Genomic DNA, 269113 nt, shown 5'->3' on the forward strand with positions numbered 1-269113 from the left:
GTTATTTAGGATGGGGCTTAATCCCAGATTACCTGTAAACTTTTCCTCTCTCAACATCCATCTTCATTTCTTTGCCCACACAGCACTTAAGTCCCTCCTGCCTACCATGATCTCTAAGATAACCAATTCCCAGCCTCGTCAGATGGGTCCCTTAGAAACCCTTCATCCTCCCAAAACGGCTTTGCCAGCTCCCCCTTGCTATCTCCTGCGCAGATGCACAACAGCAAAGCTGTTCTTCCTGTACAGTGCTAGCCATATTGTTCGCTTCGAACATTCATCCGTTCGGGAAGGCAATCCTACACAGGCTTCACATTCAGGTGCCTCGTGTCTCTTTTCCTTGTATATTTTTAGGAAACCTGACTTCTGGTACAACTGACCTATTTCTCAGCTGTCTTTGGATTGCATCAGGGATGCACTCTAGCCAAGTCCAAAAGGAGAAGATAAATTTCACTTGGAGACAGGTGAGAACTATCTGCACCACATGTAGTACACATGTTAATATGCATTATGTATGGCTATGTTATATATATTATGCACAGCTAACATCTTCCACTTCCCTCTCTTTAATAATGAAAATGTCTCTAACAGTTCTACCCTACTCTCCTTACACCTCCTCCGCTCTTATATTTGATAGCATCTGGAATATGCAAAGTCAGCCTTTTTTTCTCCCTGGCTGGGGGATGCAGCGGTGAGCTCAATGCCTGGTATGTTTTTGATGTCCTCCCTTCTAACCCTCCCCAGCTGCAACCAAGCCAGTGAGGGAGGGAAATCCTCACAGTCAAACCCAGAAAGCAAGTAATGAAAACAAATAAGGTTGCTAAGGAACTGTAAAGATAAACTCAAACCCACAAAATCCAGGAAATAAAAAAGAACTTCACATGATTTTTGCAAACACACACCACTCATTGCTCTCAGTGCTCAGTCTGCCACATTATACTAGTGCAGCGCTAAGGCTGTGATTATACGTACCCAGGATTGATTCCCAAAAATGTGGAATCCCAAGAACCTAGCACATCACGCCGCTCAACAATAGCTACCTCTCTTCCTACTTTTAATTACACCACATGTAAGAATAGCCAAGTAAACTTATAGTGCAGGTAGACTGTAAACCATCTGTAGATCACCAGTTATCTATAATGACAGTAGTCTCATTAACAGTAGCAATGAAGATGCCAGCAGCACAGCTGAGCAACATCAGCATACGAACCGAGGGTCCACAGAAGGCACAAATCGGACCCTCCCTGGTTTTGCCACCCTGGTGGCCAGACTCAAGACAGCACGGGCTTGACTGCCGATTTGCAATTCCACCTCCGTTTCACCGCACAGGTACAGCCTCGGGATCCACCCTTTGCCCCCAGGGATTCTCTTGAAGCCAAATTTATTGCTATGCCCAACCCGTAAATAAAGCTATCATCTCCAGTGCGTTGGGAGGTAAGAAGATAAAAGCCAGAGGAAAGGGGTGAACACACCAGCTACGCCTTGCCCGGGACAGGTAGAGCCTGGGGCCATGTTTACATTTTCAGAGCCTGGTGAACTCTGGAAGCAAGGGGCAATTGAGGCAAGGCAAGGCAAGCCCCTTTCATCAGCTGCCCTTTGAGCACCGCATGTTCTGTTCCCCACGCACACAGCTACAGGGCAGCACCTGACAAATTTCCTCACACTTTAAAAGACTCTGGGAAATAAGAACATGCCACTGGAAGGGTTATATTTAGCCCTCCTACCTCCGTTTGCCTTGAGTTAAAATCAGATACTGAGAACGCAGCGATTTTCTACCATGCAGAGATGCAGTTGTACAAGCTGGACCTCTGAAATCACATTAGCCACCAGCCTTGTGGCTTAATCATTGCTTCACAGCAAGGTTGAAACTTCACTGAAAGAAATGAGGTGAACTCAGCTGCTGACTTGGCTCCATCCTATCTCGTCATACAGAGATCACAGTGGTTCATTTCTGCCATGAAAAACAAGAGAGCATTTCCACTTCCCACTCAAGAATTTGCACCAAAATGGCACCGCTTTGAGTAGTATAAAGTCTTCATTAGAAATGGAGCAAACTTTAATCCTTGCTAACAACATAACTTGAAAGTGATCGGTATGAAATAGCAGAGCCTAAATATCCTTACACCATACCCAGGGGAATTTCTCCGCACCTTATGTATCTGATGCATTTTGTCCAGCACGTGGCTGTATTTCACCAGTACAAAACCCAAGAAGAAAAGGGTGTTTACACCCACAGCCACAGGGTGGGACATCAGGCCCTTCAGGTTCCACCTTTAGTCAGCAGAGACAAAAGACCCTGCAAAGGGTGAATAAATGCACCTGGGCTCTCCCCACCACCGATTTCCTGTGCCTCTCCGGGGGCTGCGTGGCAGTAACCACCGCAACTGTCCGGAGGTGCAGCAGCCCCCACCTGGCCGAGCTGCCCCTTCAGACAAGGAGCAAACCAGCAGCAGCGTGAAACACAACCTGTGCCAGGGTGCCACAGCTTATATCCGAGGGCTACCGCTCAGGAACTGGCTCACTTTTTACATTAAGAGGTGACAGGATGTTAGGTGATCTACCTTACTGCTACAAAATTCAGGTTTTAAACACCAAATTAAGCACCAAAGTTAGGTTCCAAATTAGGAAAATATGACTTAGTTGTTTACGACTATGGGCGTGCTGCCTTTTACAAACGTAAAAGGCAGCACATCCATTAGTACAATTCTTCTACAGCTATTGCCAAACACAGCTTTTAGTCAAAAGCGTAGTGGTTTGTACTTCAGAAAGGTATGGTGGGAAATACAAATCTGAAGTAGCTTATGGAATTATCAATTTCTCAAATACACAGTTATAGACCGGAGAAAAGGATTTAAGAGAGCGCCATGCAATTTATTTTGTGTAATGAAACAAACAAAAAAAAATTTACGTAATCTATTGAAGATAAATGTTTGTACCCTCAAAAAGATCTCAAACTTTTAAAGCCCTTTCTTCATCACACTACGAGTTTTATCAAACCAGCACAGCAAGCACATCATGTGTGGCATTCACACAGCCACAGTTACAGATCAGCTCTCGCACGAGGAGAGCAAAGCTGCCCAACAGCTTCCATCCAGGATGCAGAAGACAAGTGAAAATAACAAACCACTTATTTCTGATGTGACACTTCAGCCGATTACACTGAGAACATTAACACGAAAAGATGAAGAATTAAAGACATAACTAGAATGAGCAGCCTCAGAAAGCGTGGACACTTTTATCATAATTTTATCATAATTGTGCTAAAGGGCAGAGTAATAGCTTCCAAAGAGACTAGCAGAAGAAAAAAAGCAAGGTCCTTCAATATGTTCCATTAAGCTCTTAAACTCTCATCCCTTTACCCAGGTCTTTCACCGATTCTCCACTAACTCAGAAGCACAAACTTAGGAGGAAAGCGGGGTAAGAAGAAAAGGCTTGTACTTTTTGTGGTTGCCTCACATACTTCCATTCTAGGCACAAATCAAGCATCAAAGATCGAAATTCAAACTGTAATGGTTCCATTTATGCCTAAAGCAAACATCAGGTACTTTGCTGCCATGGTGATGAACAGTAAAAACACCTTAATCACTCCCGATTCGGCAAGTGTAAGGTAGCAATAGTTAAAAACATAGTCTGGTATCAGACACGTACTGTGAGTTCACACTTCAGAAAATGGTTTATAGTTTATTGAGTATTGCAGTTGTGCAAAACACGAAATACAGAAACAACAAGTGAACAAAGCAGTTGTGTATACTACACATATACACCACCCTGGTCCTGCACAGAATTTATGAGATGAGTTGATTGATTGAGGGTTCCAAACAGAACAGCCATAAAACTGCTCGGGAAACCTGCCTGACTAGTGTATGTTTGCTAACACCGAGAGAATAAATACTCAGCTTCAGAAAACTAAGCAAGTTATATCACATTTTTTATTTTAAATAACCAAGTTCCATGCTAAAGCTCGATACCCCCATGTTCCCTTTAAAATGACAAACCATTAAAAAGATTTTTTTATAAAACTAATTTGAAGGTACAAATAGTTTTCCAAGCTGTTCCAGACCATCAAGCTGATTTTGACTTTTTGGGACTAACCCCACCATCTTCAGCTGACTTCTCTGCTGGCCTCTTTTTTAACCCTTTCATTTTCCGCGTCTGCAGTTTACCAAGATCTTGCTTCTGCATGTGGATTCGACCGTAAGTTGTACCAAACACATCATGGGAGATATTCTTTTTCTTCTTCGGCTGTAAGGGAAGAACAACATTAGTATTTCTGAGCAGAGAGTGCCAGGAGCCCTGGTGAGAATCAAGTGCCTAAAAGCAAGGCCGCTTGAATCGTTTCCAGCTTGGAGATTAAGAATTATTCTGTATGTTCTATACACTTCCAGAGGAGAGTCTGTGGGCCAGCTATCACCACAAAAGTGCTGTGGCCCCAGGAATCTCAGCTGGCCTATATAAAAGTAAGCTTTGGTCAAATACATAATAATTACTCCAGCTTTTGCTCTTCTTCACAGACGGATCTGGAAGTAACGTACTTTCCAAGGGACGTACCTTGAGGGCTTTTGGTTGTTTTAAAGACAGCTTATAAAGGTCATCTGAAGCTAAATGTGTCCTCCTCATAACCAGATCTAATGAAGGTCCCATCTCTTCCAGTTCAATTCTTGGTATTTTACAGCCAGATTTCTTTAGAAGCACCCTAGGAGGGAAAAACAACCAAAATCAACATCATCCTCTGTGATAAAGATTTACCTGTCTTCAGTCAGGCAGGTTCAATCCTATAGTTCGGAAGACTATTAAAAACAATGGCTACTGCTAACTCCATTATTGAGAAAAATGTCTGTTAACATATTATAAATTGTTATTGAATCTGCCCCATCACAATTTGAACACACCCAAAATATAACCTGGTTAATGTAACTTTTTTTTTTTTTTTTGTAATGAGACCAGTATTCGTAGAATCATAGAATGCATTGGGTTGGAAGGGACCTCTAAAGGCCATCTAGTCCGACCCCCCTACAATAAGCAGGGACATCTCTAACGAGGTCAGGTTGCTCAGAGCCCATCAAGCCTGACCTTGAATGTCTCCAGGGATGGGGCTTCCACTACCTCTGGGCAACCTGTTCCAGTGATCCACCTCCCTCATAATAAAGAACTTTTTCCTAATGTCCAACCTAAATCTACCCTTTTCTAGCTTAAAACCATTACCCCTTGTCCAATCACCACAAACCCTTGTGAACAGTTCTTCCCCTGCCTTCCTACAGGCCCCCTTCAGGTGTCGGAAGGCCGCTATAAGGTCTCTCCGGAGCCTTCTCTTCTCCAGGCTGAACAACACCAACTCTCTCAGCCTGTCCTCATAGGAGAGGTGCTCCAGCCCTCTGATCATTTTCATGGCCCTCCTCTAGACACGCTCCAGCAGGTCCATGTCCTTCACATGCTGGGGGCTCCAGAGCTGGACGCGGCACTCCAGGCGAGGTCTCACCAGGGCAGAGTAGAGGGGTAGAATCACCTCCCTCCACCTGCTGGCCACACTCCTTTTGATGCAGCCCAGGATGCGATTGGCCTTCTGGGCTGAAATTGCACACTGGTGGCTCATGTCCAGCTTCTCATCCACCACTACCCCCAAGTCTTTTTCCACAAGGCTGCTCTCTAGCATGTCTTCTCCCAGCCTGCATTGATACTGGCAGTTGCCCCAGACCAGGTGCAGGACCCTGCACTTGGCCTTGCTGAACCTCATGAGGTTCGCCTGAGCCCACCTCTCCAGCCTGTCCAGGTCCCTCTGGATGGCATCTCATCCCTCTGACATATCCACTGCACCACCCAGCTTGGTGTCATCAGCAAACTTGCTGAGGGTGCACTCAATGCCACTGTCAATATCGTTAATGAAGATAATTAAACACCACTGGTTCCAGTACAGACCCCTGAGCGACACCACTTGTCACCGTTTTCCATCTGGACATCGAGCCATTGACCACTACTGTCTGGATGTGACCATCCAGCCAATTCCCTATCCACCGAACAGTCCACCCATCGAACCCGTATCTCTCCAGCTGAGAGAGAAGGATGTTGTGGGGGACCGTATCAAAGGCCTTGCAGAAGCCCAGATAGATGACATCCGTAGCTCTTCCCTTGTCCACGGATGCAGTCACTCCATTGTAGAAAGCCACTAGGCTGGTCAGGCAGGACTTGCCCCTAGCAAAGCCGGGCTGACTGTTTTGACAAATTAGCAGTATGACTGTTAAAACGCAGTCCCAGGACCCCACAAGCCATATCGCTCCTCAAATTCATAATAGTGCCCTGGGTATTAATAGACATGAAAAATACTTACTATCGTTTACAGCAAAATAAACGGAGCCCTAACTGAGAAATTTTTTTGTTCGTTTTGAAGACTGAGACTGATAAAAGTGATTTTGTTTTAAGAAAAATCAAAATCTCATCATGGGACACAAGCTATGAATGAATGCTCACAGCCTGCTAAGGCAAGGCCATGAACTGTGAGGGTGAACACCAACGCAGCACAAAAGACTGCCCTGTCCTGCCCTTGTGTGTCACTGGCTGCAGCCTACTGCCTGCCGTTCTCTGACACACACCCGAGTGAGGAGAGTCCCTGAGAACAGGCTAAGCCTATGAAGGCTCAAGCAGTGCTCTGACTTCACCAGGTTAATTCACACCACCGCGCTAATCCAGCCACGTGAAGGAGCAATCCTCCTCGCTAGAACAGGGAGCTCAACAAGGAAGGAAGCAGCACGTTTAGGGCTTAAGTGTTTTCTTTCTGCTGCACAAGTTACTCTGCGTTACGCTCGAACACCTCTACGCACTCCACGTTTTAAATGCACCAAACTATTGCTTAAACCAGTTTGATTACACAACTACAGGCTAAATTTGGGGAAAAGCTGACAAGTGTCCCAAAAAGCAAACAAATAGATAAAACACACACTCACTTATAGCTTCGCATGTAGATTTTCCCCTCTACAGCTGTGAAATGCAAAACGTACTCTAATCCAGCCAGACGAATACTGGGCACATTAGGACCTCTGAAGAAATCTGAAAGAATATTTAAACAGAATAAACACCAGGTTTCTTGGCTGAAAATCAAACCCATATCTGACTGTAACAAATCGGTTTATTTCATAATGGACCCACATCACATCCCTGCCATTGACTCCTTGCTTATACAGGCATTTTTATTGCGTCTAACTAAGCATGGCTATACACGGGATGGCTCTAGAAGAGCCAAATCTGTACATTTAATGGGATTCTCACGAAATAGCCTCTACGTAAAACCGCAGCCCTGCCAAAACATGGGAGGAAACTTAACACTGCACATGTTAGCTCCTTCACTGTGAAACCAAACGTGTGTAGAAATCCTGACAGGAACACAGTGACTTTCCAGAGATAATCTGGTAGCAATATCCAGGCTATCTAAAAATAACTGCATGGAGAAGAGCAACTACACTTTCAGAGCAGTAATGTAGCTTTATTAAGCTAATTGGGATAACTGCATTGTCAATTCTTCTAAATACTCAGCTCTAAAGTCAGAAAAATGAAATGTATCTTATTTTGCATTTAGGACAGTTCACACTCAGCTAAACATAGATCAATACAGAGAAGCCATTAGTTCAGGTATCTGTTTAAAGACATCATTCAAAAAACTGATACTTAAGATTCTTAATCAGAGCCAGATTTGGAAGAGCACAAAGAAGGACCAAAACCAGTACAAAAGAGACTGAAACTGGATCTTGTCTCCTCTTACCTACATTTTCTCTCTCTGACTTCTGGAAAAAGTTTAGATACATCATTTCTTTCATAGCTCCCCCACAAAACACACTTCTTCAGGTAAAGCCATACTCATCATTACAATTAACATTTTCTCTATTTAATAAGCAACACATATCTATAAAAATAAGACACTTGAAACACTTGCTTAGTTTGCAGAGGGAACACTGAAATACAGGTTAAATACAAAATGAGCCGTCTCTAGCGAGGTTCTTTTATCAGGCTATGAAAAAAACACTGTGCAAGCACAGAGCTTGCAACAAGCACCGCAATCTGTCCAACACATGCAGAGGGTGGAGAAAGAATGTGACCTTGACTGAGGGAACAAGGTGTGCTAATGCACATGACAGGGCAACGCTGAACCATAGGAGAACTGCTAACAGGCGCAAAACACATCAGTCTTTTCCGTTCTGTCCCATTTTCAGATCCCTCAGCTGGTTGCCTTTTCCTCCATCACCTTTTTCAAGGGTATCAGCACTGGAGTGACATCCAAAACAAAGTCTTGCTGGCAGACACCAGCTGGAGTATAGCCGGGAAATTTCCTTAGTCAATTACATACTCTCTCTCCTCCTCTTGTGGGCTGAGCTTGCAGTTAGAGGAAAAGTTGCAAATAAAATATTTTGTTTGTTTCTGGCATACATTTTCCCTTCAACTGGTTCTCTGTGGGTACACGAGCTTTACATTTGCAGTGGTTTTATTGGCATCTCTCTTTCGTATTTTCCTGTGGCATCATACATCCTTTTACCCACAGGATGAGCTCTTCCAACAAATGCAGGTGGTCAGGAATCTCTGTTTCCTGGCAATGCTGAACAGCCGCAGAAACCTTACACCTCAGCATACCCAGAGAGCTGAAGTTTTTTTTAATGTACCCTTAATCTACAACTCTTGCTTTGGTTGGAATAGAGACTTGCTTTCTACTTTCTTTCCATTCCTAGTTCTTTTCCCCCATCGTCCTCAACATGTTTCCAGAACTTCTGATTCATTTTTTCCTGCAGAGAGCTTCACTGGGTCTTTCCATGTCCAGATTAAATTCCTAAATTATTTTGGAACATGAATCTATACACTTCTTTCTGTATCAATTTGTATCCACAAGCTGGTAACACTGTAACCCACACAGGTTATCATTAGCAGAGTTCAAGCTCTAGCCCAGACATTTCCCAGCCATCCCCTTTCTTGGCCAGAAGGAACCCACAAGTCTTCAGAGACACTCAAAAAAGTCTATGAGGGAGGCTGTATGAAGAAGAAGCTGACGGTCAGACTAAAATGGTAGAGGTGTCCTGGAAACCAACATTTTGGAAAGTGTATAAGCAAGACTCGGAGTGCCTAACTGTTTTTAGGAAGAAATAGGATGTGCAGTAACAGAACTAGCAAGTAGGCAGTGTTGTAAGAGATGAAACAGTTTATAAATACAAGCATAAAAAGTTATTAGAATTTCATGAGCTGCATTCCAAGGACTTACATCGTAAATGAATTCCTACACTAACACATCAGTAGTCTGGGATGTCTTTGTCTTCCATATCTCCAAAGAAAAATGCAGTTGCCATTTATTTCTCCTAAATAACTTCTTCCACTTCACAGTTTAAGCAGACTATAGGGTTTGGTCACCATCAAGACAATAATTCGCTCTTGCCTTTAATTTTACAAAGAAACTGCTGTCAGCTGATATTCCAAACACACATAAACCCTTTTGACACCACAAAAGCCAATGAAAGCTTGTTTTTTTACCAGCATCACTGGCATCGCATTGCTCTGGCAAGAAGCAGCTGTTAGCTACCTAGTAGTCCCTCTGGGATCCCAACAATACTGCCACAGTAACAAAACATTTGCCGCTGTTGCTATAAAGACATTTTTCTGTCTGTCTTAGCAATAGAGTAGCAGCTTAAAAGCACTATCTTCATCAGGAACAGAAAGAATCAGGTCTTCCCTACCAGTTAAGGGCAGTTTTGAAGCAGATCACGTTATTACCCAAACGATATTAATTGGTTAGTGACACCTTCAAGCCTTTGCATTCCTTAACCTTTTCCTTTGTCTATTGTTTTGAATCTAGGTATTTCGTAGAAGTCAGCAGAACATTAAGACCGGGGGGGACTTGGAGTACATTCAAGAATAAAGATTGGGTGCCAGTTTGAGTATATTTGACTGCAGAGTCATTAAAGGCAAATGACTAAAAAAGAAAGGAGAAAAGGCAGATGAACATCGAAAGAAATAGGACAGGAAAGACGAGTTAGTTATTTGGCAACAATCTAACGATGCCCGTCTGCCATTTACGGTGTCGAGCTGTTTGATCGCGGGGTGCATGAGCACATCTGGATGCCAATCACCAACACTGTGCAGACGCCTGAACAAGAAAATAATGCACCTGCTTCCTTTAGAGCGACACAAACGTGCAGTACTAAAACTCACTTATCTTCAGATTCAACATTCACCCACCTTCAAAGGTTTCTAAGCACAGTTACTAGCCTTTCATCAGTCCCCAAGAACCAGTCAGCTGTACTGAGAGGATGCAAATTTTCTACTCTCCTGCTTCTTTTTCAGTTTAATTCCAGATGAAATACCTTGCTTTAAGGAATTAGAATAGTAACAGGGGGAGGAAAAAACACCTCATTTTTAAGGTCGGTTTCTAGAGAGCAATCATTAATCTGCTTGCTCAGGAAAAAACAGCCCAATCAATATTTATCTTATGTGAAAGGGAGATCTTGCAAAGCTATAAAATTACGAACTGGTACAACCCAAGAATGGAACTGAAAGAACAAGACTGTTCTTACTAGGCCAGTTTCAGTATTTTAGCAGAGCTTAGGGAAAAAAAATAATAAAAAGAGTAATCACCTTTAGAAAGATGCATTTTTTTAAGTGTCAAGAGATGCAATACCATATGACTTCTACACCCCAAAAAGCCACCCTAAGAAAAGTATAATCATTTTCTGTAGATCCCCAGAAAAAAAAACACAATGTGTTTTATCTTCCGGAGCCTCCAAACTTGAGAGAGTTAAAAAACTTTATGCCAGTTTGTCTACTAAGCTCCAAGCCTGCCTTAAAGTTAAGACACGGCTAATATCTACAACTGATTTTTACTGCACGTGTTCTTCCCAAGCGTTCTAGTCAAGGGCACTTTTGTTAGAATTGGTCACATTTCCAACAGAAAATGCTTTCGTTACAAAAACACAAGCTCATTTATACTGATTTGACCTTTTTGTAAGCAAAACTATCCCACTTCCTGAACCTCATCCACTGATTTCAAACAAGATACTTCAAAAATATTATTTCAGAGCACTGGAACAGGCTGCCCAGAGACATTGTGGAGTCTCCTTCTCTGGAGACATTCAAAACCCGCCTGGACGCGTTCCTGTGTGATCTGTTCTAGGTGGTCCTGCTCTGGCAGGGGGGTTGGACTAGGTGATCTTTCGAGGTCCCTTCCAACCCCTAACATTCTGTGATCGTGTGAAATATATTATTTAGTTAGAAATGTGACGATCCAGTACAATTACAAGGTAGAGTCTTTATGAAAAATGCCAGAATTTTCCCACAAATTCACGAATTTTAGTGAACACAAAGTTCCAACTTCAGAGTCTCTTAGGCCAGGCATTTCACCCCCTCTAACAGTCATGATGATTAGTTCACTTTAATTTCACGTGACATGGAACTTGCAAGTGACTGTTCTTGTTTTCTTTCTGTGCTGAACATAAGCAAACATTTATTGACAAACCAGCATTTCCCAACAGATCACATTACTACAGATTCATGCAATCCTACTGCTCAAAAAAATAAAAATACTGACCAATAAGAAGGCTCTTCAGTCTTCTGTATTCTTCATTTACATCAAACATGTCACCAGCAAATATCAACATCGGTTTTGTTCCCTCAGGACATTTACTGTTCTGCAGAATAAGAATTTTAAAACAGAACAAAAATTCAGACTGTGGGAGGGAACATAATATGGACTGAACAGGTGGTTGGCCATTCAACGCTGAATGAAAAATTGTCATCAATAGGGACAGAACAGACACATTTTTCATTGAACAACACTGTATGTGTATGGAAGGCCTTTGTTTTTAAAAGAGTGAATTGCATTATTCTTTGTGCTGGATTAAAGAAAAAAAAAAAGAGCGATTCTTTACTATAAAACGTATGAGATAACACCTTCTGGTGAAAATGAGTGAATTTGACTGCGACTACTAACAAGAAAAATAAATTAGAGGTAAACAAGTTTATTGCACTTCTGACCCTGGGGAATACATGAAAAAGGCTAAGAAGAATAGTTTAATTTTAATTCTGGCCTAGAATTTTAATTCTGGCTAACAAATACATTTACTTAACTGTAACTTCCCTGCTATAAACAGCGTTATGAAGACACACACCACAATCTGACTTTAAGGGGAAGATTCACCTTTATAAACCATAATTTCTTCACTATCCCTCTAGACTGTCCTGCCAATTTATACGCTGTGATGAGAATAAGGACTTATTTTTGCAGTGGAAGGAGTGCTTGACACAGAAGTACACACATATGAAGTATGTTTTAGACCTGCCAAAATGACCCTAACACAGCCATAAAAGGTGAATTTTCTCTGGGTTCAAATAATCAAGGTGCTGACTCCCTGCCTAAATGAAGTATAGTTCCCTGAAAACTGGCACTTACGTGCTACTGAAAGCTAAAGAAAGTTTCAGAATCATCTCAGTCACCAGATTGACCCTCCTTGACTCTAACTGGAGAAGAGGGATTTCAGTTTTCAAAACCTACGCCAGTTTATATAGGAACCCACCATGAGCGGAACCTGACTAAGGAATTTTGTAAATGTAATACATCAATTAAAAAGGAAAACATTAGGAATAAGCCAAGTGTAAAAAAAGAATTTGCAAAGAAAGTTGCAAGCTTGCTCAAAACAACCAAAACAAAAAGCGGAGCATAAAATAACATTCTGGGGTACACAAATACCCTCATATACTACATGAAACGCTTTTTTAATCAATCCTTGTCCTTACTTCAAAGCACAGAAAAAGCCAATGCACCAAAAAAATCCACCAGTAGATGTCACTGAAATACTGAATTAGTGATTCCTCACCTTGACATCTTTCAGGGATACAAACTTCTCAACGCCTAGCTCAATCATGTCTAGGACGTGATAGTCAAACATGCGACCTGTGAAAGTAAAAAGAGAAAATCCAGCTATTTAAATATTCATTGAAAACTAGACCTTTCATCCAAATACAACCCCAAGTGAGCCATATTACCTATTATCAGGTTGTTAGGTCGCTTCTTGTTGTGAGAGCCAAACAGAAACAAAGAACAATCTGATTTCTTTGAAAAAAATTCCTACAATTGAGGAGAAGAACAAGACTCATGAGTTCTGGTTCGTAGCATTTAAAATGTTGGTGAAGGTACAGAACACAAACACCTGAGTTTAGGAGCTGCTTAATGAGAAGAGCAACTGCACTTACCAGAAGAGTTTTGAGCATGTCCAGGTCCACATAAGCGAAAGCTCACAGCTGGGTTCGAGGTTCAAATAACAATACATTTCTTTTTTCATTTCCCATTGCCATAGTAGCGATCAAACCAGGCAACTTTTTTCTTGCCATTTTATCTGTAACGCCCTTTTTCATCATTCCTCGTTATCTGTTTTTACATAAGATACCTCCAACCACTTCTCCTTGCCTGAACAGTAAGTATTTGCAAGTTGGCTGCAGCTCTAGTGCCTCATTTTAGTTACCCAGCTAAGCTTTATGCAGCGTATGAGCTTTGCCTAACAGCTTCTGAACCACCAGTTAACTCCCTCAACAGCAAGCCCAGGAACATCTGCAAACATCCGATGCTCTCACACTCGGGCACAAGAGTCCTACTGCAGAGCAACTTCACGTCAATTTATTATTTAAGACTAAGATGCTACTTAAAACCAAGCCAGTGGTGACTAACGTAGAGAAGGATCTTTTCTCCAGGCGCAGTAGGTAGAGACTCTGTTACGGCATTTTGCCCAGCGCCAACACAACAGCCGTTCTTTCTGAGGATGCCCAACTCCAAAGCCTTTCTACGCACTGCTGCTTCCCAAGGCAGCCCCTCATCCCGCACATCAATCACCGTCCCTAGATGTACATGCACGCTATTCTTTCAGTACTTCCCAGAAGTACCAGAGATTCTACACCTGCTCTTAGCAGTTGAGAAGCAGAAAAAGCCACTACACCTCCTCCCACCCCTGCAACAGCAGCAGCTCCGAGAGGACACTGCAGCTCTGCCCCTCTGGGAGGTCAGGAGAGACACCCCAGGAGCAATCCCAGGCTGGATTAACCGCACGTACAAATCACACAGCTCGGCACTGAGCTCTGCCACCAGGTCCCTGAAAAATACTGACTGGAGACAGATCAAGAACAGAACCATCCCCCTGAAACACTTGCTTATGCACAGCTCTGTGAACTGTGTGTTGATACATGTAATTCTCTAATAGCTGTATGGTATTTTATTAAAAAGATGCAACAAACTCAAATGCCTCAAACGTGTCCTGCATACACTGCAAAATCACACACATTGCAAAACTGCCCTTCTAAAATGTGTAACCAAGTTTAAAAAAACCCCAAAACTTAGATCTGACTTTCCACAGCTTTCTAGGCTCTGATTATTTGTTGACACTGTTCTCAATGACCCAACCCCATTGTTTTGAGGTTACAAGAATTAAAGTTCCCTGAAGGATCCTCTTTTAAAGTATCAGAATGATTTTAGCTGCCGTGTTTTCCCAGAAATTATCAGAAGTTTAAAGCAGTGGTCATCTGATGATTAGCTAATTCCTATATGACTGTGAGACCAAGTCATCCAGCCTTGGGATTGTAAGAGGTTTAGTCTCAGCAAACAATGTCACAAATCTTTCCTGGCTGCCTACAGTAATTTCTCCATTCCACTCGCGATATTTTAGTGGTGGCTGTGTTACTGTGCTTCATGCCAAGAACAGCAGCACATACTACAACACCTCAGCATCAGTATTGATGCAGATTAACTAACTTTCAGTTACTGGTGTATCTAAGTGTCAGTGTATCTATGCTGCAACCACAATCAGGTTTTTTGTTCCTAACATGTCAAAGAGTGCCTTAATGGTCCAACACACCTTCAGCAGCTCCTCTAGCACTCACTATTGGCTGCCTTCACTTCTTGAAAAAGGATCCTTAATGATCTTTAAGGTTCCTTAGCTATCTCCCCTCTCCTCTCTAAATAATAAATTTAGAGATAATTCCTTAGATATGTTCCCCTTTTTTTTTTTTCCATAATCCCTTTCAGACAAGAAACTGCATTCGTGCCCAGTGTGTATATATATTTTTTTTAATTTGCACACAGATTTCCTTAGCACAATACCCCCAAATTCCCAGCTTCAGTGTCCATTTTCAGTGAGTTACTCCAACAACTGCCGCACGCATTGTAAAGCTGACCCTTATTTCCCTACGTGAGTCTGCAGTGGTGCAGAGCAAACCTTACCGAATCATGATGGGAACCAAACAACTCATTTTGGGATAATTCAGTTTCGTCTTTATTGTAAAACCGCAGCTGAACATCACCATCTCCTTTCTCTCATTTTGTTGAAGGAAATACATGTACTGCTTTTATGACAGATATATTTCATCAGTTCAAGTAATGCTTCGATTGAAGTGCAAATGTGTGAGATACAATCTTAGGACCAGCCCCTTTTTTTTTTGCCTTGCGGCTCATAAATTAACTTGACCTTAAAGCACTGAATTAACACCAAATCCAGATAGGGGCACAGCACCAAATGTATTTCCAAACACACCCCTCCTTCCAGAATCCCCTCCAAGCCTCTGAAAAGCCGCTTCTGCAACCTCTTTGCAGGCCAAATCTAACAGAAATGGCTCATTTTTCTGACAGTTCTTGAATGAATGGTGGAACAGAACTCTCAGCAGCCACCTCACGCCTGCACAGCTGACGCACACAGCTGCACATGATACTCTGCGGGGCTCCTCTTCCTCTACTCAAACAGGAGGAAGCCACAGAAAGCTATGGCCCCTCCATTTAACCATTTTAACCTATGAAGTCCCCAAAGTGAAAACAGTTGTTCACAAGCTATGTCACTTTAGAGGACTGACTTTTAGAAAACCAAAACAAAACCCTTTATTCTTCCTTTCATCTCAAGCACTGTTACTTACAAGAGCGTTACCGACTCCTACATCTGCCTGTCAGTTTACAGAAACACGCATTTACGGTAAAGACAAAGTCCTCACAATATGACGATTCTGTCTTGCAGCCAGAGGAAACACAGGCCTGCTGACGCCACAAATCCAGACACAGCCCTACCTTCGACTCATCTGAACTCCCTATAACCTTTGTTTCTCATCTAGTTCCTCATGGAGTAATAGCAAATTATTCTCCAATCAAGTTCTTCATGATTTTAAGGCTGTAAAATGAGAAGAAGTGGTTTATACTCACCAACGATGTTTGATCCTCAAAAGGTCTAGTAATATTTTTCCTGAGGAAAAAAAATCAGGGGGGGAGTTTAAAGAAAAAACAACCTCAACAGGCCCAGACATGCACTTCTAATTAGTTCTGATAACATTAAAATTCTGCATTCCTCTGGAAACTCCAGCAGCAGAGTTTCAGTTTTAGTTCACACCATAAGCCATATTAATACTGCCAGGAGTGCCTTAGTGCCGTCGCTGCCAGTTCAAGTACTTTCCTCCGTGTTTCCCACCTCCTGGGGCCTGAATTCCAGACCACCACCAGGGACACTTCATAAACAACTGCCTTTGCTTGTTCTTCCAACGTGAAATTTAGCTATTAATGTCTCTGCACTACATGAATCCAGATCCTGGGTTCCCATTTTGAGCAAGACACGTCCATCATCACAATCTCTAACTCCAACTTATAAGAATTTGGGTACAAGAACTCCAGCCTACCCAAGTGACACAGAACCTCGCTGGCTGTTTGCAGAGATCAGAGAAGCCAGCTGTTCAAGCTTCCCGAATCCTGCTCCGTAACACTTGGCACAGAACTGAGCCCAGCACCAACGCTGATCACACGTAGCTCGTTTCCAGTCTACTGAAATTTATCACGAATCGCAGTCACTTTCTGCAACCCCTTCCGCTGTTCAGGCCCTGACGCCAGCCAGCACCTCTATTCATGCTTTGAAATTACCAAAAGCGGACTTGTCAGAAGACTCAAAGCAAGACCACTTACTTTTTGTACAGTACAGCAAAAGGCTTCTTCACAGCATACTGCAAAAGACAAAGTTAAATCCATGTTATCTCTTCCACAGGCAAGGGCACAGCACTGCTTTTTCTAAAACCCGACACCTTACACGATCACATCAAATGCAGTAACTGTTTGTGCAAATCACTCTAACAGAAGGCACCTCAAAAGGCCTGTGCTACTAACACAGGTAGTAATCTTGATTCCCAATTCAGGGAACCAACCCTTCAGGTTGATAGTAATCTTGATTCCCAATTAATTGCAGAAGGATTTATTTCTAGAAACTAAGGAACAGCTGAAATCGAAGCCATGTAGTGGAATCTCTCTGCTTCCAGAGGCATGAGGAAAAACAGGGAGCGAACAACCACCTGATTATCATCGGCATAAGATGGCAAGAAAACGACAAAGCAAGGAGAGAAAAGGCTGTAGGAACAGCTACAACGTGTCAGGTACGGAGTCAGGAGGCAGGATTGGCACCTTTAAGTTTTAGGAGAAGCTGAAAGCTCCAGATCAATAGACACAAGCAGTTTACAGGAGTGTGGGATATGACTTCAGCTGAGTGATCCAGTCCCAATTCTGTACCTAATGCTCTTGTTTTCAAACAGACTTGCAACACCTCACCTTATATACTGGACAATTGTGGAAAAAAATAATAACAAAGAGTATAAGGTCAAAACTTCTGGCAAAGAAGAAAAATAATCTCCATGAGTGGTAAGTAATGACAGTTTTGGTGTACTGGTCGGTCTGAGATTTGGGGAATAGGGAAGAGTATGAAAATACTGATCTTCCAGAAGAGAATATGCAAATTGTTAAGAAAAAGAAGATAATCTTGCTATGGCACACAAAAAAATATCAATTTTTGCACACTCCGTCAAACAACTTACAATGTCTTTAAGCACTTCAGTCACTGTTAAGTTTGCATTTCCTCCTTTTATGAGCATAGCATTTTTTGTATTTTCTTTAAGTTTGGGTTCTCTCTTCTCCAGAAATCTTTTTGCTCTCTTAGTTTTAGGCTTTCTGTAACAATAAATTAACAGTTAAAAACTTAGTATTAGTAACAACACCCGACACCGCAGAAAACAGTAAAACAAAACAAGAATAGGAACAAGCCGTGTTCAGGAAACTTGTTTCAGTGACTGAAACTAACCACAACCTGCAGAATTACAATTAATGCTAAAAAGTCCAGTCTCAGATGAAAGTATTTTACCATCACTCCTCTCCCTCTCCATCGCCCCAAGCTAGCAAAGCTGATTCTACACTCTCGGGCTTTTCAGTTTCTGCTAATTTAGAGCTTAAGCTATACTGGGATTCCCACGGACTGCTGACAGTCTGAAAGCTTCCCCTCACACCAGCTCCCTCCTCAAGTCAAGAGACTCGCGTATGAGAAAAAAAAACCAAAGTTACTTAGGTGACATCCACCAGCCTCAGCAGGGGCACAGAGCTTGGATAAACGAGTAACTACGTGGCTTGAGAACTACGTTTCTCCACTAGGCGAATGTAAAGCTTTTACTATCTCCTCCGTGAAGCATTATATTTATTTTCGTTTAAAACCCAACCAGACAACCCCTCCACACACAGCTATTTCCAACTGTAGATGAAGATAGTTCTTTCCAGTGCCCAGAAATCCATAAATCCCGACACCAGCCGGACATCACGTTTCCTTTAAGTCACCACCTGACCGCGGGCTGCCTCGCCACCCACACCAAGCTCGTTTTCCCTAGGCCTTTTCTCTCCCCCGGCCTCCCCCCTCGCCGAGCCCGGGGAAACCGCGTAGGCACATCCCGCCCGGTACCGGCCCCCCTCGGAGCCCTCACAGGCCGGGAGGGGACGGCTGGACACCCCCCCACCCCCCCCCCCCCTACTCACACCACCCGGTCGAGCGGATCCATAGCTGCCGAGGCGCCGTCAAGCGAGATTATCCGACACGTCACATCCGTCGCGGGAAGGCGGGAGCCAGAAAGCGCTCGGGTTGGGGCACTGAGCATGCGCGGCTCGCACGTCTCTGGCGCCGGAAAGCGTTCTTGCCGCTCGGGGGCGCGCCGAAGGGCGCGCCCCCGAGCGGCAAGAACGCTTTCCGGCGCCAGAGTCGCACCTGAAGCGTTTGAGTCAGAAGGGAAGCACGTGTACAGCTAAAGGGGGCCATTTTAAGCCCCGTTTCCCCCCCCAATTTACTTATTTGGAAAGACCGATGCAACTATTATGCCTTCGTACGTAATAGAAACCCAAAGATTTATTTCTGCCTAAAATCCCCCATGCGGTAGCATCGCTTTTCAACCAGCATCTCCTCCTAATCTAAAAGGCTGTTGGTTATTTCAGAGCCTGCAGGCCTTCAGTCAGAGTTGTTGGAATTTGTCCCGATTGTTACATTCTCTCCTTGAGTTTGTGTTTGATTGTAACTTGAAAACTGAAGGAGCAAGAAAGCCAAAATGCCCAGGAAAAAGAAAGGCGTAAACCTGCTTGAGCGGGTCCAAGGGAGGCCACAAAGATGACCAGGGGGCTGAAGCACCTTCCCTGTGAGGACAGACTGAGCGAATTGGGGTTGTTCAGCCTGGAGAAGACTCGGGAGACATTTACAGCGGCCTTCCAGTATTAAAGGAGGCCTGCAGGGGAGGTGTGAGGGACTCTTGATCAGGGAGTGTGGTGATAGGATGAGGGGTAACGGTTTCCAACTGAAAGAGGGGAGATTCAGATCAGATATAAGGAAGAAATTCTTCGCTGTGAGGGCGGTGAGGCACTGGCACAGGTTGCCCAGAGAAGCCGTGGCTGCCCCCTCCCTGGCAGTGTTCAAGGTCAGGCTGGATTTGGCTTGGAGCATCCTGGTCTGGTGGAAGGTGTCCCTGCCCATGGCAGGGGCGTTGGACTAGATGATCTTTGAAGTCACTTCCAACCCAAACCATTCTGTGATTCTATGATTCTATGATTTTTTTGGGGGGCGAAATCAGGAAAGCTGAAGAATTTGCTATCAGCAGTGGTGGACTCACAGCACCTGCTCTCTGGGAGGAAAGGCGGAAAAGATGGATAAAGAGTGAGTATGACTGCAAAACGTTAAGGCTAATAACAGGAACAAAAGTTTAAGCATTATAAATAACATTTAAAATCTAAAAACCATTATTGTGAAGGTACTCATAGTTTATGATATACACAAAATGTTAGAAGAAAATAATACGATTCCCAGATAAACTAGAACAAAGAAACAGCTTCAGTACACTACTGAAAGGAAAGGCCAAAAAAGGTCAGAAACCGATTCTGCTAGAATACTCCTTGCACATAACAAAAACAATTTACACGTACAGAGCCACAGATTTAGCAGTTGGCTAACAAAACAGAAGAGAGAGTTGCTACGTCCACACACTGACAGAGAATAAACTCTGGGCAGCACCTCTCAGTTCCCAGAGGCAGGGGCTGCAACAGCGAGCCCCTTCTTCCCGCAGCACACCCTGTCTCTCCAGCAGCAGGTTTGGCTGTCGGCAAGTGCAGTCTGGCACGGCAGATGCCCCCCACTGCAGACAACACTGTACGTCATACCAGTTCATAACATTCCCAGGACTGTTATAATTATCCTCTGTAGCTCAGCACCAAACAAACCAAGTTCAAACAATGCTTTTAAACCTCCAGGACTGCAGTTAAATCCAGGGTGTCCCTGAAACCTGAAGCCCCACACAGGCTGTAGGGGTATGGAATGTGTTCCCTCTTCTTCCTCCCCTTCCCCCATGATTCAAGTTGCTTCTACAGAGAAAAACGGAATAGTGGGATGGATGGTTTGAAACTGTTGCACTGTTTCGATGACTTACCTTTACTGATCCTGTGCTGTGAACAATGCTGGGGGTGAACTTCTCCTCTGATCATTGCTAATTAAAGTATTACATAATTATGCTGGAATTAATTAGGTGTTCCCACTCTCACAGCATTGTTGCAGTTAAACCATTTTCCTCCTGACCTTTCTTCCTTCCTACCTTTCTCTGCCTCCTTCAAAAGAGTTCAACTTTTATATGAAGTACTATGTGGCAGTATTAATGATGTAGCGGGACACAGTATCCACCCATAGACTAGCTGGGGGCCACAATATGGTCACATGGATCAGTTTGGGAACCATGGGTACAGGATCTTAGGCATAAAAACCCTCAGAAAAATGCCAGAGGAGAAGATCAGAGCCAAGAAGTTACGGGGGTGGCAGTGGGGAGATAGTTCCTTTTGTATAACACACATTCTATTATATAGCAAATGGGGGAAGGAAGAGTGACAGATGCCTCACTAAGACCTAGATTTCAGCTGCTGACTAGTCCACAGGGGGTTTCAAGACTTGACTGGACAAAGCCCTGAGTAACTTGGCCCGAATTCAGCGTTGACCCTATTTTAAGCAGGAAGGTGGATGAGAGACCTCCTGAAGTCCCTTCCCACATGAAGGATTTCTACGATCTGTTAAGGGGACAAAGGACATTAGAGAAAATCCAAACTAAGCAATTCGATGAGTAACCAAAGAAGTAATAAAAGCCATGCTTACTTGAACTTTTCTTTCAGTAACTGCAGTACAAGAGCAGCCACAGTATGCGGCTGAATAAGACACACAAGGTGAAGCTATACTTGAAAAATTCAGGACTCTATTTTAAACAATGCTTTTTTTTTTTTTCCTTTTTACAAAATGTTCCAGACTGTACAGTACATAATTTTTACAAAGTAGGGGTTTTTTAATTATGTAACCATTTCTTCTTCTTCAATTTTGAGGTAGAGATACACACATTTCCAATTGGCATTTTTAAAAAACACTTAAGCCCTCCCCACTGTAATCCAAACATAACAGCAATGCACAAGAACACAGTGTCCATTTCTCCACTATTAATTGCTCAGATAAACTGGAAATCATGTCACGGCCTGTAAAGTTGCCATTTAAATGTTGGCCCGTTAACTCCATGAAGAAATCCTGAAAGATCAGAGCTGGTATCATGGAGGGGCATCCTCTAAGGCAACGCTTCCAGAAGGAGAATCCTCTGCCCCTGAAGCAGGGCTGTCAGGCAGAGGAAGAGAGGCATCTATTTCCAAGCTGTGCTGCTTCTCCAGATCACAATTCACGTCAGAATTTCCTCCGCCACTCACCTCTCCCTCTGACTCTTCAGTCAATTTGTCTTGGGCCTGGGCCGATTCCTCAGAATCTTCTTTTTCACGCAAAAAGCTGCAAATCATGTTAGGCCTGCTGTAGGAAAAATCTCTGTCCTTGATCTGTAACCACTCCACTCCACCTGATGCAAAGAAGGAAAACTGATATTAGTGACAAAAGGAGTTAACAGCAGTTTTTTCTTAGTTTAAGTTCACTGTTATTAAGGCTGAGCCTGACCAACATTTAAGTAAAAGAATCACTGAGGATAAAGATGTCTTTCAAGAATTTGGACCCACACTAATTTTTGTGGCGAGTCTCACCATGGGGCTTATTCATTTTCCTTGAAAAATAAGGCTATGAATAAGAGAAAGGCATTTGATAAAGAAAGGCCAGCTTAAAAGGAAGAGAAGCTTAACTGCTGACAAATGGACAACAACATGCATAGGCTAAACCAACTGATCCAAGACACATAGCTGCGGGTTTTTATGCAGATGCTGGAGGCATTGTGTATGGTTCATTGATGTCACCAGCTCGGTCACTAAAGAGCAGTCACAAGGGAGACAAAATTATTAGCAAAGTTACAACAAGCAGGAACGTCAAGATACAAAACTATGCTATGTCCACGTCACGAGCACTGTGTCCTGCTCAACCCATACTAGAAAAGAGAAACAAGAACTGGTGAGAGTAAAGTTAGCTCAACATGGAAAGAGACTTAAAAACCCCAATCACCCACAAGAAAAAAAAAAAAGGCAACAAAAAAAGACAGAGTCTAGAAGTCTGCTTGGAGGACACAGCTCAGATGGGGCAGATGGTCACGAGGCTGTACTGGGAAAACAACTAGGGATTGACAGATCTCCCAGTTACGATAACAAAACAAATAACTCATGCTCATTGGAAGCACCAGATCATACAGTTGTAACAACCACAAAAGCCAACAAACAATCGAGAAATCCCACTGTAAAGTTGTACTTTTTCCATACAACAGAAATGTGATTTGAAAACTAACTGCCATAAAAAGCGGTAGAAGTCAAAATTATAGACAGGTTCAAAAAGCAAGTGAAGATGACAGAGCCTTTGGGGACTAAAGACACAGCAGTCCAGATGAAAACTCTTGTCAGGATATTCATGAACTGCTGAGCACTGGCAGGATAGCCCAAAGAAAGGATTACACATGTACGTGGGATCACTCATGTAGAGGTCCCCTTCCTCCTAGTTTCCACATACCAGCTCACTACTGTCCATAGTGAGAAATACAGCACAGGACTAAAACACCTTTGGTCTGATCCAGTATGGCAGGTTCTGTTGCGTTTAGGTGTCAGACACCACCCTTAGACTCTTAAAATAACTTAAATGCAATCCAAAATACTGAGAAAATATTTTACAAACGCAATAAAGATAATAAAATGTTTGTTCACCTACATCTCAGAACATCTGACAATATGATAGGGAATGACATCAGAGACAGTTTAAGAACTCGTGTCATCTCCTGAACATGAAGCTCTTACAACCCACATGGAAGAGACTTCAAGGAGAACCGGGATTCCCCTCCCACTTGGATTTTTAGGCAGTAAGTGTTGCCAGTTCACCAGGTGGTGTAGTTACTTCCTACGCACAACATCAAACTTCTGTCAGGGTACAGAAACAAGGTGGTTTTCAGCAGGTATCGTCACTATTGCTCCTCCAGCACAAAACAGGCTTTTGTACGAAGCAACATGTTCTCTAGTCTATCGTACTTGAAAAATAACGGTTTCTGTTTAGTATCACCTACTTAATTATTCGGAGAGAAAAAATGGTACATAGTGTTGATAAGAATTCTGATGTTTGGCTAGATTCCAGATGACATTTCACATTACACCTCCTGTGACCAATGTCCAGCTGACTGCGCACATTTAATGTAAAATGGCTACATTTACATGTAATTAAAACATGAAGCAGTAACACTGACTCAAATGAAAAAAAGCAACAGGATACTGCTAATGAATACACTATATATATAGCAGGATACTCAATATCTGACTATATAAAAGCACTGACTTCCGTAAGACAAACCACCGCTGAAATAAAGCGAACACGTGAGCACTGAGTTCTGCCTACAGAATGAAAATCCGTATGAATGGTCTGCTAGGCGTGTCTTTGCAAATGAGTTAAACTCATTCACAGTTAACTGTAAATTTAGTAAGAACAATTCAGATGTAGTACACACAACATGGAGCTTCTTACTAAGGATATTATAGATTTTCAACAATTACATAGACTCGAAAAGTCATTAGAAAAATTGACAGAAGTAAAATAAGATAATTAAGAACCACTGAACAGCACCTCTGATTTCAGAACTAGTGCCAAAACTTTGAGGTGACAGAAAATCACCAGTTTGCCCTACTCTTACACTCTCCTGCAGGACTCTCCTACTAGCTACTTCTGGAGGCAGCACTGGTCAGAAGGAATCTCTCTCTCTTTTCTGTGTTCTGTTTTGTATTTTTGTGCACAGAAGGAAGTTCCTCTAACTTCCTGCACGCTTTTGACTCAAACACTGAACCAAGGCTGACACTCCTAAGTAAAATCCATCCATGTTCCTATGCACAACAGCAGAGGCACTAACCAACATTCTCTTCTCCTTCCTTCTTTTCTGTCAGAAGCGTCCGTGTCATGTTCAACTTCTTCATTGTGTGGCACTTGTATTTCAGCTGCACTTTTTGGTTGCCTTCTGCATCTACTATGAAGAGAGGAGAAAAAAACAATACCCTAAACCAAATCATTATAGTGAATTCCACCATCAGCTGAAACAAGAGAAATATTTTTAACCTCCCAGGCTACCACCGCAAACAGGACATCAAATCCCAGCAATTACCGTGCTCTGTGTTTTCTTCAAAAACCACACAGGTTCCCAAAGTATCTATGGAAAACAAAGAGAGAAAGTCTTAGAGACTAATGTATATCAGCTGTAGACACTGCATGCACTGGCACTGCTCCGGGAACGGTCCGACTTCCAGCCCCTGGCAAAGGCCCTGCCTTGGTAACCACACTGCCTCCTCGGGAACAGACAGGAGCATCGTGGTCACTGATAGTCACTACGAGGGAAGGTTCCAGATCATTTTCTTCCAGACCAGTGTTGTCACCGTAAGGCAAACGGGAGAACTACAGGCTGCACCACGTGTCAGTCCTGCTTATATAGGAGACAACAAGCACTTACTTTTAGGCATTTTATGTCCCACATTCTTCCCTGCAGAAATACCAGCTGGTGCACCCCGGCGCCAGCTTGCAGGCATACCTTCCAGTAAGGGACATGGATGCATGGCTAATTCAGCAGCCAACGCAGACCGGTGCTGTTCTATACCGTGTTACACAAACATCACCCACAACTTCAGCACCCCACAGGACCACCTTCTCCATTCGCAGTGCAATTAACTGACGTTAAGGAAGTTCTTTGTGTCACATGAAAAAGGAGAGTTTGTATCCATGCCATTGTTCCTACCTTCGTATTCTCCTGCAAATACATATCTGTCCACTTGTAAAATGGGCCTCTCTGTCTCTATTCCCTACAAAAAGAGGGACAAAATTGCACAGATGTCAGGTCTCTCTTAACCCAGTCAAATTTCTTGCTGTAAGACCAGAGAAGACAGATACAGCACAATCCAGATTACATCAATTCCTTGAAAAAATAGTTAAGAAAAAAAATATAAGATAATAACAGTAAAATAAGTATTCCTTAACATAGTAAATGTGAAATAAAAAAGTTCCTTTTAATACTAGAGATAAGGAACGGATTCCGGACTGTAAAGTTTTCTCAAACTGCCACCTTCATATGAAGAAAAGCACATCTTTAAAACAGGATTTATGGAAGTGGATAAGAGAGTTCTGCAAAGGATATGATTTTACAGCAGCTAGCAGACTCCTGAAAGAATGGCAAGACACACAATTAAATTAATATTTATTAGTTTTCAAAAAAAGTTAATAAAAGTACTTTTAGCCATTACAATTGACCCTGAGGTCTTTGCAACGCTAAACATGGGGTGCGGGGGGAGGAGGAGTTTCCTTTCTGTTTTTGTAGGAGGCCTAGTTAAGTAGCAATAACAAGTGTAACAAAGGGTTTAGCCAATCTAACTGTGGAATCAGTGTACTGTTAAAAAAAAATAAAATGTAATGACAATTTTTCAGTCTATCATCAGACATGTTACTTTAAGTACACTAAATACAAAGAATACACTAGATAATACAGTTCTAGTAATCACAACAAAACCAACAATGCTGAAGTGGTATAGAAAATGCTCTAGTGTGTTAAAAAAGGATGAAAGAAATTTAGAAAACTGCAGCCAGTGGTCTATTTAGGTTACAGTAAATAAATTTAAAGCGCTGTTATTTCCTCTAGGAAATTAATTTAACCTCTGCATTAAATTAACAAATAAAAATATACACATTTGCACGAGAAAAAAGATGTTATTTTCTAACCTCCAATCCATACAAGTTCTATAATGTGGAATAACTTTTAAAAGTCTTTGCAAAACACACACGGTGAAGAATTCCAGCAAAAAGCATTATACCAGCACCAGAAGTGCAACTGCAGGGTCACAGAAGCTTCTGCGATTACCGTGTGTGCACATTGTGAAGGGACTTGAAATTGTTGTTATTTAATTTTAATTTTTTAAACAAGGAGTGGGAGAGTAAGGCAGCAGTTCTATCAGCTCATTCCCTTCCTCTACAGCAGAGCTTTTCCAAATACGCAGACCAAAGTCCTGTTATTCTTAATGTAAGATATACCTATAAACTGCATTTTGGTAAAAATTAATGTCAGAGCAGAATACACTAATGAATGGAAAACGTCTTTTAATAGTACATCATGAACATCAACGTCATTCAGGACGTGAAGATAAGCACATGCTAAAAGATTTGAAGATGTGGCACCATGTGGCAAATAGCGTAAAATACAGAGTATCACACAGGTTAAAAAGAATTTGTGCAATTTTCCTCTCGTACTTCTAAAAAACCCAAAAAAAACAGAAGTATCTAAGGTCAGCAAGATTTAAGCTCTGGGATTCTCTCTGTTTCATAAGCTGAGAACATCAATAGCACTAAGCTAACATGTAGAACTATTTTCGGTTGTTTTCTTACTACAGGAAATTAATAAAAAAAAAAAAGCACAGCAGTACTAGGCAACAACATTAAGGTTTTCAATATTCAAAACTATTTCTTCGGCTGATTTGTGTTCCCTTTCGGACTGTGCAAAAACAGAGACCATCTTCCGGTTATGTGACCAGCATCACAGAAAACTTGCTAAACAGAATAACACAAAGCAGAATCTTTTATTGTAACACAAAGCAGAATCTTATTGGAGTTTTAACAACGGCTGTCCGTTAAGAAAAATCTCAAGGAATGCCTGCTCTGGGGAGTGAGGGCCAGTAAGTCTGGATACAAGTAGGATACTGTATAGATACTTAAAAGTCTTTCTAGTAACATTATGAGAGAATCTCAAAGCACAAAATTTAAAAGAATCCCTACTGAAGAATATGTAGCCATTCAGCCACCAGTAGTGAATCATCTGTGTGACACATTTTCAGATCCAGGAAGCAAATCTGCTTATAAGAGCATATCCATCCAGTGATGGATGATTTACAAATTTTGACTGGATTCCTACATTTTAGATTTTCAGAATTGACTTTACCACCTCACATACATACTGATCAGTGGCACACTCAGATGTTCTATTCCATCTTTTCAGACTATACTAAAGGTCTGATTTCAGAAAGTATTTGCAAATCAATAGTACTTGTACTATCTATACAGTTTTCATAGTCCAATGTAGGTTTCGAAGGGCAAATAAAATTTGTCCCATACAGAGAAAGTGATTAAATAACTCAAAAAGAAAAGGACAGGTAAGCCAGATTCTTACAATAACCTCACAGTGAAGAAAACAACATCCAAAACTGTTTACCAAATGCTCAATATGCAGTTATCCTTTACGTTTACAACACCTGAGCTTGCCAGACAGTATCTGCAAAAAAACCCACTGTAAATACAGTGCAATTCAGAAAGATTTTGGCTTTACCTGTGAGCCATATTCAAGCTATTTGAAGAAGCGTGCTTAACAATATTTTTGTTTGAAGGTGTAAAATACATCATTTAAAAAAGATCAACTTGGAGCTTGAAACCAGAGGGGATAATGGTCCTAGCTTATAAAAAACTCTGAAAATAACTCCTTATATTTACATAATACTATATTCAAAGACCATATGTCGTCTCTGAAATAAAGAGAGCCCACAACATGCAGCCAAATACAGCTGAGACAGTTCACATAATTCTCTATCAAAGACTTGATCTAAATGTTACTGATGTCAAGGAATTCAGAAACAGCCTCAGTCCCTTGTTCACATGTGTACTGACTTACCCCTTTCCTATTGTGCTGTAATCACTCACCAAAATCTTGCATTTGTTTTCACATTTTTCTAAGAAGTCTGAATCAATAATTCCTGATAGTTCCACCATGACCAGCTGCTCCTACAACATAAGTTTATAATGTACATCTGTAATTGATATATCTGAATTCAGGGGAAAGAAAAAGCCCCCCCCCCCCAACAAACAACCCAACCCAAAAAGAACAGCATACAAAGACCCAGACCTTCAGAATAAACAGACCCTAAATCTGATTTATTCTGCATTTTGTCCAGAGAAAATGGCAGGCGGACATTACAATACCCCGGGAAACGCAGTGACCCACTACTCCATCAGACACCTGTTTCACACCTGAATTTCCTGGCCTCCTCTTCCTAGCTAGGAAGGGAGCTCTTTTTTCACTCTTGAAAAATGAGGATCGATGTGGATAAATGGTTTATGAATCATAACAATACGACCAGTTACATACTGCAAAGTACATTTTTCCAAAGCTTTAGTACCTACCTAAATAAGACACCATAGTGAGAGGATAAGTTAAGCAACGTGTTGCTTGAAATGGTTACTTTTAGATCTTTATAACATACTGCTTTGAAATAAACTGTTTGCAATTCCTTACAATTTTGTGTGAGGAAAATGTAAAAACAAAACAAAAAAAATAGCCACCTTGAAAAATGTCTTTTCAAGGAAGAGTTTTCAAGAATCACCATCTATTAAGCATATATGAATTATATAATAATAGAAGAGTAATAGTTTGTATTTTCAGATGTTATGGAGGTAGGAAGCAACTGAAACTGGAAGATTGCTTTCTGACAATGCTGTTTCCCAGAAAACCTGAAGTAGAACAGCCAAAATGATACAGCTTTCAGGATGCATTTGCAGTTCAGAAAGCCAGTCTCATCCTGGGCTGCATCAAAAGAAGCATGGCCAGCAGGTCGAGGGAAGGGATTCTCCCCCTCTACTCTGCTCTGGTGAAACCCCACCTGGAGTGCTGTGTCCAGCTCTGGGGGCCCTAACAAAAGAAAGATGTGGACTTGCTCCAGTGGGTCCAGAAGAGGGTCACAAAGATGATCGGGAAGCTGGAGCACCTCCCCTATGAGGACAGGCTGAGAGAGTTGGGGTTGTTCAGCCTGGAAAATAAAAGTCTCCGGGGAGACCTTACTGTGGCCTTCCAGTGCTTAAAGGGGGCCTAGAGGAAAGGTGGGGAGGGACTCTTGATCAGGGAGTGTGGCGATAGGATGAGGGGTAACGGTTTCAAACTGAAAGAGGGGAGATTTAGATTAGAAATAAGGAAGAAATTCTTCACTGTGAGGGTGGTGAGACACTGGCACAGGTTGCCCAGAGAAGCCGTGGCTGCCCCCTCCCTGGCAGTGTTCCAGGCCAGGTTGGATGGGGCTCGGAGCAACCTGAACCTGGTCTGGTGGAAGGTGTCCCTGCCCAGGGCAGGGGGGTTGGAACTAGGTGATCGTTAAGGTCCCTTCCGACCCAAACCATTCTGTGATTCTATGACACGACCACAACGGAGGACAGAGAAGCCCGACAGGCCCAGGGTAACGTGCTCACTCTGTGCCCGATCCCGCCGCCAGCCCGGGGCAGCCATAGCAGCGCCCCCGGGCCCGGCTCTCCTCACGCATCCGGCGTGTCCCACCGGCCCTCCGCCAAGCGGCGCCACGACGCCGGACCGCGAGCACCGGCTCCCGGGGGTCGGGGGAGGCCTTGCAGAGATACAGTGAGCGGAGAAAGGCCACACCATACCCCTTTTCCCCTTCACTGAAGGCCCGGAGCAGCTGCTCGGCCCTGTCAGCCCGCAGCAAGGCGGGCGCACGGCCCTCCGGTGCCACCCGGCAGGCCGCCTGCTCCGGCCCGCTCAGCGCCGGCGAGGGGAGAGGGGGCCGGGCCGGGCCCGCAGGCAGGACACGCCCCGAGGGGGGCCGGGCCGCGTCCCTTCTTCGAGCACTGCTGCAAGGAAGGCGAGCGCCCGGGGAGCGCGTCCCGATGCCGCCATCCACCAACCTCCACCTCGTCCTCTTCTGCTTCGTCTTTCCTCTCGCCCTCCTCCATGATCCCTGCCGCCGCCATGTCGCCAGTGAACGCCTCGCTCGCCTCAGCGCGCACCACGTGGACCCGGCGCCGCCATCTTAGAGGGCGACCGCCCCGCGTACCCGCCCGCGCCGCTCCGCCCGCCCCCCCCCCGCTTCCTTGTGGAAACGGCGCCAATGGCAGCGGCGGCCCCACCCCCCCTCCTCCGCCAGCCTCCCCCAGCAGGAGGCGGGAGTGAGGCGCGCGCCTCAGCGACGGTTAAGCGGTCCCCGAGCGGGGGCAGTGTGGCGGCGCGGGGGGCCCTGGGGAAGAAGGTGGAGCTCAGCCGGGGAGGAGCCGCAGGCCGGAGCCGGTAAGGCGGGGGTTAGCGGGAGCGGGGGGAGGGACAGGGAAAGGAGGAATGGCAGGCCGCGGGGAGGAGGGCTCCCCGGGGAGGGGGCGGGCCGCCAGGAAGCGGGGTCAGCTCTGCTCCGAACGGGCTCCGCGTCGCTCCCCGCCCGGCCGTGGCGAGCCGTGCCGTCACCCGCTGTCGTTCTGCCTGCCGGCGCCGCGTCGCCCTGACCCGAGCTTTGCGCCAGCCGTGAGGTTTTCCCCAGACCCAGCACTTCGCCAGAGCGGAGGCACACCCCGTTGCTCGGCCCTCGTTTACCAGGTCGAACAAGGCACATCGTCCCCGCTAGGCAGAGCCACGGTTCCCCTCGTCATCCTGGTAGCCCGTCTCGGCACCTCTGCCACTCGTCTCCCTTCTGGTGTGCTAGCCTTACGGGCACCACTGCCGATCCAGTCTTGCCAGGCCCTTCTTCGGTGGAAGACGGGGAAATGTTGTGCCTTGCGCATCGTTAAGTTGTATTTGCTGTTTCCATGTCCTTTGCCTGATGCTTTCTGGTTATCTTGAGGCGAGATACACACTCCTGTCTGATTCGAGTCCACTCCTGTCTGATTTCCGTCTGACAAGGATTTCTGAGACAACGTGTTGATTTATTTCTTTGTAAGTGCAGGACGTTGCACTCCATAATCCTCAGTCTTGTACAGTTTTTTGTAATGTGATTCTCCCTCGTGTTCCTTCTGTATGCTGTGTTTCTGATTTCGTACCAAAGGTGTCTTCCAACTCATTGTGTCTTAAAATGTTAAATAAAAACTGATGCCAAGGGAGTTCACTGTAGATTTTCTTCCAGCCTCTACTTAACCTCCATAAGATAAACAAATGTCAGCGTAGCACCACATCAAGTGTTTAACAGTGTCCAGATACGTGTGATCTAATGTGTTTCTCCTTTTCCTAGAAAAATATGTGATCTTAAACATACCAAGTGAGTTCAGCAGGATTTTTCTTTGGGAAGCCAGCATTAGGCTTCACCTCATTTTCTGTTAAGCTTCGTGTTTTTAATTATTCTTTTCTTAGAGCTTGTTTTAGAATATTGCATACTGCTGTGGTGAGAACAGCCTATACATTTGGATTAGTTCTAAATACGGAAAGAGATGCTGGGGCATGTTATCTTTTTGTCAGGCAAATTGCAAAGGCTTGAATTTTGACTGCAGAGGATAATAGCTGTGGAACAGATGTTTGGTATATTACAAGTGTTAATTATCAGATATTTTAAAATAATAGTTTGTATCATTTGCTTAGGGTGGGCTGCTGTATTTAAGGGTTTTAGAAAATAACAAAAATAAGGTTATGAGTGTCTGATTTTATGTTCTGCCACTAGAAGGAGATAGATAAATTCTGCTTAGAGAGCTTACTCAGCATTTCTGATAGAGGTTTTCAATGAGCTTCTAACTTTTAAAGCTCTATGTAAATGTTGGTAACTTTAGCTAGTTGATCTTATGCTGTATAATATGAGTACATATGTCGTAAACCTAGTCTTTTAATAGTTGTTAACTACTGGTTTCTATTTATTAAATCGCTGTATTTGGCAATTACATTTTTGCACCAGGTCTTCCTGTCTTTAGATAAAATTTTTGTTGTTTTAAAAACATTCTGCCTGCATAAAACCGAATAAACTTCCTATTCTGAATATATATCTAAAAATTGTCAGAACTGACAGTGCTTCTGTAACGTTACATTAATACCATTGTTCTCTTTTTATAGGTGGGAGGAGGTTAAGTGACTTAGCTAAAACTACAAAAAGCCCTTACAAGAGGATGAATGTGTGCCAGATCAGCCTGTGTAAATCATAGACTGGCATGAATGGCCGAGGAAGGAGCCAGTACATTTGTTTGCTTTTGTACAAGCCTAAGGGTCATGTAGTATCTGGGGTCATCTCAGTCTCCTAGCTATCATGAGTCAGGGTGTGCAGTAGGGTGATGGGAAATTTTTGGTGCATTAATGCCAAATGTATTTCAAGAGAGACATACCTCATTGTCAGGCTAAACTTGCCATGGGCATGAGTGGTTTGCCTCAGTCTTTCATATCCTGGCCAGAGTATTTCAACAACTTCTCTCTGAGGCTCTCCTCAGAGCCTGCCAGGGAGGTTGAACTGCTTGATGACATAAATATGGAAATACAAGTTTTGAGGATCCAGGGTTTCAGTTTCTGAGGCCTCAGCTAACAATCCTGTCAGTGCTTGAACAGATTTATGTGTGCACGCTGCCAGAGGCAAGTACCTAGGTGGCACTTAGGTCAGTTTGAGTCAGTGACAACCAAATGGTAAACTTAAAATAAATGATCATGTTTGAGATCTACATATGTAGTATGTATGATCTTCATTCACTACTGTCAGTAGGTTGACTTGCAGTTTAAGCATGTTAATGCATATTTTGTTTTGGGCCCTGTAGTTTGCGAATTTTAGTTGTAGAAGTTCATAGATTAGAGACTTGGACTATATTTTAGCAAATAAACATTACTGCAGTTAAGGTACATTACAGGAAATCAGAGAAAGTTCACCAAAACACATAATGAATAAATTCTGGCTTTCTACTTTGTCTCATTTTTCTGTTTTGTTTTGATTTTTATCTTCATGCTTGGAATTCCTTCTCAATCCTTTTGCAGAAGGCAATTGCCCTTTCTCCGTTCCCTCCTGAACACTTACTTTCTTTGTGACGACCTGACACTAGTCTGTCTAACTAAAAGGTTAAATGTTTGGTAAAAACACAGAGTGAGATAGAGTCTTTGTTTAAGTTCTTGAGTTTTGTCTGTCTGTTTAGACTGTGAGTGCCTCTGGTTGAAAACCTTTTGTATTATGTAGCGAAAAAAACACATTTATTATTTAAAAAATAGTAGATCATATGTGTGCATGTATACACACACGTGTTGTAGTATCTAGGCTTATTGTAAATTGGAAGTGTAACTAAAATTGATGATGTGACAAAAGGCGATTGCCTGTGAATACCAGAAGAGACTCCTCAGTAAAATGTTACCGTGTAAAATGGCTAAATGTAATAATACAATGTTGTAAGTTGCAGAGAGGTGCAGAAGAAGGCTTGTAAGAGACTAGTGTGTATTTCTGGCTCTAGCCAGGGTTACAAAAGGTGAATCAGCCCCAGGACAAAGGTAATTTGCTGATAATATTACAGAGGATGATTTCCATTTCCCTGCAGCTACATTGCTGAGCCTCTTCAGTTAGGAATTTGCAAGCCAAACCAGCTCATAATATAAATAAATATTTTAGAAAAACAAAACCCTGCTAGATTCCTTTGCATCTGTGCCTTTGTCTTTTCAAAAAGCTCAAAGATTATGTAAGGAAATCCTAGCAACACTGTTAGACAAAGCACAGTCAAGTGAAGAGTGGGGTAAAGTAGGGGGTGCTTTATTTCCACAGTGTTTATTCTGTTTACTGTCTAGTCTAAGACTATGGAGTAAGAGGAGGGAGGGAAGGAAGAAGTTGAGTGGGGGAGGCCTTTCTATTCCACCAGTTCTTGACCTAGCTGGTCTCCTGTTGCTTGGAATGAGCATAGTAAGAGGAGGGAGAAGAGGGGCTGGGAGGGAGACTCGGGCCCAGATGATCCTACAGTAGTTTGCTGGGCTTCTGCTTTACTTTTAGCAGCTGGAATCAGATGCCAGCATAGTAGGAGATTAAAGGGGTTAGATGCTCAGGAGTCTGGAGGCTTCATGCCAGTCTAGGTGTCATAGAGCCAGTTGTTATAGAAGGCTGTTAGTCTGCCCAGGTGCTTGTTACCTGGCTTCTGTGTCCCCAGTCTCTTCCATTTCATTTCTACAGACACTCAGAGCGAGATCTGTCATGATAGGAGCAGGGGAAGTTGAGAAGCAGCATGTGAGGGCATCCTACCACCTGTTGTATCTCAGCTGTGAAAGGGGAATTGAGCTGGGAAGGGCTGGACAATCGGAGGTAAAGAAGAGGCAGGCAAGGGTGGCTCCTTCTTACTGAGAACCCTCTTATGCCTGCTTTACATGTGCATGCAGTGCAAACAGCACCACTTTGGCTATTCCCCCAGAGCGTGCTGTCTTGTACGGGAGAAGAAGCACGGGAGAGTGTTCTTTCAAGACCATCTAAGGAACCTGAAGGTGCATAAGTCCATTGGAGCTGATAAGATGCATCCACAGATCCTGGGGGAACTGGTGGATGAAGTTGCTAAGCCACTAGCCATCATATTTGAGAAGTTGTGGCAGTCCGGTGAAATTCCTGCTGACTGGAAAAGGGGAAACATCACCCTCATTTTTAAAAGGCAAAAAAAGGAAGACCGAGAGAACTACAGGCCAGTCAGTCTCACCTCTATGCCTGGCAAACTCATGGAGCAGATCCTCCTGGAAACCGTGCTAGGACACACAGAAAATAAGGAGGTGATTGATGACAGCCAACTCTGCTTCACTAAGGGCAAATCGTGCCTGACACATTTGGTGGCCTTCCGTGATGGGGTTACAGCATTGGTAGATAAGGGAAGAGCAACTGACATCATCTACCTGGACTTGTGCAAAGCATTCAACACCATCCTGCACAACATCCTTGTCTCTAAATTAGAGAGACACAGGTTTGATGGATGGACCACTGAGTGGATAAGGAATTGGCTGGATGATTGCACTCAAAGAGTCACAGTCAATGGCTCAATGTCTGAGTGGAAATCAGTAACAAGTGGCGTTCCGCAGGGGTTGTACTGGGACTAGTGCTGTTTAACATCTTTGTTGGTGACACAGACAGTGGGACTGAGTGCACCCTCAGCAAGTTTGCCAATGACCCCAAGCTGTGTGGTGCAGTCAACACACTTGAGAGAAGGGATGTCATCCAGAGGGACCTTGACAGGCTGGAGAAGTGAGCCTGTGCAAACCTCACGAGGTTCAACAAGGCCAAGTGTAGTGTCCTTCACAGGGGCCGAGACAATCCCAAGCACAAATACAAGCTGGGCGATGAGTAGATCAAGAGCAGCCTTGTGGAGAAGGACTTGGGAGTGTTGATGGATGAAAAACTGAATATGAGCCAACAGTGTGCTCTCGCAGCCCAGAAAGCCAGTCGCATCCTGGGCTGCATCAAGAGAAGTGTGGCCAGCAGGCTGAGGGAGGTGATTCTCCCCCTCTACTCCGCTCTGGTGAGACCCCACCTGCAGTGCTGCATCCAGCTCTGGGGCCCCCGACATAAGAAAGATGTGGACCTGTTGGAGCATGTCCAGAGGAGGGTCACAAAGATGATCAGCGGGCTGGAGCACCCCCCCTGTGAGGACAGGCTGAGACAGTTGGGGTTGTTCAGCCAGGGGAAGAGAAGGCTCCAGGGAGACCTCACAGCAGCCTTCCAGTGCTTAAAGGGGGCCTGCAGGAAAGGTGGGGAGGGACTCTTGATCAGGGAGGGTAGTGTTAGGATGAGGGGTAACGGTTTCAAAGCGAAAGAGGGGAGATATAGATTAGATATAAGGAAGAAATTCTTTACAGTGAGGGTGGTGAGACACTGGCACAGGTTGCCCAGAGAAGCTGTGGCTGCCCCCTCTCTGGGAGTGTTCCAGGCCAGGTTGGATGGGGTTTGGAGCAACCTGGTCTAGTGGAAGGTGTCCCTGCCCATGACAGAGGGGATGGAAAGGGATGGTCTTTGAGGTCCCTTCCAACCCAAAACATTCTATGATCCTTCTCACCTGCTTCCTGGGCTGAGGTAGCAGATGAGAGGAGTTTCAAGCAGGAGAAACTTAGGAGAAATTGTTTTACTATTCTTTTTTAAAAATAACTGAGAAACCATGCATATCTTAGCCTCCCAAGTTCTGCTTCTGGACAGGTATTATTAACTTGTTCCCTTTGTAGCCCCTTAAAAACTATTTTGAAGATCCATGCTGTTCAGCAGCTGAGATAGTGGATTTCATGGAGCTGTTCTTTGTCTTACTGGACTAGGTGGCTTTGAGCTAAAGTTGCCGTGCTTAAAATTGGAAAGGGTCCTCTTCTGGGCCCAGCTGTTTCAGCTGAAAATGGTGTCTCTGGCTTTTGCCACTGCTGGACAACAGGAAGATATCACTCCTAATCTAGTAATTTGTCTTAAACCACACATTTAAGTTTTTTCAGTCAAGTAATAGCCTATGAGATTACAGAACAGTTGAGGTTGGGAGTGACCTCTGGAGGTCATCTTGTTCAACCCTCCTGCTCAAGCAGCACCACCTACAGATGGTTGTCCAAGACCATGACCAAATGGCTTTTGAATATCTCCAAGGATGGAGACTACACAAAATCTCTGGGCAACCTATGCCAGTGCTTGGTCACCCTCACAGTGAAAAAATGTTTCCTGATGTTCAGAGGGAACCTCCTGTACTTCACTTTGTACCCATTCCTCTGATCCTGTCACTGAGCACCACTGAGAAAAGCCCAGCTCTGTCCTCTTTGCACCCTCCCTTCAGGTATTTATATACATTGATAAGATCCCTCTTGAGCCTTCTGTTCTCTAGGCTGAACAGTCCCAGCTCTCAACCTTTCCTTATATGTCAGATGCATATATCCAGTCCCTTAGTCATCTTCATGGCCCTTTGCTACTCTTTCCATCATGTCCATATCTCTGTTGTACTGGGCAGCTCAGAACCGGACTCAGCACTCCAAGTGTTGCCTCACCAGTGCTGAGTAGAGGGAAGAGATCATGTCCTTTGACCTGCTGGCAACAATCCTCCAAATGCAGCCCAGACTACCAGTAGCCCTCTTTGCTGTGAGGGCTAATTGCTGGCTCATTGTCAGTTTGCTGTCCACCAGGACCCCAGGGTCCTTTTCTGCAAAGCTGCTTTCCAGTTGGGCAGCCCCCTTCATATATTCATGCCTGGGGTTATTCAACCCCAGGTGCAGAACTTTGCACTTCCTCTTGTTGAGCTGTATGAGATTCCTGTCAGGCCATTTCTCCAGCCTGTCTAGATCCCTCTGGATGACCCTCTAGCACATCAGCCGCTCCTCCCAGTTTTGTGTTATCAGTGAACTTGCTGAGGGCACAGTCTGCCCCATCATCCAGATCATTAATGAGGATGTTAAACAGGATTGGACCCAGTATTGACCCCTGGGATACACCTCTAGTTACTGGGCTCCAACTAGACTTTGTGCCACTGATCACCATGCTCTGGGTCCAGTCATTCAGCCAGATTTCAATCCACCGTGCTGTCTGCTCATCCAGCCCATACTTCAACAGCTTGTCCAAAGTCTTACTTAAGTCATGGTAGACAATATCCACTGCTCTCCAAGTTCGTCATTTCATTGTAGAAGGTTACTAGGTTGGTCAAGCATGACTTACCCTTGGTGAAGCTATGCTGACTACTCCTGATGACTTTCTTGTCCTTCCTGTGCCTGGTTTCCAGGATTAGCTGCTCCAGTACCTTCCCAGGGACTGAGGTAAGGCTGACCAGCTTGTAGTTTCCTGGGTCCTCTTTCGTGCCCTTTTTGAAGATGGGAGTGGCATTTGCTTTCCTCCAATCTTCAGACATTTCTCTCAATAACCGATGGATCAAAGATTACCAAAGAGTGGCCTCGCAATGGCATCGGGCAGCTCCCCCAGTAGTCATCCATCAGGGCGCATGGACTTAGGTATGTCCGGTTTGCTTAAGTATTCCCTGACCTGATCCTCTTCCACCAAAGGTACATCTTCCTTGCTCCAGACTTTCCTCCTGGTCTCTGGGGCCTGGGATTCCTGAAGGCCAGTCTTGCTAACAAAGACTGAGGCAAGAAGGCACTAAGCACCTCAGCCTTTTCCATGTTCTGTGTTACCAGCACCACTGCCCCATTCAGCAGTGGGCTCAGATTTTCCCTAGCCTTTCTTTTGTCACTTACGTACTTACAGAAGCACTTCTTGTTGTCTCTGACATCCATCACCAGCCTCAGTTCCAGCTGGGCTTTGGCTTTCCTGACCTCATCCCTGCATGCTCCGACAGTGTCTCTGTATTCCTTGCAGGTTACCTGTCGTTGATTCCACCTTCTCTGTGCTTCCTTTTTGTGTTTGAGTTTGGCTAGGAGCTCCTCGTTCATCCATACAGGCCTCCTGACATTTTTGCCTGACTCTCTACACTTTGGGATGGACAGGTCTTGAGCTTGGAGGAGGTGATCCTTGACTATTAACCAGGTTTCCTGGGCCGCCTCATTCCTCCAGGGCCTTAACCCGTGGGACTCCACCAAGAGTCCCTGAAGAGGCTTATTTTTTCTTCTTGTCTTTTGCTCAGGGGAGAAGAGCTTAGGTGTCAAAAGTAACAAACACTGCCTCTTGTACACAGTAGGCTCACAGCTTCAACTCCTCCTTCCTTCCAGTGGGGAGTTGTCTCCTGCTGCTATCATGTCCTGGAGCTTATAAGGGGAAGAGCAGTGGGAACATCCTGAGGGAACTTGGTGCTGTATTCACATGTAGGAGAAATGCATCTTAGTCTCTGTGAGTGATGGGGCAGAAGGAGAGTGGTGTGGCAGAGTTGAGAACCGCTGCAGTGTCCTGCATGGAGTCCTAAAACTGGGATCCCTCCCAGTGAAACTCGACAGATGACAATCTTCTGAAGCAGGTGGTAACAAGTAGGGAGTAAATTATGTTACTTGTTATCCAGCTGGATCAGAAGGGGAAGTCTATCTATAGAACTGACTTGCTAATTGGTGAAATGTTAATGTTTGGAATCTTGTACATGACCTCAGATTATCTAACATCAGTTATTTGAGATACCGAGATGTGAATTCCTGCTCCTCCTGAGCTAAAAGCAGTTGAATGCCTTTGACTTAAAAGGTCATTGGGAATACTCATTATTTTTCAGGGCCAAACTCTTATTTAATCTCAGCTGGCCTGTCTGTATTTGTTTAAAATATGTTTAAAACAAACTGATATAAAAGGCACTTGGATTTTTTTTTTTTTTTTGCATACAATTATGTAAAAGCAGAAGGTTATTTCTGTTTCATATTTATTTACTGATTTTGATCAATGCTCCCAGGGCTTACTTTTTATTAATGTGAAATATTTTTATTGAATTGTTTTTTGTTTTCCTTCTACATGAACACCACTTTGCTTGTTAGTGAAGTGCTGTTAAAAGTGGTTTTTTACACACCTCAAGAGCTGCTGAAGTGGTTTGCCGTGCAGGAAATAAAAAATACTTATTAGTCAGTTTGCATCAGAAACATCAGAGTCTTAATTCAGTGGGCTTTTATTGAGGTGTAACTTTGCAGCAATTTGGAATTCCTGGTAGTCTGGTGCTTTTGTAGGTATGCCTGCTGACCTACAGAAAGCGTTTCTCACCCAGTATAAAAAGCAAGAATCATATTGCTGAAGCCTGAGGGTAAATGCTATAAATTTGTTTTTCATACTGTGGTATTACCACAAGGTGTTAGAATGTTGCTTTTTTGATGTTAGTTCATACTATGTGGCTGAAATCATAAATGCGTTCTGTGTCTTCAAAGAACGGAACAGAGATGACAAAAGTGAGGTAGGAAATAGTGAAGAGCATTTGAGCAAGTAAGTCCAGTTGTACAACCAACAGAAGGATGCACTGACCCAGTTATCTGTGTGTGCATCCCTGTAAGTACTAAAAATCTGTTGCTCCATGAACACCAAAACCCCCAAATCCAGAATAGGAGAATAAGAGTAGCTAGTTTAAGTTGGGATAAAATGTGCACGTTAGATATTTGAGGGAAGGAGGATAAACACTGTAACACCAGGTATAAATTTTGTAAGGAAGGTGAAAACAGCCTTTTGCACTGCTAAAGGATGTTGAGTCAAATCAGAGTTTAAATGTATCTTTTAAAACAATTAATATACAACTTACATTAATTCTAAATAGGAAATGCATCTTGTTAGGACTGTAGTATCTAGATGGTGGTAATCACTTCCTGATAAGGAAAATCAGACACTGTAAAAGCATAAAACGAAGAAGAAAAGATTGTCTAAGTACTCTTGAGTGTTCTAGGTAAATGCCATATTGATTGGAGTAAAGAGACTAAAATTCTTGGTGACATAGATTTTAGATTTCTTGGAGTGACTAGTGAAGGAACCTACAGGATAGAAACTAACTCCGGACTTGATTCTTGATCGCCATTGTGCATGATCCGCTTCAAACTGTTTTTATGGAAGACCCATTCTGACATTGTGATCTTAGCGTACTTGCAGTTGGTGCTCTTGCACCAAAGTAAAGTTCTGTTTGCGTTACAAAGTGCTGTTGACTGTGGCTCTTAAAAGAAACTAAGTTGCCAAGGAACAAGTTGTTGTTCTTGTGGACTCGTTAATGGTTAGAAGGTGGGAAACAAAGGGTAGGAGAAAATGGTCTGTTTCCAAAATGGAGGGAGATCATTAGTGGATTTCCATAGGAATTTGCAGTGTTAAACATATTCCTAAATTATTTGTTTAAAAAAAAATAAAAATAAAAGTGGTGGAAGTGAGGTACTGAACTTGATTGATAATACTGGGTTGTAGAAATGAAAGCCTGCTGTGAAGATTAGCACATGAATGATTGGATGGTAGTGGCAGGTGAATTGCAACCATTCTCTGGCTAAGGAACCCCTGAGCCAGATGTTGCTGAAGACTGAGGAGATTTACAAGGTGAAATACCTTTGCATGCTAGTCCTGCCTGTTCTTCAGCTCTTTTCCAGGGATTCGCTATGGGCTGATTTAGGCGACAAGGGTACTGGCTAGGTGAATCTTTGATCTAGCTCAGTGTGTGGCTGGTTTAGGCTCTTAAATTTGATTCAGAATGACAAACCAAACACGTAGTGAACCTGTTAGATTCCTTTCCAAAGTTTGTAAAGGCAAAAATTTACATGAACCTAATGGGAGACTGGACAAGTACTTGAAGGAGGGTTCCACTGGGGATAACAAAATGGGCAAAACATATCAAGCTGAGGACATCAACTGAGCTGACAACAGCTGGGAATACACCGTGTATACTTGTGTTCTTCACTAGGTGGCCACTGCTGTGGACAGCATACTAAGCTAGCTAGACCTGAATAATGAAGCCTTGTACGAACCCTAAATTCTTTTCAGTATCTTCATTTTTAATTCCAGCTATTCAACTCAACTGCCTCTTGTACAGAAGCAGAGGAATGTAACACAGTAGATAAATCACAGATGACAGAGCAAGAGGTAGAAATCCCTGTGAAGATCCCATCCTCAGTTAACATACCATGACATTTGTTATGCTTACAGTTACTGCTTTTACTCATGAAGGCATCAGTACCTGGAAAAGGCTGTTATTGAGCTCTTTAGGAATTCTTTGTAGGAAGACTGTGAAAAGTACTGTTGTGAATGACTTTTAAGCCTTTAAACCTATTGGAAAACTAATTTTGAGGAGTTGTGTTGGCTTGGTCTGGTGCAAAGCTAGTGCACTGTCCCACTGACAGCATGTCTTGCCTCTGTTTTCAAGAGGAATGGAGAGTAATGAATGGGGAAGAAGGACTTGAATCTGTAGCAAAGCACACGTAATTTCCACTGCTTGAGGAATACTGAACAGAGATGCCAAGCAAAAATCAGAAAGAAGGAAATTGTCGTGATTGACCACACTCTTCCAGTAGTTCTTACCTTCCTGATTCGCCTCATTGTTTGATAGATAACGCGTTTGGAGAGCAAGGCAACCAATGCAACATGATAATCTTTCTCGTGACGGTTGGATCTTTTTAAATGTTTTACATGTATTGCTGTTTTAAGAGGAGAGTAATGCTTTAGATGCAACAAAGGAAATGATGTCGTCACAAATATTAGATGGCAATGCAGAAGGATTCTATAGAGTAGCAATTTCCTGCTACAGGACAAGATGTAAATTTTTGTATGTATTTTCAATAATAGCAAAAAAAAACCCCAACATAAAGCAAGTTACTGGATCTATTCAGGTTTTCTTAAATAGACATGCTTAGGTGCCACACTGACACAAGCTCACACTACCATATCCTTAAGATTTTGTTGCTTCATTTCCAATGTGGTTTGTATTACATAATTAAAGGGCAATTATTTGGCAAACCAATTCTTAAAAATAGCTTTTGTTACAGCACACAATGCCTAGGGTCATTTGAGTGTATATCTACATGGATGGGTGCGGACAGTGACACGTTCACTCTGCCTGTGCCCTGAACCGGCCAGCTGGGAGCCAGCTCCAGTGTAGCAGCTGTGGAGCTGTGATTCATGTGTTGCTGAACCTGAGGTAACAAGGAGGCAGGATATGTTGGGTTCAGAACTCTGCTAATGTGGCCACATGATTTCTGGAAAGAAGCTGGTCTTATGTCCAGCTGGCTCAACATGTGAATAGAAAAAAGACATGACTGTGTCTATTTGTAAGCCAGTCAGAAATGCAGGTGAGAAGACAAAGTTTGAGAGAATTTCTTTATATTTCTATAGCTGCAGTCAATGAGATTTTTGCCTTTATTAAAAAAAAAAAGTCAATGCTGACAATTGCCTCATTTGGTTTACAGTAAGCTCATGATATTTTCAGTATTTAGGAATGTACACTTCTGAATTCTAAACTCTACCAGAGAAGAGTGTTTTTTTTAAAAAATAATTTGATAACATCCCCCCCCCCCCAAAAAAAAGGCACAGATGAACAATCTTTTTAAAAACCAAAGATTTATTAGCCTTGAAGACCTTACCATCCTTTATTATTTACATTTGCAGGGAAGCATAGCTGTTTTTTCCTAGCAAGCAATTGAGAGAGGGAGATACAATTGTCAGCTCAGATCCCAAATTGGACCTAGGCAGCTCTGGAGGGAGTTATTAGCTGTCTGAAAATGCCTTGGTGGTACTTACTGCGGATTCGATTTTTTTTTTTTTTTTTTTTTTTTTTTTTTCCCTGTAGAGATCTGCTCTGAGGAGAGAAGAATTTAGACTTTCTCTTGTGGATTCCTGACTGGCGGATAGACTTGAGCCACTCTATACAAGTCTATAATGAAAATGGAGAATATTGAATTCTGTTGGCCTTGGCCTTTTTAGCTCTTTTTATTTGCTCTCTCGGAGATTCTGAAGGCACGTTGTTTACACTCAGGATTATCTTTTACAAATGGCAGCAACACACGTATATTATACCTTCTACACATAATTAAGAGTTTCTTTTCCTATTTCTGTTCTTACAGGCATGCATTGTATTTGTACTAGGTCCCCAGTGGGTGAGCTTTTAATACCTTCTTTTGTTATTAAATTCATAACTTTTTATTGCAGTTTGTGCATTCTGAGTAGTTTATACTTAATAAGATGCTATTCACTGAATGGTGACTGGTGCTAAAGTACATTCATCTGAATGTGTGTTATATGAGTTTTAAAAATAAGATTGCTATTAAGTACAGCTTTATCTGCCAGGGCCTTCACACTGTCACTGAGTAACAGAATTACAGGAGATGAGAGAAGATGCCTGTAAGTTTATGCTGTCATATCTGTATTTTGATCTGATATTATTGCTTTATCCTCCTTAACGAATTGAACATGACATTCCAAATGTCACACCTGAACATCTTTATTATCTGTCATAGGCTCAGGATTCCTCTGCAAAAAAGTAAGAGATTTCCATTTTAACAAATAGAAGTTTATGTTGGCATTTAGATACATATGTTCTTAGGAAGAAAACCACCAGGTACCAATTTTAAGATACCAAAATACTTCATTTTTGAAGAGGACAGTTTTTAAAAAGATATTATGGTAAAAGCCCAGGTGTCTTTAAGTAGTAGTTATATAATATAGTACACTTCCACTGTGCATGAAAGCATGCCCAGTCACTTGGAAGCAGAAAAGTTTTTCCCTTTGCAGAAGCTACAGAGTAGCACCTTAGACTTGCCCTCCCTTATATCCAGTGTGTTAAAAACATCATGATGTGTAACTGGCACCATCTCAGTTTCTTTAAGCTCGTTCAGCCATCACTGTTCTGGAAACCAGAAAAGGCAAGGCAAAGCATTACAAGCATTACAAATACCCTTCTGTCATCTTCATTTTGGAAGCAATCCAGATGGAAAGATTCTGCTGATACCAGTCCAACTTTGGACTGGTCTGGGCAAGAGATTGTGTGCTTGGCAAGAGCTAGCAGGTCTGGCATTGCTAGCAAGAACAGTGGTCACTGCCAACATCCCTTTTACTGCAGCTTCTCTAATCAGCTCAGAATTAGCAGGCAACAGTCCTGAATTTGTGACTAGAGACAACAAATAATTTTCTCTTTTGCTGCCTTCTGTGCTTTTTCAATCAGTTCTTCCTCCCACATTAGCAGATACACACAGTGACCAGCAGCAAATGATTCATTTAGTTGGCTTTGCTGCTTCTCTGGAATTCCCCAACTGCATCCTTTTTTCAGGAAGTGTTCTCAAGAATTTTAGAAACTATAAAACTGATCCTAGTACAGCACTGAAACAAGAGATACTATAATGAGTATTTTCACTGCTGGACACAGCAAAAAAAATCAGAAAAGATTCAACCTCTACATCTTCAGGCTGGTGGCTTTAATAAATGTCGTTTTGGTTGCTCAGAAGAGGGTGAGTAGTTCAGATCTCCTGACCTCATTTAAGATATATATATTTATTCTTTTGTAGCCTTAAGATTGTCTTATCAAAAGAATCCTCATTTTATTGGGGACTCAGGGTAGTTACTAATGAAGGATCACTTCATTCAGCCTCTGCATGTTCCCACCTTTTCTAACATTCTAGTTGCCACTGGTGCTTCTGTCAAGTGAAGTAGAATATCCTTATTTCCATACTGTATAACTGGTTTACCATATTGTGAAAAGACTAAGGACTTCCATTGCTGCAGGCAGTCCTGCTGACCCACTAGGAGTCCAAGTTTCAAGGGGAAGACCTGTAGGTCACGTCTTATTCCCATTTAGTCCTTAAAGAGTTTAAACAGACAGTTGCCTGACTTCCTGGGTGGTTTCAGATGAAGTCAGATTTAATTGTATTCCAGGATGCTTATCAGTACAGTAAAATCCTGCATGTCTTTTTTGGATTGTGTGGCAACTTGTACTTACGCTTTGTGCTGTGTTGTTCCTTGGGAGCTTGGCTGCATTCAGTGTGTTCTTTAAGGGGGAGACACATGTGGTATTTGTATTCTCATCAGCAAACAAGCAACCGTTCCTCGGATTCCCATAGGGTCCCTGTGGTGGTGGAAGGAGTGATGCAGCATCTGCAAAAAGGCCTAACTTAAAATCTTCCCATTCCATCCTAGAATGCATAAAAATATATCTTTCTGCAGAAGCATAGGGGTCCATTAAGAAATTGTACAGGACATATGGTTCCTGGAATAACAGAAGCTTCACATTGCGCTGTCTCAGAGCTCAGGCTCTATTGCTAGAGAGCGATTTGGTTAGATGTGCAGGTAGAATGATCAAAATAATTTAAAGTGCCTTCAGAGTCTTCAATAATCTTGAAAATTAAGGATTCCAAATAAAACCCCAAAACTTGAGGACCTGTGGTGTTCTAGAATTGTTTGTTTATAGTTTGCATATTTATATATAAATGTATACAGGTGTATATTTATTTTGTATCTAAAATATGTATTACATGTAGAAGGCAGATATTGTTTTAATTTCTTGAGTCACCATCACATAAACTGAAAAAATGGAATATTTTGAGAGTTTTAGTATGAACTGACTGTCTGTTTCTGTAACCTTTTTTTTTTTTACTTTTCCCCAAATCTTTTGAATTCCCCAGGGATTTGTATACAATACTGCAAAAAACAGTGTACAGAGTCCTGCTTCTCTGAACACAGAAGGAATCAAGTGGAGATGTACCTTGCTCAGAGCTTCCACTCTTTTTCAATTAGCACTCAACCTGATAGTTTTATCAATATGCTTTTAAGAGTCATATTCTTAGCCCTTCTGACTGTGACTGGCTCGCTGTTCCTTCTGCGTATAGTCCTGTGTTAGTTCTTCTCCCTAACAAACACACACACACACACACACACATATAAATACACCCGGAATCATACCAAGCAGTGCTCTCCACTTACTCCCTTCTGATTTCTGAACAGATTCATATATGTGTTTACTTTAGACAATGACATACTTTGAGAACTCTTGACCTGGATGAGCAGTGGTTGTAATTATACATAGGTTTCAACAAATTCTAACCAAATGTATAATAACATGCTTTGCTTAAAAATAGTAGTCACGTGTTTCTCTAGCATATAAAGAACTATATTTGTGTTATACAAGATTACGTGCTCTCCTGCCTTTGCTTGATGAGATGTATAAGATGAGGAAACAAAGGTAATCCGTAGGTCAGCTTTTACACTAAAATCCTATAGTGAAACTATTACCGTAAGAAACTGAGAAGTGGCTCAATGAGATGGCAGTTGTCCAAATGTAGTAAGAATGACTAGGATTACAGTTCTTTAGAAAGGAGTTAGGACAGTTTTATGAAAGCTGGTTTAAACATGTGATTTCTATATGTCCCCATAGTATTTTCTTTATGAAAAATAAAAATAGATAGCTTTTTTCCAGTAGTTGATTCATTTCTTTTACCTACTGCTTGACATAGTAACATGAGGAGCTGAAGAGAAAATCACTGGTTTGTAACTTCTTGTCTGCTGAGCCCTTCTGGGTGGTCTGCATAGTTTAAATGTTTCAGGAATGAAGTATTTAAGCGATTGCAATGTTGAGAGCAGGTAATCAGAAAACATATCTTCCTGTTCTGTAGCAGCACACAAATCGCAGTCTAATCAAATGAACATAAAGTGATCATACTCCTGATGATAGTGCCTTGCAGGATGTTGTAGCAGTACTGGGAACACCTTAATAACGGAATAAAACCACATTCTTCCTTCTCTTCTCAGATAATGCAGCAGCACTATCCTTGCTTTAGAAGGGCATCCTGAAACAAACACAGGAGAGACACACCTTTCACGAGGAGCAGGCGGTGAGTTCGGAGGGGGTTACCAATAGGGCAGAGCCCTCCAGGGCTCAGGCCCCTGGTCATGCCCAGGGCTTGGCTGGGATAGGGTTGGTTTTCACAAGAAGCTGAGAGGGGACACAGCAGGACAGCTGACCCAAACTAGGCAAGGAGATATTCGATACCATATGACATCATGCCCAGTATATAAACTGGGGCGGGGTGGGGAGGCAGGATAGCAGCTCGGGAAGGGGTGGGCATTGGGTGCTGTGTGCATCACTGTCTTCATGTGTCCTTTTATTTCTTCTCCCCTTGTGTCATCCTATTAAACTGTCCTTCTCAACCCACAAGTTTTTACCTTTTTCTTCCGATTCTCTCCCGATCCCCCAGTGGTGCAGGGGGAGCAAGCCTGTGGCCACACGGTACTTTGTTGCCAGCTGGGCCTGTACCACGACAGGTTAGTTTTACATTAAACCGCCACAGGTTTGTTTTAAGTTTCATCCTAAAGCAGTGTGGAAAATGTATGTCACTGCTGTCTAGGCTGTCAGGGATTCTGGCTGCAAGATACCAGAGCAGCTAAGAAGGAATCCTGCAGTTAAGGGTGGTCTAGTTTTATCTAGCTTTTTATAGCCTGGATTCTACCTTTGTAGTTGGAAATCTCACCTTGTATTTGGCTAAACATTTTCTAACCCTTAAGATCATGTGCTGTTAAAGATGAGCCTCGTGAAGCTGACAGATACACAGTAAGTTTCTCTTTGAAAGCAACAAGTTCAAGTTTAGGGCCTGGAGATGGCTGTAAAGCTACAGCGGCTGGTGTGTTGATGGAGCTGTCAGACGGTGTGTTCGGAAGAATAACCTCTGGCAGGCACAGAGGCCAGTGCCTCTTCTAGAAGAAGGCAGATGACAAAAAGGCACCATATTGCTCTAAGTTTATGAGCAAGAAAAATGGATTTGGAACATTTTGTCTTGCTCCGTTACATCTGTGTAATGCCTGTCCACGGTACGACTGCACACAGAAAACTGCGGTTACAAAGCAGCAATCTTACAAGGACCCATTTGCACAATAATTTCCTTGTAATTGTGAAATAAGGACACAATCACATTATAACCAAATACAAAAAATGTTCTCAGAAAGACAAGATACAATACGCAATTGCATAACAGCTATGCAGTCTGCGTAGCTGTAACTTAGTTGTGGTGGTGGCTCAAGAGTTGGGAGTTGGACTTGATGATCCTTATGGGTCCCTTCCAACTTGAGATATTCTATTCCATGATTCAGTAGATATTTAAGTAGCCAAATAGATTTAACAGTAACGCTATCAGTTTATTCACTCTCAAAGTCAAAAAGCTATGTTTATTTTTAGGGAAGTTTGTTTTAAAGTCCCCTTGCATTTCTGAATTAGAGTTGCTACAGATCATCTTACCACAAAACGCACCATCACTTTTGACCCCAATAAGATATTTGAACGATGTTCTTGAGTGCTGTAGCACCGAGTTACAATTCCATTATGGAACATGCTCCCATGTAAGTCATTCCCTTGAGTTCCCTAGGACTGAATTTACAAGAGTAAATATTCGTTACAGTTCACGGCGCAGTGCCCCATCCCTTCCACTTTAATCAGTAGCAGTATAAGCCATGAGTTAAATGAGTACATGATTTCATAGAGAGTACTCTGAGCTACTTAATACTCTGAAATTCCACTGTTTAAAAAGGTTTTACAAAATATGCGTTTATGTTTTTTCAGTTTTAATATTCAGGAGCATGTTTGTTTAAAAGAGAGAACAGAGTTTGGCTTCATGAAGCTTACACACAGGTGTCCGCAAGTTCTGATCACGGAATAAACTAACACTTAATTCCCTATTACAAAAGTGGTTTGGAAGGAGTAAGTTTCACATTGTATTCTGCCTCCACATACTTGTTCCCAGAGGTTAGGAAACTGAACAGCAAATTGACAGCAGCAGTATTTTCCTAATGTTTGGATACTTTTTCTACAGAGTTTGTGGAATTTTAATTTATTTCCGAGCCTGCTGTGTCTTGTTTTTAGAAGCAGGCATACCAGCAGCTCGGGTGAGTTGCAGCTTTTAACTGGAAATGTCTATTTACAACGAATACTGTAAACTGGATCACTGAGATCAAGTCCTGTATCCATAGCAAAAGGTTTACTTTGGGGCCAACCATTTAAGAAGCTACATACAGGACGCAGATGCTTTTGTAACTCACCTTCAAGATTAGACCCATTTTTGGCCAGTGAGGCCTTCAAAAGAAAGTCCAGCACTGTAGAGCTCATCTTGAACAGCCTGTTCAATAAGCTTTTGCTCCTGCTCAAATGGATGCAGAAACAGAAAATCAGAAAGCAGAGATACATGCGTATGTCTCTGGGTGCATCAGAGTAATCTTCCCACTACCCTAGTAAAAAGATTGATAACTAGCCCATACTGTGCTTATGAGCTTACAGTAACTGATGTGCCAGCAACTACATATTTATACAAAATATATTTAACAGGTAATACTTGAGTCCATTACATTGCATGTGACAGTCCATCGAGCAAAATGGGTAGTGCAGGCGTATTTTGAAAATCAGACATGTCTAATTTAGGCTTTCTAAGGTCAAATACTTTGTGTACCATGAATGATTTGTTTTGTTTTCAAGTGTTGCTAAAGAAATGAAAAATTAAACATCCTTGCAAGTCGGCCACTATTAGGTTGCATATTGCAGATAATCTGATAGTTGTACCTGGACTCCTGGTTATTGCAGTTAGATTAAGTTTCTGCAGCTCTTCAGGAGCAAGCAAAATACAATTCAGTGGCTAGCAGGGAAGGAAGAGAGGAAGAAAAAGTTACACTTTGTGTACCTTGGGCTGCATTTAAGACTGTAGAAGCGTGTGAGTTGCCAAAGGAACAGGTATCAGTCAAAGAACATGTTGCTCCCTGCTTAGCAGGTCACTAAGGATCCAGTTTGACTTCTCTCAGGGCTAACTGGATTTTTTTCTGGGTTTGCACTGAGCACCAGAAACCTTGCACTGCACACTCAACTCATTCCAGACCTAAAAAGCAGTAGTTCCAGTGCATGTCTCCAGATGGGCAGATGCCCCAGCGTATTTTGAAATATTAGTATTTTAAGACAAATTTAGAGCAGTGGATTGAGAGGATAGATATATCTAGAAAGGGGTATGTTGGAAAAAGAACAGGAATGCTATAGATTACATAATTTAAAATTAGGGATTAGGTAAAATGTGGACATTAGGAACTACAAAATAGCAAAAATGTGGTTTCATGTTCTGGCTAATTCAGGAATCAAAAATGCTGATATTCTACTATTCATGTGTCTGAATTTGCCTTAAATGTGACTTTACGTATTGTATTTGTATACATATCTTTAACAGCAGTTGCCAAAGGCAGAACCAAGCATGTTGGACAATGTAAAATTTGTATCAAGATATGGCTCTCAGGCAGCTGCAGAAGCAAAACCCCCTAGTGCCTGCTTCATTTATATTTTTTTTAGTTACATATAACAGCAGCTCTGATATTCTAAGTAGTGTATAGTAAGAAATAGAAAATTGAACAGTTAACTTGAAGCCTGGCTAAACCTCATTTCCAGCAGTGCTTCCTTGTGGGCATGAAGTATACTAACAGCAAATATTATAAGCTATTTTTACCCTAATCCAACATCTCCCAAACAGCAGAGGCCTGCCTGAACAGTAAGCAATATGCAGAATCCCCCATGGACTACACCACTAGTAATGCCACAGTACGAAATGAAGCAGAATGAAAAAGTGCACATGTAACTTGAAGTTACAACATGTAATTGAAAGTCAAATAGAACACATTGTCAGGAAACGCCCATCTTGGCAGCTTTCTAACAACAGCATTCTCTTCCAAGTGCTTGGCTGTATGTAGGTACACCCACAGGGTGGCTGTGCAAGCATTTGGAGTACTTTTTACTTGAGTGTATTTAAGAACATGCAGGTGATTCTCTGCATTCCTTCACCTGTGAATCCTGTTTGCTTAGCTCTGTATAGCTGAGTCAGAGCAGTTCCTGAGTTGTTCATTAACTTTTCTACTTAATTGTATTTATTTGGGTTGCAAGGGAGCTCAACAGGCCATGTTGTAGGCTTTGGCCACAGGCTCTGCTTTAACACTTCAGCAGGCTTTAGATCATACCTAACATGTTTGGAAGCAATTTTTTCCACCCCTACCATAGTTTTGGCTGTAGAGCTTGGGAGAACTCCACACTTCTAGAGCACATCCTCAGCACTGTTTCCAAGCCTTGTACCTTTAGGTGTTGGTGGCATTGCTTTTAGGACCATCGCTAGGGAAACTGAGTTTATACCACCCCAGTTGGGAAGCTTCAATATTTCTCTGCCAACATGTACTCTAGCACCATCAAAGCAGCAGCCAGACTGACAGCCAGGGCCTGCTCCTAGAGCCATCTTGCTCTCAGATCAGAGTACCAGAGCAGATTCATGTCTTGGGCATCAACATATCACAGTGGAGGCCCAGGACCAAAACCCAGTGGCTTTTATTGCCCATTCAAATGGCTTGGTGCCAGCAGCTCTGTTTCCACTCTGTTGAAATTATATTGGGGTGCTCACACAGACCTGCCTTGCCCTCTTGCCTGGACCAGTCATGCTCTCTGCAGTCCACCCATCCTCCTCCATCCCCACAGAGTCAAAGATGAGACCCTCCAGCTTTGCGACAACCAGTACTATCTTCGTTCCTCAAACTTTCAATTGCTCCTATTAGCTCACTTTTTCTTGGGACACTATGACCCCAGCACTCATCCTCCAGACTAACCTCACATGCAGAAAGTCCCCAAGAAACAGAGGGAAGGACAGGCTACCAAGGGGAAATAGAAAGCAGTTCCTAGGCACAGAGAGATAAAACTAAAATAGCTAAGTTCACTTTTAAAACTGAATCAAGCGGGTAACCTAGCACCAGAAAAAAACCCAGATACACCCAGTGCCTTCTGAACCTCAGTCTTCACTCAGTCTCCTTTGAAACCACACAGGTCTTTACTCCTATGAACAAAGACTGTGGAATGAGATGTGCTCCCTGTACTACAAGTGGCATCAAGTTAAGAGATAAAGCTGGACCTCACAAACCCACAAGACTAGATGGGATTCATCTGATGGTAGGAGATCTAGAGGAAGCCCTTCCTACCCCTTTACAACTGTCATTCCATTGATTTATTCACAGAGACTAAGTGGACACGTGGACTTGCAGCCACTTTCATTTCCTCAATTGGTTTATGAGAAATACAAACATCCAACAGCTGATGACTACAACAAGCTTTGCATTTGTGTTGCTATAATTGACAAAATTTATGTAGGTACCATATTCTCATGTCAGTTACCAGCACCATTTAAGAGAAAGGCTAGTGTAAAGAGCTGTTAATTGAAGAACAGTCCTGAGATGAAAAATGTGAAGATGAAAAGTAATCTTACAGGAAACCTGCAAACATCAAATTGAGTTAAAATAGAAAAATGTTAAGATAAATCTTCAGTTTTGTGGAAGTCATTCTACAAAACAGTTCTTCAGAGGTAGGTTACTGCTAGCTTGTCACAGGTGAGACCACTAGACACAATCTCTTGGTGCTGTAAGCTAGAATTTCTTCTTTTCATGGAAGACCGAGTTGGGCCTGAAATAACTAGGCAAAGTTACTATTTAACATCCAAAGCACAATTAGAGAAGTCTAGCATCACAGACTATGTTCTGGGTGACTTAATGAAACCTGTATTCAGACACGAACAATTTAAAGGTATGAGGCCTTCAACACTAACACAAGTTTTCCTCCCTTGGGCAACTTGGGGGATATCAGCATTGTTAAGAGCCTTGCAGGTTAAATTGCAGTTGCTAACCCTGTAGGACTGCTCACATGGAACTGAGGAAGTTTCACTTATGTTGGTTGCCTGTGCTTAGCACTGACATTCCTAGCCACTAGTTTCCAGGCTAGTTAACTACCCAGATTAGGTACATGCCTACTTTATCCTAAAGAGAAAAATTTCACCCTGAACTCTCAAAGTCAGTCTAAGCTTAAGTACCATAAATGTATGCCAGAGTTTGTTACTTAAGACCAGCAGAAGCAGGAGTTGTCTTAATTCAGAGGTATAATTTAAATACTTAATGCTGAAGAAAAAATACAGGTTAGATTATGACAGCAAATATCAAGTTTTTGTATGTTCATTTCAACATTTTTACCCTGAAGAACAGCCTAACATTTTCATTTGGCTTCCTCTGACACGCTGTCTCATTTTAAATTACCAATGTGTTAGGAGTTGAGATACATCCCCTACAAGGGAAAGCAAATTCAAAGTAATTGTGGACAATAAACACAAATCTATTTCAGAATTAAACCCCTTGGTATCAAAAAGCATGAAGAGTATGAAGGGTAGAATTGCTGGATCATCACTACCAACAATTTAAGCGAACTTTTATTGAAGCAGTAAGTTGTGGTACAGATATTTTAAAATGATCAAAGTCTAACACCACAGAAATTATAAACACCATACTCCCCCCATCCTGATCACCCTAGATAGTTCAAGAATCCATTCAACAGCTTTCATTTTTATAGCTGAGGATTATGCTTCTATTTGTAGAATGTGTATTTCAGTATTACTTGAAAAGGGAACTTCAGTCTACTTAAAGGACCTCAAGCCAACCAATGTCAGGTCAGTTGGGACAATATTTAAGAACAAAAAAAATCAAAATATTGGTCCTCAATTTTAACATCAAAAAGCATTAGTGCCATTTACAGCATGTAATTGGTAACAGCAACAATATGCTTAAAATAAAAAACCCCAAAATGTTCCAACCACTTGATTTCTAACCAAGCAGACTTTAGTTTAGAAGCACTGAAAAAGTGCTTCATTTATAAATACGGAAGGAACAAAAAACCATTGCATCAAACCAGAGAGAATCAAAACATTGCAAGGACAAGGGGAAAAAATAATATCAATTTTGTAGTTAACATGCTGGTCTCACAGCTGTTAAAATCCCAGTATTTGCAAACACAGCTGAATGTGCCAGCTCTTTAAAGCCTGCATTTTAGTCAATACCCATTAAAGTGACTTTGAATTACACACTTATTCATGCTCTATGAATAGCATTCCACTTCACTTCTGTCCAGGTGTCCCAGACAGTTCTTGTTCTATGCCTTCACTTAATGCCCTCAAGTCACAGTAAGAGGAACCACCTTAGTAATTAGGAGGAAAAAACAGATGAAGTCACAACACTCAAATACAACAGAAGTCACATGCACAACAATGTCACAGGACTGTCACAAGATAGAGGCATTAGCTTTGCTTGGAACAACAAAATGAAGAGACACTGGACCAGCTGAGAAGCACTCTTTACAGTTAGAAGTGGCAGGCCACAGGTTTAACTGAATAACCCAAACCAATCAACACTGGCAAATTCCACTCCTCCACTAGCTCTACCTGCCAGTGCTCAAGAGCACCAGCTTCTTAGTCTGACCTAACTGGTGATTAGGAAAGAAAACATCTGGTGCCAATACAGACTTGTACTTTGCAAAGCTGTCACACAACTATGCCGAAGCACACACATCCTGACTCAGCTCTTCTTCCCCTATCAAATCTTGGACCTTCTTCAAATTCTGCCATCGTGCAGCAGTGTGACAGCTTGGGGATGTGGACAGATAAATGAGCATTAAGGTAAGATGAAATTTAACCTGTGTTTATACCAATGCCCAAGTTTCTAAAGGTGAAAGACCAATGCAATAGCCCAGGGCTACAGTATAGCTGAGCAAATTCCTATAAGCTTTATTAGAGCATGAAAAGTCAGTCTGATTTAAAAATAAATCAACCACCACCTGTAGTAGCAAAACAATTTGTAACTGTTTTAAGAACTTTCTCCAAACATGAAAGTGTTAATTAGGAATCAGTTTCATTAGAAATCATAAAAGTTTGTCAAAAATTGGTTTAGACTGAAACCACAACATAGATGAAGAAAAGTGTGACAATTTAACAGAGAACTGTCCCCAGCGGGTAGGTCGAGGCTAAAGTCTAATGAGGACGAAAGCCTTGTCTGTGGGGAATTTTTGGTGATACCTGGAGAAAAACTATACTGTGTGTAATTCTACCTGAATCATTTTTACAAGTGTTGTAAAGTTCCATACAGTAAGATTTTTCTACATGCACTTCAATTTCACAGCAAGAGTGGCATAGAGTACCTAAACACAGAAGAGAGCATTCATGCAAGATATCTAACTCCTTGATATAATAATGCATACAATTCAAAATGGTTATACTATGATTACACCTAGGGCTTTCCACAACTACAAGGTGGTGGGAGTGGAAAGCATGGCCCCCTGAATCATTAACTAGAAAGCAACCACCACCTTCTATATGGGATTTCTTTTTGCGCTTTTTCTTCATTCTTAATCAACTGTGCTGTTGCTGGCGATTTTTTGTAAAACTGGTAAAAACAAAATTATAATCACTGAATTGGGCAATCTGGTGATCAAGACGTTTAAACCCTTCAATCTTCTGGGCAGAAGAAAACACTGTACGACATTTAGAGCTCTGGAAAACAAGAAAGTAAAAGTTACTTTAAACTTAGCATTTAGGGATGGATTAGCACAATAAAAATATGTGTGGTTCTTCTGATACTGTTACCAACATACCAACCAATGCTTCAAACCTGTGCCTGACAGTGCTGTAGCAAGTTTCAATCCCAAGCAACAATTCTGCTCCCTATTATGATATTGCTTTCCCATGAACCATTATGGGGGACAGAACCGTTCCCCTGTGAGGACAGGCTGAGAGAGTTGGGGTTGTTCAGCCTGGAGAAGAGAAGGCTCCAGGGAAACCTTATAGCAGCCGTCCAGTGCTTAAAGGGGGCCTGCAGGAAAGGTGGGGATGACTATCAGCAAGCGCGGTGATAGGACAAGGGTTAATGGCTTTAAACTGAAAGAGAGGAGATTTAGATTAGGTATTAGGAAGAAATTCTTTACTGTGAGGGTGGTGAGGCACTGGCACAGGTTGCCCAGAGAAGCTGTGGCTGCCCCCTACCTGGCAGTGTTCAAGGCCAGGTTGGATGGGGCTTAGAGCAACCTGGTCTGGTGGGAGGTGTCCCTGCCCATGGCGGAGGGGTTGGAAATAGATGATCTTTAAGGTCCCTTCCAACCCGAACTATTCTGCAATTAGCTGGCAGCATCACCATTAACAGCAACACTTCTACAACTGACAGCTGCAGCCAAATCCAGAAAAGCACCAAAGCAAGAAATCGTGCCTATATAGAGCTGCAAAGCAAGTCATTAGAATACTGAGATTGGGCTGCTCTATCTTAGTATTTCCTAAGTCTTCTGGGGATCAGATTTAGTACATGCCAAAGCAATACTGAAGAGTACTTTTACTTTCCAAAGAAACTACCATCCAAATACAGAAGGAAACTGGAAACTAACACTCCAGTAAAAAAAAAATCTCTAGCACTGCTTGCTTTGTGTTTATATGCATTTCAGGAGCTGACAAGCTAATGCAAGAAAACTCACCTGATTAACAAAGAGGGTTGTCACAAATTTTCCTGGCTTGAAAACCTCTACAACTTTTCTAATCAGGTCATCATAAGAGGTCTGACTTATGTTTGTTTCAAAACTAACGTAAGAAAACTCTGGTTCTGGAGTGATGTGAATAGTCCAGTAAGTTCCCTGAAAAAAATTAATGTATTATTACCGCCAAATAATTACTGCTTATTTTCACATCAGTTATTAATAAGCGTAAAACTTACATCCGATTTCATCCCATTCATTGAATACCCACAAGGATTGAACATTGTAGCATCAATAACAGAACCTGGTATCAGGTCACGAATTCCACTCATCTGAAATAGAAGTTAAAATTGCCCAACTCAGTTAATCATGCATCCTTACGCTTGTTTAGATTTAACTCAAAGGCAGAATGAACACCAGTTTAGGGGACAGGACACCAGAATTCTCCCAGTAACAAGCCAGTTTGATTTGTACCACTGTAGATGAACTTGCTTTGCATCCTGTCACTTACCAAGTGAGTGACTGAGCACCAAGTTCCATGCAAGTTATCAGACACATTGCCTCTTACAGAACCAAGCTGCATACCTCCAAGACAAGAGAACAGCTTGGAATTCTAAGACAATTGCTTCTGCAACTAAAACAGAAAATGGAGCTCCTGTTCAACCAGTATCCACAAAGTGATGGCTGTTTACATTTACTCCAGAGTGAGAATATCAGTCTTTATACTCTAGAATGAAGTGCGATCCCAAGCACTTTGATTTCCCACACAACACTTGAGCTACAGTTAAATCTCAACAGCAAATACAGTACAATAATCAAAGCCTAAGACAGAAAACCAGATGAAGTCAGTGTCAGAGAAACTTGTTCATGTCACAGGACTTTTCCATTTGGAAAAATGAAAAAGGAGGCAAATCCATCAAGTTATGCTTAGACCTTAAACCTGCCCCCCGCCCCCAACTATCCAAATGGCTCCATGATTTAACCTTAATTTTGATACCTAGACTCCCTTGGCATTCATTATCTTTAGTCTAACTCCTACTCCTCGTGATCTCCATCCTTCTGTGGAAGTTACTCAATTGTGGTTTTACTCCTATTCCTCCATTTTCCAGAGGATAAGCTTCCAATCACCCAAAGCAAATTGCAAATTGCTCCTTTCAATACATTAAAGTAGGGGCACTGAAAATGTGAAGTTATATTCTACAGTTAAATCCATTTTACCCCCAAAACATCCACCTGACATCTTCTATGAGATCTTTCCTACCACAAAATAAACCTTGTATTACATGGGAAGTGAAGCATTTTGTTGCCCCACTTCCACCATTCCCCAAAATGCTTAGTTTTCAAGCAAACTTACACGAGTGACATCATTTGCAGTAACACCATCTTTCATGTAGAACTGGTCCATAACTACTGGGTCAAGCTCACTCATCAGAATTTCCAGTGTCTGATCAGGCTGATTGGATATCCGACTCTCTGGGAAATCCAGGGTGTACAGGTACCTAAATACAAATCACATATGTAATAAGTGTTAGCAGCACCGAGTTAAGTTCTACTGTAAGCCCCAAAGATTTCAAAGTCTTCCCATACATACCAGCAATCAGAATTCATACGCCCCATGCAATAAGCTGCTCCATCTAGACAAAACAAAAAGTTTCCAGTTAACGTACCACCGCTGGTCCTTCATGTACAAGATCAGCTTCATTTTGTATTTAAAGATAGCAGAAGTCTTTCACAGAACACTACGGCTCACCGATACCATCAGCATCTGTATCAAATAACCAGGCATTCAACTTCAGGAATGCAAAGCAAATGATCAGAGAAACCGGCTCCCTCAGAAGGTGGAAGGTTCAGAGCCTACTAGCAGGAAATTCAGATTACAGCTTTAGCTATGCTATGCACAGACAGAAACCCTAGTACTCTTAGCATCTATTCAATGAATTTATGAGCAGCATTTATTTTCAAATAACTCAGGTAAGTATTATAGCTTCCCTGTTCCTTCAAAAAGCTTTTCTGCTCATGGTTAAAATTCAAGGTTATTCTTGTAGGTTTTAGATTTTATGAAATGTTTAAATTCAATCTTAGAAAAGTCACTGCACTAACGAAAAGCTTATGTTTTTCTTCAGCATATTACCTTAAATTAGTTTCCTACCTTTTTAATGGGACTTTTAGGGTTAGTGAAAGCTAGATTCTGCAGACTGTCTACACTCCATTTGAAAGTCTGAAGATGACCTCAGCTAAGGTGCCAAGTGTCAAGCTTAATACGATTTAAATTTTGATCTCGGCAAGTTCGCATCAGAAATTCAGAAAGTACTTACAGCTTTTGATTTTTATGCAGCTGAAGCTTGTGCGGGCTGCACAACTGCAAGGACTGCTGAATGAATGGTCTGGCAGCATATACATACTGTACCACTTGTCCCTTCTCACTTCACATCAACACATCACACAGGCTGCACAACTTTGCTGAAGTTTCATGAACTTACTTGGGAAAATTTCGTTAAGAAACTCTACTTCTTCCTGGAAATTCCTATGTGGGTACTCCTGGTGGGAAGGCTTCATGAAATTCTTACGTGAATAAAAGAAGCTCTGAAAAAATAAAGGCGCATCTTAGATATTGAATATATTCATCCACCTTGAATCTAAAAATCTAGAAAAATGGAAGCATTTATTAGAAGCTTTACCAGGACCTTTTTCATTGTCAAAACACTGCTACCTGTATTTCCAAGGCATATGGTTATTCCTAGCTTAATTTGTAAGCTACAGGAGACAACTGAGTTCCAAATTTGTTTCCCACAAGAAAACACCAGCAACTTCAGCACCACCAACAAAAGCACAGAATCCTTTCACCCTAAAGTAACCTTAACTGAGCACACTACCATCCATAACATAGCATTCTTTAAGAGGCAAACAGAGGGCTAAATCCTAAAGAGCAGACAGTCTTATATAACAATCTTCCCATTATGGGAAGCACACATATAGGGCAAAGGAAGTTTCAGAGTATTTAATAAAATCAGTGAATTTGAAATATTAGTAAAAAGCTTTTTGTACATTCTATGGAAGATGCAGCATTTTTGGCACCTTACCTGAATTGAGTCGAACCCACTGTACTCCCTAGCAAGCTCCAACAGGGGAACCAGTGCTTGCAGTAAGAGGGTGGTACCACACGTCTTCAAAATGAAACGTCTCTTGGAGACAAACATGCTACTCTCACTGTAAAAAAAGATGTGTTAAAAAATGTATTAAGTGCTCTATATAAAACAAGCCAGGAAAGAATAGTTAGATCTTGGTTCATATCCCAACCAAATGCACTACTGTAAGTGAACATTCAGCATATGGTACATAAACATGCTTGGGAAATGGATCAAACCAATGGATTTCAGCTAACATTTGAGAGCTGTTATGATTTCCCAAAACAAATACCTGCTGCAAGCATGGTATTACTCAGCTACCACACTACAGGAAGGGCCACTACATGCATTACATATCCTCAATCTATTAGAGAAATACAAACATGTGAAGTGGGTACACAACAGAATTTGATTTCTTAACCCAGACACGGAACAGGGTCAAACTTGAAATCTGACTTTCTCAGTTGAAATAAAGCCTATGAGAAAGGGAACTCAAAGGCAAAGGCCTTAACAGAACTTTGTAAATTGTGTGGCTGCGTCTTCTAGGAAAGTTGACTACTGGAAAGTGGTAGATCAGCACCTGTCCACAGGAACAGGAAGCCTCATAATGACAGTATAGACACAGCTATACACAATATACCTTACACAGGATACAGAAACTAACAATACATAAACTAAGCCAGATACTTAACTACAGTCCCACTGAAGCGGAGACAGGCATTGATACCACATCCAGAACACTTCAACATGTATAAAAAGTACCTTCCCACCAAAAACTGAACAATGGGAGTAAAAGTCTAGCTTAAATAACTAACTCAGTTTGGAATGCTATCTAAGAACTCAAAGTCAAGGTTATATTTCATCCAGGATACAGCTGTAACTAGTTACATTCTTTTCAGAATTTTGTTTTAAATAGATGAAGCTTGCAGAAACAAGACTTCAGCACGGTCTCTTTGACTAGCTTGCTCTTAGCCCAACCTTGCCCTCAAGGCAGTCTTTCAGAGTACAACAGCTTCAATTTTTGTAATCCGAAGTAAAACAGACAATGTCAATGTGTCTGTAAAGTTCATGTAGAAAAAGCATTAAAGTATTTTGCAAGATGAAAAACACATGGCAAAAGTAGTGTCCTTACAACTAACTGCTGCACAGCACAAGAATTCCAAGATTTCAGGAAACCTACATTTTTACAGATGTCCTCAGCTCAGCTGCAAGAGTTGTTCCACTCAATTGCCTTATCTGGAGTTAAAGCTGATCTACTGACACAGTTTTTGCTGATCTAAAAGCAACACCCACATGCACCATTCTGCTGAAAATCCTAAACCTCTTAGCTCAGGAGACTTATTCACCCCTGGGCAAAAAACTCAGTGATCAGGTGGAGAAACACCACAGCTCTGTCCTTAATCTCTTTAAAGGAAAAAGACAAACACTTACAACTATGAAGACAATCCCACAACTGAACAAAACACAGCAGTACTACGGTTTGCAAACCCCTGCAAGGTGCAGTCACAAACAGCAGGACCTTAAGCCAAGATTGGAGTCTCAGACAAGTGGATTCCACATGACAGCTTTAACTTTTTTTTTTCCTCTTGGAAACTAAAAGAATAAGCCAGTGGCTTACCTGAGTACATAAGCTTCCTGCTTGTCAGTTTTTGTCACACTTATGATCAAACAATGCACATTCTCCAGAAGTTTGTCCCACTCAATCCTGTGAAGAAATTAGATGAGCACAAACAACAGGTTAAACAAACTGAAACTGTGGGTAAAACAGTATAGCCCAAACAAGACTATAGCTCTTATCTTGAGTTGCTGGATCCAAGAGCACAAAAGGCAAAGATTTTTTTTGTATAGGAACTGCATCACAATACAGTAATATCCAGTTCTTAGCTCCCAATGGCTAAGTATTCCTCAAGGTCTGTTGGTGTAATCTACAGCACAAGGACAATTGTCAAACAGCAACCCCAAGCTTCTAACTAGGCAAGTCAAGATAACCTTAAGCCCTGCATCCCACATGTACTAAGATAAAATTGTTATAACTTCAGGCACTCCTTAGGTTGAATCTCCATATACTTCAATCACAGTAGTCCCTGGCAACTACTAGAGTGCTAAACCAGCAAGTTAACATTAACATGTTTTATTTGTCCAGCTTCAGAGTCAAGTTCATAATTTAAGTGAAAACCAGCCCTAAAATTTAATACATCTCCATGACATGAATTCCTCTTTGATCAATCAGGATCACAGAATTCCTTCTCCTCTACAAGACACAGAAGACTGACAGCAAGTATTTTGAAATATTACAAGAAAATAAACAACTATTTTCATATAGTGCAAGTTGAAGCTACAGTGCTAGATTTCAGTACCATGGTAGAAGTTTAGTATTTCAATTCTTTACTGTCATTACTCATTCTACAAGGAATTTTATTAAGGCACTGGAAAAAAAAAATCAAAGGGCTCAAATTAAGCCCAAAGACTTCCAAGCACTCATGAGAACTGACAGACTTACAAAAAACTACCTTGTCACTTCAGTCTTGTGTCTAGCCCAGGTTAGTATAATCCTATGTACTCAAATTTGCTATAAGGCAGACACAACAGACACAGCTTCCTGAAGCTGCAAAATTACAAGACTGCAAGCTGCCCTACTTCTCCCATCCCTCCCTTCCCAAGCATATTCCACCTGCAGGTTTGTTCTAAGACCTGTCATGAACCAAGAAATTCACTAACCCAGCATAAAACTCAGCTGCCCATCAGCAAAGCTAGAACAGCCATAGGACCCTTCACAGCTGGGAGCACAGAAGAATTCAATTTTTTCATCACCAAGCAAGCTATTAGATTGGCTCAGCTGCCTATAAAACCATCAGCCTGATCCTTCCTCAGGAGTCAGACCTCTCTACTGACACTGCAAAAGCTCTACAGTTGTATTCAGGACAGAGCACTCACTGTTAATTCTATCAGCAGGGTTCCTCCAGCAGCCACCAATCTTTACCCTTAGAAAACTGGTCAGTTCACAAAGTTGGAAGTTTCAGATTCTGCTGGACATAAATCTAAAAAATATCCAGACGTTCTTTGCTTCTCTGAATACCCCAGCAAATAAATGCCTTAATTTCGCCCTCACTTGAGAATGCCTCCTGAAACCAAATTCTGTACCTTTACTACCAATACTTGAGGATTTTCCCTTTTAAACTGCCTATTACACTAAGCTAGTATATTGATACAGGAGTCAAACAGAACAACATACTTAACTCAGACTCAGGCTACAGCCTCCTTTTATATGAGGGTGAAGCTATTAAAAATGAGTTTAAGAGAATCCTATGCATCTTAAAATCCCTCATAATTAAGTGTTCAGATGAACAAGTTTATGAACTCAGTGATATAACTGGATACTTAAAATCCAAGTGAGATTTTTCCCTACCACACCAGTTAGAGAACCTTGATGAAATACTCTTCTGCAACTACAGACATGACAGCATGGACCACTCAAATCTGCATGTCAAATTAAAAAAAAAAACAGCTTGTTTTTAATGCTCAGATAACATCCCACACATTTATTCAGCTCTACACTTATGTCACTGACTGGGTTTAGCTCTGTTCCTGATACTCAAGTTTATATGCAGATGGCAAGTGTCTGCTCATCTTTTAAAAACCTGGTAAATGCAAAGGGTGAAATAGTTTATATTATACCTATTTTTTTTAAATGCTCCTAGACAATCACTCTATTTTGCTGAGAAGAGAACTGAAGGATTTCATTTTCTCTGGAAGCTGCAGCCCACCTGCATAAATTTGCCAGCCTTAGTATCTTCTCTCTAACATTCTATTATACTCTCCCTGTAACTTGAAGTAGGTATGTGTTAATCTGTTCAAATCATTCCAGCACTACTGACAACATTTTTTCTGCCATTAAAGTAACACCTAGTGTCTATCACAGCATTTATGAAAGCTGAGGCAGAGTTTCTTTACACTGACTGACACTGAGCTGCAGTAACCCCATTTGTACATTACTACAAATCTGATTTTGTACTTGTCCAAGTATTAATGGGTATGTACCTATCTTAGGCTACGTCTCAGCCTTCACAAGCTTCTTACCTGGTCAGACAGTCAAAACCTTAGCTTTATGCAGACAAGTGAATTTTCTTTAAGTATCACTGTAGTGCAGTTCCATGCAGACATTTCAGGAAAATGGCTCATTTAAGTTTCAAGTAGTTGAAAACTACTTGGTGTTCAAGTAGTCCAACAATGCAGGATCAGTACAGCATACTACCAACAATACAATACTGCACATTGAATCCAACACCTACCATGCAAAGAAAAGTCCCAAGTTATGCTTGTTAGCACTACAGTTGGTATTTAGGTACTATGGCTGAAATCTGCAGTTGCGCAAGACCTTTGCATATTAAAACTTTGATCAATTCTTCATTATTCCACCACAGAAACCATAGCTAAGTACATGCCAAATGTTCATGTGTTCAGCCTTTTACATGAATAAAGGGCAAGTTCTTCATTTTATCTGATTAGAGTAGCACAAAGGAAAAAAGCCTACAAGTTGAGCAACGTACAAGACGTCAGGCTTGATGCAGAAGCATACATAAAAGAGACTAACAGAGGGTTGCAGCCCCCAGGATGAGACTTGGCCACATTAGAGAGTTTTGCAGAGGTCCTGGCCTGTACCTACATGCATTTTAAAGTTAAGCACAGAAAAATACAGAAAGGCCACTAACATGCTGGATTTGATCTCAATATAATCTATTTAAACACGATGACCTTAGTATTTGACATTTTCCATTGTTTAAAGCAGAGCTAAGGAAGAACATCTGGGACTGCTTTGTACCAAGTAGACCAAGTTCACTAAAAGTCCAACTCTTACTTTTCTTCCTTTTCTTTAATCTATATAATTATTGAAGTGTTACTAGCCAGTGACAAGAAGTGTCCACCCCCACTTAATGCAAAAACAAAAAATCCACCTTAAAAATAGTATTTCCATGGTGATAAGTACATGTATTACAGCTAATCCCATTTTATTTTGTCAAGTAAAAGTTCTCAAAGTCAGGAACTGAAATACTTGAGAACATTACTTCTCATTTCATAACTGAGTGAAGTTTTAATTAGGAAGCAAAGCCTCCACTCCAACTGACTAAGGGGAGCCAAAGACTAATTCTCAATAAAATGCTACCATGGGCTTCTGCTCTTCAAAATTCCCCTTTCAATGGCAAGTATGTGGATTGCGTTACTATTTCCTAAATTACTTCCCACAGCCAGTCATCAGGACAATCTCAAAGACCTTGGAAACTGCTTTCCTACGCTCAAGCCAAGCATACTAGAATATGATAAATGAAAATCATTGGTAGCTAAGTTCTGTAGCAGACCTACACCCATTGGAATTCTAAACTGAAAATGCATTTGAGACCAACTCCTCACTACTATGTAGGCTTATTGCCCACTTCACTCCAAAGCTGTAAGATCCCGTTTCTGAAATTTCAAGTAACTACCACCTACTGAAAGTCAAAATAGATTCTGCAATAGGCAAGCACCGTGCATCTTAAATGGCTGCAAATGCTCAGAGAACACCAAATGAAAATGGAATACATCTACTCCAGTGTGAAAAACTGTCCATACTTGAATGGTAGAAAGCTACTTGTTCTATACTTGTGAACGGAACATGCCAAAAAAAAGATAATCAAGTATAGCAATCTATTCCTATGCCTGTGTTGCAATGTTTAGTGCCTTATCAGCACAGGCTTGTTACCAGAGCACAAATAACTTCCATTCAAGCTGCCACCCAGGTATGTCAGTATGGAAAACCTATCAGAACTGACAACTATTTTAGTTTATTTTTAGGAAGTATGCTTAAAGTGTGTAATGAATGAATACTCGAGTCCCTCTTAACCAAGTTCCAAACCATCCTGTTTGCTCCTTTATTTCACATTGCTGAGAAATAAAGAATGAGCGAGCTCTGAATCAAGTTTTCCTTGCCAGATAAAACCATACTTTTGAATGCAAGTTATTGGCCTGTTCTGAGCCTTTACCTCCAGGGGTAAAACAGGCTCTTAACACAGGAGTCAAACATATGGGGCAGTAGCACAATACCAGTGTTTCAGGCCAACTGGGAAGGGGATAACAGCAATTTAAGAGATAAAAAACTGCAGCAAGAACTCATTCCTATCAGCAGTTAGCAGCCTCCACAAGTATACCATCCCACCACCCCACTAACATCACCTTGCTAACACAGCCCAGACAGCACTGGAGGAAAAGTTGTTTCACAGTAGGGCAGGAATTCTTAGGAAATAAATCCTATGAAACTCCTACAGGCAGCTTAAGCTGCACACATACTCTCACATAGCTTTTCATTAAAACAGAACAGCTGACAAGTCTGTAGTAATCAAAGTAATAAGCATTTTAATCTTGTACTTCACTATAAAACCTTGTTGTAAAAATCACACTTTCAACTGCAGAGCAACTTTTTATTCCTTCACCTGTTACCTACCAAGTATTTTTAGGAGCCAAGACACATTAACCTCATGAGCCTACCTCATTAACAGGCTACAGTTAACAAGGCAAATTCCTACCAATACCACAAGCCAGAACAGTCCATCTTAACACCTTGTCTAAGCTGCCTATGCAGAGATGTAGCAGAGGTGCATGGAAGCGTCAGCAGAGTTGCAACATTAGTTTCAAACATCCTGGAACAGGTAGATACAGTACAGGCCAACTACACATAAATCACAAGCTTTTTAAAGCACCTCCTAGCAGCTGGGGTATTTCTCTGCAGACAGTTCATGTGAATTACTTCCTATCAGAATTAGAACTTAGTTCATAAATTGCTGTTTAAGGCAGATTATCCTGAACTATGTTCCCACCCTGAGTTTAGACAGAAGGCTCTGGCAACTTGATAATCTTACTTCAGCAGTATCTGTGGAGTACATGAAAACCACACGCCCCCTATAAGCTCTGAACATCGACATACAGAAAGACTGTCTGCATCTTCCTTACCATAAACTTAAACTCTCCAGGGACATGCACTTAATCTTGCATTAAAGACAGGCACCTGAATGGAAAACTGCCTCCACATCAAAAGCAATTCCAAGCAGTACTCCTCACAAAATACTTCTTACCTAGAAGGTTCTAAGCCAACTGGTAAAGAGAATCATTTCCAAATGACACCAAGACATTTCAGCAATGGCACAAAGATGGCCACAAACAGTGCTTTAAAGGCTTTATGTTCCTCCTGTCGCACGCCTTTTAGCATTATTGCAGTTACAGCAGCATACATGGAACGGTGACTCCATCCTTTACATCCAGATACTGAGTGGCTATTCTTAAGCCCCTCATATCAAGAGACAAAACGTAGCTCACACCCAAGACCTTTAAGGAAGCATGAGCCCCAATAGGCACATCAGGGCTTCAACAAGACTTACTGGCAACACCAAGGTCAAATTAAGAGTGTAACCTTCTTCAAAAGGAGCATGCTGTAAGACAGCAAGTATCTACCACAAGCCTCAACTCCTCCCGTTACCCTGGCTGAGTAAACAGCTATTAGGAAAGCCCTTTTAGGAATACACCAGCAGCTACGTACTTTAATAGGATGCGCCATGGAGTCTCACTAAGGGAACAGATCTTTGACAGAATGTGATTAACCAAATTCTTCAGCAGTTTCAGTGGTAAGGTAAGGAAATATCAAAAAGCCTTCAATGTAAGTCTTAGCTTCCCACAAGCAGTATCACAACCAGCAGTAGCCCTAAGTGTAAAAGGGCTTGTTTCCCTTGTGTGAAACCATCCTTTAATTATAATTGAGTTACAAGCAAACATTTTACCTGTAATTGTGAACTTATTTGCCAAAATCTAGTTTATGAATATCAATTCTGATGAGGGGAGGACTGAATTCTTACATTGAGTTCTCCAGATTACCTTTCATCTCCACATAAAAAAAGCTCAGCAAGCACACAGTGACATTCTGAAGCCCTTACCCTGGCACAATCCCGCCTACCCTGCCTTCTTTCCAGTCTCCACACAGAGCAGCTCTACACCTTGTTCCAAAGCACTGCAGGAACAGAAGCAGAACAGAGCTCATGGCCCAGCCTCCTCGTACCTTTCTTGTTTGAGAAAGCAGGCAGGTAACACTGCTATGGTCCTACAGACTGCAGGGAAGGGGTGGAGGTGCCACAGTGAGTTGACTCAGGCTATGGGGTGCAGTACAAAGCAAGTATTTACAGGACTCCTACCAGATGCTGAACTGTGTTGGTGCTCAGAAGTCTTCATGTAGCACAGGATGAGAATCTCCTATCAGTGACACTCCATATTGCTCGTTATTGCACTGTTTTTTCTTCAGTTTCTTACGTGTCCACATATTATAGACAAAGAGGAAGCACATTAAAGGTCCATAGACAAGCTTAATTTCAGAGTATTCTTCAGGGTTGAATGCTTGAGATATGGATTCTTAATACTGGTATCATTAACCTGTGGTTCCAAACTTCTGTACATTCAAGACCATGAGAAGCCTTGAGATGGGAAACGCGCATCATCTGAAGGAATAAACAGCTTCTTTTACTGTGGGGATAGTGAATGTGCTACTCGGTCACCACAGAATTCCAGGGCTCGCAGCATGTTCACATTTTTACCAAACCCTCCTTTTTCATACATAGTTTAAGGCTACTTTTAAAAAACATGCCTTACAAAGCATAGTGAGAACTAAAGCACTAAAGTGAATTATTTCAAGACCACAAAAACGTTTTCATTCCACTTTTGAATATGAGTAGGGCAGGCATCTTCAGATGCTTGACACTGCAGCCACAAGATCGGCTCATAGAACTGATTAGCAAGTGAACAAAACCTGCCCAAACCTTAACAGCAAAATAAAGCCCATGTTCAGTACTTCAAATTTTTAGTTAGGATCTTTACTGAATGTATTAAACCAGTAAGTATAGATCTTTTCTGAACTACCTTACACATGTCCAAACTCTTGCCTAGAAAGCAGGCTGCCCATAGGAGGGAAAAATGTGAAAAGTTTAACTGCATCAGTTCTTGAACTTTTTTCCTTTTTTCACTGGTGATATCCAGCAAAGACTTTAAAATACCTAATTCCTAGCAAGCACATGCAACATGGAAACTTTTCACTTTGAACACCAGCTTAGTCATTCAGTAGATGAATGGCTCATATTTCCCTACTAAGCAGGTATTACAATACAAAAGGCAAGCTCAACTGGTTTGCAACTTGATTCTAATTTAGCTATTGTTCTACAGTTTCAGCTTTGATTTCAAGTTCTGTTCAACATAAACTAGCTTATTCAATTGCCTCTGTAGAATTAGCATAGTGGGATAAACTGTATTCAGAATTTTTTTCATTTGCATTTATCAACTGTAATAATTTAATTCAAACAATTTTCTAAAATAGAATGTTTATAAAACTTCATTTCATGGTAGCACAGTATTGCTGCTAATTAGTCCTGGACACAGGTTAACAAGCAATTTTCAGACATGTCAGAGCTTCCTACTAAAACAGTACACAGTTTCAATTAACATCTTGTATTAAGAGCCAATTAGCACAAAGGCCTTCAAAGCTTTCTCACAGCTCTGAAACCAAGTTAGACCACATGTCCAACAGTTAACAGTTTGTATCTACTCTGTTAAAACTTTACAGCCATATCCAAACCATACAAAGGAACTGCCACAGTACCTGCCTTGCAATTACATTACATGCTCTTGAGAAGTTTTTAAAATTGTTTGCAGTTTTTTTAAACATGAGCCTGAGCTAATAAACAGAACACCAGAGAGCTTGAATGTGTCAATGAGGAAAGCATTCACAGAATGTCATCTCTAAACTAGATCTGTATATTCCAACACCAGCACATTAGTGACCAGTCAAATGAGTACTTTTGGAATCTTTCACATTTAAACTCAAACACTACAAAAATCTTGAAGTGCCTACACAACTCAGATCTGCATGTATTTCAGCTCGGACTTGAAATAGTCTTCCAGGACTGCCTGGACATTAACTATACAAGTTATTGTAATACCTGCTTGTGTTATCTGCTACACCACTACATCTTCAAGAACTGTATAACCACCTCTGATGATTTCCATGTTAAGCACATTATTCAGTAAGGTCTAAATAGCTTCATGAGTCAAAGTTATATGAGCAAACTACCTCATTACACCAACAGATGAGAGCTAAACTTCTGCAGTGCTTCTGCCATGGCAGAAATGAAGCTTCCACTACCCATGGGCTAGTGGTGTATACACCCCCCCCCCGCCCCCCCGGGCTATTCTTTATTTCAGGAAAGGCAGTTATCTGCCCACTGGCAATTCAGATCTTTGGATAGCTAACTCCACCAATATATACACAGGAAATTTGCTGCAAAATATCAAAACAAAGAGACGAACAGCATATGCTAAGTATGCCTCTGAATGGAGATGCTACCATCATTAACATACTCCAAACATTCAATACATCATGATAAGCTCTCTTCCAAGCTCCCTGACCAAAGACCACTGGGTAACAGTGATATACACAAGACATGGATACACTGAAAACACCAGATCCTCCACCTACCGTCTGAACCTGAAAAGTTGAACAGTTTACCACTCTGCTAGTGAACTACTGACATTAAGTATAGCCTCCAGATTTGCCCTGTCTGCGTAGACAAGCCTGCTTTTTTCACCTATGTCAGCTGATTACATCTACATACTGATCTTGTCATCCCTGCAAACCCATACGCAGTCCTGGCTCCATGCAAGTGTACTACATAAGGAGACTTTGCTTTGTACTTCAAGCTTGCAGCTACTATTTTCTACAGATCTAAGTGGGACCCCTGATTGTTACAAGTCGGAAGTCTAGGTAGTCCAGTCTTTCCAGACGAGCCCCCTATAAAACACTGTACTGGCCACCTACAGCACAGACGTCTCACGCCTGCCTTGCCCAGCACGGTTTCAAGGATGACCTGTGCGCCGGCAGGCGGCCACCGGCTACCGCGCTGACTCAGGCCACGCCGGCTTACCTGCGGCACGGGAGGGCCGAGCTGCCCGCTCCCGGAGAGGGCCGAGGTGGGCACACGTGTGCGACGGAGCCGAGCGGGCCTCGGGCCTCCCCGCCGCGGGTGGCGGCGAGGGAAGCGCCAGCGCATTCCCCACATGCCCATTGGGTGACAGGCGCGGGCCCACCCCTCCGCGGCGCCCGGCTCCCATTGGCCCGAACTTGTCAATGGGGGAAGAACAGAGGCAGCGCGATCCGGGCGCGGAGCCAGGCGGCTCACGTGTGAACCGCGGCTCCAGCCACACTTCTGCGGAGGGGGGCACCCCCCGCCGCCGCCGGCCTCGCTCCGGTGCCTACCGCGCCACACGGAGACACGGCAAGGGTCCCCGTGGGCCGCCCGCCTCCCTCCGCGACAGCCGCTGCGTGAACCTGTCCAGCTCCGCAGTGCCGGAGGCCGCTGCGAACCGGCCATGTGAGGGAACCATCAATCCTCGTCGCGACAGCGAGAGGCATCTCCCCTGTCCCCTTCCAGCTTCCACGAACTGGGAACGAGATTCCTACCCCCCTCTTTCCCCAGTACAGCACAGCCCGTCCCGACGGGCAGGGATCTCCCGAGCCTTCCCATCCCGAAGCCGGCAGGGGCAAGAAGCCGCGCCGTAGAAAGACTTCCCCGGCTCTCCCTCCGACCGGAGCCAGACGTTAACAGACGGCTGCCGGGAGCCGAAACGGGCGCGGGGGCTCGGTGAAGAGGGGTGGGCGCCACTGCCATGCCCCCGGCCGCCAGCAGCACTGCGACACTCCGCCACCCGCCTCCCCCCGCGGGCACTCCTGGCCGGCACGGCGCGGCACACGCCCGGCTCTCCTCTCCCCGCCGCCGCCACATGTTGCCAGCAGGGACCAGCACGGGGCTGCACGAGGTGGCGGCACGGAATGGCTTCCGCGCCGTCCCCGGCACCGCCACTTCCCCCCCGCCCCACCCGGGACACGAGAAGGCTCCCTGCCCTCCGCGGGTCGGCCCCACGCCCTTGAGGCTGGCGGGGGAGGAAGGGGGTGTCCCCTGGAGGGCAGCGGAAGGTCACCCCCTGCCTTCCCGCGGCTGCGGCGACGCTGCGCCGGCAAAGAGGCGAGGCCGGGGCTGTCACCGAGGGAGGGGGAAGGAGCCCGGCAGCTCGGCGGCCCCGCGCAGGGGCCCAGCCCGCCGCGCGCGCGCGCGGCCGTTGCCACCAACGGCTCTCCTCAGCCACCCCGGAACCAGCCTCCCGTCAGCGCTGCCGCCAGCCCGCGCACGGCCATTACCCAACCCCCGCCCCGCTCCTCTCACACACTCTCGCCCGCCGCCGCCTCCCCACCCAGCTCCAGCTCCGCACCGCCGCCGCCACACCCGGGCCCCGCGTGCGCCGGCCATTCACCGGCCCCTCCCGCCCCCCCGGCCGCTAAGGGCAGCGCTCCCAACCGCCGCCGTTCACACCCCCCCCCCCCCCCCTCAACCCCACCCCGGCCGTTAACGGACCTGGGTATGGTGCGAAGATCGCCGGACCCCTTGCTCTGGTGCGGCTCCTGCTGCGCGGGCTGCTGCCGGGCGAACCACACCTCCAACAGCTTCTCGGTCCCTTCGAAGAAGTGTGCACCGTTCTCCTTCATGGTGAGACAACTCGGCAACCAACAACCACAGAAATTAACGACAACCAAACTACCGCCCCCGGCCGCTACCGTCTGCTGCTGCACGGGCCGCGCTGCCGCCGCCGGGTCCCAGTCCGTCCCGGGCGGGTTTCACCTTCTAGGGGATTTTTTTTTTTATATTAATTTACAAAAAAACCCCACAAAACCAAAAACAAAAAGAAGGATTTTTTTTTTTTCCTTTAACCAGCGAAAACCACCCGGAGTGCGCGGCGGCGGATGCGGCGTGAGCGTGTGTGAGAGGGTTACAGTCCGAGCGGGGGTGCGGGCGGGCAGGCGATGCGGTTCGGTTCCTTGTAGTCCGTGTGTTCCCCTGTTACAGAGAAGAGCGTTGAGCGAGCGCTAGCTAATGTCGCCGGCCATACTGTGTAAGCGAGAGACTAGTGCGCACGCAGCCGCATTTATACCTCGCAGGTAACCGCATCACGTAGGATCGCGTCTTCCATTGGGCTGTCGCCGCTCGGGCCCGCCCTTCCTAGTTTCCTATAGGGCGCCGCTGATGCCTATCGAGGCATATGCCGGTTCCTCTGGCCCCACCCACTGCAGCCAGCCCGCCCGCCCGCCGGGAGCGGGAGCGCGGGCGGCGGCAGGACCAAGACTGAGACCGGGACCGGGACCGGGACCGGGACCGGGACAGCGACATCGCCCGGGGTCACAGTGTGACGGCCGCGCCGCCCCCGGGGGTGTGGGGGAAGCGCGGCTTATGGTGGGCAGCGGCCGATCCAGGGGAGGTGCGGGGAGGGAACAGGGCTGAACATGGCCGAGAGACGACGGGGGAGCAAACCCCGAAACAAGCAGGCGCGTAGCCAAGAGCAAGCCCGAGAATAAAGCCTCTTCCCGGGCCGAAGCGGCAGCGCTCCCTCTGCCCCCAACGCTTCCTCCCCTCTGCGCCTTCTCTAACGCGTGTCCCCAGCTAGCGGAGGAGGCTTCAGTGAGCCTTCAATCGGCACTCTCCTCCCCTCTTCCCTCGGAGGAGCTGTGCGTGTGTGACCGCGAAGTAAGAAGTTACTTGTGCGTGGCAGAAGGAGCAAGTGCCCGGGGGAGGCCATGTGCGGCTGTGCGCGCCGCACGGGAGAGAAAGCGTCGGCCAGGGGGGGGCGTGGGGTGGGTATGTGCGTGTGTAAATATTTGACTACCTGCAGTATTTTCTAATATGTATTTAGAAGAAATTGTTGCAAACGAAAGAACTTTACGGTCGTTTAAAACATTTTTCATCAATATTATAATGCCTTGTTGTTCGGTATTGCAATACTTCATAGTCGAAGGAAACCCTGGGTACCGAACAAATGAAGAACGGAAAATACTCTCTGCCCCAATGATCTTACAATAAAAAGCATGGGACATGCAGCAGCAGATGGCTGAGGACAGATGAATGAGTCCCTGCTAGGAGACAGTGAGATGGTATCGGAGAACATACTAGGCAGCGAGCTCTGTCCACCAGCGGAGCAGTGACTCATTGAGGCAGTGAGTCATTCCCAAGGCAGCTGGATGGGAGTCATTCCCTAGGTAGCCAGTCACCACCGTGTGCACCCTTACACAGCCTTATAGCTGGCAGAGAAACATGTTCTCCAGGCTGTAGTTTCACTCGTTTTTAACTTCGTGTAAGTTGTTACTACCATAAAAAGAAGGTTTCCCTTTCTCAACCACCTGTTTCTGCCTGCGTGCTTCTTTGTGCCGGTACGAGCGCTTGTGTGGTGGCTATGTAGTGGACTACATCAGGTTTAATGCTAACTACTTAGTTTTAATCATGGTTAATAGTTTTTAATTGTGATCAGCTTTAATTTGCATCAGTTTCCCAAGCCAGTTCAAGTCCCAGCTACATTAACACTTGCGTTGGCATAAATAAGAGGTTGTGCTTGGGCATGCACAAAAAATTATGGATGGGGAGTGCAGGACCACTTGTTTCAGTAGCCACAATGGATTGTATCGGCTTAAAGTGCTTATGAAACTACAGCTGAGTGTTTGCGGCTTCTGTCCAGCCATATTCCCCCTTTATTTTTAAGACTAGTCCCCCATCCTTGTTTCTGGATCTGCAATACTAGTTTGTAGTTCTGGCTTCTGTTGGTTTAATGTTAGTCTCTGGTTTTCAGCCAGGTACGCAATCTTACTTTCTGTTTGCAAGTGATCTGTGTGACACAGCTCCAGCCAGATGTGTCTTTTTCTTGTCTGAGATCCTGTCTCGTGTGGAGTCTCTGACTTCCTGATCTTTGACTGTAGTGTGGTCTTACCACGCGTCTTGGACCATGTGCACCATTACTCGAGCATTTCCTGAAGTCTGACTGTGCTCTTGTCTGCCCCCTTCAACTTGTGCTTTCTCTTACTTTTCCAATTCAGGACTTCAGTGTCTTCTCACCTGCTACCAGATGCTACCCTGAGTGGGCCTAACCCACTAGCTGTCACTGTTGTCTCTTGGTTTTAAGGCACACCAATCGCCCATAAGAATGTTTCTAAGATACTTCAGAGAAAGACAAGATCAAAAAAGATGGAGTAAATTCTTTTTTAGTTCTAGGAAACTTCTCAGTGTGAAGGGTAACCTATGAAACGGTGTGAATGAAGTACATGTTTGAAAGTTTAACAAGGGACAATACAGCCCAGTATTACCAGCTGACATGAGGAGGGAAGTGATCTCAGCATCGAATAAGATGGAACAGTGAAAGAATTTGAAAACAAAGACAAGCACTTTGTCTGATGTGTTAGAAGAGGAGCAGGGTGGTGTAGTATGTTTGAAGCCAGAGTGTATCGGTATGAACACCTGAAAAGAGATTTATATTAACACTGAAGGCTGCAGGCCTTCCTTCATGAGAGGCTGGATTGGTGACAGACACACACAAAACAGGTGGAGGAGGGAAAGGAGGGAAACACTGAAAGCTCTTTTTTGAACTTGACTGACAACTAGACATGAACGCAGTATTGTCTGAGAGACAGGCTGAGGTTTCAGGAAGGACAGAAGGAGATTGTTGTGGATTAGAGGGAGGTTCTGTGAGTCATTGTTGGAAAGATGGTTGCTGAATTCATGTTTACAACTGAGATTGCCCAGAGATAAAGGGCAGAACAGGAGCTGAAGGACTAGCAGGTTTGAAAATGTCCATTCATAGGGGTTGCACTAATTTAACTGGAGCAGTTTTTTAATTGATTTAATAACATTAATCAGACATTTGAATCTGGAGGAAGGAAGGCTCGGGAAGACAGGAAGGGTCAGATATCATCATATGATTGTAAGACACCGAGCCAAAAAAGTGTTTATGATCTGGTTCCTTTGTAGTAATCTGCTGGCACAACAGGCTGTAACTGGCCAGGTACATTACCCTGCATAAAGGAGGAAATTCTGTGTAGTAAAAAGCTGTTGTAACTATATCAACTGTGTTTTTTGGGGGGGGGGGGGGTTATGTTAGATGTGTAACCAAGCCAAACAGTCAGAGTCGTTCGGAGTTCCTGCGTGCCAAAACAGAGCTCTGGGGCAGTCAGAAACGGGATGCGAGCCTGTAGGGTACTGAAGCTGCTCCCCATTTTCCTTGCTAAATGAGCTGCAGAACACAGAGCTCACAGACTGATCGCAAAGCAATCTTTGCTCTTACCCATATTCTTGAATAGGGCAAGATTGGTGTCAACAAAATCAAGTCCAGAAAGAAAGATGAGAAAGTATGAATGTTTTATTGTACGGAAAGGACAATGATGAATTCTGTATTCTTATCCAGTCTCTTTACACTTTCCCAGTAGCACAAAGGGGCTGTAGAGTTCTTGAAATTTCTCCCTAGGGAATACTCCTTGTGTAGAGGTTTCCTCACTTTGAACAGCTATTTTGAGTTGCTGCAATGATCCATAGGGGGCTGTGGCAGCAAAGTGATTTAGGGCTGCCAACTTACATGAGAGGCATTGCCAAGAAAAATGAAGATTCATATATGGAATAAAGCTGCCTTTACCAGCCCTTCACCCAATGGGCAGCAAAGAATCGTGCTTGCTCTGTGTGAAGGAGAACATTCATTGTTAATATTTGTGTAAAGGTTATGTTACTCTAATCCTATGCAACCCCAGTATGTGACTGTGAGAGGCAAAACCAGTAGTGTGCTGTGAGGAGGAGAGCTTTTCCTGTCTTCCTCAATTGTTTTGATGGTTGCTACAAAAAGAACAGAAAAGCAAGCTGCTACAGTGCCAGTGTAGGCACAGAGAATGCGTGACTTGCAAGGCGTTTTTTCCCTTCTTTTAAAAGCAAAAGCACTCATCTCTTAATATTGCCAACCTGGCCCTGCTCCTCCATTCCCATTCTGATCTACTTGCCCCTATCCTCAGATTTCTGCTTACAGAGAGGACAGCAGCCACAGCCAACTTCACAGTTCAGAGAGTCAAAAGTCAAGGAACAGAATTTCTCAGCACAGCTGGGCTATTCTACATGATAGAAATTGTGAATTGTGTCATTATAGTAACAAACAGCAATGACCTTTCAGGAACTTGAGCTGGTTTTAGCTCAAAATAGTGATTGCAAACACCTCATATGGTTGTTTCCTGCTGAATAAGTGAATTTATTGTTTACAATCGGCAAATATCCTTCTAAATGAAATGAGGAAAGTAAGTACAAAGAATTGTCCTTCTGTGAAGTCCCTTTCAGGATGCCATTGTGGTTTCCTCTGCAGCTAGTTCAGATCTGACTGATCAGTAAGTGTAGTACTGCCACATCATTTATCTCCTGACAAATGACAACTGCTGACAAAAGAAGAGAAAGCCGTTTTGACAATTAAGTAAGTCTTGTAAAATTCTGTATATGTTAAATTGTAATAGTAGAAGTAGCATGCATTTAATACTTGGACAGCGTATTATGTCTTATTAAAAACTTGAAATTGCTGAAGCTTCTCAAAGTTTAGCTTACATATCCAGCAGCAAATATTTGGCAAAGAAGATAATCACTCAATTACATTTGGAAAAGGTGAATGAAATAAAAAGGCCAGGAATTTCAATTTTGACCTAAATTGTAATTGCGACTAGTCTACGTGTGTTCCGCAGGCCTGGATGTCATGGTGATGGGCTATAAAAACACCACGGCTGGAATTAACCAGCTTTTTGGTGATAGGTGTGAAATTTGCTCCTCTTCATTCACCTGGCAGTAGACCCATGAGCTCACGTGCTAGTTCCTTTCAGGAATGGGGTGGAGAAGATGTGGTCTCTTGGAACAGGCTGCATTCATTTTCTTGAGTTCTGCTCTACCTTTGTTCTAAACGATGTTTTTCCACACACTCCTGCCGTTATCTAAACTGGCTTTGCTCCCATGATCAGTCATTGTACTCATTAAAAAACAAGGTAAAGTATTTGTTTCAGATCAATAGCAAAGCACAATTTATCTTTTGCCAAGATTACCTTCCATCTCTCTCCATTTTATATTCTGTAGCACTACAGTCCTTTCTTTATTGTCTTTTGTTTATGAGGATGAAGAATCTTTTTTGTTTTGATTTTCTGTCTTTTTGGAAGTCTATCTCAGCTTGACTTTTGGCAATTCTCACTTTGTCCTTCCTTTTCTTGATCCCTCAGATAACATTGCCTTTGTGCTTAATCTTCTTTGCCATTTTGTAAATATTTTGGTTTTTGCTCGTGGTTATTTATTCAACTAGCTCTCAGTAGAACTTTTCCCGCTTTCTTGAGACACAAAGTCCACACACTTCTATCTGTTTCACTTAAAATAATTATAATATCCTCAATATTTTAATTCCTCAGTCTCTGGCTTCACAAGTAAGTTCCCTTGTTTAGCAAGGCTTGTCCTTTTGCCATCAAGGACATTGTTTACTTTTGGAGTAGAAACTCATACCGTCTTTCCCCAAATCAATTTTGACCTAACCAAATTGTCTTATATCTGTTGTAGCCCACTTCTGCTATTAGCATCAACTCCTCTGTGTTAGGCAATGACTATCGTGCCTATACACTTTTCCATATGCATTTGGTTAATTAATATTATGCACCGAATGCAATAACGAATGTAATTCACAATGTAAGGATTACAACATAAATGTTTTGTCTTTATCTGTGAAGATTCCTTATAAATGCTTTTAGCTCAGTTGTAGTTACCTTCTACTTCACTTTCTATATGTACTTAATTTACTAAATATATGATGTTATTCAACCATATTCTAAACTAGTTACAGGTGATCTTCAAAGAGGGACTGAAGAAAGAATCGGGTAATCCTGCTTTTTTCTTATTGATGTATTTTTTCAGTGTTCTAAAAATGTGGGCCAATCCCTATATTTGGATAATTAAAAAGCATGTGGAAACCGCTGCTTGAGATGTTTTGCAGTAGTATTCCTGAAAATCAAAAGACTAACTTAAACTTCCCGTATTCTGCCCTACGGCACCAGTTGTATCTCTGAAGTAATGTTGACTTGCAGTCACTAATACAAAGCAAGAAAATAACCATTTCTGATCCTAAAAACATCCAAGATTGCCTTACTAAATGAGGCAAACCAACAGCTTTTCTTATGACCTGTGGCACTTGAAAACAAAGCTGTCAGTCAATAGAAATCTTACACACGTATAAGCAAAACTCACACTTTCTCCCCTTCCACAATCTCCAAATGCCCCTGGTCATACCAGTCATTGTAGTCCAGTCTAAAGGAGGTCAATATGCAAACAAAGGCCTTGCTCCCACAAACATTTACATGTTTAACTTTTAAATGAAATTCAAAGTCTATAGAAAATCACAAATCTATGAAGCTGTTCACATACAGAAGTATTAGCATGCGTGATGGAATGAGAAAGGCAGGCTCCTCTTAGCTCCTTTGAGAGGAAGAAAAGGTAATTTACAGTATTATCTATTGTTGTCTGTCACCAGGATACAGGATCATCAGAACTGACCTTCAGAGAAGGGTTCCAGGGAGGAAAATGAACTGTGCCCTTTGTTCTTATCTATGTTTTAGTGGTTTTTTTGTCAAAACAAGATTTTATTCTGCTTATTTTTACAGTAGGAATTCAGGTTGTATCTGCTCTACCATGTCCCCTCCATCTGCCCGTGGTGAGAGAACATGAGAAACACCAGAAGAAATTAGATACTTAAATTACATCATTGTATTGGCACATACTGAAGTTAAATAGTGAATGAACACATAAGAGATCTTTATTAAAGTCCCTGTGTCTCATTTCCTTGATGTAGATTGTTAAGAGTTCATATCTGAGACCTCTCCATTGTCTTCTGATAAGCAGCTAAACCAAGAAAGGTGCAGTAGGCAAAGGGAAAACAGATTACTTGTTTCAGAAAAAAATGCAAAGATTTTTTATACTTCAGAGAAAAGACAAAGCTCCATCTTTGCAAACACGCAAACCAGACTGTAGAGAAAACTTTATTTGAAGGAACCAACCTGGGAAGGGTGGGATGTCAACCATGTGGAGAAGCTTTATTTACACAGAGTGAACAAAGATGCACCCCTTTTTTTATGACCCCATATACAAAGCCTATGGTCAAAGCCAAAAGGATTCTTGGGGAGACAACACTGAAATACCAAAAGCCATGTTTCTCCCAAGAGTGCATAGATACATCCAAAGTTCGGTTTGAAATGGTACTCCTTTTGTTTTCATTTAGTCTGTCCTGGAGGTAACGCATGTACATTCCTTATTGACTTGATTGAAGCAAGCCAGGCTGTCTCCTCTTTATACTGGTCGCTTCTGCAGAGACATCTGATTGTGATTGATTTATAATCGGCCTTCCACAGGGAAAAATTCATCACATTTACCACAAAAGTAATGCAAAAATATTTATACAGCTTGTAATTGCTTACATTGTTTCTAGTGGCTCATTTATATAAAGAAGGGATTTACATTGCTTATATTATTATCAATTTTAATAAGCCTAAGTGTAAAAAATCACCAGTTAGGTCTTAAACTAATGAGATTTGTTAAAAAATAATGAGATTTCAGACATTAATAAATTGGGATTTGACCTCTGGGTTATTTATCAATGTGTACATTCAAAATTTTAAAACTCTGAAACTGAAGCCAAAAGAAAACACGAGGCTATCACATGAATAGAAATTCAAATCTTAAAATGAGACACTGAGCGATATTGATAAAATGATAAAAACAAAATGGCTCTTTACACGGCTTTATGCACACTGCTGTATTTCATCCATAGCAGGAAAAAGCTTTCTTATAACAAAGAGGAGTAGAGACCAGATTTAATGTATAATTAGCTGGTTTACAATTGAAATAATTTATTCTACTCTACATGACAGCATCATTTAAGGCTCTCTGTAGTAGCGTTCCCTGTTGACAATGCTACAGCTAAGCCGGTGTCAGCATTTCAAAAATAAAACCTTTAAACAAAGGTAGAGACTCATTTCTGAAAGTTGCTCTAGGATAAATCGTGACAGAGGGCTTATTTTCGGGTGATAGAAAAAAGTAATTGAGCTGTTTTGAAGACTGGAAGGCAAAGCTTTTACACAGTTGTCCCTAAGTGGAGCTGATCACAACATCCAACAAGGTGCTGGCAAAAAAAATCAGTTTTTCATGACTGCAGCCCTTTTTTTTTTTTTTTTTTTTGCTATGGATCAGTAGTCCTTGATTAAACCAGAGTGTACTTTGTGCCCTTCCTTTTCATAAATATTTCTTTAGTACTTTAATACTACCACTCCCTCTATGTTTTCAAAATACTAGCTGAGGTCTAAATTGCACAACTGTCTTTGATTGCAACTTTAAATTTGTGCACCAGCTAGGCCAATTGTGGTAGAAGACACACATTGAGCTTTTATACAATTATTACTAACTGCAAGTGCAGGAGCCTTTTTGCCATTTGATCAACACAGTATCTCTTACCAGTGATTTCATTCTGTGTGCAATTATAATTCTATGCTGCCTGGTTATGAAAAAAGGCACATCTTAGGCAACACAGTCAGTTTAATCATAATAATTTGATTTTTTAAACATAGTACTTGCAACATATAACATAGCTTTTTTTCTCCTACCTACCATCTCTCTGTTCTCTTTAATTCATATTTCAGCAAGGTGTTCAAGGCTTTTAATCTGAAAAACTCTTCTGATCTGGATACTCTATATCCAAACTTGCCCCCAACATGAAAACTTGTTCCTTGTATTAAGAGTGACAAACATAAACAATGGGAGGAGATAGCACCAATTTTCTTGACTCACAGTCACCCAACATAGTTGGGGTACAAGAGGTTAATAACTTCAAATTAGCTCTCCAAATTGTAAAGCACCATGTACAAACATTACTTTATACTTCTTTTCTGTGATTTAAAACAAGGAGTTAATTCAGCCAGTTCCTTCAATCTCTAGTTTTATAAGACAAATGGCAAGATTTAGACAGGAAATCTAAGAATTTACTTCTCTTTCTTTGTATCCAGGTCTGTTTATGTCAGGAAAATAATGTAATTCAGCACGCTAACACTATGTCATTTGATATGACTGCTAGAGTGATGAAGTTTTACTGTTTTCTCAATTTAATTTCCTAGTCTAGAACAGGATGTATTTCAGTTTGAGACACTTTCCATACTTAATTTTACACAGAAAACTAGAAAATATTCTTTGTATAGACCCTCAGTAAGTTCTGTCCAGGTTCTGCCCATTTCCTCTGCCTCAGAATATCTGCTCCAGATCTCTGCACCTTTCCCCAGTGGTGTATTCTTCACAACTGTGTCTGTGTGCGTCCACTTTGTGAACAGTTTTAAGACACTAATCACCCCATGGCAAAAACATTCGTGAAAAGGCTGATGGACATTTTCCTTTGGTCAAAGAATTTTCAAGCCTCTTGGCTTTCAAAAACCATGTATTTGAGCTCTTTGGAAGGTGTCATGTGTTTCATTTTTCCTGTGAAATGTCTGAAGCAATTCCAGACACCACCAAAGAAATTAATCTCATTTAACCTTTACATATGCAATGCAGATGTTGATAAGTAAGACGTGTCACCCAGGGCTTCCCTTGGTGGTCAGTGTAGAAGAACAGGTAGGTTTGGCATGAATCACCCGACCTATTTTAGACAAGGATTCATTAAATTTTCTAGGTACACCAAAGCGTTTACTTGTTCTACTGGAAGAGTAGGCATAAGGGTGGCAGTGAAACTGTATGGCCAGTCTGGGAAGAGTGAGCAGAGAACTGAACTGCCTGTGCAGCCACAGCAACAGTTTTATTACACATTTTCAGGAATGCCACAAACTCTTACAATAAATCATAATCTATGGAATAATTTATGTTATTAATATAATTTATTTAAACTGCTAAGAATTTTGCATGAATGCTGCATTAAACAGCGGCATAAAAGCATGCTTTTCTGTTTCAGGGATTGAAAGATTGATGCATCTTTACTGTAGAGAAAATATTGATAAGTTTCATAGAAAATTTTTAAAGAATGGCAACAAGGACCCCTGCTGAACATTGATCTGAGAGCATTTGTCTTCCATCTTTACAGCATCAGCACTGGAGTTTGTATTATCTAACTTTAGATATCTGCAGTACTGATGTCTGTGTCCGAGCTAGTTCTCTAGACTTTGAGTCAAAGCAGAGTAACTGACAATCCCAAGCTTTAAAGATATGACTACACAAGAAATTGTGCTGTAGCCTGCAACAGCTGACACTGCAACATCAGAGTACACTCATACGTAGCTGCTCAGCCTGACACAACCCAGCTACACCAAGTGTGGTTGTACTGGTTGGAGTCACACGAAAATGTGAGGAGGTCTCCCTGTGCTAACTTGTACTGCGCTTCTGTGCTGAATTTTTCCAGTGTCAAGATACTAGAATCAGCTTCCCACAGTTCTTCATTGCACATTCTAAAATACAGTTTTTCTTTTTCTTTTCTTCTTTTTTTTTTTTTTAATCCATACTTGGCAATTTTCTCTCTGCCATCAGGATGAGATCTGTGAAAGGTCATGTACCTTACACTTCTGGTTTGCATGTCTTTCATATATGTGGAACTTAAGCAAGACTTTCTAAAATGGTGATGGGACAAGAATGATGAAATTTTGGGGAGGAGGAAAAAAATAACTTCACATTATGGAATAATATTTCAGGGCCTGAAAAAAAACCACACCAGAAGGTGAAATTCTGTCTTGCAGGTTTTGGGTGACTAGCAGTGGATGAAGAAATGCAGAGTGAAGAAAGCCACAGAAATGTAATTGCATGCTGAAGAGGTACCGGCCCAGGCCTTCATCAAAGAGACACCAGAGTGAGAGCCACTCTGATGACAGATAAGCAAATAGCATTCACGCTCTAGAAGTTAGCAATGCTAGCCTGCTTACCAGAGAGTGGGCGATCAGCTGGGCTGGAAAATCCACAGTGAAAACAGTTGTTGTGCAGGTCTGCAAGATCATCAAGCATCTCCTACTTTCTTGAGATTATGAATTAGGGTGGTGCCTGGGGAACAGAGGAGTCTGAAGTGGTGGATGACAAGATTGTGGCAGGGAAATAGGTTGGACACATCCTGAGTCTGCATCCTCTGAATACAAATGGGCGTATTTGTTCATGATGTAAGCCTTGACTGATGAAGGAAGATAGCAGTCCTTACAGGAAACATTTTTCTTTGACCGTTTTTTAATGAAAAGTGGATAGTGATACTTAGCCTTTGCTTCCCAAATGCAGAAACCAAAAAGAAGAGATTGAACATTCATTTCAGCAAATGCAAGGTGACTTTGGATGACTTACTTAAAATTCACAAGTAACACATCCTGTTAAGCCTAGTCTGAGTGAAATAAGCATGCTGTCATAACTGTTGTATACCCTCAGCTCAGGTTCTGTGAGGCCTGCTTTAAGCAATAGGGAAAGCATGGCAGTAGATGGGCAGGTTGAGTAGGCAAACATCCGGTTAGTTACTATGGCATTGTTTGGTTAAGGGAAACATTAGATCCCTGGAGAGTTGTGTTCCCAGGAGGGCTGTTTGCTGATACTCAGTTTTCCCATTATTGACCTTAGAAACAATAAATCAGTTTCAAATTAACTACTTTCATTACTGCATTCTCCTCAGTTTGAGGTCAGAGTCCAGAGGCTGAGGGAGGGTTTGGAAATACCCAGGAGCACAAGAGCTTGCTTTGGAAGCAAAGGGAATGCACAGCACCAATGCAGGGTGCGTCTGGAGGGTCCTCTTGCTGCTGCACACATGATCACAATGCACGCCTCTAGGAATGGATCTGCAGGACAAAAGATCTTCTAAACCAACACACTAATGTGGATGCACTCTTTATATGGGCAGAACATTCTCCCTGAGCTTCCCTTCCCCTCTCTCCCCGCTCCCAGGAGTTCATCACTTCAGGCCCTGCTCTTCTTGCCAGAACTGCCAGGGGAGCACAGTGCCAGAGCGGCGAGCGGCAGGAACCACGTTGCCTGCAGTAAGTCAGCAAGGGCAAGCGAAGGGCAAGGCAGATGGGGCTGCCTGCAGTTAGAGACGAGGTGCATGGATACCTGGGGCAGCTAGGAACGAGGAGAGAGCTGGGAGCCAGAACTGAGGGCCCTAAGGACTAGGGTGTTGTACAAGAACATGTGCTCAAGCTTTAAATGCAGGTGTTTTTAGAGAAACTTTTGATATTCAGTCAGCATTGTCATTACAAAGCAAACCCATTTTTATGCTAAGGAAAATGCTGGGGTTTGATTGCTTTTAATATTAGTATATTAGCACTCAGTGCAGTGGTAATGTACTCTGTAGTTTTACATTCTCGGGGAGAAACCTGAATTGGTACTAGAGACAACTTCTCAGGAAGGTAATTTTGTAATTTAAATATGCTTATTGAAAGCAAACAAACAAAAATCAGTGACTGAGTACTGTAAGTGATCAGGAATTGATCAAAGCTTTGTTGCTTTGTTAGATTGGGCTAAACCTGTTAATGTACTGCTAAGGTGTGTCTTTTCTTAGCTGGCCAGTATGGTTTCTGTACAGGTAGTCAATTTTTTGCCGGTTTCCCTGGCTGGGTTGCCCAGCTGGTGAAGAGGGTTGGCAATAGCTGCTCTTTGCAGGGCGGACCAGGAATTACAGCTCTGCAGCCATGGACATTTGAGAAATTCCAAGGAGGAATTTGAGCCCGAGGGAATGCGTGTTTCTTTTGCTTCACGACTCCTGAACTTGTCTAAGGAGCTGATTGATAACAGATGCACCTATCGGCCTTTCTGTCTTTCTTGAAGCATACTGTTTTTCAGCAACAGGATTTTTCCTGTGATCTCTCCAGGATGTTGTTCCTCTACTGTGTATGCTCCTGGTCAGCATTCTCTGTGGAATAAAGAGGGTCTGGAAGTGTATTGTCCCTTGTTTAACACATTTTCCCCCTTAATCTGCATCAGTCCTTCAGCAATTACGGAGGCTGTGTTTTTCTAGGACCCTCTGTCGAAGGAGAGATTGTTAGATTTGCTCAGTAACAGGAAGGAGAAGGAATTTGGAAATTCCTCAGACTTCTTTCCCTGCAGGAGGGTTTCAGATACCAGACAGAGGGTCCGTCTGCTTCCAGACAGCTTTCTCTGGGTAACTGGCATTTCTGTAGGGATGCTAAATTGCCACGGATTGCCTGTGAGTCCTAAGGAAGGGGGAACTGATTTAGGGGATCTTAAAGTTGCTGGCTCCCAACCCCATGTACTGGGAAGATCCAAGGGCATATTTTCACAGAGTGAAGATAAGAAAAGCATGGGAACCTACGAAAATTATGTGGAGGGATCAAAAAGGTTCCAGAAGGATTAAAAGGCCATTTTCCTATGGGTAAAATATATATTCTGAGGAAAAGAGAATTTTTCCCATGTGTGAAAGCTGACAAAAAGCAAGCTACCATTAAAAGCCTGTTCCTTTGTTATGCTAAGCCACAGAAGAAAAGACTGTTCCTCTTAAGAGAAAAAAGTCAGGTTCAAGCATTGCCACAAAGGAAAAAGCATACCTTTTAGAGTAAAATGCAGTAGGACATCCCTGAGCTCCTGTCCCCTTTCCTTGTTGTACTCATCTCGACTCTTTGGAAAGCTCGCTCTAATCCCACTCTGTTTCAAAGAACCCCCAGCTCTCCATGCTGATGCCTGCCCTGCCTTAACACTCTGCTCTCTGCTTGCTCTTCAGAGGTGTGTCTTTTGGTCCATTTCAAGTGCAAGTTGTTTGGGGGAATTATGTTATTCAGGCAACACAAAAGCTGAGTTTTCACATCAGTTTGGTGGTGGAAATATGGATAAATATGACACAAGTAACACTTTAAGTGTGGTAAAGTGTGTACGTTTTCATTACAGGATCAAGAGAATAAATAAAAAGCAACTCAGTGCTATGGCATCACTATGGATGTCGACCAGCAGAGCATACTCTCTGCAATCTCCTCTCATGTGCTTCTCATGACGATATATATTAATTAAAAGCAAATAGATTTATGATCAATAGTCAGTCTGTCTGTAGAAAAAATAAATGGTAGGCCCTTCCAAGACCTGCTGTATTAGAGTAATAAGAGGTACAAAATATTCCTAAACTTCAACTGGGCCTTTGGCTTCTAGAATTACACTGAGCTTTAATAGAAACTGCAGCTATTAATGGGCTCTCATGTAATACAACAGACTTACTTGAGCAGGATTGTTTATTCCCAATCCTACCAAAAGCTCTGGGTGAGCCCAGTTTAGTCAGGTGTTAAATATGATTAACTGCAGTGGCTTTGCGTGGCTTAACATTTTATTTCCAACACCTCGTTTCTTACAGTGCCACAATACATGAGGCAATCTGAAGATAATACAGCTATTGATTTTTTTAAATGATACAAGTGCATTTAATGGAAAACACCGGTACAAAAGAAGTGTGTATGGTTATAATCAGTGTATAAGATAAAGTAATAAACATAATACAACAGTAGCATTCTCAGTACGAGACTAAAGTGGTTAAGTTTGCCATGTAATTGCAACTGATAATAGCGGGGCTATACAAAGGTTGAAGCCGTTCTAAGAATATGTCTACACACAGCTTAGGTGCTATGTTGGTTCAAAAATCAATAGAGACAACAAATTCCTTTTTCTCTGGATTTCATGTTAAATTTCTGGAAGTCACAGCTGGCTCTTGTACAACACCTTAAGTCTGTCAGTTAAACGGCAGGCTATCTTCCCGTCAAACCCTACCTCCAACGGGATTTCTTTCAAGGAATGGCAAAGCTTGCGCACAAATGCTATGCTCTGAGCATTGGGTTTGTTTAGCTCTTCTGGGGCATGTCGCTCCCTGTACTGATTTAACTCAGTATGTGAGACTTTACGCAAATGGCTACGAGGTATGTATGTCTGTCAGGGACACACCTTGGGACCAGCTGCTGATCCTTCCCCCGCTTTCCGCATAAATGCCGCAGCAGTAGCAGGTAGGCATCTCACCGAGATTATATGAAAGCTCAGGGTCTGTGGTCCCTGGTACAGCACTGCCCCATGTCCATCTACTTCAACTCAGGGCAGTGAGAAAGGTGTGTCAAATGCTCTGGGCTAGGAGTTGAGATCATCTGTGTTGGAAAAAAGGGATATACCACTCCCTTATTTTCTGTCAACAAGGACAATGGTGCAAGGCGGCCTCCACTACACAACAGAGTGCAGTGACGATGGGATCTACTGCAGCGTACCCACCCAGAGTACCAAACGGACCAGCCGTTTTGAGCTGCTGAATGGTATGGAGTCGTGTTTTGTCAAACCCTTCCCAAGACAGGGTGTACGTCAAGTTTCCTTTGTGTCCTGACTTCTATCAGGAAGCACTGTTTTTTTGCTTCAGGCATAGTTTGTCTTCAGGGTCCTTCTCACGGGTTTCTGGTTCCTGAGCTGGAAAAATGTGTACATTTTCCACCAAACTCTCTCTGTGATGCAAGGTTATTCTAATGGAAAAACAAGGATGGGCAGCGGTAATGCCATTAACTCTAGCAGGATTAAATAATTATTATGGCTGTCAGTGTGCAGTCCCAGAACTTGCCTGTACTCTGGGATACCCTTACACAATATATCATTATTATCAAGGTATCAGCTCCTGCCACCTCTTTTTGGTACCCATCTGTCAAAATGTTTTTATTCCAGTAAACTGAACCTTGGATAGAAAAAGTAGATAGATTCATGTCCTAATGTGCGATCTTTCTTATGTCTCATCTACATTTTTTTTGATGCTGTATCTAAATTACTTAAATCAAGAAATTAAGCTTCTTGCCTGCTTATGCTGGGCTTGCTATCTTTTATATTAGCAGGCTCTTTCTTCTTTTATATTAATTACAGTGGAGCTTTCAGAATGACTTAAGCTTCAAATCCTCTGACTAAGAAAGATATCAGAGTTTGCTGTTTTCATGCAGAAATTGTCTTACAGGATAAAATTATTTGATTTGGATTTCTTGTAAGATTACAAAGAAGGAACCTCCTACCAGGATCAGAGTGCTGCAAAATATTTGCATTCCTAAGACGTGTAGAGTGCCTAGGTGGAGCTTTTACCAAGTATTAAGCCACTGCTGAAGTCTCTTAACTCTGACGCTGCCTTTGGGAAGACTGTCTTTCAGTTCTTGCTCTGTTAGGGACTCGGGTGGCCAACAGCCACAGTGTGGGATTGCTTGCCCACCATGGGGCCACAGGCACTAGCAAATGCTTCAATATGCATTACTTACCTGCAAGTGTTGGTTCTCCAGGCCTGTTGTGCACGTATGAAGCTTTACAACTCACTCCACTCAGCAGGACGGTAAGTTCTGAGGACTTCGTGATTCAGGTGAACTGCAACAGAAGAGCAGACCCTTACGACGGTATGTAAACATGCAGAAGGGATGGTGCTAAACTGCACCTGAAGGTTACATTTCAGGCAATAACTCACCAGTTATAAAACTGCTAAAATGCAATACTGCCATAAAGCACACCCGCAAAGTGAATGTACAGATAGAAGAATCAAAGCAGGTAAGCAGCCTTACCCCTGTTAACACAATCTTATGATCAGAAAAATATAATAGTTTTATATGTTCTGTATTTATGCATTCAATATATATTTGCATATATTCATGACTCCTGCATAGGTTTGTCAAGGAAGGTATTTTTAATGAGCATCATTTAGAAAAACATTGTGTAATACATATGACGTTGGGGCTGAAGGATTTTACTATCAGAAGTTATTAATTTATTCTGCTGCTTTACTTGTTTCAAGTTGTATCCTTTCAAATGCCACAAAAGGGCATTCAGGAGACCTGGCTGCATTTGGGGGCTATTAGCACCCCTTGGTGTGGCACACTCATGCCACACAGCATGGGAACAACATAGTAACTTACAGCCCGTCCCTCCCAGCTGTGATGCAGCTTCATTTAGCCCTGCTCAGTAGTTTTTTGGTGTTCCTTTTGCTGCATGAAGTTCATAAAGGCCTCCTAAAACTACTTAAAAATTGCTCTGTTTTACATTACAGTATAATCAGATGAGATTAAATTAAAATGGTCTTGTGAGATGATAGATAAAGAAAAGATTAAGATAAGAGAAGAAGCGTCTTTTGCGCTTATATGTTGGCGTGGGATGCAACACAACTTCCTGCTGTAGATTATGATAAAATAACATTGTATTAGAGATAAATTTATGGGAATATTGCATCAGTGGAAAAGAAACCCATCAGAATGATAGAAATATGTTTGCACAAGGGGGTTACCAGGTTAGCAGTATTGATCTCCAAATCAATATAGCAAGCACGGAACACAAGGCTGTGTGCTGTCAAGGTTTTAGCATGGTTTAGATCTGTTTCTACTGGTTCAGCCGTCACTGGGGCAGCAGACTGCTGTCTCCTTCCCAACACAGCTGGAACAGAGGCAGATCCAGCATCTCATTGCTTGTCATCATCCAGCAGCAGGTTACTGCACCCACATCTGTCAGTGGCAGGAGTTGTGTAGGTGCTCCTTGGCTTGTCCCATTGGACGCTTCACTGGAGGTTGTTTGCCAGCCTTGCTGGCACCGAGGGACCCGTTTGGGAGCAGGGTGGCAGAGCTGTGGGTGGAAATGTCCTTTTGCAAAAGGTCAGTAATGAAGGGCTGGGGAGTAGCAACAACTCTGAATGGAGCAACTGTTAGCAAACTTAATTTGTGCTTATGGTCCAAACGTATAGACATAAACCAAACAGATAAAAATAGTTTAAGGTCAATATAAGAGAAACCACACACAAAAATTGAACTTGTTAATATCGCTTGAATTAAGTCTGTATAGCTTCTGTATGTGGGAAAGAGGTCCTGAAGGGGATTTTACGGGATTTGGCCTGCTGAAGGCACTGCAGTCATCATGGCACAGCACTTAGGTCTGCTTTATATACCTGAGCAGTTTGAGCTGGGAAATCAAATTCCCCATATTCTGGGGCTTTCCTCCATCTTTTATCTTTATTCGCAATGTTGTTTCTCACATAGGTGTGCAGACCTTCTCTATTACCTCCTTTCTCTGTGAAAGTGTATTATGTGCCCTGTTGCCTGACCAACGCAAGCTGTACTCACTGCATATTTTTTGCTCATCAGTAATTTACCAAATTTATTCCTCTATTTTCATTTCATCCAGAATTGGTATAACCACCAGGTTGCTTTCAGGCATTAAGTTCTTCTTAAACATCTTTTTGACACTAGATGGCTTTTTCTACCATTGCAGTGACCTGACATACTTACAATGAAATCCAAATCACTGACAGAGAGAAATAAATTCATTTGTAATGCCACTGAGTTCAGCTCATGTCTTTGTCTTCTTTCTATCAAAGTCATATCAATGTGACTTTGACGTCTGCCAGCCCCCCCCCCCTTAATGTCTTCTAGGAGGGATAAGGATGACATGTGGTATCAATATTTAAGTGATATCAAGGAAAAGAGATTACACACAAAAGAAAGAATGAAATTTTATCAGAGTTTAGAACAGGTATCATGTTACCTGCACTGTGCCAAAACTAGTTCTTTTTGTATCTGAATTTAAGTCGGATACAGTCTCAGATGTTGGAAATGTGAAAAAAGAACGCACTTAATAAAGGTGGAAAATACACTCATACATACACAGCATATGATTCTCATCTGTGGATGTTCAAGTCGATCTTTCATATGCAGGAAGTCCTAAAGGCAGTGAAAATCTTTCATTCAGTAGGGTTGCGTAGTACAGACCTATGAATACTTTTTACTTTTTTTTTTTTTCCACTTTTTTAATTTACAAATAATCCCCCCTTGGTTCTGACAACAAACTACAATTTTTTATGTTTGGGAAATGATACCTAACTGCTGGAGCAGAGACATTTAACAGACTCATGTTCTGGCTCCTGAAATGTGATCCTGGTCTCTACTAATTTCTGTATTATCCAAATAAATCAAAACAACTGTAGTTTTTCTGCTGTGATGCCACTAAATGGCTCTGGAGATTTCCCTTGAATATTGTAAACAGTATGGAAACTCCCAAGACCAATATTTTGCATATTGCCCAGACCTTCTGTCCCCAAACCTTATTTATAAACTACTGGGAATTGTATCTATCATTAAAGGGCATTTCTCTTTAAGCCTCAGGAAACAGGACTTAGGTGATATGCTGTTTGCCTATCCATCTCGTCAGACCCTCTTTAGTAACTTTTGAACCCAGGAGTTCATTTCAGTTACATTTGACATAGAAATAGAAAACTTCAGGCTATGAAATTCCTCCAAGTTTCATGAAATGTAACAGCTCAGTAAAGGAAAGACTACTTCCTTCAAATTATCACCGTGACTGAAAGGCCGTTGCTGGAGCTAAAAGGTTATTTATTATGTTTAGTTTGCTGGCAGCCAGCACATGCCTAGCTCAAAAGCAGCCACATCCCCTTGGTTCTCGCCCAGCTGGTAGCTGGGAGGCAGGAGGAGGGAGCTGTGGACACTGGAGGAAGGGAAGATTGATGATGCACAGGGAGCCCGAGCTGTGGACACCAGCAAAGGATGAAGAATGGGACGCAGATCCAAAGAAGCCAGGGCTTCATTTCTGCCACTTCTTAACAGCACAACCTGATCTCTACCTGGGAATGGCTTAGGTCAAAAGCAACACACCAAATTTAAGCAGACTGAAGTGAGCTCGGCACCCAAAATGGATTCTTAGTGTAATCAGTACAACGGTCACCATTTAAACAAATTTTCTGTATGTTACTTTATCTTCTTTTCCAAAAGCATCCACATTCACTGTATACAGTATTCAGGGTTTCACTGAGAACAATTTGGTAATCTGATGCTAGTCTGCTGCTATTGTTTCTGTTACCATTGATATCACAATTATTTCTATTTCAAGCATGCTTGCTTCTATAACAAGCAGGCTAAAGTTACAGTTCCTTGTCTTATACCAAAGAATCCATTGCGAGTGATGGACTCAAGAGGTTATATGAAGAAAGTTTCGTTTGCACTAGCAACTGTCATTTTGCAATAATAAAGTAATAACAATAAAATAATGTTTAATACTCAGAGTCTCCAAAGTTACCAATTAGATTTGAGATAGTACTATTAAGGATGTCTAAATATTATTGTTCCTACTTTATAGACACAAGAACCGAAACACATATAGTGTAGTTTTTCCAATGCGTAACAATGAGGTTGGCAACAGACTCTGGGGTAAACACGGCTCTGTTAAGTTACTATTGAAGCTCTGTTTGATTTAAAGAGTATGCATTTCACTCCCTAAAATTTAAGTCTCCTTACTCTGAGATAACAAATAAAAAAACCCTTTCCATGTATTTTGCTTTCAGACAGTCCTGAAAAGCTCACGCACCTGTAGAACCCAAATTCCTACAATTCCTCCGAAGTCACAGGGTCAGCGGAGGAGCTGGTTTGCCACAGGATTACCCAATAGTAACAAAACTTCAGAAGAAGATTTTGGTTTGGCTGTCATGATATCAGACTGTGGCTGTGCAGAATCAAACACAACAGTTTCAAACTGAGGAAGATGAGAGGTGAGAGCTCAAGTTCATGTGACATGACGCTAAGGAGACGGCAAACTCTGTAAAATGACATTATAGGCTGTTAAGCATTCTGCTGGAGAGTAGAGCTGGGTCCAAGGTGATGGGGTAATTTTGGCATCAGCAGTTCCAGTTTGTTTGCTTTTTCTGACAGCTGGACATACAGAACGTGCAGGAATTTCGGTATGTGCACTGCGTGCTATCTGTCATATGGCATAGCTCTTGCAGAAGCCAAACACAAGCTTCATGTGGTTTAGGAACTGCAGATTGCCCATGCCTGCATTACAGGTTGGAAGAATCGGCACATTCTGTTCAGTTGGTTCACACAACAGGAACTGTTATCAGTTTGTTAATCCTTTTGAGATCCATACTGCCTTCCTGTTGACACAAGTAGAAGAGAAAGAGAAAATGAACTGTGACTTCTTCCACCCAGTCCTAACAATAGGGATTTGGTAGTTTCCACACACAGAGTAGAAGATGAGAGCCATGGCAAAGCAATTAGCCTAGTAAGATGCAGCCCACTTTCTTCTCACTCTTTCCTCAGAACTTTCCTACGGGTGGTGGGTTGACCCTGGCCAGCAGCTAAACACCGACCCAGCGGCTCACTTACTCCCCCAAAGTGGGATCAGGGAGAGAATTAAAAGGGCAAAAGCAAAAAAACCTGCATGGGTCGAGATAAAGACAGTTTCATAAGTCAAGGAAAGAAAAAAAAAAGAAGAAAAAGAAAGAAGGAATGCAAAGGCACTCACTCACCACCTCCCACCAGCAGACCAATGCCCAGCCAGGCTGCAAGCAATGGCAACTGGGCAAAAACTTGCCCCCAGATTTATCGCTGAGCGTGTTGTTACACGGCATGCAATGTCTCTTTGGTCAGCTCCAGCCTACTCGCTATGGGGGCAGAGTGAGAAACAGAGAAGGCCTTGATGATGGGCAAGCACTGCTCAGCAACAGCTAAAACACTGGGGTGTTATCAACACTGTTTTGGTCACAAAAACCACACCACCATATGGGCTGCTATGAAGAAAACAAACCCTATCCCAACCAGACACAATATGCTATCAGAGGCTATAGAGAACCAAGTGCACTTTATCCTTCAAAGAAACATTAATATGGCAGTTAAAGTACTTCAGCTTAGGTGCATTAATTTAATACTTTTGATTGCCTTAATTTTCCTGAATGTCTATGCGTAAAATTGGAGCGAGGATAAGACAGAAGCTAGTAATAAGGTAAGAAGTCTTACTCAGCAGCAAGGGCATTCATGTTCTGTAGTAAGAGCAGCTAGTGATTGTCTATGGATATATCATCCCTACACTTCCCTTGCGTCAGCTCTTGTTTCTGCATCTTCTGTGAGGCCAAACTCACAGTCACCTTCTCCTTGATACTTTATCCAGCCAGAAGCACTGTAGCGGTTTGAAAATAAAATTTTTGAGGTCTAGTGGCAAGAGTTTAAAAAGTACTTTTTGCTTCGACAGTCAGTGCTCACTCCTTTCTGCGTATGGCATTAAAAATAGGTATTTGTCTCAAGATAATATTTTTTTTTTTGAGTTGTAGTGGCAAGATCACAGCCTGAAGTATAAAAAGATTTTGGTCAGTTTTTTTTTTTTTGAAGCTGACTGAAATTTGGCTGAATGCAAATTCTTTACTGGCTGATGGACATAGCCAGTAAAGGTAACTGATAAGTTTAGTAATACTTTAAGCCAAAAGTTTTCCTAAAGATGAGAAAATATTCTGCCTTGCATTACAGATAGAAAACCTGGTCCCAGAATAAATAAAACCATGGAGGACAATGGAACTCCTGGTTCCTGCTCTTATTAGACCATCTGGCTTTCTTTTAAAATTCAGAGTTGCTCAACTTCTTCAGTACAGTGAGCCAGCAGCCGATGCTGTCATTTCCGATTTGGCTGTAAATACAGCTCTGGAATCTAGATAATTTAGGATTTTGCCACTAAGGCATGCATGGAGTTAGGAAATAATGAAATTAGGGTGGAAATAAGAAAACCAGAACTTCAGTAACATATCGAGGCTCTCAGCATATGAGTACTCCTTAGGTTTTCCTAAATCTAATTCCACCACAGTTTCACAAAGCTCAAAATCATTCATAAGCAGGAGGGATTCAGCTCTTGGATCGCTCATTTCTTTTGTTAGGACATCTTCTCACCTTCTAACAAACTGTGTTGTAGTGAATTCCTGAGCTGGAAGTTTCCTCTGGACCATGGTACATAATAGCCACAAATGACACAGCATTAATTATGGTTTTTGGATCAATTGATTTTTTTTACCATTTATCACCCCACCAATCATTTATTTTCCCAGCTAACAAATCCAAATGTATTTAGCCTCTCCTTACGGGATCGTAAGAATGGCTGTAGTAAATGAGACCAGAGGCCCATCTAGCACACAATGACAGAGTATATGAAAAGGGCAAGCAGATAGCAATAACCCCTTCTGTACGCCTTCCCAGCTTCCAGTAGGCCGAGTCCTGCAGACTTACTAAGACAGACACAGTATTTTGTGTTTAATTGCTGCTAATGTTTTGCCATTTCATATTTCCGAGTTTTGGTTATCCAATCCTGAACGTTACTGTAATCCTACTATATGGATTTCGAGACGGTGTAACTAGAACTGAGAGCAATACACAGGTAGTGCACCATAGTTACATGCAGTACTATATGAGTGTATTTTATGCTTTGTTTCTTTTTCCTAAAAAAGTTTACTTTTATTGTCCTATTAACTACTTCTGAGCACTGAACTTCCATTCAGAGAACTAGTTACAGTGACTTCAAGACTGATTCTTGAGCCATTTTCCTGACTGATACCAGCTTTCAGAGTCCATCACCATGTCTGTATGTTTTTACTCTCATGTGCATTACGCTGCACTTCAGAACACTGCTTTTCAACTACCACTCAGGCAGTGTCCTGGGAGCCTCCCAGGCTTTTCAATCAGCTTTAGGTCTGAATTATTAGATACACTCTTCAAATGTTGTCACATCATCACTCATTCCTTTTCCCAGTTCACTTATGAATTGTGAACAGCTCAGCTTTAAGTACGACTCCTTTGGGATAACTCTTCTGTCACAAAAACTCATGGCTTACTTCTGTCTCTTGATTTTTGACTTTTAACTGGTTAGTCCATGAAATGAGACTCCTCCTTATGCCATATGGAATATAGAGTAATAGAAAAATAGGACTGGAAAGAAAAACAAGAAATCTAATTTCTAGCTGCTCTCCTCATTGCATTAATGCTACCTTAACTACAGAATTTCTGACAGAGGTTTATCTAACCTTTTCTTAAAAATATTTAATTATTTTAACTTTAGTCTAATGACTACACAATATCTCCAGACAATTTCACTATATAGCTGTCTTCATCACTCAAACGCTTTCCTATCTATAAATCTTACTTGGTACAACTGAAGTTTGTTATTTCTTGTCCTATGCCTCCTGTTTCCTGTCCTATGTCTCCTATCCAAAGACAATTTATTAAAGCCCTTTTGAACATTTGCTCTCGAAAACACTTATAATAGGCCATCATAACCTATTTGGCTAGGTGTAACGCTACAGTATAATAGTTCTATATATAAAAATTATATAAGTTCTACCGACTTGTCATGAGATACTGTCCTACAGCCATAGCTTGTCTTTAGGATGGATTCTGCCAGCACAGTGGTATAAAACTATATCCAATGGGAAACATAACAGTAGAACTTGACACAGCTCAGGTTATCTGTTCAGCACAGTTCTGTTTCTTCTGTGGGAATGGATTTAACGTCAGAAAGCTACCAGACAGCGCAGTTTTGCTGTATTCTCCTTTATGTGCCTCAAGGATAATTAAAGAAACATCTTTCCTTTTTCATTACAGGCTACTGTCTTTCCCAGTGCATGGAAAAAGATCAGTGGATTCTACAGGAAAGTTTAGAATTATTTTAGCTTCCGAAAACTTTAACGACTGGCAAAGAAATAGAGTAGGTGGAATAGGTGGTGCTGGAATAAGGATGCCAACAATGCAGGTAGACTGAAAACCACAGATACCAACAAAGCTGAGGAAACTCAGTTAACATTGTCTGAGCAGCTGCAAAGTATGAAATTTTGGGCTGCTACATACAGAATTAGAATTTATACTTTCTCCATAATTATGGGCAACTTCTGCGCCTTTAGAATTCAAGGCTTTCTCTAAATCTCTGCTTTAGTATTGGCTGGCCCTCTAAACCAGCTGACACGCCGATTCTCAAATGTGAACACAATGGCATTAGTCAATAGTATCCTCTGGCTTTACGTTGTTTTTTTCCTGACAAACTGAAGCAAGGCTGCTGTACTGTGTGCTGCACCCCAAATGAAATAGGCTCACGCATCTTGCTTCGCAATTCACCGGGAGTAAGCGGGTATGCTATGAAAGACATACACGTGGTTACACTAGTTGATCAGCGATACAGTTGAGTCATAGTTGCACAATGATGAACCATGGCACACTGTGCAATGCAGAATTATTTCACTTTTACTTTGCCGTCTCTCACTGTTTTTTAGTTGCTGAACGCTGAATTCCCTTGGTTTTATCAGGTGACTGTTCAATCTTGCCAGTCTGTAAAGAGAAGGCAGGGAATAGCTTTTGCGATTTTGTGAGGGTTTTCTTTTTCTCAGGAAAAAACCATGGTGAAAAGCAGTACAGCCTATTTTGAGACTAGGTTCTTGGATTGTACTCAAGAAAAGCAGCACAAGGTTTCTATTTTAGTACTATTTGGATTATGGTACTATAAAAATGAATTAAAAAAACCCCAGAGCTAACCAAATAATTTTATCATGAGAGGAGAAGTCAGGACTCCCATTTTCTGTTCCTAGCATGCTCTCTAGATTTACTGCAAAATCTTGATAGAGCCCCTTAGTTACGTACTTTGTTTCCTAAACCTATAAAATAAGGTTAATACTTTTACTATAGGTATTTAGAAGTTAATTGACATAAAAGATTCCAAAACCCAGAGTTTTACTGGAATAACATACGAATTTACAGCCAGTTGAAGACTTTCTAATCTATCCCTATCAGAAATCCTCTGACATGCTGTCCCACTTTCATTAGGCTCTTCACGCTATCACTAAGAAGTTTAAAAATCCCAAGTATATTTCTGTGTTCTTTGGAACAGAACTGTTAGTTTTTCTCTGCTTCTGTAGCAATGATAATACATGTGCGAGGGTCTCACATGTGAGACCTCTATTCATTCTGAATTTTCTCTGCTCTTATCCCTCAGAGTTCTGACACGCATCCTTCCACTCTTAAGTGAAGCAACATCAGCTTAAATGGGACTGACATAAGTAAACACTGTTTGTATATGTTTATTACTGCCCCACTCAAGACCTACTGGAAAAATGCAGTCTTGATCCATAAGAATCCAAAATTTCCCACTGGATTAACAAGTAAAAGCTTACAAAGAGAGTAAGTTAAGAAAAGGTGCAACTACTTCCAGATGTGGCCTAGGAAAACTAAAAAAAACACTGCAATTTTTTTTGGTCTCACTAATACAGAGAACTAAATACAACTTCCCAAGCCAAGGAATGAAGTTAAGACAAGCTGGAAAGAAAATCAAACAGCGTATTTTACATTGCAAAGCAATCTGCAAAGAAGAAAAATGATCTCTGTGTGTCACTTTCTTGATGCTGAAGTGTTAAAGACCAAATTCTTGCTTTTCACATTAGAAATTAATGTATTAACTGTCTTGGAGAATTGCTCAGAGAACTGGTGAGAATATTCATGTACTCAACTTTCAGTCTTGCTTGAAGCACCTTTCCTCTCCAACAGTCCGGGCACTATTTAACCACAGTGACTTCAGATTTGGAAGAAATGGTGATTCTAACGAGTGACAACCCAGCATCTTCAGTTAGGCTGGCAGGCTGAAAAAAATCATGCTTGCAATCTGCAAGCCTGTCATTTTCTGTTTTCTTTGGTGGGGCTACTCAGGCTTTCTGCATCAGCACACTTAACAAATGATAGGGCATTACATATTAAAAATGTTACAGTTTCTCTTTGACTAGAAGTGAATAATACAATTAATAAAACACTTTTTAAAAACGTGAATGCTATTGAACATGTACTGGTGGTATCACAACCATTCTGCTAACACGGAAGAGCAATGGAAATGCCACAGTACTGCTCTGGCTCTCTCTTGGCCTGTTTGCCCCCACTCAAAGATTCATCTCTGCTCTGTAAAAGGCTGCCCGAGGCTGCTCCTCCTCTGGGAACCACCTGCAGAAGAGATGCCAGGCAGCTGCTCTCCCGCAGGCCTGACAGCATGTGCCCACACAGACAATTTTTATGAACTTGAAGTGGAATCCTGCCATGCGCTCCAACCTCAAGAAGAAACAAATGCGCCCATTTCCATCTTTTAACCACAGATTGATAACACTTTTGCATCAAATGAGAAGGTAACCTCATTCCTACCAGCCTCTCAGCTGGCCTGCACGTGGAGCTGCTTAGTTGATTCTACGCTTTTAATGGCTTTTATGTGTCCAATGTAAGGGTTCAGAAACTAGAAGCAGGGCTGTGGCACGAGAGAAGGAACCGGGGCACAGATCACCTTCTGTGTTTTCTATAACCAGCTTTGTACCAGTCCAGCTTCCACTGGGAGGGCTCATGAGGGGAATGAGAAGAGCATGTCTTGTTTAGTCCAGCAAATAAAGGCTGTGTGGGGATGAGATTGCTGTCTATAAATACTTTTGGCGGGGGATACACACAGGAGAGCGGGAAAGGCTACTTCAGGTCAGTATTTGCACAGGAAGAAAAGATGGATGTGGACTGGCCACATGGAAACGTAGGTTTCAAATTTTAAAAAGGCTCCCAGCTGTTAGAGAGGTTTCTCTCGGACAGCCTCCCAGTAGCAGCAGCAAGGGCCAAAGTGTTTACTGGCAAAGCACCATCAGTTTACAGAAGAAAGAATAAAACGGCTGCTTGTAACACTAGGGAGCTGGGTACAGTATCGGGTAGAGGGGAATTAAACTGCTTTGGCTTACAAATGCCAGCCTAGCTGGGCTTCCGTAACCGGGGGTGCTGTTAGCCTCTCACTGGCACTGTGGATGCACAATGAATTGTAGTAAAAGACAGTCTTGTCATCACGTGGTGGAATTGAAAGAGTAGAAAACAAAAGCCTTAGTGATGAAAACAGGCAATAACAGCTATTTTTTTGGTCAAAGAGGGGAATGGTAACTACTTGCAGAATTTATTAGAAACAGCAAGGTAGTCCTTACTTGTAGTGACTTTAAGACTGGATGAATACATCTGGGTACATAACCTTCTACAGCTACATGGTTGCCTTTCAAAGTCTGTGTTCCTTTCTTCTCAGTGTTGGCTTTGATTACTAGGCATCCAAAGATGTGAAAAAAATGCTTTGCAAAATTTAAAGAGTTAGCTCTAATTTTAGCAAATGCCTTTAATGTTGACACTGGAGATCAATGGTCTTCGCTCTCCTGTGTTCAGGGAATATGCCAGCTCATGACTGGGCCTTGTTCAGGAAGATCCATATCTGCAACTGCAGAGAAAAGCATTTGTAGTTCTCTGGAAAATGTTACTTTGGTAAAAGAGTGATGAAGTTTTCTAAGAATTTTGGTTGTTAGCTACCTGGCACAAGAGAAATTCTGAAACATCTGTTGCCTTCTGTAAGAATCACTTCAAAATGGCTACATTCCTTCTGCCATTGCTTGAGAAACTAACTTTTGGTTAGGACCTCATGACTTAGCTATGCACCAGTAATCACATGTAGTACCTTACCTCGTAGTGCAGTTGACCTCTCCCTTTGCTTTGTCAGCAACGACAGCTTCTTATCAGCTCCTCTACCCCTCCCATCCCGCGTGTCAGGCACTGGAAGAATTTTCTGTTGAGGTAACTAACGCTGGCTGGGCAGGTGACGAAGTGAGATGGGTTCCTTATGTAGACAGCCTCCATTTTTACTCTTCCCTCCTCTAATTTCATTCTGTTTCTTTCACTTGCTGCTGTTATAAATTAAGGTTGAATATACAAGGTGGGGATTATTACTTGCTTATATGACAGGCTATAACCTCGGTATTTGGTTAGCTCCAAGTGGTGCTTCCATAACACAAATACGCTTGCAGAGTGATGTTTTTCACAAAAATAATCCCCAAATGAGAGAGACTAAGATGTGATTTTAAAAGGCCTAAACACTTCTATCATCTCAAAGTAGTTGGCATGAAATCTGAACCTGAAAGCAGCATCGTGTTTGTCTAAAAACCTCTCACTTTATCGCACCTGAAAGCCTCAGAGATAAGCCCGGGCTGGTATTTGAAAGCAAACGCTGTAATCTGCCCCTGCGATTGTCAGTATGAAAAATGAGTTTATTTAGCAGCGCTTGGCCACACTCAGCCACTCTCTGTCGTGTCCAACGTGGAACCCTCCCAAAAGGCGACGCCTTCACCTACACCGGCTTTGTGCTCCTCAGCCTGCTCCCGTTCGGCCCCGGACCCGCAGCGCGGCCCCGCACGCCCGGACCGGGCCAGGCCGGGGCCGGGGCCTCGGCCTCCGCTCCGCCGCCGTTCGCTGCGGGCGGGCCCCGCGCGTTGCCGGCACGGGCAGCGCCCCAACGGCCGCTCCCGCGCGCTGTCGTCACCGGGCCCAGCGGCGCCAACCGCCGCTCCCGGGGCCGGGGCCGGGGCCGGGGCCGCGCCCCTGCCCTTCAGGCGAGCAGCGGCTCTTCCCCAGCGCCGCCGCCGCCCCGCCGGGCTCCGGCCGCTGCCTCGAAACAGCTGCCGGGGCCGTGCCCTGCTCGGCCCGCGCCGCCGCGCGGGGGCGGGGCGAGACCGGCCAATCAGAGGGCAGCATCCAGCAGAAAGGCGGAGCCGGGCCTTGAGTGGCAGCTCGCGAGATAAACAAGTTGCCGCACCACTCGGCGCTGCGCAGCCCGGTGCGCGCTGCCACGCGCGGCGGCGGTGGTGGGCCGGCCGCCCTCCCGGCCAGAGGCGCCGAGCTCGGCTGCGCTCGCCGCTCCCGCCTCTGCCCAAAACGTGAAGAGTCAGCAAGTTCCCAGCGGCCGCTGAAACGCTCGGTGTCTCCGGGGAGCGCAGTGCGCCGACGCCGCCTGGCCGGGGCGGCCCGGGGCATGCCGGGAGTTGTAGTTCTACCGCCACCGCGTGCCGATCGCGGCGCCGGGGCCGGCACTCGCAGCCGCACTACGACTCCCAGCATCCTCCGCGCCGCGCCGCGAGGAGCCCAGTTGAAGCGGGTGGCGGCGGAGCGCACCCCCTCCCCCCGCCAAAAAGCCCCAAACCAAAACAAAAACAAACCGCCCCCCCCCCCCCCCGCCCCATTCCCCCGCCCGCCCGCCGCCCCCGCCGAGCCCCGGAAATGGCGGCGCCGGGAGGGGGCTCCGCCAGCCGGGGGTGCTGATCCGGCCGCCGCGTCCCCTGCCCGTCCCTCCCCGCCCATGGGCAAGACATGGACTACGAGTTCAAGTCGAAGCTGGCGGCCGAGCGCGAGCGGGTGGAGGACCTGTTCGAGTACGAGGGCTGCAAAGTGGGCAGAGGCACCTACGGGCACGTCTACAAGGCCCGCCGCAAGGACGGGTAAGGGCCGCGCCGCCGGGCCGCGCCGCCAACGGCCGGCGGGGCCCCCCCCTTCTCCCCCCCCGGCGCCCTCCCCTCCCCTCCCTTCCCTTCCCCGGAAAGTTTCTGGCAGCGCGGGGGGGCCGGAGCGCGGAGCCCGCCCAGACAACCCCCGCCCCGCTCCGGGAGCGGGCCCCGGTGCCCTGCGGCGGGGGGCGGCCCGCGGCCCTGTGCGTGTGCGAGCGCCGGTCGGTTCCCGGTTGCCCGCCGAGCCCTGGCGTCGCGTGAGGGGAAGACGAGCCCGCCCGCCCGCCTCTGCCCCGTGGCTGCGCCCGCCGCCCCGCTACCGCCGTCCCCCCGTGTGCCCTCCGTCCTGACGGCCGTGGGACGCGGCAGCGCTCCGCCGGTGGCGGCCGAGGCCCCGATGGCGCGTCCCGCTCTGCCCCCTCCCCCGGCGCGGCGGGCGGGGGGTGTGGGGGGTGTGTGTGTGTGTGTGCTGTGTCAGCAGGCTGTGCCGTTGGGATCGCCTTTAGTGTTCACAGCGGGTTTCAGGTCATCGCTTTCATCATCTTTTGTGTGACCGCGTTCGCGCTTTGACATCCTGCTCGGAGAACTTGCAGGCGGTTGGAGAACGAGCAAGTTTGATGCGAGGAGCACCTGGCTGCTGACCGCCCCTCCCCGGGTTCTCCCGGTCGGGCCGATGCGCCCGAGCGTCCCGGGAAAACCCCGGGGAGTGTGTTGGTCCCTGGTCTGGCCCCAGCCCCCGGCACCCTGCTGAGCCCAGCACCGGGCAGGCTTGGCTTGGCGGCGTGGCTGGGAGGCTCCTCGCAGGCAGAGCTGGCAGCTTCTGTCAGTACCTGCCGCCCCGCTCTGCGGGGCGTGCGACTCCATCGCCCCCCATTTCCCATGCGAGACCACGATACCCGTCCGCAAATACTTGGCTGTTGGCTAGATCCAGAGAGGTCATTTAGCCGTTAAGCCAACGTATGTTGGCTAAGCAGGGCTCCCTTCTTTTCCTTGGGGAAAAGACAGCTGGCACCACGGGACAGGTGTCCCTTGGATGCCATTTTCGGTGTGCTGTGTTTAAGAGAGCGATGGGGAACTCGGATCGCAATTTGGGATTGCTTAGCTGGGGTGCGCTCGTTGGAGAGGAGCAGTGTCGAGGCCTGAGTGAGGCTCTCGTGCAGGTGCAGCTTCCGAATACAACCCTTTTCGTTCAGAAAAGCACTTTTTCACTGTGGCTTGTGAATAGTGGACAAACATGGACTACATTTATAGAAATGTTCTAAGCATACTGTAAAGTTTGATTAAAACGCACTGGCAAATCAGAGGTGATACCTTTCTACCAGAAAGGCAAAGAGTGCTAGCCTTCCATTAGAGGCAGCTGAAACTTTGAAAAAGAAAAGACTGAATATGGAAAAACCAGCAATTTTAAAAATAAAGTTTTGGAAGTGGTTAATGGAATGCTGCTGCTTTTGATTAATAGAGAAGTCAAGGGATTTTCCTGTGGGAGTAAATTGCATTCATGTGTGTCTTGAAAAGTTAAGGAGGTTGTAGTATCAGTGATTAATAACTGAAAGGTAGCACACTAATTCAGGTGCGGGATTAAACGCTGCGAAATGAGCTCTGGTTCTGACTAGCTTGCTCTGCAACATAAAGAATACTATAGCATAACTAACTTGAAAAGGAAATGTTAATAAAGCCTTTCTGGGTATTATAGCTGCCATGGAGCTCTTCTAATATTTGTGGGTTTAGCAGTTGTGGTTTTTTTTTTAAGTTCTAATTTATTTATGTGTGTGTGTGTGTGTATATGTGTGTGTGAGAGGAAGCAGTAGTGAAAACACCCAAAATGCTGGTTATGTGTTTTTTTTGCTGTGCTTTGATATGGTAATTCTAAAATCACTGTTGGTAAGAACAGCATAAAACAGGCAGAGGTTTGAATTTACCATTTCATGAAAAAAAAAAGAAATTTGATGTCTGTTTCAAACTTAACTGTTTAATTTCCGTCATTGGCAGTGGAAAGCAAGAATTACATTGATGCTGTAAAGCACCGTAAAGGCCGTGTCTTCAAAACCACCACAATAATAATAGTCTTATAAAGAAAAAATGGGTAGCAAAGCAAGAGTAAGCATGATAAAAAGATAGTCTTATGTTTCAGAGCTGGGAATAATCCAAGGGAGACCCTGAGCCGTAAGGAAACTGACTGGTAAAAGCAAATGCAAAGTTTCAGCGGGCAGGCAGATAGACTGAGATGCAGTACAATATGGCACAAATGCATCTATACTATGTACTCGGGGGGGTTACTTCATTAGCTTGAAAACTGGGTTATTCTTTTTTTTTTTTTTTTTTTGTTTCCCTTTTTCTGGCATTGTTGACTTCACTTGCAGCTGGTTTTGTGTAACTTTAGGACCTTGGGTGAAAGTTAGAAAGTTAGAAAACTTTAGAAAACAACTGAAATCCTTAAGATAGGGTGAATTCCTTATGAATACATCTAGCCAAAATATCTCTGCGGGGTGGGGGATATTTAGCATCAGTTCTTAACTTTAAAGGGTCCTTAATGACAGAGAGAAACTTTTTCCAGTGCTGGCAACAGAAACCTAACAGTGATGCATATTTATAGTGTGGTGATCACTGGGGGATTTTTATCCTCGTGTAAAGGAATTCTTCTTTGGCTGATCTCAGAGACTGTTTCAGTATTTCAAATTTGCAAGGCATTCCTGTATGAAAGAAAAAGATTCTGGCTACTTGCTTCTTACAGTCAATTTACAGTCTCGGGAGGCTGAGGGCAATAAGAACCTTGTAGCTCTACAGAAATTCCACTGAGAGCCTGTCACTTCATGTTTCAAAAACTTGGCATATACACTTTATGAAATAGTAAAATGTGTTTATGCGGAGCTTGGCAAGCTGTTCGATAAAATGCTTGTAAAAAAAGTGGTTGCATTGCTTAGATCTCTGTGAATGGCTTGGGCATAAAAACAGTTTTTTGATCAAAGTAACAGCTTAGTTTGCCTTTTTCAGCCTAGAATAGAATAAAATTTCGGCATGTTTCTAGTGAGCTGATTGATTTCTATGAAAGTTAAAATATTTTCTTTTTTCTTTAAAATAGGTAGTCAGATTTGAACAATGTTGGTGTGAAGTGTGACATTTGCATGCACTGCCTGAGCATGTTTTTGAAGATGTTGAGCACCTGCAGCTTCCATTTGTTTTAGTAGTGTTTGTGTACTCTGATGAAGTCTAGTGGTACTACCTGCATTATGCATTTAGCTAAATTAGGCACCTGGGTTTACAAAACTTTCATTAACATTCATCCTGTAGTCTAGAAGGGCTAGAAAATAGGGGTGTCTAATGGTTTATTTCAGTGTATGCAAAAACTGGACCAGCAGCTTTGAAGGGGGGAAAATAGCGATATAAGCCTCGTGACTGGAATCCAGGTATTGGTGTTTTTAGCTCTTTATGTGTCTGGAAAATCTGTAACAATATTTGTGTGTGTGTCCTGCCTCAAAACATCATGCTGACTTTCACTAATGTTTTTGTGGACACTTGTTCACATTTGTCTAGTAAAACAACGCAATTTTTCCAGTCGTGCTTAGGGAAGTGTGACTTCGTTTCATGCCTTACCTCTCCTTGGTACATTCCTTACTGCTTCTTCAGTCACAGTTTAAGCCACGATGTTGTGCTTAGCTGTTTCACTTCCTGTATCTCCTTATCATATGGCAGGTGATTTTTAGGATAAAGTGAGGCCTGGGAATTCTGTTTGTTTGTTGTGTATGCCTGAATTATTTCCCTTTACTCTTTAGGAAAGATCAGTCTGTCAATCCAGGCCACTACAAAGTATTTCTGTTCCTTCACCAGGATGTCAGTGCACTTGCAGGGGGATGTTTGGACAGGTCAACGAGCTGAAAAGTTACCACTCGTGGTTAGTCAGGAGCACGCAAGGAGTAACGGGATGCACGAGTCAAGTAGAAAATAGGGCACTCTGTTCTTCATTCTGTAGCAGCGACAGCAGATGTAACACTTGCAAAAGCTGAAATCTTCATGTGAATAAAACCTTTCTAGTTATTGCTGCTTGTTTTAAACTTACCTTTAAAGAAACAATTGAGCTGGCTGCTTTCTCTCACACTATGGCTGCATTACTTTCCTTTGACTTGCTGTGGGTTTGGGCAACAGAGGTTATTAAAATAAAATTACAAACATTTTCTTTTCTTTCCAAGTAACTGTGTAGGTAATATTTTTACTCTGTACATTTCAAAACACCTTCTAAAAAGCAGGTATGTGATTTTTAATCTTGTTACGGAGGGAGTGACAGAAATGCAGACAGATCAGCTTCCAAGATGATGGCAGCAGAAGGGCCAGGAGTTGCACCCTGGGCAGCTCCCACGCTCGCTGATGCTGCCCTGGCAGACTCTCCTGCCATGTTATCCTTTGGCAAGTATAAAAGGTTTGACACTGCCCTGTACTGTACAATGTATCAGCTGAATGAAGCATGTAGATTTATATGCTGATACAGTAATACACTCTTTTTTTTTTTTTTTTTTTTTTTTTTTAAAAAATCACTGTTTGTAACTTGTCAGATTACTTAGTTGTTAATGTATCTGTAACTTTCAAACAAGAGAATTTGTATAAAACGGGTTTCACCTTGGCTGTCAAATACAGAATTCCTTTTTGGAAATTGGGCAACAGCCCTGCAAGTCCAAAAACATCGCTGTAACAAATTAAATCTTCTCTTCCCCCTCTCCCCCCCATTTTTTGAGTACTGTAATTAAAGAGGAGAGTCTGTTTTCTTCCTTGGACTGATACCAGTGTGCAGAAGCATTAATGTAAAGTTTTTAATGCAGATCTGAAGTGCTTATAGCATCGAAGTCCACACAAGAGTCAAGTGAAAGTTAGGGCATGGGAAGAGAAAGGAAGACGAAGTACATAGCCAAGGCAAGTGTATTTAACCTAGGAATGCTGGCTGTGGTCCTGGCCGTGTAACTTTTTGTTTGTTTTAGTTTTTATATTTGATGAGTCTTATTTGTTTGAAGCAGAAGTGGAAAAAGTATTGATTAAGAGAGGAAAAAATAGTATGCTGTGAGACATGGCTCTATTGGAAAAACAGGCATTCTCCTGGGGTGGCTTTCTGTGCTTGGACTTTCTGCTAAGATCATGGTGCTGTTCAGAGGTTGCGTCTGGTCACACTTACAACTGAGATCGCTGTCGTGGTAGAAAGCTTTAAGTGTAGAAGAGGCAAAGGTAATTTTATTTTCTTAAATCAGTATTTGTACAGCAATAGTTTGCGTACTGTTCTCCCCATATTGTTATTCTGCAGAACTTAAATTACTGAAGTCGTATAGCACAAGCACGTCAGGAAGTGAAACTTGCACTCAAGTTGACTAAATGCTACAAATGAAAAATGTTGGTGGTAAAATCACAGGGGAATGGGTACATGTTTACTGTTGAGAGAGAGGCAGCTCGCTGATGTGGGAAGGATTATAATTATATTGAATGTGAAACTGGAGTGTTACGTACCAGTGCGAGTTCATACTTGTAGCCTATTTGAGAGTCTATAATTTATATATTTACATCTTATTCTTTCCTCTACTTGACATTGTCTTGAATGTAAATAACTTGAGTTTTCAGCTGTAGTTGGTGTTTAGGAATGTAATCCTGTGACACTGAAATACTGACCCACGTCAGAAAACAATGTATTTGATCATGAACAATTAGCTTTCTCTGCAGCAGAATCTTTACCAATGATGGTATCTGAAAAGCTGTGTTTTGCTCCTCACTTTCTTTTTATTGTTATTTTTATTTTTTCTTGATGAAACTTATTATGTTGAGGAAGGTAGAATGGCTGAAGGTGTTCATGCCTCACTACAATCTCTCAATAGGTAAGTAAACGTAAATACTAGATTTACCTGCATATCATGAAAATACTTGTTACCACTGAATGCTCTTAATGTGTGTGAGAAGGAGCAGCAGAACTAAAGCAAACCTGTCTAACTAGTTGCCTGCAATGCATCCTAATAAAAAACCCCAATCTAGGAAGCATTCGTTAGTATTTCATAGCTATGCCTTTCTGAGAGCTGCTACTGCAACTGTAGCATCCTGCCCAAGAGGATAGTGCAAGTGGTGATGGGTAATTTTTAGTGCTTCCCACAGACTCTTGCATATGGTCTCTCCCATGGCTGTTTTGTCCTTTCTTCTGTTACTCTCCTTGAAACCAAGTGCGGAAATGAGCTGTACAGCCCGTAGCCTTTCAGAAAGCAAATAACATTCAGCCGATGTTTCATTTGCTGCTATGGCAATCACAAAGGTATTGTGGTGGTGGTAGGAGCTTGAGGAAGAAAGGAGGTGAGTGTGGGTGATGAGATGTAGAAGAGTTTGTGTTGGAGAGAGAAACAGATGAAGATTTTTGCCAAGCTTGCAGAGGAAGACTTGTGCATAAATCAATCCATGATAAGGAAAACTTCTCAAGATTTAGTGGTGGGTGTTTTTGTTTTTTTTTTAAAGAGATGAAGAGGATAAGAAATTTCCTGTTACAGAGTGAGGAGGTTAAGAGTCTTCCAATAGTGCTGCCAGAAAAAGAAGTAAGGGCTTGAAGGGGAAGAAAGAGATCCCTTTCTGCCCGGTGCTTGGTAAGGGGGTACAAAGCAAGGTAGAACAGGGACTAGGTCAGAAGCTAAATACTGGACATAGAAATTTGATATGTTGGTGTATTTCTGGGTCATCCAATCTAATCTGTTGTATTGTAGGTAGAAGCATAGTGAAGTTTCTTTCGTAAATTTACTTCCAAGATGAGTATTTTCACATCATGCATGATGTAAATAAAAAAAAACCACAACAAAAAAACCCGAGCCCCAGAAATTGCTGTGGTTCAAAATGCTACAGATGCGTTTGCACAAGTAACCAGAACTTCTGTGGAATGTTATAACCAAATTTCACTAGGGATTTATTAGTAACATTAAATTTTACCGTATCTTTTGAAAGTACCTACTGAAAGGATGTGTTTGCTTCTTCTGCGGCCTTAATCAAGCTCGTGATTTGCATAGACGCTTTCTGACCCAAGTCTTTCTCCTCTATTTTTAACTGCTGAGTTCTGTGTTGTGAAATAAGATTATGTTTGCGTGTGCTCACTACTGTTTAACGTGTGGTTTGGGTGATGATGTGGTCTACGTGTATGATCAAGGAAGGGATCGTTAGCAGAAGTGATTGGCAGCTCTTACGTGCTGCTTCCAAAGATACCTTGTTTCTTGAGCTTCTTTGCTGCCATTCAAGAACTGACACGGGCTGCGATTTTTTTTTTATATATATATTTTTTTAAAAATTTGTCTTTTACTGAAACAAAGTATTAGAACTTAAAAAAGATGTATTTGTTTCAATAACAGTGTGTTTTCCTGAAGGAATGCTGAAACGGGTCCAGGACAACTGCTTTTAGAATTGGCTAACTCAGCATGTGACTTTAGGAAATGAAGAACAGTTTCTACTTGTACAGCAAATACAAAAACTTTACTGTTTGGACTTCACTTATGAGTATCTAAATAATTTAGTTTTATAAAAGACCTTCCAGCTCTGGGGACTTGGTTTCCATGGATCACTTGACTGTAGATTAGATGACTGACAGATAAAAATGCTAGTTGTGATGATATTAGAGATTATTGTATGTTTTGTGAACTTCAGCTATCTCAACAAATTCAAGAAGAAAAAAGGTACAGAAACCTTTTAAATCAAAATTAGTTATTGTTAACAAAATCCTGTGAAAGTCTTTACATCAGCTGATACTTAACTTCTGTATCTGAATTTCTTATTAATATTTTCTTAGGCTTTTCTGTAGGAGCACAATTCTTTCATTTAGTAGTCGAGTTTTTTTTGAGGATTCGTGAAATACTAGTGTATCTAATAAGACTGAAAGGGAAGGAATGTTGTAGAGATAGTGTTAACTGACCTTTGCAAAACTGGTGTCTGTAAGTGTGGGTTGGGTTTTTTGGTTTTTTGGTTTGTGGGGTTTTTTTTAATTGGAAAGCAGAACTGACTTCTGGTTGTGAGAGATTGGAGGAGCTGGTATTACTGGTATAGTGGATCTCTGAAGGGCATTATTCATGTTTGCTTCTGTCTTTCCTGGGATTAGCAGGTTTTAAGTAAATATTTTCAGATGAGGCTACTGCATAACTGCTTGTTCTCCCTCTGTTGTTATCTGTTTTCTACCAAGTTCATGATCTTGAAATATTCTAGGGTCATTTATCTTATAGATGAAAGCACACTGAGGTCAGGCTTTCCAACAGGCAAAGCAACAGCTATAGCTTCCTGTGTGTGCTGGGAGTGTCAGCTCGCTTGCTTAGGGGTAAGGGTTCTGGGCTAAATAAGAGCACAGATACGAACTGCAGAAGGTCTTGGACAGTACGGCTTTAAACATGTGTTCCCATAAACTCGGCCTCACGTGTGATGTGACTATTTTTTTTGTTCATTCCCTGCTGACTTAAGTAGAAGATGCTATTGATTTATTTTTACAGTCCAGTGAAAATAAATGTTATAGGCAGTTGGCTTGGAGGCAGAAGGTAGATGGCATGGAAACTACATCCAGAGGTATGTTTTGCTGTTTTGAAGCAACATATCTGCTTTCCTCATGCATTAATTACAGGAAGAGTCAATCCTTTCTATGTGGCCAGAAGGTTTTCTGCCTCTTCTATCCCTCCTTTCTTTACCTATCTTTACTAGAGCACTCGGAAGCATTGACACAGGTAATGCTGGGACTTTGCTCTGACTGCGATTGTCCTTGACTCTCTCATCTCTTTGGTATGTTGTCCGAGAGCCTGAAGAGATCTGATAATACAAAGGCCACTCATGCATGAAATTCTAGGAGCATGAGAATAATTATTTGATTCCCAGGTAGATTGTTTTGAGAGATGCTTCTTATTTTATGGCTTGTGAATTCTGCAAATTCAAAGGTTTTTAGAGGAAATTCTCATCTGTATTGATACCTCCATGGATTATCACAGATTCATGCTAAGATTTAACACCTTGCTCATTCCAAATTGCCATATTCATTACTTTGGTTCATTATCATTAGCGCGGCTGACAGTGGGTTTCAGCCTGTGTCTTTGAATGTATCTGTTGCTGAAACAGAGTGCCTGTGTGAGTTGTTGCCACGTTCTCAAGGGCGTTGTGGACTTCAAAGTTAGCTTTATGTTCATACCTTTTGATTAAAACCAGTCATTGTACAGGATAACCAGTTCCTTTGCCACATTCTGTCATTCTCCAAATGAGAAACAGAGGTAGACAAATTAACAAATTTAACTTGACCTTCAGTTCGGAACAACCAAAAGACTGTTGGATGCCATTTATTCTACCTTGACATTTTTTTCACACCAGTGAAATCATGTTAAATGTAAAACTTTATCCAAGCAATGCTCTTAAGCTACAGAAGGAGCACAAGAGAAGTCTATTCTAACTATGGGACATGCACTTCTAAAGTTCAAAGGAAGCAGAACATGGCTTACGTTTCCCAGGAACAGATATGATGATTGCTGACTAAAGACCTTGTTTGTTGTTGGGAAGAGCAAGACTCTCTTAGTGGGTAGAATAAAGACTCTCTTAGTGGCTGGAATAAAGACATGTATGACTTTGTGAAATCCTAATCGCCTGACATTGAAATGAGGAAAAAAATGGAGCTGCTCCATTACCAATGATGATTTTTTATTTTTATTTTTTTTAATTTCAGACTGAATTAAACTAGACCTCATGGTGACTTTGTGGAATTTAGTTCTGGTTCTTACACCTTCTCATGAGGGTGTTTTTTCAGCTTGGTGACTTTCCAACTGTAACAAGCGTGCTTTGTCTCACTCTGTCGATATGGAATGTTTGGTCTTGCTTCTTACTCATGATTCATGTGGCAGCTTTTCTACCTAAAGGCTAGTTTAGGTAGAATTACATTCTGAACTAAGAATTACATCCACACTGAGTTAGTAAGCTTTCGTGTAGGTCTGGCTGTGAAACTTGAGTATTTCAGACTAGATCATTTGAGTAGGGAAGTCTGAAGGAAAAGAAGAGGAGAAATTGTGTGACAGGTGTCTCTGATAAACCTGAGCTTTCTGTATGCTTTAGAGGAAGCATTCGATTGTGTCATGAGCTAGAATAGGAAAACTGAGTAACTGCGGGTTTTAGGCCATTGTCCTGATAGGTCTCACACTGAGTCAGTATTTTTTTTAGTTCTGCTGTAGGTGAACCTAATGCATTGAAATGACATAGTAAAAACTCTGCATTCAGTGTTTCAAACAGGTTCTTGCCAAAGAGACCCAAAAGAAATACAGGCTTCCCAATATTTGGTGATTTAATAGTAATTTTCCATCTATCAAGGCTGCAGTATTTAGCCAAATTTATCACTACAGAGGAAGAGACGTGGTGCACGTTAAGCTGGACAATGTAGTTACAGTATGTTTTTACACTATGGCTTTAGGACCTATACTTATAAAATTACTGAAACCAGATAGCTAATGTTCTTGACATTTATAGTTAGTTACAAACACTCTTATAAGTGATTTTACGAAACAAATGGCAGATTCTTTTTGGCATAGTCTAAAGGACCTTGTGTCTGTGACCTTGGTACATAATTCACTGATAAATAAAAGTTTGTTTCCTCTTTATTGCGAAGGTATTTTTCTTCTTGCTGCTGCTGTTCCTTATTTTAAGGTACCAAATCCTCACATGTGGTATCATTTCTGGAAGGGAGGAATTTCCTGGATCTATTCATTATCTTTGATCAAGCTTGTCTATAAAGAAATAAGATCAGGTACAGCTCTGTCCCCTGCTTTAATATAGCAAATACTGGAAGAAATTACCTGGAGCAGCAGAATAATTTTACAGCTTTCAAGGTTTAACGTGAACACTTCAGTTTTTACCTTTATAAACAGGCTGTCAAGTCTGCTTATGCCAATCTGTTGTAAAATAAACCTACTCATATGAAATTCACAGTTCTGAATCACTCAAGAAACTTTGGAACCAGTCTAATTTTAGCAGTGGCAACAACCCTGTAGCTGTTTGAGGTCTCTGTGAGTCTTCATTAGTAGATTTGGAGTGCGGGTGGCGGTGACTGATGTGCTCTCTTTCCTTACAAATACAAGGCTTTATTATTATCATGTAAAGGCTAAATTTTAATAAGATTAGGGTTAGTAAGATTTCCAGTGTCTGTTATTACAGAGATCTTAAAAGTCTGTCTGAGGTTGTGACTGAAATAGTCTTGAAACTGTTGTTAACGATTATAAAGTATCTACGCTACAAAGATTTGTTTTTAATTTTCTGAATAGGAAACTACTGGAAAAAAAGTAAGAGGATTTAGTTGGGTTATGTGTAATGGTGCTGGAATAGTTCCAGTCTCCTCATGTTGATATTAAGAGACCTCTACTCCCCACTCCCAGTCTAGTGAAATTGTAACTGGGTAAAGGATATTTTTATTTTTAATAACAAAATCTTACCAGTGCTCAGATTCACTGTTTTGTCTTTTTAATAATCTCTCATCTCACACATAAAGAATACATCACCTATGGTAGGTAAAGACTATGCGTTTTGTTTTTTTTTATAGGTATTTGGCATCTTCTGTGAGACTCTGGAGTCATACAGTGTGAGGCTGTTGTTTAATAGCAAGTAGTTTAGCATTGCTTTGAGAACTTGCCTTGTTGTTTAACATGCACATTTCCTCCTGGTCATAGACTGGTTTACAGAGGAATAAGCAGACAGGAGGGTAGCCATATCAACAGTGGGGTTTAGAGGAACATCTGGAGATATTCTATAGATAATAGAACAAAGTCTGGATATAGTTCAATTTCTAATAGGGTACGGTGATAACACTTAATGTCTGATCATAATCTGATGCCAGTGGTGTTTTTAGTAGGATCTCTTTTGTATGGCTGGAACATGCCAGATCTTCCAGCAAGCTAAGCTCTGTGTAGCTGTTCTGCTGTGTGTTTCTCATAATGTATGTAATGAAAGTCAGATATTTTTTTAAAAAGGCTAATTATTGTGATCAGTTGCTCTATATTTGAATGTCTCTGCCAATTTATAAATGTTCAGAGTAGACTTGAATTTAGAATGCGAATTTCCACAAACAAAAAAATTCTCCTTTATTGTTGGAAGCTTTTTTTTTTTAAACCAACCAACCAAAAAAAATGGTTTTAAAAATTCACAGATTGTATTATGAGTCCTGAGTTAGCCTTCTTTTGGGCATGCATTTATTCAAGTGCCTGACTGGCAAGTTTATAAAATTATCAGAAAATGGCATAGGAAACTGCTTAGTGTTCAGGAATTTGGTGGTGTTGCATTTTGAGAAGAGTAACATCTAAGATGATATGAACTTCTGCCTTTTGTTTCTGCTGTGTTCATAGATTCCAGAAGGGCTTCATGTATGACTTGGAGGTATCAGAAAATAAAGAGAAGTGCTGCCTTCTGGTGTTACTGAATGTGTGTGCTGAGGTAGTTGACGGCGTCTCAGGTGTTTGGAGGGGGACCTAGCACAGTTTAGTGGGTATCGTCAGGCAGTGACGCCAATAAGCTGTGTAGCATTCAGGCTCCTTTTTGAAAATTGAGATTAGAAGGACTTTGTGAGACAAAAGATTCAGAAATGCAGTATGAAATGTAGCATGTTTTTTCCATTCTGCAAAGTGTTTTGGGTGCCTTGGTCAGCCTTGGAGATTATCTTTTCACTTTAGCTCTTTATATTGCATAGTAAAGACTCCTGTTTGGTGTGGGTTAGTTGCCTTGCTCCCACTCCGCAAGTTTACTTTTAGATGTTGTTCCAGGCAAGATGCAAGCTCAGCTTTTAGAGATTGTGTAGTCACTGCCAGCTGGGGAGGTTGGCTTCCCATCCTGCCACTAAGAGGAAAGTCCAGGCCCAGCTTTGAGCAGATGAGGTGACATGCATGTCTGCTCTTTCTGTATGAGCAGTCCTTTCCTGTGCCCTACACACGTGTGCTCTTCTGCTTGAAACACTGAGAAGGTTCCCACCAAACCTCTTGAGGGTCATGTGTCAGCAGGCAGGCCAGCTAACGTCCACAGATGTTACTGGAATGGTAAACTTTTCACTGTAGCAGTATGAGGTAAAGACCTGCTGGTTTAATCCATTCTTTTCGTGGTCAGATCAGCCAAATGTAACTCGAGTATCCGTGTTATATTGAACTTGTCTGGGATGGGGCTGCATGTAGCTGCTGTGAATTTTTTTAGCAGAGCTGCAGACAGCTGTCCTTGGAGGACAGGGAGGACAAACCTTTTAAAGGACTGATGTGGTCATAGATTTCTTTTAAATTTCTGGTTACTATTCTTACTGTTTCACATTTTGAGTTTCTTATGTAGCTCTCAAAATGAATTAATATATGTGCATTGAAATTCAGCATGTATACTGTTCTCTAGAAATAAATTAAGATCAACCTGTAGATTCCCAGCTTCTGTCATTTGTGTCTGGTTGCTGTGTGGATGAAAAGGAGCTGGCTGGGCTGCTGACTGGATAAGGCTTGATATTGCTTGAGGATAATGATAAAAGAAAATTACTTTCCTAGTCTGTTGAAGAACAGGTACCCTAGTGACACCATGTGTGGATTTTTTTGATCTTGGAATTTTTTTGGGTTTGTAACTGTTTCTATATGGATAAAAAAACACTACAGCAAAAGAACACATCACTTTTTGGGAAGGATTAGGTCCCCTTTTCCAGTCAATCATAGACACTTTTACTGATACTTTTACTTTTGTAAAGGACTGTGGCCATGTGCTGCGTATAGAGTTAAATCTGTGAGCAGCTTGCATAAGGTAACTAGTGCTGAATGTTACCGATTTAGTGGCTTTGCTGCCATGTTCCAGGTACCATGGAGGGTTTTTCAGTTAACTTCTAGGTGTACTTCGGTGTCATGGTCTTGCCTTATCTTGGGGAGCAGGGGGAAGTTTGTAACTCTTGTTGTTGATACCTTGCACAGTGATTAACTTTATGCTGTATGGCAGCAATTAAACAAAGTGATTAGAGCATAACAAGGTATCTGTATGAATGTTGTGTTCCAGGCAGTACGGTGTTTTAAGGACACTGAAGTAGTGTTCGCAGGCCTTGCCCTACAAAGTCACAAATGCTTAAATTCCATTACTGTTGCTTACAAGGGTGAATTGTTGTTGGTTTCTTTTAGGTTTTTCTAGTTCGGTCTTGGAATATTTTTATGATGCGCTTCATTTGTTTAAGAAAATGTGTATTTTAATTATGAATTATTTTTATTTATGATAGCATGCACTTAATTTAAGGAAGTTGTTATTAATAAATACTGTAATGTTAATATCTGTATTAACTGATGTGATAGTCACAGTTGCAGCTTCAGTGTGATTGTAGTCTTTCAAGCCAGTTCCTTGATGTGGATAATTAATTCTGGACTTGGGATGTATGTTAAATTGTCTGTGAATTCAAGAGGGACCATCATAAAGAGTTAAACAATTTGAATAATAGGGCTGAAACAATAGTTTGAACCATGCACTGTTTTCAAATCCTCCTGTTTTTCTTATGGTCTTGGGCAAGTTGTTTCTAGTTTTCCATTGGCTTGTTTGTAAAGTAAAGATGGGAGTACTCTGAAGTTCAATTACAATGGTTAAGACAGATTAACTCCTTTGAAATGTTTTAATTATTCTAAGTCTTCTGAACTGCACCCTTCTCAAGTGAATTTGGTACTTTGTTCTTTTCAAAACATTTGGAAGATGGAAACAGAAGTAGTAGTAATCATATTTTCGTTTTCTGCATCGAATACTGCAGTTGGACATAAGCCAGCAGAGCAAAATTTCTTGGGGCAAGAGGACAAAATTTTCCTTTGCACTGTACCAATTAAAATGTTAACATGAACCTTAAGGATTGCAGAATGAGATATTTATTATTGAGGGAGAAAATCTTAATCTCAAAGGTCAAGTTATAGCCTTACACTGGTACAGATTTTTATAACTGAGGGATGTTCTCAGTTGTTGCTGGTAGGCGTGAGGACCCTTGCATTTGGGTGCTGCATATGGCAATCTGAAATACAGAGTCAAGAAGATTTCAGGATGGGAATATCTCATATCAGCAGTTTCATTTTCATAAAAAATTAATCCCTCTTGAAATAACATGAATTGTAATGCTTCTGGAACTAGAAATAATGTTGATTTTAATCTTTACCTCTAGTTTTGGATAAGAGAACTTGAAGTGTGGAGAAGCCTGGTGATGGTGTGACGTGGTACTTGTTTTATCAGGCAAATTCTTCTGCATCAATTTTGAAAAGCTTTAATAAAAATTGTTAAGTTGCAGCCTGTTAGGAATAGAGTTCCCTTTCAGTTCTGTTTTGCTATGTTTTTCGCTCAGATTCAGTGGGCGTGTTGCCACCGTTAGCCTGGGGTGGCTGTTTAATAGAACCTGCTTGATTAAACCTTGGTCTATGCCACTTAGTCCTTGCCTTCAGACAAACCCCTGCACAGCAGGACCTTCAAGTTAGGTGGCCAGCTCCCAAGCCAGTATTTCTGTGGAACAGATGAAAATGATGACAAAGACCTTGCTTCTGCTTGGTCTATCCCTAGCATAGGAGCCTTTTGCCTCATACCAGAGCTGCATAGTTTGTTCTTGTTCAGGTTTGGTTTTTAAACTCCATCATGCTTACATCACTCTCCAGTGAAAAATGTACTGATACAGGATCTGTCAGGAAAGGATTTGTGAACGCTTTCCTGCTGTATAATTCTGTACAAGTTCTTGAAATGTGATCAGAGTTCACTAGAGTTTTTCTGTATATTCAACGTGATGTGGAAATACTTCCTGCTGCCTCAAGTGTTTTGTAAGAGCATAGGTCTTTAGGGAGTTGAACAGTATACTTACCTATCACACACACCATTTGACATTATTTATTGAATTCTTACAAGTGGGGAAATATCTAATGAAGTACCTATTTTTTTTTTTCTTTGGCCATTTAATACCATTTTATTGAGTAACCAGAATTATGTTTTTCGTCAGATTGCATTGGCTGACTTGATATTGAAGTTTTAAATATATTTCTTTCTTTCTCAAGTTATGTTGAGATTACTATTAAATGGGAAATATTATTAGTTAAAATGCCACTTGATGAGGATCTTCTGCAAAGTGCTTTAAACAGCTATTATGCTTGCATAGTAAGAACAGTTAACATTGGAAAAGTATTCATATAGACTTGCATTTCTGCCAAAGCAAGTAAATGTTATTTATGTATTTAAAGGAGGCTATGTTTATGATTCCAAATCTGTTAGTAAAAAAAAATTTTGTGAGATCTAGAATATGGTATCTTTGGAGTTCTTTATCTTTGGTACCTGTTTATTTTAGGTAAGTCATTATCCCCATTTTTGCTCAATGTTCACAAAACTCAGTGTCCTAGAAGTATGTGTTTGCAGCTAAGTAAGATTGTCTTCTTTCCCCACATGCTGTAATTCCTGAAGTTGTTGTCTTGTTTATTTTTTTTAAAAAACATATTTCATAATTTCTCATTTGTATCTTAAAATCCTACGTAGAGTGGCTGGCTGTTAAGTGATGACAGACTCGCAGTGGCAGGGGTGTTAAGCAACGCTGCTGAAGGCAGCGTGTGCCAAACGGCGTACCCAGGCTGTGCAGTGACCTTCGGGCTGTGAAGGTCTGAGTAACTGAATGCCGTGCTTGTGTCTGTAGAACTAGTTCAAGGGTAGCCGTATCAGTGCGGTGGTGTGCCTGGTTAAACAGATGTGCCAAAAGAAGGGTGTGCTGCAGTGCTGTAGTGACTACATTGTTTTGGGATTCAAGCTGATAAGTGTGCGCGGGATTACTCTGTACAGTGTAGTTTAAATATGACCATAGTTTTAAAGCCATGACCAATTTTAAATGTCCAGAGTTGGTTTTGGTTCTGTGGACAATGTAATTTTGTCTTCACAGTCTCAGTCAGCAATCTGAGTTATGGAGTTAGTACTTTGCAGTTTACGTAAATCTTCTGCATAGATAGCAGAACCGTGTATGAGAGGGGATGGGCATTTATTATTTACCTTTAAAATTTGGACTAATTAATGAAATCAAAAGCAATTTCTGTGAGATAAGGTACGAGCTTATTACTTGTGAAGTTACGCATTTCCTGATTCTGCATCGTGAGCCAAGTTCTTGTAAATCACTAATTCATGAAAATTAAAGGGCTGCTTAGTGGGGAGCAAAGCAGGAGTCTAAATTATTGTGTCAGTAGGTCCTGGTGAATCCTACTGCTTAGGAGGCAGACATGTCCACTTCTGAAGTTACTCCAGAAAGTGTGCTTGGTGAACAGCTCTTATGAGCTATTAGTGCAGTATTTGGGCTGATGTTAGTAATGGTAACTCCTTGGGCGTTCTTTTGCCCTTGAACAGTTTTGGGCGTTCCCCTCACCGCCCCCTCAAAGTACAGACTCAGAAGTTATATGTTTAAAATACTGTGGCATGAGGCTATTTCATTTTAATTAGCGTAGAGGAATAAAACTTTGTTTTAGAAGAGGAGGGTCCAGTCTTGTTATGTTTGTTTGTCAGGTGTGTTGGTTGTTAAGATTTGCTTCTCAGTGTCTGGATGGGTGAATATTTTGGGAGTAGTTGCAAGTCATGTTGTAAGTTACTGTTCTTCCCATTTCTCCATGGAAAATCTGTGCAGAAGGAGAATGTATTTCTCTCTTTAGCATTTCCAAAATCATTTAGTTCACCTCAAAATAACCCATTTCTTTAGTTTCAGCTGCAGAAGGATCTTCTGTTACTCCAAACCTGTCTGGAGAAAGAGTCCCTTCAAGCCTGTAGTCTAACATGCTTGGTCTTGCTTTCTTAGAGATCAATGTTGCACCAAATCCCAAACACACTGAAACACTCTGCTTGAAATGCAGCAGACTGTAATTTCATTACAACGGAATTTTTCTGGTTTTTGATTTGAAGGGAATATCTTTTCAAAGATTTCATGCAAGTGATTATTTGAGAGAGGAACAACAACTATATCTGGTGCAGGACCAGAACTCAGGTTTCCCAGGTGGAACAGCTGCCGAGTGACTTCTACTTCAAAGGTGTATTTACTTTTTGCAAAACCTGCAGCGCACTGAGTTCTTGTGTGTAGTCAGAATACATCTGGAATTTTTCTTGTTATATTTTTGCTTCAAAAAACATAGTGCAAAATGGAAGCCAAGCACGATGTTAACTATAGATATGCATTGTGAGTTTAGATGCTACTGAAAAGTACTGAGAATAACGATCACCTGTAGTTACTAATAAGTGTAGGCAGTTGTTATTTCTGGTTGATCTCATACTCTCTACACATTCCTCCACCTGGCCACTTCTCATCCCATGAATTTCAGAGATGGTGGGTCTGGAGGAGGGTGGGAAAGAGGTTGGAGTTGGGCAGGACACAGGCCTGGAATTAAAAGTCAGAGAGGCCGCAACAAATTCAAGTTAATTTTTCAATGTAGCAAAAGGAAATGGTTTGGGACTGTAAGAAGGGGAAACTGAAGTTTACCAGAAATGCCATAGGGGATTTGGATGGGGACTTATGGGTTGTTGAATTGCCACTGGTGAGTCTGCAGAAGTGCATCAGCACTGTGGGTATTGGTGCTTGTCAACATCTATCAGTGATAGATGAATCCTGCAAAACCTTACCGTAGCCAGTAAGCTGGTTATGTTGTATTGTGAGGGCTTCAAGATACTACTCATTTTCTTGTTCTGTTGGTTTTCCCTCTAAATCACTTCAAACAGTGATTATTTAAAAGGATAGTACTGTGTTCAGGCTGAACATTTTCATGTTCTCTGGCTTTGTACTTCAGAGCATGCAGTTTCATATGCCATATAGGGATCTGTCAGTAGGCAGCACTTACATAATAAGTATAATTGGTTTAAAATAATAGTATTTCAGAAGTAAAAGTAGATTGACAGTGACTTGTAAAATCAAGGAAGAACCTTGTGGTTCCTAGATATTTCTAGGAGAGTTTTCCAGGCATGTGGTACAACTGTGCAGCTTTTTCGTGGTAGTAGACAGTATCCTGAAATTTCAGGAAAAGTGTCCTCCAGAATTCTCTGTAGATGTGTTTGCAGTTATCTGTATGGTTTTGGAAAGAAGTGGGTATAAGTTAACAAAGTTCCTTTATGCAGGAGTTTTTATTTGGGATTTTTGAAGTCTGTGTTAAAAGGAAACTTGCTTTTAATATCTAAGTGTAATTTATGCATAAAAACACATTGGCTTTTCATCTTCTTGATCCAGACCAAATTAAGATAAATCATTATACTTGTATTGATTGGTGTAATGTAAGTCAGAACTAAAAATATTCCTCTCTGTTTCTTTTTTTTTTCATACAGAAAAGATGAAAAGGAGTATGCACTGAAGCAAATTGAAGGTACAGGGATATCCATGTCAGCCTGTAGAGAGATTGCAGTAAGTGGACATAAATGAAAGTATTTTTTACTGATGTTATTATTTAACAGTTACTTTATTTTCTCTGAATTAAGTAACATAAGGATTATCTAAATGTTTTCTTTAAAGTATGCAAGCATAAAAGTTATTTAAACATGAGCTTTTCTTAATATGATTTCTAAATAATTTTTTTTTTAGTGGAAAGGGATGTTTTTGCTTGGTAGTAGTAATGCCTCTTTCAGGTATAATTTTTTGGTTTATCTGCTTTTATGTGTTGGGAGGGAAACACATGTGACCCTTTTAATGAAGTTTTATTTTAAAAAGGGATATTTTTTAAATGATTTGAAGGAAAAAGGTTTGAAAAATTACAGCTGTCATTACAAGTCCACTTGCTAATAGGGTATTTTATTTCAGACTAATGGTAGCTTACTCCTCTTTAGTACCCAAGAACAGTTTGTTCTCATTCCTTATGGTTTGCTAAGTACAGAGAAATTTTATAGCAAAATAAAAAACAGCTTTAATTGTATTTTTATTACATATGTCTTAGGAGAAAAAATGGATTAATAAATTGCACATTTTTGAGCACAGTACTGCCCATCATTCCTTCAAAGTTGATGAAAATTAGATGTTTGTATATGAAAGTAGAATTTGATCTTTAAATGCTTATTTTATGACTGAAAGTGTGCATTACTCTCAAAGTGCTGGATAGCGAGTAAAATCTTATAAGAATTTCTCGCATTGCAAAAGAAGCGCACTTGCTCGATTAAATATTTGCCTGTCACTGTGCTGCGGGCTGTTGAAATGTATGTTAGGGCTGTGCCTAAAGCTTTTTATAATCTAGTAGTGTTGCATTGAGATACAGCATTGAGGTGTGCAATGCAACGTAAGGTGTTAGAAAGTCATGATGTTCATGAACTGAACAAACCACTGTATTGTGTTTAGAGTACTGCCTGTGGTAATTCTGTATGAAGAGACTTAGCAGATAAAACTACTATCCTTTTAAAGTTCTTGTCACTGTAAGGTCAAGGACACTCGTGGATTTGAGAGGTGGCTGCATTGCTGTCAGTCACTTTACACAGAATCTACCCAGTGACCTTTTTACTAGTGTTTCTGCCTTTGGAGGAAATAAGCAATCCTCTTTTAACATCAGGACCGGATTATATTCTTTTTACTATAAAGTCGGTTTTGACAGTATGAGGAGTTTTTTGATGTGGGTGTTTTTTTGGTTTTGGTTTCTTTTTTGATTCTTGTCCTTTTTCTGTGGAACAGTCTGAAGGACACTTTCCTGTTGTCATGATAGCACTGTGGTATGGAGCTGGTTCTGTCATACCTGGGGACAACGTTGTAAGGAATTGGAGGGCATCAAATTAATTTTTTCCTCTGAAAGATCACCATTTCAGTCTTGAATTTTTTTTTTTTAATTTTTTTAAGACTTTTTTGTTTATTGATGAAGCTTTGTGTAAAGCTCAGTACAGCCTGGGAAATACCACAAGTACTGTTTAATTTGCTTGAATCCTCTCAATGGTTCTTTCTGTAATTTTTCCTCGAATGATATTTTACTGTTCTTCATACTTCATTGTAAAACTCTGTAAGCTCAGATAATGTAGCAAATCACTGTTTGCCTCAGTGAAATTTCAGGTCAGTCAAGTGTTAGAAATATGAAAAAGGTAAAGGTAAAATAGCTGAAAAAGAAATATGAGCTTTTTGTTGTACAGAAACGAGCAGAATCGAGTGCATTTTCCATAAAGAGAAGCAGACATAATTAATGCATTAATCTTGTATTTAAAGGCTTAGATAGGTAACAAAGAGGGTAATGTTTACTAATTAAATAAAGATTATCAGCCTGGAACGAGGCCGTGTTAAAGTGTCAGGAGTAGTTCTTTTGATGTTTAACACCACCCTCCCTGCCTCTACAACCACCATCCCCAACACCAAAAAAACCCCAAACCCCACCCATATTCTATAGGAGCTGAGGAAATGAAAGAAGCACCAGTGTGTGTTGTTCTTCCTCTATGTGTTCAGTGTATTTTAATAATTCTGTAACCTGAAGACACTTGACAATGCTCTCAAGAAATACATTGCTGAACTAAAAGGCACTCAGTTTTGCAGTCCAAGATAATTTTGTGTGTAGTATTGCTTACACGCTCAGAATAAGATCTACTGGCTAACTTTTCCTAAGGGAATAGGCAGACGACTTCTCTTTTCTGATGTTACAGATCAAGTTGGTTTGTCTTTACTTAGGACTTTGAAAAACATAAAGCCTCTTTTAATGCTATTAATACGGACTTTTCCTGGAAGAAGGCTTATGTCAGTGAAAACGTTGTATAGGTAGACAGTGGTTCCTGGGGCAAGTGGCGATTGATTAGTTTCAACTGTAGGGTGATACCTGCTGAAGGAATCCATATTTCATACAATTCTGTTGTATTGAATATGAAAGTACTAGAGAGGATTATTATATGTTAAAGAATTGGGGGGGGAAGCAGCTAATTTCTTCCCTGTAATGTGACTCTATTCTGAAGATAACTGAAATGACAACTATTTCTGTGTTATGAGGCGGATTATTGCTTGGTTTAAGCAACAGCCTTTTTGAAGAGTAGAGCTGTAAAATATGAATGAGTTATGAAATATAAAGTTTTAATTTTTACATGATTATTTAATTAACAAACGTGACACCTTTTTCAGCTCAAGACGTGTGTTACCTTATTTTGAGACCAGTGATGGATTAAATGTTTTCCTTATTGCTTGAACATCAGGATGGGATTTCTAATTCTTTTTGTAGTGTGGGCAAAAAAAATTTAGTGAATTCCTAGAGCTATACATAGACAAAATGGCTCTAGGAATTTGGTAATATAGTTTGCGTTGTAGAAGATGGAAGAGAAATAAAATATACTTTTAGACATTAAGACCTTAAGAAAACTGTTCCTTTCCATTCAGAGGTGGGACATCAGAGCATATTCATTACAGGGTAGTTTAAAGATAGATTGGAAGCCTGCGCCACAAAAGAGCATGTGATTATGCTACTGGGTATGATGGCGAGGAGCTAGATTTCTTGATGCAGTAGGAGCTTTCCTGTATCCTTTGATGTGGAAGAAGGAGACTAAAGAGTCAAATAATCAAGTATGGAGATGGACAAAGATAATAAACTGGATTTATAAATAATCCGATGCATGTTTTACAAAAAGTTTTTCTTCATGATGCTGAAGAGGTAACTTAAGTACTTTTTTGGGGAAAGGAAGACTTTTATTCAGTTGTGCTGCCTTTGTGTTTTACTTCTTGCTCATTACCTTATCTAAGTAGGTTTTTTAGAACGACAAGTGAAGACTGAAGAAACAGACCAGAGGGGTATTATTTGTTACGGTTATTTTTTCCTGTGAAGTGTCTTGGCCATCATGTATTAAGAACCAAGAACTATAACTTTAAAAGTCTGCAAGCAGCTAACAGTAATAGAATTTTGTATTTGTGTATCAAAAAAGCACCAGGGTAATACATCTCTAACTGAGATTTCTTGTCCCAAAGGCTTTGCTTCCTGTGAGAGGATTATGCTGGTTACTTCAAGTACTTTGCTTTCCACAGTGAAGAGACTATAAACTTATAATTGTGGATTTTGGGAAAAACTAATTCAGATAAAAGAAAAATATAAGCCTTTTCGTAGTCAGTGCCATTCACTGGCTACTTTCAAAATAGCTCAGTGCAGTTATTTGTGATATGTAAGGTTTGCTAACAGTGTAAGAAAAGTACAATCTCCTATTAATAAAAGGAGAGCAGGAGAAAGCAGTAAAATGTCTTTGCTTGAGTTTAATTTTTTTATTCAGAGAAAGAAATTAATTGGGTGACTTATTTGGACAGTGGATCTTAGGCTTATGGTGCTGGACCACAACCTGTTAGCAGCTGGCTCCGTTGGAACTTATTTTAGTGGCTAACCACTTAAAAAATTCGTGGTTATCTGTTGCTTTTCGCATGAGGAATTTCAGAGAGCAAAGGCTGAATGGTAGGAGAGGTTAATCTGGAAATCCTGAGAAAAATTGCAGTCTTGAACAACTTTGAGAGCTACAATGTGATTATTGTTATCGGCTTATTTAGCTGAGATGGTGGACTTTAGGATCCTAAGTGGAGGGTGCATGTAAAAAAGTGGGATCACAAGCCTGGGCGTTAGGAGAGCAGACTTCAACATGTTCAGATACCTGTTTGGAAGTATCCCGTGAGATACAGCCCTGGAGAGAAGGGGGATCCAAGAGAGCTTCTTGATATTCAAGGATCACTTTGTCCAATCCCAACAACAAGTTGAAAAGCAAGTAAGGGCAGCAGGAGGTCTGCATGGATGAACAAGGAGCTCCTTATTGAACTGAGACATAAAAAGGAATCGTATATGAGTTGGAAGCAGGGATCGGTAACACAAGAGGAATATAGAGTTGCTGTTTGATCTTGCAAGAATAGGGGTTCAGAAAGCCAAGGCTGACCTGGAGTTGATTCTGGCAAAGGACCTGAAAGGCAACAAGAAAGGTTTCTATAAGTACATAAAGAGCAAAAGAAAGACTAAGGAAAACATAAGCCTGCTGCTGAATGGGAACAAATGATATGGAAAAGGCCAAGGTACTCTAACTTTTTTGCCTCTGTCTTTACGGGTGAGACCATCCTTCAGGAATCGCATGCTCCTGAGACCAGAGGGGAAGTCAAATGAGGAAGATTTACCTTTGGTGGAGGAAGATCAGTTTAGGGAGCACTCAGACTGGACATACATAAGTCTATGGTGTCTGATGGGTTGCACCCATAAGTGCTGAGGGGAGCTGCTTGGATGTCATTACGAGACCACTCTCAATTATCTTTGAAAGTTCATGTTAGTTGGAATAGGTTCCTGAGGAATGGAAGAGAGCAAATGTCACTACTCTTTCCGAGAAGGAGTATCAGGGGATATACAGGTTGGTCAGCCACACCTCAGTCGCTGGGAGGGTGATGAAGAAAATCCTCCTGGAAACCATTTCCAAACACACAAAGGACAAGAAGGTGTTTGGGAGTGGTCAGCGTGGATTTACGAAGGGGAAATTGTCCTTAACCAACATGATAGTTTTCTACGATGAGATGGCTGGCTTGGTGAATGAGGTGGATGCTGCTGTTTATTGACTTTAGTAAGGCTTTTGATGCTGTGTCCCATAACATTCTCACAGACAAGCTAACAAAGTACAGATTAAGTAAGTGGAAAGTGAGGTGGATCGAAAACTGGCTGAACAGCTGGGCCCAGACGGTTGTGATCAGTGGAGCAAAGTCCAGCTGGAGACAAGTCACTAGTGGTGTACCCCAGAGGCTGATAGTGGGGCCGATGCTGTTTAGTATCTTTGCTAATGAACTGGGTGCTGGGACAGAGTCCATCCTCAACAAGTTTGCAGTCAATACAAAACTGTGAGACATGGCTGATACACCAGATGGTTGTGCTGCCATTCAGAGGGACTTCAACAGGCTGGAGAAATGGGCTGGGAGGAATCTCATGAAGTTCAACAAAGGGAAATGCAGTCACCCATCTGGGATGGAATAACTCCGGGCACCAGTACATGCTGGGAACTGACTGGCTAGAAGACAAGGCCCTGGGGGCCCTGATGGACAGCAAGCTGACTGTGAGCCAGCAGTGCACCCTCAGGGCAAAGAGAGTCAACAGCATCTTGGACTGCATTAGGCTAAGCGTTGTCAGCAAGTCAAGGGAGGTGATCTTCCCCCTCTAATTTGGTACTGGTGAGGCCGTACCTGGAGTGCTGGGTCCAGCCCTGGGCTCCCCAGTACAAGGGAGAAGTGGAGCAACTGGATTGAGCCCAGTGCAGGGCCATAAAGATGATGAAAGGACTGGAGCATCTGACATATGAGAAAAGGCTAAGAGAGTTGGGACTGTTTAGTCTGGAGAAGAGAAGGCCTGAGGGATATTACCAATGTATGTAAATACCTGATGGGAGGGAATGAAGAAGTAGGAACCAGACTCTTCTTACTGGTGCCCTGTCATGGGCTGAGGCTGGGCTGGCCACTAACAAATGACAGATGCTCTCTATTAACCCCTCACCCCTCCCAAAAGGAAAAAGGGGAGAGAACAAGGGAGAGAGACTTTACGGTTTGGAAAAGAAAACTAAAAACAGCTTTAATGAAACAAGAACAATAAAAGAAAAGATAAGAAGAAGAATAAGGGAATAATGAAATATATACAGTAGATATAAAACCAATACCGAACCCAACTCCCCCCACCCTGATGACGATACATCACCACTGACACTGCAGGGCTGGCACTGGGGTAGTCCCAGGCTGGACTCGGCAGCAGGTGGAACCAGATGCAGGAGCTGGACTCAGACACTGGATTCAGGGATGCACGGGTCGGGATTGACAACACAGGAACAGACAGAGTCCTCCTCAGATACCGGCCATCGAAGAAGAGAGATTGATCCTCATGATCTCTCAGTTTTATACTGAATATGATGTCTATGGGATGGAATACTCTGTTGGTCAGGTTTGGGTCACCTGTCTGGTTCGCTCCTCCCTGCAGGTGCGACCTTTTATGTGCTTGCGACCCTTTTCACTCCCGGCACCCCAACACAGAGTACAAGTGACTTGGCTGCTTTAAGAGCAAGTATAAGCCAGGGCCTCTCTGCATCCCATTCCTTGCTACGAACTATAAACATCAGGCCTTATCATTGCTAGAAGCTGTCGCTGTCTGGAAATAGGTGCTGCTGTTTCAGAAAGTGCAGTTAGAAGAGACTTAACTGAAAAGTTAAAGCACTAAACCAGAATTAGTTCTGGTTTAGCCCAAACCAGGACATGCCCAGTGACAGGACAAGAGACAAGCAGCTTGCACTGAAATACTTGAAATTCCGTCTGAATACATAAAGGCACTTTACTGTGAGGGTGACTAAGCACTGGAACAGGTTACCCAGAGAGGTTGTGAAGTCTCCATCTGGGGAGATGCTCAGAGCTTGCTGGACACAGTTGTTGGCAGCTTGCTCTATCTGACCATGCTTGAGCAGGGAGGTTGGGCTAGATCTCAAGAGGTCCCTTCCAGCCTGAAAGATTCTGTGATTCTATAAAACAATCTTCTAGTATTTCTGTCTATTTGGTAGAAATAGAGCCATGCCTTTCGGATGTATTTCTAGAAAGCAGATAAACATTTTGTGCTAATAAAATAGTGTTATTACTTGTCAGTGAAATACAGTGAAGAAACATGGGTTTACTAGGTTTTAGTAAAAGCTGCAAGTCCCTCTTGTATCCTGAGTTGCTCTTCTGAGGTTGCTGACTGGTCAGTAAAATTAGATATCTTATGCAAAGTCCTATGAAAATTTTTGAAGGGTCTGAATTTTATACGCAAATTCCTTTTTTTGGAAGCAAAAGACACATTTAATCTAGTACTTGTAACAGTTCTCTGTATGAGTTGCACATACTTTCAAAAAATTCAATGACAAATGAAAATTAAGTTCAGTTTTCCTTTGAAAAACAGACAGTGTTTTTAGTGTATTCTAGCCGTTCTCATACTGAGACAGTTCCATCTAAGTATATTGAATATAGCAGTAAAAATGTCCTGGAAACCAATGAAGTATTTGTAACAGTTGCTTGTACTGCAGTGAATACAGTCTTGCTCTCAAATTCTTCTTAACCCAGAAGAGGATAGTTTAAGAATGTCTTTTTATAAGATCATCTTTTTCCCCTAAAGCACAGCCTGCAGATGAAGGTGACTACTACTCAAGGTTTAATGTGAACCAGTGACTTGAGTTAGGTCCTAGGAGGCTCTTCTGCCAACTCCCAGTCCTTTCCAGCTTGTCTCCCCAGCCCCAACACCAAGAACTTACCCTCTTCCGAGGGTAACTTACCAGCTCTAGCTATCTTCTCTGTAAATAGTGATCTTAATTCTAAACTTTATTGGATTTTTCTATATTGGGGTGTGGTTTTTTATGGCTCGGTAGCCTTCTTTCTGTGGGGAAAAATAATTAGACTTGGCTGTTACAGATAATTTAGATGGGAGAAGTAGAGCCACAAACCAGCAGCATTTCTCTCCTAGCCTTGCTTAAGAGTGCCCTGAATTGCTGCAGTTTTGCCCTGCATGAACGCTGGGTCTGGGACGTGGAACCATTTCAGTTGCCACATCCTGTGCCTGTGTGTGCAAGTTATTAGTGAAGCTGCTAGAGGCTGCTCCTCTGGGAGACCTTGAAAGGTTGCCAGTACACTGTGGGACACTAGTGGGAACATTAGTTGGCCTTTGTGTTCATACTTGCATTTATGGGTACAGGCTAAAATAATTCAGACTGTAATGTTAAATGAGTTACTGAAAGCTCATTTGTACAGTTTAGTGTGCACAAATTATAATCAGGCCTTTTGTCTATTGATGCAGTGTATGTTACAGAGTGCTAGAGGGTACAAATATTTTGGCATCCTCAGTTTCTGAGGGTGGGCAAGGTTTTAGAAGCCATACAGGTTAAACGATAGGTTTTTGTAATCTTTTTGTGTTTGTCAGCTCTCTTGGGCAAGGCTCTTTCTCACTGCGTTTATGTTTTTTTCCACCTCCCTGCTGTCTGTGGCCTTCCTTTGCACGTAGGCAGCTCTTCTGGGGCTCTGTTTCCCTCCTCTTGGCTTTGAGGGTCTGTGGTGGTGTGGTGCTGAAGCTGAGCCAGAGTAAGTCTAGCTGGACATCCATCTCCATCTTGAAGTGCTTTGTGCCTTTGCCATGTGCTTCTCAGCAGTGCCGCTGGCAGCATGGCGCAGGGACACTCAAGGGGACGTGTTGTGCCTTGCTGGTAGTGCTAGTAAGGCTTATTTGCTTTTACCTCTGTCAGGATACTGCATGTCACTCACAAGCTGCTCTCACCTCCCTGTTTGGAAACAGCTTAATCAAATGAACTAGATGTGAAGCTACTTAATTTGTAACCGTGGACCAGGCTGGCCTTATAACCTGTTTGACCTGTCTCTGCATCTCTTAGGAATGCAGAAAAGATCAGCTGTACAGGAATAATGATAAGTTTTAAGTATTAATAAAACCCTTTGAAGATTTGTAATGCCATTAGCTCTCTTCAAGTACAGTTACGTAGAATTTCATAATAGGTACAAGTCCTCTGCTTTGGCTATATTGACCTTTTCTTTGACCTTGACTATCACAACAGCTTGCAGTATTTACTGATACGTAGGAAAATAGGTTTCTAACCTTGGTCCCTAGCTTTGTTTAAGGCAAGGTTATGTAAAACAAGGCTTTAAAAAAGTCTGTGTCCCTGAGTACATTTGCTGTAGGAGATTCCTTTTGAATGTCAGACCTTCTTTTCCCTTGCCAAGATAATATAAATGTGTAGAATATTTGGCAAGGTAAAAATCTCCCCATAAATTCTCTACTACCTAATTAGAAAAGATTTAGATTTGTTTGTGGAAACTTTGAAAATCCACTCCCTCTTTCAATAGCCGGAGGTAGTGAAATAAGTATTAAGTTTAAAAAAAAATTTTTCTGAAGGGATTTTTATTAGGGAGTTAAGGCGTGCATTGGCTAGAAGTGTCTGTGCATCATGATTTTATAAGTATGAATCAGCTGGAAGGAGGTTTTTCGTTCAGCTACATGACAACTCATGTTTTGCATGCCATAGGAAGAATAAGAGCTCTCTGCATTACATGGCCTAATCTTGTATAATCTGTGTAATTTAAATGCTTTTTGTGTAAGGGAATACTTAAATTCCTACTTTGGTTATTCTTCAAAAGGGTTCTGTGGACCTTTTTTATCTCTTTTTTTTTTATTATTTTATTTTATCTGAAAGAACAAATAACTTCATTAAATAGAAAGTACACAGGTAGTAAATCTAGGGAATAAAAAGAGATTTTTGTTTTAATCAATTAAGCTGTCTCTTGTTATTGGCTCACAAATGCACTGTAATGTTTATGAAAATAAGTTTTGCAGCCTGAGGTATAGTTTTTTTTTTGTCAAGTCATTGTAACCAAAGTATAGCATCATCTGAAGCAGCTAGTCAGCTCCATTGTCTAACTACAGCTACCTCCTTCAGCAGTTTAACAACAAAAGCACACAGAGGAGAAGGGGAAAGGGCAATGCTGCTTTAGCACACCATTGCTTTCTAAATGCAAAATTTGAAACTTTATTTTTTTTCATACAGAGGTTAGTTTTCTTTTCTTGAAGTTGTGTCTCTGCTCAAAGCAGGAGAGCAATATCAGCGACTCTGTCAGGTATGTTAAAAAGAAGAAAAAGAAAGCTTTGACCCCATTTTAACACGGTGTGAGCTGAAGAAGCTTCTCTATGAATTTGGTATTTGACGTCAGTTAGGATATAGTCCAAATTCCCACTGCAGCTGACTGGGGAAAATGGGTGTTCAGTGCTCTTTAGGCTCAGTGCTGCTCACTTCAGATCCTGAATATTCTCAGAACACACAAATGCAAAACCAGCCTATGGTGCCTTCAACAGAAATGAATAAAAAAGCGAAGCCAAGCCTCTTCAGGTTAAGCTCTAGGCAGCAATGCACTGAAAGCAAACAGCTTTTTTATCACTCAGATAAAGAACAACAGAGTTGCAGGTAGTGCAGGAAAGACATTTTTAAATACTTACCTGCCAAACTTAAATACTCCCTGCAAGATTGCATATGTGTGTGTGCATACACACGAATATACATGTTTTAAAACTTCAGTTGGAATATTTTGTAAATTTTGGGTTCTCTTCTGAATTTGTCAGAGACCTTTCTTTTTCTCTTCTGTTTCTCTTTTTCTTATTACATGTTCTCCTTATGTTCCTCCATTTGTGCTTTCCCTATAGTCCAGTAAAACCAGTTTATACATGTTTTCGGTTTAGTTTGTGTGGAGTTGTAAAATTGTTTGAATGGCATATTGACTTTAGAACGTACCTTTCTGTAATTTAACATTACATGTGACTGCTTTTGATGCCTCAGGCTGAGAGGTGATAGCATGGGTTTTCAGATGATGGGTTCTTTTTAAGTTGAGACTTCTATCTTCAGATAGTGTTATTAAATTGCCCACCTCATTCAGCAGCAGGCTCACATTTTCTTGTTCAGCCTTTCACAACCTATGTAGTAGCAGAAGCTCTTCTTGTTGCCCTCAATATTCCTTGTAAGTGTCAATTCAAGGTGAGCTTTGGTTTTTACTGACACCATCCCTACATGCCTGGGTAATGTTTCTAAACTCCTGCTATGTAGGTTGTCCCTGTTTGCACTCCTCTGTATACTGCCCTTCTTGTATTGGTGCTCTTGTGTCTTAGCCAAGCTGGTCTCCTGGTAATTGTACTTTTGAGTAGACCTGCCAGCTTTCCTGAGCTCCTTTGCTCTTCAGAGCTGCTTTCTATGGCTACCTACAGGTTCCTTCAATAAGCTGAAGTCTGTTCTTCTGAAGCTCCAGGTCTGTGCTCTGCTACTTGCCTTCTTCACTCCACTGAAAATCTTGAACTGTACTAGCTGATGGTTGCTACAGCCAAAGCTGCCTTTGGTTGTCAGATCTCCAACCAGTTCTTCATTGTTTGATAACAGCTGTGTGCCACCATTGTTGGCCCATTCAGTATGTATATCAAGGAGTTGTCCCTGATGTCCTCCAAAAATTACCTGGTTTTCTTGTACCCTGCTGTGTTGCCCTTCCAGTGAGTGTCAGGGAGGTTAAGGTCTCTTGTAAGAACCAGGGTTTGTGGTTCAGAGACTTCTTTGAGTTGTAGAGAAGATGTCATTCAATTCCCCGTCTTTTGTAATGTACTGCCAACACAGTGTCATCCTTACTGCTCTCTCTGCTGATCCTGACCTGCAAGCTGTCTGAGGCTTCTATGCACCCATTGAGTCTGTGAGACAGAAATAAAATGTTATTAGTAGTGCCTAAACTGGATAAATTAATGCGGAACAGACATGGCTGGATTGAAAATGGAACATCAGTAGAAAAATCTTCAGGGCTTGATCAAATGTTAATAAACAGTTGCTTTTTTCAGTATGTTGTTTAGCTTTTGTTTGAGCCCTGTGTATGGCTAAGTGGATAGTGTTTTTAGTCTACAGTTGTAGTTTACTCTGCATGTTTTTGTATGTAAGTTGTAGTCAGCTTTGTTATTGAAGGCAAAATTTCATGTTACCTTCTGCTAAAACTTTGTTCACTACATTGAATTTCATTATGTTAAAAGTTTTGGTGTGGTGATTGTTTTCTTGGAGCCTCTATGTCTGTTTCTGTGGTAAGCTGAAAAATAGCTCTGTTTGAATACACCTTCCACTGTATCTTGCTGAGATTTTTCTTGGCTTTGTGAAGACTTGACACATTACTGTACGGGGTTTTTGAGACACACAGAGGCTACCTGTTTCCAAACTGTAGTTAACATACAGTAATCACTAAATGGATAGCCAGGATGTCTTTAATTCTGTGATGCATCTTGTCCACAGGCTTACAGTGTAAGGTTGTTACTATGTAGAGTTTCTTAGTTAGCATTTTGATGGGTGTGAGCATCATGATTTTGTTCTCTGCTTCATCTGGCCATCTGACTGGCAAAATGCTTCTGCCTTGTAGAAAGAGCATTGTGCTCATCCTTCCTATCTCATTAGCAGTGTCAGGATGCTTCCTTAAACCTGCTTGTTGCCGCTCTTGTCGCGAATGTACTAAATTGAGGGTATATGTATATGCTTAGTATACTTGACCTTCAGCTTTTTCATATGCAGCCACCGAGGATACTGACGTTAGGGTAGTCCTGACAGGCTATGCTGTTGGAAAAAGTAATCGTTTTTTTGAATATGTGAACAGCATATTGAAAGAAGCTATCAGTAGGATAATTTTTATTATAGACAGTTATGAAATATGAGATCTGCTGCCAGTTCTTGAAGACATCTGAGGAAGCTTCTGCCTTTTCTTTCTGTGCTGATGAACTTATCCCGTCCCATGGCCCCTGCAGAGATTGTTTCTCAACTCTCATTGTCTTTCCATATTTTCATTTGCTTATTAGATTACTCTAGTTACCTCAGTTGCCTTTTGTACTATTTTCCTTGCTTGATTCTCCCTTTATCTCCAGATGCCTTTAGAGGCTACAAGCAATACCGTGGTTTCCTGTCCGCTAGCTCTATCGTGGATCCATTTTGGTGTGATTTCTCTAAGCTTCTGCTCTAAAAGCTCATTACTTTAATTAATGATCTCTCTCTGACCAAACTCAAAGGTTTGTTCAGTATCCTCATCTGCCTTAGTGTCTTTGCGCTTCAGACTAATAATTGTTCCTTCTTTTTTGACATGTTATTTTTGTTATGTATTAGTGATCTTGTTCTTGCCTAGGTTTTATCTGGTCTGTTTTAATTTTCTGAGGATGGGTAATCCTTGCAGCTTTACATTCTAAATATTGATTATACTTGTGGCCTAAAAAATATTTTACCACTACTAAACTGTCTTTTGTACTGTTCCTCATCTGTAATTCACTGAACTTGCTTGAAGCCTTGTAGTCTAAATAAGGAATTCTACTGTGATTTTAAGTTTTAATAATTTTCAGCTATCTCAATTGTTCAGATTTGCAGTCTGAGGCCAGATGCATTATTTAATTTTTCCTTCTTCTGGGCATCTCAAATCCAGACCATTTTCAAGGTCTTATTTTCTTTCTTCAGTACTTCCAGAACTCATGGGTTTTTTTTCCAATACAGATGGGCCTGAAAAACGTATTATATTCCTATCCCACTGGAATTATTTTAAATGTTATCTTTTTCTTACAAAACACTGCTGTATAAGGTGCTGCTATAGAAGCCTTCCTTTAAACCATTCCATTAAGTGGCTGTGAAGTCCACTCTAAAAATGCAGAATCTGCAAAACAAATAAAAATCTATGCTTATCTTCTGTGGTTAAAGTTAATACTCCTGGTTACCCTAGTTAATGCTCAAAATGCCATCTAGTTGCTTATCAGATGTTCATATAATTATTTCTGTGTTGTTCTGCATACTGATGGAAGTATAACTTGTCAGAACATTCCCATAAAAGTACCAGCCATGTTTGCATTAGTAAAGTCCTAAAGTGTTCAGTTCTCTTGTGTGGTCTGTGGTAAACTGATTGCTTATATTTTAGTTTAATAGCCTTTTTTCCTTTTCTTGCTTGGCATTTTCTGGTGCTATTCACTTGAACTGACTGACTAACTTGAAGACTTATGTACACACCCAGGGCATGATTGCTATTGCATGTGCAAAACCAGATGCATGAAAGCTATTGGGGTTTTCCTGCAGAAGTTTCTCCCACAACAGGGACAGCTACAGCACATGCATTTGAGGATAGACAGTGCTGCTCCTCTTCTCCCAGCCAAGAAGAAGGGGAGGTGAAGGAGGAGGCAAAGTTAGTTTAGGGTGTTGTCAGAAGGAAGATGAAGTGAGATGGATTTATGGTGATAGTTGAGTGGTGGTGATTGTTTTGCAGCTCGTTCTGTCCCAGTGAGCTTTCTTTTCGCTTCTGAGTGCTTAATCTTTATGTTTCACACATCATTTGAGTCACTGAGTTCATTGGTCCTTCATTGTGTGCACACAGGAAGAAAAAAATCCATCCATCTAACTAAAGCATGCAGAGGAATTTTTAATCTGATGCACTTCGTTGTTGTTATTATTTAATAAATATTTATAAAATTGTGGTGAGTTTGCTGAGGCAACAAAAGGCATCTTCCAAAGGTTAATCTGCTGCTACTCTCCTTAATTTGGCTGGAGGGCACTAGTGAGTGCCAGTATGGGATGAGTTCCCACATCACTTGAATGTCTGCAGTAATCCAGGGGCATGGTGGTGAAGGTGACTGTGTCTGCACCACGTTCAAGGGGACTGAGCTGAGATTTCTAGATTTGATAGGACTTGCTCTCGGAGTGATTATAAGCTGCAGCATTTTCAGCTTGACAACTTGGCAGTCATGGTGGTGGAAACTGGCTGGATACAAAGCCTCAAAGTGACTGTTGCTTGGCCAAAGGACAGTAACACAGCTGTTGCTTTTAATGCATGTGAAAGTGGGCCTAGGTTTATGTGATCTGATAAATATGGGCTTAATGTTAAAAAGTCACGGCATTCAGTTGCATTAATGGCAGTAGGGAGCAGTGGGGAGAAGGAATATGAAGTGTGACTTGGGTTGATATTGCCCTTTTATAGTGTGTGATGCTCAGAAGGGTTCTGTTGTCTAGGTAACAGGGTCTGTACTTCATTTCTTAAGAAAGATGGAACAGATGTTCTTGCAAGAAGCAACCAATTATCACCAGTGAGAATATTGGCAGTATTTAAACTAATTGCTCTGTTGTTGCATACCGTCCAATTCATATGCTATGAATAGTAAAGAAAATTTAAAGGAAGGAGTCTTCCTTGCATGTTTTTTCCTGAATGAGGTTTTTAAAAAAATACTTGTGGTTTATAAAATAGCACTCATCAGTGTGTCTTTTCACACTTCCATTTATCATTGTATTTTCTTCAATATCATTCAGTCTTTATATTTGGTATTTGTAATGTCTCTTTCATAATCGTTGAGTTCCATTGCTCCATTAAGTCTGTGTCATACCATATTAATTTATTTTGTTCGTTTAAAATATCTAAAAATCTGAAGGCGATGGGGTAAAAGGATGCTCACAGTGGAATAAGAGACTGAGGGTCTTTGCTAAGTTACGTAAATCTGTTCTGAGATTTAATTTTTTTTTTTTGTGGCAAAATCTGGGCACAGCTACTTGGATAGCGTCTGTGCATTAAAGAGCTGGGGCAAAAGGGAGATTGTATAGACATGTATATACATGAAACCCTGCTATGTGCTGCTTAGGTGGGGACAAAGCTCGTGTGTGATGGGATAAACATGTGGTGACAGTGGCAAGAAAGAGAGGAGAGCTGAAGGGGACAGTGTGGAACAAGGAGTGCCCGAGCTCTCTCACTGCAGCACTCATCAGCAGTGTGCTGTGTTTTTATTATGAAAGGTTGTGCTAAAGTAACTTAATGTATGAATTAAAGTATTTACTTTGCTTATAGGTATAGCTTTGTCTTCCTGGGAGATTATTGTAGTCTTTACAGTGTAGGATATGCTTTTGTCTTTTATAAGAGATTTGGGGGGAGGTGTGTATGTAAACACGTTTTTTATACCTTTGGGATGAAATCTGATGTTGGGTATTAAGTGAGAAGAGAGGGCACTGGGGCAGATTCTCAGGCCACTGTTTGTGGGTCTTCAGCAAAGCTAAGCCATACCATTATGCGTTTTAACAAAACATCTGGCCCCTTGCCTGAACTTTTCCATGCTTCTTGCCAAATATAAAAAGGTCTATTCTATGTTTTTTTAGGTTGGGCATTGCAAAAACATGTTTTCTGTCTTGGCAATAATAGGATAAAGGAAGAATCCTTGACCTGCTCTTTTTTTATCAGCTCTGATAAAGGACATGCTGTTTTGATTTTTATCTAACTGTGGAAAATATCATAAGCAGAAACAAAGTGCATGTTGCACTTCTTAAATTATTTGGCTGAGTTATCCTATTGTATAGTAGTGACATGTTGATTGGGACAAAATGTCTTATTACATTAAGTTATTTCAATAACCATTGTAAAACATTTGTGGTCTGAGTAGGAAAAAAATATTATTCGTAGGGGTTTTTAATCCTTTTTACCAGGGTACTTGCATGTAACTTCTAATCTTTTGCTAGTCGTCCTTCCTCTGGCTCCTGGCTGTCTTTCTGTGAACGCTTCTGCATTCATCCTCTGTAATTTAATGCAGATGATGCATCTGGTTACTTATCTGTATGTATTAGCTTGTGTTTGCCTCTTTAGTCTGGGGCAACACTACTTAAATGTTCATGTTCACTAGCAGAGCTGCTCTTTTGTTGTCCATTTCAGATGCTGTTGTCTCTAATTCCCATTCTAAACCTTTTCTTTGCTGTATAGCTTCTTCTTTGTATAGTATCCTTCATATTCTGTAGCTTAGACTTCCTTACGGTATCTGGCATGTATTTGTGACTTCTCATATTCTCTTCTTCCTACTTGTTTTTCTTCTGTTGATACACTTTTTGATTCTCCTTGCGTTTTCCTGTTCTATCACAGGGGCTGTCAGCAGCAATATTTAGTACTTTCGCTGCTTCTTTTGTATACTAGGGTGCTTATAATGAAATGTAACAATCGGCTTCTGCAGATTTTTTGCCCGCTTTCATGAGAGTTTTCTGTGGTTTTACAATTTAATTGTATCACATATCACCAATCCCAGGTTCTTTTTACCACCTTTGACATATTCTTTGAGCTCCCCTCTTTTTCCGCCTTCCCTTTTCATACAAATCCAACTGATTCTATTCCTGAAGGTCGTGCAGAAAGGATAAAAGAATTTGACAGGTGCTATATATTTTTCCATTTTCTATCCTTGGAAATAGAAGTTTCTTCCTTATGCTCCTTCTTTTCTCTGCAATGGTTCCATTCCCTTATGCTTCGTTTTCTCCTTTCTGACCTGCTCACAACACAGACTTTAGCCTGCCATCTTAAGTAACTGCACTTTCGTGGATCTAATGCTTAAAAGCGGAGAAGAGGAGAGCACTTTTGCGAGAGGGATTGGTGGCCCTCTGGACTTTGTGCCAAGGTTAGGAGGGGTGTTTGCTGTGTTGGACGCTTTTCTGTGTGTCTCCCCCTTTGACATTTTCTGTATTTGCCTTTTGCTTTCCCCTCCGTTAGTCTTTTTTGCCTCAGTCTTGTTTTTCCTACCTAGTTCGTTTCCTTTTTGTACTCTCTCCCATTTCCCACTCCTTGCCTCACTGACACCGTTTCTTCCCTCTTCAGCTTTGCTAGTGTCCCCTGCTCTCCTCTACCCCGCCCCCTTCCCTTCTGTTTCTACAGCCAGTTGTGTTCCTCACCACTGGTATGCTATTGTAGTCCATGTATCCTTCTCCCTTGGTCTAGTCTTTTTTTTCTAGTGTCTTCCTCCAAGGTCTCGTGTGTCTCCTCACTGCTGATTCCAGCTCTGCCGTTCCTCCTGCTCCCGGTGTTGCTGAGCAGAGCAGCCGGTAAGCTGCAGCCTGTGTCCCTCTCCACCTGCTGGCTGCCATGCTGGTTTCCTTCTCACTGGGGTGGTTCTCCTGACTGACTCTTCTTTCAGCACCTTCCTGCCTCTCCTCTTTCTGGAGGGAGTTGCATGTCCCTTGCCCCAGAAGAAGTCAGCCTTCTCCCCAGGGACTGAATTAAGCAGGAGAAAAATGGGAGAAACTTTCTCCTTTGTTTTAGTGCCAGAGCTGTGTCTGATATGCGTCGTTTAACAGCTCTAAAGGTCTCATAAGTCCATTTCTACAGAGTATGTGCAAATAACATTTTTTTCCCCAAGGGAAAGTGAAACATCAGATGACAGTTTGATGATACAAAATTACTTGGCCTGGTTTTGTTTCTTTGCTAACCTGTGCAGAAGTGCAAAATAACTCATAATACTGAGCAGCTTGTGTGATAAAATTATGTTTATGTCTATCAGCATTGAATTTTAATGTAGTGGTAATGGGAGAGAAGCAACTCTAGCTGTTTACAGGCAGAGATGGCTTCTTGAATGATCATTACTCTGATGCAGGTTTAGGCTAGGAGGAGAATCTTTGAATCTTCATCACTATTCTTCTGTAAACAGCTCCAAGTTCAGGAGCAGTCAAAAAGGCAAATTCAAAGTCACTAGAGTGACTTTAAAGTGAATTACTAAAGTGAAGACCTGAGAGCAAACCAGACTTGGTCAACCTCATTAATCACTGGTGCATTCAGATGTTGAGTGTCTATGTGCTGTCCTGATCCCTTTCCACCCCAGAAAGGATACAGTAGCACTAGAAAAGGTAAAGAGAAGGGGAGTCAAGAAAGGTCGTGATAGAAAACTGCTTCGTATGAACAGAGACAAAATAGACTGGGAATCTGTGGGTTGGAAGTGGGAGAAGGTGGAGGAAGATGCAGGAGGTCTAAAATCAGACTCGTATGGAAAGGTTAATTAGGGCATTGTTATTCACTGTTTATCAGAACAGAAGAACTAGGGCAATTGAAGGAAGAGAGCAAATCTCTCCCCAGTACAACTTGATTTTGAAACACAGCTCCCCATCTTGTAGAGACCAGGGATAGGACTTAAGTTGGGGAGGAGGAATGAGGTTGGGGGCTAATTGAGCAAATGCACAAAACCAGTGAAGGGCCTTGGTTCAGACTGGTTCTGAAGTCCCTGATCTTGTGACTTACTGGGAGCTGACTGCTCATACCACCAAAGGCTTGTACTGTCTGTGCCCTGCTCGACATGTTCTTTTTCTTGCTGTTTGTCTCGGCTACATCATGGGCAGGATGGTAAGCAGACTTGAAATGAGTCTTGAGTCTGAATCAAATAGAGCAGCTTTTACTTCTTTGAGTACGAACATACACGTATTACATGTTTTGTCCTCAGTGGTGTTCTTGTAAATGGCTAAATGGTTTATGTGAACAGTGAGATGTTCACTAGTGCCCAGACTGGAAAATCTCATCCCGAACAATTAGTTTGGCAAAGTTAGGAGCAACAAACATGCAGGAGGCTTGCTGTATTCTAGGGGCTTCTAAGTAGTGGGTGATGGCATAAATGTGTAAGACGTTCTCCTAACTTCTGAAAGATGTATTTCTTTTTCTCCAGGCAGTCTGAAGTTGTTATTCCAGAAGGAAGATGCACGTAAATGAACTCATGTCGTTTTGGCTGTGATTATAAAAATGTTATTTGCTACTGCTAATTGCATGCTTGATGAGATACACAGAATCTGAAAGAGTTCTCTTGCAGGTCTTGAGAGTGACTTCCAATTACCCATTTCTGCATGGTATCTGGGACAGTATCTGCACTCGTTTTTCAGGAAGAAAGTCTAATGTCAGTGTTTGTGGCGTGTTGTTTTCGGGGCCACGTGGCTTTTGCTGCCTTGGGCAAAAAGTCAGTTCAGTACCCATTTGCTTGCAGTAAAAGTTACTTTAGAGAAAGGTTGTGTTCAATGGAAGATTAAATGCAGAACGCTGCATGCCTAACCTCTCAAGGTGGTAAATATTAACTAGTTACTAGTTTCTTAATCTTATTACCTACTGTTGTTTCAAAACTTCTCTTACAAAACTGATGTTGGTCTGAGTTTTTAGGAGTTGCCATAAAGGTTGTATTTACCATACCTTGTTTGCATTTTTATTTCTTTGCTCACCAAAATGTTGTGAATTACATTAAGCGACCTTTTGAACCTTCCCGAACTGTATAGGTCCTTATTGGAGGAAATACTGATTTTGCTGCATTCATGGCCTCGTTGAAGAATTAATAGGAGAATGAGGAAGTAGCAGGCTTTAGGTTACAAACTGTCTTTTTTATCCAGTTGCAGTCTGATCCCAAGAGTATGAGAGGAATCTCGTGGTAGGCGTTTAATGACTTGGGAGACTGCCAATGAACATTGTTTTAGCCTGCTTCACGCATTAGATTTGTCTAGTGTGTGGCTAAAAAGATAGCAGAAAATTTGGGTAAAAAGTGAAAAACCTATGAGCAAAGGCAGAAAAAATTTAACAGGTCATGGTGTTAATAAACACTTAGCATATTCTAGCTTTGTGCTTCCAGAGTGAAATGCTGAATTTGTGGTAAATTAGTCAACAGACTAATTACTTCTATAATTCTTGAGTCAAAGCTCTGAAAGAGTAATATTCTTAAATGCATCTTATCCTGAAACAGTATACAAGAAACCTGACTGTAAATCTAAATCTAAATAATCTAAAACTTTTGCTGTTTTAAACAGACCCAAGTAACTGAAAGGAAGTTAAGAACCAAAACATACACTCATTCTCTCTTTCAGTCTGCAGGTGCATTTCTCACTTGGAGCGTGATACTAGACTCAATTTATACTTGCAACTGTAGGCTTGCCTATTAGCTTGTTTAACTAGGGGGAAGACATTAGAGGCAAGACATTAAAGCAGATCAGTTGAAGTACATCAAACTTTAATGGATGCTGTCGTTCAGAACTAAAGCAGCTTTAACTTGATTCCCATAAGGAACAGAGGTTTAATGTGCTTAATATGTTTTGAATTCATACCTCTGATTTGATTTAATTTTCCATTTAAAGACGACTTGAGCTATAAATTATATATCTAAACTCCTGCCTCCCACTCTGGAGTAAGTAGAATGAGTACATATGAAGAATAATCATTAGGTTTTATTTTATTTTTATTTTTCTCTCTCTTTAACTGTACAAAGGTAATTTTTTCTTTTAATCCTGAAATACTAAAATACATAGAATTTATGTCACATAGTACTGTCACTGAAAACGTAGTGCCATCTACAAGATTATGCTATTCCTTTGTGAAAAATTTACTATTTCTGTGATTCAGCATCATGGAAACAAGTCCTAACAGAATTGTATCCTGACTGGAGGTTGCTGTTGTGTTGCTAGATCAGCCAGGTCCAGATTAGGGCGTAGGTGCTCGATTTCATTTCTTAAGAGTTTCTCAGAGCATGGACTTCACGCTGACTTTTTAGGCTGACTGCAGGATAGCTGATACCTGATCTAGCATACAACCAGTGGATATGAAGTTGACACATCATTGATTATTTATTTTTTCCAAAGAGTTTTGAATCACAGGAGAGTGTTTGATTAATAATTCGTATTATGAGAAGAGTGTCTTTTTAATATACTCTTGGAAATTCTGAGTTGTTGTTAGACTGTTGCCTGATTATAGCGCTTGATTTATATTTGTGTGTATTTTTGTATCGGAGAAATAATTGTATGCAAGTTGAAGACTTGGATCTGACAGTACTCAGCAGCAGCATGTTCTTCAGCCTTGAGTGATACACCAAGTCCTTTACAAAGCAGGGATAGACTTAAACTCTGGAGTTGGATTCGTAACATTCATCATTCACACTTGAGAAGCTGTGTAGAATTTAGGTTACATAGTGTATGCAACATTTCTTGGCTCTTTCCAGAGCTGGGATGCTGCCTTTCAGGCTGCAGGGAGTCATCTCTATTTATTTGGAATGTTGTCTTGAAGTCTTACGTGCTTGAGCTGTGTCCTTCCAGGCACTGTGCCCTTTCCATTCAGCAGGTCAGAGCAGTGGAGAAGGCTGAAGCTGGGTTTGCCTCTTGGTGGGTGTGCTTTGGTTATTGAGCTGTCAAATTAAGAGGAGGTGGTGGCAGTCTTCCAGCGAATTTATTACAGAGCCATATCTGTTATATATCATCTGAGAGGACCCCTCACTGATTGAACTTTACAGGTGGTTTTGGCAAAGGTTTTGGATCTTGGATATAGATGCAAGAGGGCTGTTGAGCGGCTAAGCGTTGTCACACTTGATGTACTCTGAGTCTATGTGGAAGCAAACCCAGGAAATTTTCACATCATGTGATAGCAAAATTCAGGATCAAAATCAGAGGCACTTTTCTCTGAGTCCAATAGACGTATTTAGCAAGTTGGAAGTCTGGTCGTTATCACTAGTAGGAGATAAGAAGTTGTTGGATAGAAGCTTGTTCAAGATCTAGAATTTTTTTTTTTCATGGTAACTGTCAAGCAACTTGTATTATAATTTGTGTTGTGTAGTTTGTGATGTATAAACTGTGGAAAATGGAAGAGTATCACAGAAATGAAAATGTGATTTAGTAATAAAAACGTTAATCAAAAAGTCAGTTAAGTAGAGGAGATAAGTAAACTTTAGGAATAAAGGGTGGAAATAGGTTGTAAAAATATTTTCTATGGGAATTCTTTTCAGGATAGCATTGCAATCACTGCCCAATCCTTTCCATAGGTTAGAAATTTATTGCCTCTTGCGAGACACATCGCTATGATGCTATAATTAATTATGTTGAAGTTGGAAAAACATACTTTCTGGCCTTTCTTTTGCTATAACACTATTCCTCTTACTCTGGTTCATGTGACGTTTATCTTTCGGAAGTCTTTTTGAGAGGAAAACCTGCTTTGAAAAATGGATGATTGATCAGAATTGATGTCTAGTCTTGTTAGTTGTCCTTCTACAAGGGTTTTGGAAAACCTCAGTTGCTGTCACTGTTTATTCTCTTGTGAGATACAGTATAGTGCAAGAGCAAGGTGGTAACTGGTTGCCAGGAAATCAGGAAAGTGCAGAAATGTTGAAATAAGCACTGCAGGAGAAAACTAGTTGCAGTTTAAAAACCTAGACTGAATGGGTAGGTTTGGAATTGTGATGCTACTTCTGAATTTTAAAGATACGTTAGCGCAGCAGTTTGTCTCCCCCCTCCCGCCCCATTGTAAAGACTGTTCTAATACAGCTTTAGGTTTAAGAGTCGTTGTTAGTTTGGTGGGAAATTTCTTTATCTTCTCAGTAACAGAAGAAATTTCAAGTCAACTGAAAAATGAACTCAGGGTATCTTAAAATCTTCAGAAATGACAAACATTCCATATTGCTTTTTAGCAGGTTACTTTCTATGGGTGTTTTCAATTTAGTTGTTGCTGTTATCTGCGTGGATGAATGTTCTTTTATTGTAGGCCAAATAAGGAGAAAAATCTCTATTGAGAGAGACGGAGCTTAAACTTCTCTATACCTTTCAACGGGAGGAAAATGGTTATCATTACATCTCTGTCAGACTGACCAAATTTGACTACAGAGCTGCCTTTATCAGAACAGAGAGTATAGGCGTTGATCATCCTAAAGGAAATGAGATTTCCTTTAGGAAGATGCAGAAATTCAATAATAATGTAGATGTATTTTATAGAAAAGATATGAAAATAAATGATAAATTTAATATGTGTCCTGGAGCTAAGTTGATACTGTGTGATCTTAATGTCAGCATTTCCTTATAGAAATTAACAAAAAATTAACAATTTCTTAAAATTAACAGTTTTCTTGTTTTGGGAGTAATTTTCTTTCTGTTTAAAAGTCTATGCCATGGTATACCATATTGGTAACTAAGAAATTATAAGAATCATTATACTTGTATTTTTGATTATGTTCTTCAAGAAAAATGATGAAGTTACTTAATTTTCTGTTGCTAGCAAGCTCAAGAATTAAAAATGCAGTTACCCTAGTTTCTATTCCTTTATTTTAGTTAAAATGTAATACTTTTGGAAAGTCTTTTGCCAAGCTTTTGTTTCAGAATAATAATGTTATTTAGCAATGCCAGACCATTTTCAGTTTCCAAAATGAAAATATTTATATAATAAATACTTTCTTTATCCTTGCCATAGGAGGAAGGTGGGGCAGGTTTTTGTCCTCTTCCTGTCCTGACATTTGGCAATTTACCGGCTAGATTCTGTTCAGTATCTTTTCATTAATTATTTTTAAAAACATACTTTATCTTTCTCTTGTGGGAATTTTGGAGCCCTTACAGTTTGCGGACTGTGTGCTTTAGGGTGATCAAGTGTGAAGAAAGGAGAAGGTTGAAGGGCATGTAGAGGAGACTTGGAGGGACAATTCAATATGAAGGACTGCTTAGGATAAAACTGATGAAAATAGGGTGCTCACAGAGAAGAATTAGAGGGAAGAAGAGAGTCTGCTTGGACTCTGCTTTAAAATATTTTAGCTTCTTAATTTTAATTTGGAGTGTGCCTTGTAAACTGAGGCAGAACTCCTAGCAGTTCATGTAAGAATGGCAGTTGTTAATTTTGGGTGTTTCAGTCTGTCTCCCCTGCTTACTTTTGCATGCCAAAGGCTGTCCAGGACCAGTCTACAAAGAATACGTTCGTTGTGAAGCACAGGTTAAGCTGCCACTTAAACTTTCACCTTTCTTCTTAGGTTGTTTGGGCAGTTTCTTTTTTTGTGTGTGTATGTATATGTATCCATGTCCATTTTTATGTTGGCTACATCTTTTTGAGACCTCTAATACATGTGCAGCCACAGACAGCTTACAGCTGGAAGGATTGATAAATAAACCTCCATACCTGCTGAGTTTGAAGCTATTAGTAGGTAAAGACTTTTTTTTTTTTCCCCCACTTCAGTTACGTACTCTGTAAGTAGAATTTCTTCAACTAGAGAAAGGAATCCAAATTGGAAAATCCCAAGCTCAAGAATCAATTGGATCATTAAGCGAAGTTGAATTTTGAGTAGTTTTTTTAATGTGGTACAGTGTTTCAGTTCCCCTGTCTTTTCTCCTTCCTGATAACTTTGAGACCTGTAGCACAGTTAGGAAAGGATTGTTCTTACAAGTTTAATAAAATTAATAGCTGTCTGTTTTTATTTTTTGAGAGGCCCATATATATCTCCCTGAGGGAAAAGCTGCAGCATGAGCTTAATATGATAATAGGCGTCAGAGGGTCTATGTGGAAAGGATAATATTAATAACAAGGAGGAGAGGATCTAGTCTTGATTAATAACATCTAAATAAGTTAGAATTTTTAAAGAGCTTCTGAAGGAGTAAAATGATGATCTTTAGATTCCTTTAAAAACCACAGCTTCAATTTAAAACCAACTTCAGTGACCCTGTAAGCTTTGAGTATATTCATCACACAAGAGATGGCTTTTAAAATTTTACAATCTACAATTGCTTTTATCAGCCATCAGGCTTGTGCTTTGGTCGTTCCTTTGACTTCTTGTGATCCACATCTCTGCCTGTTAAAGGTTTTGGTTCTAACCTTGAAAACGGTTAAATGCATTACAGAGTGCATTTTCATCAAAGAAACTACCAAAGTTTGTTTAACTACATAGATCAAAAGACTGGAGTAAACTACGAGAAAGATAAGAACCCCTCTTAGATGAGATTTGCCTCAGAATAAATTTCTGAAGATGATTATGGGTTTTGTCATCACTAACACAGAAATATGTGTTTACTGCAAGTTTAACTAGTGTAAGTAGTGAGAGCAGTGTTTGTCTTCCTGTTTTCTCTGGTTTTTCTCAGGTTTCCTTCACAGCAAGATGAAAGTGTCTGTCCTCACCCTGCTTTTGTAGGTGGTAGCTACAAAGCATTATTCATCCTATGGTGAAAAAGTATTTCTGTGCAAGAGTAATTTCTTTGAGGAATGTACTGTCTGACTATTTTTAAATATGCTAAGCGCCTTCGTAATTGATCATGTTGTTTGCACTAGTAACAGCGTAACTCTCCTCCTTCTGTTTCGCAGAAGTTGTGTTTTTCTTTTGGGGGGTAAAAAGGCAGAACTTTCTATACCCCAAAAGAGCAAGAGACTTCCTAGTTGCTAGTCTACCACATGTAAAAGTTACTTGCATTATAAGGTGACAGACAATTTGTAGGCTAAGTTTAAAGAGTTTAAACCAAATTACTGTAGAAGGTGGTTGCCAATCAGTAAGTGATGTTTTTCATCTGCTGGAGAATAAGACCTCACCAAACCCTCCTTTCATGAAGGCTTCTGTAAAAGCACATACTACATAGATGTTGTATCACTGAATCTAGTGGCTGACTCTTACATCAAATTCATAGAGTAGTTTTTTTCCCAATGATGAACAAGCTGCAAATGAGATAAACTGTTTTCCCTGCCGTTGAGAAGCTATTCCTGAACCTTCCTGTTCGTCAGATGCCATCTTGCAGGGTAAATTTATCTTTTATCAGTTGTATCTGATTGTTGTTGAACCTTGATTGTCATTTAGCGTAATTATGTCTTTCATCTTTGGTGCTCATGCCTTTGTGTTATAGTGGATATCAGTCTTATTTCCTTCCAATAATTGTTCAGTTACAGTAATTGAGCAAGCTTTTTCTTCCCTGTTGAGAGACAGGTTGTTTACTCCTTTGGTCACCCTTTGCCTTTTTCAGGGTGAGTTTATCTTTGTGTGTGTGGGAAGGTGTTTGAGCATAGGTAAAGAAAACAGCATATAGTATTTTAAAAATATATCATGGAAGCCTTTTATGTATTGATATCAATACATCCCTTTCTCTCTTGTAAATATCTGAACTAGTATATCTAATATCAGAATTGCCCTCTTAATTTTCTTCATTGTTTTATAGTAATCCAGTTCTACCTTTTTGTCACCTGCACCTGATAACTTCTCAGTCTGTAGCAGAAATTCTTGATTAGTTTCTGAGTGCATGAATTCAGATTTTTGTGGTGTTAATTTCACCCCATTTCTATTACCCTTTGTGTACTCAGTCACAGAACAAAGTATCATAAAATATGATGTATTAATCACACTCTTTCATTGGGAATGCTACCTTTATTTAATTAGATAATTTCAATTTCATTCACACTTATGATTTTGGTGCTAAGATGGGTTTTATTAATAATCACATTACCTATTCTTTAGTAACTCTCCAAAGAGTTAGTATATGAGCTACTTTACCTTGAAATGTTTTCCATCACCAGCTGCCTTTTTAGGTAGTTTCTTGCTCATCTCAGACTTCTTCCAGTTGTCATCTTTTCCATCTGATGAAGTACCTAACGCTATTATAAAGTTGAAACTTGAACACAGATCTGCTTGTGTGGAAAATCAGTTACCAAAGAAGAAAATCAGGATAGTTTGTTTTAGCACATTTTTCTTTATATTCATTGTTTCCAAATGTTTGGGTTTTTTTGCATGCTTTGGATTAACAGTTTTGCACATGCCTTGTCTCCTTTCCCTGTCCACTTTGTAAATATATGTGCTGTATTTGCTAACCATGGTGCCACCTTTGAGTTCTGCTCGTATCTGACTTGTGCTGTTTTTGTTTTCTTAAACGTGAGGCATTTCCATTATGTGTGTGTTCATTCTTTTCATGATCAGTAGCATAGCTGTCATTAAAACCTGAGGTTAAATGTTTTAGATTTTTGTTTTTGTCTTTAAACTATATGATATCCCACTTTTACTTTCTTATTCTTGTGCTTGTGCACTTTCTCGTGCTCCTTCTCTGGCTAGACAATCTTTACTGTTTATTTTGACTTTCTATGCAAAGTCTAACTCAGCTTGACTGCTGACACTTTACATTTCCAGTGCTTCAAGCTTCTGTACCAATTCCGTTGCCAACTTAACTTTTTCTCAGGCATCAGAGACTTTCCCATCATGACCCCTCCCTTGCTATAAGAGATATTTACTTGTGAAGGAAATGTTCAGTGTCCCCTGTGAAAGAACTTACTTGTCAGACAGCAGAAGAAATTACTAGCAATTCTGCATAAAGCATGTAGCTGCCTGGAATCCTGCAAGCTGTTTCACACTATTTGGGCTATCCAAATGCAGCGTTTTAAAATTTGAGACCATGGCATCAACTAAGAATGGTGCTTGTACAATTCTCTTGCCCAGAAGAATAATTAAATGAAAAATAAATAAATCTAATATATTTGCAAGAAAGCCATTGTACAGGGCAAAGTTGCACAGATGTTGACAATTCAGAATGATGTCCTTCTCGATGACTTTCTGCCGAAACAGCATTGTATGCTGTTAGCAAGGAAGAAATGTACAGTAACTCACCTGAGAGACAGGTTTTTATTAGCACTTAGTGTAAGTTGGGTATAATGGAACTTAAGTGGTAGAGGAGCAATAAGCTAAAGTACTTTTAAAATATGATGCTGTGTTCACTTATTAATAAATTCTAGCACTTGCAGATCCTTTTTACATTGAGGTTATCTTGTAATAAATTCTTATCAGATGTGCTGGCATCTTTCAATTACTAGGGCAATATATTAATTTCTTCTTGCTAACTTTTAGACTTGCATTAACCAAGTCTCCAAACTAATTTACTTCTGCACAAGAGCTAAGAAAAATAGTAGTGGTATTATTTTTAATTTATCCATTTTGTATGTTTAAAGTTTATACAGCAATCTGTGGTGCAGAAAAACTGTAGACAATGTTTTACCATACCTCTGAAGTTGTCCTTTGGATTCTAGGTATGGCTAAAATGCATATTTGTGAAATGCGTTTAAGGTAATGAACAGACATACAACTATTTCAGAAAAAGGTACATTACTGTTAGATGTATGTGGCATGTGACAGCTAATAAAGGAACTAGTGGAAGGGCAAAACTGGCAGGTGAGCCATTAGACTAAGCTGAAGTCTTATCTAACTGTAGTCTTAAGACACTCCCCCCTGCCCCCCCCCCCCTTCTGCCCTGTATCTCCTATTTGGACATTATATTTAAAAATCAGTTATTGTGATCTCTTATTCAAAGAATTTTCTCAGCCTGCACAAAGGTAATAGGAACCCCCAGCCTTTCACAGCAAAAGCTGGCAGAAAAGCAAAAGTGGTAAATCTCACATGAGATGAGTTAGGTCTTTGTTTTCAAGATTAGGGTTAGCTGAAGAACTAGATGCTACTCTGGAATCCTTTAAAGCCATTCATACTTTTGAAACCATTTAAACAAATCTAATGACCACACAGTTAGGTGGTTGGTGTAGAAGTTAAATATTGACAAAATTCTAGTCAAACATAAAAGTCACTAGAGTAGGTAGTTGATACATCTGTGATGCAAGTAGCTTTAAATACATCCCCATGTTTTCATATTATCGGCCTCCACCTGTCTGCTTTAATGAAAATAGTGTTTCTGGTGTCTCTGATTTCCTTTTAGCTAAACCTTAGATCAATACTTGTCTTCAAACCACTTGTCTCAAATCTGCTGTCTCATGATTTCCATGGCTGTGCATTTGGTTTTGCCCTATGTTCCTTTCTGTTCACGTCTTTCCAGTGCTTTTTGAATGACTCCCCTCATCTCCGCTCTTTAGGTACCTGTGAGTAACAACAGTTTGGTCCCTGTGGTCACCCTCTCTTCTGCTGTCTGCCTGTAGGCGAGATTATTTTAGACATAAATCTGACCAACATTTCTGTTCATGACTCATGCTAGTCACTTGTACCCTAAGCTATAGTTTCTGATCTCGCCTAGTTGGTGTCTAGCACTGTTGAGAGCCCAGCATAGCTAGAGCAGAGCTCCTGTTCCTGACCCAGTGCACTGGACTTTAGCTGACATCTCCTTGGCCTGGTTCCTGCTGCGGAAGCACCGGCTACTGCAGCACCCCTAGTCTCGATGGTCAGAATGTAACAAAGCCTTTAAAACCGTTCGGGTTTGGATGTGCACCACTTTTTTCCACTTGCAGCTTTCTATTTCTAAAACTTCTTATGGCCCCTGTTGTGTTAGGGTTGTGGCTCAATAGAAGAAAGTTTAAAGGTCTTGTTTGCTAAAACTACAGAAGTACTTCCAAAATTGCTGTCCATGATAAGTGCTAAAATACTCGCTTAAGATAGACGAATGAGAATAACATACAATTTGAGTTGTCTTCCTCCTTAACAAATTTGTTCATCTGGTGGAGTACGGAATTGATAACACAAGAGCTTATTTAAATATTTGTAATAGTTACTTATCAGTATTTTCTGTTACACGCTGTTAGATGGAACAAGATTATTTGACAAGTTTTCAGTCTAGTTTTTAATATTGATCAACGTCTAAAGAACTACAGAATGAGTTTAAGTCATGGAATTGAGTCCATAAATGTTCAGTATAAATTACGACTATCTGCTTAAATATAATTATTAGAGTTGTGTTTTGGTAAGCATTCATGTGTCTGAAATGTTCTGGTTTGTAACTGCTCCTCCTGTGGCCCCTATAATTACGGTATTGGGAACAACTCAGCATCTTCTGTATTGCAACTTTAAAAATAACCTTATTGCTTTTAACATGTTCGTTTACAATATGGTTTAGAAATACTGCTAGCTTTTCCAAGCAGAGCAGACTTGAGAAGCAGGCAGGTAGAGAGTATATCTGTAACTGCATAAACAGAGTGGCTTAGTTTGGTGAGAGCTCTGGCCGTCTATGGCTGCAACTATAACCAGCCATCCAGTAGCAGAAGTATACAGCGCCAGAACTTTTTTGCAGAAACTGTTTGTTCACCTTACAGAGCTCTATTCTTCAGCTTCAGGTTAAATACAGGCATTCTCTGTTAGAAATTCGATACATATGGTATAAAACTAACTTGTTGATTCCTTCCTCACGCTTGCGTGTTTTTTACAAAATCGGTGTTTAAGATCATACCAGTAACAGTTTGATTCTATCATGTGAAGAATGCTGGGTTTGGGTTAAGGATCCTTCCGGTATCATCATGTTCAATCAAAGGAGGAGGACCACGCAGTAGGAGTAACTTACTCCTTGTAAATGAGTGTATGTTTTTGTTTTGGGTAAGAAATTTACCACTTTCTTGCATATGAAAGTATCCTTTTTCATGACTTGTGTGAGAAGCAGAGGGTTCAGGTTTCATTTATTAATCAGGCTGCTCCTGATGGATGGCAGCCACTGCTATGTACAGTTTCTCTCTGCAGACTGGCGTGAGCAGAGGTGTTTGAGAGCTGCAGAATATACACATTCCTGTCTCATTTTCATATCGCACCTTTCTGTTAATGCACAACACTTTAGGCATTCTTTCTATTCTTATGCGCTACATAATGTTTCTGTTAATGTGTTTATTATATGCTAGGATTTGATATGGAACTCATATTCTCTTTGGCTGTTTCTTACTGCAAAGTTTTACTTATTTTGAGAGAATGCTTTATTTCACCATTTATTTATTTAAAAAAATAATTTGCATTTATTTTATATTTTATATTGCTATTTCTGCCAACTTTAAGAAAAGATCTTTAAGAAAAATCTAACATCAATTAAAAAAACATAATGTGCCTACTGTAATGGGTTTTTCCTCCCCTTATTTAAAAATTGTCCTAAAATTAAAAGAACTCTTTATTAAAAAAAGAAAATAAAAAGAGCAGAGGTATCACATCAAATCCCTGGAAAATAATTTTCAAATTACTGAAGACAAGGTGTACAGCAACATCTCCTGATGTGTGTCAAAGAGACAATTTTAATCTCTAGGGTTTTGTTAGTTTACAATTCTGCAAGTCGTTACTATTTAAGTGACAAAATTATTTTAACTGTATCTTGTAAGTGATACCTGGGCCTGACTATTGATTAGTTCATTAGAGAGGCATTTCTTTCTTTTACAGCTAGAAATGCTTAGTGTTAGGGAGAGGAAGAAACAGAAAGAAAAATACTTCCTGCATGGTAGTAAAAGCATTTAAATTAGTTCATTTGCTGGAAAACTGGAATAGATTTCAGTAGTTGTAATATTCTGTAGAAGATTTCTTGTCTTGACAGGTATCTGTATAGCCAAAGGATAATACAATTTAAAATTAATCCTTTTCCTTTTTTTTTTTCCCCTTGAAGTAAACATCTTGAGTCTTTTTCTGTGAAAGGTGAAAAAAGGGAAGATTCATTTCTCCTAAATGTGCCTTGGAACCTACTCCGTTTACTATTTCGCTGTTATAAATTGGTTCTTGGCAATTTATACACTAGTGCCGCAGATGCAAGCAATTTTCAGATAAAACAGAAGTGATCAATCATTCTTGTGACTGCAGGATGAAGGAAAAAAAAAAAAAGTGGTTCCATGGAAATGATGTTTTTTGGAGTACTGCTTCCCAACTCCTCCCGAGACTGATTTAATCTGGCAGAAGGATGACTTCAGCGGCGGTGCCTGCTTTAATGTGCTGGCTAATTAGTCATGAGACCTGATTCTCTTTCTGGCAAGCAGTAAATAAGCTAGGGTTTATTTCTGGATTACAGGATAATAGTTAAAACAACCATTAGAAAAAATGGTTTTGGTAAACTTTTTTGAACACACCCTTATGTTCGGAGAACAACAACTTCATGGGCTTTGAGGCAAATGAGGCAGGGATCCAAGCAAAAGAAAATTATTGGTAATACTATAGTTATGTTGTGATCAAGAACTGTGTTGTCCACACAAAATACTGGATCAGGTGCACAAGCTTCGTTCTGTCATCCTCAAATCCTGATGTTCACCTTTGATAAGAGCACAGTTATGTTTGTGTGTAATAACATCTTTTATTTTAGGATGGAAGCTGAGGGCAAGTGGGATGAATAGGTGGGATGGGCAGCTGTGTGCTTGGTGTGGGACAAATAAAGGTAGCTAGTGATCGATGGTCAGCTGTGCTGGCAGAACAGCAACCCATGCCACAAAGGCTGTGTATATCCTAATTTTGACATTTTGAAGATAATGGGCTGAATCAGTGGCATCTTTTCTTCTAGAACCTGTGTTAGGATTACTCGTTTGCTATGTGTGCTAAGACCTGTTTTGTTTTTTGTTGTTGTGTTTGCTTTTCTTAATGAGCACAGAAGTAACAAAAGCTTCTCTGTTTCTCTGCAGCTTTTACGAGAGTTGAAGCACCCTAACGTGATTGCGTTGCAGAAGGTTTTCCTTTCTCACAGTGACAGAAAGGTTTGGCTGCTGTTTGATTATGCTGAACATGATTTGTGGGTAAGTACAGATTTCCCCAAGTGTTCGAGGTAGTGTAATATCAGCTTGTTCAAACTGATGTGTGTGTGGTGTACCTTCGTATAGCGCAGAGATGCATAAATTTCTTGCTCTGTAATTAAGGGTCTCACTGACATCCTGTTCTTTGTACGCTTTAAAACCTGCAAAAGGCTACATAGAATTTTTTAAGGTCAGATTTCAGTTTGAAGCTGAAAGAATTTTCCTACAAGCTTTGATTTGAATTAAAGCATTCCTAAAGTGAGACCTTCTAAAATGTTTTGGAATTGTATTTAGTATTTTTTTTCCTGCTGTTTTACCCACACACACAAGAAAAAAGGAGAGAGACTGCTTTACTGAGTCCTCTCACTGAGATACATTAGAAGTAGCCAACATGCAGTCATCTAATTCTAAACAGTGAATTTGTGACAATATGAGTGGAAAGAAAAATAAGAAAAAAAAGCCCTGCTAATTTGGCCTCCTGATGGACTATCACTACATGGAAGAGGAGTAGAGACTTACACATCTGTTTTTAAGTTTCTAGCAAAATGCGATATGATTTGATTTAATCTGTTGTAGAGGTGGGCATCAATGACATCATGAGTAGAACTCGGATACAAATATTCAAGCTTTACACCTATTGATAAGATGTGAGATGCTTGGACCTGGATTTGTGTTTAAACCCTAAAGTTATCAAACACTTACTAACTAAGAGTAATCAATATGTTTATAATTCCTTTGAAAATACTGGCAAGGAGAGGAAGTGGTAATATTAATTCCAGTATTACTTTTAAGGCTTCAGTAATATAGAAGTTGCTATTACTAATGGTAGTGAAAATTGCTCAATTTTTTTTGTACTTAGCTCTCAAGAGCTAATGAATATGTACTTGTAAATGGCACAAAATTGTAATCTGGAAGGAAAGTAAACTTAGACCATGCAAAAAGATACTTCTGGCTCAGAACAAGTAAAGTCATGGTATTTCATTTATGCTTAAAAAATATTTAATTTTATTTCTCTTACGGGGTATCAGCTTTGAATTTTAGAAGTTTTCTTCATCGAAGTTCAGTGTACACTGAGAGTTTGTGTATTTCTCACAACTGGTGACAGTGATGATGAATAGGAACGTAGCAGCTGAAACCCTGTATGAACAGAATTTATTTGTGTATCAAATGAGTTTACTCCACACAACCACAACAAACACATTTTACTGCTACATTGAATGGCATGTTTAAAACACCTTTTTTCTAACCTTTTACATTTGAATTTATTTCTGGTATGTGGTTTTTACACTACGTGGTGATTTTTCACATGATTTAACAGCTTTAGATAAAGAATCACTGCAGTCTAAAGTTCTTACCGCTCCTCACATCTGGCTGGGTATTGGTCATAATCTCAGTGAACTTAATTCTTTTCAATTATTAGAGACGGAAATGTTTGTTACACTAGTTATTTGGTGTGAACTGGTCTCCCACTTCCTAACTCTCTTAATTTTTTTTTCTACGGGGCATGCTACACAAGTCATTTCTCCTTTCCTGTATAATTGCCCATGTTTCCTTGCTTTTTAAGCCTTTGCCAGGAATTCTTTTTCCTCCCTTGCATAAAGTTAGCCATGTTCAAGGCACTCTTGGTTCTGGCTTAACCTTGGTCCTCATTTCCTTTACCGTCAGCACTTCCCAAGCATCGCTCTTAATTCCCCTTTTGTCTCTTTTGCTCACTCCCAACTTTGTGTCTTTTTCCACGCTGCCTCCTACACATGGAACAGCCTCCCAATTAACGTACGTAAAGATCCTTCACTATCCTCCTTCAAAAAACTCCTGAAAATCCACTTATTTTGTAACGCATTTCAGTAATAACAACCACTTGTCATTCTGTCTGTGTTGTGTTGTGTTTTTCGCATTTCCTGTGCTTTACAGCTTGTACCCTTTCAGCCCTTTGGGGTAGAAATCGTAGTAGGGGATTGGCACATTTTGTTACTGCTTAGCACCATGTGCCCCCCCAGCACTGCATAAAACCAAAATAAGTCTATTCATTGTGGGTATCAGTTTAGAAGGATATAAGTTTTGGAACTGTAGATGTGCTGTCACTAGAGATGTCGATTCCCAGAGACCAATGGTTTAAAATGTAGGTAGCTTAGAGTTACTTACCAAAATTTGTCTGTAAGTACAGGAATCGTCCTTCTGTTCAAAGCTGCCCAGCTTTAGTAAGTCCTATTGGCTTCAATGAGAAGAGTAAATGCTCATCGCTTGCAAACATCAGATTAATTAAAATCATTACATTTTTCAGCTTCTGTAGGGGAAACATTTGGCAAGAGATGAATGAGCTATGTTAGATGCTATCTTATTCTGTTCATTTTGTAATACTGGAAAAAAATTGTCCCGTTCCAATGAGGAAAAGTGATGGTGCCAATTAAGCTTATTAAAAAGTTCTTTTATGGTGAGCAAGAACTTTTTTTTTTTTTACTTTACTTTTAGTTCTCAAGGATTAGACTGCTCAAATCTGAAATTTGAGTATAGATAGCAGCATACTTTGTTGTAAATTCTGTTGATGCCATTACCAAGGGGTGAAGAAAGCTATGCTAATTTAAATACTTTTGACAGATATCAGTGACGACTTACTATGTTGTCCTTGCCTACAAACAGGTTCACTGTTCAGTAACTAAGCATATAATTTTTCATTCATCAACTCTCAAGTTGCATATACAAAACAATGCAAAGCCATTCATGAGATTACAATAAAGGATATCTGAGAATATAGAAATTCTTGTGACCAATTGATTTATAACTCTTGTTTACTTTAATTACCAAAATTCTTAGTGTAATCCACAGATGATTTCCTTATGATTTTTCTTGGCTATTAGTCTCTGTCAACTGGTAAAGTTCTTAAGATGTTGGATGTGCCACATGTGTTAATTTATAGTGTATTGTCTACACTGTCATCACTGCTTATATCTGCTCATGCTATGAAGTAAATGCAAGATTCTTTAGCTTGTACTTCAGTGTAAAAGGAGCATTTGACTCAACGATAAAAATATAATGTCCACAGATGCCATTGAATATCTCATACATTATAGGCCACGTACTTTCTTAATTCCTAGTAACTTGCTTCAGTTTCATGCTTTACATTCCAATTGCCTGAAACTTTCAGTTCAGATGTTCATAGCCACAGAACTAACCAACTGCTGTTCCTTCTCTTGGGAGGGACATTCCTTTTTCAATATCTACTTGTAAGGTCTTGGATGCTTTTAATCCAAATTGTATCCAGGTTTTCTGCCTTGATTAATTTATGTCGAAATAAATAAATGTAATTCAGTTAACACATAGCTTAGTTAATCTTAACTCCACGAGTGGAGTTGATACCATTTTTAAGTTACCTTTTTCAGTACTCAGTTAGAACTTCATGGTCTTAACAAAACTATGCATGAGTAAAATCTTTCCAAGAAAAAGTGTAATTCCTTCAGCAGATGGATGTATTTTTCCGCTATTCTAATTTTTGACCTTTTTTTAAAAAAAAAAAAAAAAAAATTGTTTTAAATGCATGTGGTTTTGCTGTTTTATCACTAAGGAATAACTTATTTTCCTATTCAACTTTTAGGTATATTCTTACTTTACCTTAGTCTTAAGTTGTATACTGCTGTCCAGAGCTTCCTATTTAAAGCTCATGCACTTTAAGAGATTATTCAAATTTATATTAAATATATTACATGCATGATGATTATTTAATAGAACTTTTAAGAAAAGTTTGATACAAATGAGATTTGCTCTGGAGGTGAATTCTGTTTGTTGTCAGTGTAGTTACTTTTAGCCATTGGAGAGGTTATGATACTTAAGAGTTCTTTTGCTCCCAGCTACTTTCCTATACTTTCACGGCATCAGACTTTTAGTATTGGAAATATTTATTTTCTAAAGCACACATTTTTGTTTTTAGTACTGCAGATAAGCACACATTTGATGCCTTTAAATACATAGTCTCTATTTTTTTTAAACAGGATTTTTGATTTTAAGCAACATTTTTATAACTTTTTTATATTCTGAATTGATAAGGTGTCCATTTCTCTAGCTATGGTACAGAGTTAGTACAGAGTTAATTCTCAGACTCGTGCATGTAACTTCAAAGCTTTAAGATCCCCTTTTCTGCAAATCTATGTCATAACTTAAATCAGAAGCTTCTGAAATTAATTTTTATCTCATTCTGAAAAACAGTGACATTTTTATGACAGTAAAATGTGTTGAATGTGTTTTATAGCCATAAAAACCATTGTTGGTTCTTAATAAGTGATTAAATGAATTATTAACTGTGGCTTGATAATATTGAATATAATGATACATTTACTATCCAAGACCAGCTAAACCATGATATGGGTATTTTGTAGGTTTGATTGACTGTTTCTCTCGTCATTAGATTCCAGTGATCCCTAACAACTAACTGCTTAGGAGCAGATACCACTGAGAAATGTGGAGTAAAATAAATCTTAAAATTGTTGTTGGTAATAATAAAAATATATGGATGGAGTGGCTTTGTATTTATATGAAATACTTTTTATGTATGTGTTCTACTTTTTAAAAATGTAGGATAGAAATTAAAAGCATAGCTGTGTGTACCTGAAAATAATCATCAAATAACGAAAAGGAGAAAATATTCTTCCTACATGTAAATTTCATAACACTAGCTGGGTCTCCCATGTACGAATAAATACACTTAATTTCAGCTAACAACATTTTGAATAATGCTCTTATATGCTAAATGAAGTTGTGAGGGTGTTACGTACTGATTTGAGCAATAAACCTGCACATTTGTTTAATCACATGAATGTTTTCTAACAGATCTGAGTTTTAAAGTATTCCTCAAATATGGTGTAATTGGTTATAATTCTTTCTTCCACTGGGCTTCAGTTCAGCTGTTAATCATGAGGATAACTGAGATGCTAGTTGATTATCAATATTTTTATATACGTGAAAATACTTTTCTCAGTGAAGCAGTTTTGGTTTTTTTTTCTTTTAATTTTCTATAGCCATGTGTGTGTGTTTTGTTTTAATTCAGTCCTGCTCCACTAGGTGATTTTTTATTTTTATTTTTTTTTTGGTGCAGTCTTCCCTGTTGTGTCCATATTTACCAACATGGGATTCTGCTAGCTGGCAGAAGAATGTAAGATTTGTTGGGGTTGAAGGGAGTGGGCTGGCACAGGTTTTGATTGTTTTAAAGTTGCAATTTTGATCATCAGCCATTGTTATACAAAGTCTTTATAATATGATTTATCCCTTCCAAATATAATGGATGAGGTCTTTTTGACACTAAAGTGATGGCTGGATTTCTCGCAGAAAGCAGTGCCATTCCTTGTCCATAGCTGTCTGTTCTGAGAATGCGCTCATCACTCACAAATCTTGCTGAGTTGTAGGGATTTGAGGGTAGTTTATGTGGGTTCATTTTCTGTGCCACAAAGCGTGAGACTTGGAGGAAACAACAGGTAGGAACAAACCTCAAAAACAGAGGCAAGGGTGCAAAAGCATAAAGTGTCTGAAGAATGAATATGAATACTGAATGTTTCAGATATTTACTGAAAAAGATAGCTGAATTCTGGTGGGGTTTATTATCATCACACGAAATTATTTTGACATACGTAGGTCTGAAAGTTGTAGAAGACCTAGAAAGACCCCAGCAAAACCTAGGAAAATTATACTGAATCTGTTTGTCTGCTTTGTGCTTCAAAGCTTGGGTACTTAAAGTTGGTGCTAGCAAAAGTTAATGTATTAAAGCTTCTTTCACTGTTACTTAAAATGTTGACCTCTTGTTACTTGGAAATGGAATTTTCATTAGGCAGTTTGGTTAATGATATTCTAGAGATGATACTTGATGATGGCCATTTACTGGCATCGGTTAGAGGGAGCATGTTGAGGCTTTTTTTTTTTTTCCCGCTCCTCTTTAGAAGGACTGTTATGCGTTGATTGCTGTAATGCTTCCAAAATTAGACATTTAAGTGATCGTTGTAGAAATACTTTTATCCACTTTTGTTTTTATTTTATTTTATTTTACTTGTGATATACCCTTGACAAAATTGTTTTAGTGTCTAAAACTTTGGTGCCTGAAGTCAGTCGTAAGTGTAGGTGTATGAGGCTGTGTTTTATTTTTTGAACAGCAAACAAATGTTATACAGGTTATTTTGCTGTCTTTGCTTCCTCTTTTTGAAAATTGTGCAAACAATGCATGGTTAGTTTTTATACCACCTTTAGATTTTGATTTATTCTTCCATAGCCTTTTAAGTGCTTTAAATTTAACACTCAACAGTTACTTACCTTTGCTTGCATACTGATTGCTGAAGAAAGAAGAGGGAAATAATTTTATGTTTAAAATGAGACTTGAAGCCATGTAATCTGAATCTTCCTCTTGACTTTGGCACAGATTTAATGTGTATCCAAGCTTCCATCTCTTTAATATTACTTTTTACCGGCACATTGACATAATTCTGTTTTATTCTCAAAGGTTGGGTTAGGAATTGGATAAAAAGAAGGTGGGATTTTTTTGCTAAACAATGGGAGCAAACAGTTTACTTCAGTAGAGAGGCATCTGTGTTGACATGACTGCGTTTCAGTTTGACGGAGATGCATGTAATTTTGAAACCAGCATTGCCTTAAGCAGTAGAACTCAAGAAGTCAGGTTTTCTAAGGGGATGTGTCTTGAGGTCTATGGATCATCTCATGTCTGTTGAGGTTGGAGCTCACACTGTCATTTAGTCAGACATGCATAAAATCTGTCCTTTAGCTGGCTTCTTACTTCCCTGAAAACTTTTAAGGTCTGACTTGTTTGTTTTAACGTCTGTCATACCAAACAGCAATTCTCAGAATCAGGAATGGGATGACACAAACACAGGGAGAGTATGTTTGCATCAGCTTGGCTTCCTTGGAAGCAGGCTAAAATTAGGATCTTTTTGAATGCTTTTTTAACTGCTGGGTAAATGCTAGGGGTTTTCATGAAACAAACTGAATGAGTTTGCTCTATATTGTCGTGCATTATGTTTACTTTGTAAATGTACATTGTTCCTCATCAGACAATTTTCAAACCAGTTTCAACACACTAGGTAACATAGAAGGCAGACGAACTCCTAGATTGAATATTATTTCATGAGTCACCACTATTTTCTTTCGAAATGCTTAGCTCCATTTCAGTTCTGTCTCTGTTATTGCCTATATTGTCTGGCCTTTGCAAAAGCTAAAATGGTCTTACCGAAATAAGCTAGTTCATCTGTTTTTCCTCTCAATTTTATTACTTTTTTTGATGTTGAAAATTTGGAATAAGCGGTTAGTAAATAAAACCAATAGTCCCAGAGATTGCAAACAGCATATTATAACAAGCCTCTGGAAGCTTCATTACTTTTCTAGAATGTTAATAAATGTATTAACAGTATCAGTTTAGAATATAGACTTAAAGCCACTGCCACAAAATTGATGCCTTTTTAAAATTTAAAACAAAATATGTAAAAGCAATATAAATATTTTTACATTATTTTTGTTTTCAAAAGTGAATACCTAATTGGCTCTCAGCTCACAATGTTTTTGGAATCCAATCAATGCCAGCATGTTTTTAAGACTTAGAAATCTGAAAATACAGATGCATAGAAAGGGGAAAGCAGCTTGGCTACTTTTGCTGAATAGATTTGAGTATTGCTTTGAGTTTCATTTACCTCATATGACATGTGTTGTTCTTTCATTCTGAAGCATTTTAGGTTTATTAGAAGGAGAGCTTGTGTCTCTGGTGCTCTCATAAACTAATTGAAATGGAATTATGGCTGGATAACATTGTAGATGCATTTCTGTTCTGTAGCATGTGACTGATATAGCGTGCACTGACAGTTAAGGCTTCTGTAAACTTTTGCTGAATGTGTATGGGTATTTTCCAGCTTTTGCAGCCAGGTGGTCTATTGGAATACAGGAATTAAGTTATCTTTAGGGAATGACATTGAAGAAAGACGTGGAGAATGCTGAAACTGTTTGACCCTCTGTCCGCTTGTTGTCTTGCTATAAACATGCCTCTCTGACTTGACTGGGTTGTGGAAGTCCTTGTGTTTTGTTCTTACTAGTTATCCGTTAGGGGTAAGATTCCGCAAAGAACTTGAGCATAGAAGTTTAGAAGCTGCAATGTCCAAGCGCACCTCCTGCTTCTTGGAGAGAGATGCAGAATGACCTTTGTACCTGTTAGGATTCAATCTATACTCCCAACTCATGGGACAGTCTTGATGCTGTACTATTCTGCAAAAAGATTTATTGAATGAGAGAAAGGAGGAGTGTGGTTTTGAAGCCTAGCAGTTTGGGCAGTCATCTGGGAAATGGGAAAGGCAGGTTACAATTCCTATAATTCCTGTAAATTATTCCATACTTTTATTAGGTCTAAGATTATGACTGTGTTATGCTGTACTTGAGGCTACACTTTGAGACTACTCAGGAATTGAAGCTAGTACAGAATGCCTCATCCATTTGCATAGTGCGGTGATGTATAAAGAACATCCTAGTTTGTGCTGGTACCTACACCCATTTCTACACCTGAGGTCTTGGATTTAAACTATTAAATCTTAAATGTTTTGAGGTTGAAAGAGTACATCTCCCCACTGTAGCTGAAGTCAGCAGAATTGCTCAAGTCAAAAAATTCTTTTAGCATAGTTGTACTGGTGTGGTGTCCTTGGCGTTGGAGCTTACTGTACACCTGATCTGCCTGATCTCCAAAACTTTTGTCAAATTGCTATGATGATTCATTTATGTCCATTTTGATGCTCTTATTTATTATTTATTTATTTAATTTGAGGATTATTTTCCACAACAGTGGTAGGGCCATATAGAATCATACAGCAGTTTCGGTTGGAAGAGACCTTCAAGATCGAGTCCAACCTCTGTCCTAGCTCTACTGACACCACTAAACCATGTCCCTAAGTACAACATCTACCTGTCTCTTAAACACCTCCAGGGGTGGTGACTCCACCACCTCCCTGGGCAGGCTGTTCCAATGCCTGAGAACACTTTCAGTAAAGAAATTCTTCCAAATATCCAGCCTGAACCTCCCCTGGTGCAGCTTAAGGCCATTTCCCCTTGTTCTATCCCTTGTTACCAGGGAGAACAGACCTACCCCCAGCCTCGCTACAACTTCATTTCAGGTAGTTGCAGAGAGTGATAAGGTCTCCCCTCAGCCTTCTCTTCTCCAGGCTAAACAGCCCCAGATCCCTCAGCCGTTCCTCGTACGAGATGTGCTCCAAATCCTTTACTAGCTTGGTAGTCCCCCTCTGTACCCTCTCCAGCACCTCAGTGTCCTTCTTGTAGAGAGGGGCCCAAAATATAGATATATTTCTAAAACTACAAAGAAATGAGAAAAAATTTGGGCTTGCTGCTTCCAGGAGAAGAGATGCTGTTCAGCGAAGGCACCTATTTGCCCTTCTGGTTCTTAGATGGATGCTGCCGTTAAAATTGCTGTTTAGTGTTGGTTATGTGTGTTGGTCTTTCTTCATATGGCTAGTTGCATGCGAGAAATTGGATTAACTACTTTTATTTACAAAACTCTTGAGAGTAGGACTTTGTCACAAGCACTGTGAATTCATTCCAATGGCATGGGGAAAATTCAGCTTTTCAGTTCCCTGTACTATTTGGCACTGCAGTATGTTTTTAGTTTAATTTTTGTTCAATTCTCTAATCTAAACTGTGGTAGCATGAAGTTTGCAATTTGACAAATACAAACTTCTGTAGAGTAAGTTGGCAACAATAATTTTTATTTTCTTTTGTAGAAAATTGAATTTTAACTAATGTTGATAGTGCTTGCTTAAAGCAAAACTATCAGTTTTAATTCACTTCTGCAACTCCATAATTCTTTCAAGAAAGGAGCTTGCTTTCTTAGCCTTTCTGACTTGGACAAACCAGCATCAGAGCAAAATGATTTAGGATGTGGCTAAGTGGTATTTCAGAGGCAGATAAGAGCAAGCTGTGCCATCTTCTGCAGCATGCGCCAGCTTTGGGAAGTGTGGTGGTGAGCCTCAGCTGGCAAGTCTGGCTGGGTAACTTAGCATTGTGCTGATTTAGTTATGCTGGCTCTGGTTTAGCAGTAACTTGCATACCTAAAGCCCAGTGTAAGGGCAAATTATCTGCCTCAAAGGTTCGCCTAGGCATTCTTGTGGAACAAGAGGAAGTGCTGGTTTGAGTCACCGCAGGAAAAAACCTTCCTGTCCTCTACCCTTGTGTAAGCTTTGCTGTGCCAATCTAGGGGATGGCCCTGGCACACTAGGAGCTGCTTGATTGATAGTGTCTTGTTCGTGAACATTCTCACATAGCTTTAAACGTCTGCTTGGCCCTTTAGTTTCTCATGGAACTTCGTCAGGGTTCCCAATCTGTTGGAAGGAACAGAGGAGCCACACGGGAAGGCAGGGTCAGAAATCAGAGGGCACCAGCCTGGTGATATCACACTCCCTTGCTCCAGAGGTACCAGAGGGGCCGTGGTAGAGCCAGAAGCAGAGCGTTCCTCCTCAACACATCATGGTTAGTTGTGTCCCATGAGACCCTTTTTCAGTTTCATTTTCTATATGCCTTTATTATAAGGAATAATGTTTTGTGTGGATACTAGTCAGTTTTTAAATGGATGTAGAAATCCCTTTTAGTGATTACATGCACCTTGAAAAAGGGCTGGGCTGGGTTTATGGATCTCTGTGTTGTCACCTTTGCCTGTTGGTGCTCCTGTATTTTTTCATACCGTGTATTAATAAAGATATTTATTTACGAGTTTGTGGTATCATTGCTGCTTTAGAAATCATATTGTAGTTCACATGAAGGTCGTTATCTGGTGAGCATTGTGCAGTACTGGAAGGTAGGGACACCCGGTTGAAGTTTTGACACAGGATCTTCTTGGGACATGAAAAGAAAAAACTTTCCAAAGGAAATGATCCTTTAAGGCTTTCCATTACAGTTTTCAGAGTGATTGCACAATTAAAGGATCAGGTACTAAAAGCTTGTTTTGTTTACTGATCTTCATTCGTATTTTAAGAACTGATTTCTTTTATACTTTTTTTTTTTTTTTTAATATACAGGCATCACTATTGTACGTGTAGTAGTAGAAGGCTCAATGGGAACATAGCTGTCAATAGGGAGTAAGCAGGCTGTTCTGATTTATTTATTTATTTATTTTTATTTCTACACCTTTGCTAAGCCAAATTTGACAGTGGCTAAAGTACTGGTGACAGCCAGAGGTAGCATTTAGCATGAAGAAATGTTAACCTGTTAGCATTTTCATTGAGAACAGTAGTGACAAACTTGGTGGGGGGTGGGGGTGGAGTGAGCAGTAAAAGTACAAACATTGGCTCTTTAACCTGGGGAAGGGTATGATCTTGAACTAGACAAACCCTGTTTAAAGAATTGGACAATTAGTAGTTTGTCACTCTACAGATTAGCATTTTGAATTGCTTTCAGTAAAAATGCAAACTGCCTTTATTATTTCTGTCTTTCAAAAAGCACATAATTGAAAACTATTTTGTTATTTGAGATGCTGCTTTGAATTGCCTTCAAAAAGGAGATTTTTAAAAAAATTTATTTATTTAATCTGAATGAATGGATTTAGTTGTCTGCTGAATGGCAATATGTTATGATTGGGTTTGTGCCTTTCATAGCCCCACCTTGTCAGAGGATTGAAAAGGTAGAAGGGCCTCACCCCACTTTATTTCTTATACAGGGTAGCAAAACCAAACCTAGCCTGTCATTTCCACATTGATCTTACTATAAATATTAATTAGTTTATGAATATTTAATGAAGTGTCAGCAATCTTTTGATGATTTTTTTTTTCATTCCTTCAACTGACTGATGCTGGGGGTCCCTTTCAGCATTCCATGTTTTCAGCTGGCATTTGTCCTCTAGTGGACTGACTGACTCTTGTAATCCAAGAGCCACTAGCTTGTCATCATCAATTGAAGTATGCAGCCAAAACTTGGAAGCAAGAATATAACCATTTTTAGATGCTTGAACATGATCTCACCCTAATGTTGTGGTGTGGGGTTTTTGGAGTTGTGTCCTGTCCTCCCACCCCCCACCTTAAATACTTATTTAAATATTATATTTATTTTCTCTACTGGTATTCTGATTTTTGGGGGAGCAGTAAAGTAGTTGCAAGCACTCTGTCCTGGGTATTTTTTGAGATGAGGAGGGAAGGTGTGAAAGCATAGTGTGGCCCTCTTTCTGGTGGATACTGCTGGTTTGGAAGCTTCTGCTCTAGCAGCTGAGGGTAAGAGGATCCCAAATGGGGAGGAGGGAGGGAGGAGAACATCTAAGACCTTGTACTGGAGGTAAGTATGCAGTCTTTAGATATTAACAAAAACTTGATGGCTGTTTTTTAAAGCAACTTAGAGAATAAAAACGATTTAAGAAAATTGTGAGCACATCACTATTACTTTTAATTGCAAAGTTCAGCAAACTTTCTATTTTTCATTCCATTATTTAATGTTAATATTTTAAAAACCAAACACAATAAAAAACGCTTCTACTTATCTAACATGCTTCATGTTTCTACTTGTTTTATTTCTAGCATATTATCAAGTTTCACCGTGCCTCAAAAGCAAATAAAAAGCCCATGCAGTTGCCAAGATCTATGGTTAAATCCCTACTCTACCAGATCCTTGATGGAATCCATTACCTCCATGCAAACTGGGTGCTTCACAGAGATCTGGTGAGTGTTGTATGTATTACCTGGTTAAGAAAGTTTCACGTGCATGTTGTTGGGTAGAAGAAAAGTCCCTATTAGTAATCTCGCGTATCGATCCGTACAGCTCTTCCTGTTATTGTTGCAGGAGACCAATGGAGACTTTAAACATGAAAACAATCTATGTTTTCACATTGTTTTTATCTGAGTCATCTGAGCTCAGACAATGATGCTAGATCCGGTAAAAGGATTGCAGATATCAATATCCGAAAACACTACATGAGCCAGCTGATATATGCGGGTTGAACCCGTATTCTTATAAGTGTGTGCATGACTTTGAAAAGGCATTTAAGTAGCAAAGTGATTGATACCCTTGTATATTGTTTGGTTTACGTGCAAGTTACCATAAAAGCTAGTTAAAGTTTTTTTCATGGAGTATTTCTTTTCCATGTGATATTTTTTCTGACCGTGGGAAGAGAACTATGAAAGAGTTGTCATCCTGAAATTTCTCATGACCTGAAGTGGCTCTTTAAGGTGACTGCAGATTATAAAGGGCAGCCAGTTGCCTTGTCGTAGTTACCCTTTTCCCCTTAAAGTTTCCCACCACTCCTCATACTTAAGTGAAGTGCTACTAAGGACTGCAAAAAGGATACTAATATGGGTATAGTGATTGCTGCCACTTGCATTGTAACTAGAATTTTTGGCATGAGACAAACATCATGATGGTCAATATGTCCAATCTGTTCTAATAGTTATGCTATTGTAACATTAGTAGTAGGTGTGGTAGGAAATGTAGTGTAATCTGTGTATACAGCCACTGCTTTTATTTGGTTATTTTTCGTAGTTGCCCCAGTACATCAAAATAGGGATACATGTCCAGAAGCTTAAAATCACTGATGAAGTTTTGTGAGGCATAGATTGTTATTGAGTCTTTAATAGTAAATAGGGGCTTGGATTAATTTTTGGATATAGAACAAATGTTTTCTTAAAATATGTGAATAAAACTAAGGCAGGCCTGGAATAGAAGTCACAGACATCTGAAATAAATTTTATTTAATTCTTGTCATAATACCTAGTAACAGTGGCCAGAAGTAGGGTTTGAGGTTTTGGTATGGATCGTTTTTTTACCTCGTTCCTTGCTATGTATTGTCAGTTTTTCTGTTAAATTCCAGATGTTAGTATATTTGTGGGTTTGGTCTTTTGTTTTGGGTTGGTTTTTTTGCCTTTGGAATAGTAGCCATGGGCAAAAGCAGGAAGCAAGTACAACCCCGATTCTCATGCTACAATTATTACTTTCCTAAGGAGACAGCTGTTGCTTTGGCAGAGTGCTGAGATGTAATTAGATACAGCTTGAGAAGGAACACCTGAAAAGTCTATATTCAGCTATGTTTAGGGAAAGCGTATGTGTTCATGGAACTATTAAATATATGTACACTCAGCTGCCGTACATGAACTTAATATCTTGATAGGAAATACAAGATGGCGTCTAAGATACTAACAAATACCCTAGAGAATTTTATTGCCCATGTTGCTATTTCCAGCCAGCAGAACCAGGTGTTTTGTGTGACTAGTGCTGCTACTGTAGAGGTCTTACCTGTTGTTGATGAGTTGCAGCAAAGCTGGTCCCTAGCATCGCCATCTTTTCTCTTGGAACTTTGGGAGGTGATGGTTGTTGTTATGAAGACGACTGTTTTTCATGGCTCTGAAATGCTGGTGTTTGACTGATGTTGGCATAAGTGAGAAGGCAGAAGAGCAGAAATTTGCAGAGTCTGAATGTGTTCTTCGTACGTGAATAAATACAAGCTGATGCATTCAGCGATACCTCAGTGAGAGAAAGCATACTATTTAAGAATTGCTTTGGTACACTGGTGGTTTAAAGGTATATTCAGAATCTTTTGCCTTTTTAAAAAATATTGCAGATTTCTGAAGAATTCAGGTAGTTCAAATAGTTGTTTTGTATCTTAAACACTGCAAGAAAAAAATGGTGATATTCTGGATGTGTACTGTATGCTCTTGAAATTAGGAGTTAATGTAATCGTGTATTAATGAATTTAAAGTCTCAGTTAACAAAAAAAATTATATATCTCTAATTTTTATTCATATGCTCATACCTGTGATTTTTGCTTCAAAAAGGGTACCTCAGGCATGATTTCACTGGGATCAGTTTCTTGTGTAATACATAAATACCAGCTTCTTAGCATCTTCTTAAGATAGGGAGCAGTTTGTCTGGTTTTTTTCCTCTTAGTTGTTTCAATTTACATCTGCTGGAAAAATATTTTTCTATTTTATGTAAACTAAATTTTGCATCAAGACACCTTGTACTTTCCTTGTTTAGTATAACTCTGTTCTTACTATTTTTAGCATGCATTTGGATGTAGACCAAAGATGGTGACATCCATAAAAGTCATGTTATGCTTATTTCATTGCTTTTTTTTTAAAAAAAAAAAACCAACAAAAAACCACCAGATTCTCCAAGAATATTTATCACAATATTAGTCAAATTCTCCTGAGCCATGGAGATGACCTTTAGAATTTATTTAACAAATGTTGCAATGAAAAAACAGAAACATGGGAGGTTAGGTATTTGCGAGAGTGCTTGCTTGGAAGTATTTGAAGAACGTTGTTTAGATCTTAATTTGGTACTGTCTTAAATCAGAGTTTTAAAAGAAACTAGAATACCAAATGTGCTCTATTAAAAAAAAGACCCACAAAAAACCCCCAAACTCCAAACAAAAAGCCCCACCCAAAAAACCAACAAAACCTGGTTCTTAATGGATCCGTATTTTTAGATACCTTAAAATTGTTACTCTTAGGTTATTTTTAAGATCAGCAGTAGCCAGCAAAAGCATGACAGAGTAATAAAACTGGAGAACAGTGTGAACTTGCAGACTTGCAATACATGTTCTGTCCTTGGGCTGAGCCAATGGACACGTTTCTACCACAAGGAGACAGTCTCATTCCCCTCTTCACTACAACTAGATTGCACCCATTTTAGTGTCCTGGCAGGTGACACTCACTTGACTCATGGTGAGCTCATTCAGGGAGTTAAACCTGCAGAAAGTATTCTCTCTTCTCCAGCAGAACTCATTTTCTGCAGGACTAGCTCCCTGAGGGACCTCTGTGGGAGCTGGCACAGAAGAAGCATGAAGCTGGAGGTTGTGGCAGAAAGCTCAGGAGGTCATTTGAGCATTGTCTGCCATTAGATCAGGTTATTTTATTGTTAAAATGGACCTTTTTAATTCTTAGATGAAAGTGCAAGTGTTCTTAAAAGATTAAATTGAATTGTGGTTCTAAATCAGTGTAACTTTTATGTTTACCTTGAATCTCTTCTGATGAAGACTTGTGTTGCGAGAGTTTAAGCTGACATAAGTCCAGATTTAGGAAAGTGCCTGGACTGAGGCAAATTTTAACACCAAATACACTTACACTTCTAAAAATATGCAAATAATTTAGTGTAGTGTATCTTTCAATTTCTGGTAATATTGGTGTTATTTTGTTTCTAGCTTTCTTATCCTGAAGGTAGCTGAAAGGTGCTGAGTGACTCTAGGTATGTTTTTTTGGCTGAGCTGTTAATTTCTGTCAGTTAAAAAATATTCAGCAGTAACTTTCTTTATGGCAAGTTTCAAACCAATGCAGAACATGGAACAGGAGCATTAAAGTTTTGATTTATTTGAATAGCATTGTGTCAGTTTATACACCTTGGAGTTGACGTAAGTCTATAAAAATCCACGTTTGTTCTCCTGTCAAGCCATTTGGAGTGGAATTTTGTTGTTGGATTGCATGTTGTTGAGCATTTTTGGCTTTTCAACATAGCAGCATTCCTGAAAGCCGCACACAAGAGGAGGGAAGATTTTGCTGCCTCTACTCGCTGCTGCAACATTTCATTGTAAATAAGAGATTAGTATAGATAGGTGTTAGAGAAAGAACCTTTTGGTACGAAGCTTTTGGTTTTTTAAAGTGTTCTGTATACACTGCGGACTGTTCACTTGAAGGGGATTGAAAATTGTGCTCCGTACCTTGAGTCAATAGCAAGTTAGAAGATGCAGCATGTGGTGTACAGTATTGCAGGGTATTACAATAGTTTTTTCCCCTCTTCCCCCAAACGTGAATTATTTAGGTTCTACAGGAATGTTCAGCAAAGGCCTTACTTTGCAGAGATGTCTAAAAATGGAGATCTTCCATACACCGTTCACAGTGTGCATTCATGTTAGCAACAGAAAGGATTTTGGCACTTTTTCTTGTGCTAATAACCCTTCTGTAGTTGATGTTAGTTGCTTAAGGACAAAAACAGGCAGAGACCATTTCCTTTAGAACTTGATAAAAGCAATTTCTATTTGTAATAGGATGTGTTTTCCTGGAGGGAGGTATTATCTATGAGATGTTTTAAATGCACAAAAACCATATTGAGAAATTAATTTAAGATTTCACTTACGTCCTTGAGCATTTCTTTGGAATACTGCTTAATGTTATTAAAACTACTGGTTGAAAAATGAATGTTGGAAATCGAACTCACTAGAGAAATGCAGATTTCCCCTTCCACCTAGGATTGTGTTAAACAGTTTCTTTCAGCATTTCGGAATCAAAAAATTGCTCACTGCAATAGTCATATAAGCTAACTTTGTAAAATAAGCCAAGTTCCTAAAGTGTTTTTATTATAATTTTACATACTTTTTGACTAGGAATGTCTCAGTTTGTCTCGTATTGCCCCTCTACAGCTTTAGAATGTTTAAGTTGACTGTGTGTGTCATTTTACAAGTGAGATTAGCTTACCTCAAAAGTCTTTTAGATGGAACAAGAGTGACATAGGTGAAAGTACTCAAATGTTTGACACACCTTTGAACTCACAATTTTGACTTACCTACAGACGTCAGAGGTAACATATGTGAGTGGAACAAAAGGCATCCATGAGTCTTAAATTGCAGAGATTTAAAAAAAAAAAAATCCTTTTCTCTCTGGTAATTGATTTGTATTCCCTTTAGAAAGGGTGTCTAAGGTATAAGTGAGACAGAGGGTACATTCCAGACGAGGTGGCTCCCTGCGCAGGTTTGGATGTATAATGTACTGTTGATGTAGAAAGAGGCCATGCTGCCACTACTTCTCTCTGCTCCACCGTGCTGCTGCTGCTCCAAGCTGGGGATTGGCAAACTAACATGAGTTACAGTTAGACTCACGAAGAAGAGGTTGATCTGTATGCAAGTTCATTCCCTGATCTGGTTCAGCATGCAGTTGCACAAATGCTTATGTAAGGTGGATATATAGGCAAAATGGATATATGTGTGGGATCCAAGTGGATAAGGATGGGACATTCCATTTTCAGTGACATTGTCCTATTCTGCTGGCAGTGTTAAGTATATGATCTGTAATCCTCCTCCTCCTTAACCATTTTGGTACCTGTAAAATCTGTTGGTGCCTAGCCTTTGGCCAGTAAGAATAAAATGAGCACCTGAAATGTCTCAACATAAGAAATCTAAGATTTGGTGTTTCGAGTTTGTCATGGGTTAGGCCTGGGTCGGCCATTAATGTTTTTTGAAGAATCTAGTTACAGTTGTTTGGAATAATATTTTTGTCAGTGGCAGAAAGCAGAGTGAGGCTATTTCTCAGATCCTCCAGTTTACAGTCTAAGATGTCAGTATAAATACACCTTCTTTGGCATTTAACACAAATGCGAACACTGGTTGCAAGGAACAGGTACTTTTCCTATTTCTGTTGTGAAAGAGAATGGGTGGTAATGTGGCAGACTTCTGCAACCAAGTGATTAAATCCTGAGGCAAATTCTGGATGTAGCATCCTTATATAAAAGTGGTTGTAGTGAAAACTTCAGGATTGTTTATGTCACTTAGAAAGACAGCAAGTGCTTTAGAGTTTTGAAGCTGATAGGTACAACAACAGAGTGGAGATAGTAATTGAGTTTGTGGCTTATATTACTAAGAGATACTGGATAGAAGTAGAAGATGGGGAAGGAAAACAAGTAAAATGAATCTCAGTGGGAAACAAGCAAGGATTGATTTTTTTTTTTTTTTTTTTTTTTTAAAGACACAGCTAATGGAGAGAGCAAGAAGAGCCAACAGAAGTCTTTCTCTGGTTCTGTCTTTCAGCCATCGCTGTGTACATGCCCTGCAACACCGTGCATAATTTTCCTCACTGGTAGCCAAGACTTGCTTTTCTCAGGATTTTTGTGGTGTCCCACCTTATCACTCCAGTCATGCCCAAATCTTACTTGAGGTGGCCTTTCCTTGACACTTTAGCTGCTGAGCGAGCAAAGTTGGTGATGCTTCCGTATCTATGGGTGGTTTTCTCAGTGTAACCCTTTCTCTCTAAATCAACTTTTTTCACTCTGATTTCACTAAGAGGTGGGTGGGAGGAGGAATCCAACTGTGGCAAAGACTTTGACGCTGGTTTCCCATCTCCAGCTTTTTTATTATCATCCCCTTGTCTCTTAAAGCAGGAAAGGATCATGCATGCATTCTATTGGTGGCTTCACTTTGTCTGTTTTAGCAGATGCTATTTTCATTATGTGCTTAAGCTAATCGGTTTGTGTTTCTTCCCAGTGTCCGTGCACTTCTACCACCTGCAGAATTTATGGAGTGTTAATCTGGGCGTTTTTGGTGGCAGGACATAGCAGACTGCTGAGGCTTGATATAATTTTGACTCCACGTGTCTGTTTATATAGCGAATGTCTATAGATAGCCTTTAGGATGATCAGACATGTGAGCTGCCAGATTCAGGCTTCTTAACAGGTCTCCTGAATATCCAGCCACTGCAGTAACAGTAAACCCAGTATCTTTCCAAGGGTGAATCTTTAGCAGAGCTGACACACGTGAGGTGACAATGCTGGCGGCAGCTGGCCATGGTTGCGCTCAGGGCAAGCTGTCTTCTCGGGTGCTCCAGCTCCGCATCTCTTGTGGAGCAGTGTGTAGTGGACAACGCAGTAGTTGTTCTCTCTCAGGGTTGTCTGGAAAGAACAGCCATCTGGAGACTGTGGGTTTTTTCCTGTCAGAAGTAAAGCAGAAAGGGAAAGCCCAGACTGAAGGGGCTAGACAGATGACTTTCTGTGGGAACTGGAAACTTCTGTCTCCCTCAAAGGCACAGCCTATTCAGAAATGATTAAACTAATCAGGGTTTCATCCTCTAACTCTGATAATTATTAATTTATTCAGAATGGTCCATCACAATGTTTGTATAAAACCCAACATTTTAGTAAATTTTCAGTAATTCAATTATATGAAATTCAATAAAGCTCAAAGAGTTTTCAGATTTTTTGTTGACTGATTGACTTTTAGTTTAGGGATTAGTTAAAAACTCAGTCATTTTCTCATGGTAATCCCCCTCTAGCCAGTATGTAAATCTGCAGTCTCTTACCATGGATCTGGACTCTGGTCTGGAACTTTGCTGCCACATTACACAACTCACTTAACTTGTCTTTGCCTGCATTTCCCAATCTGTTAGCTATTTACGAATCTAATTTGTAGCTTACTGCTTCGTATGCTATTAAATTTTTGAGTGAAAACAGTATAATACTTGTGGTTTATGTATTTAGCTATTTTTTTGTTGTTTGATACTCTTCTGATTAGCTGGAAGTATTATCAAAGATTTAAGAACTAAAATAAATTGCATGTTGTAGGAAGGCACCAGAAAGTGTCATAAAATTTTGTTAAGTGGATACTGACTTTTTACTTCTGCTTTCATGTTAAAGCCTTAGAGAAATGAGAAACATCTCTCAGTGTTTATTATTACTAGTTTATACTATTTAACTACTCCCTCCTCTTCCTCTCTGAGCCCTCTCAAGATGATTTTCCAGGCCAATAATAATTAAGAAAGTTACCTAAAAAGCGGCAGAACTGAAGTGGTTTTTAAATGTCACACCTGCATTTTGCTAAGCAAGTGAACTGTGGGTTTGAAAGATAAAATGTAAAATGAGGAGTGTGGGAAACTCCCCTTTCACCACCAATTCTAAAAAAGGATTTTTATGTGCTGATATCAAAAGTAAATTTAGACATAGGTTTGTACATCCCTCTCTTGACAAGCAGCTGCTGCATAGGAATGCAGAACTGTTGGGTCCTGCGTTCTGCCGGTAATTTTGCACTGGCTTGAAAAGCTCCTTGGCCCAGTTCACCCGTTTGGGTATGCACACACCTCCTATAAATAAATAACGAGTCAACCTGTCTGCCAGTTTCTTTAAACTTTTTAAAAACACTGTAATTATAATCCCCACCATTCTGTGTCATTGTGTGTGTGTGTGTGCATGAGAACGGTGCACAAATGTGTACAGACACACACTCCAAACTCGTGGTCTTCCCTAGCTGTGTGTATGGGTTTGGGCCTCTTAATCTTTTATTATTCCATCTGTATGATCTTTGGGGTGTAGGGGACTTTCTACCATGTCAAAGAATCTTATGAATGATCATACCGAGCTTGCAAATTTCCCAAAAGAAAGGAAATGCAAGCTAAACCTACATATTTTGAGAAAGTAGACTCCATGATGACTTTAGAAAGTGATTTAAATTTAATAGCTGAAAGGTTAACACATTTTTCCTCTTTTAGGTCTGGTTAGAGAGAGGGTACACTTTTTTTATTTACTGCTGAGGAACAACAGTGTTTCGGTGCTTGTACATGTATCTATATGGATGCATGCTTCTAGATAAGTAAATGAACCAGAAATTTTACATACTGAATAGCAAACTTGAGTTTTATCAGCATATGCTTTTATCTTTTTTGTTTTTCTGTTTAAATATTAAGCATATATTGAGGGGCACATACTAAAAAACCGGTGTATTTCTCATTACTCAGAACTTTGCTTTTCTCCTTCAGTTGTCTAAACTAATCTTCGTGTGATTTAGAAAGGTGCATGAAGACGTGCATAGAGTATTACCTCTATGAGTACACGCAAACAGCAATTTTTCCGAGACTGACTAATGCATACCTCTTGGTTTGTGGCAAGAGTATTAAGAAGATGTTTGTAGATTAATTCTTACTAATAAAAATAATTACAGTTGAAGAAAAATGTTTTACCTCAGGTTCTGAAACAAGCTTGAGCCCATAAAACCCTGACTGGATATAAATTCAGATGAGTCAGAAGAAACAAAGGGACTGATTTAATGTTCTTTTGGCTGTATTTTACTGCTAAAGTCAACAGATGACATATGGCTCCCGTGAGCTTCATATCTCGTTTCCTGAGGTGCAAAAAGGGTGAGAAGGAAGCAAAAGTATTAAAGTAATGCTAGCATTTATTTGGTTTTCTTCCCTGATACAGAAAAAACGGAAGGAAAATGTCATCTTTTCTAATAGCCCCAATTCAGATACCGTCTGCTATATGAAGGTTTCTAGTAAGTACATGATGTATTTAGCATACTGGTGCAGCTGACGATTTGGAGTGAGCAAACTGGCTTTTGCATTCTAAGTGGAAAATGCAAATTTCAGAAGAAGCCTTTAAAAGTTTTTCTTTTGTTAAAAAAAAAACCTTAACACTTTCTTCTGTTGGAGGAAGTACCTTGGGATAATGGGACTAGCTACAAGTGTATCTATCAGATTATTTCTGTTTGGACTCATTGCTGCTTCTAAATAAGGCTACAAAGATTGGCACTACATTGTTACAGTAGATAACATAACAACATACAATAAAAAAAAAACCCAGCACTGCATTGGTTCTTCATGTTGCTTGCCATCTTGTGCTTCCTCTTGTGCATTTCTCTACCAATTGCAAGCATACTGTTGTTATTACTGCTGTACTAAGATTCAATAACGTTGCAGATTGTCTTGCATTTAAAGTAAGCATCTTTGATCAGTGAATCCAGGAAGCTGCAGTGACTAGCTAAGTATGTTATGTGTAAACCTCATCAGAGAAACTGGCTCTACTGCAGAAAGTCACTGATCAGCTGGTATTTCGCTGATGGCTTATCTCAGGGCTTCGTTGTCTTCTCCGACCTCCATCCTTTCTGCTTTCCGGCTAATGTTTCAGAAATAGTCATCCTTACTGTAGCTGTAAGACCAAATACCACAGTTATGTCAGTTAAAGAAAACGAAGGAAATCCTTTATACAGTCTGTGAAGTGACCAACTGCGTGAAGTGGTCCTCTCAGAAACTGGGCATTAGGTCTTCAAATTCATCTTTAGGGAGGATTATGGTAGTCTTATACTTGGGTGGTTTTTTTTTTTTTTTTCAGAATTTCACATAAAAACTTAGAATTACTTTTTCAAGACATTTTAATAAATACAGGAACAAACTTTCAGCGCATCTGGGCCACTGGTAAAAATATTTATAATATTCTTTCATGTGTTAACAGTGAAGTAGTGAAGATTTCCAGAAAAGAAAAGCTCGTCATACTGCAAGTAGTCAGTCAGTCTTAAACACATATGGTTCTCTGTATCCCAAACCTCTGTACTAACAGGATTTTTTTTTTTAACTGTTCTTTCTCTTTGCTGTTGTTTCCCTGCCCTCTGGAAGATAAAGCCCATGTGAATGTATGGCAGGTGTTTTGACAGACCTCCGTGCCATGTTGTTCAGCACCTCATTGGTGTTGGAGCACAACTCACTATTACTTTCTGGTTTCCTTTCAGTGGCTTGTAGAAGCACTTCCCCAGCAGCTCAGTAACCTTCTTGTACTACTTTTATAAAGTAGTAAAAAATAGTGTGTAAATTCTTTTATTCTATTTAAGTAAACTGATGGGATCTGGAAAATGTTTTTTATATTTGGATTGTGGTTTTGAATTCCCAGGCAACTCCTCTCTTCCATGTCCAAGCTAGCCCCCCTCTGTGATGCTTTGGTTCCTACTGGTATAATAAACTTTGAATAAAAATTTTGGTTGGTTTTGTGTTAGTATGCATTATTTCTATTTAACCACTTTTGGTTGGGTTGGGTTTTTTTGAAGATTTTTACCTTAAAAAAAAAAAAAGTAATAAAAATGAAGTAAGGTGGTACTAAGAATTTACACTTGCTTAGTCTGCTAGCTTAAATATTGAGCCAAAAGCCGAGAACTTAGCTTGATAATATTCTGTGTAGCTGGTGTTCTCAAATATAACTTACGTCTAAGAAAGTAATTCTGTAGACAGTATTTTGCATTCCTGAAATTCCCCTTGGAATGGGGGATTTCAGCTACTCAAGCCATTTTGTCTTAGGCTATAATTGTTGCCAAAGAGTGGGTTTTTCACAAATATGTCTTCTGTTCTACATTTTTCTTTAATCCATGGAACATGCTTGTACATTTTTACTTTGATTTGCCTTTCATGTAGTTACTTTTGATGTAACAGTTGTGGAAGATGATTGCTGGAATTATGAATTAACTGTGAACTCCAGTAGGTTACATTTTAATGACCTGATATTGACTTATAATGCTATGAAAATCATTTTTGTGGCTGTTGAACTGTGAGTATGATTAGCTGTTTGCCAGCTCAGCTGAAATTAAGTCTCTTAAATGGGATGTTAAAGTTGGTTTTGCTTCTTGAAATTCAGGATGTGAATTCCAGTCTCAACCCTAAAACTGATTGCTTATCAAGTAAATATGAGTTTGAATTCTCGGTAGTTAAAACCAAGAGAATTGCAGGCCTGTTTAGGTTTGGGTAATGTGTGTGCTTGAAATTCTGGTTATCTGGATAGTATAATAATTTTGCAGTAGATTCTTACTTATTTTACCGTCAGCAAATACATAAGCTGTGGCTGGCTGACTGCTGCTGGCTGCTAGGATGCAGGATTTACTTGGAAGCTTATTTATCTGTGTGTGTCTGTGCTCTGGTGAGGAGCTGCTGTTCTTTGGTGCCAGCTTCTGTAGTGGGATGGGAAGGGCTTGCAGTAGCAGTGAACCTTTTAGGGGACCTAATAGTCATCTTTTCTATGTAACATAAAAATACCTGAGCTTATATTGCAAGTGGTGTGTTAAGTTTGAAAAAATGTTAAACAAATTGAGCTGTTTTCTAGTTTGTCTCATTTTTAACCTGTTTCTCCTCCTGCAGTGTGGAAGTTTTGATGCTTATTTTATCCTTTTCTATAGGGACATATATCGCTTTATAACCTGTAGATTACTGAAGTGCTGATCCCCACAGTTACACTCACTTATGACTTTTTGTTTCATTGGAAAAATACTAGATGCTAATCTCTCTTTCTCTCTTGCTCTGGGGTGGTGTACGTGGGAACACTCAGCAAAGTCCGCGTTCACTGTTGAAATAGATTAACTAAGTTGTGTTAAACTTCTTTGTGGCTGTTCTGGGTGGTCTGAAAATGGAGTTGTGCTCATTTCTGCTGTGCCAGTGCGAGGTGGTGCTGTCACAGACTGCCCAGCCCCTCCGCTGCAGTGGAGGCGATGCTGGGTACCACGCAGTCACTGATGCGAGTGTACTTCTCCGCTGCGGCTGTCCCAGCCCGTGGTCCCGGCGCTGAGTTTGGCCCCTGACAAAGGTATATTTATTCCTGCCGAGGTGCTAAAGTGGGCTGGAGGGCCATGGCAGAGGAGCCCATTCACTGCAACTGTCTGCTGTCTAGGTGATTATCTGCAGCAGAGAGACATCATGGACTGCTAGAGGCAGTAATGTTTGAAGCTGCACAGCTGTTTTTCTTGGTGCACACAACTTGGAACCCTTCCTCAGTATTTAGGTAGTTTTAATTTAATTTGGTTGAAAAACTTAAACTAAAGTGGAGGGTATGGCTACATGAACAAGTTGCAGCAAGGCAGTCTAGGGTGTGGATTTACTCTGCATTGGTTGCTCTGTAGTAACTGCTCACCTGCGTGTTTTTATCCTGCAAAAAATGCATCATAGTCCTTTGATATCTCACTCTTTAATGAGAGTGAGATAAAATTGCCTAACGTACCATCATTAAAACTCGATAGCTACTGCGTTAATTTCCAAGTGCCTTACGTTGCTTCTGAGGATGATTTCATCAAGATGCTGGTAACTAAAATGTCGATATAATAATGACTGTATGGGGTTTTTTGTTATTTGTTTTTTTGTGACATACCTATTCGACCTTTTGGGTACAATCCTCCTACAGTGCATATCTAGTTTAGTCTTTACTATGCAAGAACCACTTCAGTCTTAAAAAAGTTGTGTTCAGAATTGGGGTTGGGGATGTGTGAGTATCCCTTTTCATCTTATTAATATTGGATTTCAAGTTGTCAAATGAGTTGATAGCTTTTTGGATTTTTAATAGTAAGGACATTACAGCCATTAAGTCTGTATTAAAGCTGTTATTGCCTCTAATAAAGCTTACCTAGACTTCACCGTGGTCCTAAATTTGTAATGTGGCTATTTATAAAATGCATGTTGCAACTATGGAGAATTTCAGCTGATAGCCATAGCGTATACAAAACATGGGACAGAATAACAGGGAGTAGGAAGTGCTCAGATGGTATGTACTGAAAGGTTTTCTCAAAGGTATTTCGTTGCACAGTAGTAGGCTTTTCAAAAGTCATAATCTGGCTTTGAGGAACAGGAATTCAGCACCTAACCTATTTATGCAGTTTGAAAAAAGAAAATAAAAATTCCCACAGGGAGTTTATTTGCATTTTAAGCACTTGATGTTTTGTGGAATGTCCAAGGACTTACTGTCAACATCAATGGTGAGGTAAATCGTAAACTTGAGCACTAAAACATAAGACATTTTTCCTAGTAAACTGGGCCAAATTTGCTGTAGCAAGGACAACCATGTCTTTCTTTGAAAGTGTACTATGTGTTTAGAGTTGTTTAATTTAGAAAAATATAAAAAAATTAGGACAGCTTGACCTGCCACACTTTAAATGCTCATGGTTTTGGCATGAATCACAGAACATTTCTCTGGAATTGGTGGTATCTCACAGCCACTGCATGTCTGTGCAGGTTGTTTTTCATTTTTAAAAAGGGCATAATTGTTGAATGGAAAAAAATAATAATTAGTTCTGAACTATTTCAGATTTTGTTTTCAGCACGTAGAGCCTTCTTCACAACTCTTTTCTGTTTTCTTTCTTGACATGAATCTTTCATCTGCTTCCAACTTCCTGCTCCTCTGCCCACAGTCCCATATCTGTGGATCTGCCTTTTGCCACCTCTTCAACATTACTCATATAACCTTGACTCAGCTTTGACTTTCCTGAAATACTCCTCTTTCTTCATCTTCACAACCTTAATTATTGCTCCTCCCTTTGGCCTTCGCGACTTTGAGCTCTGCAGTGGCTGGTATAGGTAGAATACTGCATTTCACACCTTGACCAACACAGAGGGAAAAGCTTACTCATTCCAGATGGAGTGACTCTCCTTTAAAAGTGACATACTCCTTCAAAAACTTCAGAGACTCATTAAAACCTAAGAGTCTGTAGATTCTGAAGTTGGTAACTGTCCCTGCTATGGTGGTTCTGCCTCAGAAAAGATGTCGATACTGGCTTTCTTAAGGCTTTTACATCCCAAACCAGTTTTTATGTGTTTCCCCGCTCAAAATTCTATGTACCAAGGCTGCTTTCCCTAGGCCTTCTAACTTTTAACTTCCATTAGTAGCTTTAAGAATTAATAGTGTGATAGTAGTCATGTATGTTTAAGCTACTACAGTCTATAGTTCTCACATGTCTTTGCTTTACAAGAATTAGATACAACCTTTTTCTCAATAATTGGGAAAATTCTTTATGAAATAAAAAGGGGTTTTATCCATTTTTGGATTTGGCAGCTTTTTTTTTTTAACAGTAGGTGACTTTTTGTCCTTACACTTTGAAAATGAAAAAAACAACCAAACAAAAAAATTTTAACTTTCTAGAAATGTTTGTGTTAGTTACATTATTGGAAACATATGTATTACTGACTACAGGGTTTTTTGAGGCGTCCAGCTGATCCCATATCATGATTAATTAACTTGCAGTTATTTTGCATGGCAAGTTTTAAATGTGTCTGAAAGTTCTTTAACCACAGACTTCAGACCAGAATCGGACTCAATTGGTGATGGATTGAAAAAACTTAGAAGTTGGTGCTGAAAACTGGCTATAGGCATTCCAAGTCAACAACTAATTAGGTCTTCGACATGGTATTAGATATCGTACAGCAACTTCAATGTGTAAGAGGTCTTGATGCTTACTGTAGAACTATTATAAAAGTGTGGCAAATAGCTCCAGAGACGTGAACACGTTAATAAATAAATAATTGATAATGTCTTAGGTTAAATTTTTCTAAGGTGACTTAATGATTTTTTTGGTTTTGTGCTGAATTTGTCATTTGGAAAGAGCCTAATCTTCAAAAGCTGTTAACAATCAGACTCCCACACCTTGTCTTAAGTTGGCTATCTAAAATATTTAAACACCACCTGTTTATATCCTGCCAAGAACTGCTTTTTGGTTTGCATTAATGAGGATAAGTAATACTAATATCTAATGTATTTGTTTGTGAAAGCATCTGTTAACATAATTGTCTTTTGATGCATTTTTATTGGGTAGTAAAATAAAATGAAGATACTAGCAATATGCTGAAGAAACAAACTTTTAGAATCTGAAATGCCATGTTATAGCAGTATAATACACTAAATAGTGTAAAATAAATACATTTAATGTACCTATTTCCCCCAAAAAAATTTCTGTGCACTTCTGAACAAAGGAAACAAAGAAATTACTTGCTGCTTGTGTAAATTATTTGGGTCTGTTGCCTTCATTGCTTGTTCCAACATCTTTTTTTCTCTTCTGTTTACTTAGGACAGAAGATTAACATTTTACTGCTGCTTGTGCCGCTTTTAATAAACCATAGTAATTTCTATGAACACTTCAAGTCACTATATCAAATATGCTCACAAAGAATACCAAATGCTCTTTGTCTTAACTGGATTATTTTAAATTTGAGGGCGGGGAAGATGCCATAAATACTATGCAAGCCTTATTGGAATAATCATGAATGTGACAAAAATGTCGTTGCCTCAGTCTTGTGTTGATTTTGTAAACACAGTAAGAAATGGGGGCAGACGGATAAACTCCTTATTAATCTAGAGGGATTTCTCCACCGCTTTGCTACAGCTTGGTTATCATACATGCAGTCTCTAAACCAAGGAACCTCTTCACCTGAGACTTGCAGGTCAGAGTATAAGCATGTTTTCTTGACGGAGACAACTTTATTATGAGTGCAAGTGAGAATATGAAGTTGAAACCCTTTAGCTGCTCTACCTGCCTGTGGGCACGCTTTTACCAGAGGTATCCTGTGGTAAAGAAAAGATAGCTTTATTCCTTCATGAAAAGGAGCAAGTTGCTTAGTGCTTACTGCAAGATACCACACGATAAGAGTGTGCCCTTGGCAGTTACCTGCATGTTAGTGAAGGTGCTGACGACTCATACTTTCACTTAGCCTGATTAATTTGTTCATCTAGCTGCATAAATTTCTAAGGCTACTCCAAATGTGTTGCTCTGCACATGAAAATGCCTGTAGAAAATACTAAGAATGTAACCACGACTGTTTAACAGATGTATATGTAAACCCTTTTTTAAGTGGGATCTCACACCTTGCTCATGTTGTTGAGAAGTACTAAGCCTACTGTATTTGGTTATTCAAGGAAATGTATGAGGGGTCCAGGCATTTCCCACTAACACCTAAGTGCTGTGTGAGCTCTTTGTGGCCAGGGTGTTTAGGTTCAAGAATAGGATGCCTAAACTCTTGTGAAATCTTTACTCTCAAACACTATCTTGTTGCTAGTAAGAGATTCATAGATGGAAAGGAGGGAGTAATGTTCATAGCTCTGAAGTGTTGTGGAGTTACGCATCTTCCTTATTTGTGTCCAGCTTACTCTGCCTCTGTACGTGCAGAATCTGTATTTGAAATTTTGGAGGTGCTGGTTTGAAGTGAATGGCTGCAAAGCGTTCTGCAGAAAGAAAGACTCTTCTGGGTGAGGAAGTGATGTTTTTCTGAGTGAAAACCAGGAAATCATAGAAGCAGTTACGGATAGGGAAAAATACTTCTCGTGCCCAAGACAACAGGGTACAGTACTTACAGCCTTTGCTTCCAGCTTGTCTTAGGCTGTGACTGTTGATACTAAAAGACAAATTACAAATGCCATTCTACAAAGTGAAGCTGTCTTATGTTAAAAAAAAAAATTGAAAATCAATATTTATCAAGCTGTGTGAATACTATGGTATCTGAGAAATGAAAATATTTCTCTTTTCCAAGACAAGAAAACATAACTATTTTGGACTCTACGTAGAGCAGCTAAGTAACTGAGACAAATGCTTGAGACTCTTAAAAGATAATTTGTGGTCTCCATAACTTTTTAATTGGTGTATTAAGTCTTAACTTTAAATAGTTTTTCTTTTCTTGAACCAAGTTCAGGTCCCTGTATTCTGAGCAATACCATAAAAATGTGAATGCTAGCTGAACATTAGGCTCCTTTCTGTAACATTTACTGATGAAATGAGCAGAAAGGGAATGTAGTATTCTTCTAAATTGTACAGAGGGTGCATATATTAAAAATACTGGGTACTGAGAAACATAAAAAGTCGTCGTTAACATAAATACACAGAGATATGCTTCTTAATATCTCTTAATCTCATTTGTGTGTGGGAGTATCTAAAACTGGCAGGTAATGAAGCTCTTTCCGGCTTCAGAAAACAAGTAGAAATATTATAACTTACAAGTCTATGTCTAGACGTAGCTTAGTTACCTCTGCCTAACTTTTTCTTGACATTAGGAAAATTTTTTTTTTGCTGAAAGGGTTGTCAGGCATTGGAATAGGCTGCCCAGGGAGGTGTTTGAGTCACCATGCCTTGATGTATTTAAAGGTCGTTTAGATGTTGTGCTTGGAGATATGATTTAGGGGTGTACTTGGTAGAGCAGAGTAGGGTTGGTGTTTGGACTTAATGATCTCAAAGGTCTTTTCCAACCTGAATGATTCTGTGATTCTATGAAAATAGCCTAAAAATGCTTAAGAAAGAGGATCATCGTATTATGTTGGTCTTTTATTAACTTTGTAATATGGAAGTCTAGTACAGAATAGTGGTATGGCAATGTATCCAACATGTTTTACTGTGTGTCCTGTTAGGTTCACTGCCTCATAAAAATCTCATCAGTGTCTGTGGATCCAAAGGAACTGTTGCAGCCCCAGCCACAACAGAGCAGCTCGAGCACAAGAGCAGGCTGTTGGCGCAGGGACAGAGCACACCAGCTACCTGGGAGCCCTGCTTTAAGGAGCACAGTTGTGCATCTGTGGGCTGCACGATGCAAGACAGCTCTTGAGATGATGTAGAGTTTCTGCTCTGGTCTAAACTCCAGTTAATGTTATGAAACAATTGCTGTTCTGAATAACAGTAGAAATGAAATTGAGCATTTGTTACCACAGCTGTAGCATGCCTCAGGCAGACCACATTTACTTTTAAAACTCTATAGCTGCTTGTTCAGATGGAGACATCTCGGGACAACCTCCAAGGGGAAATGAGGAGAATCAGTTTTCTCCAACTTTGTAAGACTGGGTTTGAAATATAACTGTTGCTAAAGAACCTGGCCTGGTGCTCAGCTCCTTGAAAATCAGAGCCTGAATGGACCTGAGGATCCCCCAAAAGTCAGGAAACTGAGGAGTGAGGGAATAGCTTCAGTGTGAACTGACTGAGGTAGAGAGATTTTTATATGGGACCTGGAGTGAACAGAATGATGGTGATAAATTAGAGAAAGAGTTTCTGTTAGGATGGGTTTTGTAATGAGTGTGTCGGCTGAGCAGTGGTACTTTATGCATCTGCCCACTTTTGGTTCATAGTTGCTTTTTTTCCACTGCAAGCCGTGTGAGGTTGTGCTCCCTCAACTGATAGATTAGTAAGTTGTCTAGAACATAACTGGGTGGTGAGTCTGAGACCTTATGGTCCACTGGGCTGTTAAATCCCAATTAGTATTGCTGTAGGCGTCAAGGCTTGTATTAGGGTGATAAAACTCCTTCCTGAAGCCTGAACACTGATCTGCTGGACAAACCATGATGAAAAAGTGACATGTATCTTATCCCTGCAAATACTGGAAGCCAAGAGCTTGCTTCAAGACGATACTTAGTGAAAGATTATAGTTAAGATTGGGGTTACGTTGTAAATTATTTCCACATAAAAGAGAAGTTGATGCTATACTATGACAGACATTTAAATTGATTGTATAAGCATTAGATTTTCTAGTCTTTAGACTCAGCATAAAAGCAGCGGGGAGGAGATATGGGTCCTCATATTTTTTTTTTTTTTTTTTTTCCTTCAGTGAGATTATGAGCATAGGAAAAGAGATATATGAAAAGTGGATAAATAATGTATCTTAATGCTGCAAAATAATGTATGGAATAAACTGACCAGAGCTAATTAAACAATATGAAATATTATTAGACGTAAACCCTCGTTAAAATCCTGTAAAACCTAATGTATTTCTTGCTTTTCTAAATCTTACCAAAAGTTTATACCCTAAAATAATAAGAAATCTATTCCATAGTTCTGGGTCCGTTAAGCTTCGTGTCCATGTGCAGACAAAAGGGACTCTTAAGACCCACTCCACATGGAAGTAACGTCTCGAGATAACCATGCTACCTTTTCCTTATTTGTTTCCTTCTTTGAAATTTCAAGTAAAGGGCTTTTAATATTTCAACCTAATTCAGTCAGTGTAAGCTATCCAAACAGAAGCTGGTTTGTAATAAAAATGGGTTACGTTTATACCTATTTGTTTGGTACTGTATTATTTATTGCAGTCAGAAAAGCTTTGTTAATTCTTTGACTCTACCAGGTTCTCAGGGGAATGGAGGTATTGGAGTTTTACTGCCAAAGATACTTTGTGAAAGGCAATTAACAAAATATTTTATAGCAGTGTGAGCGGTCTCACTTTCAGTCATTTGTCCTTTGATTGGATAGAGACTTCATCCTCCTGTCTTAGTAACTCTACTAAACCAGGAGGAGTAGTCAGAATATCATGTAAAACAAATACCAGGATTTGGCAATGGTGGAATTTAGTGCTGCAACTGAAAGAATTACCAAATAGAGCATTTATGGTACCTAATTTTCACGCTGTTGTAACAGAAGTAAAGCAATGCAAATAAGCAAAGAGTTCCAGCAGCAGGAACAGATGAGAATCTCATCATCTCATTTCCCCCTCCTCTCAAATTCTAGTCCTAAGCGCTTAGTACAGCCGTAGGCTTTCTTAATGTTAGTGTTCTGTCAGACTTACTGTCTCTCAGCTTTTGCCTTTAAAAAGGTGAAGAAGGTAGTAGCATTTGTAGTATTTCATGTGTGCAAATATCTTCTCAGTTTATTTGCCTTTAGGTAGTTATTCTGAGTAAAGATAGTGTGTGAAGAATATCTAATAAGGACTTGATGGCAGACATGCATAAACTTTGCGTGACTGCCGTATCTTGGGGCATTCAGGATGTCTCTTGAAGCCCCAACAGAGGAAAAGTTTGACTGTGCTTTTATGGAATGAAATTTATTCCTCCATTTCTCTTTGTAATATATTAAAAAGCAGAAGATTCTTCCAAATTATTTCTGAGGTGAGTCTTTCTTTTGTTCCCATGCACAATGGGCCTGCACGTCTGCACTGCTCAGAAATGGAGTAGCAGAGATTGAGCAATCTGTCTTGTCCCATGCTCGCAAAGAGCCCAGACAAAGTCTAAAGACAAGACCCTAGATGGTTGCCGAGGAGCTACATGGGAATTTAGCTGGAGTGTGTACTGTAGTATGTTGAAAATCCCAGGGACAATGGGAATTCCGCATATTATTTAAACATTCGCTTTATGACATTTTATTTTTTCATTGATAATTTATGATCATGTTTTTCTCTTTGTTTCCATCTTCCCCCTTCTTTGTCTTTCTCAAGGTTGTATGTGACATTTTGAGCTCAAGTATGCTATTGCAGCACTAACACCAGCAGAATGCTTTGGATAATGTTGCATAGCAACACAAAATTTAATTTGTGTCAAATGTTTTGGCATTCTCTTAACGTGAGGGTTTTTTCATTCTTTTCTTTTTCACTTGAACTGCATTGTCATTGATTGGGGTGAAACCACTGGTACACTAGTACGTTGTGAAGATTGTTATAACAGAAGCAATGCCTGGCATCCAAAGTTGTCTGGAGTTTTCATTTTTGTCTTGCAGTAATTTAATGCTCTGTCAGCCTTAAGAAACCCGAAAGAAATGGTGTGTGAAAGGAAGATTGTTTCATTTCTGAACTTTTATGTAGCCCAGAGTTAATTCTCTTGTGATTACTCTTATTTCATATTCCCCTTGTGTTTGCAGTCCATTTTCCAGTGGCATAACTGCAACTATATTATCCATTGATTAACCAGGGAATAGAGTTTGGTGAATAGTCTTTTCTGTTTCAGAAACAATCAAACACGTTGAGTTTATAATTTAAATATCTTTTCTAGCAATTGCCTAAGAAACTATTGTTTCAATTTGATTTTGAAGCAGAGCATTCCTAAAAGTAACATGAATGTTTTGGCCATTTCAGGGGAGTGTCTGTGCAGGGCTGAGGGGATTGAATTTAAAGAATTAGTGTCAGATGAGGTGTATGCTTAATTACCTCTCAAGAAAACATCCAACCTGTGAAAAATGAAGTAGAACAGATAAATTAATACTTTACCTGACCGCTGATTTCATTATCATAAGGATAGTTATATATGAGAGTAACTGAAGGCTGAGCAACTTGAATACAATGTAGTAGGTAGTTTGTCTAGATGAGATTGTATGTGATTTGAATAAAACGGGGAGGCGGGGGAAGGGGAAGGTCAAGGTCTGTCTTTCCCATGGTAAAATACATTTGTTATGAGTGGTTCCAGAGTCTGGACTTCTAGGCTGACTCTGTCATCTCAAATACGTGTTTCCAGTGTTAAATATATAACTATGTAACTCTTTGGTTATACATAGCTATACATATATAGGAGTATAACAGGGTGACTGAGATAGCTTTGCCTGGGTCAGCTTTACTGCCACTGCACTTAGCAGCATTCAGTGTTTTCAGTGTGGACTTTAACTGCCTAATGGGAGGCTGTAGAGAAGACGAAGCCATTTCAAGAGGTATGGAGAGGAAGGAGGAAGGGGCACAGACACACATTTCCCCAAGAGACATTTTGATTAGGTGATGCGAAACAATTTTTCCTCATGAGAGTGGTCAGACAGTGCAAGCGTTGCCCACCAGAAAGGCTGAGGAACCTCTGTCCTTGGAGAATTACAGCTCTGTTGGTTATGGCACTCAGCAACCTGATGCAGCTTCAAAGTTGGTTCTGTCTTGGAGGTTAGCGCTGTCTTGAGCAGGCTGACCTCCCTGTTTTGAGCACCAGATGACCTCCAGAGGTCCTGTCCAGCCCAAAGCGTTGTATGATTTTGGCTGATTCTCCAAAGAGTATGTAGAGTTGTGGGCTGGTTTAAATCAGTCTGTAATGAAGCCTGCGTAGGCTAGATAATCTTAAGTTTGTTTAAGGGACCTTTTTTTTTTCTAATATGTGCAGATCTATGGTTGCGCTGTAGGCGTAGTTTTAGTATTTCTGCTTTGTTTTGGTTTCTCTGCATAGAGGAGTTTTATAAGAATATATAAACACAAAAAGATTTCTTTGATAGCTAGCTTCTATATGAGAACAGTATGTTTCCCCTCTCAACCTGTAATGGATACAGGCAAGGAATGTGTTTAACCAAAATCTTTATCTGACACATTCCAAAGAAATATTTCTGTTATCTTCTGTACAGTTTGTTCCTACTTCTAGCTACTATCCATCAGTTCCAGAGCTTGAGGTAAATGCTACACTTCTGTTTGCAATTAGAATTTCTGGTATCTGGAATTAATGATTAATTATCGGTTCAGCCGCTATGAAATACATAAGTCCCTAACATAATCTGACACCATGGTTTATGATGGAATATCCATTTTCCATCTCTTAGAATTATGCAAAAGATTTTTTTTCCTTTCACAGTGGCACATACTTCTATGTCTTTGTTGGTTCTGTATATGTTTAATTTTAAAAATATTTTTATAAGAAGCAAGAGGAGATAAAAATAATTGTTAGTGTGTATGTAGTAGTATCATATTAAAAAATACCTTTATATGCATTAAATTTAGTTTCCTGCATGGTACAAATACATTTGAAAATGCTTTTGTTGTCACTGATGTTCCTCTGATGATAATCAGGTACATTTTCGAATTTAAAGATAACAATCTGGTGACACTTAGCTGTAAAATTTTATGTGTCCACATTTGTTTGTATTTTCATTTTTTTATTGCAAAATCTTTCAGACTGATTTAAAAAACAAACAAACAAACAACTTCACAGCTATAAAGGCCTTCTGTGGTACTCTGCTTCCTGTGTTGTCATGTATTTACTCAATGTGTCTGCCTCTTTTTTTTTTTTTTTTTTTTTTTTTTTTCCTCCCCCCCCTTCTGGATTTAGACAGGTTTTTTATTTCATTTGAATTAAGTACTGTGTCAAAGTAGTTTGCGTTCCTGATGATTTTACTGCCTTTATAGATCCTGTTCTGTAGTAATCAGCTTTATTTTTGGCCTTGCTCAATTTGATAGTATCTGTAGAAACATTATTGATTTGAATTCAACTATAAATATGTTGATGAGATTTGTTAATGATTTTGCTTTTCAAGGTCAATCATTTTAACAGAATAGAGAAAGAGTGCAGGAAAATTGTATGGATTTCAAATCTAGGCAAAAAATATAATTAAATCGTTTGGGTTTTGGGTTTTTTTTTTTTTTTTTGTGGTTGTGGTTTTTTTTTTTTTTCCCAAAGTCGAGGATAACAGTTGAAAAAACCAAGTTGAAAGTGATGCTGTGTAATCAGAGCAGTGACTAATATGAGTTCACAGTATGTAAGGCTTGTAAAGAGAAGCAGATGTGAAGATACTTTACTCTATATGGTATACTTTTGTCTAGTGCTTCAGTATCAGAAAAACATTGACCAAATGATTTTGTAAAAAAGGAGAGGGAAGTGATGATAAATTTTCTATATGGTTTTCAATGTATGGAAGTAATGTGAATGTAAGTGATAATGATTTGAAGATTTGCAGTGCATAACAAAATCTTTTTAGAACCATTTCTTTTAAAAATTCTGCATTAATTAGTTCAATTGTTACCAAAAGCGTTAGTACCATTATGCATGTATATTGATCTAAAACAAGGTCTGGATTCAAATAGCATTGACTTAAGCATTTTCTTGTGGATAACAAGAACAAAAGCTTTGTTTGCAAGTTTCTGTGAACGATCTGAAGCTCCCTCTTAACCCTGAACTCAAAGGCTCAGTGGTCTTTTGAGCAGTGTCCACAGAGTGGAACACTGTCATCTCATTTAGGACCTTTGTCATTTGTAAAGCAGTGTGCTAAAGGCTAAGACGAAATCACCTCTGCTCTTGTTTTCGGCTCGTGAATTGAAAGCGCATCTATGTATCAACACTGTGCTATTTACAATTTTTTTTTTTAAATAATTGAGACTTGAAAAGACCTTGTCACAAGCCAGTTTCTTTAATTATGGAGAGAGCTTTTATCTGAAAGACTTGAAATATCTTTTACAATAGAAGCCTTTTAATTTCACATTATTCTTTGTCCAGTGATACATTCCAAAAGGAAAAGACATTTGTTTGGATAGAAACAATAAAGAATGGTGTATGGAAAATGGTATGTCCCTATGGACGTTTTCTCACAGGAATGTGATTCTGCACCAAATCTCTTAAGAATTGTGTCACTGCTGTACTTGAGGAGATAACAACAATAACCATTAAAACTAAAGTATTGCCATCTATTGTTAGGCTGTTGTTCCTGTTTTGACCCATTATGCTCTTTCAAAACCATAGATGGTTTCTTTTCCTTCCACCTTTATTCTAATCTACTGTCTAAATATTTAAATAGGAAGCATATTAAGATAACATGAATATCTATATGAGTCCCATTCGTGATACTTCTATTATTTATGAAAACATACTTGTTAGCTCAACATTTTAATTTCTCTCCCACTAAGATCTGTCAGTTGCTTTATTCCCACTCTCCTGCTGATGTAGAGAAATAAATACATTATCCATGCTTATTACTTGTAAAGAACCCATTAAATTATTGCCATCTACATGTTTTCTGTAGATATTTCAGGGTTTTGCTCAAGTTGCTTGTTGCTGTTGACCTTGCTCTTTTTGCAAATATTCTTTAGACAGTCAAACCTCAACTGCATTTCTCAGCAGCGATTTTATTCATTTTTATAGCTGATTTTAAATGTGAGACTCCTAACTCTTACTGTTTCTGTTGTTTCTATAGCAACTAGATAGGTGGAGACACAGCAGCATCACTTTGCTTCCCAGCTGGTGTTCTGTGTTTTCAGCAAGGGGAGAGTTTGAGAAAAATAGAGAGGGTATTAATTGGGATGTCACTGGTTCAGAGGTGTAGTCCTTATTGATTACTAAGGAGTTAGTTAATAATTTTAAGCTGGGCTTCTCAAACTTTCTTGAATAAAATCCTGTGCTCTTGGAAAGAGACATGATTTACTTTTAAGTATGTGTCAGGTTTTGGTCTCTTAGCTGCTTGAGCCTTCATGTTTTCTTCCATCTAAACCCCTGTTTTCTTCATGACATGCAGCAAGATTTGTTTCAGGGGCTAGGTTAGTGCTTATCACATGCATGTAGCCTGAACAGATGTGAGGTAAGGGGCTTTTTAATTTCCTTGATTCCCCCTTTTTAATCTGATTTTTGCTGCTGTCCAGTAACTATATTATGCTAGACTGTAATTCTATAGTAGACTATTAAGTGACTATCTCAGAGTAAAATGTTTTGATACTTAAATCCTATGTATCCAGAGATTAGCCTAACATGTTCTCCTTTCTCCAAAAAGCAGAAGTTGTTTGCATTCCCTTCAGCAGTCCTCTCTCTTACCTCATGATAGAGACATTCATTGCCTACTTTCCTGGTGATCTCTAATACCAAATTAATCCCTCTGAAATAACCCAAAGGCTTTCCTCCCTACCTGAGCACCAAAGTTGTGCTACTTTTGGTGCCACTTGTTTAGCCAAGGCCCTGAGGAAGCATGCCTGCTCTGTGAGGGTTGGGTTGTTCTCAGTGTGGCTTGTGTATCATGAAGACTCTTGGGACGTTTTACTGTACAGCATTTAAGCTGTTGTAATATAAAACAACCACAAAAGACATGATCTATGTTTTAAGCTCCTGTGAAGCTGTTTGGTTTTATTAAATAAAAATTCATGGGCACAGAAGCTGGACATGTGTTGTCTCATCTCAGAAAGATGGGTCCTATCAGGTTAGTGTTACTCAGCGTACATAAAGTTGAAAATGCTTTCCTGACCAGAACAGCTCTGATTCGCAAGCACAACTCTGAAAGTTCTTATCTTTTTAGTAGGCGATAACCAAGTGGTTAATTTGCTCATGTGGGAAATAAGAAATTCAGGTGTGTTCTCCTTCTGACTTAAGGAACAGGTTTGAACCAAGACTTCTCGCCTCCCAGGAAGCTGCCGCAGTGCAAGCTGTTATTGAGACAGCAGGCTGCAGATCAGTGGGGATCCTGCAGGCATCAGGATGCCACCCATGAAATGCCTGTTGTCTCCACATTGGTGGTGATGCCTCAGGAGAAGCACTTGCTATTTTGGAAATAATACTACGTTTTCAATTGTTTCACACTTCATTCCTTCTCTGTTTCCCCTCTGTCTCTCCACCATGACTCTCTCTGAGAGATTCACAAGAGCTAATGGATATGTAATCTGGTAAGTTTATAAATCAGCATGCTTCTCTGCCAGCTGCCTGAGCAGGGTTCTGGTCCTCAGTGGATTAGAGATTAGTACACATTTAAGTTTTAAATGGAACAACATCTCTTCAAAACATTCTGTCTTAAAAATACATAAATGGACAAGGTCCTTGCTTCCATAGGTTCTAACCTAGTGTATCCCCTGTATGTATAAGGCTTAGGGATTCAGGATGCCTTTCTGAGGCTGAGGGAGCTGGGACTGCTCAGCCTCAAGAAGAGAAGGCTCGGGGTGATCTTACCAATATGTATACATACCTAGTAAGCACGAGTAAAGAAAGCTGAGCTAGACTTTTCTCCGTGCTATCCAGTGACAGGATAAAAGGCGATGGGCATAAATTAAATGTACGAATAAACCTTTTGTTACTGTGAGGGTGGTCAAAAACTGGAAGAGGTTTCACAGAGAGGCTGTGAAGTCTCCATCTCTGGAGATGTTTAAAACCCAACTGGACTTAGGCCTGAGAGACCTGCTGTGGTTAACCCTGCTTTGAACAGTGGCATTCGACTTGACGATCTCCAGAGGTCCTTTTCAACCTTTACTATTCTGTGAATACTGTGATTTATGTCAGCAGATAAAATAGTATTTTTTTCTGTGAAGAAATTGCTGCTTGAAGAATCTTCTATTATTATAGATAAAATACGACTCTTATGAGATGTTTTGAGAATCCTGTTATATCTGCTTAGATTTTAAATTTTATTTTATTACATCTCCTGGTGTTACACAGTTTATCTCTTACAACATAATTATTCTATAGAAAAAAACTAATCTAGAAATAAGTGCAGTAACTACATTTTTATCAGCTCTATTCCCTTGACAAATAACTGCATTTTATAGAGCCTAAAATCCAATCCTGAATGTAAAGGTCTAGTGAAGTATTTTTAATTCATACTCAACTGTCAATCAAGATTGCTAGGCAAGAGTTTAGGGAAGAATTCCAACAAGGAAACTGGAATTTTGCTGTCATGGTTTGGACAATTTTAGCTATGTGATCTCTTAACAGAGGTAAAATGCAGTGTGAACTTGCGTGCTTCCCTTGCTGCCTGGTTTCTGAATATGCAGAATGGGGTTGTTCCCTTCTCCAGAATATTCAATTCAGGGTAATACATAAATGTAAAAAGAGAATTTGACCAGTTGTCTTGAAGTGTTGATTTTCATTATCATTAAATATTAGCTAAGAGCGAGCATCATCTTTATCTTTCCTAGATTTGCTGGTGAGTGTTTGCTCAAGACCAATTAAAATAGTTGTTGTGTTCTCCAAGAGTGGAGTACATATTCCTTCTTGAAGGGTTCCAGAAATATGCTGGGGAATGAGAAGTCAGTCATGGTGTTCAGAATTATCCTGAGATTAAAAAAGAAGGAGTAAAAGAGGCAATGGCATCTGGAAAGAGAGGCTGTGGCTGGGGCCAGGGAAGAAGCAATGTCTAGCACTGGCGGTGAGGTGGGAAGGGAGAACAGCTTCCTGGGTGAAAGGAGAAAGAAGAGATAAAGTGCTTTGTTGTTGGTGGTGGTTTTGCTTTTTCAAAAAAGCTAAGGATTTGCAATTTTGTGCCAAATTAGTAACCCTAGTTTGAGTGTCTCATTTCAGGTAAATAGTGACAAGTGTTAGGAACTGAAAAATTGAGATTCTGATGTTGGCTTTCTGGACATCCCTTTCAGATTCGTGAGCAAATGCTGCTTGAGCAGACCTCTTCAGGCATTAGGGATTTTAAATATAATTAATGTTCAGATGAACCTCCCAAAAATTCTGCTTTGGAACTTTGTTATGCATCTCTTCATTCAAATCACTTAATGTTTTCAATCCTGTTTACTTCTTTACAGCTGTTAACACAATAGGGGAAAAGCTTCCAAGGAATGACTGTTGATGTCTGAGGGAACCTAGATCCTAATTGCAGAACAATTGCCGTGATGTCATGTGCAGATTTTATATGGTATTCACAAGCGGCTGGTTATGAACAACTGCAGATTGCATAAAATGCCCATAAAGTTTTTGTTCTACTTGTAAAGCTGCTGTCTACACTGTCAAAAGCTTGTGGATGTAGCTCTCTGTGTATACTCCTGTTTTAAGTGAGTTCTTATAGCATAAAATCAGCTTACTTTGTTGAAATGAATGCTTTTGCCAATGTGATTTTTATCATTTGTATGCTAAAAACAAGCACAGCTCTAAAATGTAGTTATATATGATGATAACAAAAGCAACTGTCATCTATACATTTGCATCCCAAGATTTGAAATAATTTTCAATAAATTATACTAGCAAAAGTAGTTCTTGCCAGATTATTGAAGTGTAGCATAAACATTAGCCTGGTATAAAATTTGCCTGTAGAAGAAAATCTCGCCAGTGAATGTGATTGTTTTGATAAAAATGGAAATGCAAATTTAATTAAAGATTGCATTTCTTACTGTGAAATGTCAAAGTACTTTACTATTTTTCTAATTGTGAAATTGGTAACTAGGGATAAAAACTAAATGTCAGCAAAGCATAAAGGTATGGTAATTCTAAACTTGTAAGGGTATTTATAGAAATAATTTAGTTATAAAATGAATGTACATATTTTTATTATTCTTGAAGATAATCATCAAACAAAGGCTGGTCAACTAAATATTCTGCTTTTTGTTTTCCAGAAACCAGCAAACATTCTGGTAATGGGTGAAGGTCCCGAAAGAGGAAGAGTCAAAATAGGTAAACATTTTGAGAAAACTTAGTTGCAAGGCTAAGGAATTACTTAAAAAATTGCATCTTCAGTATAAGATAGAAACAAACCTTCGTTATTCTTTGAGATGTGCGTATGCACAACATCTAGTTCAATTTTAAATTTCATTGACTGCGTTTACAAGCTTAAGAGATTCCAAATATATTACTAGGCGTTTATCATGCTTGCAACGGATACCTGGTGAGATAAAAGCATCTGTAAGAAACAAGAAAGTAATGAGTACATAGAACAACAGCTATCGCCAGGGTTCTCTTGACTTCTACTATCATTAGTTAGTATAACATTGTTACCTACAAATTGTATTTGTTCTTAATTATTTTTGTATAAATAACATCGACGTACATATTTGTAGATGTCCAAAGATTTGCTAGGCAAAAGGCTATTTGGCGTCAAGGTGGGAAACACGTGTAACTGTGATGGTCTTTATCCAAAATCTAATTACCTGTGTAGATCATAAGCCTTAGTCATGTGGATATAAACTTTATTAAAAAAACCCAACATGTAGCAGTGATCAAGAAAGTAGTAATGTACTGGAACCTCTTTTCTATTAATCGACTTTCGTTGTATTTGACAATGTTCGGCTGTTTTTGATTCGTATGCCCAGTATGAGTAACTGCAAGAAAATTATACTTGACATTTCATAACTTTGGAAGCAGAAAGATTTAGGTGAAGCTGTGTAAAGGATAAGTTTCAGACTCTGATTAAAATGTGTGGTTTTGAATATACACCCAAATTTTTCCTGTCTGGCATTTCTTAATGTTACTTAAAAGGGTGTTTCTAGAGAGAATTTCTGAGTTATATAAAATGAATGCTTACATTTAAATTACACCTCTGTAATAGTGTACACTCGCTGATTTAATTAATTCCCAGTTAAAAACTTTTTCTTGATTCTGGTGTTCATTCCTCCAACTAAAGTAGGAGGCATTCTTTGAAAAATAGTGCAAAACAATCTACACGCAGTGTCTTTGGTTTTGTGTTTTAGGTAAATGTATCACAGTCACAAGGGCTCACAGTTTTGTAAATATATATAAAAATAAAAGAGAAATGTACATTAGAGACCTACTACTATTGACTTTAGTTAACCACTTTTCTGTTACAGTTCTATTTAAATAAACAGGCATCTGTGTTATGCAAAGTTTTACAGAACTATGATGAAAACACTTAAGTCAAACGCCCTTTGTAGTTTTATAAATGAAGTAAATGGAATTTAGCCTTTGATAAATTTGGCCCAGTATTGTTATGAGTAACTTGCTGCTTTCTTGGAAACTTTGATTATTAAGTTTTAATGGTTTTGAGCTTTTGTTGTAATTGCTTTTTGGCAATACTGTTAAATTCTGATTTATTTGTATTAAAATTTTAAATGTTCTGTTCTTCCCTCTCCACCACCCCAGCTGATATGGGTTTTGCAAGATTGTTCAACTCACCTTTGAAGCCATTGGCAGACTTGGATCCAGTTGTGGTGACATTCTGGTACAGAGCTCCAGAGCTGTTACTTGGAGCCAGACATTACACAAAGGCCATTGGTAAGTTCTGTGTAAGAAAGAGGTTTACCTCTAAGTTTTGTGAAGCAAGGAGCCTGGTAGTTATGATAATAACTGACCAGATAGGTTTTTTCCCTGAAGTAGCAGCAGATGGAGTATGATCTAATCCATAAGAGATTAATCTAGATTGAAACTTTGAGGACTATGCATTTATTTTTCAATATGAGTTAAGGTTAATGTTAGACATTTTAAGTGTGTACTTTGGTTTGGTTTCGTTTTAAAATAAAAATATTCTTTGGGTTGGTTTATATGGTTTTCTGATATGGGGGCAGAAATCTTGTAAACCTTCAATAGGGAAAGAGCTGTGACTGTTAAAGTGGCGTTCTTCTAGGGTGCTTCATGTCCAGATGCTTCTATGAAGTGTGTGGCTTGATAAGGAGAAGAGCAGTCTCCTGCTCTGCCCACAGTCTGCAGATCATTCACTCCTGACAACTTGTGAATCTGAATGCTGAGGAAATGCTGGTGGCCAGGCTCTTGTCTTCCTTGTTGCTTAGTAAGTTCTGTAAGCACAATCAGCCTTGGTGCTTAGCTGTTTAGAGAATAAGAGACGCGCAGGAGGTATCCTGTCTGCATGATTGACTTATTTATTGAAGAGAACTGCAAAAGAAATTATGTCCCTCTGTTAACAGGGTTAAATCGTTCCTGTGTGTACAGAGGTGGCTTTCTTGGGAGTTGCAGGCATTTTCTTGTTATAGAAATTTTCAGAGATGCCGTGTGGGCCTTTGTTCAGAGAATTACAAAACACCGTGTTATAATAGCATCTCAGCTGAACGTTCACTTGAGTGGGCCAACACTTTTAATTAAGCTCACAGTTTGGCTTTTTCAAATAAGTCCTGTTTATCAGAGTATCATACACAGCAAAAGGTTTAAAAAATGAATGAACTGTCACCTGACTTTGATGTGGACTTGCATTTCTTTATTGCTTTTCTCTCCCATTTGGAATCTCTGGAGCTCTGTCTCAGTTGAGGCCTCTTAATTTCCCAGGGTATCTTCTCCATCTTCTCCAGTGGGTGCTGGGGATGGAGCCTTGTAGTGCCACCCCTGGTTGTGGCACAATCCCATGTTGTCTGAAGCAGAGACTTATGCCTGCTTTGCATCTGCCACCATGGAAACTGGGATGCTAACTTCTGAAGTCTCTGTTTCCTGCACCCTGTAGTGGGTGAAAACAGTTACTAGAAGTGTTTAAAGAAAATACCAACAGGATTACCTTAAATGCCTGTAAATTAGATGCTTAAACTGCCTGACTATGTTGATTTTGTGAAACACGGATGGACCAGTTACTGAGTGACCTGCATGCGTGGTACTGGGAAGTTACCTTAACTGACAGCTGCCTATTTTTGATAGACAGCATATTGTTTGCAGATTTAGGTGAGTGATATGTACTGTTATCTCAGGATATCTCTTTGAAGAATTAATTAGTATGGTGCTGTTGTTTTTTTAATTGTGTCATAAATTACTAGGTTCTTGCCCTGAGGGGTCTGTAGTCTATACTAAAACACAGACAAGGAGACCCTATGAAACTTCAGAGGATGATGCTGCTTCAGAGAGATCTGGTTTTGCTAGTAGTTTATTATATCTGAGGCTTTTATTTCTTGTATCAGACCTGCGCCAGTGAATCCCCAGGATGGGTGTGAGTGGGTCATGTAGAACCTAGTGTGCAGTGTGAGTGCTGAGGGCACTCAAAACAGTTTGAGCAGCAAAGTAAAAAATACGATCACGTGAGGTTGCAAGGTGAGATTTGTAGGCTGGCTGAAGGATTAGAGGAGCATGTGACTGAAGAGAGAAGAGTGTGGAGGTACCTGGAGGTGATCTGTGTGCAGTTTTAAGGCAAAGGGAAGAAGTGGGTAGCAAAATGACAGTGGTGATATTTATGCAGTTTACAAGTCCAGACTTGTGTTTTGCTTCTAGCCTTACGTGCACTTAAAAAGCTAATCTTAATGAGCTAAGCATGCTAGTGAGAGTTGAACTTGAATGCTAATGTTTTTGGCAAAGGATACAATTCTTTAAGCTCTGTCTTTAAACCTCTGTGCAAGAAATACATCTCTTAATATTACATAATTCTCAGGAGCTGCAATGTATTGCTTTTAGTAATAATTCATAAATTATATAAGATTCTCATTTAGCTGCTCTTCAGTTGGAAGTAATAATTTAGAAGAAAGGTGATTAGATCTAGCCATTTATGAAAAAGGAAATGACAGGCTTTTTGGTATATCTCCTTATTTTCCGTAGCTACTTTCTTATGCCTTTTATGTGATATAGAAATTTGTATAATTAGTAAATACAATAAAATCAGGCTAAAAGCAATATCGTGCCAGCTTTAGTCTATTCTCTTCCAGTTTTGTTATTGTGGCAAACATTTTTGTTTGAATTTGCTAGGAATGCATTGTCATCAGTTCTCTGCTGCAACACACTGAACATTGTCCAACAGTTGCTACATAATTCAGATGTTTGCTTAGGTTTTTACTGGCTTAGTTTTTATTTTATTTTAAATATATTTAAATATTAGATACAGAGTCCCTGTACTCTGTATCTAATACTTTCTTCTCTATCTTAGCTTCACATATAATGTTAATTATTAGCAGTGTATTCATAATACCCTGGACACTGTCTACTATAGTGTCCAATTTGGTTTTGTTCTTGTAATAAAGCGTTTAGGTGTGCTTGTTTGCATGTAAATAATTCTCATACATCATGAATGAATAAAATTGGAATCTGGCTTTTGTCTCACTCAGAATTTTCTTCTTTGTTTTCTGGACCTGATCTTAGTTATATTTTGTGGGTTTAACTTTAAGGAAAAATTGGACTAAATGCAGACTGTTTAGAAAGAACTATGTGTGACACACAACAATATATAAGCATATTTCATTGTTTTAGAGGTAGTTTTTCAGTGACACTTCCCCTTTATTTAATTTGTTCCTTCATAGTAGTGAAATATTCTACTTCTCATTTATTTGCTTGCAGAGCAAGTAGTCGTTCGTCACATATAACGTGTTTTAAGGAGATACAGGAGTCAGAAAAATGCTGTTGCTGAAAGACAGAAATAGCTTTTGCTTTCTGCATGTTAAAAGGGTAGTAAAAAGCCCATGTTAGGGTTTCATGGGGAATATTTAGTTTCCTGAACTGTGAACGTTTATTATCTAAGCCCCACTTGTTAATAAAGTTTCCCGTATAATCTGCTACCATAGTTACAAGCAACTAACTTACCAGATGAATCCAAATTGGGAAAACGGTGTTGTAGAAGCCAAAGGTCACTTTCTGTTCTGTTACCACAATATAAATCTGTACTATATTTATTGTGGGCTGTGGAAGTTGGTCTGCGTTTCCAGCACCATAGTTTAAAAGCAGAATTTGTTCCCATGTGTTCAACACATCCTAATACTCTAGCAAAGTAGTAAAATATGCAAATAAAAGTAGCTTGAACAAGCTTCAGGTGGAAGCAAGTAACTGTGAAAATGTAAAATGCTTGCAATCATGGAAACGTTAATAAAATTACTGAACTTTTAGAAAGTCCAGCACAACAGAAAATGCCTTTATATTCAAAATACTACAGAACCAAGGTTGAAGTGAGTGGCAAGGTACAGTGCTCCTTTCATTGATGGGCAAAGACTTCTGCGCTAAGGAAAGTAAAGGAAATGACTGTGGCAAAATGAAGGAAAAGGTGAGCTGGCTTTCAGCTTGAGACATTGATCAGTTTGGGTTTTTTTTCACTCTGGGAACATCAAAAGAGAAAATAATGTTTTAGTAAGTAAAATAAGTAGTAAGAACTGGTTTTCTTCGTAGGTTTTTAAGAAAGCATGTCACAGTCTCTACTATGATTCATTCTGGGGCCTCTTGTAGCATAATATCAAGGAAATAGCATAATTAAGACTTGATAAAAAACAAGTTGCAGCTTGTGTAGTTTGATAGCAGTGCTATCAAACAAGACCATGTTATCTAACCTCTCTTTACCGCTTGTCTTAATTAAAGAAAGAGTATGTTTGATAAATGTCATCAGATGACTTACAGTATTTTACATGATTTGGATTTTGTTGGCAAAAGAGTTCTTTAGAGTGATCATTCAACCCACATGTTAAGCAAGGCTAAAACACTGTCCTGCACCAAAAAAGGATGGTATTATTTATTGTGAAAAAATAAATCTGAGAATCCAAGAAATCTCTATTGCTTGGTTACCTTTTCTCAATTGTCTAGGAATGTCAGAAATGGCCATGTGGCAACTGCATTTACCAGCTCAAACAAGACTTAGGTATAGAGAAACTGTAATTCAAAGCTTGGGCAGTGCACTGTCACCTCATTCTATTTCCAGACTAACATATGGTTATGGAAGCTGGAAACGTGTGAAAGGTATAAGCAGATATCAAAATGCCTTTGAAAGCAAATGTCACAGGAAAATATTAGCTGTATCAGAGGGAATTAATTTATAACAAATGCTGGGATCAGAGTTTCAATGACTCCATTCAATTTCATGCAGGAAAAAGAGAGAGGGAAATATCTGAGGTGTATTATGTAGGATTTAGGATGGAAATATGTGCATATGTGTTCCATATTGCCTATGCAGCGAGTCCCACACATTCCGAGTGCATCAGATGTCCTTACTGTGCGCGCACAGATTGTTGGCACGCTGGCCGGGCTGTGGGGCCTCTGGAAATCTTGGACCGATGCCTAAAGCTCTTCTGGTCTCTTGTTCTGGGAGGGTTGGGGGGAAGGAGGAAAATAACAAGACCTATCTGGAAAATACGGTAAACCAGAAATTACAAATGGGGCCAACCAGAAGATTGAAAAGTCTTCAGGAAGAACGTACAGGTGCAGACCTCACCTGTGGTCTGTGGAGCCATAGGAGTATGCGGACTGCTTGTAAACATCCATGAGAGAGAACTAAGAACAAATCCATAATCAGTCAGCTGCTGTTTGCTGTATAGGGATCCACATTCCTGTTTATGAGCGGTTGTGATTCGTGGGGAAGGGGTTATAGAAAAACTAGAAAAGTAGGCGAATTTGGGAAATGTTCATTTTTGCGCTCTGAAAAGAAAAACTTGGGCTACACCAGGAAGGGAGGCTTGTTCATGCCCTGGGCGATGTTATATGACATGGGAAGTAATTGGATTCAGATGATATTTTGTGGTAAACTTGTTTTGGCATGTGGTAAACTTTCTTCATTTTGATTATCGCAGTTGTTCTCATGCTTTTTCTGAGAGGCAAAATATTTTAATACCAAAGATTAATTGGTGCTCTCTTATCTAGTTATTGCAGGTGCTGGGTGATTTACTGCTGTTTTTTCCTCTTGCTTGACAGTAATCCCTAAAATACTATACATACTTTTTTTTTTTTTTTTTAAAAAAAAAAAAAAAAAGGAGGAAACATTTGCTATGCTCCACAATCTTGCCACTGCAATCACCTAAAAAATGTTAAGTTTTATAAAGGCTTATTAGGTCACTTAGAGAACACTTTAAAGCTACATTAATTAGTATTTTGGGAAACTTGAGATGCTGACAGCAGCTCAAGTAATATCACCCACAGGATTATTACACACTTTAAAACACTAACTGTTTTAAGATCTAGCATACTAGTTCTTGCTGCCTTCTAACTGCTTTATTGTTCTTGCTTCTGAAATATGTTGATGTCTGGAAATCAGGTAGTAAAGCTGATGACCGTTGGAAACTGAAGTCTGAGAGGTGTGTTGGAGTGTGTACTAGCTTAATAGTTAGGAGAATGAGAACAGTGCAGTGGATCAGACCTGTCTCTGCCATTGGAAAACCAAACCAATGGGAGGTACTCTAATGTGGGGCAGACAGTAAAGTTTGATCTTGTAGAACAGTAAGGTGGGTCTCAGGAGACTTGGATTTAAATACTGATTCAGTCCCAAGTGTTATATGTAGTTTACAGCGTGTAATTTAATCCATTTTATGTGTTTCATTTTCTATAAAGTAGGGGTGCTACTTAATGGTATTGTCCTGAAGATAAAATCAGTTGATGACAACAGGGAGCTTCAGTAAAAGTATGTTACGAGTTATTTTTATTAACTCAGTGAATGGATTAATTTGTCTGAGAACCTGGCATATCACTTAGCATCTGCAGCTAGCTTGAGAAATGTGCACATTCTGGACATTAAAAAAAGAAAGGAAAACAAAACCACAGAATCTTTAATCACAGCTAGAATCTGCTAATTGTCCTAATTTAGATTGCCCTGTAAATTAACCTGTAAACTTCCACTCATGGTCAACCAGTACTTTTTGATATGTTTGTGATTCTCTCCTCCTGCAAAACATATGAAGGGAAGAACCATGTGCTTTTGCCTTTTTAGTCAATATTTTGGCAGATTTGCTATTGCCCGATGATTACTGTGACTTAAATATATGTGGATTATTTTAAAGCAGGAAAAATAAAATAACATAAAAAGACTCAGAAGGCAGAATGTCCTTTATAGCAATAGCTTTGTGATTAAAAGCCACTTTGAACAAGGGGTGCCTTCAAAAATCCATCTATGCTTAACCCTGCATATGTCAAAAATTGCCAGTGGTTTTTGGGCCAAAAGACCCTCCCTGCCGGTAATAGTCTTAGTTCCATGTCTTTTTCCTTCTAATTATTTTTCCCTCAGAGTATCAGTTTCCTGTTCTTCCCCACTGTTAATACCTATAGGACCTCTTACATGAGCAGCGTTTTCCTTCTCTAGTATCTCACTGCGTTTGCTGTTTACCAGGGAGATGAGCTTTGCAGCAGCGGGGTTGATTCTCTAACCTCCCTGAGCAACCCATGCTGTGAGCTCGGTTTAAAAAAAAAAAAAAAAAAATTTAGGGAAGGCAGGAGTTCTTGCAATGTCTGTCATAGCCCAGAGGAAATAATGGATCCTAATGTGGAAATGGAACATGAATGATGACAGGAGAAAGCAAGACTCTGCGTTTGGTGAAGTTTAGGAGATACGTTTTGCCCACTTTCTCCTCATATTCAATTCCATTCTGTACATGTCAGCTGGGATATATTGTGATTCTTTGCAGTATACTGCAAATACATTGTTCCTTTTCTATATGAGCAGGTGAATGCTTTGGTGCAGAGTTGAACTTGCATCCTAGAAATGTTTGATTTGGCTTTATTTTTTAAGGCTTCCTTTACAAAGCAATGGACTAAAGGCTGGTTTCATTTTCTTAGATGAAACAGGTTGCTGTTTAAAGAAAAAAAGATGATCTGTTATAAAACCTGGTTCCATAAACACTTTACCCTAGCTACCTAGTGCAGTCGTGAAGGCTTTTAGTGTGCTCTATTTACTACCATATCTAAAATGTTCACTCACAAAGTTGGCTTTGGTTGAAAACCAAGTACCTACTGTCAAAACAAGGTGCATGCTTCTGGTGCAGAGGAATTTTTTTTTAGCTAATCCATCAGTTTGATCTTCAGGCACAATTATTTTAGCAATATCAACTGAAGCTTTCAACATTACAGCACTGATTCAGTAGAATGACTTGTTCTCAAGACAGAGGGGATTGCTTCACAAGCAGACGTCTTGGCAATAGCTGTGACTGACAGAATTACATTTCACAGCAGTTTATTTCGTTGCCTATGCAATAGATTTGCTTATAATTATGTAGGAGTTATTCTCAGTGCCTTACGAGATATAGTTGTAAGGCTGAACCCCCTAGTAACAGAAATGTTAAGATACTGTAAAGCACTCTGGACAAATAAGGCTCTCTGTGCTAAGATGCAAGATATCTTCATGTGCATTCCTCTCTGTTGACTGAAATAAGGTAGACATCAAAAGCTTTAATAACTCCCAGAAAAGACTGTCATAGCTTTTAAATTGCAGCAGGCCGGGAAAGTACTCGTCACACGTGTTCCTTATTATAACTTAATCTGCCAGATAGCAGGCCTTTTGCTCACCTGATGTTAGCTCTGAAGGTGTTGACATGTTGAACATAGTAAAAAGTTGTAATAGTTAATGACACAAGCCAAGTGAGAGCACACAACAGATTACAAACTCATTGTCCCTCTTCATTTAGCATGGGTTAACCTCAAAAGAGCTCCATTATGTACAGAAAAGCTGTTTTGTTAAAATATTCTGCCTTTAATTAGGAAAAAAAAAAGAGTGTATTTCCCTTTCAGAGAATATGTACTGCTCACTTCTCATTTGCTACATTTCAGAAAATGGCAACAATTCTCTAATATGCTGTGCTATTCATACAACATAGATTGTACAATATTTTACAGTCAACTGCGCTGATGGAATTGAAGGGGGGAAATTAATGATAAAGCTCCATAATTAGTAATCAGGAGTTCCTGGCTTTCCAGTCCTATGATCAGATGATACTGTCAATAATTTTTTTTCATATGATAAAATGAAAATGCAAAGCTGTGGATGTTCCCTGAAAAGCTTTGTAAATACTATTTTACCAAACAATGTCATGTCTTGCCTGTTCATAATTCTTCCATCATTACAGGAGGAAGTGGTAACAATTTCTGTGTTAGACCTGCCTAATACTTCTCAGTGTAAGAGACTTGTGACCTTTGCCATGAGAAGCTTTCATACTTCCTTTACTTGCTACTGCTGTTGTTTGTTATTTGCTAGGGGGAAGTAGCCCTGAGGCTACAAAGCTGCCTTTTGTGTCATCCATTACATTCCTTGTGCTCTTGATGAGTTGTCAGGGAAAGAACATTTTTCTTTTTGCTTTTGTTTCTGTGAAAAGCTTTTGGCAGCCCACCAGAGTACCTCTTGGATCCTCGTGAGATGTAAGCACTGCTGTTGCTGGAACAGAAGTAACTGTGTGTTCTTTACTACATCTTGGAGATACTGGAGTTGGCATAAAAAATAATAGCCCTCTGCCATCTTTGATGCACCTGAAGGCTTAGGATTAGGGAGAAAACAAGTCTGTAACATGCTTTCCTGGCCAGAACTCAGTGCTTGTCCCAGTGACCTGATTCACTGCCATGAAGCAACAGCACCTGAGGCTGGAGCCCACCCTAGTTTCTGGAAGAACTGAGAGAAGCAAGAGAATGGAACCATCACTCTATTCTGTCTCTCAAGGATGTCAGCCTGCTCAACTGCTAGCTAATGTCGTTAATCTGTAGTTTATACAGTAGTAATCTTGGAGACACAACTGAAGAGTTGAAAAATTGCTGATGAAAATGTGATGTATAGGATTGGGGGGGGGCTGAGGGGGGGTATTTGGGAAGAAAGGCATTGAAAATCCGTACCAAAGCAGTACAATGTTGGTAAAAGTTTAATTCTTGAGCCACTAATGTTAGTAACAGTTTAATTCTCGTGCTCTATGGTACGATTGTTGATAAGATTGCATTTTCCCTGCCTTGAGGATTCCTGTCTTCTTCAGTGCACAGGGAAATACAAGGTTGCGTACAGAACCGTAAACCTGGAATTTCCAAACTTTTGGATGTGAAGTTCTGTAAATGAAAAATTTAAGTTCTCTAGCGGGGTTTCTTTGTTTGCAATCATATTTTTGCTGCGTGAGAGGACTACTTAGGGACTTACGGCCTCTGGTCCTATTGCCACTCCCCATATTAAATCTGTTGTACCTGTGTTGTCAAGCTTACCACAGTAATTTATGTGTAATGTTGCAAGCTAGATAATATGTGTAATGCACAGCAAAAGTCTGAAATCATATGGTCCAGGATCTTCATTTAATGCTGATACACTAAGGACAGAAATTTAATTGGAAAAATAAATATTTTTACAACCTAAAATAACTTTCTTTAGAGAGAATGAAGAAATCTTAGCCCGCTAAAGCCTTGTAGAAAATTACAGTTGATTTCGATGAACTCAGAATTTCAAGCAAGATGCTTCAAAATTTTTAAGGTATAGTAACTGAAATAAATTAAATTCTTAGTACAAACATGAGAAAAGGGCAACTTAGTTTAAAAGGCTAGGAGGGAGGCATACAGGAAAAAAAAAAGCATGAGGATAGTAGATTTCATGACTGATTTGAGTTAATATGGTTTTTGCCTTTGAAAGTTTTAAATTATCTTGACTCTACATCATGGCACAGAAGATTATGTGCTCTTGAAATAAACGTTTGGCCAGCTGTGAGCATCCTTCAGATTACTGAGAGGTATTCTTTTTGCCTGCAGAACAGTTATCTGTGGCTTTACAGTGTAAACTTCTGTTCTTCAGTCAAGTGCTGTTGAGGTGTTGTTTGTTAAAGATCGGTAAACATTACCTGGCTTATCAATGAGTGGTAGCAAATTTCTGACCCTTGGCCCGCTGACACCATTTTTTGCTTGCCCTTCAAAAGCCTGTCACACGTAAATGTTTGCCCCTTCTCAGTTCTCCATAGAAAGTGTCAAATTTAAAAGGCTCGTAACCACTTCTTCCTCAACCTTCTGTTTTGCTGACTGAAGTTGAAATGAAGCATATAAAAATTGAGACATTAATGTATGAATGGGAAGATTTTTCCTTCGTGTCTGTGTGTGATAGCAATAAGCATGTAACAGGTATGTTCTGTTCATCTTATCAGACCAAAGCAATGAGAAATTCCCCTTTAAATATATATTATTCTCTTAAATCTAATTTCTAGATGTTTAAAACTAGTATAAAAATTAATAAACTCTTTTTCTATAGTATCGCTATGCTCCTAGGTCAGTGTGTAAAGATTCTAGATACGTTTAGAATCTGCTGCTGTGCTCAGCATGAGAGATGCAAGATTTTTTTATAAAGAGGTTATGCCTTTTCATTAGACCTATTGATATTTATTTGAAAGAATTGTTTGCCTGCACAGCCCCCTTTTGGGTTTCCAGTCTGTTGACGTATTTGTTGTCCTTGCCTTGTTTGAAAGTTTTGGTGAATCTTACATAAACATTGTAGCTCTTATAGGTGACCTGGATTGCTTTGTTTGGGCTAAGACCTTGCTAACTAGCTTTTGGTTACCCTGGTTGTTGCATTAGGGTGGACATAGAGAAGCTGTATTCTGGTGTACCTCAGCTCTTTGCTTCCTTTACCAGCATTCAGACGTGTCCTAGAGTCTAGGCTTTATATTCAAAACAAAAACAAAACAAACAAACAAAAAAAGTCAGGTTGGTTGAAGTACTGATGCTATTAAACCAAACCTCACTAATGATGAATTCCGCAGGTCAACTGTGGCTAAATAGATGTTTTCCAATTCTGGACTTTCTTTCTTTAACAGAATTTTATTGAAGAATTACATGAGCTAAAAGCTTGTTTATGTATTTATTTTCTTGGATATAGTTAAGAAACACACTCTGTCCTGTGTTCATTGAAACATTTTAGTTAATATGCATGGGCAAGGATGTTTCATTTTGAGAATCAAGGCTGTTGCTCAATAAATTGTCTTATTGTCTTAAATGGTTGTAATATTCTTAAAGAATGTTTCCAAAATATTGGAACAAATACAGAAATGAGACTATTGTGCCATAGAAAGGAAAGAATACATGAGCATTCGTCTGCTTAATCAGCCCTATCATTTACAACAGCTATGTCAGCATCCTTTTGTACTTGCTCCTTGGCGGCAGCGCTAAAGTAGAGCAGGACATGCAGGATTTTCTCAGCTTTAGTAGCTGACCTATAAAGCTATTAGAGTCACAGGTTTTAAAACTGGGACATGGATGGCCATACAAACATTCTGATAATCCATGCACCGAGGCATATATATGGAAAGTCTGTTTACCAACCTCAAGTGACCATCTTTAAAAGGCTGGTTTTTTCCTTTTATAAAATTATGTAGTACTTGAGAAATACTGTTACAGTGGAAGGGTATTTTACCAGTGGATAGGTTTGAATGGGACCTGAGCAAGCTGTTTGGTGAGGAGCCTAGGGAAAGGACTATGCTACAAAGGCCTTCACTTCCACCCCTCTTTCCAGAGCCAGGGAGCAAAATTGGCTTGCACTCAGGTTCAGTGTAAACATGGGGAAAGTGGGGAGTCTGGAAGGCTTGGAGGGCAAAGTAAAAAAAAAAAAAAAAAAAAAAAAAAAAAAAAAAAAAAAGTAAAACACCCACAAACAAACAAACAAAAAACCCCAACAACCAATAAAAACCTTTTACCATTCCTGAAACCTAATGATACAGGAGGTTGTAGGAAACAGAACCATCCTTACAGGAACAGTTGTGTTACTCTAGTAAATTTGTTAGGATCATCCTGGGACATCAGATGGGAAAACATTTAGTATCCAGTGAAACTTTGTAGGACCTATGTGTCCCAGTTTTCAGTGGGTCTGGGACATAACAAGTTGAAGTGGATACTGTCTGTAGTTTAGCTTTGGCTTGAGAACAATGAGACAACTCACCCTCTTTATCATTAGTAGAGAGGGAAGCAGAGAACCAGTTATTGGATAATTTTTTCCACTTTTGGTGGTTGCTTTTCAAAAGAAATTTTATTTGTAATTAAATTGTTGTACAGAATTCTAATAAGTTCCTGTTGTGCTAGAGCCAGATGATGTGCACTAGACTAATAATGCATTGTACTTGAAAAATGCTGCATATGTGTTTTAAGCTTTGCCGCTGTAATGCCCAGTTCTGAGGCGTAGTACATTTTATTTGGAATAGATTTGAAATAGATCATTAATCTTTTTTAGGGACCACAAACTGAAAACATATTAAATGGCACTGAATAGGGAAATTGCTACTTATTGACACATTTTTCCATAGTTAGAGTTGAAGTTTGTATTTGACTAATATGAAAAATGTAGGAGACAAATACCTATTAGGACTGCTTGTATTGATGAAGCTTTTAAACTTGCCATAATTTAATGAGGTGTTCCTGCTAGAAAAATGTCACATGTGGTAAATAATTACTGTAAATTATGAATGTTATTTTTTAAAAAAAGACTAGCCAAACTTGGCAGAAAATCATTAGCTGAGAATGGTTTCAATATGTGCCAAGGATGTGTTTGAGATCAGGTTACATGAAAGTTAGATTCATGAAGGGAAGACCCTGACCTGCTTGAGCTGCATGGCTATAAGGGCTTTTCCAGCTGTTTAATCTTCACTTATAGAAATTAAAGCTTTGGGTTTTCTGTACTAAGTATGTTGGGTTACTTTATATTAGTTCTTTGAAACTGAAGATTATCTGGCAAGAGACCTCAAGGGTTGAACCCCAGCGCTATGAACTACTAGAGACGATATTGACTGATCAGAGCTAAAGTGTTCTCATGCTTGACTTGTCCAGTAATGCTATCCCATAGAAAATACAACACCATCTTGGGAGTTACCAGTGTTTATTCAGATGTAACTTCCAGTTGGTACAATGTCTGTCTTTCTGAATTCTCAAAGGATTTAAAACATGCTCTCTGTATTAATCACCAAGTCAGGAAGTGGGAGCATGTTGCTACAGTGGCTCTGCTCTCACACAGTTCAGCTGATGAAGGAGGAACAGAGTTTTGGAGTTTGCTGTGTCACATCAGGGAGATTTCCCAGTTCAGCTTTGCTGAATAAAATATTAGATTTTTTTTCTTCTTTAAAAAAGGAAACGGTCAGCCTGGATAGGGTAGTAATGAATAGAATAATGAGCAGTGGCCCAGCCTCTCCCTCGCTGTGTGATGGACAGTGAGTGCTGCAGAAAGCCATGAAAACCAAGAAGGCTGCAATTCCTTTGGCCTCTAAATAAATCATCCTCCAAAGGGTTTGCTGTCAAGTATGAAAATGAGTGAATAGATACTGTTAAATGAAGATGCTATTCTTCAAATAATAAGTAATTTCCATTCCGGAGTAGATAATTTATGCCTACTACCCAGGCAGAAACTGTGATTAATATGCTGCATTAGCTGCTTGAGCAGATAAAATCTCAAGAGCTAAAGATCTTGTTTTCATGCAGATAAGGCTAATAAGAAAATCAAAGGAAGATAAAACCCTGAGAAAGTGATGCAATGTACAGAGCAAGTTATATACCCTGGTGAAACTGTAAAGTCTGAATGAAATGTCAGACTCCTGTAGAGGAAGTGGGGAGAAAGGCTTATAGATTGGGACACCCCAAGCTCCACACCTGTAACATGATGGAAATGGCACTGACCTGTTTTGGCAAAGAGAGTGTGATGGCTCTTTTTTTCATTCCCTATATAAAGAAAGCAGTGCTTTTTTCTTTCTTCAGGAGACCATGGCGTGTCTTGTAGATGGCGTGAGCCAAACACCACCATTGACAGCAGGTGGGGTTTTGAGTCTCAGATTAGTTGCAACAAACAAGAGACTTCTCTTGGTGTTCTCTTTAGTCTGAGTCTAATAAACTCCAGTTAGGTAACTTTTTATCACTTAGACCTATAAATTAAGGGTAATGTTTTCTATATTTATGGTATTAAATTTGATAAAATTCTAAACGTTTCCCAGGGTCATCTAGTTTAACCTCAACTACTAAGCAAGCCTCTACACTGGTGTATTCAGCAATCTATGCTCGTTACTCATCTGATCTCAACATGGGTTTTGCAGAGTTATATCCCAGACATATATTTGTCAGTGTAGCAAACGCATTTCTTTTCTGCTAGTAACCGCCTTCTCACCGACAAATTCACACTTTTGTTTTAAGATGCATAATAAAGCATTCAGGTCATATAGAACACTCAGATGGGTGGTGGTAGTAGTAACAAAAATGAATACAAGTAATCCAGAAATTTATTTTCCTGTAAATGAAACTAATGTTCTTTTCCACAATAGATTTAATTTTGAAAAGCATATTAATGAGAAATTTATTAAATAGAGCTTGTTATTTTCTTTCGTTAAAACATCAGGCTATCATGGTGTTGTTTTCTGTATGTACATGAGATGTAGATGAGACAGTTACAGTATTCTTCCAGTGGGAGTCAATTCTCAAGTAGAATATTTTTTTAAAATTTTTGTAATCATTCTTCTACTCTTGATTAAAATTAGGATCTTGTTTCTCCATTTTTAACTTGCGCTATTTGGCTGAACATATGAGTCACTAGTCTTGACCTATCCTTCTTGATATTTATTTGATTATCAATTATCTGTTTGGAATTGTTCTGAAATATGTGATAGAACTTTTTTTCAATGTGTCTTTATGGGGGATTTATGGTTTGGTTTTGATGGTCAGTTGAATACCCTTTAAGCTATGTTGTCAGCAAATATTGTGTAGGTTTCTGCCATAACTGTAAATACGTGAAGTGCTGGACTGCCAGTGTACAACTTGAAACAGAATTTGGAATTTTGATTGAAAAGAACTATATCTCCGGATTTTACCCTTTTTTATGCATTATATTAATGCATTATTTTTGAAGTACTGTATGTGATTGTACTGTGAGGTATTTTATCTTACTGTGGTCGTACAGGTTGTTGAGAAATTGTGCAGAAACAAAAAACAATGATAAAGTACAATAAATTTGCATTAATTATCCTTGTTTTTTAGATATTTGGGCAATTGGCTGCATATTTGCTGAACTATTGACTTCAGAACCTATATTTCACTGTCGTCAGGAGGACATCAAAACAAGTAATCCTTTTCATCACGATCAGCTAGATCGCATTTTCAGCGTAATGGGTTTCCCTGCAGGTAATTTATTTTCATTAAAGCATCAGACGTAATGCTACTGAGTTGATTTTTTTTCGAAAGGAAATTACTAGGTTTTTGTGTAGGTACGAAGAAGCTGTCAGTTTGATGGATTTGGAAACGCTGACAATTATGGAACAATAGCACTGGCCAACAAACAAAGTCAAACAACTGCTGTAGTTATTTCTTACTTGTGTATTACTGAACCTACATTTTCAGAATTGTAAGTGCTTCTCCTTTTTCCCCCAACCAAAGATAAAGATTGGGAAGACATAAGGAAGATGCCAGAATATCCAACTCTTCAGAAGGATTTTAGGAGAACAACGTAAGTGATGATGACGCAACAACCGTTTGGTGAACATAGCAGATAGGCAGAAATTGGCTCTTATCCGCTGACTTTTTGGGAAGGGGGTTTTGGAGTGTTTGGGTTCTAACGCTGTGACAGCTGTCCTGTTTGAATTAGCTGTTCTGCTTGAATGGTGTTCTCTCCCTCAGCTGCTTGTCAAAAACATCCGCTGAGTGGCCTCCTCATTTATCTAGAAGGGGTCATCATAAGTGCCATTTAATCTGTGGCAGGCACAGACAAATGGGCTCGTGTAAACCACTTGTATTAGCTGTTCAATATAACTTCATTCATTTTGTGTGAGAACAAACAGGGAAACACCTCCCTAGTCCTTTTGACCAGCAGATATGTGGAGACAGTAAAGTAGTGGACTGAAATTTCTATGGAAGGTAACGTGTTCAGTAGGTTGTGGTGCAAAGCCTATCTGGGATCTGAGAATTTTCCAATTTTAGTGTTTCCTGGTGCTTTGGCTAAATTAGTCAAGTGGTGGTGATAGATCACAGGGTGTAAGGAGCAACACAGACTCTGTTGTAAGGCAGAGGACGTGGATTCAGGAGTTACTGGATTCTGTTTCCAATCTGCCATGGATTCATTACGCTGGCTTTAGACAAGATATGAATCTTGTGCACAAAGCATCTTTCTTTTGAAAATGGCTATAGATAACCTATAGATAACCTCTGGATTTGTAGAATAAAGGCAAGGCACAGGTCATACATATTTAGGGCATTTTTGAGCTTGGGAGCTGTAAGGACTGTATGGTTTGCTGCAGGTTGGGGCCAGCGAGACAGAATGGTAAACTAACTGCTCTGCCAAATTGCAGCTGGAAACAACTTAATAGCTTAGCTGTTGCGCTGTTATGAACTGCTGTACACTTGTTGCGGCAGAGTTGATTTAGAAAACTAGAGTATAAACTTCAAGTTGAGTTTCTCTGTCATGTGCCCATGTCAACAGCTTATCCATAAACTATGACAGTTGCATGTTCCATGGAAATAATCTGTACACAGTAGATACTCCTTCTGGTAGTGAAAAGCACACTTTGTGTGCTACTGCTAGATAAATATCTGATATGTTGTCTGATAGAAGTTCTTTTTACAGTTTACTTAATAAGGGCTGGTAAACATTTTTGTGATTGCTTGGTACATTGCCATATTCTTAATGGTGTATTATTTCAGAAATGTCTTTGTTTAACTGTATTTTTCAGATATGCCAATAGTAGCCTCATAAAATACATGGAGAAACACAAAGTCAAGCCTGACAGCAAAGTTTTTCTTTTGGTAGGTACAACTTGAAAATCACTGTGATGACAGGAATGAAATACTTTTTTAATGGTAAAATCTGTGTCTGTTCTTCTGTCTCATTCTAATGAACACTGACGTTAAAGAAAGCTGTTTATCACTAACTGGCTGTTTTTGAGATGTTTTCTTATACATTCATGCTGAGGGTGTGCTTAAACTACTGATACTGGAAATCTGAAGGTCTTATCAAAGATCTGCAAGGCACTCATATACCCAGCCTTACCCCTAGGTCTGCTGTGCAAATAGAATAATGAGTATTATATATCCCTTGATTTTGTGTTGTTTCAGAGAGCTAAAGAGTTTTGTGAAGAAAGGAAAGACAGAGAAATTTAATTATTTCCTACAGTAATTTTCTTTTTATTTTTTTTCCTTTTCTTCCCTCTGATAACAGTCCACCTCTATTCTGTGGGTGATTCTAAACAGTATCCCTAAACATGTATTTGCTGGTTACCTAGTTAAGTCATTCATTGTAGGTGAATACAGGGTTGCTCTGTCTAATACAGCATCATTTCTGGATGCCTCTGTGATGACTTAGTGCAGTCTAAATTTAGGAATGAAGTTCAAAGTGACTTTGCTAGTGCTGTGAACAGGGAGTCTGTGTAATGAGGCTGTTAGTGCAGCTTGAGTTCTAGTAGTCTGTTCTCATCACTAGTTGCAGATTCAGCATAGCCGTCTTCTCTCTAGGTACTGGCAAAGATTTGCTCTTTGACTTGTTAGTAGCAGCTGGATGATGAGACAAATAGCTGTGGAAACAGAACAGATTGGTCCCAAGTGGGTGGAAGAGAAGCATTCACATAAGTGTAAGACTCCAAGAAAAAATAATTAAAATTTCTTAAACTCATCTTACTGGGCACACATTGGAATCATCTGGAGGAAGAGTCTAACTGAAAAGATGACAATTGTAAGAGACTTCATTAGTCAGCACCTGAATTTCCCCATTTTCCTACTAAAGCTGGAAGCCATCAGAAAGCCTGGTGGAAGGGCAAATAAGCAAATGGGTTGCTGTCAGCATATATGGCATTAAGACTATGAACACTGAGAGTCATCTTGGGTGGGTAGGCTACTTTTCCAGCAGGAAATATTAACCAGATCTCTAAAGAACACTAAACTTACCATATTTTGCCACCCTGTGGCATGTTATATATGTTTATGTATATATACATACAAAGGAACTTTTCGTGGTGGAGAATTAGCAAGACAAGGTTGTTACAGGGTGACTTAACAAACAGATAGGTGTCTACCTGTGTATTCCCCTATATAATTGTGGGAATGAGATTTCCAAAAGTCTGAGGACTCATTCTGAACATCATGAAGGAGACTTAGTTCGCTTAACAGGGTAGATTTGCTTAGTCGAATTTTTCTCACTGTTCATAATCAGGAATGAATAAGGGTGGTTTAGTGATCAACCACAGATACAGAGGTCAGTCTTCAATAGGTCAGTCTCCCAGTACTCTGCATAAGAATGCCCATGAACATGGACAACCTTGTTGATACCTTATTGCTGCATTGAGGAGGTCCATGTACATAAATTGCCACAGCCATGCTACACCAAAGAGGCTTGGTACCTGCCATGTCCTGTGAAAGATCCTGAAAACCAGTAGGTCTTGAAGGAAAGGTGTGCATTGCTCTCCCAAATGATGAGATTAGAAATGTGTCTTCTAATGAGCTTGGAGGTACATGTATTCTGAAGCAGACTCCCTAAAACTCCTTGTTCATAACCAACGTAGTTATTTTTTTGAAGTAATCTCAAGGTGACCTCTGAAGACATCTACTTTGTAAACTTTGTCGGTCAAGACTTTGTGCTAATGAGCACAGAAGGTTGTGCATAGAGGAAATATGGCATCAAGTAGACCAGTACAGGAAGCAAGTGACTGTTAACAAAGAGGAGGATATTGTGCCACTGCTGATTGACATTGAATGATAATATCCACATGAAGGGCAGAATGTTTTCCATCCAGGAAGAGGCATCTGTTCTTGCTGTCCTGGAAAAGTTACAAGCGTAGTATTTATAGCTGTCGTGTGAGGCCGGTAGAGCCTGGCAGCAAGCAATCTTGAGAGCTGCTGGGAAGTATGAGACTGTTGATGAAGTCCAGTCTCACAGGCTTTCTATATTGTGACAACAGCTGCTACCTTGAAAATAAATTGGTCCAGATAGTTTTTACTAACTTCCCTAGAAGCAAGAGAAGCTACAGAAAACCAGACTGTGTCAAAGAAAGTTGGTTCACAGTGGCATCACTGATAGGCAGGATATCTCGCCTGGAGTGATATTATGCATGGTATCACCTGGAATAGGTAAACTGATATGTCCTCAAGGGATGGAGGGGGATTACTAAGGGAACGAGCAGATCATTAAAAGGTACAAGATGTCTTTAGATCTTCTGCTGTGGTACACTAGGCTTATCTTTGAATGACAAAGAATACAGGTCATGGAGACAGCTTGTGATGATGGTGCTATATGGCAGAAAACTGGAGGAGCTTTCTCTTGAATAGTGCTGCAGCAGCCAGTTCTGAGGAGGGAGTCCAGGGGGCAGAGGCTGATGTCCTGTACTCTTCTGTCAATGACAGCATCTAGTACTGAAGACCAGGAGTGTCCTTATACAGAACATGAGCGTTTGACCCTGCGGTCACTGTGGAGGAACTGGGGATAAGAAATTTGCATCGCCTGTGATGGTGTCACAACCCACTAAAACTGACCAAAATTTTGCATGAGGGAGAGGTGGTGATTTGAGATAAAGTTACTGAATACCAAAACTGTTATCTGTATTGTATCATGTGAAGTCACCTTGTAGAGAGCCAACAGCACATTAGAAGGATTTTTTTAAGATACACAGGAAGTATAGGGTTAAGGGTTATTTGACAACACAAAACACTGTAAGTAAGTGTCTCCTGCAAACTCTTCAGATGTGTACAATGCAGGATCATCTTGAGGTGTATTTCTGGACAAGCAGTAGGAATCAGTTTAGGAGCTGGTTGCAAATGAACTGATAGGTGGAGAGGCAGCCCAAACGTCTTTCTTGTGTTGCCAGTCTGTTGAGGTCCATGGCCCATAAAGAATGGAAATACGGAGAGGTGGGAAGGGAGTGGGGAAAGTACAGAGAATTTTATAAGACCTCATGTACAAAGTAGGGTTAACTGCAACTGTGGAGAAAGGAAACACAGGGAATCATCTTTCTTGATAAGGATGAGTGCTTTTACTGAGGCTGTTTACTAAGTATATAGAATATGAATTGTGTAACAGATTTTTGATTTATTGGAACAAAAAGCCCCAAACACCCATGCCAAAATCACATTCTTTTGCTGAATATCCAGGGAATTTTTGTTGGAGGCCTGGAAGACAGAGTTTAAGCTAAGATGCCCTTTGCAGAAGGAATTTTATTTTCACTGTTGACTTGAATTAAGAGAGTATTGTGTGAGAACAGGACACTGTATGATGTAATTTGAGCACCCGAATTTCTTAGTGTGAGTTTATCAGAACGTGATAAATGGGTAACTATTTAAAATGGTATGTTATCCCTATAATTCCTGGTTTATACCATAATGTATTGTAATCTTTTATAGCCTGCTGCAGTCAACAGCATTCTAGCTAATAAATTTATTATTGCTTTCCTACTAGCAAAGAAGGAAGGTTACTAGGAAGGTCTGCTCCTCCTCTTTCTCCTTTCATTACCAATTAGAGTGGGATTGGGAGCTGCGTTGAGTGGCAGAGTGCTCTGGCTCTGGAATGTTGCCAGCACGAGAAATGAAGATTTATTGTTTCCGTCCCTAAAGCGATATGGAGAGTCCTGGTCATGTTCAGTCTCTTCTGACACTTTTTTTTTCCTGTTGTGTCAGCAGTACAGAACAGTATAAGAGATATCCATGTGCCACAACAGAAGACCACTGTTTAGAAATGATGCTTTGTGAACCTGTAATAGCTGAATTTAGTGTCGCTTTAGCACAGTGGTTCAGTCTTAGCAAATAATATTGCCTGATATGCTTAACTGTATTTCTTACATGAGGAGTGCTTCACAGCTATAGCGCTTTTGATGGATGTGAATTCTAGTACTTGGGAACTTGACTGAACAAGAAATGCTAACTTAGACTTGTCTGGACAAGTCACAAGTAATTTAACAATCCGCAATCCGAGACATATAAGTCATAGTTTGAAAAATGATAGTTCGATAAGCTTTTTGCTGTTTTTAATGTTATGCTTTGCAGCTTCAGAAGCTTCTTACTATGGACCCTACAAAGAGAATTACCTCAGAGCAGGCTTTGCAGGACCCCTACTTTCAAGAGGATCCTCTGCCTACATCAGAGTATGTATTCCCTCTTCTGTGCTCTTCAGGGGTGTCTTCTTTCTGCTGAATGCTAATCCCTGAAATGAGACAACATCTGCAAATTCGCAGATATCTACGTATATCCATTAGAAGTAGTAGCTCAAGTATGCTCAGCAGAAACTATTAGTGTAGTACTGAAGTGTCTGTATCTGCTGGTGCCAGAACTGAGTGATTGTGGGCAGCAACCTAGTACTGCACTAGCGTTGTAGTTTTGAATGTACTGCCAAAGCTAGTGTGACAATATTATTGCAGTATTTATAGACAATTAATCTGTGCCCTGTTCTGTTCCGCCTTACAGAGCCCTGTTCTCTATTGCTTGGATTCATTGTGGAACTTGAGGAACCTAGTCCTCTAGGACTAGGACAGTTCCCTGACCTATAGCCCCTTCCCATGCCCTCTTGCACAGGGTAGCAGTATGAGGAGAGAAAAGTGAAGAGGTCAATGACTGTCTAAAATCCCACAGGTCCCTTGTTCAGAAGGCTTGAGAGTACAGGTTTTATATCTCTATATATTTTATTGTAATGAAAAATGCAAATTATATATTCAATTCCTATTGACAGACTTTCCTCTTCTAGTTTCTTTTCCCAGTTTTCAGAAGCATGGTGGTTCATAGTGTTATCATCTGTAGGAGCTGGATGCAGGGAGACTCCCTTCTTTGTGTTCACTGCTTCCTCAGCTAGCAGGCAACACTAAAAGGAGGGAATAGCCACTGGAGTGCAAAAGGAGTCTAGTTGAGACTAGTTGAGTTTTCTTCCTTTCTTTTGATGTTTGGGTAAGCCAAACACTACATAGCAGCTAGATTAGGAACTGTTTGCACACTTCAAAAAATCACGTCACTTTGATTGTATTCTCAATGCTGACACAGAAATCTAGGGAGTTGGTACTGGTCAAGATCTACCAGTAATTTTCTATTTAGTGTTTGTCTGATACTATCCTATGTAGAGCTATAGCTCCCTGTGGATTACAGGAGAACATTATGATAAAGTCTCTGCCATAAACATTAAGGAATATTCCAAATCCTCTTAGCCAGCTGTATTTAGAAGTTATCTTTTTTTTCTCTAAACAAGACATGAGAAGCTAATTAGAAGTAACTCTGCGGTTGTGATTGGCAAATATATTGTAAGCCCGCTGTAAGCCAGGGTGGATTCCTAAGACATTCATACTCTTTGGATCAGCCCCTTCACTCAGTGAGCCATGCATGTTCCAACTAGGTGTTGTGGAACCTCTGACGCTGTGTTTGTTCATTTTGCCTTCTGAATCAACAAGTGGTCGTTTTGGCATTCAGGCGTGCTCAACCATGCCATGATTTCTAAATGATGGCCTCATGCCAACAACAAAGAGATCTGACATTATGATCAGCACCTAGTTGCTGGTATCTGCTGCTATCTTGGGTGCTCATAGTGCCACTCACTTATGTAAATAGGACTCATGAAATACAAGAAATAAAATTGTGTTACTTTTTTTTTTTTTAATATAGCATTAAGTAAATGTATGTCATATGTTCACCAGTTTCTGGAGTGTTTACTGTTTACTGTGTTTCAGTGTATTTGCTGGCTGTCAGATTCCATATCCTAAAAGAGAATTCCTCAATGAAGATGAACCTGAAGAGAAGGGGGATAAGGTATAATAAATTCCTTTTTTATTTTCTTTTAAGTGTGCAATAAGAGTGAGTCGTGGTGCTACCAGGTGAAAACTAATGAAATGTGAAGAGTTAACCAAAAATGTGTTTTCCAGGCAAAGCTCTCTTAAAACTACTTCCCAGACAGATTGGAAGTATCAGATGACTTTGGGGTGTCTCAGGCAGTATCACTAGCACAGTTTGCCCTGAGCTGTGGGGCATGAGCTGGATGGGTTGTTCTGTCAGCAGTAGCCCGCTTTCAGCTGCCATCGTTCCAAGAGGACCTTGCTACCTCCTCCTGCATTGCATGATGAAAATACATTGTGATCACATGAAAAGAATGGCATTTCTATTGTATGACTGGCATACGTCCAGCCATTTCAAAGTAGATGACTGTCAGGGTCTCAAATAAATAGTGGCAGCCTGCTTCTGGCACTACATCAGAACATTTCATCCATCTGCACACAGTTTCCTGATCATGTTTTAAGAGCCCTCAGACAAAGGAGTAATAAGGAGTGTGAACTGTTCTGGTAGCGACAATCTGCTCTGAATACTCTTTCCCGTAGCCCCATAGACATGGGCAAGAACTTGTTTGTGTGCACAGTACATTTCGTGTGTTTGCAACATAATCTGACCTGCTTTGTGCGTGTAGCTCAGCTGTGCTACGTGACTGCAGGGATTGTCCCGTCATGCTGTGAAGGCTGGGCAGTGGTGCTATGGTGTACGAAACAGCTGGTTATTTTCACTTAAAAGTGTACAATGAGACACCAACAATAATGTACTGCTATCAAAATGTGGAGACCACAGCCTTAAACTGTAATTACCTGAGGACTACACGAGAAGGACTGTTGATCTTTTGGAGAAACAGTTTGACTACAAGCATCTTCTATTTTCAGATTTTCTGCTTGAGAGACTAGCTGAGTTTAAAAGTATGCCTATCACAATACATTTCAGACAGCAAATTTTGTTTACGGAACAGATATTGTAGGTTCTTACGTACTGAGAACAAATGGTAACATCCTGGATTTTTGTGTCCAGATAGTGGTGTTTTTTGTTGTTCTTTTTTTTTTTTTTTTTTTTTTCCAAAAAGAGGAAATAGACACCTAAGCAAAAATACAGTGTAAGTCATGAGACTGATTTGATTGTGATTTAGTTACTAGCTTTGCTTCAACTGTCACAGCTTCAAAAACAAGAACAAACCTTATGAGTTAAAATTACTCTGGCTTTTGTTAACTCAGTGCACTTAAAAGTAAAAATATCTGTCTTTTTACTGGGAGCGTTGAGAGGGGGAAACAATGGCATGTTTATATTCAAAGCAGCCATTATATAAATGGTCTTTGTGATTGTTTGGGACGGTCACGTATTTATGCACGCTCCAAATTAAACTTTTTTTAGACAATTTAGGTAGTGTAAGTCATGCATTACTCACTGAACGTGTTCCCACAGTGTAGAAGATGTGAAGGTAAAGGATATTTTGAAAGTTGGATATGTGCCATGTTTTGTTTCTTTATGATGTTGTTGCAAGTGAAAGGATTTGGGTTTTTTTAATAATGTTAGTTCCTGTTTTGTTTTGAAAACCGTAAATACCTGTATAGTCCTTTGGAAAACTGGAGGAGTTCTCTGTGTTTGGTTATTTGGAACTTGCATCTGAACTGAATAATGTTTCGCATAAGCATCTGTTCTTTGAAATGGTTAATTGTTAGTCAGCAAAGCTAAAGTGAGTATTTGTAAAACAAAGTGAAAAGATTCTTTTCTCATCCAAATTCTGTTAGCCAAGTTTCTGCTGGGTTCATTTCTAAGTATTCCGGAATTTCGTTTTGGTAATTTGTGCCGAGAGGTAATATGGTAATATGTTGCTAACTGTTGCTTTTACAAGTTTATTCGTTTAGGAACCACCATGAACTAGACTGACCAATGTTTTTGCTGGCGTAAGCTGTTTCTGTGCGCTAAGATGGGGCAGCTAGACCCCAGACAAAGTCTGACAGAGTAGATCTCAGTCTCTACCCAGGCAGTAGCAGTAGTAGCTGCACAGAAGAGCAAGCTCAGACTAGTCAGGTGAATTTTGTGCTAATATCCAAAGCATGAAACACAGGCCCTACGACAAACTGTTGTCTTTAGTTGTGAGAGTTCCTGCAATACTTGTTTATACATAACAAAGTTGCAGTTTTTCAGCTCTCACAGTAGCAACCTCCTCACTTGCATCCAAACACCCCTATGAAAACACAAATTTCAGAATTCTAGCACAAATACGCCTTAGTTGTTGGTGTTTGTTTGTGTAAGTGAAGTCAAACCATTATGAAAAGACAAATTGATTAACAATTTTTTTTTTTTTTACAAGCTAGCTTGATTAACTTGTAAAATTAGTGAAGTTTAAATCTCCCGGGAAACAGAATCTGACTGAGATGGGATTTGAGAACGACAAACAGGAGAACACATTACTGGCTTTGCTAAATGTGAAATGGAAGTGCAAGCCACCTCCAAGTCCTTGAAGACACAAGGCTTTTTTGTAATCTTAAATGAACACATCATTGGAAATTTCATCTGAATGTATCTTGGGAGACCGTTTGTGATGAATAGCATAGATACAGATCTTTTGTGTCATTTATGTGAGGTAACTAAATCCTTTTGGTGATTGGGGGCATCAAGAATTTTTCTGCTAGTGGCAACTAGTTGTCATGATTTCTGAGAAACTAATAAAGAGGTTTTATAAAGGGTGCCATACTAAAGCTTGGATAATTATTTAAGCGGATATTCTAGGAAAAAAAGACTATCCTGAAATGTTCCATACAGTATATTGGGGGGGAGGTTAGTAAGCCATGATGGTCAAGCCATGACAATTGTAGGTTTTTTCCGTGATGAACAGGTGACATATCTCATATTTGGAGTGAAATTGCTTTTCTTTGTAATTCTCTTACGTGCTTTAGTGCTCTGATGGAGGAGCCATCCCTGGTGCTCGAAAGCAGACTGAGGGATGGTATTTCCTTGTAACTGTCTTAACCATGGAGGGCAGAGTTGCACTCTGCTTGTTTTCTAACCTTCCTTCCAGTTCCCTAATGCTCTTCTTAGTCTGTAGCCCTCTGAAGCCAGAAAAGTACAATGTCTTTTGCTTTTGTGTTTCGCTTCTTAACTTTTTTTCTCTCTTTTGTGGTACTTTTCTTTGTCTCTCTTTCTGCTAGGGCCCAGTGTCATCTTAATTGTTTGGATTCTCTCCCTTTGCTAATCTTCTTCCCTTGCCAGATTCTTCCTTCAGCTGTTTTCTCCTCTTTTGTCTTCAACTGTTTGTCTCTGGTCAATTTTCACTTTTCTATTATTTCAATAAGATTTTCTGACACTACACCTAGCACACCACACTGGACCATATTCCCAGTATACCACTCTTTACAAGGTACTTAAAAGCACAGGCGAGCAAAACAGTAATGAAACTTGTTTCTGCTTCTGCCACAGAATTTCCTTGCAACCTGGAAGGAATTACGTGATTTCTCTGGTCTCAATTTGTGTACCTTTCTGGCAGAATGCTGCCAGCCTCCTTCGGGTCATTGTAACGTGTCATTTGTGAAAGTTTGAAAAGTCGTTTTGATTCTCAGTGAACAAGGCTGTTGAAGCACTTAGAATAATTTACTGTGGTTCACCACGTCTGCCACTGAGCACTAGTGAAATTTTGAGGGGTTTTGATTCAGTTCATTAGGCAATTACTGCTTTATAAATGCTTCCTTCCAGCCTCTTCTCTGAGCACTTGGCTACCTGTAGGAGGCACTGGACTGTCCTTCCAGTTTTAACCTAGCTTGCCTTGTTAAAAAAACAAAACGACCACAAATGAGGTACCCCCACAAGGTGTGCGAGAGTGTAGGGAGGGTATGTTTCTCCTGACACGCGGCCTTGCTGTGTTTTCCCATCGAGCAGGCGGGCCTGCCGCCTCCTCCACCGGCATGGCGGTGCTGGGGTTGGTGACTCCATAAAGCTCACGATCTAGTTCAGAGCAAGTGACTGTGTTGTGTCGCTTCTTCCCCTAGAATCAACAGCAGCAGAATCAACATCAGCAGCCAACAGCACCTCAGCAGCAGCCGCAGGCAGCGCCGCAGCAGCCGCAGCCGCAGCAGCAGAACAGCGCCCAGACCAACGGGACGGCGGGGGGCACGGGCGCGGGCGGAGGGGGCACGGGCGCAGGACTCCAGCACAGCCAGGACTCCAGCCTCAACCAGGTGCCTCCGAACAAGAAACCACGCATAGGGCCTTCAGGCGCTAACTCAGGCGGGCCTGTCATGCCTTCGGATTATCAGGTACCTCTTGAAATTTTGCTGCTTCTGATACTGTAGGGCCAAAATGTGCTCTTCCCCCCTCCCCGCTGCAAGAGCAAATGGTGTTTTAATGAATTTCTCATGTAACCTGAGCAGGTGTGCTATGATACATTAGATAAAAATGTGCGTTTAAAGGTTTAAAGTGAAAAGGGTTTGTTCAGTGGTTAGTAATTTTCAATAGAGTACCAGTACATGTCGTATCTGCTGCACCCTGTAAAGTGTTGAGGACTAGTCCATTCCAGGAAAGCACTTAAATATATGCTTAACCTTTATGTTTGAGAGCAGCCTTGCTGAAGCCAATGGCACTATTTCATGCACGTGAATGCTGTGTTAGGTCAAGTTCAGGGTACTTGGCTCTTGGCAATATAAAATCCTAGGGAGAAGCAGATCTGAGAAGATCCTGAGAAGCAGAAGCAAAGTTAGACCGAGGCGCTTTCGTTTGATTCCTGCTTTGTTTTGCCTCATATCGTCACATGTATGGAGCGGTTCTATAGTTTATTCTAGTATCTTGCTAAGTCTTCTTCTGATGTTAAAGAAAAAATGCATGTTAGCACAGGAATGATGTTTTGGTTCATCAGTATGATTCATGCTGAAGTAGGGCACAAAGACACACATTGTTTCTAATGTGACCAAAATTGAATAGATTTCATGTTTTCCAGTACAGTAGCATTCATAAGTAAAAGCAGTATCACTGAATTATTTTTGGATTTGCATACTTGTCTTTGCTTACTAGAATTGTATTTTCCACTGAAAAAGTGACTTACACTAAGTATAGAAAGCATTGAGCTTACCAGAATCTTCAATACTTGTGAGTTTATACTTGCTGGGACAGTAATGAGTTGAAAACAGAATAAGAAAAAGGTTGATATTAAAGGTAGATTTTAAAAGATGTTACTACTGTCTGCTACTTGCCTTTGAGAATGATCTTAGCTTGGAGAATGGTCTCTTCAGGCTGCTTTAAATTTAAAATAAGTAGCTTTTTAAAGAAACAGCTCTGGAGTTGCATTGCCTTAGCCCTCCAGACCTTCTCCACAGACAATTGATTTCTCAGTGCCAGACATTTTTCTTCCATTTCTGTTTTACATTTTTAATTACAAATGAGGCATTGAGGGCAATTTAAGGGTAAAGACAACTAGGTTTCTTTTTTGAAAAGTTCCAGACAGTCTTAAGGTTTGGACAGATCACTACAGCTGTCTGACTACACAGTATTTATAGCTGACCTGTTTTGGTCTGTATTTTGAGGACTAGTGTGCTGCATTTGATGATATCCATTATAGAATCCTTCAGTGCTCTGAATTATTGGCAAAATTCCCCCTTATAAGTTGATAGCCATATAAATGTATTTTTTTTCAGATAGTTAGATTTAAACTTTAACAGCACAGGCATCAAAATGGTGATCTGTATATTTCCTTTACATCACTCACTAAATCGTATGGTCTGATTATCCATTTTTACACTTGTGTTTGGCTATCCCCTCTTAAATTCTAGCTGATTGTCTTCTGTTCCAGAAAGGAATGTCTGCAATTTGGCCAAGTCTGACTCCATTAAAAACAAATTCTCTTCTGTGGAACAAAAATAAGCATGGGCAAGTTAGTGCATTCTTGTAGTATAACTTATGGCATTAATTTTACTCCATTATGTCTTATTGAGAAGTAGGAAGAAGATTCCCTTTGCTTTGAGTTTTGTTTAGCTTGTGATCTAAAGTCTCCGTTGAAATTTTTTTGTAGTTGACCTATCTCCAGTATATGCTACTTCCACAAATGACAGTGTGAATTCCTTATAAGCATTAGAAGGAATATAAGATTATTATATAAGCATTCCTTATGTGACCTTGGGTGTTTTGCTTAGCATGGTGAGCTGATGCTTTTCATCCAGAACGAGTTTCCATAAAGTCATAGCACTTACACAATTCTTTTTCTTAAGAAGTTGCATAAACTTTCAGAATTTTGAGATAAATTCCAGGTTTCACACACTGTTAATTCACACACTAACTATGCAGGCCAAGCATAATCTGGTTATTAACAGCATATATGCCACTGGGAGACATCTCTTCCAAATCCAGTCTGCTGAGCTGTTATCTCCCAAACTGACACTTACAAACAAGTGAAGTTACTCTGTACAACTTTTAGTTATATTATTATTATGTTGAGATACAGAGGTCTGAAAGATTGGGCTGTTATCTCTCTCTCTTTAGCCTCACTGTGCTTCACATTGAAAGCAACCTTCATATTCCTACATTAGACAGAACACACAAAAAGCAATGTGATATTTTTAAGGTTTAGTATGTTTTACAGTTTATATAAAATTAAATGTATGAGGCTGTGTGCAGAAACAAAGGGCAGAAGTGTTTTACATTGCCTGAACTTTAGGTTCATGTTCTTCATCATCCAGCTGAAGAGTTGTCAGGAGGCTTTCACAGCTGTTGTTGTTGGGATCCAGTGCTTAGACAAGACCACTGACTGGGGTATTGCCTTCACTGAGCAGATTCTTGGTCTGTGGAGCATGTGGTATTCTTAGAGACCCACTGTCTCCATGAGATTTTCGTTCAGAACTCAAACTTCTTCAGAGGCTTTCTGTAACTCATAATTCTGTTATTTCATCAGAATGTAGGTTCTTAACACTTTTCCTTGACGATTGCTATTGGTCACAGTCTTGCTGATGACCCTTGGACATAGCCAAGTAGAACCGTCAACTAGACAGTGAACAGAACCATCAACAGACAGTGAATTGAATGGGTGCCCGACCCTGCCCTTAACTTGGCTGGAAACAAACTGTTTGCTGACTGCAGATAGTTTTGAGGTTTTTGTAGACTCTCCTTTCTTGTGGATTGGGATGGGGTTTACCTTGCTAGAGTCTCCTGTCCATTGAGCAGTGCTTTTTATGCAAAGTGATTTTGCAGCTTGCATTGTTTGCTGCTTTACATTATTGCAGCTCATTATTAATTCTGGACAGGGCATGGATACAATAATAAAAGGGCAAATTCAGCATGCTGGAGGTTGCAAATGATCCATGAATTTGGTTTGCTGAGATTGGGGTCCACCTGAGCTGACATCTCAAACAGTGGAGGGGAAAAAAAAAATCATTCCGGAAAATGAATGTTAGGTTATCGCACATACACATGCCCATCTTTAAGCAGTTGTCTTTGCTTCCAGTAGATAAGGCAGCAGGTTGAAAGACTCACCTAAAATTACATTATTTTATCCTACTGGACTTTTTTTTTCATTTAGATAAATTGAGTAATTCTTAGGTCATGGTTGTCTTTTTCTCAGGCACAGAATAAATTGTTTCTCTGTAACATTTAGTATTACCTGTCTCAAAAAGGGTGTTTGTGGCCTTAGCAGTTTGTGCATTAATGGCACTTAGGGTAATGATAGACGTAAGCTTAAGAAACAGCTGAATTTTGAAATGGAGTCCACTCTCTCTTGTCTCATGTGTTTTTCCTTCAAAAAATGGGTGTGTATATGCTGTAATTCTAGGTGTCTGCCAGTGACCTTGTGTATTTTGTGTGCTGTATTAAGGCTGATTGCAGATCAGATTGATTACTTGTTTTATGGAACCTTAAACAGTAACACTGTTTAGTCAGCTTCTCCGACGGTCACGTTTTTAATGAGCTTCAGAGAAGTTAGAAGTTTCCCGAGCTGCATAGTCCTAACAGGCTGGTTTTCATTCCCCTGATCCCACTCTCTTTTCCTGCAGCACTCCAGCTCACGCCTGAGTTACCAAAGCAACATTCAGGGATCTTCTCAGTCCCAGAGTACAATGGGCTATTCCACGTCGTCTCAGCAGAGCTCCCAGTATCACCAATCTCATCAGTCTCACAGGTACTGAGAGGGCTAACAGGCTGCACTCAGAAAGGAATGGACTAAAAGCCAGAAGACTCCAGCAATATGAAGTTCATAACGATGAGAAGAACCAAAAATATGAACTATGATGCAGAATTAAAATTCACGATGACAAAAGGAAAACTTCACTCACTGAAGACTTCCCCCTGCCCCATCCCCCGGCCCTTTATTGCCATAAAGGAGATTCTCGTGAAGTTTTCCTTCCTCCCTGCCCTTGCATGTGCTCCATTGTGGTTACTCTTATGAACCCTTCTGATCTGAACCCAGCACTTAACTTCTTTAACCTTTGGAATTTTGAAGGATTCCTGGTGCACCTTCCTTATGCTGTAGTGATTGCCATAAATCTGTTTTTTCAATCTCTTTGATGGGATTTTAAAGTTTTAAAATCTTGAACTCCCAGGCTTTCAAGCTTGTATATAGTTAGTTTTATACTAGGCAAACCAGTTTAGCTATACAGGTATATTGCACCTTTTTAAAGCACTATGTTATTTTCACAGGATATTACTGTTTTGCTCATGGATGTCAAGAACAGCAAAATTTTACTGTTCCAGAGTATTTTACTATTCTGTTTTTATTAGTCTAGTTTTCAGGCGAGGTCTTAAAAATAAAAAGTTTAAAAAATAAATAAAATTTTAAAAAGTAAAAGGAAAAAAGAAAAAACCCACCCAAGTCTCTGCAGCGACGAATATGCTTCATGCTACTGGACTGAATGCCAAACAGAAGATTGCTGGTATTTCTTAACTCATTCACATTGAATTCTTGAAATCACAGTGATCATGCTCTGACTAGTTTTAAATTAAGCGTTATTTTAAATGAAACCAGGACAGTCACATAAAAAGGAGATGCTTTCAGGATCTGTTGGAACAGAAGAATGGAATGTCTTCCCAGGCTGGACACCAAAATAGTCAGGAAAATGTATTTACTGCCCTCAAGTCTCAGTAGGAATGTGGGTGATGGGCTTGTTTTTCTGTTAAGCAGCTGATTAATGTGTGTGAGAGTTCTATAAATTTATCTTTCTTTCACATTCCTGAGTCAGTTTTCTAGATATAAAGGTGACAGAAATACTAAGACTTGCAAAAAAAAAATGCATTTAATCATTTTATGTTAGAATTAATAATTAAGAGAAATTACTGTGCAGTTTGAAAAGCATCTTGAAAATTGTTCTTTTTTCATGTTTATAATGCATATTTTGTGTCCCTCACATTGCTGTGATTAACCCAGATTAGTTACACCAGATGCGCTTGATTGCACTGAAATGTTTCTTTTTCCCTAGAGCAAACATGTTTTGATTGTGCCTAAGGACTGTAAGTGGATGGGTAGCTGGCAGAAAATCCCCAGTAAATAAGCAAGAGTTCAGAAGCATAATCAGAGGATTATTGTCCAACTTCTGCAACCACAGTTATTCGGAGAGACACAACATGTAATTTGGGACAGCTTCATTTTTCCTTCAGCCTTCAGAAATAAGGCTGGCTCTTGTTGCAGAAAACCTGGAAAAATGCATTTAGAAAGCTACTTGCAACGGAAGGCCAGCAAGCTTCTACAGCTGGTGTGCAGAGAAAGGGTGAAGTGAGAAGAGTTTATGTGTAAACAGTTAACATTACAGGCTTTTATATCACCGTGTGTTCTGTTCTGTGTCCATGCAAAAAAAAAAGTTGTATATACCCGTACACATTCACACTAAAGTTGTGATCAGACCTTGCAAGATGAGTGAATCTGTTTGCTCTGAGGAGAATGCTTTTCATCACAGCTAGACACGTACGTGTTTCTACTGGATTTGATCTCCCAATCACCTTTAGTGCCCCCTTCCTCCTCAGACACATCATGTTTTCATACCTTTTGGGAGCAGTTGGCTTGCTTTGGCCATATCCACCATCATGTGGTTTTGACAACACCCACCTTCTCTGGAAAAGCAACTAAAACCTGCTTTTGTCATCAAGTGGGTAAGAAGGTGGTGAAAATGAAATGAAGCAATTTGAAGGAAAAAATTATTTCTGGGAAGAAATAATCTCCCAAAGGATACTTTCGATGTGTAACCCTTGAAATGTTACATATTATACGTACCCTGATAGCCAGTTTGAAAGAACAAATTTTAATTGTTCCTTTATTTTATTTCAGTGTGACTGGGGTTACATCCATTCCGTAAGTGGAATGTCTCTCTTACCGATGTTAGGATGAGGTACCTTTCAGCTAACGGATATTTGGCCAATTCCATAAAGTAACTTTTATTTTATATTTTTGTGTCTTGAATGCCACATTTCTGGAAACTTAACTTTTGGCAGAGTAATTTTTGTACCCTCCTGTTCTTTTCACCCTTCTGTTCTCTCAAAATCCTTTTGTCTTTTCCATTATAGTTATCTAATATTTCTTCTCCCTACTGTGGCCTGCAGCTGATCATCAAAATTCGTGTAACATCAGGAGGTGGCAGGGAGACGTGTTACTGTACGCTTAATTGGTGGGCTCTTGTGCCAATAAGGCAAAATCATGGTGTAGGTTAATCTGTATGTAGAGTGTGAAACTTCACAGCAATGTAAGGTGCTTTAATTGAGTGAGCTTCCAGCTTCTAGAACGACTGCCACGGCCTCTTTCTGTGCTGAACTGGCGTTTCTGCCTCGGTTAGGTCTGATAGGTGGCCACATGCCGCTGCTCTCTAGCTTTCGTGCGCACACGCGAAGCTGAGCTCGCTTCCTCCGTTGCCTTCAAACTCACAACTGGGAGGAGAGCAAATAAAAGCAAAAGCGTTTGCTGCGAAATGTAGGCTGGGCGCACTCCTGCAGCTCCTTCCTGGTGGTGAAATCATTTGCCTTTCCTTGGGAGCTTGACGTGCGTTGCCGGGGAGGGTGGCGGTCATAGTGGAAGAAGCCTTGCTTCCCAGGGGTCATCCCGTGAGGTCAGAAACGCTCCGCTTTCAGAAGTGAATCGTGCAGTGTGTCGTGGGAAGCCAGGACCACGTCGTTTTTATGTTTGTTTGTTTGGGTTTTTTTGCCTGTGCAGTTTCATTAGTACTCACAGCTCTGTCTCTGCCCATAACCTCTACACCCTCACCACAGTGTTTCACACCGGTACCGAGAGAGGCAGGTGGCACCAGCAGAGCTGTCTTCTCCGTCCTGGTCGCCCGGTGGGAGAGCGGGCCGCTGAGCGCAGCTTTTCCCATCGCGGCTCAGAGGAAACAACCGCGCGGGGAATGAATGGGATGAGCAGCCTGGTCCCCATTGGTGAGGTTTATGTAGCACAAACTGCACAATGAAGGAAAAATATAGGGAAAGCTGCGAGTCCTGCACTGTATCTGTGACACTGTATCTGGGGAGGGGGAGGGAAGAGCATTCATAGCGGGAGGGGTGGCGGGAAGCTAGACGTGTTCAAATATGTATAATATTTTATATAAACATAATAAGCTTAGTTCCCCTTCATAATCTTCAGGAATGGTACTTTAACACCATTAAGCAAAGAATTGTTTTAGGATTAAATAAATGTATTGTACATAAGGCCATACGTAATCTTCTAAAAATGTCGCCAGACAGGAGCGATGTGTATTACTATATGAAAAAAAGTCCTTAATGCACTGTTATCTCCTAAATATTTAGTAGTAAATTAATACTATTTAATTTTTTTAAAAATTTGTCTTGTGTAGACACTAAAAAGTATTACACAAAATCTGGACAGAACGTGTCCTTTTTAACAGCAATTTAAAGAACTTTTTATATATGTAAGGTAATAACTTTTCAAATTGTTCTAGTTGTATTTTCCCATGTTTACTATTTGTGGAAGTGTGCCTGTCTCTATTCAGTTTTTTTTTTTCTAGTAATTTCATGCACGCATCTTTCATTTTTGTAGTTTTCATTAGAAATTATTGTGTATGCGCCTCATGCTGCCACAAAACTCTGCCGCTCTAGATCTGTGGTGGCTACATTCGGCAGTGCCTGTGCCAATGGGCTAGCGAAATCACAAAGCAAAATACTTGTTTCTCATTCTAGAGTTGAGAGTTTACTGCTTTTAAGTTGTCCTGATGTCACTCTTGAAATGACTGTTAAAACTAAACTATGAGTTCATTGCATTTATTTTATATTCTTGGTTGTAATGAAATGGAATTGACTTTGCTTCAGTGTGAATTTTTTTAATAAAATAATATACATTTGTAATAATAATAAAAAGTTCAAATCAAATAAGCGTGCTGAAAAGTTTTTGTAAACATTGGCTTTGGACTACCAAGAGGGAAAATATAGCCCACAAAATTGCAGTTGTAATTATCTTCAGGATGTTTATGATATCATACACCACACAAAACAAAGCTTGCAAAACCTCAGAGTTGAAATTACAGCTTTTAAAATGCCCACGAGGATATTCATGGGTATGTGTCTATCAAAATAGAATGAAGCCGTATGGAAAACGGAATCAATGGAGTGGTTCTCTTAGGTTTTGCCCTCTGCTTAAAAGTATTCTGGCATGCCATGCCGTTGCCACTTGTTGAGATTCATTATTACTTGGGTGACAACCCTGTAGACGTGTCTCCTGAAAAAACAGCTGGTTTACTGTATTCTGAAGCTAAATGCCCTCTTACTTTTGCCTCCTGCTGGACTTTGGAAGATTTTTTGAGTGTTTCAGGTGACAACATAGAAAGCACGAGCTAGAGCTTATTGGTGGGGTTTCAAAGTGGGTTTTTGTGTGCTTTGCTGGTCAGTGTGTTTCTGTTCCATCTAACCATTGTTTCACAGATGGATAGTTAACTTCTTCCCCAAATCCCACCTGTCTTCTCCGCAGCAGTTGCATGGGTAAGAATGGTTGGGATTCACTTGCGCTACCAGTCACCTTAAGAAAGTGGTTTCGGTTTCTGATGTGCCTTTTGCACAACGGTGAGAATAAAAGTAGCCTTTTGCCAAAAAGCGTAGTCTGCATCTCTGACACCTCATGGATAGAGCTGTTGCTTCAGCCTTAACACAACTGAGCATCCCCAGCTCTGTACCCCTCGTAGTTCCCTTTCTGCTTCTCCTGGCCTTGTTGGTAAGATTAGTCAGCAGCTTTGACTTGGATGTCCTTCTTGAAACCTCCTATGTTGGCTCTGTCCCAATCTTCGTTCTTCTACAGCATCTCTCACTCTTTTTCCTACCTGGTCATGCAATTTACAGTCTAATCCAGGCTCATCATACTGATCCCAGTTATGGTGTCATCCCTTTTTCTGTCCTTGACAGCATTTTGCAGCCATTCAGAAGGTTGCAGGGTAGGTTGTTTATTGGTGTCTTGCTTTGACTTGCTTCCCGCTTTGTGTTACTGCCCTGGCTCTGCCATCTCTGTTGCATTAGATGTAAAGCTGCTTTCTTCACTTCCACGTCGCTGCCAAAGCCTGCTGTTACCCCATCCCTCTTACTCAAATCAGCAAGTTATCTAAGTTATCTCCTGGTCTGATCGTCCCACCAGGTCAACCTCTACACACCCCTCATTTTAGATTTCCAAATAAGCATTTTTATGCTCTGTTTACAATTGCCCGTTGTTCCTGAAGACCTGTTGCATAAATTTCTGAAGAATTCCCCCCTAGGTGTCTTTTGCATCTTTCATTAAAACCCTTTGGCTTTGATGTCTACGGAAGTCTAACATTTTAAGCTCCGGTGTGCTATGAGTCGTACCTGTTGTGTTAATGAAAACTGTCCCAGTGTTTCGTTACACCCTCCAGTCTGTCTGCATCCATCTGTCACCTCCCTGTACACCCGTTGGAAGCTCCCTGAGATGGGAACAGTCGTTTTGTGCTGATACAGTAGCTTCATGACTGGTACTTGCAGGCACTCTGTAATGCAGATAATAATCGCTGTAATATCATGGGGTTTTACTACTGGGCAATATACAGTAGTAGTGTGAGGAGTAATTTCCACGTGCTGTTTGAACACAAAAAGCATCATATTGGTGCCAAGAATCAGTTTGATTCGGCTAAAGATGGAACTTGAGCAAGCTTTGTTCCAATAGCCAGCAAAGATTAACAGTGGTTCACCTGTAATGTTTTTTTAAACAGGTAGATGCTGCTTTTTTACACTCTGGAGAAATTCATGCCCTTGTTTACGATTGCAGAAAAAACAGCAGCTTTGATTTATTTTGGTACTTTTATAGTAATGTAGAAAAATATTATTGCATGATTGCTACAATGATTTTTTTTTCATCTGCAAGAAATATTTATTAGCACAGTAATTGTTTGAGGTAGATTAAAACCACCAACAAGGTTATGAAAGATGTGTGTACAGTCATAGCTGAGCTGCTGAAGTTACTGTGGGAGTACCACAGTTGTTATGTAACAGATATACAAGATAATCCAGAGTAGGTGTTTAAAAAAAGTAATGATGATGATTATTTGATGCCTGAAAGTAATGCCAACCTACCTAATAATTTTTCTATAACATGCTTGCCTTGGAATACTGCTGTAGAATCAGTTTTCCCAGCTTTGTATCCCAGCATATGGGCAAGTGTACTGTGTGGACTGTAACAGGCCATTTCTGTGATTATTTTGTAGTGTGTTCTTCGAAGCATCTTGAAGAGGACCGAGAACTTGAGAGTACGTAACATTTACGTGTACATTGCGTACATTGAACACATGGCCCAACAAAATATTCAGCAATACATTCCTTTGGCTAAAATGTCTTTTGATTATGTTTATTTGGTAAGAAGTTACGTGAAATCTCCAACTGGTGTTTTGAAGTCATTGCACGTTTGCCTCAGTCCATTGTAAGAATGGAGATTTGCTTTGCTCACTCTAATAGTAAATGCTTACACTAGCACTAAAAATAAGTTAGTAAAGGGGAATCTGCATTGTTTTTTAAATATGATGTTTTAAAATAAGGAACAAAACCCAGATATTTGTTACTGAGTTTTGGATGTGACGTGCTAGCCAGCAATAATGCATTTCATGCCATCTCCATCCCACAAGACTAATTATGTGTCTTAAGTAATAAAAAACCCAATGTGAAGCACTGAAGAAAGAAATTCTTCATAGCTATCACCAGCAGATGAAGTTTTAATTATGGGCCAGGTCTTGCTGAGTGCTGTATGGCTCAGATGTCCTTTCTACAGCCTGCGTTTGAGCCTACATTGGTGAGGTTCTTCCCTGCATCCAACAAATAGGAATTCCTTGCGCTGTTGGGGGGGGGTGGGGGGGTGGGGGGTGGGGAGGGGAGAGGAGGAAGTAGAAGTGTGCAGCCTTTTGATTTTGTAACAAAGATTTAATGTTACCAAGTTTAGGTGTCTGAAGTTCTCCAGAACATGGTGAACTTTTAAATACGTGTTAAAAATACTTTCTACTCTCATCTGGGCAAGGTGGCACAGCCCTTCTCTGGAAAGATGACCTCTGACTGCATGCTTGACCTGGCCAGGGGCACGGCTGTCAGTTCGGAGTCTTGCAGACAGTTTACACAAGTGGACGCTGAACTTTAACCTGTAACACAGGTCTATGGAAAAGCAGTCAGCTTTTAAAGAAAACACGCTTCCTTGCCTGAAAGGTGAGCCAGAGAACTGCAAAATTAAAGGCTTAAAGTCTTACTGCAAAAGGCTCTTGTAGTCCTCCAGTTTGACAGGTAGTGCTGTGGCATGATGGTAAAGTGTCAGATGGTGGTGTTTATTGCTAGGCTGTACAGTTCAAAAACATCTGTTGTTGGTCTTGCCATTATCTAGTATGATGTAGAATGAGTAGTTTGTGAAATTATTATTTTCTGTTTTCAACCTATTTTAATTATATAGCTCGTTCTTGCCGTGCTACAGAAGAAAGAAGGACAGTTTCCAAAAGTTGGAGTTTGGCAGTAAAACTTAGGACGTTAACTTGCTAAGAGAGAGGAACCAAAGGAGATCAGGCTTCTCCCTTGCTGGTGTCCTACTTTTGGTGCAGCAGAGGAGATTCAAGCAGGCAGATCGTATCATGGTGCTGTGTAGTAACTGCAGTTCTTGGGAAACATTTGAGTTTGAAAGAGAAATGGTTATCTCTTAAGTATAGCACCACAGCTGCAGAAGGTACACCTAGTGAAGTTGACAGGAGTGAGTCACCTTTACAAAATTCCCTGCACATAGCAAGCAAACAGATTCAATCATGTCACGAAGTTCATACACTTTGGTCTTACCCACCCATAAATGCATGAAAATCTGCATAGTTTATGGTTTCAAAATACTCCCCCTGGTAATAACAGAGCTTTTGTTTAAATGTTTAAAAGTTTCTTGTAACTTGCAGTATCCCACAAGCACAGAAATAAATCCCTACCCATTTAAGAAACAATGGGGACATCTACTAACATGCCCTGGTGGGTATGTCCCAATGGGGATTATCAAGAGTTGCCTCTGCATCATGCTGCTGCTGGATGAAAGCTGGAAGTCCCCTGTGACTTTGAGACCGTCGGTTCTGGGAAGCGGGAATGAAGTAAGTTCTGTTATCATCCAGAGCGATATCAGAGCTGTTGAAGTGTATTTGAGTCATCTGAGATTGTGACATGTATCAGATTTGCACAGTGGCTGTACACTTTCATCTCCAAGAACTCAATCTCGCACGATAACATTTACGTATATTGTCTGTGCAGAAATGCTCAGCTGTGGCTTGTTAATGTAAATCTTATAAAGTACTTGTCAGTGGATCGTGTGTGCTGGAGGACGTAAGAAACGACCTGCCAGCTAGATCAGAAGCAGGCATGTTCTTTCCCATCTAACGTGCCAGACTCCTATATCAGCCATACTGCGTCATGCTTTTATTAATACGCAGTGGTTGTGCTATTCCAAGACTGCGTTATCACTGCAGCTTCTCGTGTATCAGAGCTGAGGTAATCCCTTTGTATTATACCCAGCTCCTCCGTGATGTTTTGTGTACGACTGCGGGGAGACCAGCAATTCAGCGGGCTGTGGCTGGGTAGACTATACACACTAGCTTGAAAATGAAATCAAAAGAGCGCCATAGCAGCTTTCCGTCTTGCCCTCATGTGGACTGAGGTTCTGGTGCAGGCTACATGGCGTGCTTGTGGAGGGGATGGGGGAAGACGGTGGAAAGGATCCCTCTTTCTGTGGGATCCAGGATGGTCTCTGGGTGTGCTACATGAGGACGTCAAAACAGAACATGCTTTTGCTTTTGGATTTCAGGATCTTGCCGGTCAGGTGAACTCCAGCAATATGCTTGTTTAAATTATTAGGATATGTCCTAAGTCTGTTTAGGCCAGCATGGCTAGTAAAACCATATTGACATTGGTAGTCGTCTGTCACCTCTTAAATTGAAAAAACCATGTTTCCTATGTCTTGCTCCTCTCGCACATGTATCCAAATGTGGAGCTAAGGAATAATTGGTTTCCCAAAAATGCAGTGAGAAAACAGGATACCCTCTGTAGCCAGAATTGCTATGCATACTAAATATAACAGTGCTGAGCATTCATAGAGCAAGTTTCAGGTTTACACCATGTACCGCAGCTTAGGATGTTTGGGGCCAGACATCCCCACCGTGCAACACGATCGCTTCCTTCAGCTGGGTGTGGGACCAGGTCCCAGTGCCACAGCTTCTGTCGGGGAACACAGTTACCTGACCCAGACCCACCTCCTCCCAGCCAGAACCATCCCTCCTCCAAGAGGAGGTGATCTGTGCCATGGGCAGATTTGTCAGCCCCTCTACAGACCGTGACACTCATCTGACATGGACATTTGCTGTGGATGTTCACAAACTACTGAGTTGGTCCTCTGAGAGGGTCTTGTCATGGTGGGGGTCAGCGCAGAGGTCCTCTCTTGGGTTTGCAGCTGTGGTGGTGAATGCAAGGGGTGGTGAATGCAACGTGCCATCATGGGGCAGCTCCAGTGGTGAGGCCCACGTGCGCAGATGGGAAAGGAGATTATTGAGCCCCCAGGAGCAACGGGCCCACCTTAGCAAGCTGTCAGCACACGTTGCAGGCAGTGGGCGTCTTGGGAAGGTACCAGAAGCACCTGGGGCAAGCCAGGAGAGGGTAGCACTGCCGCTGCGCTGCTCTCCTACCTGGGACAGAGAGGCTCTGGCCGTCGGGTCTGCTTTCTCAGATGCTTTACAAACACTGTGGTGCTTCAGAAAAACTCTCTGGACCCCCCCAGAGCCCGATTGCAATTCCCACCCTTGCAAATTAGAAGCACAAGCAGACGGAAGCATGAAAAACACTGGAGCCAGAAACAAGGTGCCAGCCGGTGCAGCGACGGGCATGTTGCATGCTGCCTCTCCTCCCCACGCACGCCGCTCCTGAGGGCCTCCGGGAGGGAGAGGCAGAGGTGGAAGGTGCCACGTGAGGACCAGCTCACTCCTGACTGTGGAGAGGTGACGCACTCAGTTGCCACAGCTCCGTGGTTGTGTGCCTCCATAGAGCGGACCTGCAGTACCCATCTTCCAACACATTTTAGGCCCTGATGTTTCTTGGAGAGTCTGATGAGTCCTGTGCGTGGGTGAGGGAAGGACTTTTGGAAGTTTTTTGAGGTGTGTTCTCCCGCTTGTCTGCAGGGCCCCAGATTCAGACCTCATTTTGCTGTGTTTAAGGTCTGTCCCACAGGAGGGTCACACAGTAACTGGCAATTCACTGGATTTGGATGGATTTGGGGGAGATCTGATCTCCTCTGGTCTTTTCTTCCCTGCTCTGTTCTCACCCGCTAGGGCTGCTGTAAGCTTTGGCTAAAATGACCCTCTTCATACCTTGGCTCAGCTTTGCCCAGTCCTACACAAACCCTCTCTTCTCCAGGTGCCTGGCAGCCTGCACCTGATGATATCATTTCATGTCTAATGGTAGGTGCGTTAAAAAAAAAAAAACAAGAAGTATGTTCAGAGAGCCCTTGGGTGGTTTGTCTCACCTTGCTTTTAATGCCAGGAAGGATATTCTGCTGCCAATACTGCCTGGGTCCTGGCTGTCCTGGGGAGCTGTCTGACAGCTCTAGTGTTTGTCCATCAGGACATCTAATGTTACAGCACATATCTCAGAGCATGGCCTGAGCCCTCTTGGGATTATTGTCTTCAAATTTTCTTATATTTTATAGCGTTGTGGGTGGAAGTATCATGTGCCTCGTGGCAGACTACTGAGGAAGCTAGAAAGAAAAGAAAAATCCAACATGGGAGAGAGCCAGCCAGTTCAGCAGTATGGCAGACATCGTCTGCCTTGAAGGTGGATCTTCTGCTTGGAGGACACAAGTCTTGCTGAGGAAATACATTTCATTGACCTGCAAGTCAAACAGAAAGGGCTGATTGAAGCTTGGATTCCTTGGCCGTGACAGGCAAAAGAAAGTGCAAATGCTGTGCTTGTACAGGGCTCCTGCTGGCCCCTCCAGATCAGGCAAGGTGTGGTTCATGCAAACCTTAAGTCATCCACTGGGCTGGGAGCCTCGTCCCGCCAAGGGAGGGAGGGCAGGCAAGGCAGCAGCGGGGCTGAAGCGAGAAGGGAGTCTGGCACTATGTTGCAGGGCTGCAGGATGACTTGCTGCTTCAACTGGCAAGAAAGGGCCTGCCTGCCCCTCGTGCTCTGCAGAGAGGGACCGTTAGCACCCCACCATCATCATCTTCTTGGCCTCCTCTCTCTGCAGCCCTGCTTGCCCACCCCGAAGCAGCTGCTCTGGGGGAAGACTACCAGCAAAAGACCTACACTGACTTGACTTTCCCACTCCGAAAGAGGGCAAGAGCTGGACCTTTCTGGAAAGGCCTTTGAAAATGAATGCTTTTGCTTCTCTTTGCAGGTGCTGGCAGGGAATGAGCATGGTGTTATTTAGGGAGGATGTGAACAAACCCTGCCAGAGCCCATTAGAGGGACTGGCATCCTGGGAGGGGGAGAGAGGTGGGGGAGGCTGCCAGGCCTCAGGGGGTGCTCTTTTATATTTCATTTATGATCTGTTGATTTGCATCTGGCTGGGGTTTGAGCCCACATGATTCACGTTCACACGGTCAGGTGGGAGCGGCTCCATTATTTTCTTTTGAATCACCCCACATTTCTCTATCACCAGAACATGCTTTAACAGCCACGTGTGCATGTGCATGTGTTGTGTGCGTGTGAGACCCAGCAAGCCTGGTGGGAATAGGCTAGGCTGACTTTGTCTCAGCTTGGTGGACTTGGCAGTGTTAGGTTTATGGGTGGGCTCAATGATCTTAAAGGTCTTTTCCAACTTCAAGGATTCTGATTCTGTGATAGAACTGTGAGCAAGTGCCATTCCACAGGAGTTTCTTCTGGCTTCCGTTTTTCATATGAGGTTCTCCAGCGAGGAGTCAGGAGCCCCTTTTTGACTGCTCCACTGGGTTCTTGGAACACCAACGTGCTTATTCTCCTTGCTGCATAGCTGGGCAGCGTGAGCCTGCAGCAGTCACTGCTGTTGGACCTCAGTGGTGGGGGGGTCATCACAGACCTGTGGTTCCCACCCACTGTCCAGAGTCATGTAAACTAAAATTTTCTTGCCTGTTGTATTATGAAGTGCAAAGGGATAAGTCAGGTGTGATCTGTTTAGTAGAAAGACTCTAACTAAATATGGCTACATGTAAGCAGGACTGTGTCAGGTAGCACCATCTCAGGAGGAGCATTTGGAGTCAGATTATCATCTCACGCCACTGTGTTTAGGGGAGCACAACTCCAAGGCAGCAACCTCAGTTGCAGGCACACCCAGGCCAAGCGAGATGTTCATGGTATGGCTCACAGCAGCAATGTGACAGTGTTCACCAGGAGCCATGCTGTGAAGCTGCTCATCTCAAGTGCAACACCCTTCCTCAGGAGGGTTGTTGAAAGCCCCAGAAGCAACCTGAGCCTGGCAGCAAAGGGCCTGAAATCTCTCTAAGCCACTGCTAGCCTGAAGACATAGGACCAGCGCATGGAGACACAGCGTAGGGCTGCCAAGGACTGGGCTGTAGCAAGTTCAGGAATCAAGTAGAGCTGTCACTGTCCCAAAGCCCAGCTCTGCTCAAAGGAGGAGTGCCTAGTGAGCACTGCTCCAGGGGTGATGGCTGTCCTGGCTCAGAGGAGCAGGTGCAGTCCTTGGGGGAACATGTGTAGAAGATGAGAAGTATGGGATAGCACACACCCTGCACGGGCAGAGCTGGCCCTCGAGGGCCGTGCTGTAGCTTCCGTCATACTTGGAGAGGAGAGCAGCCCTACAGCTGCACTGGGAGCGCACCAGCCTGCGCGTTGTGTGTGTGCAGACAGGGCGGAGGTGGCCAGGCTGGTGGATGCTGTGGTCAGCGGTACCCCTGCATGCCAGCCGGCCCCTGGCAGTGCCAATGCGAGGGCAACACACCACTGGTCGCACTGGTTAACCAAAGCCTAAGAGGGATGTTTAACTCCTGTGAGCTGCTATGCGTGCATCTGCAAGGGGAGAGCCACAGCGAGAAACACCTTGGGCTGTCAATGCCCAGGCAGCTGGTGAGAGTGTGTGCAAGCTGGAGGAGGGAGAAGAGATGTGAAGCCCTCCTGCCCAGCCCAGCAGCCCATGGAGATGGGGCTACTCAGCTGAGCCAAAATAGCCGCAGAGCCAGCACCATCCCACTGGTTCCAGCTGGGTCTCCTGATGACCCCAGGAGTGCCGAGGGAGAGTGGGGGCTTGCAACCCTGCCAACAGAGGAGTTGCTCTTCAGGAAGCTGGTGCTGTTTATCAGTTAGGGGTTTTGTTTTGTGGGTTTTCCTCTCTTAATAGACAGCTACATACAAAAGTTGACATTCACATTTCTTGACAGGAGTTTGGCTAAATGCTCTCCATCACATAAACTGCAAACAATTTGAGCGCAGGGCTGAGCCAATTCCTTTCCTAAAGTCTCTCAGAGCAGACTTGTCACTGGTTTCACTGTGAGGCTTCAGAGCAAAGCTGTTGCAGTCCAACTTTGCTTTTGCAAACAGCTTCTTGAGGCTTGAAAATGAAATGTCTTTCCCCAGCCGTTGCTGTTTTCTGCTTGGCAAGTGTCTCTGCCAGCAGCCTACATGGTGTTATGATAGGGTTTGCAAACGTGGTTTTTGTTTGCCTGTGTCCTGGGCAAAGCCCAACCGGGATGAGTAGGTACAGGGGCCCTGAATCTGAAGGCTGTGGTGCAGTATCTGTTTGCTCCCTGATGTTCACCTGGTGTCTTTGATAATGGACCTCTTTTCCTTAAATATAAAAAAAAAAAGAATTTAATGTCAAAGGTTGATCTGGACAGATAACCCTGCACAGGGTCAGAGACCTGGTCTTACTTTTTTCTAAATTTTAATGTAAACGTGTTTCTCTGGGCTAAATGGCCATCATGTGGCTAAGCGCAGCGCTCCTCTCCTCGCTGCTGGTGTTGGAACCAAACACCTCCATGTAGCCTTAGCTGAACCCTGGCTCTTCGTTGTCCACCTCCTTACAGTGCTGCAAACTCCCACAGAGTGTTACTGCACCCTCATATCGGGGTAGTTTGGCTCAGCGCTGCGCCCAATGCGGGCACAGGTGTGGGGATGACCAGGGAAGGGGCAGGAGAGCTGGGAGAACTTTCTGCTCTTTGGATGGGACCGAGGAGCTCAGCAGCCAAGTGCTGCTGGTCAGGACCTCTGCCAGAGGTTGCCTGCCATCTGCTGGCAAATCCCACAGGATGGATGGAGCCCAGGAGAGAGCTGGAAAAGGAAAGCTGTTGTGGTTTGGTGGTATCGCTCTGGCCAGAGACGATAGTATGGTTTTCTGATAGGACTGAGGGCCCGTCCAAGTGATGCTTCCAGCTGGCGAGGCTGAAGGCTGCGATACCATCCAACCTGTTTCCGTAACCCCATCGCTTTGGCTGGGATATGGCCCTGGCAAAGCAAAGCCCTGAAATGCCTGATCTGCCCTTCCCTGGCATCCATGTATATCCTGATGCTGACATCCCACCCTGTGTCCAACATTTGCCCACCTCTAACAGGGCCCGCAGTGACCACCACCCTGTTCTCTGCAGAGTTTTGTATCCCCGAGCTGTGCTGGATTCAGGGCTATGGCACTTTCTTGCCAAAGCAAGTGTCATTAGGGCCTTTCCTCTGGGGCTGGAAGAGGATGAGATGGGGATGATCCCACAGCAGAGCATTGGGAAGCAGCCCCTGGGATGAGCCCCACACCTACCCACGCTGGGACCAACGCCAGAGCCGAGGCTGATCCCCCGCAGCTGGGAAGGAGCTGCCGAGCCGCCAGCTGGGGCAGGCAGAGCAGCGAGGTGCGTCTAGGCGACGAGGAAGCAGGCAGCTGGGCACCCCAGAGATGCGATGAGGCAGCCATCAGTGAGTTCAGACTGGCCGGCTGGGAGTTCTGCACCTCTGGGCAGCAGTGCCTGAATCTATTTACATACCAGAGTGCTCTTGCAGTCTGGGGCCCCGGCAACCAGGCAAAGAGGATCTGTGCATGTTCCCAGTGCAGGAAGAACAACGCTGTGATTTACAGCAAGTGCCTCCCTCTCTCGTATCTCTGCTGTGGAGATAAGCAGTGTTTTGCCTGAGCCTTGTTTCTTGCACAGGGAACCTGTTTTCCAGATTACTGGGCACATATTTTGGCTTCCTCATATCTGAGTTGTCAGATAAGGCTGGAGACTAAGTTAATGTGCAGAGCAAAGGCACCCCAAGAGCCCAACCTGCCAGGTCAAGCACCGTTAGCACCATCAGCAGCTGCAGCAGATTTGCCCACATGCCACAGGGCTGGGGTAGCTGAGCTGGGACACTCCATGCTCCCCACCGGTGGCTGGGGCTTCACTCCTCAGCTGCCACGCTCATCTCCTCTGCTGCGGAGGCTCATCAGAGCATCCCACCAGTGCTGAGGACACCAAGCAGCCCCAGGCAGCACGGGAGGGTCAGCGGGGGGCTTCAGCAGGAGAGCAAGAACTGGCCCCTGCCCTAAAAATCACTGCTGGTCGTGCTCTTGGCTCAGTCTTCCTTCTCTCCGCTCAGGATTCCTCTCCCCCTCAGTGAAAAGCCAGGCTGGAATAAACTGCTCAGCACTGCCCACCGTGGCCATGGTTCTGCTTGTTATTTCTCTGTTCCGTTTCTTTTTTTCCCCACTAGGACTGGATTAGGCTGAGTTTTGTGGCTGGGCAGTCTTGGGTAGTGCCAGTCCCTGGTTGTGAGAAGTTGGAGTCGTGTGAGACAGAGATTTTGGTGAGTTTTTCTGAAAGTTTGTGGCATTCCAGCCCATCCGTCCATGCAAAACCAGGCAGTGTGTCTGCTCATGTCTGTACATTTTGAACCATCTCTGAGTTAAAGTGCTGTGTGGGCAGTTCAGAAATGAAGCCAGGAGTAGTTCTGGTACTGGGAGACAGGCATCCTCGGGTATCAATTCTGTTTGCCATGACAGTGACTTCTTTAGCCCTGAGAGTCACAGGAGCCAGTACCTGCGATGCTTTTTTGCTACATCTTAATTTTGAAAATTTTTGTCCACAAATTGTCCCAATCTGTTTGACTTTCTTGTCTCACTCAGGGGTGCAAGCTATGCCTCTTTTGTAATAAACTTTTAAACACTTGCAAACATGCTTGCATCCTTAACCTGCCATGTAGAATTCCCATCTGGCAGCAGCAAACCCCACTGCAACCCCTTTGTAACAGCACCTGGAGGCAGACCTGTGGCCTAAATATAAGGCAGGTATTTTGCAAGTGGGATGAGTACCACAACTGTAAAAAGAGGGAAGACCCTGTTTAATGGGACGGCCTGTAGTACCTATGTGTGCACGTGTGCTGTAAAGCTGTGAAAACTGTCCATCTTTCTCTCCAAGTTACTTTCTGGCTGTGTTTCTGTATCTCCCACAATTTGGAGCTGTTGAAATAGTTCTAAACACTAGGAGCATTGCACAACTTGAGATAACACTGCCAGTCTTGCTTAATGGCAGAGGAATAATAATGGCAGGCTCTTACAAAAAATACCTGCGGGGAGAGATCCTGGTTTCATTTGCTTGTTTGTTGTAAGCCAAACTGCTGTATTTGCATTTGTTGGTGCCAAATTCTTTTGCTCCCTCTGCTATATAACTGAATGCTGGTTTTGTCACCTTAAAATGCAGCCTGGAACAATTCCCGTGCTTCATCAACTGCTGGAAATCATGCAGCTGAGGAGAAGAGAACTCAGCCATTTACAGGAGATACTTTGGCAGTGAAAAAGGAAGGTGGTGCTCAGGGAGTTGGCACCTCACATGCAGCTCTCCAAGGAAACTCAGTGCAGCGGGGGAAGGAGTAACAGCACTTCTTTGCTTTGTTTGCAGAGGTGCAGCCTTTCACCCTACTTTCCCTGAGCTACCTTTCCACCTACCTGTCATTAGCATTAAAACCCATACCCTACTAATAGCAATCACTAAAAACAGAGGTTTTCCTCTCCGGTGCCAATAGAGAGGGTGTCTCTGCCCAGGAGCACAGCCCCTGAGCCCTTTGGTGGCAGTGCTAGGGCTCCCATCGACTCCGGCGGGTGCTGGCTCCCAGCCCAGGACGGCCGTCGCTGCCAAGAGCTGTGCTGCTGCCTGCTCTCCAAGTGAGAATCCGATACCAGGGCAAAACCCAGGACAGCTGCAGCAGTCACACACCAGCGCGCCATTTGGAGACTTACACAGGGACACAAAAATGAGCTGTACCTTAATATGACTTATTACAGCCAGCTAAGCCATGATTTGAAGAAGAAAATTACTTCCTCCATCATATATCCTAAAGCTGTTGCTGCATCGAGGCAGTCTGAAGGCACAATAAGATCTTAAAAATTCATCAGACAAAATGAAACGGTTTTCTTATAGTGTCACAGTAATCCCAATTAGGGCTATAATGCACGAATGTGTGAGATACATGATTTCTTAAACAGAGGCTGTTTATGCAAGCGTTTCCTTGCCGTGCCTGCTGGGAATACAGCCTCGACAGGAAAACGACATTTGCAAACAAATGAGCAGAGAGACACCAGCAAGTTCTCATCTCGGAGGGAAATTAGCATTTTAATATTCTGCACGGGGCCTTGCTAGACGGCCAGGGCTTGTAGGTGCTGTGTAATAATGACATTGATAATTAATAATAAATCTGACGCTGAAATGCCAGGGAGTTGGGGCTGGCTGCTTCCCTGGTGTGCAGCAGGGGCTCCGGGCAGGAGCTGCTCTCATAACAGATACCTCCCTGAGAGTATTTTACAAATGGGGATAAAAGACTCAGGGCTAAAATTAAGGGATAAAGAGGGTGGCTGGTAAGAGAGCTGAGCAGCACGGAAGTCATGAAAAATCTTTGGTGTGGAGAGAAGGGAGGACAAAGGTATTCTAGGCCTGATGCTGCTCCTGATGTTGCGTGGGGACCAAGCATCCTTTGGCAGCTCTGGCCCAGGCTTTCTACCCCTCACAAACAGGTCCCCTCCAGGCAGAGACAGCAGGGACACGGGGCTTGCGGGATGGGGAGTGGGATGAGCAAGGATGGAGGCAGGGGGCAACGGCATCCCTGTGGCTCACAGGTGGTGAGGGACTCAGTGCAGCAGGGGGAAGGCAGAGGGAATGGACACTAAGCCTGGGGACAGGTCTGAGGCTCTGCTCAGCAAAAGGGCAGGCTGGGGGGCAGCATGAAGGGAAGGCAAGAGCTGTCAGCTGGCAGGCCCCATGTGCCTGCAGGGAAGTGGATGGGTCTGAGTGCCTGGTCTGGGGACTCACATTTCTCTTCCGCAGCCTCACACAGAGCTGGGAAGAGATGCTGCCACAGCTCCTGGCTGGCCTGGCTCTGCCATCCATCATGGCATCGCATGATACATCTTGTAAAGAAGGGGTGCAGAAATTGTCAAAACGATATGGAGTAGTTTGCATGGGGATCATCTCCCATGAGCAGCTCCTCTTGCGCCTGGGTCGAGACGACCGGTTCAAGATGATGAAGGTTTGAAGTCTCCCTGGCACAGGCTGTTGAACCTCCACCTGCCCCAGTCCCGTCTCGGGACTGCAGGATCCAAGCTAACTGGAAGCGTTTATCCCACCAGACAGCTTGAGGGGTTTTATTCCCCAGCAAGCTGTTTGGAGGGATGCACAGAGTGAAAGTTTTTCACAGGCAAAGCACATCTCGTAACATTACAGTATGTCACATAGTCATGGTGAAGCCGTTCTGGCAGCATCTGATGCCATGGCAATTAATTAACAGTGGGCACAGCAGGTGCCTCTTTAGTCCGAAACTGCAATTTCACCACAGGCATTTCCCCATAACCTGCTTCTGATGTGATTTTTCTGTCAAATGTATCTGTTGCTCTCAGTCTTTTTTTTTTTTTTTTAATTTTAATGATGGCTTTTACTGTTCTCACCAGAGCCATTTGCCAGCTGCCACAGTCAGCTACTCCCCACACATGCAGGAGAGGCTCAAATCAGGACTTAATTTCACAGAAGGTGAGAAACACATGGGTTGGGGCTGCTGACTGGCACCGCTCCCTCACCAGGGTGCTCTTGGAGCCCCCGCTGCTCTTTTCTCTCTGTCCTAGGCCTGGCCAGGCTAATCTCAGCCTTACTGCTCTGGGCGCGAGTTTCTGAGGACAGATTGTGCTTCATTGTTTTATCTCCTATTTCTGTATGTGTATTTTGGAGGTCTTTCTCTGAGGTCTGCCTGGGTGGCTTTTGCCTCTTTTATGGGATTCTAAAATTATCGGCTGACGCTTATTCTCTTCGTTGGGTGAAAAGTTTACAGCCTCTTGCTAAATCCAAACTGTTCCTCTCTAATTTAGGTTTCTGTCTTCTTCAAACCCTAAGGAGAGAGAGAGATATTCTGAGTCCAAATTAGTTGTCTGGAAATTGTACTTTGAGGGAAAAACCATACTGCTAACTGCTATCTAACTGTGCAGTAGGTAAGACTGAAACCCAACGGATAGCTATGTCCTCTAGCTGGGGAGGTTTAACCGATGCCACTTTCCACTCAGATGCCCGTTTTGCTGGGCTATGCGTACTGTTTGTGTAAGAGGGAGAACTGAGTTTAGACCTTTGTTTTCATAATTATGTTACAGACTCATATTGGCAGCATCTTAATGCCCTGTGCAAAATACTGAATTGAACCCAACCTCTTGTGTTTTGAGTTGCACCTTGCCCTCACTACCACGAGGTGTCCACAGGTTTGGCATCTGCTGTTGCCCTGTGTAAGCCATGAGGTGGACAAATCCCAAGCCGTGAAATGCCCCCTTGTTGCCTTGGTCTCTAATTCTTACCCATAAGCTTTCGACTTGCTATTCTTCAGGGATGTCTCTTCACACTCCGTCCATTCCTTGATGTAGTGGGCAACACCTCCGCCCCTCCTTCGTCTCCTGTCCCTTCTGAACAGCCTGTAGCCATCGATGGCCACACTCCAGTCATGAGAGATGGGAACATCTAAGAAATGCACCTGCCAAAAATGGCTCTCAGCTGAATGGTTGAGAGTGAGTGTTAGCAATGGTTTCAGGACAGACTAAATGATCACGCATGTAACCCACAGAGCTTCTGGGAGAGGAAGATCAGGCCTCTAATTGGAGCAACAACAGGGGAAAGATATGCTGTGGTCCATGTTTTTTCAGTCCCTCCTAGCATGCCTGCTAGGCGGCCAGGCATGTGGCTTAGCATTAGGCAGGGCTTTCTTATCCTGCCACCCTTTGCCTGTGCTTAGGACCACATCATTCATGACCACACCAGCCTTGCCCCAAAGTAAATGATATATCAATAAACCAGGAATGACAAAAATGTTGACATTGCAATTTCAGACAGGATTTAGCCAGTTCTGCTCTATTTTTTCTTATGATTAGGTTAGTTCTTACACAAGTGCAGCTCTGAAGGCAATTTGTAAGAGCTGGAAGTGTAAAAGTACATTTTCTGCAGAGGGCTGTGTAGATCAGTGATTTTCACTGCTGTGCAGATCAGAAATTTATACTGTTTTTCACTTGCTACAGAAAGAGAAGTCTGTAAAATAAAGGCAGCTTTTCAAGAGAATGCGATCACTAAACACACCTCCAGGATTTTGCTTCACTGGAGATGGGGGGGATGCTATTTGCATTTTCAGCAGTAAATACATTTTCTTCATCTCTCTGGTGCCCAGACTATGCAGCTTCCATGAAGAGCTGTGCCTTCAGGCCTCCTCTCGTGCACTCATTCAAATACACACAAAGGATCACACCAGGAAACAAATGATATAGTCGAAGTTGCAGCTTTTGCAGCTCTGGAAATCCAGCCACGATCCCTGAGTGCAGTTGGGGGTATTAGCTAGACCTCCAAAATCAGTGTCTGCACAAGCAGGAGGTTGTCTGGAGCCTGACTTTTGAATTTATATATATATATGTATTTTTATTTTTCAGCCTCTTCTCATATAGGCTGTCACGCTGCCTCCCTGATTCTCCAGCGTACACATGCTTCTTGGACGGAGATAAAGTATCACCATCTACTGGCAGCTGAAAGGATAACGGCAGAAAATTTTAGAAGGTAATGAAATAAAAGAATTGGCTGTGCTTTTCCCAGGTACCCGTGTGAGATGCTGCAGAGAGCCCTGCTCCAAGGGAGGGGGAGGTGGCTCACAGAGCCGCTTTGCACCGTCTCACCCTGCAGGTCCCCCCCTCCCGAAGCCTCCTTGGCTGCATTAGAGCAGCTGAAGCCTGTCAGGGCATTTCTGACTCAGCCTTGCTGTGGTTGCACCTGCCCTTTGGTCTGGCGTGCAGGAGAGTGATGCCTCTGCTACTGTTTGCCCAGGGTCTGCATGACCTATTGGGTGACGCATCGATGGGCTGGCGCAGTTGTGGCTTGGTTGCCTGGAAATGGGAAGCGAAGGCTGTGGCTGTGAACCGCGCTATCCCAGGAAGCAACCAGTCCTTCCCTGCAGGAGCTGGGCTCAGGTCTCTGGGCCACGAAGGGTTCTGGCCAGCTGGGCAGCTTCCAGGCTGTCACAGCCAGGTGTTAAGCGTAAAAAAGATCTTGTTTCTCCCATGCCCTTTGCAGCGAAGCGACCAGTGAACCCAGAACAGGGGTGAAGATAGGAAGATGCTGTTTGCTGCTCTGATTCACACACGTTGATGGATTGTTGAGTTCAGACAGGGACGTGGCAAGCTGCGGTGACCTGGAGGACAGGGAGGAGGTGGAGTCATCTTCTGGTGACTGGGAGGTCACTCCACAGCCCATAACTTTGCTGCTGTCCTTGCTTAAATAGTGGAGGAAAGCACAGCCATGGCTTGGCTTGCACTCTCCAGAAATGCCCCAGCGGAGGTGTGGGGTCCCACAGCCCACGCACAGCTCTCAGCAGGTGAAGGCATGAGTGAGCATAGCTAGAGACAGTGATGGAGGCAACAGTGCTGGGATGGGATCTCTTTGCTCAAGGGCCCCCATACCTATCAATTCCCATCTGCTGAAGGCAGCAAGAGGCAATGATGTGTACAGGCGGTGGCACTGAGGTGGACCCGTGGCATGGGCACACTTTTGTTGAGCTGAGAGAGTGGAGCCCATGGAGCTGACCACCAGCAGTGGGCAATCCACCTGGGATAACTTCCCCAGGGGACTGCAGACAAGTCCTAGCCCATCTTTGGCCAGTGCTCACCAGCACCTGCAGGGTCTGGGGGAGACAGAGCAGAGAAGCAAGGGAGATGATGGGAGGAAACAGAGTGAAAGGGCATCAGAAAGCAGCTGGGAAACTGACTGACAGGAGAACAGTCAAGAACTTCATGGCAGTGGTGGGGGACCTCCTTTAGTAAGAGCAGCTCTTGCCCTGTTTCCCCAAGGTCCTTGTGTGACGGCCTTCTAATAAAACCCTGCCTTTGGTTTACATGCAGAACACGTCAAGGTGGCAGCCACCCTGGAGATTACCGTACAATGTAGGCACACAGTTTTATTCCCTACGCAGTCATTTCCCCCACTTGCTGGATGGGTTTTGAAGCCTGGGCCGAGTTTTGTGTTGCTGCAGCTGCCAGCCTCCAGGTTTTGGTATGAATGCAGCCTCTGCCGAGACAGCAGGACAGAAAGAGTCTGTTCATACATTTGTGTCAGTTGTCAGTAAAGGTGGACAGGGGATGTGTCTCTTCTTCCCAAGCTACTTGGAACTGTTGTGTTGAATACCCTTAGGAGGAATTCCTCGATGGGTCATGTGGACTGACTTCTAGGTTAGATACCACCAGGCTCTACTAAATCTTGACTTTGCTTCTGGTTGACCATTAAAAGGCAATCAGCAGGAAGAAGGACTAAGAGTCACCCCATCTTTAGATGTTTTATGCTTTTTCTTGCTGAGGACATTATGATTTCTTTTTAAGCACCGTCGTCTCCTCCCTGTTTGCAAAAGGCCGTCAGAAAGCAATGAGAAACACCTCTGGGTTTCAAGAAAATACTGTTCAGGGTGAGCCTCTCTGTCCGTCCATCGCTGCTGTTTCCCTCTCTTCAGTCTATTGTTCTGGGCATTTGCAGTGTGCCACAGCCTGTGTCCCTGCCCAAGCGATGCCTGTCACTTACACCAGGTTGCAAGCACCCAGCAGCAGTGGAGCAACAGCTGAGTTAGGAGGAAGCAGGTTATGCTGGGGACCTCTTCTGATGCCATCACAGGGCATTTTAATATTGTGGGTTTGTTCCACGTAGCCAGTATTCTAGATTTTCTGAAAGGGGCTGCAACCTTGGCTGTGGAGAAAGCAGCATGTCTCAGACCCTGGAAATTGTGGGATTGTGGGCTCCTGAGGAGTTGAAAATGTAGCAACTTGTGTTGCTGGGCACATGATTCCTTGTCAGGTGACCAGGGAATAGCGCTGAGGGACTGTTTAGGACATGTGTGGGCTCTGCTGGAACTTTGTCAAAATCACAACCTTTCCGCAAAATGTTTCAAAATCACTGAATTGGCAAATTCTAATGAAAGAAATATTTCAGCTGATTTTTCTCTTCTTTTGTGGGTAGCGCATGAAGCAGAGAGAAGAGGGTGTTAAAATTAAAATAAAATACTATTTTTCATTTTAAAAAGGCAAGCCGTGCAAGCACACATTGTGCATTATGATACAGCATTTAACTATTTGACTCTGCTATACAATCATTTCCCAGGGGAAACATATAAAGGAGTAGGATTAAGGGTGCAGGGGCTGCTGTAGGTCTAGTTTCTTCTAATTTTCTGACTCTTAGCTTTGCAAAAAAAAAACCCCAAAACCAGCGTCTCTTTTTCATTTAATGGTTGTACATGCCAGTATATGTAATAATACAAAAGCAATGTGGCTTGGAGCTAGTGCGAGAGGACAACAGTCTAGCATAAGAAGCAATCATCTTTCTGGGACAGCAGAGAAGGAAATGTCAGGCAACGGGGCTGTTCCCCAGGCTGCAAAGCGCAGCAAAACATTTTCTACCCCATGGCAAATGCAGCTGCAGCAGCCGCTGCTTCTCCCAGAAAGCAGAGAACAGAGGTTCATTTTCCTAGGTCATCGCTGCTATAACCATTAAGATTTTTGTTGTTCTCAGATTATTTTGCTTTGACTTATTTTCATTGGAGCCAAAAGAAGACGCTGAGAACTGCAAATGAGTAATGTCTGATCTTGAGGCTTGAGCTAGATGACTTTACTATTTTTTTCCCTGTGCCACCATGAGATATAAGGGAGAACTAGGTTCAGCTTTGTAGCCCTTGTGTATTGAAAATGCCCTTCAATATGCCAGTGACTGCACAGAGAATACTCGTGTGACTTTTGAGATATGTCCGTGGATCATTTGCTCTGTTATTTTTTCCAATACTAGCATTTTTGCAGTTTATTTTGGCAATCTCTTTAAAGAAAAAAAAAATCTTTCAAGCATATCAGCACATCAGGCATTATTTTGTGCACTGTGGTTATCCTATACTTCTCTGAAGAGTTCTACAAAATAAATAAACTTCTAAGAGGGGCATTATGAAAATACCCCGCAACTGAAAAAAATGTGGTTTTAATATCAAAATTTGTGCCTCAGCCATTTTTCACTGTTTTGTTGGCAGCCACTGATGTTGGATCAGAGGGAAAATATGTTCCAAAATATATTTTGCAGTGACTATTTTGGATTCAATTGCCCATTTGGTTGTGCCAAGCAGATCAACATTCAAAACACCTTATTAATAAAACTTTCGTCTGCTTCTTTGCAGAAACAAAATACAAGACCTATTTATGGACAGAGTCACTTAAAAAAAATATTCCATGGCCCTGAATCACGCGCACTGCTAACCCAGTTGTTTGGTTAGTTCATTGTCACTTCCACACAGACAATTCTGCTTTTTTTTGGTATTGTTTTCAAAGAGTTGCTTGCTGAAATCAGGGTGCCAGCAGCCCTGGATCTCCCCTGACGTTTTTGTTTTTGTATTTTTGTCTCTGACACCTACTGGAACTGTGTCCTCTCTGTCACGGGGGAGAAAGCTTGGGCTTTCCTTGGCAATTAATGCTGTATTTACTGGTGCAAGTCAAGGTGCTCTTTTATTGTGACTTCCTAACCAGGATGCATATTCCTCACAGCCTTTTTTTAGCCTCTGCAAAAATCTATCAGAACTACCTTATCTATGAGAGACTGTGTTCCTCTGTGGTTTTGTGCCAGAGTTGCCCCTCCTCTATTTCTTCTTCCTTCAGTGAGGATTGGACACGGGGAGAATTTTTTACAACGCGTTTTTAAATTACGTCCCTCATTCTACAGCAAATTAGAGACATTTTGCCCAGTGACATTTGTGTCAATACACAGCAACCTTGTTTTACTGCCTATTGCCAGGTAAACAGTACAGTAGCATTGAATAGGATCAGTCACATGAGGACAGGTTGCAGGATCAAGCTCTTGATCTAGATTCCAATATATTTTGAAGCTAATCCAAGAGAAAGCATTGCTTTTACTATGTAAACCCTCATTTGTATGAGCTATGCAAAGGTCTTGTGCTTGCTTAGCTCTAGAGCTGCCCAGTAGCAGTAAAGCACTTGGTGCTTCACCTCCGCCCCTGAGCAGGGGCACCCCTGAACTTCCATGGGGTCCTTGGAATAAGCTGAGCCAAGAGACTCAATACCCAGCAGGTCTATCATGGAGGGCAGCACTTCGGTCCTGTTGCACCTCTACTGAATATATAAATTGAAAAGGAATTTGAAGGTAGGGGGAGTATGGAAAAAAGGTATAATAGCATTTGAATTTTTGCAGTGAAGAAGAAACTAAAAATGTGCTACAGGAACAGGATCATTTTGTCACAGCTGGATAACTTGGAAATAACCAGCTGGAATTTTACCATGTTTCTGAAAATGTTGTGTTTCAGGAAGCCAGCTGAGGAGAGTTGCCGTCTAGAAATTATTTTGGTACAATGTTTTTAACAACTTGGTATATACTTATGAGGGAAGTGTCAGCAGTGGCCTGCTGCCTCTGCTCTCTTTTCAGAGGGAGGAGTTGATCAATGCTTCCATGCTGGGCATGACCACTTAGTTAAGATTCACTTCTAAACTATGGTCCATAGTTTTTGGCCAAAGTTTCTCATAGTTAAAACAGCCTTAAAACAGTACCATCTGCCTTGCAGGACTCTCTATTCCTAATTTGATACGGTTTTTGAATTTCAAAATGCAGGGAAGAAGAATACTCTTGAGAGCGTTGTTGGGACATCTTTCTCAGGGTGCAAGAGCCTGTCTCACCTGAGATCCTAACACTGAGCTTGGCAACTCCATGGGTATCCTTCTGGCAATGGGTTTGTCCATCAAGCTATGGTACTGTGACTGACTTATGTTTAACCAAAGGATTATTTTCACTGTGAAGCAGTGTCCCCAACACAAGGGTATTTGCAAAATCAGTAAAAACTTTCAAACCCCAAGAACATTTGGAGTGCTTTGGAGATGTGGAGCCACTCCACTCAATGCATGGAAGGAACTCCAGGAAAAGCCTCCTTTTGGTAGCTCTTAAGTGGTGAAGGATCCTGAGCCACGACTGAAAAACAGTGCAGGCTTTCCAGGACATACAAGTTTCATTAAATGTTGATGCAACATCGTTTCTCCAAACACTGAACTGCTTTTGGAAAAGCTGCCCTAGAGTACCGTTCTGACCAGTCAGTGGTTAAATTGAGATTCAAACTACAAATCACACTCTGGCAGAAGTGTTTCAGGATTTTGTCTGATATTTAAATAAATTTACATCTGCAAGAAAGTCTTCTATAATCCTGCTACAGTAATCCTTAAATAAATATTTATGTACTTGAAAAAGGAAAGGTGAAACAACTGTAATCTTAGGAATAGAAATAAGTGTGAAAGCTTGCTCCTTCAGTTAACAACAGCACCAGGGTTTATGGCTAGCCTGGTGTTAATGACTGTGCTCGATATGAATAACCTCAATTATGGGCTCACATTTGAGCCCATAACCTCAATATGAGGCTCTTGTTTGTTCTCAGCTTCACTGTTACAAATTCAAAGTGTTTCCCTGCTAGCAGAGGAATTATTCCATATTACTGTACTTGTAAGATCCATATAAGTAGCATTGATATCATTATATCAAGTAGCTAGATTAAAAATGGGCCTCCTATGGTTTAGGTTGTAATTATGTACTTGATTTCTGAAGTGGGATCTAGTTCCATACAGTGTAATTAAGAAGAGTAAGAAGATCTGAGTTACCTTACATAGTGTTTCCTTGCAGATTTTCTAGATACTTGACAGAGACAGGCTTCCCTTTACATTATCTATAGGGATTTGTTCAAGAACTTGGAGAGAGCAAGAGTCACTATCTTTCTTACAGAGAGGAAAAATGGTATTACCCAGTTTTAGCAAAAAATGCATTACTGAACTCTTTCAACAGTCGTTGCCTCTACAGTTACTTGTTATCGCCTTCATGAGCTGGGAAAACTGGTTAGCTCAGCCACCAAATATGTTTCCTATCAGACGTCCCCAGCATTTCCTATGAAGATGGCTAAGAACTGTGTACAGGCACATTAACCCTTTCTTCAGAAGAGGTGAATCTTGTCATCAAATGCAAATATTGTGTCTGTTATTTTGACAGATCCTTCAATGTGTAAACAAATACTGAAGAAGATTTTATTTCAAGCAACCTATAGGAATCCTGTTTCTTAGTGGTCTGTAAAAATATAAACACTACAAATAGCATGCAGTTGATAATCCTGGTAGTGATCAAAATTTACTATACTTCCTTTCTAAGGAGATTTTTTTTTTCTTATCCAGCTCATTTTCTACCACTTCATTTAGATGCTATGAAAGTGAAGGAGAAAAAGCCCCTTTCTAGACGCATCTCCTGGTCTGGTCAGAGAAGCCATGCTCTGCAGAGGCTATCAGTTCTTGTCTGCCCTGGTGCTTGAACAGTTGCTTTAGTATCACCAGGGCAATTCAGAGTTCCTTTAATGACATTTCTTTTCCACTTAAAGTGAAATAGCCTTTTGCTTCTCATCCTGTTCTAAACCTTGGCACATCTTCCTTGAGTGCGCCAATTGAATGACACCATTCACATACACTGCAGTGTAAGAATCTGAGTCCTCCTGAGGATAATAGGAGAGACAGCACAGTGACTGCTCAGAGAAACAGATATCGAACTGGGAAAGAGTGCAGGAAGAGAGGTACCATCTCCCTGGGACTCAAACCCTTCAGGTGCTTTGGTGCCTGAAGAGGCTAACAGCTGCTTTACTCTACTCTTCACGCCCTACGGCCATCCTCAAGTGTCCTGCTTGGCAGCGCTGCAGGGGCTGGAGTGGTTCTGCCAGCCTGGAGCACATCTTTGTGGACACATCCTTGGTGTGGTGCCGGGACCAAGGCCTCGGTCTTCCACTTTCCTGTGGCTGTCATCGGCACCTGGTTATTCTCAGGTTGGTCTTTCTCATCTGGGAGGTGTTGCATGAAGTATGGGTGTCCCTCAGATCAGAGACTGGGGAGCAAATCACTCACTCACTGATTTTTAGTCAAATATTTATCTATAGCGGAGGTTGTTAGATTCTTGGATACTTTCTTGAAAACACGGCAAAGTGGAGATTTGTGTTTATGGCCATCGAGTCCCAAAGTGAGCAGGGAGCCACTAGACGTGTAATTATTTTGGAGTTTCTTTTTAAATAAAAGTATTAAAAAATCAGATCTGTGCATTTCAGAAGGAGTGTTGAAGGCTGAGAGACCAAAATAGAGCCTGTTTCCCACCAGTTAGCAGCTCATGTGTCTGTCTCCTTCTCACATAGCCTGTTCTCTTTCTCATGTGCCACTAGCTGCTGAAATAGAAACCTTCAGGCAGACTTGCAGAGACTGCCCTCTTCAAGCCTGGAAATACCACCCCACTGCACCAGGATGCTGAGTGGAGTGTGTGCTCAGCCATGCCTCCTTCTTACAGGGTCCCTGCCGGGGAGCAGACAGGCTTCAGGCCCAGGGGCACTAACTTCCAAATCCTCCAGCCAGAGGGGCTGGTAGTGCCAGGGGAGGCCAGACCTGTGAAGGGCTTCCCTAACGTTGGCGTGGGCTGGTACGGTGTGGTGCTCATAGGCTCAGGCAGTTCTCCTGCCAGGGGAAGAGTGACTAGGACTAGCACCATTTGTTACTGCTGTTATTTTCCTTGTACATAGTAAAGAGGATTCCTCTGAAGACCACAACTCAGCTGAAATTACTGATTTGCTCTTGACATCAAAAAGATGGATAAACAAGCCCCTGAGGTCGGTGGTTTTGATAATATATTTCATTTCTTTTGAAACCCATCTATATTTTCAACTGCAGCAGTGTTCCGTTATAGGAACGAATTCTTACTGTAAAACTGCAATTTAATTATAAGAATCAGTATTTCCAGAAATTTGTTTTCAAACCTGATAGTTCTATTCCACGTCCCTAGGCTTGTGTGATGAAAAACTGTGAATAATTGTTGTCTGTCCATCTTCTCTGTGTCATTCCTGATTTTATGGGCCTCTGTCATATCACATCTCTTAGCTGGGGATCCACCCAAGTATTAGTTTAAGTAGTTTCCCATTGCGTGGGAATTACTTTCTCCCTCTTGGCTTTCATTTTCCCTCTAGTTCTAGTATGTCTATTTTGGGATGGGAGGACAAAAACTATGCATGTTCAAGACAGACATGCCTCATGGATTGGCACAGGAGTAGAAAGACTTTTTATTTTGTTCATTCCAAATAAATCACAAAGTCTCTGATCGAGCCCCTTGGCTCAGTGCAGCTCTGTGTGAAGGAAGAGACGAGGAAGTCACTCAAAAGCATATTGGGAAGGAGGAGCGTCTCTCTGAAAGTGGTGCTGCCATCTGGAAGCTTTCCCTTAGCCAGTTAGTTGCCATCTTTCCCAATGATTCATGGTAGCCTAACTCTTTCTAAAAAAAAATCTGATATGGTTTATAGCTTAATCTGGAATTTTAGAATAACAAAACCTGGTATAATGTGGGAAACCCACGGGGAATCCCACAGAAACATTAGCTGTACAACAAGATTGTGTCGGGCTGGAAAAGGGTGCAGGAGAAAGCTGGAACTTCATCTGCTTCCACTGTTCAAGCTTTTGCCCATCCTCATGCTCAAACATTGGCCTCCTCAATTCAGACTAGCAAACTGTCCCTTGTGGAATGGCAGACAGATGACACGAAAACCTCATGCACTAGTTCGGTCTTGTGCTTTTGTCTTGATTTTCATTTTCAGATGAACTGGTTTTGTTGTGCCTTTGCATAATCAGGAAATTATGTGGACACACAAAAGGGAAGGGAAGAAGAGGGCACTTTGCCAGGGAAGGGACAGAGTTTGTCGGAACAAGCACTTTGGTAGCACATCCAAAGCCACAAATTGTTTTTTTTTGTCCCCTCTGTCTTGTTCATATGTGCTTGAAGTCAATCATAGTTTGATATTTCTCAAATAAATGGAAGAAAATCCTGCCTCATTATTTTATTTCTTTCATTTCACAACATGAAATCTGATCATTTTCTCCATTTGAATTTAAGCAGCGACAGAGGGACGAGGGACCTGATTCTTCTCTTTACCCAAGTTTATGTCAGGAGTAACTGTTCTGGGGTGATTTGTGCTTGTATGTTGGAGCATCTCAGAGAAGTATGAGATGTATTGTAAGTGCACAAAAATCACTCTTTTAGTTTCCTGAGTTGCTGCTATTACAGTTCCCAAAATACTGAGTGGTTTGGTTTGGTTTATTTTTGCAATTAAGTGCTTGTGTTAACCTGTGTGTGTTTTAATGATGTTCTTCGGAAAACTCAGCTGTGTGTTGTGTGTTTTGTTCTGAAAAGGAACAATATTTAGTACCTTAAAGTAATTGTCTTGAGAGGACTGGAAGTCCTTCAGCATGTGCAGACTTAGTTCAGTCCCTCTCGAGTCAGCCAAGCAAACTCAAAAGTAACAGGAGCAGCATTCTGAGTAATCACTCCTTTCTGCTTGAAATCTCACATAGGCCAGCGTGACAGGGTGTAGGAGGAATACTAAATAAACTGTTAATCCCGAAGTCTTGGCAAGTACTCACTGAGCATACCTGCCTCACTGTGGTCTTTTAGCATATAGCAGCCATCAGCATATCCAGAAAAAGATAAACTGGGTCAACTGGGAGAAAAGCAAGTGCAAAAAAAAATCGGTATAATTCAGGTCATTTCCATTGCAAGATTTAAGAGCCAAGTGTATCAAAGGGAAAGCAAAGCAGCAGAAATGCTGTAAGGATATTGGCTTTGCTAGTATGTCACCAAAGTTCATGTTGTACTTTCACAGCAACATTTGTCCAAAGAACAGGACTCTAGCAAACCTGAATAACCACACCTACCTTTTGCAGAAGCAAAAAGGAGGGACAGCTTCAGCTGACACTGTGTTAAACTAGTGGTGGTTGTTAATAACTCACTTAAGTGAAGGGAGACACAGGAAATGCATAGGTTTTTCAGTCCAGGGTGTGTGTTATAGAGCATGAAACACCATCTGTTGTGGGGCTCTCTACACAGACATGAATTACCCTGTACAGGAAACTGAAGAATTACAGTTAAGTGCATAATACCCAAAACTGCCAGTAAATTTTGCCAGCATGTGTATTTTTTCTTGCCTCTGTTGTCTAGAGTGGTGGTGTGCCTGAAAGGAGAGACAAGACCATTGCTCGGTAGGGCTTTGCAGTAGTCTTTAAAACCGTAAAGGTTTACATAGCCAACAGCAGCCTGAGACTGGACTTTCTGATTGAGGGATGTTTGCATGTGTCTTTGGAGATTCAGCTAAGCAAGCCTCTTTTATCTTTGGCTCTTCATAGCCCAAATGCAATCAGTCCAGTGAATGCAAACTCACCTGTGGCATTTTGTATCCCTTACTGGTACGCAGAATAGGAATGATTCTATAATTGTGTGTAGCATTAGCTTTTGAATCTGTTGGCAAAGTTGCCTAAATTTTTTGCCTTCAAATAAGACTTTTTGATGAGACTATCTGACATCACCTGGCTGCATATCCATGTATAGTCTCTGCCTGATTTTTGTGAAACGTACACAAAATATGACTCTCATTTTTAGTACATTTCTTACTAACGAAGAACGAAGTCTTTTTCCTCAAAAAATTCAGTTACTCCTCATTGCTCTTCACCCTGTGTTAGTCATCTTACATTAGGAAATAAGTAGCTCCTACTGACGTATGGAATGTAATTTCTGCTTGTCTGCTTTATTAGCCAGAGTGCTGTTTTGCAGTGTACAGTACAGGCAGTATGTATCCCAGATCCCTGAGGCGCTTGTTCTTGGCGTCCTTCCTGCCCTGAAATCTGTGCTGCCACTTCCTCATTGCTGAGACCACCAACAGGCAGGAACTGGGAGTCCAAAACGCACTGGTTTAAGACACTGCTGGCACTCAGGTCCAACCCACCTTTCTGCCAACATAGACAGGGACAAATAATACGAAATCTGTACCTCAGCCAGCCTGTTTCACAGACCATATATTTGCTGAGGCACCAAGCACAGGGCCACGGAGCAGACAGCTGGTATTGGTATCATCTTCAGTCACTTCATCTAAATCTGTCAGATCTCTCTTGACTGCGTCCTTGGTTATTCATGCTAAATAGCTTAAGCTAATATGATACGCTGCTGGTTTTTCTGCACTGTTAAGAAGCCACAATGCTTGTTTGTGAGGTCCCAAAAAACCTCCAGTTTTCAGAGAGAGCTCCATACGTCAGCATGGCAGCAGCAAAAATAATTCAGTAATTGCCAGTGTGGTTTAACTAATCAACTGCAAGAAAAAATTCATCCCATCTATTTTCTCTGTGGATACATTTGTAAGCTAGAAGGCACTACTTGCATGCCTGATCACTTGCATAACAAAGGATATAGACTTTCAACTTGTCTTATTAGCTAACTAATTCCATAAATATCTCTATATAAGAGAATATCTATCTATCTGTCTGTCTATCTATAAAAGAGAAAAACATCTAATTTGATGATGTTTAGAAAATGTCAAGGGGTGGAGAATCTGTCAGTTCCCATCAGTTCCCATCAGTTCCTTTGGTTGATGGTTCCAATAATTACCTACACTTTCTGCTACGGACCTGGACCTTGTTGCTCATTTCAGTGATTCTGGCTTTAACTTTCAGCTCCTCACTTGCATTATCTCTCTCTCTGCTAGTGTATAGGACCACTTGGTAACTGTATGTTTTCCTTCATCAGGTTCTAATGTAGCATAAATTCTAGCATAACTTCTTAATTTTACTTCTAACAAGATGACAGAAGTAAACTATGAGCTCCCTTCCCCCTCTGTCTTGGTTTGAAAAGACAGGTGTCTGTGGAGGAAGGCAGGAGCCTCCCTTGAAATGGAAAGTGCAACCCCCTTCCCTCCAAATTATTATAATTTTGAAATTAACGGGCCTTCAGGCAAAGATATGGGGAATAGGAATAACAGTTCTTTACTAATATATATATATATATATAACACAAGGCAGGGAAAAACAAACAACCCACTGGTTTACACTGACAGAGTCAGGAATACAACCTGACACCCTGTTAGGGTGGCAGTAGCAGTCCGATAAGATGGTGGCTGCAGTCCTCCTGAAGTGATGGATGTAGTTCTGTGGAAGCAGCAATCAGGTAAAAGGGTCTGGTCTTCCTCCGAAGGTCCAGTGGTAGGTAGGTAGCTCTTGTCCTCTGGAATTCCAGTGGGGGGAAAAGCTCCTCTGGGAATCCAGTGGAAGAAGGCTGCTAGGGTGTTCAAAATCTCCGTTTTTATTTGGCATGGACTGCTTGGCTCCTTCCCCCCGGGCGGAGCATCTCACAATGGGATGGGGAGTCTTGAGGCAGTTCCTTGATGAGCCATTAACAGGAGATAGTCCAGGAGCGAGTTATCGATGGGTCAGGCGATAAGGCATTGTTGTGCCCAGTAACAGGAGACAGTCCAGAGGGGGGAGGCAGGGAGCACCGCCCCACCTGGTCTCAACAGCTCCTGAAGATGGTAATAGAATACTTTTTTTTTTCTTTTGGCACGTTTTACACTGTAACCCAGGACACCCTCTTTGATGCTTTTTTCTTCCCAATACGTTATTTCTGTCCTCCTGTATATAAGAACACTGTAAGAAATACAAAACACAAATCATAACTAGTACAAAATGCAGGATATTCTAAATGATGCACAGTCTAAAGATGCCTTGTCTATGCTGCAATTAAATACAGAGTGGCAGAGACCAATTTTGTGACCCTGTTAACACTGATTTTGCAATCGTGCGTGCTGCTGTTTTAGGAGTTCATAAGACTGCGCTGTGCTGTCACTCTCCTGGTCATGTTAATGGTGAGGAAGTTGTGCTGAAAACCTTGGAGCAGACAGAGCTCGAGAGAATATTGCCCAGACTTTGCCACTGAGCCCTGTGTCCCCTGGCAGGCCTTCTGATGCTGTGTCCTGGCTAATATGTGATGACTGATCTTATAGAAAGGAAGGCAACTCATTAAAAGAATAATAATTGAATCAAAATTAAAGACTTTGGATTTTAAGTGTACCATGTTATGTTTAATTAGAGCACTCTTTTTTTTCTCTTTAGATTAAACTTTTGCTGAAAGCTGTCCATCAGATTTCTCTGACTTTTATAAGGCATGCCTGAAGAACTCTATTGTGAAGATACAGAGTTTAGCTTCTGCTTTCCCTAGAAGGCAAAGTCTACATGTATACCCTGCAGGTGTAGTCCAAAACTGAAACAATATTCAGATAAATTCTCATTGCCATCTTCCTTCTGTTACCCCAAAGAGTTTAGATGGAGTAATGATCTGTAAAGCTCTCATTTTTTTCCTGCACATTCCACTTGCTTTTCTGAATTTCTCAATTATTTTTAGATTATTCAAGAAGGGTGTTTTTTCATACCGGAGCAGTGAAGAAAGTTTCCATGATGAAGTACTCTGTTCATATGTATTCATCATCTGTATGGCTGGAATAACTCCAAGCGAAAGGATAATGTGGAGGAAGAGCTCTTGAAAGCGCGAAACTGAAGTAGCCCACACTGAAGTATTATGGTTAGATGTATCCTTGCAGATGTCCGCTGTACAACTAGGAGACACTCACTAGGCTTCCAAAATCCTGTCTGGGCCTTTATGGCGCTGAATATAAATCCTGAGTGAGTTCTCTAGAGGAGTCTCTTGTGATTATTCCAGAGTCCCATCCAGGAGACAGTGTAAGAAAAAGCCAAATTACTTTGGGCTGCTATGACTGTCTCGTGCCTGCCTGCCCTGCTGTTCGAGTAGCAGCAGGGGGAAAAAGAAGATATATTGAGCATATCTTATAGCAGCTGCCAACCAACCACTCTCCCATCAGCCTTGCTATGGCTCTGGTTCTTTAAGGTTGATGAGAAAATGCTTGGACTGTCGTGAGAAAACAGGGAATTTCAGGGTTCCTTCCTTGTAGTTCAGGAGAACCCCAAAAGTTTTTGCACACCTGGGTGCACGTGCTGATCCGCTTTATCAACCTACTTGCTACACTGCTGATCATGCTTTTAAGTCTGTTAAATGTATAATGATGAGAAGCTACCGCAATCTAATTGCAAAACCCCAAAACCACCAAAGTAAAACTCATATAATGCCTTATTTTACTTTCCAGCAGACAAAAGCAACGTCTATATTACTTCCCTACTTCTTGTAAAGACAAGTTTTCTGCAAGCTTTTTTCAACACCAGCAATTCAATAGCGGACAGACACTTATGCAAGTAAAACTCATTTTGGGCTTACTCTCTAGAAGCTTCCATTGTGTTTTCCTTGATAAATGTATTTCCAAGGGTCCTGCAGATTTTCCCTGGAAGGGAACGGAAATTGGTAACTTCAAAACAGGAGGTGAGAGAAGGTTACCTTCAAGCTATGTCGTAACTGATTGCAGTGAGTTTTGGTTTTTTTTTTTTCACTGGTGTGGTAAAAGCAGACATCAGAGAGCACTCAGGGATGGACACTACCTGCGGGCTCGACTTGAGTGCTGGTGGCAGTAGTTAGATCACCCGTGTTTCTTGCTTGACACAGCTGCAGATTCTGCACTCCCTGTAATCCTGCTCCTCATCTGTGGGTTACAAGCCTTGTCAAAACGAGTGGGGAGACAGATGGATCAGAAATTGGTTCCATTTAAGAAGTCATTACCTGTGCCCATGGAAAGGTGTCAGCAACACGGCCAGTTATCTGCCGTCCTCACCACTTTGGTATTTAGGGTTCAGCTGTAATCTGAAGCTCAGCATGCACATACAAATGTATGAGAACACGTACAGAAGTTCACATCACAGGCATATTCATCATATACCGCTCATATTTTGGTGACACTCTCATTTGCCTTACAAAAGAGGAGGCCGGGAACAGCCCTTACCAGTAGAAGCCAGATTTTTCCTAGTGGGAGCGACAAACTGAAGGAGATTATTTTGTAAGGCTTCTCTTCTCCCATTACAAGTTAAGATCACTTCTTCCTCAAGGATTGTGCAATATTGAATGTCCCTGTCGAACAACAGCCTGCTTGTGAGTGCCAGAAATGAGGTTAAACTTGTAACTGAAGTTTTTTGTGATGAGCTGTTGCATATTCCCCTTGCAGGATTAAAAGACCAACATTTTAAACCTCTGGAATGCCCTGGGGAGTGTTATCTGTTGTGAACGTCCTCAATCTTCCCATCCCAGTGGTTTTCAAAGACGCTATAGCAAAAGGATCACAACCTCCCTCCAGTTCCTTCTGCGACTAAAATCCCTAAAATTCTGAAGTAAGTAAAGCTTGGATGTGGATGGTCTCATCTTGACACATTTTAATTATAGGTGTCTTTCATTTCTTCTTTAGACCTTCCCTGTATTTTCAGTAGCACATGGGTCTTCAGTAGCACACAGCACAATCCTTTGGAAAGAGAGCCGTGTACTGTATGTGAACAGTACTATGGCTCTTCCTTGGTAACTCTGGTGAAAAACAACTCAGTGAGGAATAACAGTGACTAAAAGCACGGTTATTATTTCATGTAGCATTGGTGTAACAGGAGAGGAGGAGGGCAGGCTTAAAGCACCTTGTGCATCTTCTCAGGCTTGAAAGAAACAAAGCAAATCTGTGACCACCACATGTTTAAGAGAGCAGACGTTGCAGACACTACATTAGTAACCTTTGGAAATGCAGACTGGGGGAGTTTGATATTAACTTTAATAGGAATGGATGCAAATTTCCTTTCTTTACTCTGATACGGGCAGTAAAGTTGTGATGTTATCAAAGAGGCAAGCATAGCGAGAAATGTGTACAAGAACACCTATGAGAGATTCCCCAAAGAGAAGATTGTTTATGTATCTTTTTAGGTTTAAGAAATTGTGCTGAAAGGGATTTATCTATTTCTTTCCTGCTTGACTTTTACACCAAAAATAGATAGACCCTATACCATAATGCTATTGAAAACTGATGAATTTACTTGTTGTAGGAGGCAAGACACTAAAAACAGGCGCGTGAGCAGTAATGCAATATTTAGCCGGAATGTTTACTATTCACGGGTGTTTGTTTCTGCAAATAACTATTTAACTAGGGTGGCTCTTTGGAGAAAGAAATGCTTTGTTAAAGTAGCAGTGCTGCATTCAAGCACATACCATTTCAAACCTGAAAAACATTCTCCAGAAAAAAAACCCAGGACTATTAAATTTAATGCTGATATTTATAAGGTAAAACCCAAGCAATTCAAAAATTCTTCCCGAAAGCAAACAAATCTGTCCTTAGGCTTAGTAGTTTACACAGCCTAAGTAAGTAACTGCAACAAACTCGAGGCTCGGTGTTAAAAACGTCCTTTGCAGATGCAACAGAGACCTTCGGGGAGCTTTGTCAAACCTAGCAATGCCTCCAGAAGTGTTGGGTGAGGTGAGGTGAGGGGCCTAACAACACGCTAGCCATGAGGAGCAATCCTCTGCTGAACTTACTGTTCAGGTTCCTTGTTGTGTAATGTGGTATTTGCTCATTTTGCTGGTCCTGTCAGGAATCACTTGGAGCCAAGGAGCCTGACAAACATCTGCTTTTCCCAAGTCTACGCTGGAACAGATTGTCACCCCAAAGCCCCAACATCTGCTCTGTGTGAAGGAACAGTTGTGGCGCTTGCTTGGTGCCAGAGCTTCTTAAAGGCACATTTCCCTGACAGCCGGTGCGGTAGCAGATGTATCTGGGTCAGGTTTTGGAAGGGGAAGGTTGACTTCCAGTGATTTAACAGGGGTTTATTTCTTTTTCTGTGCTTCCTAAAAAAGATGAAGTATGCACATAATAAGATTGAATTGACTTATCTTTTTTTTTTTGGTTTATTTTCCCCCTGTTTTTCAACAGAGCAGCCCAGGAAGAACTCATGCAATCTGCTGGAAATATGTCTTTCATCACAGAATCGTAAAATAATTTAGGTTGGAAGGAGACTTTGGAGGGCATCTGGTCCATCTCCTCACTCAGAGCAGGGACAGCTTTGAACTTGGATCTACCTGAGAAGGGAAATCGAGTGCTCTGGGCAGGAAAAACCTCAAATACAAGAGCTGCACCTGCAACAGTTTTTTCTGTATTTTGCCTAATTCTCAGACCCCAGAGCAACTGGGCTGCTAGTGCGTATCTGTTCCAACAGAACTCACTGCTAAATTAATTACAAAGGTCTCCTGCTGTAACTCGCTTTGCTAATCCTCAATTTCAAACTGATTATCTTGGCCTACTCTGGGCAAGACAGAAAAATAAGTCCAAATATAATTGAAGCTTCATTACAAATTGGAGTATTAATGACAGTCATGCAGATACGGGACACATTACAT

The 269113-nt window shown here is 41.0% G+C and overlaps 4 protein-coding genes across 8 annotated transcripts; 1 reads left to right on the forward strand and 3 right to left on the reverse strand.

Moving 5' to 3' along the window:
• Positions 1 to 3658: 3658 nt before the first annotated feature.
• On the reverse strand, positions 3659 to 18893 carry RPF2 (ribosome production factor 2 homolog). The gene is made up of 10 exons (XM_086482434.1): positions 18806 to 18893; positions 17824 to 17956; positions 16928 to 16965; positions 16181 to 16220; positions 12997 to 13078; positions 12828 to 12904; positions 11543 to 11642; positions 6933 to 7035; positions 4546 to 4690; positions 3659 to 4239 (listed from the first exon to the last, which is right to left on the reverse strand). Exons 1-10 carry the CDS (start codon positions 18826 to 18828, stop codon positions 4060 to 4062), a joined length of 921 nt encoding a protein of 306 aa, XP_086338560.1. The 5' UTR covers positions 18829 to 18893; the 3' UTR covers positions 3659 to 4059.
• Positions 18894 to 21520: 2627 nt separating this feature from the next.
• Positions 21521 to 30537, reverse strand: GTF3C6 (general transcription factor IIIC subunit 6). 2 transcript variants are annotated; one of them, XM_086461295.1, is made up of 6 exons: positions 30426 to 30537; positions 28440 to 28520; positions 25504 to 25567; positions 24880 to 24924; positions 24631 to 24741; positions 21521 to 22173 (listed from the first exon to the last, which is right to left on the reverse strand). In XM_086461295.1, exons 1-6 carry the CDS (start codon positions 30489 to 30491, stop codon positions 21878 to 21880), a joined length of 663 nt encoding a protein of 220 aa, XP_086317421.1. In that variant the 5' UTR covers positions 30492 to 30537; the 3' UTR covers positions 21521 to 21877. The 2 variants fall into 2 exon arrangements, with proteins under 2 accessions (XP_086317421.1, XP_086317420.1); XM_086461294.1 differs by having other exon boundaries at positions 24631 to 24744.
• A 23428-nt stretch (positions 30538 to 53965) lies between these two features.
• Positions 53966 to 72902, reverse strand: AMD1 (adenosylmethionine decarboxylase 1). 3 transcript variants are annotated; one of them, XM_086461296.1, is made up of 9 exons: positions 72676 to 72902; positions 61830 to 61916; positions 60167 to 60293; positions 59567 to 59669; positions 58678 to 58720; positions 58441 to 58585; positions 57326 to 57418; positions 57090 to 57245; positions 53966 to 56121 (listed from the first exon to the last, which is right to left on the reverse strand). In XM_086461296.1, exons 1-9 carry the CDS (start codon positions 72804 to 72806, stop codon positions 55981 to 55983), a joined length of 1026 nt encoding a protein of 341 aa, XP_086317422.1. In that variant the 5' UTR covers positions 72807 to 72902; the 3' UTR covers positions 53966 to 55980. The 3 variants fall into 3 exon arrangements, with proteins under 3 accessions (XP_086317422.1, XP_086317423.1, XP_086317424.1); XM_086461297.1 differs by lacking the exon at positions 61830 to 61916; XM_086461298.1 differs by lacking the exons at positions 58678 to 58720; positions 59567 to 59669; positions 60167 to 60293; positions 61830 to 61916.
• Positions 72903 to 103067: 30165 nt separating this feature from the next.
• Positions 103068 to 233532, forward strand: CDK19 (cyclin dependent kinase 19). Of its 2 annotated transcripts, XM_086482435.1 has the most exons (13): positions 103068 to 103195; positions 122459 to 122534; positions 155418 to 155528; positions 168053 to 168193; positions 197426 to 197483; positions 198906 to 199037; positions 214356 to 214499; positions 214752 to 214821; positions 216041 to 216113; positions 220332 to 220429; positions 221993 to 222071; positions 226079 to 226345; positions 230060 to 233532. In XM_086482435.1, exons 1-13 carry the CDS (start codon positions 103068 to 103070, stop codon positions 230189 to 230191), a joined length of 1509 nt encoding a protein of 502 aa, XP_086338561.1. In that variant the 3' UTR covers positions 230192 to 233532. The 2 variants fall into 2 exon arrangements, with proteins under 2 accessions (XP_086338561.1, XP_086338562.1); XM_086482436.1 differs by lacking the exon at positions 198906 to 199037.
• The last annotated feature ends 35581 nt before the right edge of the window (positions 233533 to 269113 follow it).

Source organism: Leptosomus discolor, chromosome 2, assembly GCF_034619465.1.
Source record: "Leptosomus discolor isolate bLepDis1 chromosome 2, bLepDis1.hap2, whole genome shotgun sequence".
NCBI classification, from domain to species: Eukaryota; Metazoa; Chordata; class Aves; order Leptosomiformes; family Leptosomidae; genus Leptosomus; species Leptosomus discolor.

Bases quoted from the DNA above. Each gene is read 5' to 3' on its own strand.
- RPF2 (XM_086482434.1), bottom strand. From the start codon at position 18,828: ATGGATCCGCTCGACCGGGTGGT. The intron at 16,221-16,927 runs GTAAGTGGTCTT...TTTTTTCCTCAG, and splicing joins TTTGCTGTACTGTACAAAAA to GAAAAATATTACTAGACCTT. The intron at 4,691-6,932 runs GTGAGTGTGTGT...TTTCCCTCCTAG, and splicing joins ATCTACATGCGAAGCTATAA to GGTGCTTCTAAAGAAATCTG.
- GTF3C6 (XM_086461294.1), bottom strand. From the start codon at position 30,491: ATGGCGGCGGCAGGGATCATGGAGGAGGGCGAGAGGAAAGACGAAGCA. The intron at 28,521-30,425 runs GTTGGTGGATGG...CTTATGTTGTAG, and splicing joins CAGAAGAGGACGAGGTGGAG to GAGCAGCTGGTCATGGTGGA. The intron at 24,925-25,503 runs GTAGGAACAATG...TGTTTTCCATAG, and splicing joins ATTTGCAGGAGAATACGAAG to ATACTTTGGGAACCTGTGTG.
- AMD1 (XM_086461296.1), bottom strand. From the start codon at position 72,806: ATGAAGGAGAACGGTGCACACTTCTTCGAAGGGACCGAGAAGCTGTTG. The intron at 58,721-59,566 runs GTAAGTTCATGA...TGTTTTGTCTAG, and splicing joins TCTTAACGAAATTTTCCCAA to ATGGAGCAGCTTATTGCATG. The intron at 57,246-57,325 runs GTAAGTTTTACG...AATTTTTTTCAG, and splicing joins TGAATGGGATGAAATCGGAT to GGAACTTACTGGACTATTCA.
- CDK19 (XM_086482435.1), top strand. From the start codon at position 103,068: ATGGACTACGAGTTCAAGTCGAAGCTGGCGGCCGAGCGCGAGCGGGTG. The intron at 103,196-122,458 runs GTAAGGGCCGCG...TTTTTCATACAG, and splicing joins AAGGCCCGCCGCAAGGACGG to AAAAGATGAAAAGGAGTATG. The intron at 220,430-221,992 runs GTATGTATTCCC...ACTGTGTTTCAG, and splicing joins GATCCTCTGCCTACATCAGA to TGTATTTGCTGGCTGTCAGA.